The sequence below is a fragment of the Tamandua tetradactyla genome, chromosome 16 (genome assembly GCF_023851605.1).
Source record: "Tamandua tetradactyla isolate mTamTet1 chromosome 16, mTamTet1.pri, whole genome shotgun sequence".
In the NCBI taxonomy this organism is placed as follows: Eukaryota; Metazoa; Chordata; class Mammalia; order Pilosa; family Myrmecophagidae; genus Tamandua; species Tamandua tetradactyla.
In genome coordinates this window covers 36,601,762-36,890,119 of record NC_135342.1, presented here as the reverse complement: position 1 = coordinate 36,890,119, position 288,358 = coordinate 36,601,762, and the positions used below count along the sequence as shown (strand labels likewise).

General features: G+C 45.8%; 1 protein-coding gene across 1 annotated transcript; it reads left to right on the top strand.

The window, feature by feature from the left end:
* The first annotated feature begins 47,787 nt into the window (after positions 1-47,787).
* On the top strand, positions 47,788-250,496 carry LOC143658418 (zinc finger protein 536-like). The gene is made up of 4 exons (XM_077130487.1): positions 47,788-48,508; positions 100,000-100,084; positions 160,687-160,802; positions 248,107-250,496. The coding sequence occupies exon 4, from the start codon at positions 248,109-248,111 to the stop codon at positions 250,494-250,496; it is 2,388 nt and encodes a 795-aa protein (XP_076986602.1). The 5' UTR covers positions 47,788-48,508; positions 100,000-100,084; positions 160,687-160,802; positions 248,107-248,108.
* The last annotated feature ends 37,862 nt before the right edge of the window (positions 250,497-288,358 follow it).

Sequence of the window (288,358 nt, the reverse complement as noted above, 5' to 3'; positions counted from 1 at the left end):
CACACTGGTTTCTTTCTCAGGTAGGTCTTCCCAGGAGGTGGCAAAGACCCATCCTCTGCTGCCATAGCTGCTTCCTCCTGGGTCCAAGAACAGCCCTGGGGTCTCACCAGCCCGGCTCAGGCCATGGGTCCGTCGCAGAGGCTGTGGCTGTGCCCAGGGCAAGGGCCTGGGTGACGGGCCAGGTGTGGCCCGCGGGTCCCTGTCCTGGTAGAGGGTGGGGTGGGGATGGGGCTCAGGCAGGGCCAAGCCGCATGGAAAGGGGGAAGAGGAGCCGTGACCACAGCTGGGAATGGAGCTCAGCGGGGCCTGCCAACCATCCCGCCTCAGGCCCCTCCTCTGACCTAGGGGTGGGTGAGAGGGCTGGGTCTGCAAAGCCACCTCTGAGAGGCCGTTGCTTTCGTTGTTGTCTTATTGTACACCTGTATAGTTGCCTGAGTACCGCAGACCCCACCCCACCCCATGCCTGTGCCCCTCTCTCCGCGGGAGCAGGGCCCAAAGACCTTTCCTTCTCATTGCCACACTCTCCAGAAATTCCCCAGATCCTGTCCACTCAGGACTCCCCCAGATCCCCACCGAGTGACATGAAGAGGATCACCCCTAGTGATCCTGGAGGCTTGGGGATGCAAGGGGGTCTTCGTGGGAGGAGGGCTAGCTCTCTCTTCTGGGAAAACCCGTCCAGGCAGCTGCGCAGGGTCCCGCCTGGTCCCCCACTGCCTGCCCGAAAAGTGACAGACCTGGAGGGCATCGAAGCTGGAAGGACAGACCGTGTGAAGGCTCCCTGTGCCTCCCCTGCCCCTCATTGACGAGTGAGGAAGCAGAGGCCCAGAGAGGTTAAGGCATTTGACCCGGGCCTCTCAGCAGCCAGCACGGTGTTGTGGCAGGAGCCTGAGCTTGCCTCCTCGGCGATTCTGAAAGTCCACCAGGGCTGGCGGGGCTCCTTCTCCACACCCAGCTCTGGTGGGCCCTCCACTCCAGGGTGAGGTTGGTCCCCCTCAGTGTGACGCCTGTCCTGGTTGTCACTCCTCTTGTGATTGGCGTCCCCTCGGTGGGCGACGTGAAGGCACGAGGACACAGGCTGGTCCATCAGAGAGCAGCTGCCCAGAGGCCCCCACCCCCAGCCTCTGTCTCCTTCAGCCAAGTGGGGTTAGAGGACCCCCCAATCCCGGATGAATGGCCCTCAAGACCCCGGGGGTCAGGGGGTCAGAGGTCAGGAGGCCAAGCCTCCCTGAGACCCCTGCTGCAGGTGTGCAGGCGTCCTTCCCAGGTGAGCTAGGCAAGCTCGCCCCACCCTTCCAGGGCTCCTGCTCTTTTGGAAGAATCACCGTGAAGGGTGATCATCATCCTTTAATTATAGAAAGGATCCTACGCTTCATAAATTGTTTTCTTTCTGAGAGGAAAAGGAAAATCTTCTGAAAATGGGATTTTAGAGTCTGATTGGGGAGAACGGGGAGGGGAGGGCCTTCCTTTCTGATACTTGACTAGTCCAGTTAACCGGCTCCCGCTTTCCAGGTCACCGTGGTGATGGGAGGACAGAGTAGGGAGTCCCTGATAAATGGCTTTCTGAGCCTGTGCGTCATCTCCAGACTCTCGCCATGGACTGAGCCCATCGTCTCTCCCCCTCTCCCCCTCCTCTTCCTCCTCCTCCTCACCACTGAGGAGCTCCAGCTGTGGGCCAGGCATGGGGCTGGTGTTCAGATGGGCACTGCCTTAAGGAATGAGCACGATGGCAGGAACTCTTCACAGGTCTGGAAGCCGGAACTCCAAGAATCTGCAGCCCTCGCCCAGGGTTTCTCAGCAGGAAGTGGCAGAGCCGGGATCTGGGCCCTGGTCACCAGGCTCCGAAGCTCTTGCCCGACGTGCTGTGCCTTTCTGGGCAAGGACGCCCATCTTTTTATAAGCCGAGGACTCTGGCCTCACTCTCAGCACACGGGGACAGATACGAGGCTCCCCCCTTCCTGTCCCTCCGTGCGGGTTCTACTGGGGTTACAGTTTATCTTTGACCCAGAGCAAATCCAGGGCGCTGGCTGCCATGCCAGATGCCATTGGCTGGGTGTCTTTCTGTTTTTCAAGAGAGATGACTGACTCTGAGACTCTGCAGCCAGGGTCTGGGACATGTTGAGCTCTGGACTTCATGCCCATGGACTCTTCTGGAGTGGCGGAGCAGCATCTGTCAATTACACTGGCCAGGCTCGCATAAACCAGGGGAGGAACGCAGCACTCCTCCCCCTCCCTCCTCCTCTCCCTGTCCCCCCCTCCTTCTCTCCCTCCCCCTCCCCTCTCCTCTCCCCCCACCCTCCTTCTCTCCCTCCCCCTCCCCTCTCCTCTACCTCCCCCTCCCTCTTCTCTCCCTGCCCTTCACTCCTCCTTCCTCCCTCCCTCCCATATCATCCCTGTAACTACAAAATTAGAATCTTCTATTGTGTCTCGTATCCAACTGATATCCATCCATCCATCCATCCATCCATCCATCTACCCACCCACTCATCCGTCTGTCCATCCATTCGTCCTTCAATCTTTTCTTTTAATGGGTACGTATTCCAATGACTGCTTCATGAGAGCAAAGATCATTGGGTCCCTCGGGTCGTATTTGTTCGCCCTGCCCCAGCCCTTCTTTTGTGTGTGTGAGCCTAATATGTAATTTAAAATTTTCTAGTAGCCACATTAAAAATTTTAAAAGAAACATGTGAAATGAATTTTAACAATGTATTTGCTTAAGTCGATATGTAAATAATATCTAATGTTATTATTTCAACATATAATTAGTATTAAATTAGTAATGATGTATTTTACATCCTTTTTTTTAAAAATATCTTTACTGAGAAATCTTCACATATGTACAGTCCATCCATAGTATACAATCAATGGCTTACAATATCATCACATATTCATCACCATGATCTTTTTTTGCATATTTGCATCTCTCCAGAAAAATAAATCAGAAGAAAAACTCCTGCATCCCATATTGCTCATCCCTCCTTCTCCTTGACCACTAGTATGTCAATCTACCCAATTTCTTTTTTATCCCTCATCCCCCCTACTATTTATCTACCTATTTTTCCTTATCTTTTTACTCATCTTCCCATACCCTGGGTAAAAGGAACATCAGACACAAGGTTTTCACAATCATATGGTCACATTGTAAAAGCTGTATAGTTACACAGTCTTCTTCAAGAGTCAAGGCTATTGGAACACAGTTCAGCAGTTTCAGGTACTTCCCTCCAGTCACTCGAATATATCATAAACTAAAAAGGGGCATCTATATAATGCATAAGAACAACCTCCAGGATAACCTCTTGCCTCTGAAATCTCTCAGCCACTGAAACTATTTTGTTTGATTTCTCTTCTGCCTTTTGGTCAAGAAGCCTTCTTCAATCCCATCATGCCAGGTCCCCACTCATCCTGGAGTCCTATCCCACATTGCCAGGGAGATTTACACCCCTGAGAGTCATGTCCCATGTGGGAGGGGATGGCGGTGGGGGGAGGGCAGTGAGTCCTCCTGCTGAGTTGTCCCAGCCCTTCTTTTTTTTTTTTAGCATGGGCAGGCACTGGGAATCAAACCCGGGTCTCTGGCATGGCAGGCGAAAATCCTATCACTGAGCCCCCGTTGCACTGCCCCCAACCCTTCTTTACTGTTACTTTCCTGTGTCACTTTTTCAGCAGTGAGGACCAACCCAGTAGGTCAGAAATAGCACTTCTGCAAGGTTCCCTTCATGTGTGAGTAATGACAGAACACTTCTGCTCCCCTGTCCCTGTGGGTGAAAACCTCTGGGCTGTCATTCTCTGGACACATGTGACCTTGTCTTTGATCTTGAGCAAATTTACAGGCCCCTGGAAGAACTGGTTTGACTGAGACCAACCAAGAACAAAACATCGAGTCTCATCGTTGAGTCAAAATGCAGATTTCCCATTGAAATACAAATCTTTCCTTTGAAAAGGTCGGATGGAATGGTGCATAAAAAAAGAATTGCAGCTGGTTTCGAATAGGGCACTGGAAACAACAAAGTCCCATCCAAGAAGTCTCTTTGGCCCTGTGCCCACAGCTTCTTCTTCTGCTTGTGATTTGGTCACATTATCATTCTCCTCCAGCTCCTGTCACGGAGCCCGTATCCTAGGCGACAGACGGTTGGTCAGACAGATGGACAGACAGACGGACAGGTGGCCTCTCTGTCTAAGCAGACCTCCAGGGTTGGGTCCCAGGATCCCTGTGTGGAACCACCAGCTCCTCTCCTGTCCCAATCACAGGGTAGGTCCTCTGGTCCGGCCATCTCAGCTCCCTGGTAGCCAAGCTTTGGTCCGAAACGAGCGACCCCCAACCTTCACACCATGTTCTACGTCCAGACCCCATTCCTCTGTGGCCGACCACATTCCTCCGTGGCCGACACCTGATGGGAACCCCACACCCCATTCCTTCCAACCCCGAGTGCCATTCCTCTGTGGCCGACACCTGATGGGAACCCCACACCCCAGTTCCTTCCAACCCCGAGTGCCGGCCATCTGGGTATGTCCCAATGGCTCCCGGGGATGGCCCGGCCACAGCGAGGTGGGGAGAGACACAGCAGAACTGAGCCCGCTGTGTGGCTTATTTTCCGACCTACACCCACCCTGTTCCTAGAGGATTTAACGTGGATGACAAAAATACATGCAGCACAATCACACTAAAATAGAAGAGAGATGGAGGCGAAGGGGAACGAGGAGGAAACTCTGACAAAGTCCGGGGGTGTGGGGAGTCTAAGGAGAGGCTCGTGATTTGGAAGGTCAGGGGTGGGGACCGGGTAGGGGTGGGGGGCGGTGGCCCCATTAAGTAAAGTCTGTGTACAAATGCCCGGACTCTGTAAAACAAGGAGAGCTGACTCATGGGACAACACATTGTTCTGCCTTACAAAAGTATTCAGTACGGGATGTTTTAAAGGAAGCTTTCTCAAGTGCAATTGAAGGAAGATGTGGCTTATAACGACTCAATTTACAAGCTTTAAAGAATCGACTGCTACGTAAAGGGAGGCCAGTGGGTCCCCACTGCCTGGACCCTGCATGGCTGTCCTGGATCTTTGGTGCCACCTGGATGGCGGCTTTTCTCCTCCCTGAGCAATCAGCAGGTGACATTACAGAGCCCTTTCCAGGTGGCCTGGCACGCAGGAGATGCCCAGGGGGCCGGGCGGGCCTCACGAGGAGCTGGGATCCAGGACCTGCTTTTTGTTCATCTTTTGCCCATTCACCTCTCAGAGACCATCTTCCACTGTTCACCCTCATTGGTGAGGCTTCTTTATGTCTTGGAGATGTTTACCTACTATCCAACTTTGGTCAGGTCTTTATCTTGTAAGTATTTCCCCTATTTGGCCATTGTAATTTTGCTAATAGAGATTTAAAGATTTATTTTATTGAGTGACTCCTCCATGCCAGGCTCTGGGCTGGGTTCTGGATTAACACGGTGCACACAAAGCAAACACGGTCCTTCCACTCCTGTCTCAGGAGGGAAGGAAACAAGAATCCAATCATTGCACAGATCAGATGGTCACACCTGCCTTGGGTATCCTGCAGAAGAGGTCACATGAGGTGGGGGGGTCCTGTGGGGCGACCTGAGGAAGCAAGAGGGGCTCGCCCAGGTGACTGTGAGCCAAGGCCCTTGCAGGGGGTGGGGGCAGAGGCCAAGCAGAACATGGCTGAGGGGAGGGACCAAGGCTGCAGGGCCAGGCCACCCGGCCTTGGAAGGGACCCTGGGATTTCACATGGGATCTCTGAAGGGCATCCAGCAGGCAGAGGCATGACCTGGCTTAGGTTTGCAGAGCTCTCTGGCTGCCCTGTGGGGTCCAGGGCAGGGGAAGGGGGCCAAGGTGTTGGTGGGAGGGATGTGGCTGGGAAGCAGTTCCAGTGGCTGGGCTGAGTGGCAGCGGTGGAGTTTGAAGGAAGGGCCGAGGGGGTGGGCACAGACTCTGCAGAGAGACAGCCCCATCTACGAAAGGGATGAGAGGCTGGCTCCTGAAAGAAACAGCCGACCACGACCAGCAAGGGGCATGGGCTGCAGGGAACGTGCCCACTCCCTTGTGCTTTCCATGGGGAACCCCTGCCTCCTCTGGGGCTGGCCCGACCTTGCTGGGGTGCGAACTGGCACTCAGGAGGGCTCCGTACCACTTGCTGAGTCTGAACGGGTTCAATCTGTCTCCCACGAGCAGCCTGAGAGGGGACACTATGTCCATGCTACACACACAATCCTGCCTGCTCCCCCAAATTCTTTATGCCAGAAATTCTACTCAGATAAGGGAAAGAAAACAGAACAAGAATTTTCTACAAGCAAGGGCCCCCTGAGCATGTCTGCTGATAATTACAGAGCTGGCCCCATGCCGGAGCCGGGTCTGGCCACTGGATCCCCATCAAGGGAAGCAGGTGCCCTCCAACCCAAAGACACACCTATCCTATTTTTGATGGAAACGTTGCCTAATTGATCTCCTTTAATGCCCCGCGCCTTCTCTCTTCTCCTCTTTCTTTCAATCTCAGATGATTTCTAAAAATCCCAGAATATGTCATGGGGCCTCTAAAAGAGAGAGAGAATCAAGCCAAACTAATTCCAGCAAAGTAAGAGGAATTAGGTTTAATTTAAGGAGGTAACCAAAAGAACCGAGCTGGTCTTTCTTCCCTCCCAGGAACGAGGCTGACTAGGCATTGACTTGGGCAAAAGGCAGGGCACTGTGGCCACCTCGCCCGCAGCCCCTGCCGCCTGTTCCCTCCCAGGCCTTCTCCCGGCTGGGATGGTGGGTTTGGACATCACTGACCATGGTTAAGTTTTATCATTATTAAGGTTCAGTGCTAACTTTCTCCCCTTATTTCCTTCCCACTTAGTTTCAGGGACAATAAACTCTATTTTTTTTGTGTGCTTTTTTTGCTGCATGGGTCGGCACCTGGAATCCAACCCAGGTCTCCGGCATGGCAGGCGAGAACTCTGCCTGCTGAGCCTCCATGGCCTGCTCAGTTCCTTTGATTTAGTGATTATAGGAGCAGAGAATTAGTCAAATGCAGGCTGTGAGCACAATGTGGAATGGGGGCCCAGTTGGCTTTTGCCAAGGTGCCGTGGCTGCCCACAGGCTCGTCGTCCAAAGATCAGGCAAATGGGGCTTTGTGAAGTCTGAAACTGGATAGGTTTTAATTTAAGAGCAGAACTCCAGCCCTCACCTCTCTCTCTCTCAGCAGAAAAATAGTTATGTTTGTGGGTGACACATTCCTAAAGCAAATTGTGCTAAACCACTGTGCTGAAATGCATTATATTGACTCGTCTGGGGCTGTGCTTTTCCGAGTACAACATGGAGTTGGCTAGTAATAAAAATAAATAAGAATTATATATCATTTCATTCATTTTTTGTATTACGCTTGCAAAATGCATAAGGATATAATACAACGTGTTGCAATATAGTTTTCGAAAATACAATGATAAAAGTAATCCCTGATACGGAATGAGCTGTGGGGTGGATTAAAATGCAAAGCAGAGCGGGGCAATGGCGGCTTTGAAGGCGCTTCCTGGGTAGGTGATGTGTGGGGATGTCATGCCCCCTCCTCTTGCCCCTGGGCAGGCTGGACCTTGTCCTGGAGCTGCTGACCCTCGTGGTCAGCTTGAGGCTGGGCCTGCCCTGAAGTGGGCCCTGGGGGCCTGAGTTTTCCCAGGCATGTGGGGCCAGACATGAGCAGGAAAAGTTTGTGTTTGTTGGACAGCACATTCTGTTCTCTTGGCAGCCCTGAGCTTGGGTGGCTACAGTGAAATGTAGACAAACGGAAGGCCTGGGTCCGGGGGTCCTCAGGTTCAGTAAACACACTCTGCCTGCTGCTTTGCAGTCTCAGCTGCAGTGGGGACCACATCTCAGGGTCCCTGGGAGCTCCAAGGAGAGGGTCGGTTCGAGGAAGAAGCACCCCCTGCCCTCTCCTTAGGGGATCCTAGTCGACTCAGGTAAGGGGTGGGCAGGGAAGGAGCCCCCCAGACCAGCACTGGGATGTCTGGCTTTGGCAAGTTCTTGTCACAATTCCCAGCATCTGTCACCACCCCCAAATGCATGTGCACACATGTGGAAGCATGTGCACACACGTGGAAGCATGCGCACGCATGTGGAAGCATGTGCACACACGTGGAAGCATGTGAACACACGTAGAAGCATGCGCACACATGTGGAAGCATGTGCACACATGGAAGCATGTGCACACACAGAGACACACATGAGGATGCACATACAACATGGACATACACATACACATGGACACACATATGGATGCACCCATGTGGGTACACACATGTAAGCACATGTGTGTGGGTGTACATGACCACACATGGACAAACACACATGTGCATGCACACACAGAAGACTTGCATCCCATTCCCAGGGCTTCCCCGTGGTGGGGCACCCCTCCAACCCCATAGGAACAGGGATCCCCTGTTGTAGTGCAGTGCCCCCGCCTTGGTCCCCTCTCTCCTGGACCTGGCCGCAGCGCCTCATCAGCTCCAGCTGGCTCTGGCCCTTCCAAGCCGTTCTCGGCCCAGCAGGCAGAGTGGCCTTCTGGCCCCAGCCCCCTCTGTGGCTTCTGTTGTTCTGGGGACAAAGCCCTGTCTCCACCTCACCTCTTGCCAACCTCCCCAACCTCCCCACTTTCCTCCTCTTCTCTTCTTCTCTGTGGCTCTTCAGAGCCCTTTGCTTGGCATCTTCCCCACTCTGGGCACCCCCGAGAATTCAGTGTAGGTGTCACCTCCTTTGGGAAGCCCCCCCTGCTTTCCCTGACCTGATTCCCTTCCCTGGAATGCCCCCACCTCCACCCTAAGCCCCAGCTACACCTCTCCTTCTCAGCGCGGGTCCCAGGTGACTTTTCTGTTCACCGTGTAACCATCTGAGGTCATCTGTTCCTCCCTCCAAACTGTGTCCCCACCGGAGCAGGCTGAGGAATTGTTGGGTGGAGGAGACAGGGAATGCTTCCTCAGGCCCGGGGCTGCAGCTGTCCCCTCAGGACCTAGAGGAGTGGCACTCTTCAGTGTGGGGCAGCCCCTGGGAGGTGACCTTCCCAGACAGAGAACTGGGCTGAGGGCCCCAGGGTCCCGACTCCCGGCCAGACTGTGAGCCCACACCCCCACACACACCCTCCCCGCCTGCAGAAAGACTTCAAGGAGTGTCCCTCCTGATGGGGGACAGGAGACAGAGGGGAGTCTCTCCTGATGGGGAGCAGGAATAGAGGGGAAGTGACCTCTGGGGAGAGCAGGGCTTGTGCGGTGCCGGGGAAGGAAAGATGCCCTCTGCTAGAGGCTCAGTTTTCAGCTTGTTCACAGGCCCAGGGAGAGTTGAGATCCAGGCGGCGTGGGTGGGCAGGCTTGGAGGCCTTTTCTGTACCCCGTTCCCCAGGCCCCAGCAGAGACAGAGCCTGCCTGGGCTTCTTCACGTGCACAGCTGAGCACAGGGAGGAGCGCAAAGGAGGGAGGAGGGGAAGGGGAGGACTATCTCGGGGGAAGCAGAACATCTTGGGCTGGTGGAAAAGGCCAAACTGTCTCCAGCAAGGCCCTCTCCGTCCCTTCTACCCAACAGCTGACCATCCCCTGGCCACTTGGCTGCGGCCCAGGATGCGTGTGTACAGGTGTGAGCATGAGTGCACACACCTGTGTGTATTGAAAACGTGCCCAGACACCCGGAGTTGTGGAGAGGCCTCCCCTGGGCAGTGTCCCCAACCCTCTGAAAGAGATCTCTCTTCCAAGGAATGCCCTGGGGTCCCTGCAAGCTCCCTAGTGGTCTCCCACTAGGAGATGTGGCCGGATGTCCCAGGCTTCTCCAGCCTCAGAGGTGCTGAGAGACCCAGCTCGGGTCCAGCACAGCAGCCCTCTGCTGACTTCACAACAGCACATTCCAGGTGCCAGCACAGCTCTTGGCTGGGTCACCTGCGTGGCTGCTCCTGATAGGCAGGCTCTGTGGTGGCCTCGACAGGGCCAGGGATGTCTGGGGAAGTGCAGGGCCACTCAGATCCTTCTGAAGGCGCTCAGGGAGATAGCTGGGCTGGGCCCTAAGATGGAGAGAGAATTTCACATCCCAGACCATCCTTGGAGTTCCCTCTCATGCCCACCAGCCAACTACCCCGGCCTAGGGAGGAGGCAGCAGCTGCTCTAAACCCACTCTAGAACCTCACTGACTGAGTGCTTTGGGGGAGCAGGTAAGTGTTTGTCCTGTTTGTAGCCCTGCCACCTGTGAAGGGCCGTGGACCCTGAAGAATGCCTGAGCAGACCCTAAGAGGGCCCTTCCGCCACATGCCACCAAGTCTTGGCCCTCAGGTAGCTAGAGATGCCAGTGCAGCAGTGTCAGGGGGTCTGGTAGAGGCGGCAGTGCCCAAGTGAGGTGAGGCTGCCTGGCTGGGGGCTGGAGCAGGAAAGGGGAAACAAAATGACAGGTACCAAGTAGTGACACGGCAGGTGGGAGTGGCCTGGAGAGCTCCTGAGACTTGCTCTCACTTCATCTCCCTGAAGCACCCTGCGAGTGGGTGGGGTGATACTGCAGGAGGTGGAATCCTGCCTTCCTGGTGGGGGTGGGAGGGCATATGTAATGAGCCATGCGACCCTCACAAAACAGTGGGACCCGGAGAAACACAGCATGCAGGGTGAGGCCAGGGCTATCATTTTGTTTTTTAAGGAATTCGTGGTTCTTGTGCAGGGTAGTGAGGGAACTGTGGTGACGAGCTGTTTCCATACAAGGTAGAACATGCTAGATGCCCCAAGAAGGGAACACACAGGCAGCAGTGGGAATTGGAAGGAAGGAGAGCTGGTGAAATTTCTACTTCTGTGAGGCTCCCTAGCGGTCCTGCACACTTCCTGCTGTTTGCTCACTCGGTGATGTCTACACAACACTCACACCCTAAGGCGCTAACCAACGCCCCGTCCCAGGTGGGAGCTGTGCTTTTCAGTGTGCAGAGCAAAACCGCAGTCTGGGGGTTCTCCTTAGGAAGAGGCAAATGCTGGTCATTTGCTGACTTGGTGTCAGGAGGCCCTTCCCGGAAGAGCCCTTTCAGCCCTGCACAGCAGCTCATCCAGGAACCATGCATGCGGCTTGCAGAACCCTTTGGAGGCAGTTGGGACTCACGTGTCAGTGGGGACCATCAGGTGAATTTTCAAAGCACCATCCCTCCAGAAGGCATCCGCTGAGCTCCACGTGGCCCCAAGGACACTTTATTTATGTCCCAGCAGATGCTCTGAGAAACCACGCTGTCACAACTCAATCTTTTGGAATACCATGGTAATTTTTTTAAAAAGTATACATACACTTTTTTTGGCCACATCTTGATGTCCCTCCACCCACAGAAGCCGTCAAATAAAAATTAATTTTGTTTTAAAAAAAACCAACATGCTGCATATTTTTGACACTAAGTATCTATTCATTTGCATGGGACACGTCCTTCCATAATGAATCCTCGTAACGTTTAAATTAAACACAGTAAAAGAATGGTTAATGCTATAACATGCTGACAATTTCACCTGGCCAATATTTTTATTGCCTTGTACAATAAACCTAACAGAGCACAACTTGCTTTTGACTGGTGGAAAATCGGTTATGAACCGCCAGGGAGCGGCCAATTTTTCAAATGCAGCCATTCAGTCACACTATAGCTGCAAAGATTTTTTTTTCCCCATACACTATCGCTGTTATAATCTTTTGAGGATATTTTATCACGGCAATAACCTCCTCAAAATCAGTCTTTACTGCAGTTAATGACTGGACAGCTGGAGCTATAACTGGCCTTGGCTTGGCCCCCAGCTATTAGCTAACAAACCAGTTGTTATCTGCAGGTAACAACCGATTTCTTGTGGAATTTTCTTGGTAAAGTGCCTCACTGGATCAAAGTTGTTTTTCCCCCCTTTCTGCCGCAGCCTCACATCCTCAGTGAGCTAAGAGCGAGAGGTGAAAGCCAGTGGCTCCCTAACTTCCAAGCACGAGCCATGAGATCCTGGAGAGCAGCTAACTGCCCCCCACCCCCACCCCACCCCCACCCCGCGCACCACCAGAGGCTCCTGCCACATGGTTGGGTTTGTGGGAGGGCGGCAGGAAGAGAGGGTTCTGCTAAACTGATCAGACCGAGAACGAGGCTGGTTGCCTTGGCAGAAGCTGAGGCCAGACCAGGGAAAGGCGGGCTTAAAAACTGTCCCAGGGAGTTAGAAGATGAGAAAGTGGGGCAGATTTCAGGTACAAGGGAAATCTGAATTCGCAAGCACCTTGTGTTTGCTAAACCTTGGCACTTTAGATTTATCCATCCCCATTTCACATGTGCTTCACTTTCCATCACCCTCATAAAATGTGAACTTTTTAAACTGGTGATTTAAAGTTATGAAACGTTCGTCTATTTTACAGACAGCGTATTTTTTAAGGACAAGATTAGCAAATTTGGACCTTGACACCAAGGCTGAGAGATGTTAACGCAAAGGATCTCTCTCTTGTGATTAAATATCATGGGTGGACTTGAGTGAAATGCCCGGGAGAGCATTTCTACTGAATGCTAAGCCCAGGGAAGCCGACTTCCAAAGAAGCATCCTACCCTCAGTTCTTCCTCTTTCTGACCTGGACAGAGGAGGAGCGCAGCTCCCTCTCCATCTATAATTGTGCTTTGATATGCCCAGAATCCACCTCAGGAGAAGTGGGCAAGGGTGCTGTCGGGTCAGAGTAAGGAGGCAACACTTCGAGGTGATCACCTGTTCATGGCAGCAGTTTGAAATGCTGCAGATTTACCAGTGTTTACTTTATGAGATTAGGATTCCATTCCTGAAATCACAGTGCTGATTGCAGTAACTTTACATATGCGTCTTTAACAAGCAGGGCAAAACAAAAAATTAATTTTTTTAAAAGCGAAATAAGCCTTTCTAGCCTGGAGTGAAGACCAATTAAAATCACTTCAAATTTTTAAATGAGTTTTAATTGGAGAGAGAGGAGTTCTTTGAAGAATATGAATTTCGCTGAACATTTGAAATCATTGTGTATTGGGCTTGTTGGAAGCCTGCATTGCTTATAAATTGAATAATAAAAAAAGTGAGCACAGTATTCGTTTTTGAATTATCTGTTGTCCCCTCGGGGCAAGGTCCAATTTCTGTAAATGTGGAGGGTCACATTGGGTAATGTGGAGGGCAAGCCAGGCTTTCTACGAATTCTCAAATTCAAACATTGCTACTGGACTAAAGCAATTCTGTGATTTTAAATCATTTTGAATTTCATAAACCCAACTCTTTAACCTTTTGTAAATGACAAAAAGTGCAACACATTCTTAACATTTCTGATCATTCCACACTGTGCTGGACCCATAAAGCTCATCTTTTCCAAATTTAAGCACTTAAAAATGTGAAGTGCTCCAATAAATTTAAATTGGCATATGCTGCGCATATCAATGGGAAATGATTCAAGCATTAGACACTGGAAGTGGTGAATGAGGGCAAGCAAGCCAGAGCATCCATTGTCACAGGATTGATTTTTAATGACTTTTTATTGATTAGGTGCCTTTTAAACCTGATGGCCTAAGGTTGGTCTCGCATATCTATCAAACCCACACCCGTATCCGCAGCCAGCTCAGTTTTCATAGCAAAGGCAGGCCGCTTCTCCCCTTTTGCCAACTCAGTCACCAGAGTGGACGTGGCCTGCCAGGAGAGGTCCTGACTTGCACGGGGTCATCCAAGGACAAAGACAGAGCAGCCACGTGGCAGAAAGACAGTATATGGTCCAGGATTCTAGTGGTTGAAAGCTGCAGAATCCAGTTCAAGCCAAAAAGGGATTTATTGGTTCTCATAACTGAAAAGGCCTAATGTAGTTCAGGAATGGCTGGATCCAGGGGCTTTCTCTCTTTTCTTCCTCTTTTTTCTCTCTCAGCCTTGCTCTATCTCGTACTCCCATTTTCTCCCTCAGTCCTCTTTCCCCTTCTCTTTTGCTCCACCTCTCCACCATCTCTGCTTCCCAGTTATGATGCCTTCAGGCAAGGTTTTCTGTACTTTGTGGCCCTGGCAGTTCTAGGCTCATATTCTCCAGCTCCAAGTCCATCAGAGAGAAGTACTCTCTTAACAACATTCCAAAGGAGGCCATGAATTGAGTCTCAATGGGCCACATTGAGTCTAATGGCTGTTTCTAAACCAGCCCGTACAGTCCATGGGGATGCAATAATTTGATTGGCCTTACCTGGACCACAAGGACACTCTTGGAGCCAAGAGTGGAATAAAATTCCACACACTTGAATTGGAAGGGAGAGTCCCTCTTATGAGGTATAGAAGCTGTCCTTCAAATGTTTCTAGTTCTCTCTGCTCTGGGCAATGGTAGGTTGCCCTTACCTGCTCCCTTGAAACCAGGTATGCCATGTGATCTGCCTTGATCAGTGAAACATGAATGGAAGTTATGTGTATCATGGCCAGATGGAAACTTTAAGAGCTCCAAGCATGCATGCACCTGCATCTTGGGACCCAAAGGTGAAGCACCCCAAACCAGTTACACTGCGATGGGCATGGGAAATAGAAATAAATGTAGGTTATAAAAATAAAAACTATTTAGGGATTACTTATTGACATAGCAAAATGGCATGGAATTCAGTATCAGAAATGTGGCATTAACTTTGTGATGGGTGGCAAGCAGGGGGTGGGCGGGTAGGCTCATCAGAATCTAGAAAGATGACAAAATGTATTTAGTAAGCAGTGAAACTTTTGACCAGTCTATCACCTGGCAAGAAATAAACATGTGGATCATGGGGACAGTTTGGAGAACAAAATGTTCATGGTGTGTGTTGGTGCTACTGGTTGCATTTGGCAAGACATCACAAGAAATAGATGACCTTAAAAATAACTGTCTGGCAATAATGAAAGGGAAATTATGGTGTTAGAAAATGCAGCCCCATTCTCAACCATAACTAGCAAAAAATAAAATTGAGGACTACTTTCAGTGACAAGTGCATATTAGAACTCAGCCTCTCAGAAATAGTAAAATCAAGACTATACCCGTCACACCATTGTTAAAAGCTCTGAAGAGATTAAAATGTCTCAGCATAAGGACCTAGCTGAGGGTGTGAAGCCCACTGACTACTTCTAGTTGTATGAGAATTTTGAGGGAAAAGAAAATTAAGATAAGAGTCTTTCCCCAAAGCCTAATAGTTTCAAGGCACACATGGCTTCCTCCTAATATTAAGAAACGAGATGCACACTCCACAAGCCCACACCCTCTCTTGAATCCTTCAGAAAACTGAGGTCATAGGGCAAGCAACTAATTCAAAATCAGGAAAGGTATGGGAGCCTCCAGGAAGAGAAAGGGCATGAGCACTTGTTTCCCTAGAGTAGAAGCCACTAGGCACTGGTAGGGAGAATTCAGCCAGACAAACTGATGGAAGCCAAGTGTAGATTGGAGGCACAATGTCAGTGAAGTCCATAAGGGCTGCAGAAATGGGAGTGCGCATCCTTTTGTAAGATTCTTCTCCACAAATCTTACCAAGCACCAAGCACTTGAAGCCACAATCTTGACAAAGCTTCCTCCATTCAGTCTTAGGGGAGGGTAAAAATAAGCTGGACAAGAAGGGACAAAACTCCACTCAGCCTATTTGCTTCTATCTTTGTTATGGACCAGCAGCCTTAATTTGCAGGAGGAAGGGCATCAAAAATATTTGCCCTTATAGAAATGGTGAAAACTTATTGTGGGTGGGATAAGGAAAAAGGCAAAATCTCTCTAGACCTGGGGAAGAGGCAGGAATAGGGACTGGTCCCAGAATAGCAAGATGGATAAGGCATTTGTGAAAGTCACACGCATAAAATCTAGGGGCACAAAACTTGCTTAAGAGTTAGCCTTCATTGGGACATTAGAGAACATTCCCGCTTCCATCACTGCCATCACCACCACCAGAGTAAAAATAACGGTAGGATAGATCTAGAGATACTACAAGATGCAAACTCTCTTTACAGCACAGTCCAAATGGGAAGACCCAAAGCTGAGGCTGAAACAGACACTGAAGGGGGGAAAACACCAAAGGCAAATGGGCACCCATCCTAAACAGGTAACGAATTTGAAGCCTTATGGTGCACTGCAGGTAACCATAACAATAACAGACTTCAAGCCCAGCCCAACTCATAATAAATTTAATGAAAAAATCTGCACTGAAGTCTATGCTAAAGGAAAGATATGCCCATTTCAAGTGTACAAATGACATATCTCAAACGCTACTGACCTATACAGGTGTTTGGTTTTTAATAAAAAAAAAATGAAGCACATGCAAAGGCAAGAAAAAACAACAAATCAGAGAGACAATACAATCAACAAAACTGGTAACAGATATGACACAGCTGTTGCAACTGTCTGACAGTTAATTTAAAATTACTAGGATTAATATGTTAAAAGCTGTAATGAAAAAGATGAACAGCATGCGAGATCAGATGGGCACTTTCAGAAGAGAGATAGAACTATAAGAAGGAATCAAATGGAAATGCTAGAAATGAAAAACATAGTAGCAAAGGTGAAGAATGCCTATGACAGGCTCATCAGTAAACTTGTCAGAGTTGAGTGAACATGAAGATAGGTCAAAGTTATCTATCCTAACTGAAACACAAGCAGAAAAATGATTACAAAAATTCACAGACAAAAGAAACACAGATGAAAGCATACAAGATCTCTGAGGTAATATCAGACGGTATAACATATGCCTTGTTAGAATTCTAGAAAGAGAAGAGAAGAAGAATGGGGCAGGAAAAATATTTGAAGAAATAATGGTCAAAAATTTTCCAAAGTTAATGACAGACACCAAAAAACAGATCCAGGAAGCTCAGAGCATGCCAAGCAAGATAAATATGTTCACCGTAAAAACAAAAGCAAAAACAAAAACAACCCATGTAGATATATTGTTTCTAGATGCTGAAAACAAAACAACAAAGAGAAAATCCTCAAGTCAACTGGAAGTGTAGGAGGGGAGCACATTATATAACGAGGAACGAAAAAAGAATTATAGCATACTTTTTATCAGAAAATATGCAAGCCAGAAAATAATGGCATGCTGTCTTTAAGGGGCTGAAAAGAAAAAAGCAAACAGACATTTATCTAGAAATCTAAATAACGGAGGGAATTAATTGCCAGCAGACCTTCTTTAGGCAGGAGGAATATGATAACAGACAGAAATTAGGATGAAGGGTGCTGGAAATGGAATACATAAAGGTAAAATAAAATTATTTTTAAATCACTTTCAAAGATAACTGTCTAAAGCAAAAATAGTAGCAATTCTTGTGTATTTAAAAAGACATGAAGGTATATATTATACAATAAAAGACAAATAAAAATGTCATAAAAGTAAAAAATATAATAATAGCTTATAGGACAGAAGGGAAAAGGTAGGGATATATTATTGTAAGGTCATTACGTGAAACAATATAGTGTTATTGGGAGTTAGATTCTGATAAATTAAAGCCGTATATTGTAAAGTCAAGAGTAACCACTAAAAAATTAATAAAAGAGGTATAAATAATAAGTCAATAATGATGATAAAATGGGATTATAAAAATAGCTATATTAACTCAAATATTGGTAGACAAAAGAGGAAAAAAAGAAACAAAGAACAGATGAAATGATTAGAACACAGCTGGTGAGAGTAGATTTTAATCCATATGTTTCGACAGTCACACTAACTGTGTATGTTTAAATACACCAGTCAAAAGACAAAAACTTACAGATTGGACAAAAAAGCAGGACCTAACAATAAGACACAAGAAACCTGCTTTAAGTATAAGTACAAAGATAGGTGAAAAGTAGCAGGATGATAAAAAAGAAAAAAATCATTAAAAAGAAAAAGAAAGTAACAGGACGAAAAAAGATATATCAGGCAGATTCTAAGTGGAAACTGGAGTAGCTATATTAACAAAATATAAAGCAGAACATGGAATATTATCAAAGTAAAGAGGGACATTAAATAATGATAAAGGAAATATGAAATACCAGTATCTATGGGATGCAGCTTGGCAATGTTCAGAGGGAAATTTGTAGCTATGACTGCTTATATTAGAAAAGAGAAAAGATATCCAATCAATAAGCTAACTGCACATTTTGAGGAACTAGAAAAAGAAGAGAAAACTAAAACTAAAATTAGTAGAAGGAAGGAAATAACAAAGATTAAAGTGCAGATAAATAAAATAAAGAATAGAAAACGAGAATCAATGAAACTGAAAGTTGGTTGTTTGAAAAGAACAATATAATTGAAAAACTTTTAGCTAGACTTGAGAGGGAGAAAAAGGCAGAGGCAAATAACTAAAATCCATAATGAAATAGACACATTACTACTGATCTTGCAGACATATAAAGAATTATAAGAAAATTCTATGAATAATTATATGACAAAAATAAGATAATCTATAGGAAATGGACAAATTCCTAGAAACACACAACTTACCTAAACTGACTCAAGAAGGAAGAGAAGCATGTTCGTGGATTGGAAGACTAAATGTTGTTATGATGTCATTTCTACACAAAGTGTTATACAGATCAACACAATTCCCATCAAAATTTCAAAAGACTGCTTTGCAGAAATGGAAAAGTCAATAATCGAATTCACATGGAAGGGTAAATGGCCCCAAATAGCTAAAACAATCTTGAAAAAGAAAAACAAATTTGGAGGATTTACACTTTTTGATTTTAAAACTTATTACAAAGCTACAGTAATTAAACAGCATGGCATAAGGACAGAAACAAAGACCATTGGAATTTAATGAAGAGCTCAAAAATAAACCCTCACACATTTGGCCAACTGTTTCTTTAACAAGAGTGCCTAGTCCACTGAGTAAAAAAGGGAACAGTTTATTCAACAAATGGTACTGGGAGAACTGGATAGCCAAATTAAAAATGAAGGTGAAGTACTTCCTCAAATAATATACAGAAATTAACTCAAAATGGATCAAGGACTTAAATATAAAAATAAAACTATCAAACTCCTAGAAGAAAACATAAGGAAACATCTTTAGGACCTTGTATTACACAGTGGTTTCTTAGACTTTACATCAAAAGCACAAGCAATGAAAGAAAAGACAGATAAATGGGACTTACTGAAAGTTAAAATCTTTTGTGTAACAAAAGACATTAGCAATTAAGTAAAAATAAAACCTACAGAATTGGAGAGAATATTTGAAAACTATATATCTAATAAGGGTTTGGCAGCTAGAATGTACAAAGAACTCTAACAATTCAACCACAAAAAGACAACCTAATTAAAAAATGAGTAAAAGACTTGAATAGACATTTCTCCAAAGAAATAAAAAAATGCATGAAAGATACGCACCATCATTAGCTGTCAGGGAAATGCAAATTAAAACCACAATGAGATACCATCTCAAAATCACTAAAATGGCTACTATAAAAAAAAAAGGAACAAAAATGTTGGAGAGGATATGGAAAAATAGAAACACTCGTACATTGTTTGTGGGAATACGAAATGGTGCAACCACTGTGGAATACAGTTTGGTAATTCCTCAGAGGCTTACATATAGACTTACCATATGTCTAGACAATCTCACTTCTAGATTTATACCCCAAAGGATTGAAAACAGGGATTTGAACACATATTTGCACATCAGTGTTCATAGCAGCATTTATCTAAGGGTCCATCAACATATGAATGAATAAACAAAACGTGGCATATAAAACAGTGAAATATTATTCAGGATATAAAAAGGAATGAAGTTCTGATGCATGCTACAGCATGGATGAACCTTGACAACAACATGTTGAATGAAATAAGCCAGACACAAAAGGACAAATACTGTGTGATCTCACTTACATGATAAAAGTAGAATGTGTAAATTCATAAAGTCAGAAAGTTGAATACAGGCTACCAGGGGCCAAGTTAAGGAGGGGATTTGGGGAAGTAGTATTTCACTAGTGTGGAGTTTCTGTTTGGGTGATGGAAAAATTTGAGCAATGGGTTGCTCAAATGGTGGTGGAGGTAGAACTTATGAATGTAATTAAGACCCCTGAATTGTACATTTTAAAAGGGATTAAAAGGGGAATTTTAAATTGCATATGCTGCCATAAAAAATGGAACCATACAACACAGAGAGTGAACCCTATTATAAACTGTGAGCTAAAGTTATTAGCATACTTATAATAAATTGCTCATAATAATACTTACAATAATGTTATAATAAATTGTCATCAATTATAACAAAGATACTACTCTAATGTAAAAGATTAATAATAGGGAAAACTGTGTGTTTCAGAGGGATTATATGGGAACTCTGTACTTCTTGCACAAATTTTCTGTAAACCTACAATGCTCTAATTAAAAACAAATAAAAATAAATGAAAATGACTAAATAGAAGATTTCAACAAACCCATAACAAAAAAAAAATTGAACCAGTAATCATAAACCTCCCAGTAGAGAGAAGTTTAGGACTAGACAGCTACATTGGTGAATTTTACCAAATGTTCAAAGAAGAATTAACACCTATCTTTCTCAAACAAAATTGAAAAGCAATAAACTCTTCCTAACTCATTCTATCAGGCTAACATCACTCTGATACCAAAGCCAGATAAAGACATCACAATAAAAGAAAACTACAGACCAATTTCCCTAATGAAGATAAATGCAAAAATCATCAACAAAATACTAAAAAAACAAATCCAACGGCATATTTTTTTCCAAAAGCATATTAAAAGAGCTATACACCATAACCAAATGGGATTAGCCAAGGAATGCAAGGGTGGTTCAACACAAGAAAATCAATCAATGCAACACACCACATTAGCAAAATGAGGGGAAAAATCACATGATCTTCTCAGTTGAAAAAAAATATTTGACAAATCTAATATTCTTCTTTAATTAAAAAAAACACACAGAAAAATAAGAATAAAAGGTAACTTCCTCAACATGATAAAGGGCATATATAAAAACTCACAGCTAACACTATACTTAATAGTGAAAGACTGAAAGCCTTTCCCCTGAGGTCAGGAAGAAGACAGGGATTCCGGCTTTCCCCACTGCTGTCAACAATATACTGGAAATTCTATCTAGGACAATTAGTTAACAGAAAAATAAATAAAAGGCATCCAAATTTGAAAGGAGGAAGTAAAACTATCTCTATTTTTAGATGACATAATCCTTTATACTATGAAATCCTAAAAATCCACAAGAAAATTGCCAGAGCTAATAAACAATAAGCAAATTTGCAAACTTCAAGATTAATACACAAAATCAAGTGTGTTTCTATATGCTAAATGATAATAATACAGAGTGGAAAAATTTTTAAATTTCATTAACAATAGCATCTAAAATAATAATGCACCTAGGAATAAATATGAACAAGGAGATGAAAGACTTGTATACTGAAAACTACAAAACATTCTGAGTTAAGGTACCTAAATAAATGGCAAGACAGCCTGTGTCCATGAATAGAAAGCCTTAATATTGTTATAGTGCCAATACTGCCCAACATGATACACAGATTCAGTGATACCTTATAAAAATCCAAGGCACATATTCTGCAGAAATGGAAAAGCTGATCCTCAAATTCATATGGAATCACAAGGTTTTGGTTTGCTAATTGCTGCCAGAATGCAATATACCAGAAATGGGATGGCTTTTAAAAAAAGAATTTATTGAGCTACAAGTTTATAGTTCTAAGGCCATAAAAATATCCAAACTAAGGCATCCATAAAGAGACACCTTGACTCAAGAAAGGTTGATGTCTGTCACACGGGAAGACACATGGCTGGCATCTGCATCCTCTCCTGGCTCCTGGTTTCAAGCAGCTCTCTTAGCACCTGTGGATCCTTCTGGCTTCTGGCTGGCTTAGTATCTCAGAATACTAAGATACTTAGTATTATCTCCTAATACTTCTGGGCCCTGCATCTCCAAATGTCCTTGTCTAGGCATCTGCTCTCTCTATTGATGTTCCAAATTTTTGCATCTCTGTCAGCTCTGAAGCAACTCCTGGGGCTTCTGCATTTCCAAATGACTGTGTCTGTGGCAATGTCTGAGGTTTCTCCTAAATGTTTCCTTTTTTAAAGGACTCCATTAATCAAGACCCATCGGGAAAGGGCAGAGTCACATCTCCATCTAATCAAAGGGTCATGCCCACAATTAGGCATGTCACACCTCCATGAAAATAATCTAATCAGAAGTCCACACCCACAATTGTGGGGTCAGTCTTCATGGAAACAATCTAAACAAAAGTTCCACCCTAAACAATAGGTCTGACCCCACAAGACTGGATTAGGGCAATGACATGGCTTGTCTCAGACTTTCAGATTTTTAAATTTACTACAATGTCACACCAATTTAAAAAGTCTGGTATTGGCATAAAGATAGACAAACAGATCGATGTAATAGAATGGGGAGTTCAGAAATAAACTCATACATCTATGGAAAATTGATTTTCTTCAAGGGTGTCAAGTACATTAACTGGGGTAAGAACAGTGTCTTCAACAAATGGTGCTGGGAAAACTGGATATACACATGCAAAGGGATGAAGTTGCACTACTACGAAACATAAGATCTAAAATCATAAAACTGTTAGGGGAAACCTGTGGACTTCATCAAAATTTAAAATCTTTATATGTTGAGGACATTATCAAGTAAGTAAAAAGACATCCTACAGAATAGGAGAAAATATTGGAAACCATATATCTGACAAGGATTCAATATCTGGAATATATAAAGAACTCCTACAACTCAACAACAAAAAGACAAACAACCCAATTTAAAAATGGATGAAAGACTTGAATAAACATTTCTCTGAAAAAGAAATACGAATGGCCCATAAGCACATGAAGAGATGTTCAACATTATTGGTCATTAGGGAAATGCAAATCACAAAATGCCACTTTCCACCCACTAGGATGGCTATTATTTAAAAAGTAGAAAATAGCAACTGGTGGAAATAATACAGACAAACGGAACACTCATACATTCTTGGTGGGAATGTAAAATAGTGGTGCCACTGTAGAAATCAGTTTGGCAGGTCCTCAGAAATTTGAACATAGGATTACTATATGATTTGGCAATCCTACTTCTTTGTTTATACTCCCAAAGAACTGAAAGCGGGGACTCGGATAGGTGTTTGTACACCAGTGTTCATAGGGCAATATTCACAATATTCAAAAGGTGGGAGCAACCCAATTATCTTTTAATAGATGAATAGATAAATTGAGTGTGGTATTTATACAGAATGGAATATTATTTATCCATAAAAAGGAATTAAGTCCCAACACGTTATAATGTTGATGAAACTTGGTTTCATTATGTTGAGTGAAATAAGCCAGACACAACAAGACAAATATTGTATGATTTTACTACTATAAAATACCTAGGTTAAGCAAATTTATGCACTCCATCCAACAACAATAAAATACACATTTATTTTCAAGTGTTCAGGGAACGTTGAGCAAGACAGATCATATCTTAGTTTGTAACACAAAACTTAATGAATTTCAAATAAAATAAATCATACAAATTATGTTCTTGGATCATAATGAAATCAAACTAGACATCAATAATAGAAAGATATGTGGGAAATTCTCAAATACTTAGAAATTGAGCAACACATTTCTAAATAATCCATGGGTCAAAGATGAAATCTCACATGGAGCCGAAATAAATGTGAACTGAATTAAAATAAAAATACAGCATATCATATTTTTGTGGTGTACAGGTAGAGCAGTACTTAGAGGAAGTTTATTTATTAAATGCTTATATTAGAAAAGCAGAAATTTCTCATATCAGTAGAATAGGCTCCCACCTTATGAAACCAGGAAAAAAGAGAAAATTAAACTCAAAGCATGTAGAAAGAAGGAAATATAATTGGCGAAAATGAATGAAATTGAAAAAAGAAAAATAGAGAATACCAATGAATAAAAATCTATTTCTTTGTAAGGAGCAATAAAATTGACAAACATCTACCCAGACTGACCAAGAAAGATAGAGGACATAAATTGCCCTTATTATGATTGAAAGAGGGGACAACATTACAGACACCACAGACATGAAAAGATTAAAAAAAAGATTTCTGTGAACCACACTATGCCCATAAATTCAACAACTTAGGTTCAGTTGGCTAGTTCTTTGAAAGACACAACTGCCAATACTCAACTCAAGAAGATGCAGATAACCTAATTGCTTAAAGCTATCAAAGTAATTGAATTTGCAGTTATAAAATCTTTCAACAATGTGATTAAAATGGAAATATTACATTGTATATATGGTAACGGAAAAAAATTTTTTAAAAATCTGTGGAAATACATAACACAAAAAGTGGACCCTAAGTTAAACCATGGACTTTAGTTATAGCATAATCATAAAAATGTGCTATCACGGATTGTAAAAAACGTTCCACATCAAAACAAGGTGGTGGTAGGGTGGTGTATATGAATTCTGTATTTTATGCATAACTGTTCTGTAAACCCAAAATTTCTCTAATATGTAAATATCACAAGCAAAAGTGTTTCTTCAAACTGTAAGGACATCTGGATGCCATGAACCAACCACAAGATAAAGAAATCAGCAAACTGTCTAACTTGAAGTATACATAGAATAGCTCCAAAGATCCACCATTCATAAATCTTTACAAACAACTTATATAATCTTCTTTTTCTTTAAAAACTCTTGCTTCAGAGCCCCAACATTAGATGCAATTTGGGTTGCTACCTGAATTTGTTCTTCCCAATTTTTTTTGTTGCTTTATAAGAAACAAACAAAAATCCCTTTCAACAAATAAAATTCCAGGCACAGATTTTCTCACTCGTTAACTCTATCAATTATTTAAGAAACAACTGATACAAATTCAGAAAAGCCTCTTCCAGAAAATAGAAGCAATGGAAACACATCCAAATTCAGTTTATAAAGCCAGCGTGACACTAATACCAAAGTCAGACAAGAAATTACAAGCAAACTGTAGATTAATATCTCTTATAAACATAGATGCAAAAATCTTCAACAAAATACTAGCAAATTGAATACAGACATATTGAACAATAACAAAATCAATTGAATGTGGTTTATTTCAGAAATTTTATGCTGGTTTAACATTTGCAAATCAGCAAATAAAAATATATGATCATCTAGATAGACTCAGAAAACACTTTTGAGGAAATTAAAAATTAACCCATGGTAAAATCTGACAGCAAACTAAGAACAGAAGGGTATTTCTTAACCTCATAAAGAGCATCAACAAAAATTCTACAGTTGACATCATACTTAAATTGAAAAACAATGATTTTACTCTAACATCTGGCACAAGACAAGGTTGATATCTCTTCTCACTCCTATTCAACATTGTGATGGAAGTCCTAGCCAGAGCAATACAACAAGAAAAATAAATAAAAAACATCCAGGTTGGAAAGGAAAGGAAAAAAATCTTTCTCAATTTGCAGATGACTTTATTGTCTATTTATAAAACCCCAGAGAATCTATGAAAAGTTTTCTGAAAGTAATAAGTAATTTAGTAAGGTTGTAGAATATAATGTCAATATACAAACACCAATTACATTTCTATATACTAGCAGGTACAATTGGAATTTATAATTTACAAACAGCACATTTACCATCGTACCAAAAAATTAAATACTTAGGTATAAATCTAATAAAATATGTAGGGTGCTGAAAACTATAAAGCACTGATAAAGGAAATCAAAGAAGACCTAAATAAATGAAGAGATACCTATGATCATGGATAGAGAGACTTAATGTTGTTAAGATATCAATTTTCTCCAAATTGATCTAGAGATTGAGCACAATCCTATTCAAAATCCCAGTAGTCTTTTTTTTTTTTTTTGGTAGGTATGCTAATTCTAAAATTTTTACAAAAGACAAAGGAATTTGAAGAGGCAAACAATTTTGAAAAGAAGAACAAAACTGGGAGACACACTACCTAATAATCAAGATAATATAGTATTGAAGGAAGAATGGATACCTGGGTCAATAACAGAGAGTCCAGAAATAGATCCACATAAATGTATTCCAATGATTTTTGATAAAGTTGCAAAGGAAAGTCAATGGATAAAGAATGATCTTTTCAAGAAATTGTAATAAAAATTGGATACACTTATGCAAAAACAAACAAACAAACAAAAGAATTTTTATCCACACCTTACACTTCATACAAAAAATAATTCAAAATGGATCATAGACCTAAATGTAAAATGTGAAACTATAAAAATGTTATTGAAAAATATGTGAGAAAATCTTCATGCCTTTGAGATAGGCAATGAGTTTTTAGATATGACACTGAAAGCATAATCCATTCAAGAAAAAGAAAAATAAGACTTTGTTAGAAATGCGATTTAGAAATGCTTTCTCCCAGATTGTGTATTGTCTTTCATTCTTTTAGCAGTGTCTTTTTCAGAGCAAAAGTTTTAATGAAAAAAATTAAAAACTTTTCATTCTCTTACTAGTATCTTTTTCAGAACAAAATTTTAAAATTTTAATAAAAAGTTTGATAATTTTTTTATTAAAAACTTTTGCTCTGAAAAAGATACTTCTAAGAGAATGAAAAGACGGCACAGGCTTGGAAAAAAGCATTCATAAACTGTATTTCTGGCAAAGGATTTGTATTCAGCATTGTGCTTGTTTGAAGCTGTTGTGTACCCCAGCAAAGGCCTTGTTCTTTTAATCCAATCCTGTGGGGACAGACCTATCATGGGCAGGACCTTTTGAGTAGGTTGTCTCAACTGAGATGCGACTCACCCCCCTCAGGATGGGTCTTCATCCTTTACTGGAGTCCTTTTTGAGAATAAAGGACATAAAAGCCCAGAGAGCTCAGAGAGAACACATGAAGAGAGCTCACAGAGAGGGAAACACCCAGAGAAGTTTGGAGAGAGCTCAGAGAGAGAAAAATCCAGAGATGCTAAGGACCCATAGAAGTTCAGGGAGGAACAAGGTGCTAAAATCAATGAAACCCAGGAACGAAGGAGTAGCAGACCGGATAGCAGTGCCTTGCTATCTGACAAAGGAACCCCAGATGCTGGCAGTTTTTCTTCAGAGAAGGTATCTTTCTCTTGATGTCTTATTTGAACATTTTTTATGGCCTTAGAACTATAACTTTGTAAGCTAATAAGTCTCCATTGTTAAAATCCAGTCCATTTCTGGTATATTGCATTCAGCAGCTTTAGCAAACCGAAACAAGCATGTATAAAGAACTCTCAAAATTCCACTATAAGACAACAAGCAACATCATTTTGAAAATAGCAAAGATCTGAATAGATACTTCACTAAGGAAGATATACAGATATAAACAAGCATATGAGAAGACAACAGCATCAGATATTAAGGCAATACAAAATAAAATTATAATAATATATCACTAAAGTCTTATTAGAATGGACAAAATATAAAAGTTTGATAATTCCAAATGCTGACAAGGATGCAGAGAACCTGACACCCTAACACATTGTTTGTGGGAATGCCAAATGTTGCCACCACTGTGGGAAGTTTTCTACAATGTGGATGTTTCTTACGAAGTTCAATATACCCATAAATCCAACTCTTAGATCCATGAAAATGTGTGGTCATGTACAAACCTGCACACAAATTTATAAAGCAACTTTATTTACAATTGCCAAAAAATGGAGACACAAATGTTGGTGAATAAATAAACAAACTGATTCTTCCAATGCAATGAAATACTCCTCAGCAATAGAAAGGAACTAACTACTGATATACACAAAAGCAGGGATGAATCTTATATGCATTTTTGTTAAATGAAAGAAGCCAGAATCAAAAAGTTTCATACTGTATGATGCCATTTATATGACATTTTGGAAAAGGCAAAATAATAGGGAGAACAAATCGATAGTTTTTAGGAGTAGGGTGAGAAGAAGAGAATGACTTCCATGGGTCTGCATGAGGTAATTTTTGGGGTGATGGAATGTATCCTGGCTGTAGTGGAAAATTTGTCAAAACATGTACATCTGTGTATCAAAAAGAGTATACACTTTTAAAAAAAGTTTGCTGGAAGGTGGGGGTAGGTGGGTGGAAAATGGAATACAGACTATCACAAATGAACCCATTAGAGATGAATAACATAAGCAACTGAAGGGAGTGGGGAAGTAAAAACTAAACTAAGTTGTTTTGGAAAACTGCTTTTGACTTGCTATTGTATGGATAAAAACAAAAGGATTTGCACATAAATACCATACTCCAATTAATAAATTTGTTTCGTAAGGGGGTATTGGTTAGCAACTCTAAAACTACATTATACATATATACAATTGATCAAATAGGTAAATATATTTTAGATAATGAGTGCCAGATTTTTCCCTGAAGGAGAGAGAAGTTAAAAATAAGGAAAGACAAAAGACTAGACTGAAACTTGTGGTGTTGAATTAGAATCAGCTGCATTGGATCAATGCATATTTTATACACACACACACACAGATAGATAGATAGAGATGCAGGTATAGATATGTATGTATGCTTGGGAGAGAGCATATGTTTCCAAACACTGTTTACTGAGACAGACTATAAGCAATACCACCCCAGAAACAATGAGCACATCTAGTGTCCCAAATTGGTTTCTAAATACCATCTTTCAATTTAAACCAGATTCTTTAACAAGTGGTTGATTCTAAGCTGGGGGCAGGGACAATACAAAATGAGCCTGAAGCACCTGGGGTGGGAGAAAGAAAGAAACTACTTAGAAAAGAATGGGGGCAGATTGAAAGGCATAGGAGCTGATCTGGAAGAGGACCAGATGGCCAATGCTTGAACAATCTGAGCAAGAAAATAAATGATGCCAGTATTGAATTATAACCCAATAAAATAAATATCCATAGGTCCATATTTGTATAAATGAATAATTGAGTAAACAAATAAATGTAGGGAGAAGGTATTAACTCTTCCTTACAAAAGAATTGCAATTAATTATTGTAGAAGGAACGAGGGAAGTAGAAAGTCGCATTATAACAAATCAATGATAATTGTTGCAGGTAAGAGCCCACTAATGGATGCCAAAATTAGGGAGCACAACTTTGAATGATATAGAATATTTGCATAGTCTCAAGTGTATCCCCTAAGATAGTTATTTATTACAAAAGGGAAAGTAGTAACTTGCCAGCAGAGAAACCTGGCAGACACCACCTTAACAAAGTGATAAAGTTAACATCACCTGTAGAAACACACAGTGACTATGTGTAAACCCTGTTAGGGCATATTGAGAAGGGAACATCATGTCTGTGGCATGCTTGCCAAACAAGCATTACCTCAATCTCATCAGGAGAAATATAAATATAAAAGAACCCTAATTGAGGGGCAGTCTGCAAAATAATTGACCACTCTTCAGAGTGCCAAGGTCAAGGAAAGACAGAGGAACTTTCAGATTGGAGGACACTAAGGAGTCATAAGGACAGAAGGCAATTTATGGTCTTAGTTGTAATAATTGCACTATGGTTATACAAAATGTTAACAAAAGGGAAGCTGGGCAGAGGGTATATGAGAATACTGTACTACTTTTTCAACTCTTCCATAAGTATAAAATTATTTCAAAATAAAAAATTTAAAATAGAATTAAAAAAATCAAGGAAACAGGGAAAGAGAGATGTGAGGACAAAAGAATGAAGAAATCTAGTGGTTTGAGGATTTAATCTTCGAAAGAACTGTGGGCATGGTTACTAGCACATGGAGCTTACTAGAAGCAAGCGGAGAAGAAGCTGCTGTATTTTGAATGATTTATATTGCCCAAAGAATTATCAGCCTGGATAATAAGAGTCTGTAATTGTTTGAGACTTAAGACTACCCCTAGGCCCCCAACCTTCTATGGGTAAAAAAGAGGCCGGAGAAAAACTGTCTAATTCCCAAAGAGGGCATATTCCCGGTACACATTTCAGATAAGGCCAAGGAAGATAACATAACAAGAACTTTCCAGATGACAGTGAGGGACCAGAGAGTTACTACCATGGGAAAGAATCAGAACCCAGACAGGGAGCCATTCCATCCCTGAGCAAAAGTCCCTTAAGAGGTCTGTCCAACAGTGTTTTGGAATAGTTATGGACAGGTGTCTGCATGATCCTTCCTTCCATTTCTGTTCCACTGCCGCCTGCTGGCTACCTGTCAAATCACTTGTTTTTTAGTTATATGTCTCCAGAGAAACCATATCCACTGACGCTGAAAGTTTAGGATGTGTGAAAGAAGGAGTGTGAGTCAAACATTTAGTAACTCCCAGCAATCTTTGGTAGTCCATTGCATTGCACACGCATTATCTGGTTTTCCTTCTTTATGGTTTGAAAACAGCCATGGTCATATGATTTGTTTTGGCAGATGAAAGCTAGCAGAGCTGGCAGTATCACTTCCGAGTGGAAGTATTTAATGACTCACATGAGATTCTCCAGTGTTCCCTTTCCCTTCCTTGGGGACTGGGACATTCCAGGTGGTGGTTGTTTCCTTGGCCTGGATCTCATGGAGCAAAGCCATTAGTGGCCTGGGACTGACATTGGATTAGAGTAAGAAAGAAACACTTGCTAAGTCATTGAGATTTGGGGGTTGTTTGTTACCCCAACAAAGCCCCTCCTGATGGGCACCCTAGACAAAGAGAGAGTTGGGGCCAGGTAGGAAGACACAGTGTGCACTTCAGTGGGAAAGTCATACTTCCCTCAATGCCATACTGGTCATGTGATCTGCCTATGTTACAAGAATCAAAAGGTTTCATACTGTATGATGCCATTTATATGACATTTTGGAAAAGGCAAAACAATAAGGAGAGCAAATCAATAGTTTTCAGGAGTAGGGTGAGAGGAGGGGAATGACTTCCATGGGTCTGCATGAGGTAATTTCTGGGGCTGGATGCCAGTGATCCTTGATCCTTGGCTCCTCTGTAAAATAGCAATGCACACAGTTGCCTCTACTGGCCTCTCTGTTCTCTTCTGGGTTCCAACGAACTTCAGCTTCTTCTTCAGTCCTGTGGCTTTCTTTCTATATTTGTTTGAATATCATTCTACTTATAAAGGACTCCAGTAATAAGACTAAGACCCATACTAACTGAGTTGGACCACATTTTAACTGAAGCAACCTCTTCAAAAGGTCCTATTTACAAGGGTTCACACCCACAAGAATGCATCAAGTTTAAGAACATGTTCTTGGGGTACAAAGATCCAAACCACCGCACCCTGGAATTAAAATATAATAAAGTAGCTCTGAGCCTACTCTCTTGCACCCTTTTTCCTGTTCCCTGCATTTTTCCCAAGGAACCCTTAGGAGTCCTTGGAACAAAGTTTGGTAACCCCTAAAGTCTCTTCTCTATCAGAGAGTTTGTGGCATTTCAAGTCAAGAGCACGTTTTACCCATGGGATCCCAGGCCCCTGCCTGCTCAATAGATGCTCTCCTTGACTGAGTAGGGATTGAAGAAGACACAAAAAGAGAAAACTTTTCTCAAGAATAATTCAGGTTGTCCTGCCCTCTTTGTTCAAGTCCAGATCACCAGAGCACCCTCCACCCCAGTTGTACATACTTTGTAAGTTGGTAAAAACATTGGAGTCAAATGCTCTGGGTTGAAATTCTTCCATTTGCCATGTCCTTGGATGGAAAAGTTATTTATGTCTTGTCTGCTTCAATTGTCTCCTCTATAAACTGGAGTATCTATAATTGTAGGAACTTTGGGTTGTGTGATACAAATGGTTCAGTGCATGTAAAGACCTGAGCCTGGTGCCTGGCAAAGAGAACACATTTATGTTCACTAACATCATTGTCACCATCATCTGGCCAGGTGGGGTTATTTCTCAGTTGGTGGGAACAGCTCACCTCCACACGGTATCTCCAAACAACTTGTCCTTAATCGCTGCTCTGACCTGCCCCCACAGGACCAGCACAAAAGAAGAAATTGATACACACATGGTGAACTAAACAGATTTTGTTAATGTATTGATTTCCAAGGTTTTGTGTTCCAATCAAGATCAATGATTTCTCAATATAGTCTCATTCAACAACTTTGCAACTCTGTGGTAAGGAATGTGCATGAAGTTCCAACACACAGAATTCCAAAGTGAAAAATATAATAATAACAATAACAGCAATGAATACCCTTTTAACCTTCCTCTGGTCTATCTAATGATGAGCAATCAATCAGTCTGGTAAATTCCTTCCCTACTATTGAACGTTATTTCCATTGGAGTATAGACATAATCTAAGATAGTTGTGTTTCAGTGTGGTCCTGAAGGAGTTAAGTGAAATAAAAAATATTATCAACATTGTATCAGTCACAGATGAGAAACTACATACCAGGATCAGTGTAATTCATTCATTGGCTTATGGACATTGAGTCCTCCAGGGACTGTCACAAATCCACTTGATGTTCCTGAGTGTGAGATTTAGCATTTGGGTCTTTGATTTAGCTGAAAGATGTGTAAAAACTCATGCAGTCAGACAACTCCCTACAGGCAATTCATCTGTGTTGGCTTTTACGTAACAGTTATTCCAATCAAGTGTCAGCAGTAACTTAAGCTCCACAACTTGCCTCTAAATTCACATTTCTGAGACTGGTACAAGGAGGAATGGTGGCAGGGGCAAGAACCCCTCCGGGAGAAGGGAGCCATCTTGCTCTCTTTTTCCATCAGGATCAGCAGTCACTGCCTGGGAAGGCCATGTTTGGAGCAGGCAGAAAGGATGCACTTCTGTTTCCCAAGCCTCTAGTCTGGTATGAGGTCCTGAGTGTCCTGCTGCAGGAATCAGAGTGTGGATGTGGGTGAGAGAGCCATGGGACCTGGGAGAGGGAGGCACTGAGGGCTCTCAAAGTTGTAGCTGGGGGTTCTCAGAGAGCTTCAAGATCCATGGCTGCTCCTGGCTAGCTCAGCAGGGATGGCCACAAAGATCTGAAGATCTGTTTCTGGTCAATTAAACCATGTGGGAAAATAGCTCTCTAGTTAGTGACCTGATAGATACCGGTTCCCAGTTTTCCTCCTCCAGGATCTCCGCTGTGTCCCTCATCATACCTGCCTCTCTCTGGCTCTAAGTTCCTTTATGATTTCTCATCACTCATACCAAAAGTGAGTGAGAAAAAGAGGGAGAAAACTTCATTTTAGTGCCTCCAGTGAAAAGAGAATTCATGTGGAATGTTCTGTGTATTGTTTCAGGGAGCTAAATAAAGCAATGCTATGTCACATCTATACAAATGGACTTCACATGTCACTGTTGTTAATAGATGATGTTTATGATGGGCTTAGCAAGCCTCAGCACTGGATGAAGAATGATGCATTTAGTTCTCACAGAAACCTCGTGAGGAAGGCTAATTCACTATCCTTATTTTATAGAGGAGGAAACTGAGGCTTAGAGTGGTGTATATGTTGCCCAAGTTCATGTAGTTGGTGAAAGGACAGAACTAGGCTTTTAAGGATCCATCTAACCTTGGAAGCTGTGCTCATAAGCTCCATGCTAGCATACCTTTTTCATGGTGGTTAGCCATCCATCTTACCCACTGTTTGTTGAAGATGTTTACAGGCTGGTGAAGGTGCAGCACCATCCATGGCCTCAAGCATTTCACAGGGGTGGCCTAGTCTTCTTCTGGGAAAGAGATTCTCATGTGGCATAGGTGTGGTCAAGGTGCCAGAGGGAGACTCCGGGGGATGATGCCGAGCCCAGGAGGTGGCACAAGGACCCCACTGGGGCAGGCTCTGAGTGGAAATGCCCAGGCCTGGCTGCTTCACTGAACTTCACAATCAAGTCCTCTGCTGAGGTGAATGCTTGCCTTCTAGTCAGGGAAAAACTAGCTGTGAGAAGCAGAAGTCTACTGAGGCAGTGCAGGAAATTAGCCAAGCAGAAGACAGATGTGAAGAGATAACCAGAAGGCAATGCAGAAAGATAACAAGGGCTGGAAAACATGAAGAGTTGAGGGCCATGGAAGATAGAGAGAAGGGCCAACCCACATCTCATGGAGGTTCCAAAAGCACAAAACAGAGAGTGGGTGAAAGAGGCAGTTTTTGAAGAGATAACGGATAAGAATGTTCCAGAATCAATGAAGGACATGAATCCTTAGAATCAAGAAGCACCAAGAGTCCCAAGCAGGATAAACAAAATAAATCCACACCAGTGAACTTTCACAGTTAAAGGAACAGCAACAAAAGGCAGAGAAAAGAAAATAACAAGCTGAGGTCAAAAGGGTACTTATTGAAGAGACAGAAGGGATTTCCATACAATGGAGGTGTAAGAATTAAAACTGGGTTTTAGGGATACTGGCACCCCTCCAGGAAGCTGCTACGTCCTCACTAGGTCATGTTGTCAGGTTGCTGCTTCCTCTGTAGCTTGTGCTTTCTGCTTGGCACTCTTTCCTGGAGGACTCATGGTACTTGGGAACCCATGCCTCGAGGGGAAGTTTGGAAAGGAAACCAGCAGGGACCTGTCCACCTCTGACAATGCTGCCACCTCGTTCTCACTCACCCTCTTTGAGGTGGGGTTGGTGGGGATGAAAGGGGCAAGAAGCCTCCCCTTCCCTGTCATACACCTGCAAGGTATAAGATGGCCACATGAAGTACCCAGCATGGGGCACAAACTCAGCATAACTGAGATAGTGCATTTGTTGAGCCAGGCTCGAGCAGTCACTGCAGTACACATTCAGTCCTCACTATGAGCTCATCAGGGGCCATTATCACCCCTTTTTTACAGAGATTCAGTACCTTGTTAGAGAAGGTTATACAGCTGCCAGAATATGACTTCTGGCAATCTAGTTCCTGTGTGGTTGTTGATTTTTTTTTTTCCTAAAGAAAATGCGGAGCTGTCAAAGGATGGGGGACAGAGGAAGTACATAAAAATGGCATTTTGGAAAAAAAATAAACTGAGCATATTTTAATTTTACATGCACTGAATTCCATTCAGCAGTATTTATGGAGTGCCTACTGTATGTAAACCCTGCTTCAACCCACCCAGGTGTGCATTTGGCCTAGCTTGCCCACTGGTTAGTGAAAGGAGGGCCAGTTTGGGGCACATTGGGGGGACCCCTGAAGCCAGCCCTGGATCCCTAGAACACGTCTCTCCTCTGCTGTCTGTGAGGAGCTAGGGATGGCTCAGATGCAGTGAATTCCTCGGTCTCCAGTTTTTTAAGAGCTCTGGCTTGAAGCTGTTCCATTTGGGAGGGTTTCTCTCTAGCATTTGGTATGGAATTATTACCAAATGCTAGAGAAGAACCCTGCCAAATGCTGTATATCAGCTAAAACCCAAACTCTTAAACAATGAAATATTTATAATAAAAACAGACCCCAGAGAGGGGCTCAGACAGGGGCTCCCAGCTGGTGAGATATCCCAAGTTCATGCTGCCTGCTGGTCCAGTTACAGCTGTCAAGGCAGTAGGTGCCAGGGTTGTGGTTAGGTAAGTTCTATCTCAGGAAGAGAGGGGAAGCTGGAGGTTTTGTAGCTTTGCCCGCTGGTGACAATGCCCCTCTTCTATCTCCTGAAGACATGGTCCAGCCTTTTCTCCCTGGTGTTCTTCCTCCCTGCTGCCAGGGGAAGTGCTCAGCGTTCAGCAGGCACTCAATAAATGCAACTGCCTGCAAGCATGGGCACTTTCAGCAACCGCAAAACCTCGCCCATCTGGAACTGGCAGGGAACAAGATCAAGACAGCTGAGTTTTCCAGATAGAGCCATAAATTACATTCATGTAACATTTTCAGATGGAAATATTTCTAAGATGCGGTGCACATTTCCTTTCTTGCTTGCTTGGAGAATGTGGAACACCATTAACCTTTCCGTAATGGCTCCGGGTTGCCGTGGTGAACCTCCGTCGACGAGCGCCAAGTAATGCAGCCCTCGGGGCTCCTGAGGTGTGCAGGGCTGTTTGTTCCTTCAGTCTCCAGGGCTAGTTCTTAGAGATTTGGGGATTCTTCTCTCACAATCAGGCTCTCTGCTTGTGTGGTCATGTGGTCATCTCTGACCACTTCTCTCTTTTCCTAAGTGGCCACTTCTAATCTACTGTGGACCAGAAACCTGAACTCTAGGATTATTAAAATTATGTGTGAAGTATGCATTCACCCACTTTGATTGAGCATCTGAGGGGCCTGAGTGCAGAAACTTCTGGCGTTGTAGTCACCATTTAGGCCACTCAAAGCCTTTTTTTTTTTTTTTCCTGCATTTCTTCTTCATTCACAGCCATATCTTACGACATGGAGGTGTCAGCTCAGAAAGTAACCACTCTTTTCCGCTCCGGAAATTCCTGAGCATGCCAGCCACTATCTCTAAATTCCCACTGACACAAGGGTTTGCAAACCTTTTCCAAAGAACTGCACTTCTCACAAGCTTAGTCTTTTAACAATAGGCAAAGCATAATGTCTATTATTTTCCCCATTTGGAAGATCAGGAAACGGGTCTGGAAAGCGGTCATGGAGGATTAATTATACAGCTGGGACACACCAGTAGGGGGTGACTCAGATCCTGAATAAGTCAGGACCCCACAAGGAGAAAGACCCACACTCAAGAGGTACTTGAGTAGAGTCTAATGCGGAGATTACTGACAGAGGTCTGGGCGGTGTGGAGAGTACCCAAAAAGGATGGTGAAGCACCCCAGGACTAGCAGCTCAGGATAGGAGCTGCTTTACCCATCTCTCCCTTTTGCAGTGGACCCAGGGTTGAAGTGAGCCTAGAGGTTGTAGATGCATGGCAAGGGGAGGGAAGAGAGCTCTTGGAGCTTGGAGAGAGAGGAAGGCCTGGGAGAAGGCGGCTACAGGATGGATGTAGCTGGAGCAGCCCTCCACTACCACAGTCTGGCCTGCTAGGGAGCGGGGCAGGGCACACTCCAATTCTTCTTCTAACCCTCCATTCTCTTGCTGATGCTTCCCAATGCTGAACTGAATTCAAAGCCAGAGCACAACGGAGTCCGGGAGATGGCGTCTGTAGAGGTTGACCTCCCAGGGCTCACAGTGGGCTGCAGAAGAGGGCCAGTGTGGCATATGGGAGAACCCCACACACAGCCTGTTGCGAACAAGCTTGTGCCCTGGTAACCAGATTCTGAAGATGTTTCCCTGCAGCACATGCACCCCGCCAGGTGGGGCGGCATGGCTGCTAGTGCGCCTGCTGGTGTGACAAAGCCTCCAAGCCACTTGTCTCCACTGGTGAGTTGTGGGCTTGTCCTGTTGTACGCCTTCTAAACAGTTGGGCCTCTTTGCTGCTGCTTCTTTACCTTCACGGACCTTGCTGATCTGGAGAGGCCGGACAAGATTAAGGCAGTGTGTTGTAGTGGGAAGTGCACACATTTGGAAAAGAGCACCCAGAGAAAGTTGGCACTCACTTCTGACTTGCATATCTCCCCTAAGCCATAGTTTCCGCACAAGGTTGTCTGGGAAAGCTCATGAAGGGACTGTGTGGATGACAGAGGCTGGAGCGGAGGTTACTGATGCCCAAGGAAAGGCTAGAAACCATTCGACGGGGAGTAGGCCTGTTCTTTCCTTTTCCAAAGGGCCGAGCCGATGCTGAGGATGAGCTGTGCAGGTCTGCAGAGCTTATTGGGTGCTAGGCTGTTCGGAACTGATGGGTGGCAGGTGTCAGATCTGGTTAACCCACTTGAAAGAGTCAGCTGGTAGGGGTCCCTCACCGCATTGACCTACCTCTCTGTTTTGGTAATTTAAAAGGCGTAAAAATATGCTTAGTGCATGAAATTTAGAAAACATTGAAAAATATCCAGACCAAAAGTTAAATCATCTGCAATCCCACCACCCAGAATCACCATCAATCTGTGGATGGACGTCCTCCCAGGCCCTTGTGCTTTCCATAACACAGACATGTAACAAATTCATATGGATTATAGGCATAGAAAAGAGGCTGGAAGAAAATTCACTTATACATAAATAAAAGCAATCCTCTTCAGTTCGTCCACAGTGTGGATTATGGATTATAGGCTTCGTATGTGTGTGGACAGAATAGAGAGTGTGTTGTAAATAAAGGGTTTTTTGGAGGGACTGGCCATAGGAAATAGATCTAAATTTTGTTGATTTACATACTTATAGACCTATTTATAGTTCACCTTCTTACAAAACTTATTTTTGGCAACTCATATAAATGTATGTACTTCCTGACTAAAAACATTTATTTCCATTTAATCCTCTCATCAGCCCAGTGAAGTACATTATCATCTTCATTGTGCAGATGAGGCTCAGAGAAATTAAGTAATTGGCTCACGTAAATAAAGTTTTGCACCCTGTGTTGGTTTTTGGCTTTTTCTATATACTGTTAAATGAATCGAATAATTTTGATTAATGCAATTTCTCCAGTTATAAAACTTCTTCTTTCACTTAATACTGGCATTTTGCAGAAAATGGAAATAATATTTTAGGGCACAGTAGCAATATCAGGTCATTCATTCATTCTTGTATTCATTCATTCACTCCCTCATTCAAAAGCCAGGTACCCATCCCTGGGGGACTCCAGTCCTGTGCTCGCTGCTTAGGACAGAGAGAAGGAAAGACCTGGCTCTGCCCTTGGAGAGCTCCCTGATTTAAGGCTGCAAACCAAGCTTAGGCTGTGCACAGTAGTCTCTAGGATGGAGCAGAAGGTGCTGTGCACTCCGCCAGGGTCAGGCCTGGACCCCGAATCCACTGTCTTTCTGTCCCCACAGGGTATGACACAGAGCTGAGGAAGTGCTGCAGGAAGGATGTTGAGTCCCTTCTGGGTCCCTTGCAAGCTCTTTTTCCTCTTTCACGATGTCCACTTCTCCCCTGGATATTCCAGCAGGTGACATCTCTGAGGGTGGACATCATGGGGGGCCAGAAACTTAGCCCCTCTCTCCCTGGGTAAGGCTACTTCTCATGGGCCAGTGCTAACACACACAACATCAAGGACTTTGGTGATTACCTTCAACCTTAAACTTCTGAGTTGTGACTTGTTTCAAGTCTCGTGGTCAAAGATGGGACCCTTATGATACCTTATAGGTAACCCGAAACATGTTCTCCTCTGCGATGAGTTTTTGTAATGTCAGTTGGGACATGCTGCAGTTGCTAAAGAAACAGAAGAATTCTTTCTGCAACACAGTGGAAAAGGCCACGATAAGATCCATCCAGCAAGGGCCTAGCTGGGTGTTCAGCTCTGTGTGGCAACTCAGCTTCCTTCGGGGGTACAGCAAGCAATTTGTTCTTCCTTGTCCTTTTACTTTTGGTGTTTCACCCTGGGCCTGGCCCTTTGAAATGGCAGGAGTGCTCCTGTTACCGGAAAATCCTTACTTTTTCATAGCCCTCACCATAAAGGCTAGGCAAGTTTAATGAGAAATATCTCAGGGTGTTGACACACTGGCCCTTAGCTCAAAAAGCTGCATTTGGCTTTATGGGATGTCTGGGTGGATTTCACGCCAAATGATTCATAGTGTGGGCACTGTAGCCCTAGCAGCAGGCAATTGCTTGCAAAGGCAGTGTTATGTGGATGGGGCATTCAGGGGGATGATTCTCTTTTTTTGCTAAGTTCTGGCTACTCTAGAGATTTAACTGGTTAGCGCTGCTGGAAGATTAGGTTTTCCTTATATTAGCAACTGTGTTTCCACGAGTCAACACCAGGAAGGCCAACTTTGCCACTGCACGTGTAAAGAGATGAATAAGTAATTCATAAAATATCCATCCATGGCCTGCCAGGCATTCCACGGATATTACAGAAGAGAAGCAAAAGGCAAGACTGAGCCCAGATTAAATGTAGCCACAGAATAAAGTTCTCTTTTTAAAATCTGTGACTTGCAAATGCTCATTGCAAAAGAGAAAGGACACTACCTTAGGTGTCCAAGTGAGTTTCCAGATCAGACTGGTCAGCCCTGAGATGCTAAACTAAATAGCATAGGGTATTTTAAGTCCTATTCTCATTCTTGCAATGAAGCAATGCTTCCAAAACATTACACATCACTGGAGAATAAGTGGGTGCTTATTCTGTGCCAGGCGTGGTTCTTCAAAGAAACCCATGAGAAAGGTGTTCCTTTTTCAGATGAGGAAGTTGACGCACAGAGGGGTTAAGTGACTTGTCTAGGGTTACATATCTCAAAAGTAGGGGAGCCAGGATTTGAATCCAGGTGGTTTTGTCCCAGAGCCTACGCTCTTTGCTACTATGTGGTATTCCTCCCTGCTTCTCTTTTCAAGTAATAAAAAATTATGCACCAATGGCAAAAATAACTCGGAGAATAAGCGAGGGGAAAGGGGACCTGGAAGCAAAGCTCCTGGGTGGGCAGCAGACAGGTAAGTTGGACCAGGATCCCAATACCTACTGGACACTTCCCTCCCCTGGACACATGGGCCAACCAAGGAGCTAAACCAAGGAGCTGCAGTCTCTTCTTTTGAAGCTAAGTATGTCCTGTTTACTTTCTGCTGGGGACTGAGAAACGTCCCTAACGGTCCTGAGAGCTAAGAGGTGAACCTGGGGGCAACAGGAACCTGCTAACAACTGCCCAGCACCACCAGAATTAAAATGGCAACACACGCAACTGTCTGAGTGTGACATCCTCTCCTGAATCTGTAGGATAAATCCTAAAGCCCCAGTGCATAAATGGGCAAAAGTGAGGAGGAAACATGAATGGGGGAAGTGCAAGTTGGAGTAACTTTTTAGGAAAGAAAGTTAGCAGTGACTATCAGGATGCTCAAAGCCCCCCATACCCACTGTCCCAGTAATTTCATCTCCATCAGCTGAGCCCAAGAAGATGAGCAGTGATGCAAACAAAGGTTTAATCATAAAAAATGTTCTCTTCACTACTTTTAAGAGAACAAAAATTAGAAACAATTTAAATGTTCCAAAATAAGAGATTGTTTAAATAAATTATGTTGCATCTATTTGATGGAACATTATGTAGCCATAAAATCATGTTTTCAAAGGATATTTAATGACGTGGGGAAATACCTTGTGCTCCAAGGTTAGAGAATAAAAGCAGGACACAAATTGTTTATACAGAATGATTCAAAGTTTGTAGAAGAAAAATAGATAGGCACAGAAAAACGCTTGGGAGGAAAAACACAAAAGGCTGACGGCGAGATTAAGGGAGATATAATTGTCTTCTTTGTGCATTCTGTTTTCTAATTTTTCTTCAATATGCTTCAACAGTTACATTAAATCAAAGAAAATCAGCATTAATTTTTTTAAGTTGCAACACATTGTAAGTGGTGGTAACACATTTTAAGCAATGCTATTGATACATTCATTCATTCATTCAATTAGTCAATCAAGGTATAGTGCTTAAATCAGCATCTGGCATGTACCATAAATTACTTATGTATTAAGAATGATGCACTAATTCCTTGATTAGTTCCATGCACATTTTCTAACACCCTGGGTTGATCAATGGACCTGGCTCATGGGCTGCACTTTGGGACCTCGCAGACTTGGGTAGGGTGGGGTCTCCCACCAGCAACACCTTAGATGGCACCCTCAGAGCGGGAACTTCAGAACCAGAGGAGTGTGTGAGAAGCTGGGTTGGACATAAGCACCTCTCAAATGCTTATCCAAATGGTGGGATCTGTCCTCCAACACCAGTGTGGTGTTGCCTTCCCACTCTCTCAGGTGCTAGACCTCCAGTCTCTGCTCTGCCAGCCCGCCACCCCATGCACACAGAACATTCAAAAACCTTGGGTACCAGTGCAAACACAGCATCTGTGGTGGTGGGGGGTGCTGAGGGGGCACTCACTATATCCCCCGAGATGTCCCTCACATCTCCCTACTAGCTGATTAAATTTTAGTTCCCCTGCAGAGCCCAAAATCCTGGACACACTTTTGACCTTCAGTCCTCATGTTTTTTCTTTCTGGTTCCCCAAGATCCATGAGACTCAGCGCAGCTATTTATAGGAGGTCCTAAATAGTGATGTCACTTCCCGGGCCTGTGGGACCCTCTCCCCACCCTTCCGGCCCACCACCCAGACCAGCCTGAGCTCCCTGGTCTGTGCTCTGGGCAAGCCCATGGAAAAGTCACTCTGCATGTGGTTTTGTATCAGGCATTGGACTCTCAGATACTGGCCTGAGGCACGGTGTTTTTTGCCTTAACTTTCCTGTTATTTTCATTTATTTCCCAGTTGCTTCCTTAGAGAAAGGCTGCTTAGAAGGTGCTAGAGCTCAGCATTTACCCAGTAAACAAAGCCCTGGGGATTGTTCTCAATGATCCTGCCCAGCCAATATGAACCAAGTCTCATCTATAAGCCGAGCACTCGCTGATAGCATTTTCTGAAAAAATACATTTGCACAATATCTGGTCACTTTTGTTTCTAGTGGCAAACAAAATTGGCACTTCTTTCTAAGGTAAAGATCAGAGTTGAAAGTAGGAGCTTCGGAAATGCATAGATGCACTCACAGCATGGGAGGGGAGTATGAAAACCATACACATCTTAAGAAAACTACCTCCTGGATTGGCATCAGTAGCTGCCCTTCATAACTTGAAGTTTTGTTTCCATTTGTAATCTCAAAAACCCCCAAGTTTAAACTATTTAATTGACACCCTCTGTGTAGGCAAATGTAGCCCAAGTCACAGCTTGCCCGGAAGTCACCAGCTTTATGGCTTTTGCCCCAGAACTTAACTTAAAATTGATGACAGCCATTGCAGACAATGGCAAAGCCCAGAGTTGATGCTCCAATATCTACCTGGAACATTCCACCTCCACAGTATTGCAAAGAAGCAGAAATGCAGAGTTGTAATTGTATCTAATGGTGCTGAGCACATTCTCTCCGCCTTTGATTACCTTATAAAAGTTATCACGAAGACATCCAGGTTGGCCCTGTTTCCTACAAGAGTGATGTAGGAAAATTAGAATTATAAATAAATTACCATTAACTTGTTATTTCAGAACATGACTATTCACTTTACAAAAGACATTGTCTGTTGAAGTGCCTTAACTAACCATCTCTCACAGTACTGTAGGTCAGATTCAATACAAAAAAATCAACTTCCAAACATCTTTTCTGGAATAGAGTTATAATGCAAAGCAAGTCACACCTGGAGATCTAAGGCCACTCTGACTTTTGGGAGACTTCCCACAGTCGCCTCCTTCCTCTTGAGAATTGGCAGCAAGTTCTTTGGCTGCTTTGCTTTTGGGGTCCCTAACTCCATCGAGCCCTGGCCCTTGGCCCCTGAACCCTGGTGTCAGTGTTCCTTGTACTTGTTCCTGTTAAGTGGGACGCATCCAGTGGCAGGTGACAGAAAATCCAAAGCGACTCAGTTCATTAAGTCCCCAGCTTACAAAACTGAAAGATGCCTAGACCCAGCGGGCTGCTTCAGGTGCGAGCTCAGATACATAAAAGCCATAAATTTGCTCTAATTGGACCATCTAAGTCATATGACTACAGCAGACCCAATCACAGTGGCCATAGAGATCTGGTGCACTGATTGGCTGGGACCTGAGGCACGCCCCCCACTCCGATTTGCTCTGGGTATAAAGGGAAAGCAGGGGCTATTGCTGGAAAATGGGGCCTATTCCGGGGGTAACAAATGTTGCTATGCTGACTTCCAGCATGCTCCCTCTGTTGGGAAAGCCAGAAGTGTATTGTCATTTTTGGAACTTGTCAGACGAAACACTCCGCGTCTTTAAAGGGCGTGCTTCCACGTGTTTCCATGGCCAGGGATCAGTAGCTCTGGGCAGAATGGCCAAGGGGATAAGATTGTCCCCCAGTTTCTTCTTCTTCTCCTTTTGAAGCTATCTTCTGATTTTTTCCCTAAAATTTGTTTTGTTTTTGGCTTTTTAAAAAAAATTAATTTTTAACTTTTTTTTTTTTTACAGACACTCCAATTTCTCTTTATTCTTCCACCTTTAAGATGCCATCTCTGAACCCTGCTTTCAAAAAGATTCACTCTGAGGGGTCTGAGAAGGCTCCTCTTTAGTCACCCAGCAGGCAGTCAGGGCCTCAGCAGATAGAAACTGTTGTCAGAGGGGAGGAGCCCTCATCACTGAAGCCCAGGCTGCCTTCCCCTGAGGAAAGGAGAGCCACCCAGTGGGAGGAGATGGCTTTTGGGTCGACTGAAAGTGAAATGAAGATGGATCCCAAAGGCATCTATACCAACTAACACGTGGGCCCTCTGGAGATCTCCCAGCATCTCTCTTTTGCTTGAATAGCCTGAAGGTGGCTGTCATTTTCCCAGACCTACTGACTCTAGGTGATCAAAGGGTTTTTTTTTTCAGATCCCTGGAGGTTACCTTTTTTTTTTTTTTTTAAGGAATATTGCCATGGGATATTATTAGTGACACTACCAAATAGATGTTCCCTAATTTTCATATATAGGTTCATTTTATTCCCATGTGTGTGTGTGTGTGTGTGTGTGTGTGTTTACATGGGCAGGCACCAGGAACAAACCCAGGTCTCCAGCATGGCAGGCGAGAAACTCTGCCCCTGAGCCACCATTGCTTGCCCCCTGGAGGTTACCTTTTTGCAGACGGGGAAACATCCAGGCAGGGGCTGGTTTGGTACCTCTATTCACAAGTGTTTTATGGCCCACTTCTCCACTTCAGAGCTAATACGGCCATCCTGGGGTAACTTCCTCGGGGCTTGGCTCTTTGGGTCACAGGTAATGGCCATCTCAAGATTAGTTTTTAATCTGTTGATACTGTGGTGGAACAGAATTTTGAGAAGCCAAGGAGAGTGAGGGGAAAAGAAGAGCAATAATGGAAGCAAAAATAAAATGAGGGCTGCTCCAGTTAAAAATTTGGTAACATCTTATGAATTGCTGCCACTTTTGAGAAGCTAAGGAGAGATCAGAAAAAAACCTGTGGGTCTGAGAAGTATTACTTCTCATCACTGCAGCCATAAGTAGGTATTGATACCACCCCAAACATCGTGCAGCTCCCTACCACCATCCCCACCCCCCAGGCCTTGCTTCTGGGCTGGTCTAGGACTTACTAGGCCTCTGCACGGGGATCTTGACCCCCAGCTATCCCTCCACTCCCCTCCCTCCCCATTTCATCAGCTCAGGCTGCCAATGGCTTTCTTCAGCCTCAAGAAATCAAAAGGCTAAGGCGGCTTGGAAGAAGGTGGCAGGCATGGCCAGACAGAGTTCCCTGATCCCCCAGGGGCTATCTAGAGAGAGGGCTGTGAGAATTGGTGAGCAAGCAGGACTCCTACACGTGGGAGTGGGTGGGTCCAAGGCAGCCTCTGCGTGGAAACCAGCCCTAGGCTTCCAGCTTTGGCCGGAGAGGCAGTGAGAAATACTCCAGAGTTTCAAGAGGAGGGAGTGAGACCTGGAGGCTGGGAGTGGGGAGAGAGGTTGGGAGGGAGGGGTGAAGTTTGGCTCCACAGGACCAAAGTAGGGGAAACTAGTGGGGAAGCTGAGACATTCCTGGGCAAGCGGAAAGGGTCGGAATGCCACAAACTGTGGAAGTGGCCGCAAAATACACGGGGAAGAGAGGGGTTTCGTGGGTGGGAGGAATCTATGAGGGAACTTCTATGCTTTAGTGGGAAGCAGGTAGACGTCAAGTTTCGACCTCTAGAGGACGCCAGGCCTCGGCTCGTTGTCATTGGCTTCCACTCCCCTCCACCTCTCCGATTCCCACCCGGATTCCCACCCCAACAAACCCAGCTGGGGAGGTTTCTCCGCGCCTCCCGGCGGCAGCCTGCGTTAGTCCTCGGGGAACGCAGAGCGCCTGGACGCCGACAGGGGGCGCCGGCGACCCCCTTCCCACCAGCGGGATCTGCCTGCCCGGCTCAGGCCGTGGGGCGCGGCCTCCCTGTGGTGGGCAGTAGCTACTCAGCCCGCCCCAGCCCGCGGGGTCACACCGAACCCCAGCGGCCCCCGATAGGCCGTGCGCACCAGCCCAGACCCACATGCCGACGGGAGCGCGGCCCTTGCCGAGAACACGGCCTCGGATCGCCGCGATCGCCCCGGGCCTCTCGGCCTGGAAGGGGCGCCCCGGGCCTGACAGCCTCAGCGGGGGCCCAGCCCGTCGTATTTGCGCCGGGGATCCTAGGGCAAGGCCAGGATGCGCCGCCGGGCTCTGTGCATCCCCCGGCCCAGGCGGGGCCGGCGGCTCGAGGGTTAAAAGGCGACCGCCACCCCCATTCTCCCGGGGAGAAAGTGCCTTTTCTCCAAGTCCATATGGCCACTTCCTTTCGACCTGCTCGGCCCTGCTCGATTCTTTGTCCGAGCTGTCACTTATAAAGAATCACTTGACTTACAATAACAGGTTCAAAAGACGACAGAGTATAATCAGTTGATCCACGAAGAATTGAAATAAAGAACACCCCACTGCTTCAGCTATCATTCCCATAGAGATAGTGATATCATTGATGTGATTGCGATGCTAATTTCTGTACAAGGAAAAAAAAACTTGTATTTGGAATTTGTTCAAAGAGAATTTCAGACACATCGGATTGGAAAGTGTGGAGTGAATTCCTAAACTTTTGGAAATAGGCAGGGGATTAAAAAAATGCACTGGAGAGATTGAGCAGACTAATTCATAGAACTAGCTTCTTGGGGCAAATCAATTCTTTGCCGGAGTGAGAGAGAGAAAGAAAGAGAGAGAGAGAGAGATCACTGGGTTGGGATTTCGGAGCAGGGTCCTAAGATGCGGGCAGCGGTGGTCAGGCCGGGTACCCTGGATGGCGCGTCTGGGGAGCAGACCACTAGTAGGAAGGCGCCAAGGCCGGTGCCCCGGGCAGCTGCGTAGCGTTGGGGCTCAGCTCCCCGGTCCCGGTCGGCTCCGGGTCGCTCCTCCCTGAGCGAAGTTTTCTGCCGCGCGTCCCACTCTTGGACCATTTGTTTGTAATTGAGCCACTCCTTCCGCCTGAGGAGGATGATGATGGGGAGGCTGCTGTGGCTTGCTTTTTCTGTATCTTTGCTTTTTATGTATGGTGGTGCCCTGGTTTAAATCCCGCCAGGCAGTTATCTTGAGGAAACTCAGCTCGGGCAGGCTGGGACGACTCTTACCTGAATCAATGTTTTAAGTGTCCCTGTGGCTCAGCGTTTTGAATAATCAATCTGTCTCCATTGCTTCTTAATCATGCACAACGCAGGCCTCTCTTTCCCCCTCAGTCTCTCTCCCTCTCTCTCTCTCTCTCTGCCCCCCTCCCTCTCTATCTTCTTTATTTGTCAACTCTTTTGGATCCTGCCTTTCTGCTATTAACATGTCCCAATGTCACATGCGAGCCTTTTCTATAAAACAAGCTCCTCATTGGTGTATCTGGATACTTCTTTTATTATTACTATTACTGAATCTTTTTTCCCATAATGACACCAGGATCATTATATAATCCCATAACAAAGAGGCTTTTGAGGCACCAGCTTTTGTCAACTCTAGGACAGAGAATCCATAATTGCATTATTCAGCCGTTTTCCCCCCTTCTTCCCCCTCTTCCTTGCTTCACAGAAACCCAACCTCACGTCCCCTTCACATCCCCACCTGGTTACCTCCGCTTATATTATTTACTAAAACGTTTGCCTTGAGGATCATCCTTGCAAAGTTGCCGTTTCAAAAGTTATTTTGTTTGATAATTAAGTCCTGGAGCCCACCGCGTGGTGATTATTCCGGACCCATAAGGCACAGAACCTGCGTGACGTTTTTCTCGAAGTTTAATTACCGTATGCTAATTTCCTTGCCTACTACGTGATTAATTAAAATCATATTTTCATAATCATTTGGCACTAGTATTGTTTTAGAATCATCATGATCTCCTAAATAGTGTCTGTAAATAAAGTCGCCTCTAATGGCAGGCGCGGGAGGCGAGGCTGAGGACCTCTCCGTGTTTGTATCGCGGCGATTGGCAACATAACTGCCTTATTTACATTAAATACGCCACAAGGTTACAGCGCGGATCAACGTCATTTGATCGCTGATGACTCCCTTAAACGCCCGGGCTGTGACTGATTCTCCGCGTCCCGCTGTCCACCGAGATTCACCCGGGAGTTTTTTTTTTTTTTTTTTTTTTCTTCCCGAGAAAAGAAACAGACTTTAAATAGTTTCAGGAGCAGGTAAGAATTACGCTTTTTTCTCTCTCCCTTTCCCTCTCTCTCTTCTCTCCCTCTGTGGCAATCTCTTCCTCTCGGCTGGATAAAAAATTCTTTAGTCAAAGGCAGGAATGCAAAGTAGTGACAGGCGAAGGGGCTGATATATGTCTCGGTAACGAGTCTGACAATCAGAATGTAGCTCTTGGAGAATAGATAGATTTTAATAAGTGTGTTTACATGAGCTCAAGGTCAGAAGCAAGCTGCGCTGTGTTAAATGGTTTCTTAGTTGCTAGACAGAGAGAAAAAATGGACGATCACACACCATTCTTTGTAGATTATTATATCAAGGGTTCAGTCTCTGGCTCATCAAAGCTAAATGCCGCAAGACCTATCTAGTTGCTGTGAATTATGCCAGGGCGACAATGGAGAGCGTTTTTAATGGTACAATGCATTTCACCTACCAGATAGGGGGAGGCCGAGCCGGGGCTGGGGCTGGCTGCCGGGGCTGGGTGAGGAGTATCAATGAACGGGGCGATTCTGAAAAGAGGCAGATGAAAATCAAGACCGCCCTGCCCCGGCGGGGCTGGGAACAGTTCGCAGGGCTCTGCCGAGTGGGCGAGCGAGGCGCGCGAGCAGGGCGCCCGTCCCCCCTCAGCCCCGGAAAATGATCAAGTCAATCATGTGGACATGTTTCATTATTCATTGAACACAATCTTTTACAACGCTCCGTTTACGTGCCCGAGTTTGCTCCCGACAGCCGCGTTTCAATGTTTAAGGTAAGGAAAACAATGGTGGGGTGGGGGGGAGAGGATCGCGGGGCGCGGCGCGGTGTGTGTGTGGGGGGGGGCGCCCGGGGGCGCGGTGGGTGGGAGGGCGGCCCCGGCGTCCGGGAGGTGGCAAAGTGAGTTTGGACTCTTGGCGTGCCCCCCATCCCCTCCCCCTCCCCATCTCGGCGAGGCCTGCCGCTGGGTTCCTTCTCGCCCCATCGCGATGAAAAAATACGGCCTAATTAAATATCCGTGGCTGTGACGTTGGCGAGAGAAGCTGTCAGCGGGGGGAGGAAAAAAAAAAAGAGGAGAAAAACCGAGAAAGCCGCGGCGACCCGGCATCGAATGGCTCTAGAGAACTTCGGTGGCGAGCCGCCCGGCTCCTGGCCGCTGCAGCCCCTCCCGCGGTCCCGGGACCGTTACTTTGAAAAGGAGTCGCGGGGCTTCGCGCCCGGCGTGCAGGCGGGAGCCGGAATCCCGCACCCCGCCGGGTCCGCCCCCTGTCCGCCGCCGCCGCCCGCTCTTGGGTCGGGGAAACTTTCGGAGCCGGCAGGGGGGAGGGGTCGGGGGTGGGGGGAGTGAGAAGCGTCCGGGCGGGCGTGGGGGGTGCGGGGGAAGAGACTGGGGCCGCGCAAACTTCTGCCTAAGTGACTACTTTCCCCATTTTCTCCTTGGCGGGGGACGCGGGCTACCCGCGCCCCCTCTTTCTCCCTTCGGCGCTAGCTGCGGGTTGCCGGCCCCGTCTCTGGAGAGAGAGAGGGTAATTTGTAACCGTTTTTTCTTAATCAAAGTTAGCTGATGCTTGCAGTGTGTCAAACTTGCAGGCTCCCGGGGCCGCTGAGACCTGCCATTTTGTGTTTTCATCGGCCTCCTGTGCCCCGGGAACCGGGCGAGGCCGAGGCCCGGGACTCGCAAGGCCGAGGCACTGGGGCCCGAACCCGCGACCCCAGGCCAGCCCGGCGTCGGCCAGCGCAGGCGGCGCCCGCAGCACCTGTTCGGCCGGCCGGGCCCTGGGGCCATGCCGGGGGCCAAAGATTTAAAAAAAAAAAAAGAAAGGAAAAGTAACAGGTTATGGAAGGAGCTGAGGGGACCAGCCAGGGCTGAAGCACTGAGGCCAATCAGAGCGAGGAAGTGGGGGCGCAGGGCTCTGGAAGGCGGGGGGGTAGGGTGGGGGGTGGGGAGGGGTTCAGGGGCGGCTGGAAAGAGTGCATTTAGGGGGCCGCACCCTCAGGCCCAGATATATGACTGCGGCGAGAATGAGCTTCGCAGATAAACCTTTCTGTTTGATTCAAGACATTATTTTTCGAAGATGAAGAATTGAGAAAAACAGTCGTGGGCGGGACTCGGGATGTATTTTAGGCAAAAAAAAGGGGGGGGGGAGTTTTCTTTGATGATGAGTAGGAAAGTGTCCAGATCTCGACGCGCCCATCTGTTGCAATTTTGCAAATAATTTAAAATATAGCTATCTCTATATGGATGGACGTATGCAAAGTGAGGGAAGGTGGAAAAAAGAAAGGAAAGGGGATGTGGGGGCAGAGGGAGCGCTGTGCCCCGCGCCCTGAAACTCTTCCGAGGAAACTCTTGTAGGGGTTTCTTTGGGGACAGGTGGAAAGTTACGTGTCCCCCCTCCGTTTTCCACTTTTGCATTGTGAGTCGTTCCTCCTGTCCGCCTCTTGGCGAACGAACACACCATCCCCGAGTTCGGTGCAGGACGGGCTTAGCTTCCGGGGGAGGGGGATGCGGGGCAGCGGGCGAGGGGCTGGGGCCGAGGAGGGCGCGGGCTGGGGAGCAGCTCCGGGCGTCGGCCACAGCGGGGCCCGAGTTGTGGGCCGGATATTGTTATGTCTACCCGGTTCTTCGGAGAAGACGCGATCTGTCTGCCGCCTTCGTTTTCACTTTAGTAGCAAAGACAGCGGCTGCGCAGCGTCCCGGCCCACGGGGTCGGAGCGCCGGGTGCCGGGGGCGCCCGCGGCGGCGCGCGCCGGGAGGGCAGGGGCAGGGGCAAGCGGGCCCGGCGGGAGAGCGCGCGGCGCCGGCTGCAGTTTCCCCGCGCCTTCCCGGTTAGCCGCTGCTGTGCAGTTTAGCTCTAATCCGACAGGGGCCGCGTTTGCCGAGCGCAGCCGGCCGCCCGGCAGTAGGAGCTGGCGGCCGGGCAGCCGGGTCGGTGTAGACGCGGGGAGGGGACAGGCTGGGCGAGAGAGGAGGGGCACGGGAAGCTAGCTGGGCCTGAGCGTGCACCGCCCCCGCCTCTGGCGTCCCCGGGTCCCCACGGCCCGGCCTTGGCGCCCCCGCCCCCAGCCAGGGCGTAGGTGAACTTGGGGTGGGTGTGCGTACGTGTGTGTGTTGGGAGGGGGTCAGGGGAGAATAACCCGAGAACGCACTGTTTTCTTTCCCAGTTTGATATTAGCAGCAACTGGGTTGTGTGTGTGTGTGTGTGTGTGTGGTTTTTTTTTTTTTTTACTTTAAGACCGGCTTTGCTCACTGCTGGGGCGGAGGGGGGGCGATCTTTTCCCATCACTCACATCTTTGTTCATTGTTCACTGAGTGGAAGGCAGGCGACTTAAAGGGACGAAAGAGAGGGAACTGGGGGAGAGAGGAGAAGGGGGGGGGGAGCCAGAAGAGCGAAGGAAGAGAGGGGTGGGGGAGAGCGCCCCCCCCCCCCCGAACCGGGTCGGGCTTGATGGGGAAACCGTAAACCCGCGCGCGGAGGGTCGCGGGGAAAGTGGACATTACCGCTTTAATTAACTTCGAGATGCTCCGGCGGCGGGACCTGGCGTAGCCGTGACGCGCCCCCATAAATCTGCCTGGCCGGGGCTGCCCGGAGAACTCGTACAGTAGCGCCAGATCCGACGCTCGCCACTGGGTCCAGAGCCCATTTGCATAATTGGATCTTTTTTTTTTTTTTTGGTGCCTTCTTCTTCCTCCCTGAAACTTATTTGAAAACCCCAGCGAAAACCGCGACGACCTGCACGTTCGAAAGCGAGTGCCAAGTAAGTGCCCTGCGGTGGCCTCGGCGCGCCCCGAGCTGAGAGAGCAAAGCTAGGTACCGGGGCCGCGCGCTGCCGCCTGCCTCCGGGGAGGGTTGCTCATCGCCCGGCTGCCCGCAGCCGCAGTCTCCCGGGCTGCCCGGCCGGCTGCTTGCAGAACTTTTTATTCCTCTGTCCGCCGAGTTTGCGGGCCAGATGAGGTGTTTGGGTCACTCGCGTATACCTGTGGCGAGACGGGAGGCGATCCTGGGGGCGCCGTGGAGGCGGGCATCGCCGGTCCCGGGCGGGCAGTCGGTCCCCGTCGCCGCGGTGGAAGGCAGAGCTGCGAGCGAGCAAGCGCGGCTGGCTGCTCGTCGCGCCGCGCGGCGGATGCAGCTCGTCGCCAAATGCGTCCCCCATTATTCTAAGGTTTGTGTCTGGCTGTGTGTGTGAGTGTGCGTGTAACCGACTGTGCTTTAAAAAGAAAGAAAGAAAAGCAACCAAAACAAGAGCAAAAAGGGCTCCTCCGTCATCGTTCCCCTCATTCCCCTTTCCATCCTGTTTCCCTTGCTCAGAGGAGAGTGTAAAGCCCTCTTGCTAAAGAGCGATTGACGGAGAGATTGACAAGTCTGTTGGAAATGCCATAAATTCTCTACCCAAAATGTAGCTGCCTGCATAAAACACCAGCCCTTGCCAGAGGAAAAAGTGCTTTGAGAGTACCTCAATTTTTTTTAAAATTAAAAACACGTTATTATTATTTACAGTATTCAGAACCTGGGGGGAAAGTCGATTTGCTGGGGGGATGGGGATGGGGGGGGTGGGGGTAGGAAAGTGTAAGCCTAGTTTCTGTGCTGTGGGCCAGACTTGGGAACTTGCTGGGTAGGGGGTTGGGCCCAGCACCCTGCCTGGCCAGGGCACTCAGTGTCCTGCCTGGGGAGTCACAGGGGGGCGCGCCGGGCAGCCCTCTGGCCTCTGCTCAGGGAGAGCCCAGGGCCTGGGCCTGCAGGCTGCTTTAGTTATGATGTCATCCTGATAGCTGAGTGCAAATGTGTCCTGATTCCACCATTACCCGCCTGGCTGATTTGCTTGGTAATGATAGACTGACGTCCGGCTCCTTGACAAATGCAGGCCCCGCAGAGCCTAGAAATTAACTTCTCACCCCGCGCAGGAGGGAGTGAGCTGCCAGGCCTCAGCATGGACCCCTAGTCTAGACGCTGATGTAGGTGATAGGCCCCTGTCCTGAGGGATCCCTGTTTTTCCAAAGTTTGGAAAACTTTTGGAAAGCTTTCATTTGTATAATGCCCCTAATCTGCTAAAACTTGAATCCAGTTGTGAGCAGCACAGACTTTTGGATCTGACAGATGTCTGGGACCCCGGATCTCTCCATGGTCTTGGCATGGAGAAAAACCTGCTTTTAACAATGACCTCCTCTCTCTACCCCTTAACTGTGACTGTATGTTAATATCACAGCAAGTAACTGGATTTAATGTTGATTTTTAATAGTGCACAATGATTTAAGATTTCTTTTGATTTACTGTTCCGATGAAATTTGCATAAATGTGATGAAAATGAACTTAACATCTGGGCATATGAAAAAGGTTAGTGCCTCATATGTCATCTGCAGAGAAAGTCTCTAAAATGCTTTCACCCTCAACCGGGCTCTGAAACAGTTCCTGGAGACATAAATGGTAATTATGGAAAACCTGGAGAAAACACTTTCGATACATTTGCATTCTCTTGGACCAGTGCTCTGAAAACCCATCTCGTTCTGTGCCTGGAGTGCTTCACTTCTGAGCAGGCTGGAGATCCTCACAACTCAGCAACTTCTCTGCTGGCAGGGGCTGACTTCCCAGGGGACTTGGGGACGGTGGGGAGCAATGGTCATGCTGCTCTGGTTCAGGCTAGAGGCCAATCATCCCCATTTCATGGTGGGACCGGCTGAGGAGGCGGCCAGGAGGTGCAGTCCTGCTAACTGCGTCGGCTCATCTAGACCCCAAGGCAGTGCTGAGATGTGGAATTGTCGCCTGCTCAGTCCCAAAAAGCTGACCGATTAGGTTGTCTACCCTGCCTTAGGTGACCAAAGAAATTCCCATCAGCTCAGAATCTATAAAATCACAAGCCCATTCAAACGAACTCCATCTTACTTTTTGAGCAAGACAAGCTTATCTCTGGTGTAAGGAAATCAGAGTTAAACAGCCTTCTCCAAACGTGGTTGCCTTTTGCTCAAAAGTTGGCTATGAATGGCACAGGTGTTTTTAAAGTGCCTTGAATGGAGGAAAAAAGAGGCAGCGAGACGATGCTCATGAGAATATAGATGAACTTATTTTTTTTTTAAAAAGAAGAGTATCATAAAGGAAGAAAGCAAATAGATTTATTTTTCCAGTTTGAATGAGGACAATTATAGCTTTTTAACATCTTTGGATTTAGTGTTTTTAATAAGCCTTTTAAGTAAGCTGAAATATCAGCTTGCATTTTGTTCTCAACATTATTTAAAGTGAGGCTTGATGCGAGTTTAAAAACAGAAATGAGCTTTCTGCAGGTCAGCCTTTGTGTTTGTGGAGGACAGAAGTCTCCCCATGGCACCTCTGACGGGACCTGAAGCTGTCTGAGTGCTCCGGGGTGGCCCCTCTCATCTCCAGGTGAGGGTTTAGATTTGGCCTAGAAGACCGTGGCGTCCAGGTGGTAAGGCCCCATCTCTTAGGCCGTTAAGGCTGGATTTTGTAGCCTAGCATCCGGGCCCAAGTTCACCCACTTTGGGGAGACTCCTCTGGACGAGTAGGGGCTTGGGCAGCAGGGAAACCACACTGGCCCTGGTGACCTGTAGGGCTGAGGGGCTGGAGGGACAGCAGGACCAGGGGAAGATGGGGAGTGAAGGGGTCTGCCTGGCTGGCTGGCTGGCCCACCTGGGTGGTATGTTTTACGTAGTACCTGGTTGGGAGTTGTTGGGAAAGAGGCCTTTGGCCAAGGATGCAGGTTGGCTGTTCAGGTCTGGATTCTCTGGGCCATGGTGACGCTCCCCTTGCTGTCACTGAGTGTCCTTAGCGGGGTGAGTAGACAATGCGTGTGCTTAGACTGGGTTAAGCTGGGGAGTGGCCCCACTGGGGTCTCAGCAAGGGGTGCTGGCGAGGGTGTGCTGGGGAGCGTGTCGCCTGCTGGAAGACGCCCTCCTGCGGTGATTGCCTTTACCCACAATTCTACTACCCAGGGTGGATTCGGGTGTTTGTGAGGGTGTGTGGGTGGGAGAGGAGTCAGTAGTGACATCAGCCAAAGGAATCAGAAACTGGGGTAGGAATTGGGGGATATAACTTCAAGATGCAGACCTGGGGGGCACAGGACACCTTACCTGGGCCCTCCTTTTCCCCGAATGAAGACAGACATGGATGGAATCTGCCTCAGGAGGGCGGGCTCCTCAGCAGGCCACCTGGCTTGGGCCGTGGCAGGACCTGGGGTGGAGGTGGGACTCACCCTGGCCAGTTAATACCCCCCCCCCCCCAGGCTTCTGAGGACTGTCCCCAGGGGCTTCACTGTGCTGGGATAAGGGCTGGTTTTAGCTGGCTTCAGTGGGTTGCTTGACCCCCCATCCCCACCCCACTTTCACTTTTAAAAGTCATTATAGAGTGTTGGAGCACGTGGCTTTTCACAGCCTGTGAGCCAGCTGGAGACCAGAGACAAGACTGAGATTAGGTGGAACTGGTCAGGCTGACCCGAGCATCCTCTCTCTGGACCAAGGGTTCTCAATGCAGCTCTATGCACTATTCGAACCTGATAATGCTTATTGTAGGGGCTGTCCCATCCACTGTAGGATATTTTATTATATTTAGCAGCATCCCTGGCCTCTATGTACTAGATGAGCACCTCCCAATCATAGCAAAGATGGCTCTAACTGTCCCCTGGTTGGGGTAAGGGGGGTGGTCAGGCTCATTTTCCACATGGTCCAGGTGCCAGGCCTTGCCCTGGCCATCTCGATGGGGCTGGGGAGATCCGCTTCTGTCCCAGCCTCAGGCAGCACCCAGGTTAGTAGGGAGAGAGATGTGCCCCGATGCCGGGAGGTGGGGTCCCGTGGGGTCTGAGAGGAGGGGCAGCTTTCATAGTGCGAGGATTCGTGGGTGGGGGCGTAGGTGCAACAAATGTGCGGGCCCACCCTGAGCACAGCCCCTGTGGGCGGGAGCTGGGTCTCTGGGTGCTGTGACTGGGACGGACGTGGCAAAGCAAGGAGTGGAAAGCAGTAGTTCTTAGGCTGGGGTTGAAGGCCATGCACCCCGCTGGCTGGGTGATGGTAGTGACTTTTCTCTGAGCACTTGCTATATGGACAGCCTGACTCTAGGGTGGGCCTGGCTCTCATTTCATCCCTACAACCTCCTTGTGAGAGTAGGTACAATATTGATTCTGAACTTCAGAAAGGGCAACTGAGGCATGGAGAGGGGTGGGTGGTAGGTCTAGGATTAGAATCAATTCAGTCTGCCTATAGAGTTTGTATGCTCAGCTCTTCCACTGCCATAGGCCGTTTCTCCTGACCCCAGGCTCGGCTATCTCTCCTGGGGGCAGGTGTACAGCAAAACCCCTGGGCTTTTGTTGCTGACCTTTTCAGCATCCACAACATCCTGACATTAAGGACATGTTGTCAGGCAGTAGAACAAGGTCCTGGTAGGCAAAGCAAAGCAGGAAGGTAATGCACAGGGAAAGTGCTAAGAAATGCAAGAAGGAAAATCAGTTTGCCCCCATCCTCTACCTACCTAATCTTAGTCTGTGGCTTTACGATGAGAAAATTAAGTGCCGTTTTGACGCAGGAAAAACGATCACCGCAGGCTTGAGCTGACATTAACCTGGAAGTTTTCTATCAAGGCATTACAGCTTTGATTACCTGAACTGTGTTTAGCTGAGTCTTTGATTACCAAGGTGGGCTGGTCTCCTGGGAATGAGTTCCTGGCCCTCCCTTCTCCCTGCTGCTTCTTGAGCCCAGGTGCTGTTCTGCCTTCTTCCCGTGGCTTCATAGCTCAGCTCACCCTTTCCATCCATTTGGGATCATTGGACACTTGGCAGGTATTTAGCCTAATTTTGTGGTTGCTTTGTTACCAAATTTACACACACACACACACACACTCGCACACACAGAGTATGGAGTAGCTCTATTTGGTTTAAAAGCCAACCCCTAGATTCTCTAAAATCGAGATAAATCACAGAAATGCTCATTCTGCCTTAACGATAATGAGGTTCCCACTTGCACGCCTGAGGTTCCCACGTAATTCCCGTGGATTTGGATGGGATTTTGGTTCATGCAGGGGCTGGAGCGTAGGGCCCTCGAGGGTTTGCATTAATTCATTCCTCGTGCCTGCAGTTTCCATGAGTGCTAGTGGGAGGTTCCTTCCTAAACGCATTGAGTGCCTGAGGAGGGAGGGGTGCAAGTGTGTGGAGGGGATCACAGCTGGTACCTGGGCAGTGCCAATGCTGAGTCCTCACCCTTTGCCTGGCTCTGCCTCACGCCCCTTGGGTATATTATCTTATTTACTCCTATTGACAGCCCAGCCCAATGAAGGACACCTCAGTCTGCTTTCACCACTGGGGAAACTGAGGGCAGGACACTTATCCAGCCATGTGGCTGCTGCATGGTTGAGCCGGGTTTGAAGCTAGCCGTGTGAACCTGGAAATCTCATGCCTCTGACCTTTTTTGCATGCCTGCCTCAGAGGGGACAGTGAACAAAATCATCCTTCTGAATAATATGCACTTGCCTTTAAGCTAGCATTTAAAAAATGCTAAATTGGAACTTGGCTGTTTGAGAACATATGCATTGTTGTAAATGTGTTTTCAAGGGGAAAAAATATTTGGAAACTCGGTATCAGCTAGAGTCACTGTAGCCCGAGCAAACAAAAAAGACTGCATAGATATTATATATAAAATTTAATCTCTCTGAATAATTTGATATTTAATTTTATCTTTCCATATCTCTAGATATATTTGTCCCTACTGACTAGAGGAAGAAGTGGTGCAAACAGTTTTTGTCCTGTTTTGTTTTTAAAAAAATCTTTATTTAAAATCTATTGAAGGCAAGTCAGGAAGAGCCTTTCAAATTATTACAGAAAAGCCATAATTTATATAAAGCAGATTGAATAGGGGAGGGTGCTATTGAAACTACAGCTAAAGTGCTTTAATTATTTTGCTTTCTCGGCCATGACTCCCGGTTTGGGAATTTTCATCTGTTGATGCCAAGTGGCTATTTCAACCACCTTAAATCTGCGACGAGCAGAGAGCATCTCACCGATTAAACATGGCTGGATCTGCTAATTAAACTCAGCACCTGATTCTTGTAGCATCTGAGAAACTTTATTCACAAACGTTTCCACCTGAAAGAGGGTCAGGGCTGGTGGGTGGCAATCCCCTTCCAATAGCCAAAGAAAAGTTCAAAAAGTGTAGTGTGGGAGGACAGGGAGATGGGGGGTGGGGGGAGAGCTTGGGCCACATGCAGACATGAAAGGGTTTAATCTGATAGCAAGGGCCGCCTCTGTGCCGGCTCAGCTAAGCCACCGCTCTCGCAGCCACCACCTACGGTAGGGCAGTCGTCACTTGTAGCTCGGGGCGGCCTGAAGCCACAGCTCCGCCTGGCGCTTCTCTCATGGACCTTGAATGCACCATTCCTTCAGCAAGGAAGCCAGACACTCCATCTGCAATTCTTTTCTGAGATCATTGATTTGACAGCTTAATATTTATTTTCTGCATGTTTTTTGTTTTGTTTTGTTTCGTCCCCCCCCCCCCCCCATTTCCTCCTTTTCAGCTGTTTCGCCCTTTGCATACGCACTCATTCTGAAAGTATGTTGGAAAAGCTTTTGTTAAAGCTTGGTGGATGGGTAGGAGTGTTGGAGTTTTTTTTAGTTCCATCTCAGATTCCCATCTAGCATATTTCGGAGGCAGAAGAAATACAGTCAAGATGACATGAACATTTGCATCGTCTAAAATGTATTGATTGAGGCTCGAAGGTAGCAATTTTCCTCTTTAATAACTGCTGCCACCCCAAGGAAGACACAGTGGCTTCCTAAGTATGTGACAAGTGATGGGCTCAGCCAGGGTCTGGCGCTCTGATTGGCATTTCCCTGTGACGGTGCATCGGCGATGTAGTGGACGATGGATGGTGTGGCCTGACTTTCGGGGGACATACATGCTGGGCCTGTGGGCATGTTTTACTCTGGAGCAGTGGTTGTCTGGTGAGGTCAAGGGATATATTCCAGATCTCAGAGTATGTCCCATATTCAAAACTCTTGTGGAAGAACTTGACATTCTGCCCTTTTATCTTGCCAATACCAGCAACTTGATCCTCACATTTTCCCTCGCATCTCAGAAAGTTGACAGGAACTGGTTCTGCCTGCCGTGTTTTTTCAAGTATGGCTGGCTCTGCCTGGAGTAGGAGCCCGGCTGCTCCCGTGAAAGATACCAGGCCCACCTGCGGGGCTCTGGGACGCTGGGGGTCTGCAGCGAAGAAAACTTTTCTCTCCTTTTCCGTGATAATGTTGCTCAGATGAAAATCCTGTAATTTTTGTGTGTGATCTTCAAATACCACCTTCAATAAAATAATTTGTTCATTGATCTGAAGAATGAATGATTTCCAGCTGCTTCATTCCTCGGGACAGACTTTCGAGTTGGAATCTGGCTCTTTGACTCTCCCTGGTAGAGGCTGGCCTCCCGTGGAGGTGGCTGTGAAAGGGGAGGCAGCCTGGGGAGGCTGGGGAGGGAGCCCTTATTTCTCCAGGAACCTGAGGGGTTAGCAGCATCCAGTGTAAAATCCTAATATGATAATTTGTGCTTGGACCTGTGGCTATCCATGCTCACTGCTCTCTGCCTTGAAGGCAGGAGAGTCGAGGGCTGGCTGGTCTGGGGGCCAAGGCGACCCTCCTTTAATTAATCTCCATCATCAACCAACTGTTTACCCTTAGATTAACCCAATGAAACTCTGTACATTTTCCCACTTACTGTATCATTTCTCCTGAAGGAAGAGAATCTAAAGAAGGATTCTTAATGTGCTTTCAATATTTGCTAATTAATTTTTTTGCAAGGGTTACACAGTATATTTGTGTTGCTTGCGATATCAATATCCCTATGTTAGTTTTTTGCATGGTTTAATTTTTAGGGATGTTCCCTCCCTCATCCCGTGATGAAGATATTTATTTCATTGATCTGGAAACATCAAGTTTGTAAATGGGGAAGAACATGAAGCCATGTTTTTAAGCAGCATAACGCAGTGGTAAAGAGCTCAGGAACCTGAGCAGAACTGGGCTTGACACCCAGCTCCATCACATGCAAGCTGTTTGTGAGCAGAGCAGTTTTATTCTAAAACCTCAATTTCTCGTCAGGAAAACTGGAATAATTCTTCCACTCTGATAGGGTCAGGAGGGTTAAAAGAGAGAGTGAACGGTGAATGAGGCCACATTCAATGAATGGTAGCCACCATCACTCCCTGTTTTATTCGTGTTGTTAAATATCTTGGAATTGGAAACCTCACCCAAAGGTATGGGTATAAGTCATTTTCAGAGCCTGGTGCAAAGTGTTATCCCCCCTTTATTTCTCAGGCTGGTCTTTGGAGTTATTTACCTGGGGATCAATAAGTATCAGCTGATTGATTTTCTTTATTTTTCTGAAGATGCATTTTAAAGGGTCAGCTGAGTTCATGGAGGGGTGTGGAGCAGGGGTAGAGCCTTAAGCCTTCACTAAGCAAACATTCTCACTCCAATCCATCAAATATTAACACTATGTCTCCAGGCTATGCACTAACATACTATTTGGGAGCAGTGCAAACACATGCATACGTTGTGCGTATTTACATACACGCGGGTGCGTGCGCGCACACATACGTACTGGTTGTTGAAATCCTGATGGGATCGTGACGGACCTTGCTTTATAGCCCTTCCCTGGAGCCAAAGCCAAAGACCCCAAGGAGATACTGTTCATTTCTTCCTTCTTTGCTTCCTTCATCTGCTCTTTCTTTCTTTAAATATTTGAGTACTTTCTCTGTCCTAGATGAGGGAAGTAGAACCACATTGGGGCTGCTGTATCAAGACAAAAGCAGAAGAAATGATGTTCTCTAAGGTTCCAGATCAAAAAAAAATATCAGGGACTTGCCTGATTTGCATATGGGAAGCCAATCATGTGTCGATTTCAAGGGTCCCCAACTCTTAAGCATGGAGTACAAAATTTATGAGTCAATTAATTTTAACTGTGGCCACTGCATTCCAGTGAGTTACTGAAAAAAGATGTGGGCAGTTGGGCTAACTCCTTTACTCTTTCCTACAGAGGGGAAGGTGGAATTCTGGGCTGGCTTTTCCTCATTGGAGGTGGTCGCAAATCCAGAGCAAGAGTAAAACTCCAACCTCTCTTGGAAACAGGGAACACTCTAGTGATGTTATATTGAGATGCTAGATCCTTCTTCCCTGGGGGCAATTTGAAATGAAGGCCAGGCCCTGTAAGTGGACTTCCAGCATGTATCGAGGGCTTAATAGGCAGGTGGCCTTTTGCTTAAAAATGCAAGATATCATTTAATTTAGTCCTGAGAGTTGATGATGGAGAGAGGGAGGCTTATCCCAGTGGTGTGGTTTGCTTGAGGTCACACAGCTGCTGGCTAGGTGGCCTTGCTGGGCTCTCTGTGAGAGAACCTGTACGTGTGACCTCCGGCTGCAGGTGTCCTTTGGACTCTTGGCACAAGGCATGGGCCTTCTCTGGAGATGGGGTTTCCTAGACCAGGGACAGCAGCTGGAGAACTGAGGCCATACTCACTCCTTGGATCCTCAAGGGTGGACATGAGTGTTTTTTGTCCCAGGCCTGGGTGGAACGGTACAAGTTGACCTCCGTCCCCTGCCCCCAGCCCCAGAAGCATCTCATCCCACTCCCAGAATGCCCTTGACTTTCCCGTCCCTTTTCCCAAGCCTCACACTTCTCTCAAACTGCAGTTCACATCCTTCTTTCTCCGTGAAGTCCTGTTGGACACCTAACCACACAAAGAGCACAGGTCTTCACCTGTAGCGTGGCGACAGGTCTGCTTCTACCTGCCTGTGTTTTAGGAGAGAACCCTCTCCGGGCTTTTAGGCCAGTGCTCCCGGTGGACACTGGAGGGTTTATTCTTAACTGTCATCAGTAAGTTTTTAACCCTAAACCAGGTGCCAACATGGGACATGGGCTGTGCCCTCTGAGCCCCTGCCAGGACCTCCCACAGCTGTCCGGGGCCGCCTCCGACTGAACGCTGCTGTGCCAGGGAGGAGGCCAAGGAGATCCCTGCACACGCCCTGCTGGCTGCAGCGGCCGGACACACATGGAAAGCTCCCAACCGTCAGCAGCCAGATCTGGCAATGTCTTGCCTCCTCGGGGGCAGCATGGGGGAGCCCCTGGGCAGTGAGGCTAGACAGCCAGGGCTCTCAGAGAGCCGCCTCCTCGCCTCCTCGTTAGCAGGCGATGTGGGCGGGGAAGGCTCTGGGGGCTTCCTGCTGAAGGGTATTGGGTTACTTAGGCGTCAGAGCTTAATCAATATTTGTTGAATAAGACAATGGGGCCTGAGGAACGTGGCCCTTTGGCGGGTGGAATGGCGAGAGCAAAGGCATGGCGCTGGGAGTTAGCAGGGGATCTGGGAACAGGGCTATGCGTGGAAAGAATGACTTCTACTGGGGGGTCAGGGGCAAACCCCCCCTGGAGAGGCTTGGCAGTGGCCTGCTCATTCCACACCCAGCCAACTTCCAAGAGCCTGTTATGTGCCAGAAACTGCCAGAAATCTGGGGAACCCACAGTGAACAAACTGGTAAAAATAGGTGCTTACGTTCCAGGGTAGGGGTAAGGGCTGAGGCTGACAGTAATTAAAATACATTGATATGTCAGGTGTGAATAAATGGTATGGAAAAAATAAAGAGGCTAGAGCAGGAGGGGAGGGGTGGTTACAATGTCAAATAGGGTGAGTAGGGAGATTCCACAAGAATGACACATTTGAGCACGGACTTGGTGGTAAAGGTGTGGACAAAAGCATTTCAGGCTAAGGAAACAGCAAGTGCAAAGAACTTGGGGCAGGGCTGGGCCTGGTTTGTCTGAGGACGAACAGGAAACATTGTGCGGCTGGAATGAGAAAAGGGGAGCATGGTAGGATGTGCAACCACAGCTCACAGTGCATCTGGTTTCCCTTTGCACTTCTCTGTCAATATCACTCTTGGGAGAGTCACCCTGCACTGCAAGTCACTTGTTCAGCTCTATCTACACCGCAATATTAGCTGAGCACCTACTATGTGCCAGGCACTGTGTTAGGTATTGAAAATACAGCAGTGGGCCTGACACACATGGTCCCTGCTTGAGAGAGGGAGAGATAAATAATATTACAATTTCAACTGTGGCTATGAAGATGAAGAAGGAAGAGAGCAGAGGGCTGTTGGGGTGCTTCCTTTTGAAGGAGAAAGAGCCAAGAATGCAAAGGGTTGGGGGAGGTTTCCAGGGAAGGGGATATTTCCAGGCATGTGCAAAGGCCCTGAGCCTGGAAAGATCTTAGGGGTTTGAGGAGGAGAAAGAAGGCCAAGGTGGCTGGGATTGAGCACTGTTCCCCAAAGAACTGTGTGGTAAAGGAGAGACATCCTCTAGCTGAGGCTGCTTATTCTGCGGGAACCCAGCCTATTTCCCATGGGAGAGTGTCTGCTGGCCACCATGGCCTTCTTTGCCTGACCACCCAAGACCAAGAGCTTCCTGAGTTTACAGGGCAAGTGGTCCTTCCCTCCTTATTCCTATACAAATCATGCATTCATTAATTCTAACGATAGCTATTGAACATCTACTCTGGGCCAGGCACTGAAACATTAGCTTATAAGGTCAGCTGCAACAGTGGGAAGCTCTCTTGCATTCTAGTTTCTGTTGAGATTCACAAGAGATTCTCCATTGCGTATCTCCTCTCTATGCCCTGAAACAACACCCCCAATCCCATCTGTAGGGGGTGTCCCTGACTACACATTTCTGTTATACTTAGTTTAGTTATACTTGGTTAGACTTCCTACAGTCTGGGAGAGGGGAAGGTAAGTCTTGAGTCTTGCATTAGCGTCTTAGGGTTCCTCTTTCTTCCCTAGGCAGGGCTGCAGTAGTTACAAATAGTTCCTTCCATCCCATTATAACTGAGGTTCTTGTTTTCATTAGGCAGTGTGTTGAGTGCTGGGGTGATAAGGAAAAACCCACAGATCTGCGCTTCATTCGGGAGTTAGTTTCATCCCTCAATTCTTCTGGAGGGAAATGAGAGCCCGGATGGCAGGATTAGATTCTTGTTTGTGTCGCTTGTAGGTCCAAACAGGACTTTTTGATGTGGAATTTGAAAGTGTACATTTACATGTCATGTCTGGCTCTTCTAATTCATTACTTTAATTATTACGATGTCAACTTTTTGGTTTTATTTTATTTTTAAGTGGTAAAATGAAGTATATCCTGGCTCTTTGGATACAACTTTTTTTCTCATCATTTGGTTTTAAATGGTTAAGTAAATTTCGTTAAATAACTGTAAACATTCCAAATAGTCCTGCATACATATCGTATTTCACATCATGGTAACTTAGATGCAAAATATTAAAATGTAAATGACTCAATAGAAAAATTATGGAAACAAATGCATGACTTTTATTACGCTTTCAGAAAAGTTGCTTAAATATTTCCCCTTCCTTAGCAAACATCTATGATTAATTAAAAAGAAAGAAATGTTTTAAAAGCATTGTAAAAAAAATAATCCTTAAGAGTGAAGAAACAGACCTTGGTGAACATTTATCCCCCTAATTTTATCTGTTGAACTCTGAGTATATGTTGGCTATTGCCCACTCATCAATTTGATTATTATAAAGTAGCCTATATAAGCATGGATACAATTATTTTAATTTTACATTTTAGCTGAAATAGTATTTTTTACCTGAGTATTTAAGCATACATCTAAATTTATGTATGTTATACCATGAAATTTGAATCAACACTTCTTTCTTTTCTTCTTCAGAAATATTTCAGCCTATAGTAAAATTGATTGGGAAACATTTGGACATTTATTTTAGTCTCTGTCATGAATTTCCATGTGATTGTTCTACATTAATCTTGAAAAATGACACGAGATTCCTTTTTCCATAATAAATAGCAAATAATGTAATAATTGCTAATGATAACTCTAATGAAAAAATTATATTTTTCTCCAACTAAGAGAAGAGTGCCAAGACTAGGTAGGATAAAATAAAATCAATATTTTGACAGTGCTCTATTATGTCTGGCTCATTAATTTGGAGACAACTCCTCTGTTCAATCCTAAATCACAAAGTGTCAACAAATAGTAGTTTTAACGTCTACTCTCATTCCAATGCATTTAATGCCTTGCAAGTTATTTTTGGAGGAAAATGATTTTTGATTCTGCAGATGTATAGCAAGTGCATTGTGTAGGTTTTTGTCTTGGGGAACAATGAAAAAGTTTTGCCACTGCAATTTGTATTCAAGAGATGATTCGTTCCAAATTCCAGTTTGGCACAATTCTGTATGTTTTTTCATATATATGTATACGTATATACAAACACACATGTATATATGCATATATATCCATATATTAGAAATATTATATATACACACATACTTGAAAGGTCATGTTCATTCATTCATTAATTTCACCCAAAGTTTCACTTAGCTTCCTCTCCCTTCACAGTTCTTTCTTTTTTGAAGATTCTAGAGTTTCTGATTTCTGAGGACCGATTGTCAGTTGATTAAGGTCAATGCTCGCACTTATTCAGGCTCCTATTGACTGGAGCCACGTGGTCTAAGTGATTGATCTGCCTTAGACATAGGATTTCTAATTTTCCATTGTAACGGGCCTTTCCTCCCAGCCCATTCTTCATTACCCCAGTTCTTCATACAGTATTTAAGAACGATCCATACCCCCTCCCCCTGCTCTCAGGTACTGTGCCCTTACGCTAATGCTGAATTACATCTCTCACTGGGCAAAAACATGTTTGTATCACCGCTGCTTGTCCTCCTTTGTTTTCCAGAGATCACAAAAGCTTGGGATTTAGACTAGCAGATAATAACATACAGTGCATATTATTGATGCCGCTTTAATTGTCTTATTGACAACTCACTTGAACTCGGAGAAGCATGCTAATATTTATCATCCTGTGAACTCGTGCATTTTCTTGACTGAAGTCATAATTACAGAAGAATTTCAAACCCAGATGTCTGCCCACAACGATCTCACCTTTCCTGGGTTTGGCTCAAGGCTTCCAGGCTGCTGCTTCGCTGGAGAGCCTCAGCCCCAGCTCTCTCTTTTTTGCGTCTTGTCCCTTAAGCTTTCAGCATCTTCTGGGCACTTCCCCCTCTAGGGGTGATTTGGTTAATTAACACCTTGACCAACACCTGGCCAGGAGAAGAAGAAATGTGACCTACCTTAGCATTTACAAAGAGGCCAGCACCGGGCAGCCTTGGGGTTGCCCAGAGGTTCCTGTTTTCACACAGAGACAGGTGTTTCTTTCCTTTTGGGAAATGTCGATGGAGACCATTAGAGAGATTTAGAATAGGCTGGATCTGGAATCAAGGCCGATGTACTGGCTGGGAAACAGATTTCCACTTGAGGGTTTGATGAGTTCAAGCTAAGGAACGGAGTTTCCCCTACCCTTGTCCACTAGCCTCCAGCCATACTGGCCTTCTCTCAGTTCCTTGGGCCTGCCAGGTGCCCGATGGCCACATCTGATGGCCACGAAACCAACTGTTCCCTCTGCTTGCAACCTCTCACGCTCAGCCTCCACCTCGCCTCTCATGTTCATCCTGGGGCCTCACTTAGATGTCACCAGGGATTTCCTGGCTCTCCCTTCTCCCACTCAGCCCAAAGCACCTTCGATCTTATTGTCCTGGTTTATTTTCTCCACAGTACTTATCTTTATTGATTTGATTGATTGTTTGCATGCTTACCCTCTGCTTTCCTCCACTAGGACCAGGGTCCCCAAAACCAGGATCCTTGATTGTCTCACTGAAGACCCCCTATAGCATGTCAAATGACTACTTGCAAAATAGCAGCCAATTAATAAAATTTTTTGAAAGAACTCTACTTCCCTAAAGGGAAAATATGGATTTGGAAGTATGTCCTTGACTCTTCAAGGACAGCCTTGACTCTTCAAGGACAGTGTTCTGTCATAAAATGAACCCTGCCATGATGCCTCCTTTGCCCCACCATTAGAAATGGGAGCTTTGGTCGTCACTCTGATGGAAATGCAGAAGAATAGTCATCTCCCCATCAAAACTGAACTAGCATTTTTGTCAAGCTTTTTTCCTCTTGTGGTGCATCCTGGCTTGGTTTTGGCAGTTTTCCTGCCTGCACACCCTTACCTGAGGTGGGCTGTGCCGTGCCCACCGCAGGCTTCTCCCTTGCCATCAGTACGTCGGGCACGGAGAGCTGGTGCTGGGTTCTTTGTCACTGCTGAGAGCCAGCTGTGTGGGCCCTGATTGCTCAGATAGAGTTGTTAAGTCGCTCCACGCTCTCGCCTTTGGCGGCTCTCGATGGGGGTCCCTGGGCAGAGGCGTCGTGGAGCTTGGCGGAGATGCCGCCTGGGCTTCCTGATTGGTGAGCCACTCATTTGACTGATGAGTGAGGTGGAGCAGCCCCACTGGCTTCAACGAGACACTCGAATCACAGAGGATGATTGCAGCAAGGGGGAGGTAAGACTTTAAACCTATGGCACATCCTGTTGCCCAAGTGACTCCTATCTTGGGGTGCTTTATGATGCTTGTGCAACTTGAAGAATCTATTTTTTTCTGAAAGTGTTGGAAATGCTCATCCTCTTCCTTCTCCCCACACGCCAACAACAACCAAGATTCCTAACGGAAAAGAAAAGCTGGAAATGTATATCCTGCAAGTTTTGAGTTTCACCTGTCTGTCCCATAGAATTTTTCCACTTTTTATCATTGTTAGCTGTTTATGAGCTAAATAGAAATATATATATATTTTCTGTGTACATCTTTTATCCTCAATGAGATTGCAAGATCTTTGAGGGCAGAATTTTCCTTTTATTTTCTCTTAGTGTGTCCGTGCCTTGTCTGCCTCATTTCCCTCCCGCTCCTCAAAGGTGTCTAGTACCTATTGGGTGGGTGAGTAGGGGGGGTAAAAGAATGAAATATAACATCTTCAGGAAAGACTGAAAAGAATTAGGCTCATGGCTTTTCTGAAAAGATTTAGAATAATCTTCCACTGAGTTTTTCATGATTAATAAACACCTTGGACTGAAAACGATTGGCTTTCTCTTTGGTTTTCAAAGCCTATGGGTTTTTTTTCTTCTTCAATTTAATGAGTGAAAAAGGTCTACTAATTGTTGTTTTTAAATAAACTCCGTGGACTCTATCAGGGAGACTTGAAACCATTATTACTTTTTGGGAGTCATGCTCTCATCAAGAATGGGTTTTCCTTGGTGGTATCCTTGGTGATTAACTATTGTTATTTGTCTCTAATTAAGGAGGGGAGCTCTACTTCCCAGCAGAAGGCTGAGTGGAACTTGGTTCTTTCAGATTTCCACTGGGATTCTGGCCTTGGCTTCCTCGCGTTTGTCTCTGGCTTCCTGTTCAACTGTTGGGTTCCAGTGGGCAAGTCAGAGTCATACTTGGCATGGAACAAAAGTTGGGTCCTGCTTGGCTAGCCACTGGGCAGTTATCCCTATGTGTAAAATGAGAAAGGTGTTCTAGACCAAATACCTCTCAAACTTTGTTGGAAAAGGAATTGTTTGGGATGCTTGTTAAACAATCTGATTCCTGGGCTCCGTCCTGGGGAGTCCAGTTGGTAGGTGGTGCTGTTGTCCGTGGACCCTGTTCTGAGGCCTGTTGGTCCAGCTGGCCCTTCCCAGCTCTGCTTGGACATCGTATGATATGAACCTGGAGAAGTGATTAAACAGCAAACTGTATTCATCATCTGGTTGGTTTTCTCCAGGTTCAAATTTGATGACATTTTGCAAAATCAGAGGGATTATTCCAGGCTATGATTGCAGAGGTAATTCCAGCTGCTTATTCTCTGGAGAACCTGTTGCCTGGCAGGCCAGGTAACAGCCTGAAGAAACCACCCCCCACCCTCTGGCAACAGAAACCCCATAACTTCTCCTTTCGACTTCAACCCACTGAGAATCAATTTCTGGCATCCCCCCACTTCAAAAGTGGACAAAACTGACCTCATTGTATTTGTGTAAGCGCCACATGTGGCGTGGTGCCTGAATCGTTCTCTCTGGAATGCAAACCAAAGTAGTAGAAGATGAAAAGGGAATTACCATGATTTATCGAAAGCCTCATCAGTGATTTTAAGAATCCTGTAGCTTCAAAAAAATAAATAAATAAAATAAAAATAAAGAAACCCATAAAGCTTGAATGGCTAATAAGTCTTTAAATTTCTATATAGCAAATTTAGGGAGATATTCCCGAAAGATCTAACTTCAGCAAGCATATACGAGAGGAAAGAGACTTCTAACCTTTAATCTTATAAACTGCTCATTCCACATGAATTGGAAATACTCTTCATAAGTCCCTAATTGAGCAAGTGGGACAAGGTATATTAATACTGCCCCAGGTGTGTTTGACTTTTGACCTTTGCCAGCAGTGGTTATGAGAAGCCATTATTTCCGATGCCTATTAGATTTCATCCTCTAACAAGGGAGACTCTTGAGTCATCGGATGTCTAGTCCTTTTTTTCTTTTTAGCAGCCCCTCCCCCAGAAGTTTGGTGAAATTAAACAGGAAGGACAAATCATCACCGTGTACAGATTTTGTATCAAATGAAAGAACTCAGGGTTTTAACCTCTCCCAGATGTTTGCTTGTGCATAATTAATGTATCGTTCACCATTTGACTTTTCTGCTTTTCATACAGATTTAATCTTAAAAGATGCTTCTTTCTGGGTTCTGTACTCACAAAAGCACATTCAGCTTGTTTCATGAGTTTTTGCCTTTAGGTTTAGGGGATGCCCTCCTATGAGCTTTCCTGAAGACAGTGAACTTTGTGGATAAAATACCCTTCTCCCTTTGACTATTCAGCAAGCATTTTATTCAGTGCCTGGCATCGTGCTTGCAAGTGGTTGGGAACGAATGCTGTGATACAGCTACTCGCCTTAATGATGATAATGCAAATGAGGAGGGGAGGATAGTGATGCCAGACTACAATCCACTGTGGCGACATGTTTACAGCCACTTTTGCATGTATTTTCTCACTGAAATCTTCAGCCGTCCTGTGAGATGGGCTCGTCCATCTAATTTTCCAAACAAGGAACCTGGGCTCAGAGTGCTAAGTGACTTACTCAAAACCACACCCCCAGCAAGTGCCATCTCCGCTCCCTGCCCTGTAGAACCCCTCTTTCCCACCTGCAGTGATGGGTTGGCGGGTGGCTGTGATCATTCAGCTTTGGTCAAGGGAGTGCAGAGGTTGCTGCGTGCCCTGGAGACGGCACTGACTGGCTTGTGCCTTCGTGGGAGGTGAAGGTGGAGGGCCAGGTGACGGCCAGTGGGGTATCTGTCTACAGTGACATTTCCTGGGGAAGCACCCAGCCAAGCAAGGGCCACAAACTTCTATGGTTCCTGCTTGTGCTGATTGTGGGGAGCGTTTGGGGGACACCCTTTCAGTAATTCCTTCTCTGGGCAAAGACAGCCGACCGGATCTGCCCTCTTGCCAAGACGTAAGATGTGGCAACGTAAGAACCCGGTTTCCATTGATTTTTAACCGCAAATCAGGACCCAAGTGGAGAGGATAGGTATGACCTGGCCGTTTCTCAGGCAGTGGCAAGCAGCTTGGAGCCTTGTGCGACTGTGATGTTTGGGATATGCATTCTTTGAAGATTACTTCTAAAGCAAAGCGTCCGGGTCCTTAATTCACGATTCTGTCTATTCCTGTGATGTTTACATTCCACCATGGCAGGAGATCACTGTGAAAAAGAAAGATGAAGATGCGCTTTTAAAAAGGGTTTTCTTACACAGGCCTCCTCCAAAGCTCCCAACCCTTTTCCCTCTTGCTGTTGCCGAGGCCTCCGTTTCGTCTACAGGGAACATCTGCGTCAACGGGTGTTTTAAAAGTGCGCCGCACTGTCGGGACACGTTCAGGCTGTGTTCTCAGGGTGTGGAGCCTCCATGGCAAGTGGCAGTGTGGTTTCAGGGGTGTGGAGGTGAGCCTCTCTGGCATTGCGCTTTGGTGCATTTTGTTATGTGGCGCTTTCTCCTCCTTGCTGGAAGGCGATTCCAACAGGGTCTTGGGGAAAGTGGCTGGTGAATCTGATTGTTTTGGCCAATGAACAGAGCAGGATTTTGCTAGGGCTCAGTGCTAAGAAAGGAAAGATCCTTTTTACTCGGAGAAGCCACTGAGCCTTGAGTCTGAGAGCCACAGAAACGTATGGACACAGGCCGGTTAAGACCCCTTGATTCCTGGAATGACAAAACAGCTTGGTTCTGCTCTTTCCAGTTCAAAAGGTGATGAAATGCACAGTAATGTAAGGACAGAGTTAGTTCTGATTTCTCCAAGGATGACCGTTCTGCTGCCTTTTTTTGAGTGGGGCAGGGAGCAACTGTCAAATGCTTAGAAATACAGCTTCTTAGTTTTGTTATTGTCCCCGTCTTGCTTGGGACATTTTAAGGCCCACTTGGTCTGCCCATCAGGTTTAAGGCCTCTCTGAGCGTGAGACCCGTGACCTGCTCTATGAGGATCATTTAGGTCCTGCTTAACTTCTTCCCAGCCCAAAGCCACCACAACCTGAGATTCTTAGGATCCTTGAGCACCGCTGGAACACAGGAGCTTGATCATGGGGACCTTTCTGGGTAAACTTGGGTGTGGGGCATGGTATCATGTGAGACCCTGTGTCTCCCTTGCTGGAGGCCAGCTAGAAACCATTTCCAGGGCTGTTTGTAGCACTCATGAAGTTTTCTCCCCTTCATTAACATGGGCAATTACGAAATGATAGTTCACAGGGATACCTCAAATAGAGCTCTCAACTTCCATACAGCTAATGCGGATGTCAGCAGTCTTAGGTAAAGGGCTCTGCTTTTCCATTTGCTGATACGCTGACATTTTGTAGACCATGCTTAGAAAGGAAGAGTGCAGGCGTGACTACACAGTGTCTGACTTGAAGTCCACATGGCCCTTTTAAACAATCTCCTAAACATCTTGCTGATTTTTCAAGGGATGGTTTGTCTTGGAATAAAAGTAAATAATTTCTGCCACTTAAAAAAATACCATCTATTCCCTGCAGGGAGAGTTCTTTGGCATTGTGGTTGGTTCCAGTTGGCTTTGGCCATGGACCATGGCACCCACCTCTCCAGGGCCTTCAGGGAAGCCGAGGGAGGTCTTTGCCCTCTTTCTCTTTCAGGTCAGCAGCTCCTTTATGCCCAGGAACATTGACTTTGAAGCTTTTCTTGTGTTTGGCTGCTCACCTGGATGAAATACCCTAAAGAGCTGTGCCTCAGTTGTCCTTGAGTGGGCAGACATAGTCATAAGCAACTTGATGGGAACAATCAATGATGAAGGTGCCTAGAAAAATGGGAAACTTTGCCTGTGTTATGGAATGGCTGAGCTGTTGAGGTGCCCCAGGGTGGTTCTTCAACACTGACAGACACAGGTAGATTTTGGTCCCATCCCAGAGAAATCAGCATTTTATTGCACCTGCATAGGGAGTGGAGAATAGGAGGATTCCCAACTATGGGGATATTTAGGGCTTATTGAATTCTTTTTAAAAGTTGCTTTGATTTTCATAAGTTATAAAAGTAATGTAATCTTAGCTTCATTTATTTTTTGGTATTAAAGAAGGTAGAGTGTTTTAAAGTGATGATATGATGCTGCGGCTGCTGCTGATGGTAATGGGGATGACAAGCAATAGATAGTTGAAAAGATTTGGGGTCAGGTTTTGAAGAGTCCCTGGCAGAGTTCACTCCAGGGTGCCCTCTGGGCAAATCTCTACCCCTCCCCTCGGGAGATTTCATCTCTTCAGCCTCCTAACTGCAGGGAGACCCCTCCCAGGCAAATGTGGAGGGGGATCCTGGCTGGTGTTTCTAGAGGGCAGTGTGAATGATAAATACCGTTAATATTCAGAAGGAAGAATTGATTTTAAAAATGTGCCTTTGATTCACTAATCTCTGACATTGAGACATTTTTTGGAAGTCTTTTGCTATAATTAGAATTCTATAAGCCATTTTATGTCTCTATCAAAATTTTAAGAGACATAGAAAATTTAAGGTTTTTTGGGGCTCTCAATTCATCAAATCAACGCAAGCCATTTTGCAATTTGGGCTTCAGTCTGGCAGGGTCAGGGTCTCCCACCCTCCTTGGGGCCCGTCCTCTCAGCCCTCCACACGGCCCATCGCCACAAAGCTTGTATTTTTAAAATTGTTTGCGGATTGTGTTTCCGCTGTGTTTTTATTTGTTCTTTGCAGCTGAAATGTGGGGCTGGGTAATCAAGCAAGAGGTGAATGTGTCATTCAGAATCTGCAACTTCTTCCCCACAGAGCGGCTGCGCCTGTGCCTCTCCTGGCTGGGGGCAGGGGAGGGGAGGGGGGCAGGCTTGGTGATGAGGACGTGTGGGGTAGCGCAGACAGCCTCAGCTGGGCTCAGGTGAGTCACGGCTGCGCTTCTAGTCGGGTAATTGGTGACATGTGGTCCGGGAGCCATGTGCGAGAGCCCCTCCTTAGTCAAGGGAAGGGGGACCAGCATTGCAAGTAAAAACCTCATCAGATTAGTGAATCAGAAAAGGCGCTAATCCCAACCCGAGGAGATGCTTAATTTCTACTTTTTTCTTCCTTAAAGCAGATGCTGTTCCTGTCCTTAAAAAAAAAATCAGTTTGCAAAAGACTGATTTAACCACAATTGAAAAGGCGGGGGTGGGGGCTGGGGTGGGAGGGGAATGTCACCATCGCGCTAGGGCTATTAACATGAAGATGAGTTGCACTTTAGCCGGCCTGAAACTTGCTCCTAACAGAATGTTAAATACTGAGTGAAAAGAAAGATTATGTCTATCTAGTTACACCATTCCTTGATATATGCTCCATGTCAGAGTGCCATTGTCTCCTGGGTAAAGACGGAGAGTTCAAATACCCACTATCTCTCCCCTGGTGCTCCAAATGCTCGGCTTTGAAGTTTTTATAATCCATCTGTCATCTTCTAGCAAGGAGGGCACATGTTCTGTACCACTCAATTACAGAATTCTCCTCTGCCAGCTCCAATGAGACAGGAAAGAATGTTATGGGTGGTTGAGAGAAACTGTCAGATATACTAAATTCCTAGGATTCATATGGACGGTGTTATTTCAGGGGAGGAACACAGCTCGCCTTCTTGTTCAAGTGCATTAGGGATACATTTGGTGTTGGGATAGAGATCCTTTGATTTCCATCCATTCTCCCCCTCCCCCCTTCCGGAACGTTGTCTTAAATCTGATTGTCCTTATTTGGGGAGGAAAAAAAAAAAAGATCATTCAAACCTCCTCTGGAATGTAGACCTTCAAATGTGGATTTAAAATGTGACATTTGTTTCAGCTAACGGGGAACCGGTGGCCCAACTGTGCAGGGATTGGAAAGTATCAGAATGCTTTTGCTTTTGTGGTTTCACTTTAGTGAAATCGGATTTTACTTGGGTTTTAGAGAAGATGGTGACTAGATGCACAGAGATAATTTCCATCGTCATATGAGCTGAAAGCCTGAGTGTTAAATGTTCTGCCATCTGGTGAGATCTGGGAAAGTTAGCACTGGACTGAAAAGTCTTTCAAATGGGTTATTTTATTTAAAGACCATCTACCTTGGAGTGGTTGGTGTTGCTGGAAAGCGTGTTAACTTCTCACTCATTGAGTCACGGGTGGTTAAATTCGTTGTCTTATGTGAAATGAGTTTGATGATCTCGGCTTAGCCTCTAGTGGGTATTAATTCACAATATGAAATATCCCAGCATAATTTAGCACCGTGTGGCATAATTTGCATTTTTACTCAAGATAGGGGCAATGATTGTGTGTCTGGCTATATTCTTTTTTTTTTTTTTTTTTTTTTTACATTCAGAAGAAGACAATACTTCTTTGTGACTTTAAGGATGATTGTTTGTGGGGTGACTGTTATTATTAATTTGATGTGAGCATATGCTTTAAAAGCTTAGGGTGGATGAGAATAAAATACTGTAGTTTGGCATGGAAACCTCACAAGTAGTATTTGCAGGAGCATAATTCAGCTGAGATGGGCTAGGATTTCATGACACGTCCCGGAACAGATACAGCCTCCATGCACATGCAATTTTACACAGAAGCACACGTATGAATCTAGAGGACATGTGTTTGGGGGCATGCAGTCCATGTGGGGGGACTCTGCATGGCCCACAATTTGTAAAAGGAATCTTTTCCCTTTCCCGAACAGGAAGGTTTTTCAGAAATGCAAGATACTGTTACAGTAATTAATTTAGTGAAACTTCTTAAATCTGATCTTCTGTTCAAACTAATAATGGGAGGATGGGGTAGCTCGACGTCGTTAATTGAAATCTGGAGACAATAAAAAAAAATGTCTTTCTGCAACTTCAATACAGCCGTCTGGAACTGTCGGGTCAGGCTGTGAACCAATTTTCTTCTCATTACTTTTGATTTTGGAGTCAATACAAATTTCATCAGCGATTGTAGGGTGCAGGTCTTCGTCTGCACGGGTCCTGCCATGGGAGAAAATGTGCACTTGCTTTCAAGATTTACGGAGAAGCAGTGCTGGTGAGTCAGGAAAGGGAGCAAGGAAAATGCTGAAACTCACAGCCCCCCTTGCAACTGCTCCTGAGTGATGGTATCAGTCAAGAGACGGGCTGCAGCCCCAGCAGACCTCTGTCCCTGCCCGTCCGCCTGCCGGCCTGGGCAGCTTGTGGTGGCTTCACTTTCCTGCTGCTTCCCTTTTGAGGAGCTTTCGCAACCGGTCGCAGACCTGTGTTTTTAACCCCATGCTACTTGCGCTCTCCTTTTTTCTTTCTCTCCCCTGCATCTCCTAAAAGATGCGGAGAGAGCACTCCTGAAGCACACAAGACGTACAGCTTCCGAGAAAGTTTATGGTCTGACCAGGGAAAAAGAGGAGAGAGGCTCCACTTTGTGGGACTTTGTGAAATTTTGCAAGCATCCTGGGCAAAAAAGTCTTTTGTGTAGAAATGTACATCCAGGCTCTGTTAAATGACTTCTCATTCTTTCCTGCAGCCCATTTGCATCTTTGCAAGTCATAGTATCAGCCCATCTATCATTAGGTATTGGCTTAATTGGACATTTTTTACGAGCCCAGTTTGCTATTTATGTTAAAAGCAATTCGCAGAAATGCCCTTTCTTCGTGATTCGGTATTGGCAATAGCGACGTATGTTTAATCACATTTTCCATGAGTAATTATCTAATCCACATGATTACCAATATAAAACAGGAAAATAGAATAGGGGCTTAGCTCAGTCCTGCTCGGGCGGTGACACAGACGTACAGAGACTCGGATGAGGCCGAATGTTTGCGGTTTCTGTTTTTCCTCTGAGATATCGGGGAGATTTTTATTAGCAACAGGAGCTTTTCGAAGCTGGGCATGTGCAAGGGAGGCTATTTGGAACTCTGCTGTCATGCAGCTTCAGGTTTACTCTGTCTGCATGGGTTCTTAATGTTTGGGGCTGTCCTTTTTGAAGATTTCTGGGAGATGGAGGTCACATTTTTTATTCATGTTGAAAAATATTCACTTATCAGTATTGGTGCAACTGTAAACAAGTGATAAAGTGACAACATTTACAACAGTAAAACTGACAGCATTTACTTTAATTTTCTGTCATTTTGGTAATTATATCAATCAAGACCCAAAACTAAAATGATATTTTAGCAGGCAGTAAGAAATGAGGAATTCAGATCTTAAAAGACCATTACAATTAGCTTTGAAATGTTCGCCGTTTTACCATAATTGTTTCATATAGCTTATATGTCTTCATTTACAGCCGAATATTCTGTTGATCTTTTATAAACAAAGTAGCACCCATCTGCTCCTTGAGACACTCCTGGCGCCTATTCATTGCAAAAATAATACATGTCCTAATGACTTCCACATATTTTGAAATCTCCCTTTTGAAATTGGTCTTGGCAGATTATTTGCAGGTACTTGAGTTGCATCTGTTTGCAATTTTGCAAATGCGGAAGACTTTAATGTTGAGCACTGCAAGAGGGCTATTTTAATCCTCAGATAACATTGGCTGTCATCAAAAACCACATTTATCTTTTCGAAGGTGGGGCAAATGTTTAATGTTAAAAGACAGTAAAAGGTCAAGGCCAAGGCCGAGGTCTGAATATATTCCTTCCCTCCACCATGCCTTTTGCGGACTCTTCCTTGCATTTCTTTTCGTTTAAGTTTTAGCTTATTACCCGTTGCCAAGAGGATGTTTTGCTGATAAAATGGAAGTTCAGGAAGAGAATAAATCTGAAATAATTGTGAATTCCAGGCTCTCGGGCTCGTTTGCCACCATGTGGCTAGCAGCTGACCAGCTTTCGGTCGACTGTTTACACCGAAGAACTAAACAGCCGGGTGCTGGAGGATAATACCCTGGGTCTCGAATGCAGTTCCTGGCCCCCCTCCCAGGGAGGGCTGGTGAACAGCTAGCTCACACGGCCCCGGGGGCCCATTCACCATGGAGGAAGTACTCACTCCAAGAGTCAGGGTGCCGTCTCCTCTATGCTTTGCTCTCTCCAAATCCTGGAATCCGGACCCCCCGAGTCAGGTGACTGCCCTTTCCAGAAAGCCATCATTGACCTGGTTGAGACTGAGCTTGCAGGAGCAAGGGTGATCTTGTCTCCCGTGTTCTTGGACCTTACAGAGGCAGCAAGGACAGGCTACACCTGCTGCTGAGATGTGGCTCACCTCCCTTCCTTCTCTCCAGCTCTCACGTTTGTTTGCACTGTGTGGAGGGCAACCTGGGGTCGGGTGACATTTTGGCCATAACTGCGACATCAGAGAACAAGGAGCGAGTCCATCTCGTGGCTAAATGGACGTGGCCGGTCATGGAAACGTCATCCGTGGCTGCAAATGTGATCAATGCCAAGGGCACCCACCAGGCAACTTGCAAAACCAGCTGCCTTCCATGCCGCTTCCAATGACTCTGAGGGCTTCCAAGCTGAAACTGGCTCCATCCACCTGTTAAATGGAGAGAAGAGAAAGCTCAACCAACAGCCGGATACAGCCCAGGATCTTGAGGCTTATTTGAGGTGTGCTTGGTCCTCGTGGTGTTTCCAGAGGGCTTTCTGGGGACTTGAGTTTAATATGTAGTTGAAAACATTTTGGGGCTGGGAGGGAAAGTGAGTTAGATGTGCTGTCAATGAGTTACTGGTTAACACTCAGTATGCGTGAGCCTCTTGATCATCTAACCTAGTCAATGCCGTTGGATAAGACGAGTGGTTTACAAATATATAATTTAATACGACTTTTTTTTTTAGCACATCCATCACATGTAGTAATTTCAAAATTTACTTTTTCAATATTTATTCATTATTGCATTTGAATAAATATATCATCAAAAATTCTGGAATCAACCGATAGGTGAAGACAAGCAAATTACCAGAAATCTATGATATTTCTGAGGGTAAATAGGTGAGAATCTCATGGGTACTCAATTTTTTGTGTGTGTGTGTGATGGTGTGGTGGGGGTTGATTTTGCACAGAGGAGGCGATCAGCACCTTGGCCTTTTCTGCATCATTTATATTCTGAAGCTTCCATATATGGGTGATTACACTTTAACGACAAAAGACCACACTCTCTTCTGATGATCAAAAATTTCAAATTACCAAATTGATGCATTGGAGAGCTGGGCTGTAGTTCTTCCCTTGCAGAAAAAGGCAGCAGAGGATTCCTGAGGTGGCCTCGGGCAGGGATACTCACAGCGAGGTCCCAGGGCCAGCATTGAGCATCACCTGGGACCCTGTTGGGAATATACCTTCTCGGGCCCAGACCCAGGCACACTGAATCTGATATTCTGGGGCTGGCCCCAACAATCTGAGCTTTAACAAGTCCTGGAGATGATTCTGATGCAGGCTAAAGGCTGAGAACCACCACCTTAAGAGCGTCTAGAATGGAAATGGCTTTTCCAAGACTAAAGTGGGCGGCCCTGGGTACACTCTGGAACTTTCCCTTGTCTCCTAGAGCTGTCTTGCTTTTCACAGAGGCCACAACACAAGCCTTTAGATGCCAGAAAACACGCCATTGACTGAGTTGTTTGGTTAAAATACAGAAGGACAGGTGAAAGGTCATTAGGCACTTTTCTCTTTTGCTTCTCTTAAGAGTTCACTTATTGCATTTTTTTCAAGTTTCTCACTTGATCATTGGGATGTTAAAATGTGTAGTGGTGACTCTGATGTCTTAAATACATTGAAATATGAATTCCGGAATGTTCCGTCCACCTATACTGCAACAGGTCAGTGTAATGGGCAGCTTTTTCCTGCCTCGTGTGAGGTACTCAGTGTTTCCTTGTCCAGCTTGGAGAGCTGCCGGGCTGTGGCTCATGAATAAGAAACATCCACACTTTCTGCTTAGCCTTCGCTGGGGGCGGGATGGGGGTGGGGTAAGAAGATTCCTCTTTCTCATTGTAGAGCCTCAGCTGGCTTTTGTTTTTGTTTTTGGACGGGAGCCTCAGCTTGCAATCATCATCATGAGTTGCTGGAAGGAAGGACTAGTGGTCGAAGCACCAGACCAGCCTCCCTTTTCCTGCTGGCCTCTTACTTTTCTAAAGTAGAGCTTTCTGAGCAGTGAGATGAATTCTTAGCAGTGAGTTTAAGATGGAGTCAGGAAGGAACTCGTTGGCCACTGACTGTGTGGCTACTGAGAATCCTTCTCTAGGTTGGAAAGTGACAGGGGAGTGGCACTCCGCTATGAAATTATGCTCGAGGCGCCAGCCCCAGCCACCATGCTTGGAAAGCTTGAGTGGAAGGGAATATGCCAAGCCTCAGACTCCAGGAGGGGTAGGAGCGAATAAGGACATATGGGGCGGGTCCTGTGTTTCACACTCACTAGCCAGGTCCTGCTCCCAGAGACAGAGTATTTGGGAAAGTGAGGCCCTGTCACCCAGACAGGGTCAGGACTCCTGACCTCCTGTGCCTGGCTGTCTGAGCCATACAGAGTCTCTTCATAATGCTAGTTTGGATAATGCATGGATTTTAAGTTTTAACAGTTGGGTATTTTAAGACCTATTAGAAAAAATATAACTAGCACATCATAGCTGTGATTTCGCAGATGTTGTTGCTTGAGGTGAGGCTAAGTTAAAAAAAGTGAGTTGATTTTAAAGTTAATTTAAAGGAAAGTATTAAGTAAATAACAGTCCAGGTGGCACAACAATGTGGCAGAAATTGGGACGGTGGCTGGCGGATGTCGAGGCATGGGTTCACCGCTGTAAGCAAAGGCAGCGAGTGCTGGTGCACCCTCCTTGGCCAGGTCCTGGCTGGGCGTGGCTCGCGGAGGACTCGGGAGGCAGGTCCTGGGAAAGTGGTTACTGATCTGGGTCCCACCCACCCTCCCTGCAGCATGGTGCTTGCGGGTGCACTTCTGTGCCTCCTTGGCGATGCAATTACTGGCACTGTGGGGGGGCTGCAGGTTCAAAGCCGGAGATGAGAAATCGAGTTCATCCCTTTCAGAAACGTGTGTTGGGTTTAGGGGGCTGTGCTGGTGTTTCATAAAAGAAAGACTCCACCAACCCATAAAAGACAAATAAAGAACGCGGAGCCCAGCGCCCCTCGCCTTTGACAGAAGGACCCAGGGAAGAGGGGCTGAGCCTGGCTGGTCTTCTCAGCAGCCCTCCTCGCTTTCCTACCAGAATGGCCGCCCGGGACAGGCATTTTCTGAGGTTCAGGGGGTGGATGGAGAGGCTGTTGTTGAATATTCCCGAGTTCCCCTGAGGGATAGAAATATAGGTACCCTCCTGTTGACATGGGGTGACAGTAAAGGCCTTGTGCTGAGATGGGGCTTCCCCAGCACCTCACTGCAGGCTGTGCTCAGCTCTTCATGCTGGAGGGTCTGTGAGAACGAGTCCCAGGGTACCCCTAGACCTCTGGTCTTAGCATCTTTGCCAATGCCCCCTGCCCCTGGCATCTCCCTGCTGCTGTGCTGGGGAGGTGAGCTCTGTGGCAGGTGCAGACTTGGGGAGAAACAGAGAGAGGGCTGGGGCGTCTTATTCACACACGTGGGGTGTGGCGTTGCTCTCGGGGTTGCTGGGTGGATGGTGAAGAATGGAAAAGCAAAGGTATCAGTTCCCTGTGGTGGGGGGGATGTGATGTGGAAATGGGCCCCTGGCAGGGAGAGCGGCCCCAATCCGCCTTGCTCACGCACAGCTTCCTTCTCCATGCCCAGGTGGCTGGCTGGCGTTGGTTTATTTGGGACTTTCTAAGGAGGGCTCCAAGGAGGATGGATGTGATTTCTGTCCCCATGGAATTTATCTCCCAGGTGGGAGAGCTCAGACCTGGGAGTGAGCCATTGGAGGCAGGGGTGCCAGGGGCACTCTGCTAGGCTGTGGGTATTCAGAGAGGCGAGTTTAGAGGGGATGCTGTGTACACATTGGGGTGTCCAGTGCATCCACGGGCCTGGGCAATGACACCCCACCATCCCCTGTAAACAGGCCAAGCAGGGAGAAGGACATGGACCCTCAGATAGATGGGGATGAAGGTTTGGGGGGCCAGCATCTGGCATGTCCTTTGTGAAAACTCAGGATTTAGCACAGCGTGGGGTTCCCAGTAAAAGTTCAATGAATATCTGTTAAACTGGAATGAATCAAAGCAATGGCTTGGCCAGTTACATGGGTGCCAGAGCTGTTCTCGTCTGTGATTATTTCACAGAATATTTACTGGGTCCCTGTCTGGTCTGTGCCAGAGCCTGGCTGCCCCTGGAGAGCCCACACTTTGGAGCAATTGCCCGCAGAGGTGGCCGTGGTGCCCCTTGCATCTCCCAGAGACGCCCCTGCTCCTTTTATTAACTTGGTGTGGAAGGAGTTGTCCATGCTGGGGAAGGAGGGGAATTAAAAATAATGGGGTGTGTGCATATCTGTGAAAGTGAAGATATAAAGGTAAATGCTTTCCATGAATGAGGGTATTATCCTCAGCTCACTGGCTCCCGTCTTCCCTATGCTGAAGCCTTTTCTGAATCACTGCGCCACTCAGCCCATGTTAAAAATGTATTTGTGCTAGTCAAAATTTCAGCTCCTCATTCGGTTGCAAAAAGTCTCCTGTAGCACCACATTTTTGCACGTGTGTGTGTGTATGTGTGTGTGAATTTTCACATATTTGTGGAATACAATCCAGGCGCCGTGTTTCCTTTGCTATTTGTCTCTCACTAATCCGTACGGAAGCATCATTGTAGAAAGAAACTCCGAGACTGGGCTAGACGGAAATCTAAACACACACACACACACACACACACACACACACACACACACACACACTCCAGACGACACTGAAAGACTGGACTAGAAAAATAAGAGGCCCCTCAGTCCAGAGACACAGGAAAGAAACTTGAAGTTTTCACATCCAAGTTTGGCAGCTTGGTGGGCTTGAAGGCTAGCTATGAATAAGCATAATCAGATCTTTTTTTTTTTTGTCCATATTTAATTCAAACGAGACAGCTCTGCGCTGACTTCTAATACGGGGGAAAGGCCACCCACCATGGTGCGCTCCCAGCCAATGGAGCCGGCTGGCGAAAGCTTTCTTAAATGGTGCTAATCAGCCTGGAGAGTCCTGCCCTCTATCCCCATCAGTATTCTATAATTCAGATGTGCTGATAACCTGAAATTGAATGTGTCAGGATGCAGACATGTGAAGGGAAGAGGGAGCCCTGGGCCCCAGGAGCTGGGCTGCTGGGACATGGTGCCTGGGGGAGGAGGCTCATGCCCTCCCGCTGTGCCCATCCTTTCCGCTCCCCACCCCCGCAGGTGTGTGTGTGTGTGTGTGTGTGTGTGTGTGTGTGTGTGTGTGTGTGTATGTGTTTGATTGTTCAGGGCCAGGGACAAAATGGAAGGTTTCAAAGTCCTGAAAAATATTTATAGGGAAGGTTTGCATTTTGTAGATGTTAGATGAATCAACAGACGTTTTGGCTGCTAAGGGGTGAATGGTAATTTGCGATTAATTTTTTTTTGAACCACGGCTATTTTAAAACCGTTCTCCCACTCTCTCATATTTGAGACAGACAGACACCCACCCCAGTCTGGTGAGCACGTCTCGCAGGAAAGTTTAACAAAAGAGTTGCTATTGTCACTGTCCCAGCCGGCAGCAGTGCAGCTGAGGGTCAGTTGCTATTTCTATTTTAAACCTTGATTTTTGCAAAGTTTGTCTTTTGGCTGTTCTCATTCTAATCAGGCTTAGTTAGGGGATCCGCTCCAAGCTCCACACCAGGCTGTGAGGACAGAGAAAGATAAACTGGGGGGGATTAAACAGAAAGTTCTGCCCTGTCAATAGGCATGCATGTGTGTGTGTGTGTGTGTGTGTGTGTGTGTGTGTATGTGTGTGTTTGCATGGTGGGGTGGGGGGGGGAGAGAAATTCATTGGCCACTAGTCATTAAACAGCCGTTTCTTTAATTCTGAAGAAAGTGTAGTTTATGATAGTTGTATCTTCTTTGTGCTGCCATATTGGACTTTGCCTGGACTGTTGGCTTGTATGTCCAGGGTACGCCACCTTGTGCCCAAAACTGTGGGTCATAGGAAGCGGAGGCTCTGGTTCTCTTAGACTATGCAGGCCTTCACTCTGGCCCCTTCATTTCTCAGACGTTTGGGTGCAATCCTGCCTCCAGCCCTTGCCCTGCCGGGATCTTCTTCCTCATTAACTTTGCTTGTTGATGTCTTGATCCCCATCTTGGTTCTGAAACTTCCTGCAAGAATTTCTCCAGCATCTCCTCCTGCAGGTTAGATTTCCCTCTTTGCTGTTCTCCATTCTATCCTGGTTTATCGACACCTGGACCTTCTTCATCTCTCCACCCCCCGTCCCCGTGGAGGAGAGCTCTTTGAGGGCGAGATGGATGTTGGAGGCCCCTTTGCCACTCTCTCAGCCTTCCCTAGTCCAGAGCTGGGCAGGTGCTGGGTGGATACAGGCAGCGGTCAGCTGAATTTCTTGGGAATTTCTTGAGGACTTGTGAGCTCCCTTGACAGGACTTGCCATTTTCAGAGGAAGGGGCAAGGAGGGAAAAGACCGCTGGAAGGGGGCAGACATAGGGAAGCAATAACGGTTGCCTTTTTTCAACTCATATCTATCTGGTGGTCTTCTGCCACTCAGTCCACTGGTGCTGGGGACCTAGGTTTTCCCTGCCACTCACGTGGGCGCCCTTTGCTTCAAACCCATAAATCTTCATTGTAAGAGGCTGCTCTGTCCTAAGGCAGGACCCCTAAGAGGGGTCCCCCTTTGTGGCTCCTCATTGCAGTCAGTCTGATTGGCAACCACATGGCCCGTCATCCAGGACGACTGAGAATTCTTTCCTGTGGTTTGAACCCAGTGGTGGCTTCCCCAGGGGAACGGTTGGCATGTGTTTAATTATTCATTCATGTTCTCATCTGTATCTCCCTGCTCCTTGATTGTTTTGTCTTTCCTTAAAAACATTTATTTGAAATTCTGTGATCAAAGACTGAAAAACAAAATAGAGCAGGATATTAAAATGGAATTTTTTTTAAGGAGGTTAGAATGTCAAGATCATTTTTATTAGAAAAGTTTATAAGATGAAGCCACGAATTATTTACGTAAACTCCATATACCAAGCATCGTACTCCCAGTTGTGCCTCTGGTGAGCGATATTGGCTGATAGAACCTAGATTTTAAATACCTTCCACTTAAGACTGGAAAAATTCATTTTAATTAAAATCAACGGATTTTTCTTGATCGTATTTTAACGCACATATACACCCTCAAACACATCTGTGTTCAGAATTGATAAAGAAAGAACTCTGGTTAAATAATCCACTTTTGTCTGACAACGGAATCCGTTATAGAGGTGCAAATATGCAGAAAGCTATTTGGAAATGCATCCTAGTAGTTGTCAGGTTTTATTATGCAGGAAGGTGTCATGTTTGTTACGAAGCTGAGTGCAGATGGCAGAGTGGAAGAAATGGATCACTAATTTTAACAATGATTAATGAACAGAGATAGAAAATGAATTACATTGGACTATCGGAGGCAAGAAATATTTTTGTGAAAATTTTGACTCATCTGCTGTGCTGTTCTCTGCAAATTATTTTCAGAAATTCTATATGTTGTCAACAGTTGACTGCATTTTCCATTACTGTCTATTTCTGTTCTTAAGTACTTTTGTGTTATTAGAGATACATAATTTCAAAATACCAATACATTCCTGATTACTTAGAGAAAATATATGTAACCGTGTGACTGTTCCATAGACGCTAGCCATAAAAGTCCTGTTTTATAATAATCTTTCATGCTTCCTCATTTTATCACTACATTAGGAATGTTTGATAAAAAGAAAGGGGTGGGGGTGGGGACTCTTCGAGCACATGCAGAATAGAGGAAAAATAGAAACAAGGTGGAAATAAGAATGTGGTCTAGGGGCTTGTCCTGGTGGAAGCTGCCGCCAGCCTTGCCCCTCTTTGTGTCCTATGCCAGGCATGATGGGAGAGACGGGCACAGCCCCACCCGCTGTGGTTCACGGCCCACCCTGTCCTGGCCTCTGGGAGTGTAGCCCAAACCCCCCCTATGTCCCCGTCTTCCTCCAGATACGGGAGGTTATTACCAGTCTTTGCTGTTGTCCCAGAATTTTTTTCTACAATGGACTCCTACTTTAGCTCCTTCTCTCTGCTCCAATGGCCTTGGTATTGAGAGTGAGTTTTTGTATGTTTGGCAAGTCTTGTTTTCTACGCTGGTTTTAGTAGCAGTTGTGTGTGTGTGTATGTGTGTTGTGTGAGATCTGCAAACAAATATGGTTTATGGGTTATGATCTCTTCTCTTGATAGAATGCACACCTGTATGATTTCTCCTATGGAAAAAATGGATAGTGTTTTTTCCTCCCTCCCTCCCCACTTCCTTCCTTCTTCTTTCCTTCTCCTTTCTTCCCTCCTGCTTTCCCTTCCTCCTTCCTTATCTTCCTCCATCCATTTCCTTCCTTCCTCCATCTCTTCTTGCTTCTTTTTTTTTTTTTGGGTAAAGATATTAACCATTTAAATACGTTAGCTTGGAGGCGTCTCACTTTCCTGAAGTCCTCTGCAATTGAGAAATGATTTACTGGTGTTTGGATCCTTTATTGTAATTGGTAGGCACTTAATTTTGTTCATCAGGAGCCACTTTGGCAGCGACATGAGTAAATTTCATGGTTAGCACTTCAGGATGCTCGCCGTTCCAGGAGGACCCAGTCTCAACCTGGCCATGTGTCTGCCGTCGGAGGTGTTTGGCCACCTCTCAGCCTATTGCTACTCGACACGTAACTAAATCATTAATTTGTATTAAAACCTTACGGCACAGCCCCTGCAGGGTTCTAACAACTCGCTCCCCTTCTCCCGAGAGGGATTCCCACGAGTGAAGCAGGTTGAGAGGACAGGGTGCTCCTGGACCCTCCCAGGAGGTGCAGGAATTTCAGAGCTCTGGCTTTCAGGCGGCGGAGCTGCCTCCTGGGAACTGCCTGGTGTCGGAACAAATGGACGATCTATAACTACTTCCTTCTCCTACACATACGCTTTCCAAGTTTCCAACTTGACTGCTTTATTTATGCTCTTGACCTGTACAAACAAGCAGGCTGTTTAAAAAGCAAAAAGTACTTCCCATGATTAGAGTACTTAGCGTTGAAGTAAATTGCAGAATGAAGAGGACATTCCTGATCTCGACAGTAGAAAGTCTCGCAGAGGTTTGGCTTCCTGAGCATGGTCTGTTTCTATACATCCGAGTCCCCCCATCTCACTGGCCACAGGGTCTCCAAAAAAGGATTCAGGTGTCTTCCCTTTTTCTTGCATTTAGGTAGTGGAATCGTCTTAGTGAGCGTTTAAAATGTGTTTGCAAATCGTTCTAAGTCAAGTAGTTTGCATATAATTACGGTCCTGATGGGAACATACTTTGGAAAAACAATTCGCGATACAACACAAGTCCTGTTCAGGTTACGGAGCTTATGCTAAACACTGCGGCAGCACAGGCAGTCTTGAGTGAACAAGGTAGGAAGGGCTCCAGGGAGCCAATTTAGAATGTGACTTAAGGCCAGCGTGGCTTTTTGCGTCTTTCTTTTGGCAAACGAGTCAAATAGCGGTGGTCTCTGGAGTTCCTGCACGGGGTGTTAGGATCCCGGGAGTGGCTCCCCGTGTGTGAGGCCTGGAGGACACAGTGGTCCCTCGCCTGGCATCCAACCAGAAGTTACACAGGGATAATGGGATGGCGCGGGACCCAGAGGGGGCAGGCAAGGTTGACTCATGGTCATGGGTGGAGCAATCAGGAGAAATCACCAAGACATTGTAGATGATGCACTTAAGAGACTAGTGAATCCTAACGATTGACCGTCTCTGACTCAAGGTGGACACATTTGGGTCTGAGCACCTGGGAATGAGCTGGTACTCAGGCTGCGTACTTCCTTCAGATATCAAAGTCTTCTAGTTATTTCATTTGAGGACATGAACGTCTGTGAGAATCCGGTTTCTGGCTTGCATCGTGGTAAGCCCGTTCCCAGATGGTGTTTGGATGTATGAAGATACCGTGGCCGAGTGTTTGTTGACGTGGCCTTCATCCCTGCGCTCATGGGGACAGCTGGTAGCAGGTGACAAGAGCCGAAGTCAAAGGTGATGCAATCCTGTTTCTAGCTGGTTCCTGATTTTCAGAAAGGGTGCTGCTCACTTTTCTACACTCTTTATCAGTTTTATTTTTCATGTATAACTACCTTCATATTGATCTGAACTAACTCTTCAAATGAGACCTGAAGAGTAGAATGATTTGAAAAATTATTTTAAAATATCTATTTTAAGGAAAATTCACCCAAGCCGGAAGGTAGGCATGCTCACCTATGCACCCATTTGGCCACAGTTGTTGGTATTCTCAGGGACAGCGCATTTGATTTGGTGACACCCAGGCATGTCAACCAAAGACCCACCTGCCTGCAATTCTTCATGGGCACAAATCACCAGACATCCTTTGAGGCCTTTTCAGCCTCCCACCCCCAGGAGCCTATATTTAAGTTCAAATAAGTTGAGTAATTATAATAATGTGGCCCTAGAGCATGAGCAGGAGAATATTCAAATGTCTGTCATCCTTCTGTTGCCTCAGGTAAATAACGGATTGACCTTTTTGGGGCTCTGATACTTTCCTAATCAGAACCTGAAATCTGTATAACAACACTTCATTTACTTGATAGACAAAAGAACAATTGCACTTGAAGTAATGTGATTTCTAAATAGACACTGCCTGTCAAAAATAAATGCATTAGAAGTAAAATGTAGCTCAAGGAGACAATTAGCAAACAGAGGTGACACCGTAAACAGGTGCACCCATTATTCCCAAAGCTTGTGGCAATATATTCGTGTCTTTTAGAGTGATGGAAGATCATGTGACGGTTTGGTGAATTATCTATCGGCATCATCTGACTGATGAAGCCCGCTGCTGTTGCAGATCATTTAAAAATGCATCTCACAAATTACATGGTAGCTGGGAAAAATGCAGGTTTTTTTTTTTAATTTTAAAGAACAATGCTTTTCTAAAGCTATGTGCTAGCATGCATAATTTTTTCTTTTAAAGGATGGAGACCATTTCATTATGCTGGGTATACAGTTGGTTAAGGTTGTGCAAATTCATTACAATGTTTGTTAATGTATAAAACATTTTCCATTCTGGTTTTAGTGACATTGGATTTTTTTTCTATAATGTGCTGCTTCTGAAACATCTGCCATCCCTTGTTACCTGTGGGCAGAAGAGAGAGGGAATATCCTCTTTCTAAGAATGTGTGTAAAATCCCGATCAAAATGGAAAGGCTTGGAAGATGAGAGGGAAAGAATATTTTTCTTTTCCTTGAGCTGTTAGGTTTGAATTTTCTTGAATAGGAACTTTACCGTGAGAGAACCAAAGGGACCTACATTGGTCTGCTTGACAGGCTAGGCTTGGGAAGAGCTAGGCTTCTTTGGGACCTTTCCAGCCTGCCATGCTTGTCCAACCTTGCCAGTGGGTGCTGCCCTCAGTGTGCCACTCCTGGGAGCATTCTCTTTTGGCTTCATCTGTCATCTTTGCTTTTTTTCTGATATATTATAAGGGATGTTTGAGGGGCCAATGGCCCCAGCAATGACTATTTCTTCTAGTTACTCTAAAATCATGGGAAAGCAATGAGAAGCAACTTTGTGCCCTCCAGGTTAGTCTGCCCTTGACTTTCCTAGGCTTTCTTCAGAATAACCAGTAGCTGGAGTTCAATTTAATATGTAAGTGAAGGTAAAATCATTGATTCGGGCAGCAGCATTTTGATCTCACCTTATGCTTTGATAAGAAAATGAAGAAAACACCATCATTCTCCTGCCATGTTCCTGGTACACCCTTGGAAATGGTCTGTCTTTAGAAGTGGACTTTGAGAGGTGGGGGCAGGCCCTGGCTGACCTAGACTGTTGTCTAAAGCTAATTCATTTTGTGAGTTGCAATGAAAACAACAACAAAAACTCTCACAAGAGGGCGGGGCGTGGTGGCTCAGTGGCAGAGCTCTGCCTGCCATGCCAGAGTCCGGGGTTCGATTCCCAGTGCCTGCCCATGCGAAAAACAAAAGAAAAATTCTCACAAGAGCAAAGATGTGGCTGCATGAGGTCTCCAGCCCTTGGGATCTGGTGTGTGGGGTCAATCTCCCAAGCAGCCTCTGGGATTTCCTGGACATTGCCTCATCAGAGTAGTAACAGCCAGAAGGTTCCTGAAGGACCCTGAATCTGTAAGCCCTGGAGAGATTTCCTCATTCAGAGAAGTTGAAATACTGCAGCCCGAGAGGAGAGGTTCACCGGGCTTCCTCAAAGCTATTCTTTCCCCTTTCCCTGTTTGACATGTGTGGGAACACAGCCATTTCAGCCAGCAGCCTGTATTTGCTGATGGCCAGACACCATCATCTGTATTTGGACCTAGGGTTTTGGGAGCTGGGAAGTCAAAGATTCATATGAAGTGTGTTGTTGACTGTGTTTATGAACACACACTAGCATGCATGTGCACGCACAGAAAAGACTGGAAGGAAATGTCCCCATATGTAACGGCAGTCATAATTGCTGATAGATTATGGATTATTATTCTTTTCTCCTTTATAATATTGTATATGTTCCGAATTTTCTACAAATGAGCATATATTGCATGAAGTAATCAAACAATTTTTCAAAACGGAAATGTAAAGAACTACAACAAAAAAAGGACACCTGGGAAGTAATACTTGAGATGGTTCAATAGGAACTTGTACAACTCTCACTGTGACTTGAGAGAAGATCATGGAACCAACTTTCTAAGTGATGTTGATGATAATACATTTCCTCTAAAAATCTGCTTAGGAAAAATAGTGAAGTTTTACTGTGGGTAAACTCAGCCGTCAGAGTGGCCCAACCAAACTAATCTTCATAAATCTGCTAAGCTCTAAATCAGGGGCTATGCAATACAAATAAAATTCAAATCACGAGTACAAGCCAGGTATGCAATTTTAAGTTTTCTAATGGTCATATTTAAAAAGGTCAGAAAGAAACAAATGAAATTGATTTTAAGAATGGTTTTAATTGAATTCAATGCATTTAAAATATCATTTCAACACGTAAAAAATACAGAATTATTTAATGAGATATTTTGTGTCCTTCTAAATATGTTTTTTTTTTTCTTACATGTTTAATACGTCTCAGTTTGCCTGGCCCCATTTCAACTGGTTGGTAGCCACGTGTGGCTGGTTTTGCCACCATGTCGGACAGTGGAGCTCTATGTGATGACTCAATACTTAAGCAATATTTGATATAGCAGAATATTTGAACAGCAAAATTACCTGCAATAATGTGTGTGTGAAATGAAAAACAAGCCCTTTATGCTTTCCGGTTATATCACATTTCTTTCTTAAAATAAGCTGCTTCGTTGGATGCCTTGTGATTTGATCATGATGTCACATATCTTCTGTAAGGAGTTAGATATTTCAGCTCATGTGGTGATACAGTCTACTAGAAAGCATTTAAAATATTCTGGATTTTTTCTCCTCTTGCATTACTCAGTTCTGGGGGCAAAGGCTTTCTTGTAGAGTCTTGAGCCCACGTGGGATCTTTCTATACCCCCACTGTGTGGAGTGAGATCTGGGGTCCGGTGTGGCAAAGACATTGTGCAGACTGGGGCTTGGGGAGGGCCTGCCCAGCCCTGGCTCTCAGGGAGCCTAGTCTCTGGGGAGAGGGTGGGCTCCATGTTGGATGCCTTGAGGCTCTGGGACCACATCAGACGCTTGGTGCCCGGACCCCATGGGGAACATTTACCCCTGGTTCGTGCCTCTTGCCTTAAGAAGATCGGCCTGTGGGATTGTGGGAAGGATTCACCTTCTCCACCTGGTCCCAGCTCGACCTCCTCCCTCTTGGGATAGGGGCAGGAGTCGAGGTGCAGTATAGTGCCAGGGTCTGGGCATGCACCCGAGGACACAGATGTGGGGACCGTAGGACTTGTGTCATCGGTGGGCCTTAGCAGGCCTCAGTGATGGGGCTCCCCAGGGCTGTAGGGTCAGAGGTGCTGTGGGGTCAGTGTGGGTGAGCACTCCACAGCACTGTCTGTGGAGTCAGACAGCCGAGTCAGGACCTAGTTCTCCACTCACTAGCTCTACACCTTGGGCAGGTCACTTCCCTGCCTGTGCCTCACCTTCCCCTCAATACGTGGGCATAATCACAGGACCTACCCCAAAGGGTTGTCCGGAGCATGAAGCGAGAAAGCCTGTTCATGCTTAGGGCTCTGGTTGCCCTGAGGCAAGCACTCCATAGATGCTGGTTGTCACTGCTGTTGCTCTCAGGAATGGTTATGCGTCTGTGCGTGTCCCTGGGTGCACGTAAATAAATTCTGGTTGTTTCCTGGGCCCTATTACTGTAATGGCTCAAGTGTTCCTGTCTCCTGTACCCTCATCCTGGACTGAATCAGCAGTGAGAATATCTTCCCTCTCCCTCCGCTTTCCCTTGCTCTTCTTCCCTCTCCCAGGGCTGTTTTGACTATGAATTAATTGTAGGTTGGGGAACTTGTGAGCAATAATCAAGGCCAATAAACTTCAAAAGGATGAGGAGGATGGGGGGAGGGGGGTGGGCACTGGAGGGAGGGTTCAGTGGGGTTCCTGGGGCTCCTGGTGGCTGTGGAGTGGGGTGGTGGGGCTTTCCTTGTTCCTTCAAAGGGAGCACCAAGTGTTTCAGATTGTCACTTAAAAGCCCGGATGCCAAACTTTGGAAATCTGGGTGAGAGGGGATGGTTTCCAAACAGCTATTCTTATCTTTCACCAGCAAGCCTGAGCTCAGTGGAATGTAGAGTTAAACTCAGAAATTCTTGGCAAGGGTTAATAATCAATGTAGATCTCCTAACAAAGGAGATGCTGCCTTATTATACTGGGAAAGTTTTTTTTTTTTTCTTAACTGTCAGTGAAGCAGTACTAATTATTACTCCAGTGTAAATGAGGTCATTTCCTATTAAGAGAACAAAATGCTTAGCCTCGCCTTGCCAATTCATACCAACTATTTTTCACACATACTCAGCTTTTTAGTTTTTTTTTTAAATTTTGATAAAATCCATTCATTTGTATTAGAAAAGTGTAAACCATCGCAATAATAGTTGCCCATGATTACCCAAATGAGCTTTTGTAATGTGTGGGTTGTTTGAATACCATGTGTTAGCTATGGAACAATTAGGCAGCTGAATGGATCTTTAAAACAATCAGATACTTTTATCTCCCAGAAAAAATACATTCCTTGGATGGTACTGTTAAACCGTAAATTCAGGGGAACATTGAACTCACGTCACGAGGAGAACTTTCCGATATCTGTTGACCAAGGACAAAAAGACATCCAAATGTCTTGTCTTCATGTTTTCATTTTTTTTATGCAAGCAAAAAGATTTAAGGAATATTGTAGCAAACAAAGGGTAATTGTTTTAGCCCAGATGTTGCTTTTGCACAACAAGCAGGTTACAATGTTCCCACAGAGCTGATGAGCCCAATCAGGGAAATGATTAAAAATTGATTTTGTCCCTGTAATTACAGTATGTAAACTACTTAGCTTGGATTGCAAAGGAAGTGATTTTCTAATTACGTATATACTCTGGTGTCTAATGATTGGTTTTTTGAAGTAATGAAGAGAGAGCACTAACGACTCCTTGGTGTTCTGTTGTTTAAGAAAGACCATCTTTAGAGTAAGCAGCAACAGACAAAGAGTTTAAATTGAATTTTCAACACTGTTAATGTGCACATGGATTTGTTTATTAAAGAGACAGGGATGTAATGTGATTGGCTCTGAGCAGCTTGGCTATTTTTTCATGCAAAAGCATGCAAAAATACATGCACCGGGCGGGCAGGCTGCAGGGAAGAAGCCTCCCCTTTCCTCTGTCCCCCTGCACCTGGTCTGATAGTGCTGCGTCTCAAGTTCATGTGAGTGTCTGAAGTCTGTAAAGCCTGAAAGCATGTAGATCGAACAGGTATCAGATATCTTCCCCATCAAAGTTATTTTTGTTTTAAAATGGAAAAAGAGGTTTCCTTTGGAAGCATATCTGGGCAGTCCAATGCACTCCATGTTACAATATCTCAGTTGCATTGTATAACACTGGGCTCTGAGTCAGGGTGGAAGCTGCCACCCTCACCTCCATCCCTGGCTGTGAGTGTGTGTTTCACATGCACACACATGCAGATACATACACACACATACACACATGTGCGTATGTCCACATGTGCACATCTTTGCTCACACACAAGTGTTAGGAACTGTGCTTGGAGGCCTGACTGCAGTGGTTGCATGACCCTGTGGAGAGGGCTGATGGGGTTTAGGAAATCACTGGCTGAGTTCAGAGTGTTTTCCTCTGGTTTGAGACACTTTGTGACTCGATCGAATAGCAGTTCCTTGGGTACCTGCAGAGGCAGAAGTTCTAAGGGGGCAACCATTTCTCAGGGAGCCATGGAAGTTAGTGGGCCTCTGCAGATCTGGGCTCACTCTCCCTCTGGGCCCCTCCTCCCCTCCAGGGACTCTGTGTGGCTGAACTGAGACCTGAGCCCAGGCTGCTACTGGCTTGGGAATTGGGACCTGTGTGTCCCCAGCATCCCAGGCCAAGAGGCATGCAGGATGGCTGCGGGCTGCTTTTACTCCCGTGTTCCAACTCAACAAGTCTTGCTGGCTCCATATTGAAGCGTATCTTGAATCATACCGCTTCTCCCCATCACCATGACTCCCACAGCAGGCAATGTCAGCATCCTTTTTCACCTGGAGATTGGCAGTAACCTCCCGTCTCCTCTCTCCACCTCTGCTTGGGTCCCTTCTTATCTCCACAGCAGCCAGAGCCATCCTTTTACCATTTTTTACCATTCTGCTGCTCAAAGCCCAGCAACAGCACAGAATAAAATCCAAATTTTCTCACCATACCTGACAAAATCCCTCATGATGTGGGTCCTTAATAACCCACCTTCTTGCATTTTCCTGCTCTCTGACTCTGCCCTGACTGCATGACCTGCTTGCTGCTCCTTGAAAGCATCACGTCCCCTCTTGACCTCAGGGCCTTTGCACTCACTGTTTGCTCTGCTGGAAAGTTCTTCCACAGATTTTTACACCTTGCTTCATTTTTGTCTCTTGTCAGATGTCACCTTATCTAAAATAGCAGTTTTGGTCACTTGCCGCCATTTTCCTCAGCTTTACTTTGCTCCTTTGAGCTGACATTGCATTTCATTTCTATTTATTTTTTAATTTGATTTTGTTCACTAGAATATAAGCTCCGCAAAGAAGAAACATTGCTTATCGCTAAATTCCTGGAACCTAGAAAAGAGCCTGGCATTCAGGAGGCACTTGATAGGTAAAGTCAGGTGAAGGTCTGATTCCCTGAGGCTCTTTGTCAGGCAGTTTTACTCACCAGGCATCTTCTGCTATTGAAGAATGTGAAGGGACAATGGCTGTGTGATGTGGGGGAAGTGGTTTTCAGTTGATAGGAAGGAATAATCGCTTTGCAAGGTTCTCAGAGAACTCTTAGAGAAAGGCCATGAGCGTCTCGCTCACGAAACTCCCTCTCAGCACTTAGGAACAGAACTTCCACCTACTTGGAGAGGCTGTACTTGTCCGGCAGCATCTGTACCTTGGTGGAACTCGAGCAGAGCAAGCTTGGAGCTGGAGGCGACTCAAAGCCACTGGGAGAAGGTCGTGGGCCTCTCCTGTCTGTGTGCGCTTCTGCAAAGAGCAGGCTTGCTTCTTAGGGTGCTAGGGTTCTGAGGGCTGGGGGAAGAGATTGTTGGGCTTCGTACATCTTGGGCCTGCTTGCCACTCCCTTCTCCAGGCAGAGTCCAGCTGGCAGAGTCTCTCTCCAAATCCTTCTTTCCCAACTCCTTTCTACAAGGAAAGTGGTTGATGTGGTTCCTATCTGCCCTGAAGTTCTTAGACTCCCCAGCAGACAGCTCTGCTCCTGCTGTGGGGCTTCTGAGGGACCCTGCGGTAGAGTGGGCCTTTATCTCTGCAAGAACACTTTGCTTCCCCACCTGGAGCAGCACATGGACAGAGCAGGAGGGCATTCAGCTACCCTTCTTTCCATCCATCTCCCAAACCTTCTGCTCTTCCATCTACACCTTCACCCTTCCATTCTCTCCTTTTCCTCCCTTCCCTTCCCTCCCTTCTTCCTTTCTTCCTTGCATCCTCTACACACTCTCCACCCCTGGGATCACTACCACTCCCAGCTCCACCTTTCTACTAACTTCCCTTCCTCCATCTATCCTCTCTCTCTCTCTCCCCCTCTCTTCCTGTCTTCCTTCTTTTCCTCCCTCCCAGCCATCCATTTGACATTTGCTTCACTCCAGTTCAGCTGCAGAGGTTAGGGATCCAGAGATGTATCTGAGACGGTGCTTGTCCCATGTGCTGGGAGGTGATGTGTGGGAGACCTTTCATGTGGGAAACCCTCTGCATGGTGCCTGACTCCTGGTGGGGCCTCAGTCAATGGTCGCTCTTGTTACTATTGTGGCCTTCAAGTTGCCATGGTGTGGAAAGGGAGGTGAGTGTGCAGTGATCCCAGGAGGACCACCTGCTGGCATGGAGGAAGGCTCTCTGTGTTAAACTTGGGGCTCCTTCCAGCGGGCACTGGTGGTGGTGGTGTGCTCCACCTGCCGCTCCCCTCTGCATTTGCCAATCCCCTTCTCCTTCAGACGTCTAAGGCTCACGTCCACAGCTGGGACCTCACCTGCTCAGTGAAGATTTCTGGGAACTTGCCCGGGAAACCAGGGCTCCACTCAAAACTTACATTGTGGCTGCTCCCAGGAAAACTCTGGAGCGAGGAGCATGCCCTCTCCCCTCCTGGTGGGTCCTCTACGTTCTCTCACCTGCTCAGATCCACCCCTTCTCCTTCAGAAGACAGAGTCGCCAGTGCAGGGCCAGCCTGGGTCTGAGCCAGGTGAAGAGGGTGGATCTGTGTGTGTGTGGTGGGGGGTGCTGCTCTGACTGCAGGATTTACGGCACTGGGTGTCTGTGAGGGTGCACAGTGGGTCCATCACATGCCAGAGTGGACCAAGGCTGCTGGCAGCACCCCCTTTTGCTTTTTGGTCTTGTGTCTCCATAGCTTCCTGTCTGCCCTGCCTACATTCAAAACCCTATCTTCACAGCTTCCCATCCTTTTCCCTCCTCCACTTCCATCAGGGGCATCAGAAATTTCCCAGGCTGTATGGGGTCCCTCTCCTTGCCCTCTTCCCCCACACTTTCCCCTATCTCCTAGCCCAGCCAGTTTTCACTCAGTGCTGAAAATGAATATTGCTGCATATCTCCCTGGCACAATTCCAGTGCCGAAGACCCTCCCTTCTGACCCTAGCAGAGTCTTCTCTCACCCTCTTCTCAGAGTAGCAACCCCCCTGTGCTTCTTTCTGCTCTTAGAAACTGCTCTCCCCATGCCCCATTGCCAGAGCCTCTGAGCCTCTGTCCTACTTCACTTCCATACTTGCCTCCACCGAGGCCTGCTTTCTGCTCCTGCTGAGGGGCTCAGCTCACCCACACTCTCCCCTGCGGGTGCCCCGCCTCTGACATGCTCTCTTGGCGAGCTCCCAGGTCCGTGGCCCCGACTTCCCACACAATTGGCATTTCTGCATCCCGTGAAACCCTGCTGTGCCCCCCGTCTACCACAGGCCTGGCGTACAGGCCCCTTGGCCACTGGGTGCTGAGAAGAGAGTCTGTGAGCCGCTGTGTGGATGGGTTTCCTTAACTCATTCACCCTCAGGTGCTGGGGGCTGAGGATACCTGTTTCTGGGCCTGATCTGCCTTTTAAAGGGGAAGCTGGGGTACTAATAGATAGGGGTCGAATTTCAAGTACTGAAACACATTCGTAGAAGTAGTTTTTTTGGTGGGGTGGCTGTTCTCTTTGCCCCCACATGCCATGCTCTTGCTGCCTTTGCAAGCTGCCTCTCTCACCCTTCCCCTGTGATATGCAGATCGTTGTACCATACGGCGCTTGTGACCACCCTGCACCCACCCCAGGACTGTCAACATAAGGTTCTCATGGGAGACTTGGCTGAGGGGAGACCTCATGTCTGCAGCCTGTGTCTCCTATGCCACTGATTGTATTATCTTGAAGTACAAGTTACTTCCTTGCACCAAAAAAGCTGCTGCTTTCATTGAGGAAGACAGAATTACTGTGCTGGCATTTCCCTTGCTCCCCACCTTGAAATCTAGAGAGCATCCGTGGCCTGATACAGTCACCTTTCCCCGACCCGTAGTGACTGTAGTGACATCAGACTCCACGAGTCCGCTCCTAGTTTGACTGGTTCAGAAAAGGCACAGATGGAATGAACTCAATTTACTTCCCCAAGGTTCCAGCCTGACCTCTAAACGTTGGCTCCCTGCTTTTCTTATAGTAAGTATGTTGAGTTAACCTTGCCATGCCGGGCGGTCACCTTTTGATAATCCTTCTAGTCATTCGGGAGAGTAGCTAGCAGGACACTGCCTCCCGAGGTGGCCTCAGGGCCTGGCACTGGGGCCTTTAATGGTTTAGGGTATCCAACCTGAGGGCCTTACCCCCCATATTACAACTTTCAGGAGCCATGATATTCTTCTGATCAATGGCCAGAAACCAGAGGACAGCCAGGTGTGGAGCTTCCTGAGATAAAATCTCTCCGTGTTCTTCCTGTCATTGGAATTTACAAAGCTTCTAAGTGAACAGCCTCTGGAGAATAGTCTGAGAATTTTGCAAGTCATGAGCTTGGATATAAAATATGAAGCTGCTCCTCCTTTTCTTGTGACCCCTTCACCCCCAAACATAAGGAGTCTTGTGAGTAAAGCAAATAAGTCTGCTCAGGGTCAGAGCCATCCTGGGCCTGGGAACCTGTTCAGCTCAGCGCTGGAACAGAAACTTGAAAAGCAGAGTATATGGTGTTTGTTCTCCATTCTCTAGATTTTCATGTTGAATGATACAGGAAAACACAAAGTGTAAAGAATAATCTGTTGGAGGTGTGTGTGAGAGAGAGAGAGAGAGAGTGAAGGGAGGGGTAGAGAGAGAGAGAGAGAGAGAGAGAAACTTGTAATTTCTTTCCTTGTTGTGAGTGGACTGGTTGAGATGTAAACTTTTGCTATATGCCACAAGAATGGCATGTAAAGATTTGTTTACAAATAGTGGTGTCCCTGCTGCACTCTGAGAAAAACACTTTAGTACACAGTCAGCAAACACCATTTTCATTGCCAGAGATGAATCTTGGAGCTGGATGGAGCATTGTGGGTCTTCAGTTTGAGGTCCAGTCTTTGTGAGCCGGGGCTGCCAATGTGGGCCCTTCCTCCAACTGCCTCTTCTGGCCTCCCATTTGCAGACATCCTTGAACCCATACTGGAATTCCAGCTCTGTAATTTTAGAATTTACCACTTCAGGTTCTGTAAGAAGAGAATCTATCAAGAAGGGACTTTTGTTGGCCCTATAATATCCCTTTTGTAACATGACAAACAAATTAGATTCAGAATGTTGCAGGTCCTGCAGACTGAGCTGGACCCAGGAGTGTGCTGGTGTTAGTGGGTGTGCCCACAGGTTGGGGGTTTGCCTTGTTCTGCCAAGCCAATGGCTCTGAAGCCACTGCGGACCAGTGTCTCAGCTTTTTCTGTGGGCCCGTATCTCATCCGAGCATGCTGTGGTAGATGAGACCATCTAGTCAGGACTCATTTCAGTTATGAAACAGACTGAAAAAGCAAAAAAAAAAAAAAAAAAAAAAATGCAGCTGTCTCCAGAACATCGGAGAGTTCCATCTCCCTACCCCATATTCGTGGCAGACCCTTCCAATATAAAAAATTTAGAGCTGCCATAGCCCAAACAACTCCGATGAGAGGTACGGGAAGATCAAAGGTGATGGTGGAATTATACATAGAAGAAAAGACTTAGCAAAATGAATGCTGAATCTTTAAATTGGTATCTCTTTTAGTCTCCAGTATTTTAGAGCAGCTAGAGGTAAAAACCTAAAATTGTGGAATTGTAACCCATGTCAAAGTCTGAAATATGTTCTACAACTAATTGTGGTTCTGTGCTTGGAAATTTATAACTTTTTCATATGTATGTTATTGTTCACAAAAAAGAAGAAAAAAAGTCGATTGTGATGATAAATAAGTACTTAAATCCTCTAGCCTCCTATATTCTGGAGCAGCTAGAAGGAAAAACATGAAAGGATCGTACAGTAGTCCATGAGAAACTCTGGGATCTGTCCTGTAACCACTTTTTGAAGTGTTTTGAAAACTATTACTTTTTTATTTCTTTGCTTTGTATTTATGTTATAATATACAATAAAAAAAAGTTTTTTTAAAAAAAGCACATCAAACCCATGACAAACTCTGGGATCTGTCCTGTAACTGCTTGTTGAAGAGTGCTTTGAAAACTATTACTTTTTTCTTTCTTTGCTTCATTTATATGTTATATTATACAATAAAAAATTAAAATATATATATATATATAAGCAGCTGCTGCTTTACTGGTCTTGGTTGAGGAGAGAGGACTCTGATTTCAAACACACCATCCCTAAACCTCATTTGTTGGTTCTTGGTTTGACCCATTGAGCACATCCTGCCTTCTGACTGGTCTTGGCCGACTGAAATTTGGAAGGAATTTTGGCCTGTTGTAGGGGGTCTCCTACATCATGGAGGAAAAAACAAACCCATCAGTACCTTCTCAGTTCCTCACTTTCAGAATCTGAGAGAGAGAGGGGTTGGGGAAAGAAAGGAGAGACCTCTTATTTGCTCTCATTTTCTCTTCTGTCCCATCTTCAGAGCACCGTCCCTCTCTCTCTCTCTCTCTCTCTCTCTCTCTCTCTTTTTTGCAGGTGGTAATTTCCCAGTGAAAAGAAGATGAGCAAATTAGGTTGATTGCAAGTGAAGATTACGTATTTCCCATTTTTAAAAAATTGATCAAAGAATTGGGGCTGTAGGTCTATCAAATAATGGTAGACTCCCAACCAACCAAGTACATTTTTGCCTAGGATGAATGCTGCTCATGTGTCTTATTGAAGCCAATGTGTTTGACATTAAAATTTTCTAACAGGTCTTGTTTTTGCAGTTCCTGACCACCACAGCTGTAAGACTGTCCTTCGGCTGGGAGGGAAATCCATTGCTTTAAGACTTTCCTGGTAAGAAGCACGGTTTTGTAGTCTCTTGAAGTGGTGTGTGTCTGTGAGTGTGGGGGATCCAGGCTGTCTTCCTTGGATCTTGTAGACCCCTCTGCTGGGGCTGAGCTCCCCCAGGTGCTCCCTTTTATAGGTGGAAGCTTCTGTGTCCAAAGGTCTCTGGGATCCAGTGTGGGTCCCAGGACTTCCAGGTAGGATGGGCTTATGAGTCTCAGGGTGGGGTCACAGAGGCGGACAACCCTGTGAGGCTGTCTGCTTCCTCTCTTGCTAGACATCCTTAAGAGTCACTTTCCATCAGCCCCCAGAGCTGGCGCTCCGGTGGCCCTGCTGCCACAAACCAATTGACTCCCTTGCAGCTGCATCCTCGGTCCATTCTCCTTTACTCCCCATGGGGTCTGGCCCTGTCTTGGGGGAACCACCTCCCAGAACAGTTCCATATTTTGCATCCCAGACAGACCCGAGCTCACACACTTGGCAATCAAGTGTCTTCCCGGCATAGGAGCTGATGAAAACTTAACATAAAATAAAAAAGCAAGGACAGTGCATGCATTTGATGTCTTTGGCCGCCTCAGCTGAGGCTGCCCCTGATATCTCCATAAACTCCCCCTCGGATCTAATTAGCCAAACCTACCTTCTCCTGACCACGTGCCTCTGAGGTCACCCCATAAACTGGGGAAATTGATAGCAGAATTGTGCACTCAGAAATTAATTTTACATTGTACTGAATATATATATTTTTTATTGTGACTTTATCTTGTTGGAAAGTGCTTGCTTCTGATTTTGTGGATATCACTGACCGTGGATTACTTTTATTTTGGTTTTTACACAACAGTTATATTAGAAATTTGCTGTTTTATTCTTACCTTCTTAGTAAAAATCCTTTTATCACACAATGGGTAATTTATATCCATTACCAGGCCTTTCAATCCTTTTCAGTGGGGCTGTCAGTGCCGTTGGCACAGTAATGATTAATGTGATCTAATAATAGTGTGCCATTATATTACCTTAGTAAAACATGTACCAACATCCTATTCGGATCTACCAAATTCATAGCTTCCTATAATATTTTTGTTGAAAGACAGGATTACTATTTTTCAAAGCTGATTTTCCCCCTTTAACATATTTAATGAAATTCACAATTCTTTGCCTTAGCAGTCGCAGCCATGTGATTGGGCTTGGTGGGTGAACCTTGCCTCCCTTGGCTCTGTTGTGATTTGTCAGGCAAGAGATCTGACGGTCTTGGTGATCTAGTGGGGTGATTACTTTGTTTTTGTTGAGCCTAGGTTGTTGTGGCTTAAAGAAAAAGAAACAAAAAAAGCTGGGTTTCCAGACCCTTCTGATTTGTAATAAGAGAGGTGGGTTTTAGATCAAAAGGCAAAAGAGTGAGTGATTCAGCTCAAAGTTTCTTCCTTTCCTGCCCCTGTTTTATTTTCTGTTCTGTCACCTTCTTCAGTCTGTTGGCAAACACGAAGGGTAACGATGGCCGGTGAAAGCAGCTTCAAGTCACGCATCCAGGAAGGTGCCTTGCTGATCCATCCTTTCCTTCCTCCAGCTTTGGCTTACCCTCTCCAGGTCTACCACAGGGTTTCTCAGCCTCGACATTGCTGGCATTTGAGCCTGGACCACTCTATGCTGTTCGGGGCAGTCCCGTGCATTGTAGGGTGCCTGGTAACATCATCGGGCTCCATTGCTAGATCCTGGTAGCACACTTGCCTCTCATTCCTTGTCCTCCCATCTTGACAACCGAAAGTGTCTCCAGAAATTGTCAAATATCCCCTGAGAGACACAACCCTGGCTCAGAACCACTGAGCTAAGGTGTTGGGGAGATCAGGAGATGTGTTTGGGTTTATGGGAATCTCAATTGGAGTTCTGTAGTTTCATGGTGCTTTTTGGGACATCTGTTGACATTTAGAGAGGAGATGCGTGGATGCTAGCTGCATTCTGTGTCCTTTCCTTGCTGAGATATAGCTCTCTTACTTCTTTCTCCCTCTTCCCCTGTCACAGAATCTGGCCTTAGCGAGGACCAGAGTCTTAGTGTCTTCCACTTAAACCCCATTATAATCCCACTCATGACCGAAAATATTTTACCTTTTCAAAAGGGCTTGAAAATCTGTCAATGAAAGATGACATTATTGCAGCTTGGGCGAGATGTATTCAAACAGTTATACACTCAGATTGAAGTGGGAAGGTTTGTCCTTCTGTCCCAGTGCCTTGGTGACGTAGCTTTAGCCAATGTCTCAGCTCCCACAGCCCCAGAAACCTTCAGCAAGAAAACAAATGGGAAGAAACAGGCTTTGCCCTTGATGACACTCAGCGCTGAAGGCAGCTTGAATATTTGGGCTTCTAAGAGTTGGGGGGTAGGGGAGGAAGGAGAGGTTGTTGAGCACAGGAGAGAGAGAAAGAGAGTTAGAGTGATCCTTGTTTTTGATTCAGAACAAAAATTACTGCTGCAATATTGGCTCAAAGTATGCAATCAACTGAAATCAGGAAAAGTATTTTGAATACAAAATTTATATTGAAATACTTGAATCTTGATACGTGTGCACCCACACATGTGTATATATTTAAATCAAGGGTAGAGAAGATGAGAAATAAAGCTTTTGTCATAAAATATTGCCTGCAGTATTTGCCCTTAGATGATTCTGTCACACTGGAATACATTTTTGTACCATTAGCATTTCCATATGAGATACTCTTGTTTGTTTTTACAGCTGATCCTTGATGATAACAAGTGAGAAAATGGCTCTAATTTACCTTTGTGTTTGAAAGATTTCAAGTACATTGTGATATTTAGCATTGGAAGCCTTTTGGTGACCACTGTCTTCCTTACTAGTTTCTGGTTTGTCACCGCCCATGGGGTAGAGGCTTGTGTGCTTTGTTCAGTGTTATTTCCCCAGTTCCTAGAATGCTGCCTAATGCACAGTAGATGCTCAATAAATCTTTGATGGATGGCTGGAAGGTTGGATGGATGGATGGTTGGGCTCTATTTCAAGTCCTAAGAGAAATCTTAGAGTAGTGGGCCCATGGTCCAAATGAAACCCTACTTTTTTACCATCTCTTTACCCCTTGTCCTCCCAAACATATTTTTAATCTCAAGATGGCATGTTATAGCAAGATGTTATCATTATGTCTTCTTTCCAGTTCGCTTTTCAAAATAGAAAAAGGAAATATGTCCAGCATGTGCTAAGCAGTGCCTGAAAACTGAAACCACATGGATGTACTGCAAAAAAAATCTTTAAAAATCCTCAAGGGTATAGGTGTTGGGACTGAAGACATGGAGGCAAAGTAGGGAAAAGGGACTTCTCTCTAAATGGGACATGGGCAAGGATATTTTGGGGTCAAAAGACTTCCCAAGCAGACAACGTGGAAAGACTCTCCTTTCCCTTAGCAAGATTCTGTAATTTGCTGTGTATTTCCTGTTCGTTTGGGGTCGTGCTTGGTGTCTATGGGACAGTCACTACTCAGCCATATGGGTCAGCCATCTTGAGGAGATAGGCAGAGACTCTGGGGGTCCTAAGGCCAGCCATGGCGTGTGCAAAGGACCAGTGTATTGGGAAATTTATTTCCAGCCATAGGGATGGTCAAAATCCTTGACTTTTAAATTATTATACAATGAACATCATGGCAGTGCCATCAAAAAATAATGAAAAGAGATAAATGACTGTTAAACCTGGCAACCAATAGCAAGGTAACCTGCACAGGTTCTGGAAGCAAATTACCTGGATGGATTCTTGATTCCACCATTCTATAGTTACATGACTATGTGTCAAGTCACTTTACTTCAAGTATTGGTTTTCTCATCTCTAAAATGGGAACGACTGTAATGACAATACAGAAGATTACATGGGTAATGTGTGTGATGTGCTTAAAGCAGTTCCTGTCTCAAGGCAGGCACTGAATAAATGTGTGTTACTGTTATTTTCCTTTTCTCTGTTTGGTCCTAATTTGTTTCTTCTTCCCTCTTCATTCAAGATTAATGGACATATAGGCCATTTTCAGGTCTTCTCTCTTTAGGCTCATACCCAAGCTAAGAAACCTAAGATGTTGCCAGGCATGTGGTCTTCCAGGTACCCCCCAGGGAATTGTTTTCTTAGTTTAGAGAACCTCAGAGATGGTGGTGAGATCCCTAAGTCAGCTTCCTCATGTGAAGGAGCTTTGCTGACAGGCCACTGGGGGTCTGGGATTTATTTGGTGTTTGGGGAGCACATTCCTTGGATGGATGCCACGTGGTCATGCTGGGTGGGAAGAGGCAGCTGTTAAGAGGGAAGGGGAGGCTCTTGTGGTTCACTTCTACCCCTGTGCAAATAAGAGTGCTTTGCGTCATGGCCCAGCTTTATATTTTTAGCTTCCACTGAAATGTAATGTTTTGCTTTGGTTTATTATGTATGCAAGTATATTGCTGATAAATTACATGTATAATTGTACCATCATAACCATTGCTAGTCAGCAACAACATGTAATTAAACTCACCCTTGTAGTCATTGAACTTTTCCAGCCCTGACGAGATCACTGACCACTCTAAGGAGGGATGTGCCTCCATGTGTGAGCTTGCAAGTGTCTGCATGGCCTCGCTGCCCCACCTGGCCCTCCGGGCACCCCAGTGCGCCCAGTGCATGTCCACCCTTGCACGCTGGAGGGTTCCCTTTCAGCAAGGGTTGGATGGCCAGGGCTGGGGACCCAAGAGTGAGTAAATCTTGCAGGTGTCTTCATTTGCTTCGGAGCCTTCTTTTTCACTAATGACTCCAATATCCCTTCCACTTAGTTTCCTTATTCTTTGACTGTTTACTTTGCTTGTCCTTATGCCCTTCACTAGGGGTTGCCAAACTATGGCCCATGGACCAAATCCAGCACATGGCCTGTTTTCGTGCAGACTGTGAACGGCTTTTACATTTTTAAACAATTGAAAAAAGTCCAAAGTAAAATAACGTTTTGTGTCACTTGAAGATTATAAGAAATTTGTATGGGGTGCACAGGTGGTTCAGTGATAGAATGCTCATCTTCCATGCAGGAGACCCGGTTTCAATTCCCAGTCTGTGCACTCCATTCCCCAACCCCCCACCCCACGCAAAAAAAAATTTCAACAATAGTGCTGCAATAACGGAATACTCACATGGTGAAAGAATGGAATATAACTCCCACCACACAGCATACAAAAAAAAATTAGTGATATTCCAATTTTTTGTATCCATTGATAAATTTTCATTGAAATGTAGCCACTCTCATTTATTTATACATCATCCATGGCTACTTACACCACCTAATGGTAGAGTCCAGTAGTTGGGTCAGAGACCAGTAGTGTACAAAACCTAAAATGTTTCCCATCTGGCCCTTTGCAGAAAAGGTTTGCAGACTCTGCCCTTTGGTAAGGGCTTTATTCTCTCTATCTTATCTAAACCACTTTGCAGATTAAGAAACTGAGGTTTAGAGAAGATGAATAACTTGTACAAGTCACACATCAGGATCCACCTCCCTGTTCCTGGGACTCCCAACCTTGAACTTTTCCTCACCACTTTTAAGCACTTCAGGTAGGGTTTTTTGATTAGCCTGAGGTCAGGTACTAGTTGAAAAAAAAAACCCTGTATTATTCTAAAATATGAAGTTGTTATTAGGAGGGGAAATGAATTAAGGGAGAGGGTGAAGATGGGAAGATGGGTGAGCTTCCATTATTTCTTCTATTTCAGTGCTAAGGACTATGCCTGCAGGGTTAGAGGAAAAGCTAAGCCTGTCAATAATGTCTTCTTGTATTAAAAAAGTGAGTTACCCCATAACCCCGAGGAAAGGAAGCCAGCACAGATTGAGTCTTCCTCCTTCATTCTTTGACCACACAGTGTTTGGGCTGAAACCCAGGGTAGATTTCTTTGACCAGCCCCAAATCCCTTTCTCCTTTGCTTCTCGGTTCTGAAGGTCTGTTGGCACATTGTTGCTGGTGAGGGACTAAATCATTTTCTCTCTCTGCTTCCTCCTCTCTTCATCCTCCTCTCCCTCCTCCATCCTCCAGGTCTTTAACTGATGTGAGGGGTTGGCACCAGGAACCTTCTGATATTGCTTAATGCAGAGGACAAAACATGGGTCTTTATTTGTTCTTTCTTCAATGGAGAGAAAGGTCTGAGTTGATTTTTCATATTTGTTTGGATTATGGAAATCATCTTTCCATCCAAGTACTTAAGAGTGTTGGAGTCTCCAGGGAACAGTTGGTCTTGAGTCCATCTCAAGCAAACAGACTGTGGTTTGCCTTTCATGTGTGGAAATATAGGACATTTCTCCTCAGAAACTACTGTATTTCAACAATGGGCTTGAAGTGGTTGTGGTGAGATGCACAGCAATGTTTTTCATGAACTTCTGGCTGTAGGTTAAGTTCAGCAGAGCTGGACTCTTACTCTTACAGTTTTCTGGCTCAGTTCATTTTGCACAAAGGAAAGTATAGTAATCTCAGTTGTAGGGTGATAATATGATCAGCATATTAGCACATTGCAGGAAATATAGCAGTGACTTTGAATTTTGAGGATCATCCTTAAAAATTGGTGGTGTGGCCTCAAGCAAGGGTCCTGCACCTAGTAGATGCATGGAAAATATTTGAGGAATGAATTACCCTGACAATTGCTTTGTGCTTGAGAATAAGTGGGAGAAATGCATAATAACAAGTGTCCATGTGTTTTGGAAATGCGGCTATCTATGACTTTTTCTGCTTGAAGATTCAGATTGGGTCATGGCTTGGTCTTGGTCTCCACCTGCCCAGTAGGTAATGGCATCCTGGTCCTTAAATTCATTTGACCTTGCTCTGGCTGTCCCCTTCTCTCCATCTCTGCCAATGAGCCACTGAGCCTTTATCCAGGGTCCTTGTTCTCGGACTTGGTGAATGGGATGTCTTATGACATTGAGGAGCTTACTGCCCAGAAGGGAGGGAACTATGCCTGGAGAGGGTGGAGCGTGTGTGTTTGTGTATGTGTGTGTTTTGTGAGGAGGGAGTAGTGTGTTGAATTTTCCCTACCTCAAAGATATTTTGATGGTCTTCCAGAAATTCTGCAGGAAGATAATAAAGTCTTCCTTGCCTTAGCTTTCCTGTGTTCATACATGTGGATTGTTTCATGTCTTAAAATGGTTAATAGCACAAAACAATGCTCTTTTGAGTGACTTGACTTCAACAGTATAGCTTCTGTTCCTTAACAAAATATAACTTGAGATAACATTGATGCTAAAAATGTAAGTATGGCATATTCTGGAATCATTCACCAAATTTCTGTCTCTCCTCTCCAGGCCCTACTGTACACACATCTATGCTTAAACATGAATTCAGTGTTTCTAGAAATGTGACAGCCTAAATATTATCTGGCCCCAATAAAAAGACAGCAAATGGCAAATGCCTCAGCTGACAGCCATGACTCCCTCACTCATTCCTTGGAACGGGTTTGGGGGTATGTAGAAGGCCCAGTGGGGGTCCCAGCTGGCTCCCCCCACCTCAGACACCTTTCAGGTCCCATTTCGTGAGATGGGTCAGTCTCCGTCCCCGTCTCCTCCCCCGACCTCAAGGCTGAAGGCTGGGAGAAGGTTCCGAGGGAAGGTTAGGGCACCCATGCAGGGATGGAGCTTGGGTGGACCTTACTGAGGCCCCCTTCAAATCTCAGACCTGCTGCCTTTGAGCTGGGTGGCCTTGGGGAGGCTTCAGACCCATGCAGCCTCAGGTGCCCACCTGGAGGGTGAGTTGTTTGGACCTCATGGTTCTAAGGTTTTACCTGGGTCTTAAATAGAGTGCCTAGATCTGGGTCTCAGTTTCTTACATACAGAAACCCTGGGGATTTTGGTCACTTGCAGGTTCCCACTGAGGAGGTCTGTGGGACTAGAGATCCTGCTGCTGCTGCTGGTCCCAGGACACACTTTGGGAAAACCACTGGATGGTGGTTTTCAACCGGGGCTGCCAGTTAGTCACCTGGGAAACTTTTAAAACCCACTAAAACGTGGGCCCCACCCCAGAGCAATCAAACCAGAGTCCCCTGGGGGGTGGGTGCTCAGGTCTGTGAACCATCGGGGCACTGCCCTGGCTCTCAAACTCGAGGGGGCCTCAGAATCGCCGGTGATGGTTAAGACACTAGTTTGGGCCCCAACTCAGACTTTCTAATTCTGAAGACCTGAAAGCAGAGTCTGGGCAAGAATTTGAGTTTCTAAGAAGGCGACACTGCTCTGCTCCAGGCATTGCACCTTGAGCACCTCTGGTCTAATACAGTCAAGGCAGTTGGTGGTCAATAAACATGGAGCAGGGAGCAGGAGGCTCCAGGCTGCACCAACCCGTACATCTAGGGTCACCTCTGCAAGCGTCTGTTTCACACACTGAGCTCTCTTTTTTTTTTTTTTTTTTTTTTTTTTTTTTTTTTTTTAAGGAAAGACAGAGAGAAGGAAGGAAGGATAGAAGGAAGGAAGGAAGGAAGAAAGGGAAACATTTTTAAACATTTTCTTGTTTTTATTGTATTCTGTTTCTCCGTTTTTGTTACATGGGCTGGGGCCGGGAATCGAACCGAGGTCCTCCGGCATAGCAGGCAAGCACTTTGCCCGCTGAGCCACCGCGGCCCGCCCACACTGAGCTCTCTTGATGGGCTTTCATTTGAAAAAAGGTTTGTGGGCAGAAAACCCTCTTAAGTGAGGCAAGATTTTTAATCATGGAAGGTGCATGTTCATTTGGCAATGAGAAGAAAACCAGGAAAAAGCTCTTCATTCATCCTCGTTGCCAGATGCAGCTGTTTTGCCCTGAACCTGTTCTGCCTTACAGTAAGGTGGCTCCATCTTGCTCTCTGAATACAAAGGTCCCCCGGGGCCTGGTGTTGGGCAGCTCAGCTCTTGGTGAAATCAACTGTGGGTAGCTGCCTGTGGACACCAGTGCCGACCCGTCCTGGTTTTACACACGTGGTATCATGGAATCCTCTGAAGGACCTCGTGACATAAGTACTGTGGTTGCCCCATTTTAGAGACTGGTACTTGATGCTGCCTCCCCGCATAGAGAAAAGCAGCACCACTGAGACCAAAGGGACGAGAGGACTGGGGTTGATAGGACAATGGAGTGTGGCCCAAGGTTTTGACTAAGGTGGGGCTTTGGGAAGAGGGCGAAACAGCCTGGCCCCCTTAAGGCCAGTTGCCCCCCCTGCCTGGATAATGAGGCTGGTCTATCAACAGTGCTCAGAGCCCCTGCTGCCCACAGCAGCCAGCCCTCAGATGAGACCTCTGGGGCTGTCCTTTTGCTGTCAAAAGTCCCTGCTTGGCCAAGGTCTCCTGGTGAAACTGGCCAAGGTGTTCCTCTTGCATGAGAGAGCGGTCCCTGCTCAACCCTTGATTGGGCAAAGGTGTCTGGGAGGGGGCTCTGGGAAGCAGCCAGGAAGAGAGGAGGATCTCCCCAGGGGCCAGGACCCACTCTACGGCTGCTGCCTCTCACTGCAGAGGGCCGGTGCGGCCGCCTTCAGCTGCTGTCTGCTCCCAGCATCCTGGGGGATTGGAGATGTGTCCAACCTGGAGGCTCCTGCTGAGACGTCATGTTAGAGCTAGTGCTTCTGCCTGTTCCCTTGATGTGCTCATGTCAGAGGTGGGGGCTTCCCTGATGAAGGAGGCACAGACAGGTGTGGTCATCTGAGTGGCCTCCAGGGCCTGGGTAGGGGTGGGGTATGGGGGAGGCGTCCTTTGGCCCTCATTGGAGCCGCCTGCTGTCATCCTTGCTCTTGCACTGGGTTCCCCTGCGTGCCCCAGGCTGGTGTCTGGCTGTGGAGGGGAAGGCCTGGGAGCAAAGTTTACTGATGAGGTGTCTGAGATGCCCCGCAGCCAGTGTGAGCCCCGGGCTTAGGGAAACCCATTCACTGGCCAGACCTCACTGCTTCCTCTGCATCTCATACTGAGACCCTCCCTAAGAGATTTTCTAATGTCTCTTGAAGGCTGAAGCTCAGTCAAGCCCATGCATCTTCCTTCAGTTTGTCAGTGCTCCATCTTCAACTTGCAATGAGATGGATCTAACAAAAAACCGATTTGGAAACTACAGTGACATTATTACCAAAGTATTTCTAGATGCAATTTTATAATCTCTTAGTATGCCTGGCAATACTAAGAGTTTACATTCAGTTTAACGGAATTTCTTCTTAAGTGCCTTTCTTAATAGAACATGTCTGACCCTAAGCCACTTCTTTTTTGAACCCTTGAGGGTTTTATTACTGAACTTTAAAAAAAGATTGTTCGATTCAGATGGCTGACATGTTCTTGTAAGAGAGGAGATGAACCTTTCTCTCCCAACAGAGAATCTGATCTGAACTCCCAGGGGAAGTGGGGAGTGGTGGGGGTCCTGTCCTTTTTGTAAGGTGACGTGAGGATATAGCTGATGTGCTCTCTTTGAAGGACTGGAAATGCAGGTATTCTCTTAGAATTTGTAGAGAGGATGGTAAAGGAGTGTACATGTGCTGGGGTGAAATTCTCCCCCAGGCAGGGTGAGGTTAAGTGAACAGCCCATCTGTTCATATATATCATATATGTTCATCTTTGTCATATATATAATATAGCACAGGGAGCTCAGGTGCCGGGCAGTGGGATCTTGCTGGACTTGGAAAGAGTGTCTTTTAGGAGTGGAGTTTTCCCCAAAGACCACATGCCCTTCTTTAAGGAATCCCACTAGGTCCTCCCCAGCATTCTATTCCCTTTAGACTCAGGGGCTAATTTTGGACACCCATTAGTGAAGACATCACTGTATGTCTTCGAGTCAAGTCTAGGCCCTTTGTTGCATCTGGACCAGGAGAGGTATATCCAAAATATTCCCCTGTGGGTCACACCCCACGTGAGTTTTTTGGACACTGTGCCCCCTCTTTACCTTGTTACTGTGCCCTCTTTTTACCTTGCTACATGTGTAGAGAACCATGAAAGAGTGGGTTGGGCATGGCCAAGGTTGGGAGCTGGAGCTTCATACCTCATGCAGGGCTTCTCAGGGGAGGCTGGGCTCTGTCTGTCACCCCACGATGAGTTTTTTTAGTATGGATTCTGCTGGTGGCCATTTGAATGAGGGTTCCTTAAGCACCCAACGCAGGAATGGGAATCCTTGCGGGAGCCCAGGGCCATCGCAAACCTTTGTCAAATCATGGAAGAGGAGTTTTCTGACTCCTTCATTCTGTTTCATCCCTAGAAACTTTTCTTTTGGAATCTGGGAGTTTTGAGAACAGGGAACATAGGACATGTTCTAGTTTCTTGGGCTGTGCAAGCAAATACCATACGAGGGGTTGGTGTAAGCGGTGGGAATTTAATGGTTCACGGTTTTGCAGTTAGGGAAACATCCAAATCAAGGCGTCTTTAAGGCAGTGTTTTCTCCCCAAAGGCTGTGGGATTCTGGAGCTGGCTGCCAGCAGATCCTCAGTCCTGGGCTCTTCTGTCATGTAGCAATGCCCATGGCGGCCTCTCCTGGCGTCTCTGTTCTCTTCCGGGTGCTGTTAAATTTCGACTTCTGGCTGCTCCCTCTGTGGCTTTCTCTCTGTCTGAATTTCATTCTGTTCGTAAAAGACTCTAGTTAATAAGATTAAGACTCATCTTGATTGGGTTGGGCCACCCCTTAACTGAAGCAACCTCATCACAATGTCCTACTCACCATGGGTTCGCACCCACAGGCATGGGGTCAGTCTAAGAAGATGTTTTTTTCTGGGGTGCACAGGGCTCCAAACCACCACAGGACAGCAGCAGTTTAGGAACTGCTGGTAAAACTTGTTTCAAGTGCAGATTCCCAGGCCCCAGGCCCGGAGGTGTGTTGTTCCCAAAGCAGCCGGGCCTCTTCATGTCTCACAACCTCCTCTGCCAGTACAGGTGGTCCTGGGCTTATGTGAACACGGAACCTAAAGAGCCAAGTGGGTGGACGGTGCCCCAGCCGGACCGCAGAAGCCTGGTTCTGGTAGCCGCCTTCTTAATTCTCAGAGGACTGACATGAGGGAAAACATTTTGAGTTCCTGGACCTCGATTTTCTCAACAATATAGAGGGAAATTAGGTCTGTATGATTCCCAAGAGTCCCTCTAATTCTGAACTCCTAGTGCATCAAGAACATTCTGCTTTTTAGGCCTGGCAAGTTACATTTTGCACTGAAGGGGGCCTGGAAAAGAAAAAGAATTGTCAGCGAGACAGAGTGGGCTTTGCGGCATGAGGCCGGTGTGACCGAGGCAGCCTCCATGAAAGAAATGTTTGCATTTATAGAAATCACATATTTTAATCACCCTGGGTGCTCCCTGAATAAAAAATTATAATCTTCTGTAAATTATGAATACCTTGAAACTCACAAATTCTATGACTTTTGTGATTGGCAACACTAAATGGCAACAGCTCATTTAAATAGGCAACATCTGGACATTATTATTTTTAGGGATTTTTTTTTCATCTGTTGATTTAGAAATCTGGGGCCTTTATGAATCTTGCATGAATATTCTTTTATATTCACATCTACCATCAAGACACAAAGAGATAGCCAAAAAATATCGCCCAGTGATTCTTTGATGCAATGCATGTGTTTTTTAAACAACAAACCCATTGTGGCTGAAAGGAGATACGACGTCGGCTGCTTGTGAGTGTAGGTGGGAAAGCAGCTTGATCTTTCCAGGGCCGGAATCGCCTGACAAGGCAAAGCCCTGGTCGGGAGAAGGTTTTGATTTTATATGTAATGATGCAATGTTTTAAAAAAACAACATAATTTTGAACTGATGAGATCGGGATATGGTGTTCACTATTTCTCAGAATGATCCAATTTAGAACAATGTATTCTGAGCAGGTTTGGTAAAAATAGAAGATCTATCATCCCGGGGTGTAAGATAATGCATTAATTTTTATGAGTGAGTTATGAAGATGTACAACTCGGTTAAGAGTTAGGATAAACATAATATTCCTTAATTAATCCATTATGCCATGGTACACATGTGCCATTTTTATTACCTTAAAGATGAAAAATGTCAAAAAAGGAAATTGCTGCTTTTTTATATCAAAAAAGCCTTTTTTGAAAAATCATAAAATGTCTAATCCAATTCACCGTATAATACTAATGAGCTTAACAAGCCATCTCTATGCGCAGTTTAGGATAAAAGGTCATCAGTTTCTGGCAGTCAAATTCCAGTACTTTTTTTAGATGAGCCAAAACCTTTCAGTACCAAATATCGGAAATGGCATTCGTGATAGGAGGTGATATTAATAGCTATTTGTTATTACCAAGTTTGAGAAACCCTCCCCACCTTTTCTCAATTTTGCGGTCTCAGGTGCCAAGAGCATTTGGGGAGTTTGGGCATTTTTCACCCCGCATCTGCTTCACTTGCTCCCCAGCCCTCTTCTTGGCAGTACTGAACAGGGCCCATGCACATACAGAGGTTGGTGCTCGAAACCACCTTTAATTTCCTCAAATCTCCCTGAATCCCGTACCCCCTTATTTTCCGGCATCTCTCTGCTCTCCAAGCATGGGCTCCTTGCTCTCATCTGAATTGGTGCCCCCTGCACGCTATTTCTTTGTCTCGTCCTAGAGGTTTGGAGGCATTTCGCCGGCACCTTCGGCTGCAGTGTACACAGGCTGGCGGCGGCTGGCCTTGTTATGGAAAAGAATTGCCCGGTGGGTTGAGGAAATGGCCAACAGTGGACTAGAATCATGAAGCTGAAAGTAATATTGCCGACTGGAGGTCATTTTTCCCAACTGAGGGGCAATAGTTTGCCACTATAAACTGCACATTGCAGTCAGTATATGTTTTATTAAACCATTTAAGGAACTTGGGAGCCATTTCATTTAAACTTCTTGCTTGATGTAGCTCAGGGCAGAGCCCTGAGAAGCTCACAAAAGGGGCCTGGAGTAATTTGCAGGAGAAATGCCCCTGTGCCTGCAGGATGCATGGCAATCAGAGGAGCTGGCCAGGGCTGTTCTAAGGGGGGTGACTCCCCAGGACCCTAGAACTCCCCAGCTCTTGAGAGCTCAGGTGAGGAAGGGAACGCGCTGTGGGTTGTGTTTGTGTGTGAGTGTGAATCTCCAGGTTCTAGTCCCAGCTCTGCCGCTCATTAGCTCTGCCTCTTGGCCATGCCTCTCAGCCTCTCTGGGGCTGCTTTCTCTGCTGTGAGATGTGGGGGTCGGATTTGGTGTGTGAGGTGGGGTCCACTCCAGCGTCAGCATTTCGATTAAGTACTGGATTGTCAGGGGTCATCTCTGGAATTGTGGCTCTACCTGGCACATTGGGACGTCCTCCTTTGTCCCTGCCAGGACTGAGAAGTCATTCTGGCGGTGGACATTTGGATATGCTCAGGGGACAGGTGAGTGCATGGGTTCTGAGCAAAGAGCAGGGAAACTGGCAACAGCAGCTTTCATGCCAAACATAAAAAAAAGTCTCGTCTGCTGATGCTTTTGTGTCCAAGGAGGTGGGAAACTAAGGCGAGTGACCTGGACCCTGCTGGCTGTGGCTCGCTGCGCAACTCACTGGGCCTCAGTTATCCTGCCTGCAAAATGGGTGTGGAGGTGGCAGTGATGATGATGCCATCATCACCCCCTGCCTGCAAAGGTGCAATGAATGAGCCTTGCCAGGTGCAAAGTGCTATAGAAATGATGGTTTTGTCATTTTGGATAACTTCGTGTCAGGACTGAGATCCAGGGTCTCCCCCTGAAAAGTATACCTGTGGATTCTGTATTCATATCTTAAGCCTGTGAATGAAGGAACTATGAGATGTGATAGTCTTTATCTTTAAAAGTAATTAACTGGATGGAATCAGGTATTTTGGGCTTCTCAGCCCTAACCGGTGGTCTTTAGTAGGTGGCCTTATTCTACAAAGTTATATAACCAGATCTTTGGTCTAATTGGTAACTATATTTAGGAGGTAGAGAAATATGTGAGCTATTCGTTTTGATTAAATTTTTTATTATGCACTCTGCATTTGGATTGACAACTATTAATATTAAAGAGCTTGGCCAAATTGAAATTTGTATTGCTGGAGAGACTTAAATATAATGTATGATGCTGAAAAAAAAAAAAAAAAAGACCAGGGACTGTGGGAATCACCAGGCTGGGTGCAGACAGGTCCCTGCCAGGGGCTTATGTGTGCTGGGTAAATCCAGTCCCACCTGTTACTGAAGAGGGGGAGAGTGCCGTGGCTCCAAAAATCTCTGTCAAGATATCAGCAATTGAGGTCCTTTCCTAGAGAAGGTGCTAAATAAAGATGGAGGGCACGTTTTAGCATATTATACAAATAATCTTTTATAATAACTGTTTGTATACAATATTTTCTCCAGCACTAATAAGAAGGTTTGGGGGTAAGACAGAAAGAGTCATTTGAAAATAGGATGCATGTATCACCAGCGTAATGATGAAAAATAGGGATCTCGGATTTTTCAGAAGCCTGAAGCAGATTGTATTGGTTTTTCTGTGATTTCTCTGTCTATCCTGCACATGGGAGAACTCATGTCCACCTCCTGTGGGGTAGACTCTAGGACCAGGTGGGAGCCCCAGTGCTAGCTCTGCTGGGGGCAAGCCCTGGGACTCAGACCCATGATTTCTTTGGGTCCCAGGGGCTCTGTCCCTTCTATCAGTGACTGTGACCCTGCACAGCATGCTAGATCGTCACATGCAGGTTCCTAGAGCCCAGACAGGGCAAGTGACATCTTGACTACAAGGCTTCTAGGTGACAGCATTGGGACTAGAGCTTGGCTTCAGAACTGTTGGACACAGCTTGTGGGACACTCTTGAGGGGAAGGGCAGATGCTGTACCCCCACCCCCCACCTTACCAACATTTTAAAGCAAAGTTGTGGCCTTTTGATTGAGTGGCAAAGTTGTCTAGTGTTGTCTTCATTTTTTTTGGCAGATATTCATTAAACACCATACTATGGGAGTCAGGAGGTAAAAAGAGAAAAATGTCCCCACCACAGGGGAGTTTATAGTCCACTGGGGAAGAAAAAGTACATAGTTAGTGACTATTGCAAAGAATGGGAAATGCTGGCCTTTTCCTCTTTAGCTGGTCAGGTCTGGTGAGCTGCTCCTGGTGCATCCAGGGTGGGGAAGGGGTGGAGGTGGGAGGGGTGAGGGGAGCAGCAGCCTACAGTCTGGGGAGGGGGAGGACCAGCTGGGGAACAGATCAGTTTCATGGGAGGGTGCAAGGGGTACTGGGGAACGTGGCAAGGTGGACTGGGGATGGGTTGGCATTGCAGACTGAGGGCACAGCAGGAGGAAAGACCCCAAAGGTAGAGGTGCTTGGGTATGAGGACCAGCTAGCTGGGTGGCTTGTGGGCTGCACCCGCCCAAGGGCTGATCCTTAACATCTTTTTAATTTGAATGCTTCTGATTCAGGCACACACGGTGTACCTTGCCATAGCTCTCCTCACTCACAGTTCGTGCCACTGGCTTCTCTTATTAATTTGCATCACCTACCTGGCCCCTGTAGCACTTCGTGTTGCAACCTGCCTTCGTATGCACCTAAACAATAAGTTAGGCTGCCGGGGAGCAGGGACAGCTCCAGAGTTCGGGATGGGAAGGTGAATTTGGGGAAGGGGTCAAGCCAGCAGCAGGAGGGACTTGTTGGTAGGCTGCTGTAGGAGTCCCAGGGAGATGGATGAGGTGTGGAGCGGGCGGGCACCCATAGGGCGCTATCACTCAAGAGGCATGTCCTGAGCCTTAACACTGACCAAGATCCTTTACTCCAGAGTCAAGAGAAGCAAAGCCCTGCTTGGGGCCCTAGCCAGGTGGCTTTACTTGTTGGCCCCAGATGCTCCACCTGAGTGAGAGCAGGACTTCTCCTCACCATCACAGCTCCTTTACACACTGCCCCTCAGTTTCCCCATCTGTCAAAGTTAGCCAACATATGACAGCACCCTGCCAATCCTCCCCATGCCAAGCCCCTGCCAGGCATCACTAATCCATCCCAGCTCTTTGCTTGTCCTCTGAACTCATATCCTTCTCAGCACCCAGTAACCAAATGTCATCAAAGGGGATTGGCACTTGAGATGAGATCTATTTGCCATCCCCAGACTGGATGACCTCCATGTGTTCTCTTTTGGAGTCTGTAGCTCTGTAGGACTGAGGGTGAGGCTGCAGCCCACAAGCCACCCGGCTAGCTGGTCCTCACCACCCAAGCACCTCCATCTTCTGAGTCTTTTCTCCTCCTGTGCCTTCAGTCTGCAATGCAACCTGTCCCCACTTCTCCAAGCCAATTTCCTCAATGGCCTCTGCACCCTCCCATGAGACTGATCTGTCCCTAGGCCGGTCCTCACCTTTCCCAGACTGCTGCCCTCCCCCCTCCCTCACAACGTGTCCCATTCCTGTCTAAATGCACCAGGAGCAGCTCACCAGACCTGATTGGCTAAGGAGGAAAAGATCAAAATTTCCCACAGTCACTGACTGTGTACTTTTTCTTCCCCACTGGATTATAAACTCCCCTGAGCTGGGGTATTTTTCTAATTTTTTTTTACCTGTAATTTCTAATTAATATTCCCCAATCAGGAACTGGAATATCAATGCAGAAAAACCTTACTGAAGAATGCTGAAAAAAATCAACAGATTTTGTGGACACTTGCAAACACTTCGGCTCCAAACACTTTGGTTATGTGTCGTTTAAAAACACCCAAGCTCCCGCCCAAGTGATGGCTTTTCTGGCTGATCCTGGTTCTCCTGGAAAGGAGCCTGGGTTTTCCCCTCCTGTCCCCTGGCCATCAAGCCTGGTCACTGCCCAGGACCCTGCCCTGGCCTCCCCGTTCCCACCCCGGTGTTTCCCTCAGCGGGTAGTGCATCTGTGCCCATGACGGGTGCTGGGTGATGAGGAGATATGGGGCTGGGGTGCAGGGCAGAGCCCAGGAGGGCCCGAGGCTCTCCTCACTGCAGCCTCCCAAAGCATTTATTTTTTCAGTAAGTCTCTCTGATCTGTTGGGCTGATAGCTTCTCTGGGAAGCAGACAACCTCGGAGTTGCCTACTAAAGGAAAGTCTAGTTACCTATTTGTTTTTACGATTTTTTTTTTGTTAACCAGGCGTAGCAGACATTGTTGGTGCCCTTTGCCCCCATATCTCTGGCTCTTATGGGCGGTGTGGGGGGGGGGGGCTTCCTAAGCAAGCATCTGCTCTGCCTGGGGGTTTCTCTGACCACCGGAGCGTGTCTGACCTGCAGCGGGGCAGCCGGAAATGCAGGGAGCCAATGCTTCTCGTGCAGTCCCCAGACAGTGTTGGCGTGGGGAGCTTGTGGACGGAGTCTTAAGGGGGGCATGGCACTAGTGGAATCCCATCCAGGGTCTGAGATCACCCAGGGGCATTGCGCCCTTGTGAACGTGCTCCTTAGCCGCCTCTGTGCTGGCTTCCTGCCCTCCTCCTACCTCCCCACTTCGCCCCTGCGCTCTCTGGGGTCGCCTTCCACTCAGGCTGCCTGCAATGATATCTTCTTGTCTCAGGGCCTTTTCTGAGAGAACACAGCCTGGGACCCTGGGCTTGTCTTGCAGAACCCAATGCATACTTCTAAATCTAAAGCAGACATAAATTGCATGTGTGGTTTTTTCATGTAAGCTTTCCAGAATCATCTAACGGGAGGGGGCCAAAGACGCTACCCTGTTCTCCAGGTGGAGAAACTGAGGCTCAGAGAATTTGTCAGAGCTAGAGCCAGATTCTTAACTCAGCTCCAGGCCCCCCCACCCCACTGATTTAATGCCGCTGAGCCTGGCTCTGCGGGCTCTGTCACAGCTTCTGTCCTCAGGGGGGCAGGGGGAGTGAGCAATTACTCCGTACGGTCATCCAGAGGAGGAGGCTGGCCCCCACCCAGAGGCAGCTGGCTGATGGGTGCGACCACCTGGATAGATCCTTCAACAGGACTTTCCTTCTGTAAAGTCCAGCGGATGGGGTGGTGTGATGAGATGGCTGAGAGAAGGTGGAAGGACGGGGCTTCCAAGCCCAGCTCCTGCTGAGGGCTGGGGCTCACGCCTTCTTTCCCAGTTTGGGGGAAATGGCTCTAATTCTCATAACGAGGCTGGAGAGTTGTCCTAGGTACAAAGGCATGTTTGCCACTGCCTGGCAGTCAGCCGAGGCCCCACCATCAGAGGGGTGCAAATCCGTATGAGGACTCCTGGCTTGGCTTAACCTGTGGGTCAACGACGCTGCTCTGGGCAAACAGACATTTCTGTTCCTGCACCTTCTGTTCACCTGAAGCTTCGCAAATTTCCAATAAGAGTCCAAGAAAATTGCCCAGAGAAGAGTGGGAAACTCTGGGTCCCGGAAGACAGGAGGCTGGTGTCGTCACGTTTCGTGGTCTTAGGGTGTTGAGGTTGCACGTTTTCCTGTCTGGGCTTTGGTTTCCCAAAATGGGATTGAACTAGGCAAATGGGAATCTGTGTTGGGGGCTGAACTTCTGATTCCTTGTGCTTGTGTAAGCTGTGTGTATGTTTGTGTGTGTGTGTGTGTATGAGAGAGAGAGAGAGAACAAGTGAGCACACATGAGCGAACAGAGAAGACTTTCCTTCACCTTCTTTCCCACAGTTCTTTGCCTGGGTAGACCCTGTAGGCTGGATGGACTGTGGGGTTTCCTCTCTAGTTAGGGTAGCTGAGGAAACCCATGTGGAGCCTGAGCTGCAGGGCACAGCCAGCGGTGGTGACTCTGTAGAGAAGGCTTGCAGGACTCTGGAAAGAGGAAATTGGGGAAGAGTTGGTACTTTCCCTTGACCCCTGGAACCCATTCTTGACTGCCCCAGTTTCCCCATTTGTATAAAACAAGGAAGGAAATTTGCTTGTTTCCCTGCGTGGAGGAGAGGGGTGGGGAGTCGTCTGTTAATTTAGTAAGTAAAGTGCTTTGAAGATGGAGGCGTGATTTAAGCAGTGAGCATCTGAGCATTTAATGTTCTTAGGGAGAATTAGCTCAGGCTGCTCAACCAGCCCTAGTTTTAAGCCCCTAAGATACACCCTGCCACCTCGGCTCCCCCTGTCCCAAAGAAGCTTGGACTGCTGATTCTCTCTGCTTTTCCTCAGCACCAAACTGGAGGCAGAGAGCAGGGCTGGGTTGTCTTTGTTGGATGGGACACAGATGATTTGGCTTTCCCCATATTTTCTTCCAGTTGGAGTCTGCTCTATGCCTGGGCCTGATGATTGTAGGTCAGGAGCCCGTGTCCGGTCATCTGGTCACCTAGAGTACTCTTAGCATTCAGGCAGCACTGAGGCAGGGACCTGTGGGCCATCTGACCTGGCCCTTGATTGACACTGGCTGGGCATCAGGCAGGGTGACACCAGTGCCATCAGAGTGCCATTCCCCCTCTGTCCCCCTGCCCCCAGCATTGAGCCTTCTCCAGGCACAGAGTGGGTCCTCACAAAATATTGATGGATTCGATTTGGCAGAAGGTCACATCATTTTTTTTTCCCCTCAAAATTTTACTATCAGATTCATTTATTATACTGAGTATAACTGACAAATGTTCACATGATTCACCCGTTTATTCATCAGTCTGCTTGTTAATTGATGACCTTGCCTTATGGGCATTTTAATTCTATACTCTCCCCCCACCCCCACCCCCAAATCAGTGACCCTGTGCATTCCCTGGAAATGAAATGGTCAGACTTCAGCTTCAGGTTTCTCCCTCTCTTGTCTCTGATGGATACTTTGGAATTCTCAGGACACCACGGGGTCCCTGCCTTGTCATTCTGCGGCCCCATTTTCTGGCTCGATAGCTGAGTCCTCTCACCTCACAGTGAGGTTATTCTCTTTCTTCTGCCTATTTTAAATAAAGAGCAAAAAAGACCCATGGATTTCAAAGTAGGTAGGTATGCCCTTGAGATTATAAGATTTTATGTTTAAAATTTTGATAGAACAAATGAAAACCATCAATTGGATGTCAATTGGCTCAGTGTGGGCATCTACCGGGTTTGAAATGTTTGTGGGTTTTCTTTTGGCTTTTGCATAAAAGTGCATGAGATCCAAAGTTGTAACCTGTGATTCTGGTTTTGAAAACTGAAACAGTTGCTATGAGCTTGTTTTAGGAGGAAGATGGAGATGTTCTGGGAAATCTAGTTCCAGCAAAGTTACTTCTGTGCTGCATGCAGTGCTCCAAGTGCAGAGATCTGTAGTATAAAGTGTGTTATTTTATGGCAACTTTGGTGATGCAGCTGTGTTTGTGGCAAAAACTCACACTTCTGTATGGGACACTGCATGAAATATGAATGTGCTTTCACAATTTTTCATAAAGAATTCGTATTTTTCATAAAGAATTTGTGAGCAAAAGCCTTAAGTACAAGAACCACAGAACGCATAGATGAAAATATAGCCATAATCACACATCAAACCCTAGAAAATTCATTACATAGAGCACATCAGTAATTGAGAGAAGTTGAGAGAAACGACAGAAAAATAATATATATGCCCGAATTCTAAAGGCATGAATCCTTTTAGCTGGGATCAGAGCTTCGAGTTCTCTAGGAAGGGTATTTTATTACAGTGGATGCTCTCCTTTAGAAGGATGTAATTTATTATCGTTGAATTCACATGGCAACATGAATTTGGATTTGAGTTTCTGGGAGAAGTTTAGAATTAGTATCCTCAGAGGTATTTATAGCTTTGAAAAACACTTGCTGTTAAAACGACTTAGATACCTTTGCAATTTTGATTGATCTGTGAAATATTGCTTTTCTTTGAAAAACAAAACCAAAACCAAAAACCGGCCGCTGCTAAGAGAAGCATGACCGCCGTCTTGAAGGGGAAACCTCATTCAGAGGGCTCTGTTCCCAGGGCCAGAGGATGTGCAAACAAAGATTTAACCGTTCTGTAGGTGAGGGATGCTTTCTACTTCTCAAGATTTTCGTTGTTTCTGCCCTGGACACTTACTTCTGCTTGGAGTTTCAGACCAGACTGTAAAGAGAGATTTACGGGAGGTGTCGTTAGGAAGGCTGGCTGTCCTTTCCTCATTTTTACCACTCTCGCCCTGTTCTACCGAGAACCCCCTTCCTCCTTACCAATTTTTTGTTACCTTACAGCATTTAGGAAGTGTCACTACGCTGTCATCTCTACGGTTTTTCCTTTTCTATTAAAATAGGGTAAGAACTTGATTATGTGTTTCAGTATTTCTCAGCCTGACCCACAAAGTAAAACCAGCGACAGTGATTTAGTTATTTCCTCATGTTTATTGCCAATGCAATAAGGTTGTGCTGTCTGACATTTTCTTCTCACTCTGTTGAAGCTTTTAGCGAGTCGCTCATCTTACCCAGAAAGCGGCACAACTCGCCCTCTCATTGCACATGGGTTACACATTCCTTTAACACTGGCATGCTCCCCTAACCTTCCTGGGTGGCTTTCGATGACTTAAATGCAGTAATTGGCATGGAGGTCTGAAGCTTTATTTTATGATATTAAATCATTCTTTTCTGGAAACAGAACTCTGCAAAGTATACCGTTCATTATGTGCAGGCTGGTATGAATGCGGGCTCTGGCTGAAGGGTGGTGATGTCCTCGAGAATTTAGGCAGCATGTCTTAAGGAAGGTGCCAGCTCTCACCTACGTGGTGGGTGTAAGGACCGAGAAAGAAATCGAGTTTTGCACCTGCTGTCTTTCAGGGATCGTGGCATCTGGTTTTTCTTCATTAGCTTAGTGCCTAACGAGTAACACTTCCCTAAAAATACTCGAAATGTGGACTAAGCTGAACTTAACTGCTATGGCATTTATTTTGGGGGGACTTGGTGATCTCTCCATGTAATCTTGTGAACATTTTTTTTTTCATATGAACCATGCTTTTCTTGAAACAAAGAGGATTATCGGTCATAAGTTTTGAAGACCAAAATGGGGAGGGAAAAAGGTTTAGAGAGGGAGGATTTTTTTATAGGACTTACAAAGCTGGTACTCAGCTCTAGCTGGGGAGGAATTCTTGAGGCGGCACCATCTTGGTTCTATAGCTTGGTGGCAGCGCGGGGTGGCCAGAACAGGATTCCCAGGTCCTCATGTGTTACTGGTGACTGCAGCCGTAATCTGTTTCTAGAAGGAGTTGTGACCTGGTAATAAAGTCCATGAGAGTTCTCTGAGGCATCTGGGGTCAAAGGGTTGCTCTTCCACAGACAGCTGGAGGGCTGGCAGTCACTCTGTGGCCCATTGGGCTCTGACCTGGGCGGGTGGCTGCCTTTGACTCCTGGGAGCCAAGGAGCCCCTGAGCTCCTGCACGACTTCGTGCCATGTTGTCCCAGGAAAAGCACCACGATAACCTGGGAAAGGTGCTGGAGAATTAGTCTTTGGTGATGAGGCCAGCATGGAGAGAATGAGAGAACGGCACCTGAGAATTCATTATAATACAATTCAGTTATGTTCCAATTCATTCTCGTTGTAACTCACCTCCCTATCCCCAGCCCCCTGTCCAACTCACCGTACCAGGCAAGATCCCCAGATGTCACGGTTTAAAACATGCTTGGAGAAGAAGGAGCCGCTGATAAGTAAAAGAATTTCCCACCCTGACCTAGGGATAACGTTTTGAGGAAGACGAGGCATCCACTGGAACAAAAAAGAGAAATGTAAAGGAAATCAAAGCAGACGGACAGACACAGTAAAACCTTATGAAAATAGAAAGACTTGAGCGGTAGCCCTGCTAATGAAGGAACTTAAGGAGAGAAGTGGCTGCTTAAACTTTCTGTTTTCTGGATTGTCTCCAATAACATGTGTTAGCAGTAGAATGGGCAAAAGGGAAAAAATGAAAACTTTCAGGAAGAATGAAAGAGACACTTCTTATCCAACTGGTATCAAGTTGGGCCAGTGTCGAGTCGCTTCCATGTCTAAAAATGATTTTGTTAGTATGTAGGTCACATTACCGTACTGTCTGGTTATTGGACATTGCCTTAGATAACTGTTTGTGGAGTATTAAATGGTTTTGCTGCCTCAGCACACTTTGTAACTGGTATTTTTCACACAGTTGTGCTGCTGAAAAGGCGCAGTGCTGCAGCAAAAATCAATTTATCTTCCCCTCTGCTACTTGTGTATTGTGAGTTCGTGTAGTGTTTTACCATTTGATTAATTGATATTCTTTGTGTTGGATATCATTTGTAACTCTGCTGTCCAACTCTGGGTGCCTTCAAAACTTTCATAAGAACTCCACATTATTTATGCGAGACCTCCTCGTGACAAAGTACAATGGTGAGATACAGAAAGAAAAATCAGATCAAAACACGCTGGGCTTATAAGTTTATTAAGGGTGGAACGGCGTCTCCGTCACATCTCTGCTCACTTCTGCCTCTGCCTTGCAGGGTGGCTGACACGCTTCGCTCAAAAAGTTTGGACGTGAAAGTTTTTCCTTCCCTGGCCTTTTATGGGTGACCGTCTTGGGGAGAGGGGTGGGGGTGGTGTTGAGGTGTTTCTGGCTCCCTTTCAGAGGTGAAACGTGAGTGGGCAAAGAAGAAGGCATGATTGGAAGGCTGTGGCGAGGCCCGGGCTCCGTTCCTAGGCTTTGCTGTTCAAATCCTGGGAGACGGGGCGGCCAGACAGACCTCCAATTCGGTAGGTCTCTCGGAGGGCCTTGCTGGAAAGGCCCGATGCCTTTAAAATAACGTGTTTGTGTGCATTTCGCATGTGGGGCTCTCGGCAGGTATTATTAATATCTATTTTTGGAGCAAAGAATGCGGCCAATGAAGGTGGCGGCTCAGCGTTATAAAAACCGAACAATACTCCTGCTTTCCCGTTTCATTGTAAAGTTTCTTTTGACCCTGCGGTTTATTTTCAAACATTCAAGTTATTTGTTCTGGTGTATTCTTAAACAGGGGTTGTTTTTCTCCCTTTCAGAAAATGAGCACAGATGGTGATGGATTTTTCAAGTGCTGACATCCCTGCTTGAGAAAATGTTCCCACCTTCTTTGTGCCGAACAAGTCAGGCAAACTAACATGATGATGCGATCATCGGTTTCATGCAGACATGCAGAATTGATTGACAGGGGAAAATTTAACATAAACCACACATTCTTTCAGTGCCTTCAATTTCTTAATGATGTTTATTTGTTGGATATTAGCAGCGGCAGGAATTTCATTTAACGAAAAAAAGGGGGGAGAGAAGAGAAGCCAGAGTAAAGGGAGAGAACTTGTTCCAGGCAAGCAGGTTTAAGAGGAAATTTACTGCTCTGGTAGAGGCTCCATCAGAACAATTTGTAACCGCTCCTCGGAGCCAGCTCTGCAGCCGAGGCTGTCAGCGGCTAACTAGCCATTCTCAGACCATTGCTTCTGTTTGCGTGACTAAATACAGACAATTAAAGCCGAGCACTTTCATTCTCTATGAACTCATTGTTATCCAGGGTTCAAGTACGCAGATAATGGGCCGCCGGGAGACAGTCGGATCATGACGGGCAGTGGCAGAGGGCTCCTTGGCGAATCCCATGCCTCATCATCTGATGCGTGCTTTTCAAGTGATGGATGGTGCCAGGTCCACTTCCTGGCTCATGGGTTTCTGTGAACATGGGCCAAGGGGACCCGACACCCCCACGCCCTAGCCTGATGTGCTCAGACCGCCCACCCCCCTCCGCCCCGAGAAGTTCTCACCTATCGGGGCCTGGAGGTGATGGATGGCTGGCAGGGTCCCCCTCCAGGGACAGAGAGCGAGAGCCCACTGGCTGGTCCCACTGACCAGTGGCCACATCATGAGGGCCCTCCCTGGGCTGCTGGATGGTCTTGGCAGGGGCAGAGGGAGCCCGGGAGCCCATGTGTCCCCTGCCTCCTGAGGACCAGCTCTGCAGGAGATTAGGGCGCCTTACTCTACCCCATGAACAATTCAATAAAAGCAACGTGGGTCCTGGCAGGAGTGTGGTGAAGTCAAACGAAGTTCTGACCGCCCCCCCCCACCCCGCCCCCCGCCCCCCACACACACTCCAAGTGACAGTAATATTTCTTCCCCAAAGCATCATATTCTTTCAGATATTTTTTCTCTACATTTTGGGGTCCTCACTGTTCCGGGGACTTAAGCAGGTGCTTATCCTGCCTGTTGGATGATTCTCACTTTATTTTCTTCTCATTTTGTGCGTGTGTGTGTGTGACCATATCCACGTGCCTCTATTATTTTTGAATATTTTCTTTGAAACAACTTTAAATGAACTTCTCTGTTTCTCCCTGTTACCCTCTCTCCCTCCTGCCTTATTCAGTCCTGTCATCATGGTACCTGTGGAAGTCATGGTTTTGAGACACTATTTATGTTTTTCCTAAGCCACGTTAGGGTCAATGCCTGACTATTTAAAGAAAAAAAATTAAGCTTGTGCCTTGCATCTTGCTGGTGGGGCGGGCTCCATCTTTTGAACATCTGAGCCTGGGCTGCTTTTAGCGTTTTGCAGGTGGAGAAATGAGGCCCCTAGAGAGAACAGGCCCTGCCTGAGCCTGGGCAGTGCATCGTGACCCCGACTAGGGGAAGAGAGTCTGGTGTGCTGTGCCGGGGCCCTCGTGGGACTGAGGGAGTGCAGGGGGCGGAAGGGAAGGGAGAGACGGTGACCCCGGCTTTCCAGAGGAAGCTTGTCTTTGTCAACACACGGGTATCCTGCTTGTCCTGCCCACGTCCTTCCACCCTCCCCATTCCAAGCACACACGGGCCAGGTCAGAACATTCCATGCTCTGCAGCTAGGAGTTCCCAAGCCTTAACAGAGACCAACTTCTAGGGTCCTTGGGATTTCTTTTTTCTAATAAGTCAGGTCTGTGGAATTTCTGTGAAACTGCTGAGTTTTCTTTTTTTGCATGAAACTCGTTTAAAACAAATAAAGAAAAAAGAAAAGAAAACTGATAACATTTTTAAAATGCTGTCTGTCTGCAAGTGCCTTCCCCTTTTCACAGGACTGGGGGCACTGAGCTCATAGAGCCTGCCTGAAGGTTCCAATAGAATATCCCCAGCTATTCCTGCTTGGAGAATGAATTCCTTCATTCGGGGGCAGAGGAAGTGTCCTAGCAGAGCCTTGTCCCTCGATGTGATTTCTACACTAGTCTTGGGCTGTCTGGGAGACTGGGATGTGCACAGAGCTGAGTGCCAGGAGCCTGGGGTGCTGCCACTAGCATCCCTGTGACCATGGGAAGCCACCCTCCTTTGCTGGGACTCAGTTTCCTCCTTTGAGAAATGGGTCAGGAGTTCTCACCTTGCCCATTTTTGGGGCTGAGGGTCTCCAGCCCCCAGGGATAATGACAGCCACACTTTCAGACTATCCTTCTTCCTATCGAAGTTTGAGAGCAGATCTTTAAGATCCTACTCCAAGTAAGCCTCATAGCAGAGTGGGTCAGGCGTCATCAGTGGATCACAGAGGTGGCTTAGTAAGGTAGGCAAGCCTAGAAGGGGACCTTCCTTGGAGCAGTGACAGAGTTTTTCTAATTCCTGGGGACTGGATGGGGGTTGGACTGTCCTAGGGTGGAACTTACTTCTAGAATAGTTCTTTATCTAGGTGCCTTGTGCAACAGGCCTTCTGGTCAACCCTTCTCTGGTAGGGCCAGCCTTCCCTGGGCCTCCTGTTGGTGCCTAATAACTTCAAAAAGGTAAGGGGAACCCCAGGGAAATCAACCAGGAATGACTGACCTCTGCTCAGAGCTCCTGCCCCATCTCTTTCTTCATGTTTTCTGTCTTGGCCAGTGCAGGGCAGGAGTCCCAGTTTGTTTTCTCAGGAGTAGAAGAGAAAGCTGCTCATTTCTCATCCACTTTTCAGAGATGCTTCCCCTACTCTTATATCACCCCATGGTCTCTCCAGATCTTCTGGGGTCTGTGAGTCCTACAGATGCAACTAAAATGAAGGCCTCTGCCTGTCACCCTGGGGCTGCCCACCCAGCAGTGGTCCCATGGGATTCCCAGTCCAGAACGGTTTTGCCAGGGTCTTCAGCTGGAGTGGCTGCTGGCCTTGCGGGTTCCCTTTAAGAAAAACCAGTACGTGAAATTTGGGTGTCCCAATCCAAAGGCTTTCTCATGGGGTCAACTGAAGACCCACAGGCCTAACCATTCAAGTATATGAACTTGAGAACATCAAATAGTACTAGGCAATGACATCTGTGTAAGGAGTTCCTTGGCTGGGATGCCTGTGTGAGGAAGTCTGACAGAGGGCTGCTTTTCCCCATGGTGACCACTCTGATGCTCTTTTGGAATATCAGTCCCAGTGATTTGTTTCATGCATTCCCAATTTCTTTTTTTTGCTGGCTCTGCCTTGTTGGGACGCTAAGTGCATGCTTACTCTGTCTTCGCAGGGGTCCACACTGTCTTGTCAGACTACCAGTTAGTGGAGGTCATGCAGAGGATATTGGAGTGAAGGGCAGTGGGCCTGAGCTAAAGGTGCACCATGGTGTCCCCTCTGGGGTGGTGTCTAGGTCAGGACTATGTGGCTGGGGTACCACTGAGGAGCTAGGCCGAGTTGTTCCCATGGCCCCCCGAGTTGTGCCTCTTGGGGGCCTGGTCCCAGGTACCCTTAGCCTGATCAGCTGTAGCTCTGCTTCCAGGGGCTCCCTATTGGATGCTGTGGTCCTCAAGAGGCTAAGCTTCCAGAAGACTGCATGACTCTGCTGTCTTCTACCCTGCTGGTTGCTCTCTAGGAAAGAGCAGCACCACAGGTTCTGTCACTCACAGGCCCAGGGAGCAGAATTCAGCTGTTGGACTCATGGCTCCAGGGTTACATTTTGTTTTTGACTTAAGTTGCTTTGGTTTTGGGCTTGTGCAAAGGGCAGGTGATGGTGCTTCAGGCCCTGGCTCTGACACCAGCTCTCCGGGGCCTCAGAGGCCGTCTATCACTCCCAGGGACTGGGATGGGGTGTGAGACAGCTCTGGTGGCATGATTAGGAGGGATGGGGTGGGGGGAAAAGGGACCACAGAGATGAGGTAGCACTGCAGTAACCTGGGCGTGAGGGCATAACTCCTGACCACCCCTTACATAATAGAGCATGTGCCTTATTCTGCATTCCACTTGAGGGCACTTGGCTCCCCAGCACCAGATATTTTGAGCATTGTGGAAGGTTTAGAAAGGGTCGCTGGGGCCTAGTCTGAGTGCCTGTGCAGAGAGACTAAATCATTTGCCTTCTAGGCCTGTGTGGGCCTCAGAATCCTGTGCTGTGCCGTAGGGAGCCTCTTCTTGGTCCAGGTGTGATGCCGACATTCCTACCCTACTCTGGCATCTAAGAGGTGGTCCTGGCAGTAGGTCCTGAAGGCCTGAGGGCACAGGGACAGAGATGCAGCCCCATGAAAAAGCTAAGTACTGCAGCTCAGGCAAAGCGTCAACTGGGCAGGAGGTGAGTTCTGGGCAATATCCCACCTTGCTCACGTGTCGGGAGTGGGTTAGCCCCATCGTGTCTGAGTTCCAGAAACTCTGAGAGTCTGTAGTTCAATAACTTAACCTTTTCCATGTGGGTCAAAATACTGTTCTTAACAACAAACACGGCCACCCCTGCAAGGATGGCAACTACCTGTCTGAAGCCAGGCCCTCTCTGGAGCCCTCGCTCGCACCATTCCTAGAAGATAAACTGGTATTCTGACTTTCCATTCTGGGAAACCGAGGTGCTGGGATTTACAGCTCTGCCTGCAGCCATCCAGTCAGTTCCTGCCAGAGCTGGGGCTTGACCCCGGGGGTTCATGGCCTCAAGCCACTCCCCAGGTGTGGGGGACCCTGGAGTTCAGAGCACACGCGTGCAGGTGGTGATTGTCCTCAGGTCCAGCATTCTGTCTTGCACCTGTGGCTGTTTGGGGAGATTGCCTGGACTGAGAGGCTGGTGGCCTGAAGATGGGGTGGTTCTGCCCCCCACCTCGTCCCCACCAGGGTGGGCTCCAGGAGGCTTATGGCATGTGCTGCTGGCCATGAGGTCGGGGCAAATCCTTTGCCCACCTGCCTGCTGGAGGGGTGCTGGGCATTCCCCTTGGAGGATGAGGTGAGTGCCCATGACCTTCGCCCATGGCCTTCTGAGGGTTTACGAGTGTTGAGCCAACATTCAGAATTAAGGGCAGAAAGGTAGCATTTTAAAGCATTTCATCAATTCTTCTGTGACTCCCACACATCTTGTTTTCCCTCTTTACCACTTAGGAGGCAATTTCTCTTCTTGTTTCTAACAGCTACCTACAGGAAACACTTGAGTGTGGATCATATCTTGATGGTATTTACTAAAATAAATATTTATTTTCTGAAGCAATGCTATACAAAATGCCCAAACCGCGGGTTGAGCCACAGAATGCTCCAGGTAAGAAACTTCACATGGTGGAGCGGGGGGTTGGTGTCCACAGCCGAACCCAGGGGCTTGGTGGGACGGCCACTGTCACATGGGTGCTCCTTTCAGCCTGTTCTTTCCAAGGATATTGTGGCCGCGTTTTGCTGATAAAATCCACCTTTCCCAAACTCCCCCATCCCAGGGCGCTTTGAGCCTAATGGAGGCTGATCCAAACACTGTGAGGTTTGGTTAAAACTTTATAGCGTGCCCAGCACTGCGCTTATGATGCATGGATTGTTTGATTGTTACCTGGGTAACAATCAAACTGGACATCAGTTGCCTTGATTTTTGCCTGATGTGCTCTCTAAGAAAAAGGAAAGAACAAACCAGATGAAGGTCTTGAAAAGAGACACTGAAACGAAGCAGATCTCGGCTAGGGCATGCAGTTGCCTTTGCAACAGAATTAGTGTATTTTTAAATCTGGGCTTATTTCAAGCAATTTTAAGTATTGCAAAATTCCATGACAGCCAATGACTATGGAGAAAGCCTTGGATTTGGGGAAAATAGCATTTGGATGGGAGTGAGACTTTGTGTTCACCTTTGACTTTTTGCAGGCTGCAGCCTGGGACATTGGGACGGACAGAAATAATACTGGGTGCATGTGTGTGTGTGCGCGCACACAACTGTGTGTTGTACGTGGATGATGATCATCGTCTCTTAGGGTGATGATCTATGAAAAATTCTCTGTGAATGACCGTAACTGCTGGTGCCTTGCATCCTGTTTTCTGGCAGCAAGCAGGCCTGTCCTAGGAGGTGAGGTTTCTTCACCCAGGGCAAATCCGTTTCCAGATGCACTGGCTTTGGGGATAGCGTTGGAGGCAGTTTCCTCTCCTCTTTCATATTCGGTATTATTACAGTCTTTGTAACCCAAAAGGCATGAGTTTTAGCAAATAAGTGCTAACCGCCAAATTCCTTGGCTGGACAGCCAGGAATCTGCTTTAACACGTGAATAGATGACATATCAAAGAATATGTTGACTAATCCCTTCCCTGTCTGAGAGGGTTTTCCAGATCGTAGACAAATACACTGGAGGCATTTAAAATAGAAGTCCCGGGGTGCTGCAAGTGTGTTTTGTGAAGTTAGAGACTCTCCGTGCTTTAGGCAGGTGAGTATTTACGGGAGATGCTGTGAAGTCGAGGACGCAGGGGAATACTCTCCCGTTATAGGACGATTGTAGCAGGAACATGCTGGAATGATTTCTGCCTTTATTTATTATTTGCTACCAATGTGACTATCTTTTAATTTTTTTAAAACAAATAATTTAGTTGTAAACCCTCAGACTGATTTTTTTTTTCTTTGCAAAATAGTCCTAGTGAGCTAATTTATTTTTCAACTTTAAAACATCAGCATTTTATAGATCTGAATTTCACAATGTGGGGATGATTGCTACGTACAATTTGCAAAATTGTGATTAGCCAGCCCTTGCTTTGAGTTAGTTCTCCCTAATTCACAAAGGCTTCCAAGAATAGTCTGCACAAAATTCAGTTTGCAAATTGCAGGGCAGATTTTTAGAGGGCAGTTTAAAGAATGAAGTCCTAAGGGTTTTATCTATATTTATATCTCTTGTTAAACCAAACTCTTATGTAAATGTTACAATCTGTAAATAACTAGCAGGGCTGCCTCTTAAAGGCAGGATTGCATCTCCATTTTTGAGATTGAGCAAAATTATTAAATGGCAGAATTGACTAAGATGCAAGTATATTTGGAACCAGCTAATAACATTAATCAATATCATCAGCTGTATTTGTGTGTCTAAGGGTTTAAAAGTACGGAAACCTTTCAGTTCACAGTTGAATTTCTCACCAATTAAGAAAAAAAAAACGTGCTGCCTTTAGTGATTTTCTGGAAAAAAATGGACATAGCTTTATATACTCTTACTTTTTATAGCTATTAATGTTTCAGTGAATCTTGCATTTACTGTATAATCTGGATTATTTTTCATCCTTTTGTTGGACAGGAAAGAAATTACTGGTTCCCATCGGTGTAGTAATGGGAGTCCCCGTGTGACATCTGTTCCTTTCTAAACATTTTACCAACCTTGATGAAATGTAATTTAGTGTTAGAAGCTGACTTGAAGGAAACACTTGGAAGATAAAAAAATAACTTGATTAAACACCAGAAGGCATTCCCCAATAGCTATCAATATTGTGATGGCCACTGCAGTTTATTTTCTCTTAAGTCGAGATAACTTATAGAAATTTTAATCATGTTTAATCTTTGAATTAAACTGAATGAGTGGATTCTCATTTTTAAATAGAAGTATAGTGGACTCATTCTAGTCGATTTTAATCAAAGTCTTTGGGCCTATTCATAAGGAATGTTTTTGGTCTTTCTCCGAGAAATCATGTAATGCACTTCTCCTGAGCAAATTACACTTTCTGCATTCATTAACTCTTCTTTATCCACTGGCTCCCAGGCAAAAGCATACAGCCCTTTGAGGGTCAGGACCCACTGGAATGTGGAGCTGGGGGTGGGGTGGAACAGAGAGCCCGGTGGTGGGTGGCAGATTCTGCAGAGCCCACGAGGTCCCCTGGCTGAGCGTATGCTCCGGCTGGCCTCGCAGGTGCAATGGTGTAGAGCATGCCCAGAGATGGGAAAATTTGAAACCAAGGAGGAATAAAATCACCCCCCTCCCCAACTAGTTTACCCACATTGGCTCTCCAAATGAGTTTTTTTTTTCCTTTGTTAGCAAAGGAATAGGAATTATTCTTAGCTTTTTTTTTGTTTGTTTAATATAATGTATATACAAAGCAAAGAAAGAAAAAGGCAATAAGTTTGCAAAGCACTCTTCAACAGGTAGTTATAGGAAAGACCCCAGAGTTTGTCATGGGCTACCATAACATCTGATCAGATTTTTCCTTCTAGCTACTCCAGAATATTCTCCAAAGAATTTAATCCAGCGAATGACACACTGACCTCTCCTCCAGAATCGGTGCCATTGATGCAGTTTGATAAATAGTTATTGAAAGTCTACTCCATGCTGGGCACATTACTGGAGACTGCTGTATTATTCTGCCATTGAATCCATCAAGGATGCGTTGGGTGCCTGCTATGTATCATATGCTGGGAGTACAGCAATGCACAGAGAGGTGACCCTATCATGGGCCTGGACAAATGGGTCACACCATGCCCCCTGTCTGGGCCTGGCTCTAAGGTCTGCATGCATTTCCTAGGCAGATGTGATGGAAAGAAGTGGGGCTCCAGTGTGTAAGTCTGTGAGCTTTTTCCACCAGGAGCCTGGTTGGACGGCTTGGCTCTCTGGACCTCTCAGAGCATCCTTTCTCTTCTGAATCTGCCCGCCTCTGGGCTCACTCCTTCTTGAGTCCACCCTTTGAATGCTGAGAGAAATTGGGATTTGTGCTACAACCCACATTTATATTTTAAAATGATAACAGAAATCTTAAGCCGGTACCAGGGATTTAGAAAACCTAGGCAATGGGTGAAAAAGCCACTACCGTATCCCATAATTCCCACTCTTCTGACACAAACCATGTGCGAACCTTTTGGTAAGCTTCCTTTTTATCTCTTCCTTTTCCTACACATTCTTCTCTGCATATAATTGTAATAATTGTATCCATATTTTCCAATTCTTTCCTGCTGCATTATGTGATTTGCATTTTGCTAAGTTCCCATATAGTTTACAATCGTCGTTCTTAATAGCTGCTGTTTTCTATTGACTGGGTATGTCGTAATTTACTTCACAATTTCTTTATTATTGGCATTCAAGTTATTTCCAATAGTTCTTTAACATAAGAAATACTGTGATGAGCATTTTTGTACAAAAAGATTTTTCTTTATTCAGGTAGTTCCTAGAAGTGAAATCCCTAGGTGAGAAGGCTCCACCCTACTTTTACTCCCTTTCTCATAGATTTCAGCTTTCATGGGACTTTGTATTGCTGCCTCAGGGACTTCGCCGGTTCCTTCTGGGCAGGGGCTGCATGTATCCCATGCTCGGTTCTGGGAGTCCCTTTAAACTCTGACCTTAGACTGCTCCCACTCGAAGCCTAATCAGTTTTCATAAGGAGCACCCTTTTCCTGAAATTCCATTCTTGTTCTATCTAATCCGTGCCTACTTTGAGGGTAGAACAATCCATGTTTTGGGAGCTAGCACAAAGGTTCTGGAACGTTCTGTTGTGCAACATCTGGGAAAGCCTTGACCCTCTCACCGTCCCTTCATACACAACCCCTTACCCCATCTGAGCCCTTTACCCTCATTCAGAGATGGTGATTTCTCAATGTCTGCAGAGCTGCAAGTCAAGGCCTAGGGTTAAAATGCCAGCAGATGGCTTGAGGCTGGAAGACCTTGTGGAGACCACTCTGGCTTGGCTCTTGCCCACCTCCCAGGGATTCATGGGAGTCTGGATGGAAGAGTTGGGAGAGCTTCGCAGAGGTTCAGCGGCTTCAGAACTTCCTAGTTCCTCCAGGGAACTACACAGTGTTGGGAAAAGAACTGGATCTGAGATGACCAGAAGACCCGGTCAGAAGAGAAAGGTCAGGAGCCAGGGCCCTGTCCCTTCTTGAGCCTGTATCCAGGCTTCTATGATGTTCCTGATAAGCCAGATCATTAGCCAAACCCCACTGCCCACTCTACCAGAGCTGGGGTTGCTCTCAAGGAGTCCTGTGGTCTCTGCACCTAGGTTGAGCTTCCCCTCCAATGCTTGCTGACATTCAGACAGGTGTGGGTGAGGATCTCCTCTCCACTCAGTGCCAACATGTGACACCAAAGCCTCCTCTTTCCCATGCACCCTACCCTCGGCACCTCACCCATTTTTCCTCCCTTCTACTGTCTTCCACACAGGCTCCTGTCTCTTCTCAGGCACTTATCTTCAATCCAGTAACACCTCCCATCTCCAGTTTGCCCTCAGGGTCTTTTTTGAGTTGTGAATTCACCAACAATCAGTAATTTATTCGTTTAAAGAAATTATAGAATATTTCTAATTGCATGCAGGGCAAGGGGAAAAATAGCCCATGTCATTTTAGATTTGGTACGCTTCTAGATTTAGAAGAGCCGAACAATTCATTCCTATTTAAAAAGTAAACATACTATATCTTTCAGCACTTGATTCCAGTCCACATTTGCAGGTTTCTTGAGTTGAAAGGCTGTCCTTTCCACAGTTGGGGTGGCAAGGTCTTCTCGGCTGTGATTGGAGCCAGACTTGGTGGTTCCTAGAGCTCTCACCTTCTCTTGGAGGGTTTCTCCCCCACCCTGCTCTTCAATCCTGCAAACCACCCATCCCTTTGTTCTTCTGTCTACTCATTCACTTCTCTATCCATCCTTCTAATTTTCTGTTCACCTACTTCTCTTTCTTATATACCTATCTCACTTATTCACTGACCCTCCCTCTATCCAACTGTCCATTCACCTTCTGTCCACCTCTTTCCCTTTATTTATCCATCACTCACGCATCCACCTCTTCACCCACCTGCCCTCACTCATCTTTCCAATCCTCCAACCATCTACTGTGTTTTTAGCATTTATACAGGACAAATTTCTAAACTCCATAGTGCCCTGCCTGAGTTTTTTAGGGAGATGTTCAGACAAGTAAATCACTGACACTGATAAGAGGTGGCTGTTTTGACTGCAACCCTGTTCTCCCCAAGTCCGGGCTTCTTACTCATGTTCTATCTCCCATGTCTTTCGCCATAACATTCCTTCTCCTCTTTCAGATCTTTGAGAGACAGACCCCTTTTAGAGTTGTCCCAGTGGAAAGTCTTCTTAGGGTTGACTCCTTAGGGTTGACCCAGCTCCTTAGGATTGACCCAGCCAGCCCAAACCTTTTGCTGAGTGCTAGGAAAGGAGATCCTGGAAAGAAGGCACATCTGTCCAAAGTAATGCAACTGGTGGTCTAGTTCTAGATTCATCTACATCAGCGCCTGGACCTGGGGAACCTCCCTGAGGCATTTGCTCTGATGTCAGGGCTTGTGTCTTCCTACTCCAAGGTGTGACACTAGACATGGTGGTGAGGGCTTTTTGGTGGGGCTGCTGCCAAAGTGCCCAGATGCTCCTTCTCTGGCCTGGGCTGTGGCACCAGGCCGTCCCTGAAGGCTGTTGGGAACCTCCACCCTTCTCCTCCTGGGCACTACATTCCTTAGCTGTGAGGTGAGAGGCCAGCGTCTCTCCACCAGGCTTCCGTGGTGCATTCAGGGATCCCAGTCACATGCCCTCAGACTGCACACGACATACCTCGTCTCCTTTCTGCTAAATCACAAACAGAAATTGAACTCGCGGTCACACATGAAGTCATGAGTGTAAGTTTATTTTTTACATGTGGAGCGTTCTTTATTTACAGTCAAAATCCCCTGAAGATTAAACTTTAAAAAGATTTAATACTGCTGGGGTCAGATGGCAACCTCTTGCCATGCTCGAGGCAAGCAGGCAAAGCTCAGAAATAGCAACCTCTTTGAAGAGAGCTGGCGAGGAGGGTGGCCCTGTTACGAGGAACACATTCCTGCTGTCCAGCCAGGGCCCTGGGGGAGGAGGGCCAAGGCCTTCAGGCGGTCTACCCTTGGACACTTAGTGGGGAGGTGTGGGCTCCAGGCTTGGCAGCAGAGCAGTGCAGGGACATGAGGATGGAAGGGAGCTGATTTGGGGTCGAGAGTTGAGGCCAGAGCTCCTTGCACAGTGACACTCCCTGTAGTTGAGGCCAGAGCTCCTTGCACAGTGACACTCCCTGTTGCTTGTAGTGAAACAAGTCTGCCTAGACAGCCTGGCACATCCCTTTACCTTCTTAAAGTTGGTCACCGACAACTTTCTGGGAAGAGGGCCATGGGATGGTGTGTGCTGTCCGTGCATGAGACAGTGACGTGGATGAGTCTCGCCAACTTTGTGATGCTTGAGACTCTGACACATAAGAGAGAAGGAGCCGGCTGCTACATAACCCTCTAAGGTCATACTATTTTTTTTTTTTTAATGAGAGATATTTTTAAAAGCCTTTTTTTTTAAATGCAGATTTTGTTTCCTGTTCATTGATGGCCTTTTGTTAAAGGATGTATTATTGTTGAAATTAATGTAAGAAGAGCGTGCGTCCTCCCTGGCATAGAGTTCGAGCTCAGATGTGTGGAATTTATGCCAAACTGAGGATGAGGGAGGCCCGATAGCCAGCCCTGACCCCAGCCGTCAGCCTTGCTGGCCAGCATGGCCCCGTCTCAGCCCATCTTCCTCTGAGTATCCAGAGGCTTCTCGATGAGCAGTTATTTTATGAGCAAAGTGGGGCGTGTTCCAGGCCTGTGTTTGATTTTCACTTATAATTATCTCCACATAAGTCTTCAATTTTAGATTTTGAATTGGAGACACATGAATCCGGCTATGCATGTTAAAAGATCAGTGACAAAAATCACATGACATTTGCATGCTGTAATTATTCCCTGAGCCCCCTTAGTAGGCTTTGTTTGGAAGTTTTAGAAAACCTGCGTGAAACGGCCACACGCCCCGAGTTTGCGTGGCAGCTTTCGTGACTTCGGCTCGGCTCTTGATTTCTCTGTGTTCGGGTCTAAACGGCCCTCCAGTAAGCAAGCGAGTTTCTAATTCTCCTCTGAGCATACTCTTGCATCTCCGAGATTCTAGTGTCTATCTCTACCACCTCTGTGGCACGAGCTGTGGAGTTTTTATCCCTTGAGCAAATTTGTTTGTACTCTAGCGAGTGGAATTAGGGCTCATGATGACGTTTAAGGATGGAGGAGGGGTTTATATAACCCAGCGACCTTACTTAGCCTGTAGGGCACAGCTTCTGTCATGAACATGGCCTCTGATGGTTTGGAGTGGGAGTGAGCAGGCCAGGCCACACTTCCTGTGCCACCACTATCAGTGTGGAGAAGTCACCAATTTTCTGAGCCTGTTTGCTCCTCTCTGAGATGAGGATGGCGATGGAAACTGTGTGGTGGGCTTGGGGTGGGTGAATTGAAATCATGCACGTCGAGGGCCTGGCCCCAAGTAGAAGTCCTGGATTGAGAGTCTTTCTGATGAGCATCCCTCAAATATTGGTTTATCCAGGAGCAATCAGGTGACTTCTGCGAGCTCACCTCTGCAGGACCCACTCAGCCCCGTGACCTCTGTGTCTGGAGGACTTGGCAGAGGTCTTTTCCAAGACCTCTTTGGAAAAGAAACCAAATCATTGGAAGAGCTAAGGTGTTGGGGTGGTGGAGATGGGGGTGCAGCTTTCACTTCTGCCTCAGACTTGCTCTCCATCACTGCTCAACCTCTGCAACCCCCATGAGGCCCCAGAGATGTACACATGTGTTTTCAGAACAGGGTGTTGGGTCTTAGTGCAAACCCTGGCCTAGGTTCCGTGCCACCTTTGCTTTGTACTCAGAGCTCAATGGGAATCTTGTGCAATGCCTCCAAGGGAGGATGTGGCTCTCCCTAATCTCTTACCTAATGACGGGTGATGTGTTATTCTAGCTGTCCACATAGCCTTAACTACTTGCCCAAGTTCCATTAGAATCATTTTATAATGCAAATAGCTATTTGTACCACATTGTGTGCTTCAGAAATAAAAGTCTAATCTGGTGGTTCTTCCCTATAGGAGGGAGAGATTTCCTAGACCCAATATGTTGAAAAGGATAAACATACCCTTCCTTCAAAAAATCATTGCGTGACCATAGTTTTGGAGAGTGGTTGTTTTCTGGTTTTCCCATCACTGTTACAATCAACATTGCTAAGTGTTTGGGGAATACTTCAGGATCTGATTTGGAGGCGTTTTAACTGCCCCCCTCCCCCAATTTTTGGCCATTATCAGAGTGAGAAAGGAGGATTAGGATTTTAGAGAGGGATGCACTTGTGCAAAGGGAATTTTTTTGGATCTCATTAAAATGGATCTTATTTGAGAGTTTGCTTTTGAAAGGTTGGTATATCCAGAAGGCCAGCTCACAGAAGCAGCTTCGTGGGAGCGGCCCCTCAGCCATGAGAACGGCCAGGCCAGGGCCCCTCTCAGGCCTCTCAATAGACAAACACCTGTCCTACGCCACATCTGAGAACACGGACCACAGAACTGCAAGTGAGCAGAACAGAGCCTTATTGAGAACCGTGCGAAAGGATTGGAGCAATCAGCTTACGGGGAATATTTGTGCTTCGTAGGAATGCGGTTCTGCTTGCTGAAAACATATCCTTTGCGCAGAGAACACGCATAATCCTAGGCCAACTTTGCCCTTTGAGTAAAAATATGCTTAGCAGGAATTTTGGAGGTGGGGGATCGGGGTGGGGGGAGGTGGGGAGGGGTCTGTTTCAAGCCTATTCAAGAGAACACGTGCTTATAGACAGAAACTCAGTGAGTGACGCTGATGGAGTTCTCTGGTTTGTACAGTGTATGGGACCAACTAATATAAGGAAACCCCTTTAGATGCAGTGATTAAATTACATTTAAGAGAGCATCTAATTCATGTCACCTCGTTGGTGCTGTCTTTTGGACAAATCTTGGAAAGCCCAGGGATGCAGTCACCGTTTTATTGGGCCCTTCTTCCTGGCAGCATTTAGCTACACTGTTTGGTGCTCCTCTAAGTTCTTAGAGTGTTATCAATATTTCCATGAAAGCACACTTTTTTTTTTTTTTTATGGAGATTCATTACTCTGGCAGGATATTTTTCTCTGGGGCATAACTTTACTGGTCTACTCTTGGGGCAGATACTTTCTCTACCAAATTTGTGAAGACAAATCAAAATTGATTTGGGTATAATTGGACTGTGTTCCTTGGCTTCTGGAAAATATCGATTGAGCAGAACAGAGTAAGTTATTGCAAAATAATGTTTTTCTTGATATTTTATAATCTCATGACTTAAATGAAGTGCTCTATTTGAGAGCACTTCTTATCATGGCTGGTATGCAGTAGGCATTGAATAAATACTACTTTGGTTCTGTGACTACAACTGCCACCGCTACCGCCACCGTTCCCACCAGGAATTTTTCTGAGTTGGGTAACTATTGAGTAATGAATTGCATACTTTATTTAGGAGGTGGTAGGTGCCTGCGCGTTGAATATTAACCGTATTAGTTTGATTGTGGATATGTTTGTGGTCAATGGTATTACAGTAAAATAAACTCAGCAGTGTAAGCAGCCTGGAAGACAGTTTCTGGGGCGGAAAAGCCATCTTTGAGTGGCCACTGCCTTGCACGCTGGATTTTGTGGACCCAGACGGGCTGGGGGTGGAGGCGTTAGCATTTCATCTGCTTAACTCCGGGAGAATGAATCTTACAGTTTTCTGGGCTGAGGGAGACTCCGAGGGGCTTAGAGGACCTTTGGCTTTGGAGCTGGGCATCGGGAGGCCTGGTTGGTGGCCAAAGGGATTTTGAAAAGTAATCCGTTTCCAGGAGGTGAACTTAGCACACTCCCACTCTGGCATCGGGGCTCCCTGAGACCGGGTCTGTGGAACAATAACCCTGACTTCCCTGGTTCTCAGGATGTCCCCATGGGAGGCATGGGCTCTTTGTGCTCAAGGAGGAGGAGGAGGAGGAAGGCCTAGAGGCAAGGGGCAGGTGACTTCCAATTCACAGTAGGGGAGAGCGTGGCCTGAGGAGCCAGGGAAAAATTAGGACTCACGGTTCTCAAAACGTTAACTGCACTGCTCTGCCATGTAGTTGCATTTTAGGAATTCAGGGCTTGAGGTTCAGACCTTACTGCATTTCCAGCAATCAACTGGGAAAATCAAGCGCAGGGTCATTGACACCAGTAAATTAAAGGGTGTTGTTTATCTTTTTTTTTTTTTTTTTTTTTTAACAAACAAAAAACCATATTTCAGGTGCAGCTTCATTCAGTGTTCCAACCTAGCTACATTACACTTAGGTATTATTGTGCTGTCCATTTTTGAGTTTTTGTATCTAGTCCTGTTGCACAGTCTGTATCCCTTCAGCTCCAATTACCCATTATCTTACCCTGTTTCTAACTCCTGCTGGTCTCTGTTACCAATGATATATTCCAAGCTGATTCTCGAATGTCGGTTCACATCAGTGGGACCTTACAGTATTTGTCCTTTAGTTTTGGGCTAGACTCACTCAGCATAATGTTCTCTAGGTCCATCCATGTTATTACATGCTTCATAAGTTTAGTCTGTCTTAAAGCTGCATAATATTCCATCGTAGGTATACTCCACAGTTTGTTTAGCCACTCGTCTGTTGATGAACATTTTGGCTGTTTCCATCTCTTTGCAATTGTAGATAATGCTGCTATAAACACTGGTGTGCAAATGTCCGTCTGTGTCTTTGCCCTTAAGTCCCTTGAGTAGATACCTAGCAGTGGTATTGCTGGGTCGTAATCCATTCTGCCATTCTATGTCTTTTGATTGGGAAATTCAGTCCATTAACTTTTAGTATTATTACTGTTTGGATAATATTTTCCTCTACCATTTTGGCTTTTGTATTATATATATCATATCTGATTTTCCTTCTTTCTACACTTTACTCCATACCTCTCTCTTCTGTCTTTTCGTATCTGACTCTAGTGCTCCCTTTAGTATTTCTTGCAGAGCTGGTCTCTTGGTCACAAATTCTCTCAGTGACTTTTTGTCTATAAATGTTTTAATTTCTCCTTCATTTTTGAAGGACAATTTTGCTGGATATAGGAGTCTTGGTTGGCAGTTTTTCTCTTTTAGTAATTTAAATATATCATCCCACTGTCTTCTAGCTTCCATGGTTTCTGCTGAGAAATCTACACATAGTCTTATTGGGTTTCCCTTGTATGTGACAGATTGTTTTTCTCTTGCTGCTTTCAAGATCCTCTCTTTCTCTTTGACCTCTGACATTCTAACTAGTAAGTGTCTTGGAGAACGCCTGTTTGGGTCTATTCTCTTTGGGGTGCGCTGCACTTCTTGGATCTGCAAATTTAGGTCTTTCATAAGAGTTGGGAAATTTTCAGTGATAATTTCTTCCATTAGTTTTTCTCCTCCTTTTCCCTTCTCTTCTCCTTCTGGGACACCCACAACACGTATATTTGTGCGCTTCATATTGTCATTCAGTTCCCTGATCCCCTGCTCAAGTTTTTCCATTCTTTTCCCTATAGTTTCTGTTTCTTTTTGGAATTCAGATGTTCCATCCTCCAGTTCACTAATTGTAGCTTCTGTCTCTTTAGATCTACCATTGTAGGTATCCATTGTTTTTTCCATTTTTTCTTCTTTGTCCTTCACTCCCATAAGTTCTGTGATTTGTTTTTTCAGATTTTCTATTTCTTCTTTTTGTTCAGCCCATGTCTTCTTCATGTCCTCCCTCAATTTATTGATTTGGTTTTTGAAGAGTTTTTCCATTTCTGTTCGTATATTCAGCATTAGTTGTCTCAGCTCCTGTATCTCATTTGAACTATTGGTTTGTTCCTTTGACTGGGCCATATCTTCAATTTTCCGAGCGTCATCCATTATTTTCTGCTGTTGTCTGGGCATTTGATCAGATTTCCCTGGGTGTGGGACCCAGCTGGTTGAAAGCTTTTTCTGTGAAATCTCTGGGCTCTGTTTTTCTTTTCCTGCCCAGTAGGTGGCGCTCGTGGCGCTCGTCTGTCTGCACGGCAGTCAGCCGGGAAACCACGCTTGGAGGTGGGGGTTGCTGGCCGCCGCGGCTTGGGAGAGTGCCGGTCCTAATTGCCCAGCTGGCCCGAATCGCCAAGCGTGACGGGAGGGCCCCCGCTATCCAACGTTCCCAGTCAGACGGGGAGCCACGTGCGTGGAGGGGACCCCAGTTGCCAGCCGCCCCGGCCGGGAAAACGCGCGCCCCTCGGGTATCTCACCGCAGCAGATTCTCCCTGCCCGTTCAGCTGTTCCAGAATGGGGTACGCTGTCTTTTTGGTCTCTGTCGTGACTCCGGGAGCTGTTTCGTATTGTTTCTGTTTCTGTTGTTTATCTTTAAGACAGATGACCATTTCTTATTCCATGATTCCTGAATACCACTAATCTTAGATCTCCTCTGTCCCTGCTACAATAATGCTCATTTCCAGTTGGATTTCTTTTTACAATGACTCGAGGGTAGCTGTTGAAGGAAGTCATTCATGATCCTACATTCTGATATCAGTGTCTCCTGAGGTGTGCTTTCACATTAAGTTTCCAGGGGTCTGTTGGCCAGCGTTGTTGACCAGGAGTGTCAGGATCATTCATGTAGCATCTGGGCTCCACTTCTTTGACCTAAATTCCAATAACTTTTTTTCCGCTTTACCTTTGACCATTCAACTCTGTAGCCATGCCCAGACCTGCCTGTGACCAGGATATGAACAGCCTCTGAAATCTGGTCTTGTCCCATCTTGTTTTCTGACCAGCACTGCTTTCTCTTCCAACTTTCTTTCTGTGATTCCTCCAATGTCACTTCATAAGGGTCTTTGATCACCTTTTTTCACCGTCCTCCATGCCTTGTCTTCCCACTCCTTTTCACCCAGCTAAGAGTTAATTCACGCTCCATCATTTTAATCACCTCCCTGGCCTCTTTTATCTCCATCATATGTATCTGACAAAACTCCAGCCCTGGGTGAGCTAAAAAGAAATTCACATTTTCCATATCAGTTCCTGGCCCCTGAACTTTACTATAGAATCGCAGTTGGGTTGACAAATATCACTGTGAAATTTACCACCACAAACATCAAACCAGCATCCAGCATGCCACGTATCTACCAACTTCTTCTAGGGTTTGTTCCCCCAAATAGCTGTGCCGTCTCTCTCTTTGCTCTCTTTTGACGCTGATGACTTTGTCTTCATTGAGAATGTAGCAGCCATATGAGGTCTGCTTCTCTTCCTGCCATCACAAATCTTCTGGCCCTTGTCTTCTTTTGTCTGTCCTGCTCTTCTCAGAAGCTGTCACCACCGGGGGTGACCCCACTAAGACCCAGACCCCTCTCTCCTTCTCAGAAACCTGGCTCCCTGGGGAATGTGTATACACATACCCACATGGATGCACACGTGCAGCCTTAGCTGATGTCCTCACTTCATGCACTTGCTCTTCCTGCTTGTTTACCAGGAATGTTCTTCCTCTACACTTTCTGTCCTAGCTCCTTCTCATCTTCCAGGCCTTGGCTATAGAAAACCAGCCTTTCTCAATTGCGTCCTATCCCTCATTCTGCTTATTTAACTCCTAACACTCTCATAATCTGTAGTTATTCTAATTATTTATTTACTTACTGTCTCTCCCCTCCCCACAAATTAAAGCCCCGTGAGGTTGAAAAGGCCAAGTATGTCTTGCTCCTTGTTGTATACTACCATCCAGTGTGATACATGATATGTGGGAGACCCTCAATAAATATTTGTTGAAAAAGAGCATGCTTCCACGGCCTTTTGGGGCCACGGGGAGGCCTCCGCTCCCCGGCTAGAGCCCTGATATCATCTCTGGAGGACTGTGAGTCCCAGACAAAGGGAAATCTGGGGATTCCAATGAGCTCCCATTCGATTCTGTGCTTTCTATATCCCAAAGGAAGCACCACTGTGCTTCTGCTGTTGAGAAGAGCTGGGTGGAGACCTTTTACCACTCTGGGCATCCAGGTGGGAATTTGACCCCCGAGACCCACATGGCTATGGGGTCCCTGGTTAAGAGGATCCCCTTTCACCTCTTCATGCCTGGTGCATCCCTACCTAGGGCTTCCTAGACCCTTTCTGGTTGGAAACCTGTTCACTACTGCAGGCCTGATTCTCTGGGAACTGTGTCATTGTCTGACTCATAATTCTCCACCTAACCTGACCTTGCCTACAACTTGAGCCCTACTTGTGAAAGGGGATATGATCTAGGAACACCTACCTGCCAGCCAGCCCTCACTGAGACTAACCCCAGATAAACCACCCCAGAAATTAGTGGACTGTGTCTATGTTGACACATCTATTCTCACCCTAATGATATGTTTATTTAACTGATGACTGCTGTCCTCATTAGGGACTCATTGTTGAGCCTGAAATAGTGATTATTTTTGCTGATATTCCTTTTCTGCAAAGATGGTTTTTTAAAAAATCACTCTTTTGGTGTGCTATGAATCCTTAATGAGGATAGTTAAATTTAAAAGAAACCCCCAAACCGCCCTTCAGGTTGAAAATAGAAGTGTCTGTATAAGCAGGCTGCTAATTTGCTGATTATTGATGGACGTGATTGGTGATAGGCTCAGAGCTTTCAATAAATGAACACGCCATCCAATTGAACATAGCAGCAACCAGAAAAAGAAGCAGGTTAGCCAATGGGAAGTGAGTGCTTGGGGTTCCAGTACATTCTCTTCCTTTTGTGTAGAAAGTGTCATTATTCTGGCCATTTGATTATCTCCAACAGTATCTGAATTGAACCCAGAGCAGTGGGATTCTTGAAGATGGAAGAAGAAAGATGTCTGAAAAAGCTTATTCACTGAATACTCAGAAAGTCAGTTAATGATCCTTCCCACGCCCTGAACCCTGTCTTTCTCCTCTGGAGTGCTAATCAAATGCCCGTGTGGCCCTAACTATCACTTCCTGCTTCTTAGATGAGGAAAGTTCGACTCCCAAGAATAACTGTGGCTTGGCCAAGACCAGGGTTAGGATAAGGTGTAATGACATCAGGTTAGGATATCCTGATGGGTTTCACCACCCATTGTGGAGAGAGGTTCCATGTCCTCTCCGAAGCCTCTGAACTGTGGAAACTGGCCTGTCTTCCTCTTATGCGGACATGTGTGATAGTTCCCCTGGCTACGACAATGCCATGGGAACCATCACACCATGAACTACTCATGGCCATGTTGTTATTCATGGCAAAAATTGCAATGGTGTCAGCCCAATGACCAGCCTTAGGAGATCTTCATAGAGACCAAGTGGGTGGGACGGGGCGATGAGGAGGGTGACATGAAGGAAATGTGATGGAAGCAGATGGAAACCAAGCATGGAGGATTTGACTCAAGGATGGGAAAGGAGTAGCCTCAGGACCTGGTTATTGGTTCCAATTCTTCTATATATGAGCTATTGACCTTGGGCAAGTCACCTCATCTCTCAGAGCCTTCAGTCCCTCACTCAGATAATAGATGTGGGACACTAATTAACCTGATAATGCATGTAAGGGGCTCAGCTTCATCTTAAGCCCCTTCTCTGCTGTTCCTCTAAATGACACTGTCCAATTCTGTCTCATGGGTACAGCATTTCCACTTCCCTCCTCACCCCCACCTCTCTGGTCCAGGAGATTCTGGAGGCCCTGCCCCACCCCCTCTTTATAGCAGAACCTGGCCTTGCACCCAACACACAATTCAACAAGTGCTGGCTTAGTGTCTTGTCACCTGAGCGCGTGGTAGGGAACCGCCCCTGCTCCACATCTGCCCTACTTCCCAGCCTCTGATACACCTCTGCCCTGGTCTTTGGGGTTCTGCTTTATAGGACTGTCCCTTTGTCCCTCAGGCAACATGTGTGAGGGGTTGCAAGTGCTACTTTGTGTGCAGTTCCCCAATCTGACCTTGTATGTGAACACAATCCGCCTAGCTGGGATCGCTCCCAAATCGTGGCCTTTAAAACATTTCTGCTTGTTCGCTAGCCATCTGGGCTTAGGGTAAGGGCTTATGGATGGATCCCCTGCTGGTGCTGGTGCTGCTGCCCACAGCCCCACAGTGAGCTGCCCAGCAACCACTAAGAACCTCTGGGTGGAGCAGAAGTATTTTGGCCAATGACCATCTGCTGGTGACACTGGCCCAGCTCTGACCGTCTTTACTGAATCCTTTCTATATGCAGATTCAAGAGGAGTTCAGGACAGACAAGGGGCAGGCAGCCCTGTCCAGAACTGTGGATCCACAGCACATACTGAGCAGAGGCGTGTTGCTCTGTGCTCATTTCAGGTCCATATGTGTATGTAAGGAGGGCCTTGACCTCAAAGGGCTTCAAGTCCAGCTGGAAAGATCTACTGCTTATTTATTGGTGCATTTATCATCTGTTCATTTTAGATGCCCTCCAGGAGGGCAGGGACCATGTCTACGCTGCTGTTTCTCCAACTGGCACATATGTGTTCAGTAAGCTTTTACTGAATGAATGGATGGATGAATGGACGAATGAATGAATGAGGAACCTACACGTGGAATCACGTGGAATGCTAGTCATACTTGAGAGAGCAAGGGAAGAGATGGCACAGGGAGGTACATGATGCTTTGCCAGAGGATCGTATAAATAGTTGCTATAGAAATTCAGAGGCTAGTGAAGGTCACGACAGGCTCAGGTTGTCCAGGTCTTCTCAGAAGACACGGTACTCTGGCTGGTCTTTGGCTCATGGCTGACATTTGTATAACAGTGATTTGCATAAGAGAGAAAGAAGAATGGCCTGCCTAGAAGGCAAGGGAGGACCAGCAGAGGAGGTTGGAATGAAGAAGGCGAGGCTGGGGGAGTGAAGGTGGAGCATAGGACTGGAACATGGGATGCGTTATCAGGGATGCGGTGGAGACCATCTTGGCAAGGTCAGCAGGGGCCAAAACTCATGGGCCCAGGATAGAGAGTTCAGATGTGACCCCTGATGTTATTTTAAGGTAGTGGCTTTTTCATATTTAATTATGAATGAAATTGCATTTGGGGATGGCAGCTGATGATGGCATGTGGTTATGCTGTGTGGGCTGCTTTCAAAATAGCTCACCCCAAACTTCATTAGTGATTAGTTCGAGGAAAGTGCAGCCTGACCTGACAGCATTTCTCAAATTTTCTCTATTTGAACTGTGAGAATTCAGGGAAGGGTAGCTGTTGGCTTTGTAGGTTTCCAGTGTCCTAGGCTGTGCCCTCTTGTTTTCAGAGGCTTGTCCTTGGAGACCTCAGAATTTCTTGATGGTGGCCAGTTTGTTACTCCTTTGGATTTTCCTTTCCCTTTGAGTTAGTCCCCGCGCCTGCTCTTTGAACTTGGGCCCACCTTGAAGGGAGAACTGGATAGAGTCTCCAGTCACGCTGCCTGGCTGATGGCACTGGGTTGCAGAGCCGAAGGGCTGACATCCCCAATCTCTGACTTCTCCTAAATATGGTCAGTGTTTGCAGTAGCTCCCACCATGTCAGCAGTTGCATCAACTGTAGATTTCAGCTTGGCCATCCCCTCAGCCAAGCTGTCCCTGGCCCGCCTCCCTCCACCGGACTTAGGATAAACCCTCATTATAATCAAGATTAGCCTCAGCGAGAAGTCCACAGGGTTTGGCAATAACAGCAAACCCAGAGCAGCATCTCCAGTGCTTTAATGGGCAGGACACAACCCTGTGGGTCCCACGTCCCCGCCTGAGGTCCCCGCCTGAGGTCCCATTCCTGACAATGGCTGGAAAGACAGCCCACAGCCTGGGGCTGGTCACAGATGAGGCCTCCCCCTGTGGTGTGTGCTCAGTGCAGGCCCACCTTGTTTCCGTCAGAGACTGCAGAGACAAGACTGGCCGTTGCAGCTGATAGGTTTGCTTTTGGCTCAGCTGCTACTTACTGTGTGACCTGCAGTAAATTGTATAACCTCTCTGAGCCTTGATTTATTCCCATCTGCATAATGGGGATAAAATGTATAAAGGGAATGAAATACAATAGTGCATGAAATTTAATGAATTTGGCCCTATGCCGGGCTCCCAGCAGGAGCTCAGGAAGTGTTAACTGCTCTCCTGCACTGATGGTGACGATTACTATGATGATGATGGTGATGATGATGATGATGATGATATGATGATATGATCTGATGTGATGATGATGATAATGGTAGACATTGTGGCATGGTTGTTCAGAGGATGGAGTAGGATCATTCAGGATTGCACCCTCTTTATCGTTTCTTGATCATACAGCTTTGGATGATTTCATTGACCTTCCTGTGCCTCAATTTCCTCCTGGGTGCTTGAAAATGGTACTAATAACACTTCACAGGATTGTTGGGAAGATTTAGACTTGGAGATGTATATTAACGCATTATGAGTATCCATTCTCATCGTTAAAATCATGTTTGGTATCACTATACTGTTATTTAGTAGCTGTGTACTCTTGGGCACATTTGAGCCCCAGTTTCCCCACCGATGAAGGAGGACAACCCTGTCCACCGTGGAGTGGTCTGCTGGCCTGTGGCATGTGTGTGCACAGCCCTGTGGGCCCGCGGTGCCCGTGCCACCCCCTCCCCATTCCCCTCCCCAGCTGCGAAGCTCTGTAGCTAAGTAACCCTGGCTGATGTGTGGCTCTGGCGGGGTGCTCGCAGGGAGCCGCCTTGCCGCCTCCTCTCGGGCGACAGCTGTTTCCATGCAGATGCCTCCCCCGTCTTCTGGGGCGGTGAAAAAAAGGGGAGAGTGTCCCAGATTTAAATTTGGAATGTGCGTGGAGTCGTGCCAGCCTGCCGATGGGCCTGTGGCCAGGTACCCTTGGGGGTAACTGCTGCTCCTGGCCCAGGAAACTTGGTGGCGCCTAGGGCTGGGTGCACACTTGATGCCCTGAGAGCTGGGGGAGTACCCGAACAGCCTGTGGGGCTGGGACCTGCCACTGCCCGCCCCCCATCTAAAGAGTCTTTCCCTGGTGGTGTGACCTGTCTTTGGACAAGGGGCAGGCGGAAGACACCGTTGGGAATTGTGTGCACAATAGGAGTTAGGGAGAAAGGGACCTCAGGCCTGGGTGCCTTTGGCACCTTCCCCACCAGTGCCCCTGGTCTCAGGGTGTCCACAGAAATGGGCTTGTCCCTGAGCAGAGATCTGCTCACCCATGCCCGGCCTTCCCGGAGCCAGGGGGCCTCTTTGCACACAATGGGCTTCCAGCTCCAAGCCCCCCTCTTACCTCCTCCATGCCTGGAGCCCTTTGTAAAGAGGCCCCCTTCAGCCCTGGGTGAGGGCCACCCTCACAGTTGGTGCACTGCAAAGTCTCACACGGTAGGGTGGCAGGAAGGGCAGGGATGGTGGCGGCCACCTGGAGCCAGGCCGCCACAGCTGAGGCTGGGGGCCGCTGTGGACTTGGAAGCTGTGGGTGGACGTCCCTGGTGGCAGTGGCCTGAAAGTGCTCCTTCTTCTTCCCAGCTGTGTGTGATTCCACCTTGGGGGTATCCCCCAGGCGTGAGCAGATGGGACCTCACGTGGCAGGTCCAGTGCATATCATATTCTTCACCCAAGGGATGGCAGGCAGACCCCCAGCTAAGCTTGCCTTGGCCCCTGGCAGGCTGACCCCCACTTCTCATCCCAGTTCCAGGGGGCAGTGGGAACCGGGAACCTGGCCTGCCTCACCCTTCAAGGCCTGGCTCCTTGGGTCTCCCTCACCCTGAGCCTCTCCTGGAGTGGGGTAGGTGTCAGGGCAGCCCCGGATCCCAGCAGCTGCATTTCTTGGGTAACAGCAGCTAGGATGCCCAGGACATCCAGCTGCGATGGTCTCACTGGCAGTTATCCCTCTGAAGTGGCTTCAGGACACAAGATGGGGGGTGTCAGAAGGACCACCGGTCACATCCCACCAGATGGGAAACTGAGCTGGGTCCAGCCCTAGGCCTCGTCCGCTCCCCGTCCAGTGCTTATTCCTCTGGGCAGTGAGGTCCCGTGTGCACCCTCTCAGCTCCCTTCCTTTCCTGCCTTCCTGTCGAATGCCTACGAGACAACCCTTCCGAGCGGAGGACGGTTTTCTTCTTGCATCTTTGAGGAGTCTTTTCACCTGCCCAGGTACACAAAACAAACCTGAATGCTTTCTCTTAGTATGCAGTGCACTGTCTATTTTCAACTTGTACGTTCAGGGCCCAAAAAGAAAATTCTGGGAGGAAGTAAGAGCACGTTGATGTTGCAAGCATCCGATCACCAAAGAAACCAAGCTAATCACCGAGATGGCGTCCTTCATCAAAGACGCGCCTTGACAGAGAGGGGGGCCTCTTGCATCAGGCCCCGTGTGTGGTTTCTGTCCCTTCTCTTCTGCTGCTGTGCACTTAATTCTGTTCCAGCCATGTCAGGAGGAGTTGAGAAAAAAAAAAAAATCCCACCATTAAAGCCGTGCTCTTTGTTTTTTCAATCTGTGACCCCAGCAATCTCTTTAGCAAGCCATGGTTCAGTGAACTGGCACACAGCAGCCGTTCGGCAGTGGAAAAATCATAAAACAGATGGAAGCTTTACATTTTTGTTTAGTTTTTAAGAGCAGTTTTTATAACATCGCTTAAAACCGTTCTGATGCATCACACTGTTTACACTCAAAGCTTTGTAGCTAAGATGTTTACAGTATGGAGAATGTTTTAAGATATTTTATAGTTATGATATTTAGATAATTGGCAAGAAAAAAAATCGTTTGTTGAGATTGCAGGGATGTTGGTAACCGTGAAGTAACTTATGAGTCTCAATAAATATGTCCAGTTCGGTGGAAAGTACAAACTCAGTTAAAACAAAACAACACAAGAGGGAATATCTTTTGGGTGAAATCATTTCCTTTTCTTAATCGAAAGATGACAGGCAGTCCTTAGAACTCCCATCTGTGCGGCATGGCTTCCTGGCTCTGCTCGCCGATTCTCCTCTGCTGATTGATCGCTGAGCGCATCGGGCCGTCGCAATTCCGCATGAGTTCATGCAAACACCAAAGTTAATGCAGCTCAGTTTTTAGGAGACCACCTTAAAGTAAACCCAGGACAGCCACCCCCGTGACTATTTTGTGCAGTGGGACTTGCAGAGAGTTTAATGTCAAAGAATTTATGCAGAGCTAGGTTTTGGAACTCCTTTTCTTTCTTTCTTTTTTTTCCCCCCCAAACTGTCCCAAAATGGCATTAATCAAAAACAAAAACTCCTTTTAACTTTTCTAAGTGCTCTGAAGGAAAGTATGAAATAATCTGTGTGTGGGCCACAAATGTGGAGAATGCAAACATTTCACAATAAACATGTTTAAATGAAAGTCCCTGGCAAGATAGCCTGAAAGATAGTACATGCTGGGTTAATTAATGCATACTCATAAAAATAAACCTCACTTTTAAGATTTGACCAATAAAAATCATTAGCATATTTGGATCAGATGACTTTATGTATACATTGAACTTCTCTATGGCAAATTGTCCTTGGAAAGCCTGGAAACAGATTTTGGTTTAAAGTCAGAACTCCCTTTCTATCTGTTCTTTTGTATTTCCAATGCTGTGATATGATGATTTATTCTGGTTTTATCTGTTATACCTGCAATTGATCTACTGGTGATGGGATTAAATTTATCATCTTAGATGTATAAATCATACTTAGATAGCCAGAAAAATGTTAGTTGCATAAAAATTCCTATTGTTTGCTTAAAACACGCAGCATTTGATTTTCGCTGTAATCAAACTGCGATAGAGCATTACTTTTACTCTACGATGTTTATTTTTTTGTTATCTCACATAGAATCATCTTGGCTATTCACAAATGCTGTTTTTTAAAAATTACTTTCCTGAAATCACATTTTCAAACAAATGTTGACTTTGGGTTGTGGATTATGTAGTGGTCTGAGGTTCTGTTAGATTAGAAAGCTTAGATTAATTTTCTAAGCCTAATTACAGTATAAGAGGTTTTGGTTTTATGTTGTGCTTTTTGTATAGGAAAAGACAAACTGCTGCAAAGACCTCTTCAGGAGGTACTGAAATTAAAAGTCCTGAAATTAGAATTCATGAACTCAGGAGAAGTGAAGTTACAACTACCCAGACAGTGAAATTCTGAACCCAAGATAATGCCACATTTCAAATCCATATTAAAGTAACAACAGCCCAGCTAAAATTATTGAGGAAAAAAATTCCAGTGTGAGTTTAATTTTGTCCAAGTTTATGGGCAGCTTATTTTGAACTGATGTGCAATAAAGTTGCCAGGCAGAACAATTGAAAGAAATGATTAAAAAAAATTTTTTTTTCTTAGTTTTCTTACACGGTTTTAATAGAAAGTGTAGAGCAGTAAACACCTGACTAAATCATTTGGGTTTTTGTCGCTGTCATGCTCGGCCACGTGTGGTTTTCAGTCGTGTTTTCTGTGGTGCTGTTACTAGCCCAGTTGCACAAATGCCCAGGCCTGACCCACGCGAGTCAGGGGTCCTGGGGCTTTGGCTGCTGACCACAGACATATTCCGTGTGAACCGAAGTGGCTTGGGGCAGACCCTTCTATGGCGGCACCCCGAACTTGTCTGGGAGCAAGACAAGTAACCACTCCTAAGAAAGAGGCTTTCACATGAATGTTTCTGGAAAAAGGGCTTGTGGGTTTAAGGGATCCAGCCGATTATAAACAGTGTCGGCTTCAAACCCTCATTTTGTGCCAGAGACTCAACACTGCCTATTTTAGGGACGCTGTGTTTATGACTGCAAAACAAACCTCTGCATGTGTGTGTATTTGTCCTGAGCCACACCTAGTGATTCCCTTAATAATCTCCAGCACGGGCTCTAGTTACCAATGCTAACAAACTTCTCAACCACCCCCACCTCCACTGCCCCCTAGTTGAGGGGGCTTGACACCGTCTAGGGCCCAGATTTGGGGGTGTGTGTGCCTGCAGGAAGGATGTACCTAGAAAGACCTGCTGCCCATCTGGACGTGAAGGGGAGGAGGTGCTGGCCACCACAGGGCTTCTAACTGGGAGTTCCCATGCACCTCTGCGCCATGCAATTGGATTGAAAGCTGAACATGTGTGCATGATTTCACCTCTGAGAAGGCCCATCCTTTCCATCAGATTTCTAAGGGAGTGCCTTTCTCATTTATAGCCGAAGAACATATAAACTTCTATAAAGGATCTTTTGATCTAAAGACTAGGAGACGGTAACTTAGTCTTAAGGAAACTGGGAGTTGCTTCAGGATAAATTTACAGACTTCTGGGTTGGATGCAGAAGCTTAGAGGGCAGGGGGAACTGGCAAGATGGTCCCCTTCCCCAGCCTCTCACTGAGGGTATTCAACAAGTGCCACAGTTCTAGGTAAAATATTAAGATGACCACAAAGGAAAAGTGGGGCAAAGCATGGGGCGAGACCCAAGAAAGCAGCCAAAGGCTGGGGCTCCTTTCCAGTGGTCTCCAAAAGACCCCACCCCTGGCACCTAGGGTCAGTGCTGGCATACACCCCTGTGCCAGCTCTCTGATCTCCACAACCTCAGGGCCTGTCTTCAATTACGGGACAAGGGTCACTGTCATGAGCCACCTTTGGGTTCCTGCTGGGAGCTCGACCTGGGCTCTTCCCAGTTCCCTCATTTGTGCCAACACCAGACCTTATATCTCAGGAATAATTAGCCCTTGTGTCTCACCAGGGTTGGGGCTACTTTTAATTTTCCTCTGCCCCCACCTCCTGTTGGTGGGGCTGGCCTGCCACACCTTGGAAGCTGCTGGGCGGTGAGTGGGCTGGAGCAGGGTAGGAGGCCCATAGTGGCCTGGAGGTTGAAGCTCCCAGGAGCTGAAAGTGCTTTGGACACCCTTGAGTTCAACCCTTCCTCGTACAGTCTGGACAGTTGAGGCTTGGGAAGGGACCGGACTCCTGAATTTGGACAGTGAGTTTGGGGCAGGTCCCCTGATTCTGAGCTTAGGGATGTTGTCATCACATACACTCCTTGTTTGAATAAATGTATGGTGAGCAAACGTTCTCTGCAAAGACAATATAGACGGTCAGTTTTATGAGATTTCCCCCTCCTGCTGACTCATCTTTCAATATGATGATTAATGGTAGTAACCAAAGCAGCACAACAACTGCCTATGTGCCAGGCACATTATCTCATTTAATTTTCATATATTGTCTCATTTTATTCTTTCAATGACTTCCTAAGGTGGTCCCTACCATCCTCCATATTTTTATAAGGGAGGAAATTGAGGCTTGGAGAACTTGTGAGGTGCCCAAGGCACAGAGTCTGCTAAGAAGTGGGTTCAAAGTCGGGGAACTCACCTCGAAGGTGCAGAGTTTGGCACTGTCTACCGGATGGGTTTCCCCACAGAAATGCCCCACAGGAGAACTGTGGGATGACTCTTCCAGCTTCCACATGGCTGAAGGATTCTCTTTAATAGATATTTTTTTACATACATAGGTTGGGAATAAATGTTGTGTTTTATTTATGGCAGAGGGATATAAAGTTTCCCTGGGAAATGCATTCATTTAAGGAAATATGTGAGTCCATCTCAAGAAAAATCTCAGTGACTGGTACAGGTATAAGCAGATCTGGCAATAAGGAGGAGGTGGTGTGCAAATGACTGAACTTTGGGTGGCACTGCTCCCCGATAGCGCTGAGGTGGAAGGATAGTGGAAGCTGTCATCAGACTGCATGTTGTGTGTTGTAGGTGTGCCAGATGAGCTCTTCTCGTCGTTCTGGGAGATGACTCTCATAGTAACTTATGACTGAAAGCCTTGTGTGCTTATTTGTCCCGATAGGTGTTGAAAAGCAGAGCTATAGGAGGCAGAAGTCATTTAGTCTCTGATGGGAACCACAGTAGGCAGAGCTAAGTTGTCTCTGGTTCTCCTCAATAACCCTACCTTGCCTCTCTGTTAACCCACAAGGGGATTGGCTTCTGGCTTGGAATCAGTGGTAGGGCTGGAAGCAGAAGACATGAGCAGGTGGTTTCTACTGTCAATGTAGAGAGACTAGAGGGCATTGGCCAAGCCTCTTGGGACTGATGAGTTGTGCTGCCCAGGGTTGCCTGGGTGTTGATGGCTCTGTAGGAACTGGCATACAGTCCTGCCAACACTGGGCATCCAGGATACCTCCCCCCATGCAATTAGGACTCTGGTGCCCCAGAGTAACATGTTCATAGGTCACTAGGAAAGTGCCAGTCCAACGATTCTCACACTGACTTCTGTGGGACCCCAAGGGAGTTCCAAGGAGAGATCTCGGTGGCCAAGAGAAAGGGAGGACTCAGCGTTCTCTGCAGAGTTGGTGAGAGTAACTGTGCTTTTATCAGCTCATACTTTGGATTATCTTGGTGGAAAGGATTCTGCTACAAGAAAATGCTCAAAACCTGTGATTCTAGACTCAGCTCTTGGTTCTCCAGATGGGAAACTGAGTTCCTCAGAAGAGTAAAGAATCACAGAGATAGACTCTGAAGTGTTATTTAAAATAGCAATGTCCTTATTTAAGCAAAGTGATGGCCTTTGGTAGAAGACAAAATATACACATGGAAGGAGACGCTCGGGTTCCTGTGATCCCATCCCTTGTTTTAGGTGGTCCGGAACCAGAGCATTTGGTAGCGATGGATATCCACCTGGGCTCAAGCTCTCCACGAGAGGGATCCAAGCCAGAGAACTGCTCGGCCACAATGACAGTGACAATGAGGGCTGAGAGTTGAGCATTCACTGGGTGCCACAGCCTGAGCTAAGTACTTTTAGATAAGCTATCTAGGTAACTCATCCCCAGGCCCTTCAGAAGTAGGTCCTGTTATTATCTCCATTCTGAAAGTAAAGAAGCTGAGGCTCAGGGTAACATTGCGGCTTCTCAGTAGCGGTGCTGGAACTACCTGGAGTCTGAGCCAGTTGCCCTAATCTCCCAGGATGAGCCCTTGATATCTGTGATGTCCAGCTGGGTCAACCTGAAGCAACTGGGATGGGGGTCTCATAGGCAGAAAATGGTGACCCAGTTCCGGATACAGCAATATTTCTGTCTCTATCCTCCTGACTGCATACAGCAGCATCTTACTGGCTTTCCTACACTGTGCTCTAAGTCTCCGTAGCCTTTGAGAAATAGGCAGGAAGCCGAGGATGGGCAAACAAAGACCTTGACAATAAATAAGGGCGAGAACCTCACTTATCAAATCTTCTCTTGCATTTTCCATCCACCCACCAGGTGAACATGCTTCAGGAATTCACAAATGCTTGTTGATTAAAATATTCCAGTGATATTCTTTCTTTTGTTCACTCATGAAGGCCTTAAAAATTTTGTTTATGCATGTGTGCATTCACATGTTCATTCTCTCTCAGTTCTTTCCTACAACCTGGTACTGCCTTGGCCCCCTGGACCTCATCAAAAAGTCTTCCTGTGACCCTGAGCCATTCATGGGTCACCTCTGGAACTTGAGTCCTGGCTTCCCCTGTGGGAAGCAATAGACTGTTGAGTCCAGGAACCAGGGCTCTAGCGTGACAAAGTTAGAAGGAGAAGCTGTCTGTCCAGCTATTCTCATGAGGGACATAGGAGCCACGGGACAGAAGCTGTAGTGAAGGTATATAGTGTTCCCTTCTCTTCCCCCACCGAAGATTCTCTACCCATTTTCTTTTTTGAACTTTGCCTTATCCCTGTGAAGTCAAAGGGTGAATGCTATCATGCATAGTCACTAGCTGTGGTCTCATATTTGAAAGCACGGAAAACACAATCCAAAGATGAAGCCAAATATTTAGCAATGGTAATAAGATGGATCGCCAGGCTAAGAATGAGTGTTTTACATTTGGATGTGAAATAATTGGGGAAGGACCTCCTACCTCCACCAGATGAATGAACATTAGAAATATTTTTAGTGCTAAGCGCTGGGTGGGTGACACAGGTATGAGTTGATTGTTAAGAGGGCTTACCTGTGGACTTTTGGTTTATCGAGATTGCATTTGCTCTTGCACTCAGTTTTCCTTACTGTCTGAGACCTCAAATGCATAAATGCACCCATTTTGTTTCCTGGACTGTGTTTCTAGGACCTGGCTGCAAAGATTCTTTTGATCCATAGAGCATCGTTTAATGAATTCCATACATGCAGTTCCATCTGTGGGTTCCAGATAATGTTCCCAGACTTTAGAATTTTAGGAAAACTTCCCCTCCCTGCAGTGGAGGCAGTCTGGGTGGCCAGTTTGGAAACCATCCTTCCTGCCTTCCCTTAGACTGTAGTTAACTTCCAAGGTACCCTCCTTCCCTCAGGTCCTCATGAAACCTCACCTTTAGAAGTCAAACTCAGGTGACCTGCTTCACCTGGTGGCTCCACTGTATCAGAACCTCACCCAGGAGGAATTGGAATCGTGAACTCATGGCCAATCGAAAGAGTTCTTACTGTACACTGGTTCCCTAGGAAACCAGAGCGTACACTCGAGAAAGACTACTGGAAAAGGAAGAAATACAGATGGGCATAGCTCCCAACCTCACCCTCAATATCCACCAGCCTTTTGCCTATTCTCTGCTTGATTTAAAATACGCAGTCATAAACACTCAGGCCAGCCAGCAGCATGGTCGGATACAGTATTAATTTCTTTCTGGTTTATTTGTGAAGGAGTCAACCATATAAATCACTGTTTGAGCCCCTAAGACAGAAAGTGAAATCACATCTTCAGCTGGAGGAGTAAAACGGTTTTTGTGACCGTTAAAATCTAAGAAGAATATGTGATCAGTTTGAGGTTCCTAATGTGGGGATGGTTTTGATAACCTTGGCTATAGATTATGTGGAATACTCAGAAAGTTATTTCCACCCCACCCCCACTTCTCTCTGTTTTAGTGAAAAGCATTCTGTACCTCTCAGTGATAGATCATTAGAAAGTCTGGTATCTGCCGGACAGTCCCCTTGTAATGCCATTTTTCATGACTTGTTTAATTAACAACCATTTTTGACCTAGACTTGATATAGAAGTGTTGCTATTCTCTCCTGCTAAATTATGTCTAATGAACATATTTGCATGTTATCAGATATAGCAATATATCATTTCAAATTTTGGCGTTTAAGCCTGCATCACTCAAAACAGCTTTTGTGGATTAGTAAGCAGGTGAAATCAAAAATCTCATTTCATATCTGACATTAATAACTTTCAGGGGGAATGAGCATTGGCATTTATGTCTGGACCAGAATCGAGCCCAATGTCCTAGAAACACAAGGGCAGCAGACAAACCTACTCACCAGATAGGAAAATAAATCATGCATAATGCAGAATTTCTACCTTACATGTTAATTAATGTGCGCAATCAATTACTGATGTTACAATATGAGAAAGAAACTGGTGGGGAATGGGGTAATAAAAAATACCTATAGATTTATCTGCTTCTTTTTTCTATTTAAACAAATAGTCTTCAAGCCTGTGAATGCTGTGTTGAGACATGCTCTGAATAATAAGCATCATAAAATCTAATCAGATTTATAAGAGGAATTGATTGTTGTGGCAGGAGGAGAGGGTGGAAAATAAGCTGAAATTTAAGTGTTAATTTTTATGCTAATCCACAGTGGCTTCATATGAAGCAATTTTGTTCTGTGCCACAAATATAAAATTGTCCCTTGCAGAGAAATGTCAGCTTGCTAGACCTGAAAGCAGTAATTTATTAGGTATGTTTCTATTAGTATGTGTCACAGTTGTTAGCAGGCTATACCCACAATGGTGCTTCATACTATCCTCCAAGTCTCAGAATGTTTCGGCTCAGTGGCTGGAACGTGGGGCATTAATACATTATCATATGCGGGGTGGTCTGTGCCCTGTGGACAAAAGGCTATTTAATACAATTTAATGTCATTCTGAGAAGAAGTGGAAAAATAAAGACGGGGAGTAAAATGGCATCTGTGTGTTTCACAGTGCACTCATGCAAAAAACCCTCAGTTTAAGAGGTATGACATTTCTGCCAAGAAAAAGAATAAAACTGGGGCATTTTTTTTTTATAACCTGTTCCCCACTGCAGTATTTTCTAAATGCTATTAAGTGATCGATTTACACGGCCACATGATGATGTCATCCATAAGAAGGGGAATGCAGATGACAGCAAAATACTAGTGACAGTGACCTTGTTTCAGAATCCTTGGAAGCCTGTCAGCTTTGCTTCCAGGATATGGTTTCAAAGAATGTACTTTTTGGACAATATCTAGTTACTGGGTAGTGAATTAATAGAGTTAAGGGTTCTGATGCAATTCACATATAGGTCAATTACATGCGCCAACATCTGCTCTGTCACTATCATTTGCATATAGCATTCATATGTTAATGATGCCTCTTTTTACTCAAGTAATATATTTAAAAAACAAGATTTGCATATCAGTTTGGATCAGTATATTACAAGCAATTTATCATTTTCTCCTTCTTGTTATGATTTTAAGAACAATATCTTGAGTGATGGCTGCTATATTTGAGCAGGGCTCTGATTTATACAAGAAGCCCCTTAGTGGGAAAGCTTCCATTCTAAAGCTGCTTAAAGCCTTATAAATCAATAATGACACAGATGGACTGGTGATAATCTATTTAGAATGCCTGATAGCAAATATTGTTGTACAGATGATTAGAGTGGTAACTGTTTTAGCAGAAAGCCTTTCCTCTCTTTGTAAATGGTAAGTTTGAACAAAAAAGTGCTCACACACGGACTTCGTGGAGGAAATCTTCTTGCTGGGTCTGGATTGCAAAGGGGAAAACATGGGGAGAAGAACAAAGAGACTTCCCGCTCCTGCCAATATAATCATATCAATCCCTGTTTCTTTAACAAAACAGGACCTCTTAATGGAATTGTGTCTTCAGGTGTAAATAGCATTAAAAGCTGCTTCTCCTCTCCTCTCTGCCCCGATACAGCGCAAGGAGTGAGAAAATAAAGTGGAGGTTGTCAGAAGTGGCAGCTGCTTGGAATCCTGATAAATATAAGCTTTTATTGATCTGATGAAAATGAAAGATCCCAGTGCTAGCCAGTATTTAGCTTCTTGTCTACAACACGTCACTGGTGGCCTTGCATTGGGATAGATTTTCATTCTCATACACCGGATTTGATTTCATCTTTAACCTTTGCAGTTGAATTTCCTTGACCTCTGCACAGCGCTGTGATTTGGCGAATTTGCTACATTTCACTTTACATCATTTCTTTCTATCTTTTCCTTTTGTGATAGGGAGCTGGGACGCCCCTCTGGCAATCTGTCAGTGCCTGAACCAGCTGCATCCTTTCTGGGGCATTTTCTCACCAGACTGACAGTCCTTAAGACAAGTATGCAGTTAAGCTGCTAAGGTAAGTCTGACCGCATCAGAACTCTTCGCTCCGGACTCACGGCCATTCCTTCTGCTTTCTTGCGTTGCCCTGACACAAACCCAAATCAAACAGCTCCTCTCTCCTCTTGGCCAGGGCTTCCTCTCAGCCTCTCTCCCCATCCAGGTGGGACTGCCATACCTGCCCAATAAGTTCTCCGGGGAGTGGAGGCTGGCAGGGCTACTGCCCAGGCTGGGGAGACGTCCATTTGTATCTTGGTTGTGTTTGGGGATGGCTGGAGGAGGGGGCGGGGGCTGGGGGGGACGAAGGAATGTTATTTTTCCCCTCCATGGCTTAATTCCTTTCTGAAGTTTTCTTCTGGTATAAATATGAGGCTTCAGTTCAAAATCCTGAGGTGCCGCAAACGTATTCTAGTTCCAAGAAAGTACTGCTGTTATTTTGAGTAGTTTTGATGCGACCAAATCAAAGTGAAGATTTGAAATAGCTTTTCTGAAAGCCCAAGCTGAAGTCATAAATTATTCTGCACCATGATTCTTTCTGATAGTAAAACCATACCTCTTTGCCTGACATTGCTGAAATGTGGAAAAGTGAAAGTTAAAAATAAAATGAAACATTTACATCTTGGCTGTTGAGAGCCTCAGATAGACATCAAGGCCAGTCGATAAAGGTCCCTATCAATTAGGCTTCCACAGTTATCCTCAGATATTGGTTTATTAGCAATTGTACAGGTGCGGGGTTTGGCATCAGAATGTGAAGGGTTGGGGAAAATGCAAGGAAATACCACAAAAACGAAAAGCAGGGTCTGGGACCCTGAGGTCTGCTTGGCACCAGGGGACAAGCGGCTGGCGGCACTACAAGCCTCCCGGTATCTGGTAGGAGAAAACATCTGCGGCGAAAGAGTTGGAAGTTTTCCTCTTTTTTTTTTTTTTTTTATACCCCTTCATTTGAGTTAGAGAGTGTTGATTTCACACTGCGGTGAGTGTTTCCCATCAGCTTCTTGGTGGGTGTATTCCCTGTTAAGTAAAAGGAGCAGCGAACACCAGCCGTTGTCACTTCTGTGTCGCTTCCACCCAAGGTGGGTCTCCCTTGATGCCGGTGGCATTCACAGGCCACCGAGTCTCTTCCAGCCACGGAAACGACCCCATGGGCCTCGGGCTGCCAGGCTGAGCGATTTGGCGAGTTCCCTCCTCAACATATCGCATGCAGGAACGACTTTTGGTTCCAGAGCTGTTTGGTTGGGAAAACAAGGCTGCAGTTGCCAGTAAGGTTTAGAATTTGCCTGCCAGATAAGGGAATGTCTGTGAAGACTATTTTCCCTCTTGGGAGGCAAAACACAGATGGGGGAGTTAGGAGTCTTACAATATTTAGCTGCTACAAGGGTGGTGGGGATTCTGCTGCGTGGATGCTCACAGCTTCTGAAGGCCTGGTTTTAGCATCACCGCGAAGGGACTTGGGAAAAGTGCTGGGCAAGGCTGGCTTTCTCCAGGGGTGGAGCAACAGACTGTTTGGATCTCTCCGTGCTCTGGGCTTCTGGAGGGGGAGCAGGAGGTGCTGCACGGTGCCGGCTGCTCTCCTTTATCCTTACAGGATGGGAAGGGAAGGCAAGGATGGACTAGCATGCCTGACCTGGAGGTGAGACCACGAGGGAGGAAAATCAGGTGCTACTCCTTCTTTCCGTGTGGCGTAGATATGTGGGCTGCTTAGACTCATGGAAAATAAAGCCAATTACCTGTTGCTCCTTGGGATTGCCCATGAGAAAGTGGGGAGCTTTTCCTGGGTGGAAAAATGTATATCTTGGAATAAAGTTGAGGTCACGTGAGTTGGAACTAGGATTACAACTTTTACATCCAATAGCAAAATCTGTCCTCTAGAGATTGAGGAATGGGACAGGTCTCAGAAAAAGGCAGTAAGCATTTGGGCACTTCCCTCCCAATCCCCCTGAACTTCCATCCCCAATACACGGATTTCTCAAGCCCTGGACTTGGACTCTTCCTCCAAGTGGTCCTTAACTGTGCTGAGCTGCCTGAGAATGGGTGGCATATGGGCTAATCCAATCCCCCAGCTGTTCCTGATTTCTGCAGGCCCAGTCAAGGGATGTGGGGAGGGGAGTTGGGACCCATGTACTCCTGCCGGTCTCCATCTATGCCCTCCCAGTTCTGGATATCTGACTTCTCTCAGTCTTATGTAAAATGCTGTGCAAATGCAACTCCGGAGCAAACCTTGGCTCCCCCTTCCAACCAGGCTTCCATCCCTAAGCACTGGTGACATAGAAATCCTGCAGTCACCCACTGGTAACTGAAGCTCTGACATCAGAAAGTAATTGAATATCCCACATCAGCACAGATTGCCAGAACACCTCCAGCAAGGATTGGAGGGCGAGCGAGAGTCTTGGCTGCTGAGATCCCATAGCTTCTGTTCTAGTTTGCTAGCTGCCGGAATGCAATATACCAGAATCAGAATGGCTTTTAAAAGGGGGAATTTAATAAGTTGCTAGTTTACAGTTCTAAGGCCGAGAAAATGTCCCAGTTAAAGCAAGTCTATAGAAATGTCCAATCTAAGGCATCCAGGGAAAGATACCTTGGTTCAAGAAGGCCAGTGAAGTTCAGGGTTTCTCTCTCAGCTGGAAGGCACATGGCGAACACAGTCAGGGCTTCTCTCTCAGCTGGAAGGGCACATGGCAAATACAACATCATCTGCTAGCTTTCTCTCCTGGCTTCTGGTTTCATGAAGCTCCCCGGAAGGCGTTCTCCTTCTTCATCTCCAAAGTGCTGGCTGGTGGACTCTTTGCTTCGTGGTGCTGCAGCATTCTCTGCTCTCTCCAAATCTCCCTCATTCTTTAAAATGTTTCCTCTTTTATAGGACTCCAGAAACTTATTAAGACCCACCCAAATGGGTGGAGACATGTCGTCACCTAATCCAGTTTAACAACCGCTCTTGATTAAATCACATCTCCAGGGAGATGATCTGATCACAGTTTCAAACATACAGTATTGAATAGGGATTAAAACATGGCTTTTCTAGGGGACATACATCCTTTCAAATCAGCACAGCTTCATTCTTCAGAAAGGCCCCAGCTCTGGTGCAGTGAAGCCCTGTGGCTTCCAGAAGGACAGGGCACTCAGAGCCCAAGCAACAATGGACACTTTTTCTTTACACTTTTTGGGCACCTGCTATGATGCGTGGGGACCCCAGACACTGTGAACTCAGGTTACTGACCCCTCTGGGGCCCTGGCTGGCCCGGGGGTGCTCCCATTCTCTGGGCTCTAAGGACCTTCACTACATATTGCAGTCGAAGCACTGTGGGAGCAAACAGGAGTAATTTTTATTCCATGATGACAGCAAGCCTAGCATCCATGTGGGGGAACTTTGTGTCATACTCCATCCCCATCAAGAGAGCTCCAGGAGCTCTGATAACTCCTTCATAACCCCCAACGGGGGTAGAATAGTAAGATCCTGTTATGCTCACATTGTCCATAAGAAAATCCAAATCAGAGATAAGGCCTAACTTTGGAGGAAAGTCAGAGTGGAGGTGGCTCTGGGCTAAGCATTCCCGGGACTTGGCTCAAGTAACCCTCCCAACACTCCCCCCAGCAGGGAGCTACTGTCATTAGTTTCATTGTCAAGATGTGGGAGCTGAGGTCAGAGAAGTTAAGTAACTTGCCTCAGGACACACAGCTGGTAGACGGTGAAGTTGAAACGTGGGTTTTCCTGATTGTGGAGCCTGCCTTCTCGACCTTGGTGCAACCTAGTTACAGTATGGGAGAAGAGGAGCAAGATACTTGCTCTGCCTTCATGGAGCTTATTTTATGGCGGAAGGTAGCAGCAATAAATAAGGATACAGATAAATAAGATGATGGCAGATAATGATAGATGCCAAGAGGAAGTGAAAGCGGGAAGGTAGGATTGTGAGTGTGGGGATGGGGTGGGGGTGGATTGCCTGGATTTGAGAGTGGGTGGGTGGTCAGGGAGGGATCCCCTGGAAAAGGGGCATTGGAAGGGAGAGATCTGAATGATGTGGAGGAGCCTGCTGGGTTGGGGCCTGGGGGAAGAGCATTCCTGGCAGAGTGAATGGCAAGTGCAAAGGTCCTGGGGTAGAGAAGAGTTTGACCTCTCTGAGGGACTGAATGTGAGCCAGAGTGGCTGGAGCCCAGTGAGCTCTGGAGAGAGGGTGGGAGTGATTCTTTCTACAGAGATAGGACTTTGCAAGCCCCAGAGAGGCCAACTTTCTTTTGTGTTTAGCTTACTTTGAGCCAGAGGGAAAGTCTTCGCCCACGCATCCCACCTTTCCAGGGATGGAGATGCTCCTAGGTATCAGGATCCTACCAGAGCCTTTAAGCAGGTTCTGGTGGGATGTTTGCTGTGGCCTTTATTTCTGCCAGAGGGATGTTCTGGTCACTCGTACCAAGCTGGGAGTCAGGGTTTGCAGGGTCTGTGGGGGCAGAAGAGGCAGCACTATGGCTCATGAAGTGCCTGGTGGCTGTTTCTCAAGACCCTGGCAGTGCCTGAGACCCCACTGAGGGTGTTTGGGCAGAACTGCAGGTAGTGCTGGAGGGGCTTCGGGGGCTCCCTAACTCAGACAGCCCCTTTGATCTGGGAGCCACTCTGGTCCAGAGGGAGGAGGGACAAACTTAAGAGTAAAGATGCTTGGAGTTAATTCGGGTTATAATTTAGCCCTCCTTTCCCTCAGACACACTTAAGCATCCTGCAGTATAAGTGTTATTGCCAAGCAGAGATACCTTGCTAGGGTTTTTGATCATATACAGGCCCACAGAATCCTAGGCCTAGCAGGAATCTTTGGTGATCAGAGCCACCTCTATTTTACAGAAGAGAAGACTGAGGCTCAGAGAGCACAAGGGATCTGCCCAAGGTCACACACTAAGTCCCTGGCAGAGGCAGAACCAGAATACATGTGTGATCATGCTCAGCCCAGTTCTCACCTGAGCACAGTACCCTGCCGCCCCGCCCACTCCCCCCAGGGGCTCCGAGTTAGGGACAGGGACTTTCGGCTGGGTCGGAGGGTGGGGAGAGCTTGTGTTCTATTCCTCTATGCAGCAAACAGCTGTGTGTGGGGTGAGTATCATTGCTGATGTATCATCAAGCGATAAATTCCTTACCTCTGAAATTTGCAATCATTTTACTTGGTTTGCACCCATGGTTTAAGCAAGCCCAATATACGACAAATCCACATTTCTTTTCAAATTTTCTAGAATGCAGGGATTGCAAAGTCCAAGACCTGCCTATCTGATTTATGTCAACATCCAGAAACAACCAGGATATAAGCTTCTGGTATTTGTACAGGTGTTTTAGAAGTTCCAGGTATTCTGAGAGACCCATTTTAAGGATATAAAACTCCAAATATTCTGGACCAAATGATCAGTGCCAAAACCAGCTCAGCTGGGGCAGGACCTGGACTCTGCGAGGGTATGTTATGGGGAGGGCACTGAGGTAGGCTTGGCCCAGCTTGACTACTGACTTGCTGGGGTCCTGGGCAGGCCTCATCCCTGCTCTGGGGGTTGGATTTGTGCAGAAATCTTAAACCCAAATCCAGATTCCAGGGACTGTGCACACGTAGTTGGGTGTGGACAGGGTGTGGGCAGGGCAGACTGGGGAGCACTGATCCCTTTGAAGGGGTTACTGACACTCAGCTCCATGCATTGCAGCCCCTTGGGGGGCGGGGGGGGGCAGACTTTGCCCAAGTTTTCAGAGTTTATTAAGGAAAAGTGAAAGAAGGAAGTAAAAAAAAAATCCTTTTTTAAATTTGTTTGTTTAAATTTGAATGTTGGCGACTGATTTAAGTCTTCCACGAAACTGTCTGCAAGGAAGAGTGTATGCAGAGGCTGGCCATGGGTGGTCCCTGCACTCAGCACTGGGCCCTGGAGTAAAGGCCTGGTGGGTTCTGCATGAGGCCTGACCAGACATGGCCCCCAGCTGCCCTCAGGACAAGCCAGGTCTGGAAGCAGGTGAAGTGGAGAGAGGTCCAGAGCAAACCCTGGCTGCACTTTCAGCCTCCTGGTTCTCTCACTGCTGAACATGGACTGGACGTGCTGTGGGAGGCCAGGGGCGGTGGCTGCTCCTGACTGCAGGGGGAAGGGCCGCTGCTCAGAAGAGGGCTGCAGAAAGAGAGCTTCCGGGGCTTGGGGAAGAAGGTTAGGACACCCCTTGGCAAGTCTCGGGATCCCAACTTCCTCCTACCTCCCCAGCACCTGGTTGGAGGGGGCCCACCTGTGTCTAACATGGGACTACCCAGAAAAGCCACCACCCCACATCCCAGCATCATAGGTGCTGCTTGGGTACAAGCTTTGGACAATTCTGAGTCTATTTTGATCCTTATGGCTGATCTACTTAACCCGCTCACCTGTGTTTGGGAGGGTTTGATACCCTCCACCAAGCTGCTGGGAAGCTCTCCATGGGCTGTGGCTGGCCACGGGTGCCTGCATTGACCCTGGAATGAGCCAGGAAAGAGAAGATGCTCTGAAGCCTGTGAAGCCACCTGGTGTGGGAGAGAAAGTTCCGAGGCTGCTCAGGCCTCGTGCAGCCCCTCCCCTCCTGGCTGCATGACTTGGCTCCTTCCTACAAAAGGGCCAGTGTCCTCAGCTCCCCTGGGATGAGGGGCCTGAGGGTTGGAGATGCAAGCCGGTGACCCAGTATCTCCCCGCTGGTTAACGGGGACAGGAGCAGGACGTGGGGGCAGAGCCACACACATCCACCAAGCATCCCTCTTGCCTGCAGGCGGGCTCCTCTCAGGGGTGCGGTGGAACCTGCTTTGGCATGGCCCAGGGGCTGGGAAAAGAGGCTGGCTGGTCTCTGGGTCCAACTTCTTGTCGGCCCCAGCTTGGACCCCTTCATCTCTGTACACTCCTGTCATCTCGTCCACATGCAACATGGAGTTTCTGTGTGTGTAATATTATTTGTTTTTATTTCTGTAATCCCTTTATTGTTTGCACAACTGCTGTCAGACTGTTGCCTGAAAGTATCACAGGATAATTGCAGAACGCCTGCATAAGTAATTTCTTATGAAATCGGGCCTTGTCTGCATATAAAATTGTTTTCCATTGCTGCATACATGGACTTCATTACATCAAGTCTATTTACCAGGCATGCACCTTTCCCACAGGCCACCGAGACGGTAGCACCTGACGCTCAGAAATAATGAAGCACACTTACTATTCTTTTTCGGGTGATAAGGACGTTTCTGCAAGGGGCCGGCAGGACCACTGTGGTCAGCGAAGACCCTGGGCCCCGGGGGGAAGCCTCTGCCGAAATGGAGAACATGGGTCCGGCTTCCCGGCTACGGCTGTGGATGGCCATTGGCTAATCCCGGCCTGCAGCGGGCATCTCTGCCGGCCACGTTTCTGGGATATTAATGGTGTGTGGTAGTGAAAGAAATGTGTTTTATTCTCGAGCCTAACCCTGCTGTTATCAAAGTAACTTCCAGCTTATTAGCGACAAAGGACTTTTCTCCTCTCTGCTGCCCTGTTCGCCAGGGCTTCCTGAATTAAACTGCTGTTTCCTGTCCTTTATATGCATGACCACATCTGGGTAGCCTGCTCACAGGCCCGCTGCTTAATAACAATCACCTTCCCTTTCAGTCTCTGTTGATTGTTTCTAATTCACTCTGACAGATAGTGCCTGACAACTTGCCGGCTTTTCCCTCCCTCCGTGACCTGAAGTTACTCACAGCACTTATATAGTCTGTCATTTTTAATATTTGATTTCATTTTAAGTTATGTGTTTTACTGAGAAGATGAAACCAAAAAAAGGGGACTTGTAATGGAACATAAATTTAACCCTTCTTGCCATCCGGCACCAGCCTCGAGAAGTCTTCTTATGTGCCCGGTGGCTATTTCTCCTGCCACATAATCCTGCCACTGCTATTGCTTCTCGTTTTTCTTTTCTTTTCTTTTCTTTCTTTCTTTCTTTCATTTCTGGAAACAAAAGCTTAATGTCATATTCTTTCCCCTTAATGGGGCTTGATTGGTTCATGGAGCTAATCGTGGTGCTTTCTGCTTTGCAACCTGGTTCTAATGGAAAGATCTTTGGGGGGTTACAGCGAAGTGGAGGAGTCAGGGGGAGAGGCCTGACGAAGTCTACATGACCAGTGTCAATTAAGGTGTTGAAATGTGGAAGTTGTTTTCTTTTTGGAGATGCTTCTCTTTGTGAGAGCTGCTGGGTGCAGAAATGTCAGCTTGCCCTGGGTTTCAGAGGACCCCCTCTCCCATTCCCCAGAATGCTCACCCTCCCTCCCCAAGGAGCAGGGGCCAGGCAGGCAGTGGGGTGGACATAAATTTCCTTCTGCCATATCCCCTCTGGATCTGCCCAGGGAGCAGCCTCGGGGGGCAGGCGTCCTCGCGGGCGTTCCACATCACTTCGGGGGCCCACTCCGCCATGACTTTGCCCTTTGTTTGGCGCTAGACAAAGACTCCAGTGTCCCCGTTGGCCCTTCAGAGGTTGAGAGCTGTGAGGCCGTGCATTAGGTCAGCTTTGCAAATCGACACCACAAATAAGAGAAAGAGGCGCGTTAACCTATGGCCCTCTGCTTCTGCTGCCACCCTTCCGAGGCCGTCTGCCCGGCTGCAGAGGTGCAGCAAGAGGGATCTTGGTTGGATCTCAGTTTCACAAAGACTGCTTCACAGTCAACCCATGGCCTGATGTCTCTGTGACTGAAGCCCATTCCGAAGCCAGGGACCCTGCTTTCATAGGCTTGCTCTCCTGGGGCCTCGGGCCAAGTGTTCCTTTGACTTTTGCAGCTGCAGCTAGGCCTGGAGCAGAGATGTGCCTGTCCTAGGAGCAGAGGCAGATGGTTTTCCTGGTGGTCAGGTAGAGCTCCAAAACCCCATGGAGGAGCAGAGGGATATGTGGACCTACTTCCATGCTTTCTCTTAGAAAGGCAGTTTGCTGGGGCCAAGGCAGCCCAGGCTAGCACCTGCAGAGAGCACCGGGCTCAGATGCAAAGAAGCAAAAGAAACCCAAGTTAGGTTGTATCCATGGCCCACAGTGCAGATGTTCTAGCTGCTTCCCTGCTGTCCTGTTACTCTTGGGTCCAGGCCTGAAGAATGAGGTCCTCTCTGGGCCAGCCAGATCTGTCTTGGCCAATCTACTGTGTGGTGACTCCTTCCAAGGAAAGCCCTTGTAGAACCTTCATCCTACCTCTCTTTCTGGGCCCTGTGTGTGGATTGAACTTCTATATAAGTGAAGACCTTTCATCTCTTTTTGCTTCCAAGCATCCCTTCATTGTTTCCTTTTCCTTCTGAAAAGGAAGAAAAAAAGCAAGAATAGCTATCATTTTGATGGCTTTGCAGTGCTGCTGCTTGGATATTTTGAAATTATTATCTTTGTTTTGAGGCATGCTAATTTACTTTTTGCACAAAAAGTAAAGTGGGCACAAGCCATTTCCTTCTTAACGTTATGTAGGAAATAAAGATCTGTGTGTATAATGGTGAGTTATCTGTTAGTTAAGGACCAAATGGCTTTCTCCCTTTCCCTGACTTTATGGTCTTTATGAGCTGGGTGATGGGCCAGGTGGGAAAGAAAAGAGTGAGAAGCAATACACCCCCTTTTTTTTTCTTTCATATTCCTCAATATCTGTGAGCATCCGGGGAGCTCAGGACTTCCCTGATTTGTGTGTATGCACGCGTGCTGTTTGTGAGTATATGTGTTTGCATGTGCATGTGGCAACATTTTGGGAGGTTGCCTGGCAGTGATGCCCGTTCTCACAGGCCAGGGTGATCCTCTCGTCTGTCCCAGCTCAGTGAAGGTGAAGGAGAATGTGTAGAGGAGGCTGATGGCCAACACCCCTCTCTGCTTTTGGAAAGGCAGTCAGAATGGGATTTTAAAGAAGACTCTGTGTTTGAGGTTTAATGTCTAGCAAAGCCAAATTAGGCTTTAATTCCACCCCCCCCCCCGCCCCCCACAAAGGGCTGTTGTGCTATAACTGGTTCAGAGAGTGACTGGGAGTTGAAATCAACTAAAGACTTGCATTTGAACTTTGCACAGCAAGTCTCCATCTATGATCCAGTGAGTTGAGTCAAGCCCCTGGGATTGTAGGCGGACAGCTGACAGTTTTTCCCATCCCACCCCCACCTGCTCGGAGACCCCATAATCCAGGTTTCTGTGGCATCAGCTTTGGGAACATTCATGTTCGGCTAGGGTTCAGGCCTGGAAGACCCTCAAGTGTGCAACTGTTTTGATTTCTCAAGCTTTTGTAAGAGGTAGGCTATCACCAGTGGGACAAATTAGCCTGGCCGTAAGGCCTACCTCTGAGAATTCATGGATGCTGGGACTAAAAGGATGTTGCCTGTGGGATGTCATGCTTCAGTAGAGTTGGAGTCAACAGATATGTCTCCCCTGCTCATCTGTTTGGTACTAAGCTAGGCAATGAGGAGTACAGATAGAGGGGGCAGGCCATGTACTGAGAAAGTCTTATCACTGAGATTCAATTGAGAGCCATGGCTTCAAAGGCGGAAGGGCAAGAGGAATACTATGTGGACTAGTAATAAATGGAGTTGATAACTGTTGTGCGCTTTCTCTGTGCTCAGCACCGTACACTCATTTAAAGAAAAGAAAAGCCAAAGTAGTTTTGTGGATCAGAAAAAGTTTCATGAAGGAGGTGGCATAGGGTTTGGACCTTGGGAAACCGGGAAGATTTTCATTAATAAAGATGGGGCGAGGGAAAGGGAAGGTTGCTTGCAAAAGGCAAGGGCTTGTCAGATGCAGTTGCAGCTGGAATGGAGAGTGGCCATTCCAGACAGAAGCAGTGAAGGTTGAAATGGTGGGAAACTGGGGATAAACGTGGTATTGGGGATTAACTGGTAGCTCTATTTTGTTGCAACCTAGAGTAGAGGTAAGCCAACAAGAGCACACAAGAGTGGAAGTGTGAGCTTGGAGCCTGATGGTGAGAGAAGTTCTGGACCAGACTAATCACCAGTTATTTGTTAGCAGTTGGGATATATCTAAGAAATGGGTCAGCAGAAGACCAGTTGCCCTGTCAGATGCTGAACTGGTGCCATTGACTTTGCCCTTCTCTTGGTTGTGAGTTTATAGTGATCTCAGAAAGCAAGAAAGTGGGCTGCTTGTGCAGGCCTGGTAAAGCATTGGTGTGCTGAGTCTGTGCCCAGGCTATCTATCCATGGTACACCATCCTCTCAGGCTGGGGGTATGAACTGTACATGAGCAAGTTCACCTTTAAAATAATAATTAAAGAGTGGTTGCTCTTTAAGGAAAAGAAAAGACTTTATATTCATCAGGGCCATGCACATTTTTCTTTTCAAACATATACAAAAGATGCACTTTGGGTTAAATAAGGGGGGTATGCCAATGTCAAGCCCAGGCAAGAACAATGGAACAATTAGCAGATTCATCAGTTCTTCTGCTTATACTTCAATTCCAAGAGTAAAATGTTAGTTTGTTCAACTCTCTGCTTTATGCCTTGATCACAGTGTGAGAGTGTTGACTAAGCCTAGCTTCCTGGTCAGAGGGTCAAGACCCATGACTTTTAAACATGCTTATATGAAATCCAAACATTCATAGTCAGTGGTGATCTGAAATCAAGGCACAACTTATGAAACGAACACGTAATTATCTTGTTTATTCAGGGTATAAATAGAGTTGATGCATTAAAAAATTTTTCTTCCTGATAAGGACTTTAGCCAGCATTTGGTCTTTAGATGGCCTCTGTCTCATTCTCCCTCTGCACCCCCTCAGTCTTCCTCCTTATCAGCTTTCAGTTCCCCTTTGTCTCTCTTTCCTTCTATTTCTCATTCTCTATCTGTCCTTCTTTCTCTCTCCCTCTCTTCTTCCCTTGCTCTCCTTCCCTCTCTTTCTCCTTCCCTTCTTCAGGAGAGGAGGAGGCTGCTGTAAGTCATGTAGTTGCTCCTGGAAGAGGCAGGGCCAGCCTTTGGAGTTCTTTCTTGGTGACCTTCCTGCTTCCCCACTCCCCGCTTCCCACATAGCTTTGGTAGAGGGAGAGACCCCTGCTCAGGGAGGGTGCAGCATGCTTCAACACATCCTGGCCACCCACCCCAAGTTCAGCGCTGGGGCATTATGCCCACATCTGCCTCTGCCAGCCCAGTTGAGGCCTCTAGCAGATGGGACCATCCCCATGTCCTGCCTGTGGTCCAGTAATGACTTCTCAGCTCTGAACCAGACACTTTAACCATCCAGAAACCTCTTTTCAGATTATTTCCCTACTGGTACCACCTGCTCGTGTGCTTAATATTTCTTTAAGTAGATACACTTCTTTCAACTCAATATTATATGTAACTTTATCCTGAATAATAATATCCAGAAATCTCTTGTTTGATGTGCCAGCTATATTTTTTCAGACTAAACATTTAAGATAATTTTATGACAATTAATTTAAAAAATGAGTTTTTCATGTTATCACTTAAGACCATCTTCTGTGCTTGAGTGGTCTGGGTACACTGGTCTGGGAATCAGTGGTTGGGGAACCACTAAATGGCTTTGTTTGGATGGTTTGCATCTGGTCAGGTTCTTCAGGTCTATTTGGAGTCACCCCAGGAGGCCACCACCTCTCCCTATCCCTGAAAATGCCTCCCAGTTCACAGCAATTCTCCTCTGAGGTCATGGCCCCTGCCCTTAGTGTCCCCAATTACCACTTAATCATGTGCTGCTCTAGCCAACTTGGACAATGTCTTAATGTTTGTTGAGTCATGCTTTCTGATGCTGTCACTTCCCTACTAGATTGCAAAGTTCTTGAGAGGAGGTGCTGTGCTTCTGTGTTGGCCCAAGTGCCTGATCGATTGAGCTAGCTGCCTGCCTGAATGTCCATTCATCTGTCCATCCATCCATCTATCCACCTGTCCATTGATCCATTCATCCATATCTATCTATCTATCTATCTATCTATCTATCTATCTATCTATCTATCTATCTATCTATCTATCTATCTATCCATCTATCTGTCATTCCTTCAGCTATTTATCATCTATCTTTCTCTTCTGTCTTCTGTCCCCTTTCCCATCCCCCCCTCTCTGTCTCTTTCCCTTCTTCCTATACTGTCTAAGGCCCTGAAAATATAGCAGGGAACAAAACAGACAATGCTCTGCCCTCACGTAGCTGACATACTAGCTTGGGGAGGTAGACAATACACAAATTAGCAAATAGAAGCAACCAGGAAACTGTGGGGATAAATGATGTACAAAGAATGAAGGGGATATGAAACAAACGGACTGAAGGGCTACTTGAAGCTGAATGACAACAGAGAGCCCCTCTGGGGAAGTGACATTTCTCAGAGCTCTGAAGAGCAAGTCCCAACCCCATGAAGATGCGGGAGCCTCTTGGACAGAGGAAATGGGCCAGGGCAGGGAGGACAGAAAGAGAATTCAAACAAAAGGATGAAAATTTATGTGGTTCCAACCTAGACAAGGGTACATTTTCATGATTTTCTTACTTCCTAAGGGCTATGGCCTATTTTCATGTTGGAAAGTCTAGCCCCTCACCTCTGAAAGCAACCGTGCCAAATTTCTTCTGGCAGGGAAGCAGTTTCCACATTCTTCCACGGCAGGGCTGCAGGGTCAAAGAGGAGCACACTATGAGGAAGCTACTGGTGACATGCTAATATTTCATTTTAATCTTGAGTGCCAGGTTACTTTCCAAATGAAGTGTCTCAGGCAAGGCTCTAACTTACATGAAATAAAAGTTTAATGCTAATTAAATATCAGCTGACGACTAGAGCCATATTTATTGATGGTTGGAAGGACACCACTGCGGTGGGTTGCCTGGGAATGTGTCTCTGCAAGAATCACCCCTTTTGATCATGGGAGCTCATAGCAATTCAGGCTTTCATGTCCCACTCATGGCAAAGCCAGGGCATGTAGGGCAGGAACCTGGAGAGGCCCCTTCAGCCTCCTCCAGCAGGTGGATAGACGAGGACCCTTGATGTGCACTTCATTCAGGAGGGCTGGGGTAGAGTTCAAACTGCTGCATCCCTTACAAGCCCCAGGAAGTGCCAATGATGCTGGCCAGGTACCCTGGGAGTGGCAAGGGTCTAGAATTGACCAAGGTGAGCAGGTATCGCCAATCTCACAGAGAGTGACAGCCCTGTGTGGAGCTTCCCATTTTCTTGGTTCCCACGCACACGGGACCTCAGCCCCCTCTCCTGCCACATCCATTCCCCTCTCTCCTTCCTCCTTGTTTTCCTTTCTTTCTCCCAGGCATTCCTGAATCCAGGCTCTGCTCCCTCCTATCTCACTTCGCTGCTTGCGCTCCGAGGCTAAGAATGAAAGATTGCTTCTGGTCCTTAGCCTCTGTTGGCAGAGTCTGACCTGCTGACACCGTTTGCCTTGTCTCTGGTTATCATGCCTACTCTTCGCCTAAACTTGGAGCAATTCCAGGACAGGGCATCTGTCCCACCTGTCTGCTCCTGTCCCTCCAGGATTCTCAGATTGTTCTCAGTGATGGGAAAAGGGTGCTCCTGACTCTCTGAAAGGAAGGGCTTACCCAGGGCAGAACTGGCTTCTGCAGCCATGCGTTGGTTCAGCTTGGTGGGTTGGGGCTTGAAACATGAAGTCATGTCCTTCCTGTCCACCTTCCAGCTACTCCTTTTGGAGTAACTTCTCTTGACTATGTCTCCCCTTTCCTCTGATCACCTGCCTCTCACAGGTAGAGCCTAGGGTCTCTAGGGACAAGAACAGTTCCATCAATGGATGAGGGCTCATCTGGAGGACTCATGCCCCAGCCCAGGGGACAACCAGGACTCCATGACAGCTGGTCGTGGCCCATGGGCTTGCAGGTCCAGGGTGGCCAGAGCTCCTGAATTTTCAAGGGAAGTGGGGAATCTGGATTTTCATTTTCTAAATTCTCATGTGCAATGTGGCCAATTTGCCCAAATGCATAAACTCTTGATGTATTTTCTTAAATCGCCATGTGGGCCAAATGGAACCAGAATGCTGGTAGGATACCTTTTGGTAGCCTCCGGTGTATACCACCTCTTGGGATGATTCCATGGATCCTGTAAGGGGGAAACCAGCAAGGTCCCAAGAAGGGGAGAAGGAGAGTCAAGCTGAATGGGCTGTGAGGACTCAGAAGCCATTCTGCAAGAAAATACCCCCCTGATATGGCTCTCGGGCCTCAGGAAAAACACATTCTTCTGTACCAGCTTGTCTGCATTCTACCTATAATTAGCATTTGTAATTTCTAAATGAACTGCCTAATCAAGTAAATTTAGCAGACTTATTGTGAAGTGTTACCAAATCCTCTCCCTCCAACTGTCCACGCAGACATCCACGTTTACCTTGCTTGCCTCTGCTGTTTGCAAGTGAAGCTGCTTCTGCGTGCTGTCTGGCAGCCACGCAGACGTCCCATTTATGTGATCTATAATGAGTTTATTAGTGTTTCACTGCCGTGTGGCTATTACATTTTATCAGTTTCAGCTTCAAGAGCACGAGGTTAAATTTTCAATAGAGTTTTCGTAAAGTTTAAGTGGGATTAAGATGGTTAAAAATGTGTCCAAATGCTGGAACCATGTATTTAGCTTGAAGACATTATTTCTTCCCACTAAAGGATTTGGGTCTCTGATTTAAAATTTCAACACTTTTCTGATTTTCAGAAGGGCAGCCCTGGACTGGTACTTTAGTTTTTGCAAACGATAAATGAATGCGTTAAATGTAGAGAATCAAACTGAAGCGGCACCACATTTCACCTGGCCCGCCTGCAGTTGTGCAGCCCTGACTGTGGCGACCACCGTCCACGGGTGTGATTTTGACTGACTTTTTTAACTTGAAAAATACACATTAAAATACGGGGCGGAAAAGTTCTCCTGAAAATCACAGAGCGACGAGTTATGGCATTATTTTCTCCCCATACCTGAAAGAGAAGCAGGGTCTCCCATGAAAACCTGTGCACATGTAATTGGATATCATTTATCTGGAAAACAATTCTGGATTTTTTTTTCAGTGGCTGCAATCGGAACAAAGTGATTCCACTTTTAGATTAAGGGGGGAGAAACAACCCAAAACAGTAATAAGCTGAGCTGCTAATATGGAAAGTTTATTATTCTTGGTGCATAAGCTAGCTGCAGGCTTAAGTAGGGAGCAGTTGGGTAATTGAGCTTGCTCCTGGATCCAATTTTTTAAAAAATGCATGTTGTATCCATGGTGGGGGCGTGACTACAGCTGAAGAAGTGCTGTTTGGTAGAGGTGGCACACCTGTGGCATTCCCTTGGTTTGGCACAGTTTGGGATGCAGAATGCTTTAAGTCCTCTTTTATACCACCCTACAGGAGACAGATGCTTCAAGCACTTCCCTATTTATCTGCGATTACCGGTTAAACTCGTTAAAAACAACAAATGCTGGTTCCCTGGATTAGCTGTTGGGAAGATTTCTGAGTTCTTGAGCAGTGGTGGCCATGTGGCTTTGATTAGTGGAGTGCTATACTTTTTAGGGGGAGACTTTTTCGAATTTAATTTATGACTCTGGTTGAATGGCGTCAATGCTGGGGTATTACGTATCTCCTCAAGTACTGTACCTGGGGTCAATAAAGGTTCATTTAGGGAAATTTGAGATATAACTCCAGGGTGTTTTTGTTCTTTGGGGAAGAAATGCACCATAAACATTTTGGGCTGGAGTCAACAGCTTTCCCCAACAGTGATTGCAAATTACTGTACTATGTATAGATTGCTGGTGGAACACTCTTTGAGGAAACCTGTATTTTATAGAATGTCACTTTTATGCACAATCCAGGCAAAAGGGAAAAAAAATAATTTAGGCAACAGACAGTATTCTCTTGAATGAGGCTTACGGAAGAAATATTTACAAAAGAACATGCTCTAAATACGGCTTTTTAAATTTAATCATTATTACATCAGTCATCAATATCAATACTTACTAGCAACCTGATAATGTAGCCAGCAGGTGAAACAGCTATTAAAAAGTGTAAAAAAATGATTAATCAGGTGGTTGTGTGTGTGTCTTAATGCTTTCCAATTATTTAATGATAAGTACATATTTTTGAAAGTGTTTGTTTTTAATAATCGACTGTAATATTAGTGTGCAAAAATGTAATTGCTTCTTAATTTCGTATCTTAGCTTCTTTGTGCCGGGTACAAAGGTAGTATATTTCTGTAGTTATTGTTTGCAGCACTCTGTGTAAAAAATCACGTTCATTTCAAGAAGCTGTTATGGTATTGATTCTGGTAAAGACTTCCATTAACTGACCAATCTAAATCTCATAAGTGATGTCAGGATAGTTATGCATTTGCTTGGTTCAAGTATTCAGCCATTATGTTAGAATGCAGGCAGTGTCTGAATATGGCTGTTAAATTATTTCTAAATACCGAACCAGCACAGCTTAACAGTTCTGCAGTTTGAGACTGACACAAAAATGACAATCTGCCACCTCTTTGTTTTTTAAATATTAACGTTGTATTGGGATAGTATTTTTGGAGTAAAAACCTGTGGCACGAGAGGATAAGTGACATAAACAAAGGCAGCTGGGCTTCATGAAATAATGGAACAATAAGGCCCTTGCAGCCGCGCTCATCACTCCAGTATGTTAATTAGCATTCTGTTGTGGCCGCAACACTGAAAACATGTAATCTGTATTGGTGTACAGTACAGCTGTGAACACACATTCTTTTTTGTGAGTCCCTGGAGTTAGCCTTGCCATTGGCATATGCGTTTGGGCCAAAAGTCAAGCCATCACCACTAAAATAGCACACTATCGCTGCAAAATGTCATTTGTCTTTTCGTACTTTTTCCTCCCCTCTATGCCACATGCTATCCAGTGATGTCATCTAGCATAACTGCATCTGCCTCCCTGCTCTGTTTTTGCTGGGGGGTTGGGGGTGGGGGATGGATCTGGAAGGTCTGGGATGCCAATGAGCAGAAGGATTTAAAAGGCAAGTGGCCCAAAAAGGGTCAATTAAAAAAAAAAATCAATTCTTTCACTTTGCATTATTTGTCAAAATATATATGTATTTTTTAATGCATAAGTGCAAGGGAATTAGAATCTACTTCCTGTTTTCCTGGGGGTGGGGAGAGCTAATTCATAGCATCGAGGCTTGGAGAAAATGAGACCTGAGGAAAAAGAATGTTGGTAAACTTTACCCTGATTCACCATTGATGTTCAGAACATGGTTTCCAGGGCTTCGTGCCTGTGATACCTATTTGGGGTAGGACTTGTTTGTTCTTCCCATTTCAGAGCTGAAGAAACTGAGGCTGAAGCATGGTCCACAGCTGGGCTCCTAACTGTGGGACCTTTTGGACTTCTGTCTGCACACAGACTTCTGTGGGAAGAGAGGAGAAACAACTGGGCATTTCGAGGGGAGTGGGGTTAGCACCCAGGAGCAGATGCAGCTGATGGGCCAGTGACTCCGGCTGCCAGAGGCAGGGTGCAGAGGGTCCCCTCTTGTGTGACCCCGATGCCCATGTGCAGCTGCCTAGGAGCTAACCCTGGGACTACCACTCTCCTGGTACTGCCTGGGGGCACGGCCCAGGGTTTTTTTTTTCTGAGAACGGCTTTGGAGACAGGGGAACACATGTCTGGAGAAGCCGGTTCCGGAAAGGAGCAGTCTTGTTGTCATAGGAGCCCGATTAAGTGGCCAAAACCCAGCTTGGATTTTTACCTGATGGAGTTTGGCTGGAAAAGCAAGACTAGCTCCATTTTGATTTCTGTGTTCTCAAAGTTATCCAGCTTTCTGTGTGTACGTGTTTGTGTGTGCACCCTCCCAGCACAGAACACTCTCTCATGCAGACACACACACAATACACATGCACTCACATACACACACTCAAATACACACACATACACCAGTCATACTCACATGTGCACTCTTCCTCACACACTGCATATCCCTTGGCAACATAATTTTTGCATCAAAATATACATTTTCTAGCACTTTATTATAAATTCTGATAAGCTAACATCCAACTGCCAAAACTTTTCCTACGTTTTAATTTAGTTCTCCCCCTCCCTCCCAACCTGATCTGGCTATACCAAATAAGAGTTAAACAAAGCCAAACAAACAAAGAAACCCTGTGCTTAAGTAACTTTGAGACTCTTTCAGCCAAACTCCTTGTTTCCTCGGTTGTCCACGCCTGAAAGATAAGAATGGATACTTAGCTCCGAATTTTTCTTTCACTTTCCCTCACAACTGATTGAAAAATTACCCCCACCAAACAAAGAAAACACAGCACCTAGGTCACCATGCTAACCTGTTTTGGTTCTGCTTTTCGACTGCGGAAGAATCAAACTCTTTAGCAATTTGGAGACATGAGCGAATGTCCACTGGGGAGCAGGCTAGGTTAAAGGTGAATAGCACTTGCTTTTCTTGTCGTTTTGAAAACAAAACAAAACAACAACAAAACCTCCAAGAGAACAGGACTCTTTCCCCAGATACATGCTGTATCCTGAATCCTGAATTCCCTGGCCCTACCCCCTGGCCTTCTGGGGGGCTCCGCTTGCACCACCTTTCTTCACACTTGCCTCCTGCGAGGTAAAGCAGCGCTATTATGGGGGAGAGTTTAGGTCTGTTTCCCGTTTCCTAGAACCTGCTCCCCCCCAGCCCCCCTCGTGGTTAATGGCTCTTTAAATATTGAAATGCCCGGAAAAACAAAACAAAACAAAATAAAACGCAGCCTGTCAAAGAGATAAGAACAACAACAACAAAAATGTTGGTATCTTTTAGAATTTGTCTTCCTAGTGGTAAAAGTATATAATTAATAGGAGAATTTTCCTCCAGATGTGGCTATACTATAATAGAGCCTTATAAATGCTACAGAAAGAAAAATTGCTTGGAACGAAGGCGTCCTCAAAGAGAGCACACCTGGGCCTGACAAAGATTGCTTTTAGGGACTGCTGTGCTATCACATCGCAGAGAAAGACCATGTCTCTGGGAGCAGCTGGAGAGAAAGCCCCAGCAAATCTGCATGCAAATAGCAGCACATTGTTAACTTAATCAGATGCCGAGGAAAAGATGTGCCAGAACCAAGAGGACGGTTCTTCTCACAGGGAGGGAGTGTGGCCGAGGGGCAGTGGGCTGTGCTCTGGCGAGGGTGGGCAGGGGACAAGGTGTGGCCCAGCCACCCGCCCGCCTGCAGGAAAATTTACCACCCAATGCCCAGTTTGCTCTTTGAGAAGAGAGGCACGGTGGAATTTATTTCAGAGGGATGGAAGCTTTATTTTTTTTTATGGTGATATAGGTATAGGCATTATTTCGCCTGACTCCATAACTCCAATTAAATAATATTTCTGCTTAAATGTCCGGGTGTATGAAGATAAGAAATATTGGCCTGGAGTATATAAAGAAAGAGTTTTTTTTTTTTTCATTAAAAAAAAGAGAGAAAGTAGCTGTCTGTAGATTGAAGTGCTGGGTATAAATTGTGCCTTAAGAAGAAGTGGAAGGCACCTGTTATTTATATTTTATATTAATATTAATAGAAATGTATATTTTAAATCTCCTCCATCTTTTAGTCTAGCACTATAAAAAATAAAAAGTAATACTATTTAATCACCCACAGCTTAATAGTGCCTTAGTTGTTTACTGCCATTGCACTAATTGCTCTGTACTAATGTGTTTTTCTGTGATATCCAGTAGTGCTAAGAGAACAGAGATCCATAACCAATTAAATATAGTGTTTTTTATGTTAAAAATATTTCTGGTGAGGCTAGAAAAGGAACAGAAGCCGCCCTTAAGAAAGACGCGTTGGCACCGCCGCGGAGCCTGGCAGAAGGTACCCGCATCCCCTTTTTTGCGCAAAGACAAAGGGGGTAAATTTTTTGGCAAGAAAACAAACCCAAGGAAAACACAACAGAGTATCTCCTTTTTAAAAAAAAAAAATTTCCCTCGTGCAACTACTTGGGTTGTTTGCGTCCTCTCTCTTCCAGGGAGGGAGAGTTTGGTTTGAAAAGGGAAAGGGGGACCGGCCAGGGCGCCGCGAGTCCCGCGAGCCCCTGGGCCGGAGGCGGCAGGAAGCCGAGGCTGGCGGCGCGCGGGTTGGAGCGCCCGCCGCTCCGGCGGCCCCTGGCGGAGGGGAATTGACAAGCGTCGTTGGGGGTTCCAAGAGGCGCAAAGCATTCGAGCCAGGGCCGCGCGGGCCGGCTGGTGGAGGGAGGAAGGTGGGGGCCACGGACTATGATTGCATCAATAATCATCGCCAACAGCGGCGGGAGTAACAAAGGGATGCCTAACGGAGACGCCGCCCGGGCCTGGGGTGCTTGATGGCGGAATCAATATTCATTTACCCCAGGCCAGCCACGGAGCCGCCCGCCGCCTGCGTTCGTTGGCCGGGCGCCGGGTGGTGCGCGGCGGCTCTGCAGAGCGCGGCCCCCTCCTCCCGCCGTCGCTCTCTCCCCACTCCTCCGCCGCCAGCCCGGGCCCCCCCGCGCCCCGCCCCACCTGACGGAGGGGAGTTAATGAGATCAATTAGAGACGCCCGCACCGCTCCGGAGACAGCTGCGGGCGCAGAGTAATCGCTGGCTGGCTGTGCGCGCGGGCGGTACCCGGAGCTCGCCCGGGTCCCCGGGCCGGACCCCAACCCCCGCCCCTTGTACAGACACTGGGCGTCCGGGGCGCCCCAGCTGCACACGGCCTGAGCCCTCCTTGCATTCCCTGCTGGGATGCTCAGCCCTTAGCAGGGCAAGGCGGACGCGCTGCCAGCCCGAACCCGGCCGGGCGGAGGAGGGTCCTTGGACCTACGCGTGTGCATGGATGTGCGTATATATGGCCGTGAGTGTGGACGCACGGGTGTGTGGGTGAGCTTGAATGTAGGTGTGTGTGTGTATGAGCGTGTGGACATGAGTGGTTGTACACGTGAATGTGTGCATGTGAGTGTGCATGAGTGTGTGTGAACGTGATGTTTGCATCATGTGTTAGTGTGTCTTTATTTGAGGGCCTGTGGTCTGTGTGGGTGCATGCACGTGCATGCATGTATGTGCATGAACACGTGTGTGTTTATATGGATACAAGTACATGTGAGTGTGACTATGAGTGTGCATGCGTGTGAGGCTTGTAGGTATAATCTGCATGTGTGTACTGAGTTATATGTGTACATGAGTGTAAGTAAGTATGTGTGTGTCACCATGTGACTATGTATGTCTCGCCTTCCACTGTCCGTGGTGCAGGGTTTCCTTGCAGGCCCACTGTCTCTGACAACATGCTGGGGACCATGTCTCCTGGTATCCCCATAGCATCTCCCTCCCCACCCCCACATGCCCTTCATTTAATGATGCTGTAGTGGCTTTTCACCTGTGTGTGTCTTGGATGACCTCTTCCCCTCTCGCATTACTATGCATCAGATAATGAGGCTGGGAACAGCCTGGAGGTCCTTCTAGTCTCCAGGGAAGTTCAGCCCAGTTGAACTTAGTACCTACTATTGAGTGTCTACTGGATGCTCAGTGGTGGATGTTTAAGTTGTTTCCAGCCCTCAGAGAAGGACTAGCCCAGACAAATAATCGCTTTAGAAAACAGAATGGGTGAGGGCCAAGAGTAGGGAAGGGGGCTTTTGCATGTGTTCCTCTTCCTCTCTGGCTAGCTTCCCACCCGTCAACTCTACCCATCCACGTCCCCTTGCAGGCACACCCACAGTGCTCTGTTTCCTTTTCCTCCAAGCCCTTGCCAGTGGAAATGACAATATTTGCTTGCTCACTCACAATCTCCCTCCCCGATTAAAGTATAGGTTCTATAAGGACAGGTCCTTGCTGTCGTGTTCATGACTATTTCCCAGCACCTGGCAAAGGGCTCGGGGTGGGTGCTGGGGGAGCAGAGCTACAGGTGTTCGGGGGGCACAGTGGGATGCAACAATGAGCTCAAGGTGGCAGTGGGGCTTGTAGTCCATTGCAGGGGAGGCCAGTGCCTTTGGAACAGCCGTGCCAGGGCCAGGGCTGTGACCATCCTGAGATGGGGGCTTTGCAAGGGGATGGAAGTTCCCTGGAGACTGTCACCAAGAGACCCTGATCTGACACTGAGTTGAGATGTAAAGAAGGGAGTGTTCCAGGTGCAGGTGGGGCAACAACAGCCTGGGAGTGGGGGGAGCCACTGGAAACATACTTTCCAGCTGGAATGGAGGCTCCAGAGAGCAGGGAAAGGTGCAGTTTCCTGGGGTAAAGCCGGCCTCTCTCTCCCACACCATCACTGTCCTGGGCTCTACTTATCAAGCTATTTGTGCAGGTTCTTTTGTGCTCAGTGGACTTTCCTTGGAAGGCCAGGTAAATAGATCCCTGGAGTCTAATTTCAACCTGTCTCTAACCTTGATGTGCCCTTGAACAAGTGATCTGACCTTCCTGGGGCTTGGTTTCCTCACTGTTGAGCTGGTCCGAGAGTGCCTGCCCTGTCCACCGTTCCACCTGTTTGCTGCCATGGAATTTGAACTTGGTGTAGCCTTCTTATAAAGTGCCAGCAATGCTTCCCAACTTCGTCATTGTCCTCGCCTCGACACCCTTGCCATGTCCTGGGCTTCCTGATACTGAACCCCCATGATTTAGCTCTGTCTGATGGATGTGCAGATGCTGTGAAATCCCCTTCAAACCGGGCTTCCTTTCCCCTGAGGTCTTTCCCTGCTGCCTCCTCTTTCCACCTCCTACGTGGCCCCTGCCCTCAGTGAGGTCCCTTCTGCCCTCAGTGAGCTGTGAATTGAGCGTGGGTTAGGAGAGGGGGCCGCCGTGAGGCTCCCACCCTGACGAAATTTCCTGTGGGAAGGGCATGATGAAAGCTCTGTTGTCTTAAAAGCTTCTCCACTTGGGGCCTCCCAGAGGCAGCGTTCCTGTCCTGCAGCTGGGCATTTCCCCTCCCTGACGTCCTGAGGGTCTGCTGGGCACGAAACTGTGTGTGGAATACTGCGGGGCACGGACGGGGTCGTTGGCTCGTCTCTCCCAAATGCCCTTGGCAGGTCTCTGGACCTCCTTGAGTCCTGGGGATGGGGTGAGGATGGGGCGCAGTCCCTCCAGCCCCCCTCCAAATCCCTGGGTTGCAGAGATCAGTTGGAAATTCTGCCTGTGCAGTTACTTTGAAAACCACCTATAAATATGGCTTGAGGTATTAAGATTATTGCTGTTATTTTTATTTCTCATATGCGGGCTATTTGGAACTGTGTGTCCTCCTAATGAATGCTTACCCAACAATATCATGGAAAACAGGACTAGGTGAGCCCTTTTCCCCTTGGTCTGTGAGGGTCTGGCCAGCTTTGGCTACCCTACTGGACCTGGCCTGTGCTGAGAGCCCCAGGCGGGGACCCGAAGGGCATGCCGGCCTGAGCTGGGTGCCCGTGGCCTTCTTACAGTGGTGGGAGCCTCGACTCTCTGCAGGGACATGGGGCCCCCAAGTCTGGCCACATGGATTCCCAGCTGATGTCTTCTCTGCGGAGCCCTCTCCAGCCTGAGCAGGCCATGGGAGGCTAAATGCTTTCTGTAGAGCCAATTGTCGTTGGAATGGGGCCGGGCTCCTGAGACCTGGATGGGTGAAAGGCTGAGGGGTTTATGGGTAGGGTGGTGGGGCGGTGGGGCTGGAGGGGAGCTGAGGAGAAGGGCTGCTGGGTGGGCGCAGTGGGTGGGAGGACCTCCAGGTGCCTGTGAAGGGATGAGATGGCTGGGCTGGGTGCGCTGGTCCCTGTGGCCTCCCTGGGCATGGCACGTGGGATGGGCAGTGCAGGGCAGTGTGCCCGCCCTGTCTGCTGTACGCCGTTGTGGAATTTGAACTCGATGGAGGCTTCTTGAAAAATCCTCTTGTAGGCACACACTGGTGGAGGTGCCCCAGGTACTCAGAGTGGCTGTCTCAGGGCCAAGCCGGGGCCAGCGGCTACCTGCCCTTCCTGCCCTACCTGTTTCTGCTTCCACAGTGGCCCTGTGAGGGAGGCACTGTGAATGTGGCCCTGGAGGTGGAAGGCTCAGACCCAGAAGGGGAGCTGGCCAGGGGTGGAGCCGGCCCATGGTCCCGGGGGATCCCATTGCTCTTTGGATCTTTGAGCAGGGGGTGATGCTGAAGACCTCAAAAGAAGAAATGGGCGTGAAATGTAGCCTCAGGTACGAAGTCTTCCTTGGAAGGGGTCTTTTTCTAAAATCAGAATTTTTTTTTTTGCCAGCAGTCAGCCTTTTGTCCAGTCTTTATGGGGCCCAATTAGACAATTGCTCCCCTAATTAGCCTGCCTTCAGCATTACTTGTTGCCTGCACAGATATCTGTCTGTGGGGCTAAACCCTGGCAGGAATCCCTTGAAAATGGGTGCCTGGGCATAGGTGTAGGAAAGGAACCTGCCCTGAAAGTGTGGTGTGGACTGTCTTGGTCTCTCTGCCGGCTCCTCTGGCTCTCAGGAATGCCGGGGCGAGGCCCAGGGATGTGGCAGGGCCACATGAGTCTGAGTTATGAGTGGCCAAAAGGAGGTGAGATGTTGAAGAGTGATAAATATTAATTTTTCAGTGCCCTATATTTTAAAAGTGACTCAACTGATGTGGTTCAAACTGCAAGAGAACTCAGCTGTGGCTGCAGACGTGAGAGCTTTCAGACCACAAGGAATCTTTTGGGGCATCAGGTGTTTAGCCTGAAAGCACTGGAAGGAAGAGCCACAGTCCCTGCCTCCTTTGGAGGGTGACTTCATGGGGGACGGGGGGTACAGGTCATTTTTTGGAAAGCCCACAGTGGGCTGCTTCTCAACAGAGACCTGGTCTCTGTCTACCCAGGCCCCAAACCTGTGTTTTTAAACAATGAGCCCTCAAAGACAGCTCATTTCTTTTGATTTAGATCAGTGTTTCTATGTGTCAGAGTTTGTATGAGACAGCAAGGTCCTTGCTTAAATTCTGGGCAGGGAGAGAGGTAGTTGTGGGGCCCAGATAACATATACAAATCCACGAGCAAGGTAATTCAGATTGTGGCAGGTAACCTGTGGGTTAAGAGAGTGCTAAGTGCCTTATTCAGAGGGGCATTCTTGGGAGGCCTCCCGGAGGAGGTGATGTTTATTTAATACTTGCATAATAACATAGAGCCTGGCTTCCAGATGGAAGGGACCCTGCATGCGGACAGGTCCCAAAATGGGGGCAGCATTGGCATGCTGGAAGAGCAGAGGTCGCAGTGGAGGGTAGCTCAGGTCACAGGGCATTGCAAGCTGAAGCAGGGTTTCTTTCAGGGGCTTTGGGAAGTTTTGAAGGACCTGCGCCACGGAATGACAAGACCCGATTTATACGTTTCTCTGTGCTGCGGGGGTGATGTGGGAGTGGGTGAGAAAGGAAAGTGTCAGAGGACCAGGAGAGGAAAAGTATTCCAGATCTGCTTTGAAGAGCTCAGGGACAGATATAGGACGTTTTATTTCATCTCCTGGCCCTTTGCCCCATCCAAATGTCTTCAATGTATCCAAGCATTGCTAAATAAATTCCCATGAAGTTTACTACAGGGGAAATCAGCAAATATTTCTTATTTAAATTCTTTTGTTGGAAAAGGGCAAGCTGAGAGAGAAGAATGGTTTTCATTCCCTGGTTTAAATCTCATCAAAATGGCCATGTGAGACGTTTAGAGTAAAACGGACTTTCTTTTGTTCCCATTTTGGCTGATGTGTTTACTAACTTGCCACTGTTTGCTACCCGCGGGCCCCTGTGCCTGCAAAGACAGCTCTGTGCACATGCCCCAACTCCCGTGTTAGGGCTACTGACAGTTATTAAAAGAAAGTTGTCCAATTTGAACTGGGCATCAACATGCCAGTTTAGTGTTCTGGACACCATGGAATTCCTTTTCCAAAGCTTTTCCTTCATGACTTGGCAAGGTTTCTGCAACTGCAGTGGCAGGGAGCTGGCCGTTCTTTTCCTCCTAGACATTTGGGTGTAAAATTCTCAAAACAATAATAGATCGATACATTTAAATTAGAACTTTCAAAAATTCAATAATGGTATTTACAAATTAATAAAGCACTGTAAAGAAAATATCTGCACTTCTTTATTTAGGTATACAGTTAATTTTTTCATTGATTAAGCATTCTTCTGGTGGATGGGATGTGGGCAGGGAATTTTTTTTTTTTAAAGAAGGAAGTTCCGTGTGAAAGCTAGAAATATCAGTGGGTTTCTGGTTCCTCACAAAGTTCTTAATGCATCCCACGGACGGAGGTCGGTCCTGGAGGAAGGAAGCAGAGCTTGATCTGCAGAAACCGCAGCAGAGCTGGGAACCCACTGGATCACAGGCAATCTGTTTGGTTTTGATAGGGACCAGAATAGTAAAAGTCCCCATGGTGGCTCTGACTTCAGAAGCAAAGGGCCACCATGTTAAGGAAATTTGGTAGAGGAAATCTTCATTTATCAAATATAAATCACAGTGAACTCTTCTTTGTTCCAAAGAATTCCCCATGGAAATTCTTAAAATTAGCCAGCTTACTCTTGTATATCTGAAATGGAGTGCATTTTTTTCTGGAAGCAATGAAAGCAACTCAACTTTTCGGGACTACAACCACTACATGATGTGAGGTAGACTTATAATTTTCTTATGCCTGGGCTGCCCAGTTTGGGCAGTGAACACCATGGAGAAATGCAGTTGTGGCCTCATTTGGGGGATGCTGCAGTGGCAGGCTGCACCCCAGCACAGGGCTCAGTACTCATTTGCTCATTCCTTTTCTCCTTCAGAGATGGACCACATGCCATGCTGATGCTCGGGCATAGCGGTGAACAGGAGGCTCAGTCTTGGGACACCATCGTAGTGAACTGGCCCAGGCTGGAGGCTCAGAGCTTTTTATATCCAATGATTTCGTGGGCCTGGCCCTGCCCTGGGCGCCCACCGTGGCAGCCTTCAGGCATGGATGTGGGTCCTGACCCAAGGAAGCCCCTGTGTAATGTGAGGGTCCATGGAGATTGGGGGTGGGGGAGGAAGAATGCTTCGGATAGGGGCAGGAGGACTGAGATGGTTTTTAGAAAAGGTTTGTGCTCCCCAGATGGAGAAGAAGGAAGGGGCTTGCGAGGTGCAGGAACAGCCCGTGATGGGAAGAGCGTTGGCTGAGTTCGGCTGGAGCCCAGAACGCAAGGGAGGTGACGATGTCCTTGGGGTTGGAGTGGGTGGTGGTGATTAAAGGGGGGCAGGGTCTACATTCCTGGGGCATCACCTGTTGGGGTGCCCTGGTAGGCCTTTCCCTGTGAGCTGGTATTCTTCCTTCTGTAATTCTTGGGTACGCTCTGCTGTTTGCCACTATCAGTCCTTCCCACTCCAAGACCAACTGTTTCCCTGTTCCTAAAGTTGTAGTGGCTCCTTGTTGCCTGCAAAATCAAGTTCTTACTTCCAAACTGGGCATTCAAGGCCTTCTCTGTACCTGTCCCCACTAGGCATCCTCAGCCTTGTTGCAAACCCCTGTCCAATGAGCTGTCTTCTTCCCGGTGTGAGCATGTACACTGTCTCCACCTCCACACCTTCACTTACGTGGCCCTGTCTCCCTGGTATTCTCCTCACTTCTCCCCAATTTTTCAAACTTGAGTTTTCACACTCAGAGGCAATCGCACCTCTGTCCTGGACCTCCTCTGTCTTCTGAGCTCAGCAAGTAAGTACTGCCTTTGGAGATACCTTTATGATGTTTGAACCTGGGCACGGGTGGAACCATGGGTGCTGCAGCACATTATGTTCTCAGTAGGGTCTCCTTGCTGATGCCTGACTAAATGGCACCCACCAGGTGTTTCTACATAGTACACAGTGGGAAGACAGAGGCGGGCCAAGATAGAAGGTGGGATTGCATCTGGGTGTGAAAACTCGAGTTTGAAAAGTTGGGGGAGAAATGGTTTTTCAGAGATGATGAATGTGGCTGAGCAAGTTAGTATCTGTAAGTGTCCAGAGCAGTACCTGGCTTACAGGCAAGGTGATAGGCATTCGGTGTTTGCTATTAGTCTCTTTGGAACAGTTTTTGGTGGAAGAAACTTGGAAATTAGTCCTGCATCTCACTAATAACTTGTAGTGAAATAGCAGCAGAGCTTGTCTGCAGACTCAGTGGCATATACGACAGGGGGATGCTTTCGAGGCTTACCCAAAATCAAACCCTTTTAACCATTTTTAAGATACCATGTTGGCATCAGTGTATTAAGGTGCTGGAGGACCAATATGCAAACAGTAGTCAGTCTGTGTGATAGAAGTGTCAGTGGAGATGTGCAGGAAAAGGAGGGCGGCCAAAGGGCAGCCTCATTTTTATATTGCCTACCCATCAACCGAGGACAAGCATGTCCCCCCTCGTGGGCTCCCCCGCTCTGTTTGAACTTGGGCTGCCTGGACCAGTGGAGGTCAGGGCTCCTGAAGCCCCTGGCAGGTGTAGGCTGAGTCCAGCAACTCCATCTAGCGAGGTGGAAACAGAAGTGTGCTTGAGAGATGCTCAGCCTGCCCTCCCCAAGGCCGAAGGCCACGGGGGACCCACCACCTTTTCCCCAAACTATTTACTCCCACTTATTCTTTGAGCAGAGCCACCCCAACGTGGAGGCTGCAAGGCTGTTTTACACCCACACTGATACAAGCCATGGCTCTTGATGTTGTAGATACAAACGTGCAACAGAAAGGGAGAAAAAGACCTTTGCTGCTGCTGTTGCTTCATCCCTGTCCCAGAGCAGCAGCAGCACCAGCGGCTGGTGGGGTGTGCTGTCTTTGCTCCTGAGGGGCGTGAGGTTGCAGACCTGTCCATCTCACGCTGCCCATCCGACTGCCCGGGGGAGCAGAGCAGAACCCTAACCCCCCGCCCCACCCCGGCCCCAGCCTGGAAAAGGGGCTAGCGCCTGGCTCAGGTGGCTTCTGGGAACATGACCCTGCCCCGGGTGGGGTAATGTGGGCCATAGAGGGAACCGCATGAGGAAGCCAAGTACTCACTGGGCATGGGGGCAAGGGGTGGGCAGTAAGCTGGCCTCTCCTGGGTCCCCTTTCCTCGTCTCATGTCTTCCCCTGTGGCTCTCAGACTTTCAGGCCCATGAGGCCGTGAGAGTTGCTGGTTTGGCCGGGGAGAAACAGGAGGCAAGGAAGTGAGGACAGGAATGCTTCCATCCGATTTCACTGGGGAGTGACTCAAGAGTGTGCTCCCGAGCGAACGGTGGTTGCTTCTCTTGTTAAACCTGAGTTCTAATAGAGCAGAGCACCTGACCCAGAGACCTCGGTCACAGAACACGGGGGGTGGGACTTCCTGTAGGAGACAGGTGTGAGAAGTGCCTTCCACCTTTGCCTCCATCAGAGTCATTTCGATCTCTCGAAAATGACGGATACCCCAGTGGATTGAGACAGATGTCTCCAGGGACACCCACCGGGAGCCTGGATGGGGGTTTCTGGCCCTTGGGCCGTCGTGGTCAGCCTTGCGATGCTTGCTGCCGGGGCCTGCACAGCCTGTGCTGCAGCGTCTGGGGTCTGGTCAGCGGCCTCCAGCCCAGGTCCTCCCCCTGCACCCCCATGCCATGAGAGTGGAATCCAGCTGCTGCCCCCTGCCCGCTCCACCCGTATCACCTCCTCACCCCACCACGTGGTAGGGCGGCTTCAGCTGCTTCATTCCAGAGAGCCCTCCAGGGTGACCTGGCTTAGCAGGTCTGGACAGTGAAGATTTCCTTCTAGGGCAAGGCATTGGTATCGAGAAATCAGTTCTTTAGGAACACATGCTGGTTGTGTGTTTCAGGATTTGGGGGAGTGGAAACTAGCTATTGACTTTTTTCCCGGTTAGTCCATAGTAGCCAATGGGAAGACAGAAAGTGGGACACTCATTTAGGACACTCAAGGTTTCCCCACATCACACATTGAAAAGTCCTGTGACCGGCCTTCAAGAATTCATCCAGACACCTGGAGACTGGACATTCTAGGTGGAGGGAGTGACCTGCGGGGGGGGGGGGGTCCAGTTCCTGGGTGTCCACTTCCCTTTGGATGGGTGGGCATGGCCCCTCAGGGGGTCCAGAAGCTCGGGGGAGCGGTCCTGGGGAAAGGAGGGATTTCCACACCGGACTCTCTTGATGGAGTCTCCTCCTCCATTGAGCCCAGGACACATGAATGAGTCTGAGCCCCCACCCCAGGCGTGGGAACCCCGGCTGGCTCTTCTACTCAGAGGGGTTTTTCAGATAGTCCCCACGTGGCTGCTGTGGCTCCCGGGCATGGACTCTTTTGTGGGGGGTGGTTTCTGGGAGGGTGGATACCTGCTCGGAGGATGCGGGAATCCTGAGGCGGGGCTCACCCCTCTTCTCGTCTGGGTACGAGATCATTGTAAAGAAAGTCCCTCCGCGCCAAGAGGCGCATTTCCACCTGGTGATTTATTCTGTCCTGCCCACATTCCCCAACTCAGGTATCTCGCACCTGTCCAGCACAGACCAGAACGGTGACATTTCCCAGGCCGCTTTCTGCTTTTTCTTCACCGGGGAGTTTCCAGCCTGAGCTAAGCCAGGCCCAGGACAGGGACCATGGAAGGCACTGGCTCTGCTGACTCGTCCTCTGGGTGAAGCAGGGGTAGCACCCCAGCTCCTAAATCCTGGTGGGTCCCCTCCTACCACCTCCCATCTCTGACCTGCCCCACTGTCGTTCCACTGAACCAGCAGAGAGTGGAGTGTGTCCCTCTGGTCCTCTGTCTTTCAGCAGGACCGCTTGGCTGCTGAGTGCGCTGTGGTGACATTTTCCAAGTTGAGTTGTAAAGGTCTCTTTTGAAAAAGATGTTTCCCACAGAATTAGAGAGAAAGCAAGGCTTGCCAGGCCCCGTGGCAGGCGGCTCCATTACGTTTTTCCCTAAGATTTCTCAAGTGGCTGCTGGGATCCCGGCTCCTTCCTTGCCGGAGATGGCTCAGCAGACTTGCTCAGGCACCCGGGGACCTCCATAGGAGGGCCTCACCCTGGCCCTGCCTGGCAGGGGGACGTTTACTCGTAACTAACCCTTCGCTGTCAGCTGAATCCACTTTGCCAGGGGTTAGCCCAGCGAGGGCTAAGATCTTGTCGAGCAGAATGAAGAGAGACTCCTGCTGATTTGCTTTTTTCTTTACTTTTATCGTTAGCTCAGCTGTCCTTAGTACAAGCATATAAAATAAAAATGCTAGGGACTTCTCTCCTTTTAAATCAGCTCTCAAACGTGAAAAGGTCTGGAAGAGAAGAAAGAAGTGAATTGGAGTAAAAGTGACTGTGTTAAATGAAATTCTTGAAAGGTCAGGCCGAGCTGGGCGTCTGCTGGCAGCGGAGGGGTCTCTGTGTTGGAGAGCGGAACTTTGGGGTTTAACTCTCAGCGGGGGAAGGTGAGGAGCTCCTGGGGTCTTGGTGCACTGAGCCACAGGCGCTCCTGCCCCTGCCCTGGAGCCCTTTGGGTGTTCCCGCTGCACCAGCCGCACCCACGGAAAGTATCCCGTTGTCTTATCTGAGGTCTGAGGAGCTCTTACGCTTCCAAACCCACTGGGCCCCCAGTGTCTTTTATGGTCCTTTGAAGGCCCGAACTTAAAGCAGGAGACCCCAGTAGGCAGGAAAGCAGGGAGCAAACTGTGCTGGGCGCTTTGTCCTCCTGGGGAGATTCTAATCAGGGTGCAGGAGACAGAACAGCTCTCTTCCCTCCCCCCCGCCCTCCCCAATGCCATGCCTATGCTCAGCTCCCCTTAGCACCCTTGGGGGCTCTCCAGCCCAGCCCAGGCCTCCTGCGAGCATCCATCCCTTTGTCAGAATGAATGGAAATTGCCCTCGGGTGCTTTTCCCTCCCTCCACCTGTAGGCTTGATGAGTTTTTTTCAACAGAACACTTTCTAAGCCTGGGGCCTGTGTGTCCTGGAACCGGAACCCTTCAGGTTTCTTTCTTCATGGGGGAGCAAGCTCTGCATCCAGGAGCACATGCCTGAGCCTGGGCCCCCTCACTCCCACTGACCTGCGCCCAAAGCAGAGTCCCCAGCTATTGCCCCGAACATCCATGGGTGGGTGGTTATGAGCTAGCCTGGAATCTCTCCTTTGTCTTCCCCACCAGGTCTTTGCCATTTTGTCCCCAGTGAATTTCAAAACCCGTGGCCACCGGGCTGTCTCACCCTTCCCTGATGCCGGGCACAGAGGAGGGTTCCTCTCCCCGGACGTGCCTTCCAGGAGGCACTTGACCTGGAGACACTTGAGTCCAGGCTGCACCTTGCTTGCGATGCTTATTTATAAAGAATGAGAGAGCCCAGGACAGGCCAGTCAGTGATTTGCACAAAAGTGAGGGAAAGAGTAGGAGGAGAAGGAACACAAAGGAGAAAGAAACACATTTTCTAGTTCACTTAGAAACAGAATCTCCTGCCAGACTTTCCCTTGTTCTGACTTTGCCTCCTCCACCGCGTATTAGAATGTAATCGTCTCTCAAATTGCTGGCGTGGTAACCTTAAACCTGGTAATTGTGCCCCAGGACAAATCACTATTAATTTAGCTGGTGCGGCATAGCTTATAAACCCTATGTTCTCCCTCTAGCCTTTACTTTAGTTAAGGATTTCCCAAAAAGAGCGCATGTCAGGAAATCAGGAGAGACAGGCACATGTGTGCCAATCCAGTCGGCAGTTCTCGGCCATCCAGAGGCTTGGAGGGGAGTCCACTCAGCCTTGGCCTTTGCAGGGGACGGAGGCCACACCTCCCCAAAGGACCAGGTGGGCCTCGGCCACCATACCCTTGGGCATTGCAGCCTTCCCTTGGGAAGCCCCAGTGCCCTGAGGAGTGTCATCCAGAATTTGCAGGGAAACCCCAAGGAAACCACAAAGCCACAGGGGTGGGGGAGGGTGGGGGCAGAAAGATTCTGCGGTTGAATCCAAAATACAAAGGGAGGGTAGAAGCAGCTGCCACAGGAATTTCATTAAGTAGACCACAAAATTTTGCCTGAAGAACTTCACACACATTTGGAGGCTGTGCCAAGCCTCTTCTTTGGGGTAGCCGAGAAGGATTGAGAGGGCTGAGATGTAAAATTCAAGTCCGAAACCACTGCTTGCCAGTGATACCCCATGATTATCTGGTTACACTGTGCAGCCGACTCCCAAACTCCGGCGCTTCCCAAGACAGCCTGGCACGTGGCATCCTCCCAGCCAACCCTTTGGCTTTCTGTGTGATTTCTCATTTTTCCAGGGTGTCTCTGTTCTCACAAGCACATCAGACAACTGCTCTTAAGTGAGCTGAAATTAAATTCCCAAACAAAGAGTTATAAGTGCTGCTTTATTTCCAGAGATGAAAATTGCACTTGAGTAACTTCTTTATTTGACTACATTACATTACAGTAGAAGGAAGGAGAGGACTGTGGAACAAAATAGTAATTAACTATTTTTTCTCTGTCCTGAAAATTAGTGCATAGTTAGATCAAAATATGACAAGGTGCATGCTCATTTAATTTTTAAACTGCTTGGTAACTTCAAATAAAACCACTGCAGTGGAGATGTAAGATTGCACAACTGCTAAATACCCCATGGCTTTTAGAAACCACTTTTGTGTACTCCATGGCACAATATGATGCCGTTAATTCATTTATTGAGTCAGCAACTATATATAACATGTACTATGTGAAGCTATCTCTGGGACCAATCCACATGTATGAAGGAGTCATATCACTCTAGGCGCTGAATGGCAGGAGTGATTCTGAGGTTCTCAACAGTTCACCTTTCATTCATTCATTCATTCATTCATCCGTTGACTATCCATTCATTCAATAGCCATGTACCCAACTTCCTCTTTAAGTCAAGATTCACAGTTTGTTAGGGAGGAAGCCAGGAGAACCAAGCATCTTGATAAATATGGAACTAGGTACAAGTGAAGCACAAGCAAAAGCACCAAAGAAGAGGGTCCAATTCATTTACTCACTCATGCTCATTCACTCAGTCATTTATTCTGAAGATTTGATTGAAGGTCTCCTTAGTCCACTGAGGATGCGACCATCAGCAAACACAGATGTGATCCCTGCTGTCATAGAGCTGACGATCTGGAAGGAGGGAAAGGTAGTCATCAGAAAACCACATAAATAGATGTGAAATCACAGCCCTGGCAAGTGACTTAAGGAGAGATGCCTGAAGCTCTCAGAGCTTCTAATCAGGACTCAGATCTGGTCAATCTTCAGCATCTCGGGGAGAGCATTCCAGGCAGAGGGAACAGTAAGTGAACAGGCCCCTCTGGCGGAATAAGAGCACTGAAAGGTGGGCACTGGAGCTGCAGGCAGAGAGTGAGGGCAAGTTGGGCGGTTGGCTTGGAGAGATAGTTGTTGCGAGACCAAGCGGCCCTGATGGGCATGTTAAGGGTTTCGTCTTTATCTGAAAGGGAGCTGACAGCCATTATGCAAGGTGAGGTCTTGTCTGGGAGGTCCTGTGGGCAGCGTGGAAGCCCCGTCGTCCATGGTGAAGGAGATGGAGAGCAAACAGATGTGAAGCCGTGTGGGAGAGCAGCCTTTGGTTCAGAGGTGAGGTCTTTCAGGTGAGCTGGGGGCACAGAGGAGGTGCCAGGATAGGGAAGGGCAAAGGCATATGAGAAAATGACAGTCAGCAAACAGGGCTCAGTAACCTTGAATGAAGTCAGCACAGGAGGGATTTTAACACACACAGGAGGGCACCTTTGGCCACCCACATGGTTGACGGTCCCAGACCTTTCTTTCAAGGACTTTAATTTCCTCCCTTCCAAATTAAAGGATTAACCATATATTCTGAAGCCAGTCCCACAGGTGTGCTTGCCTATTGCCCTTCTCTATTATGAACCCATACAAATTGGGTAATTGTGTGTGCAAATGGGTAGTTAGGTGTCTAACCACCGATAGGTGTATGTGTGGGCATGTAATTACTAGATTTGCATTTGTAAATGCTTATTTCCTTAAACAACCCTATCCCCACCCCTTCTTCTCTGCTTATCCTGCCACCCCTCACCTACCCCTGACACACACATGCCCAGGGGAATGACTGTGCAGAGGTGTACCTCTTATATCTGCTCAACTGCAGCAGAGGAAGTTTCCTTTCCTTCTTAAATGCCCTACCCCATACCTCTATGCTCTACCACACCCTCCCCACCACAGAAAGAAAAACAGCAAAGTCTCCCCTCCCGCCACACCGGGTGGTAACTGCTTGCTCTGCCTGTACTATAAATAGTACGATCTGGAAATCACACAGGACAAGTTGCCTCTCTACTCCAGGTCGGTCTTACCTTGCCCAAGCCCCATCACTGCTTATAGGCTGGACTTGAATGAGGTGGTGCTGGAGAGGCACCGTGACACCGAGGAAGGAGTAGGGACTTTGGAGTCCCCTGCAGCGGGGCTCACACCTCAGCTCAGCTACTCACCAGCTCTGTTCCTCCCCAAAATAAAGGTAACGCGTGCAAAAGGCTTAGGTCTGGCATGGGGTCGGCGACAGTATGATCATAACTTGCCTTAAGTGTGTGTGTTTCTTGGCAGTGTACCAAAGGGGTTTTGCACCCTAGGCCTGTTGTATACAGAAGGGACAAGCTTTAGGTGAACCATAATTGCCGCCCATTTTCATGTCCTCTATGGTACCATATTAATAAAAATTATTTTAAAAAATGGACTAATGGGACAGGAACTTTATGACCCATATTCAGATAATCTAAAACACCTGACAAACTGTCACCTTGGGATATTATAAAGGGAATATCAAGTAACTAAGACATAAACATGGCAGATACTTTCTTTTTTTCTTTTTTTTAGTTTGCAGCATCTACAGAAAAACACCTGAGACCCACATTTGTTTGGGACAGGCAGGCTGTGGCTTAATGTGAAAATCCAGTCCTGCTGATGGATGCAGAGTGTTGAGCTTGAATGTTCTACAGTGACTGGTCAAGAAAAGTCCATCCTGTGGAAAGATGGCTCAGGGCCACCCAGCCTCTTGGTTTATCTGCCAGAGGAGAGCTGCTTCCATTAGCTGAGGCCGCCTGGGACACCTTTGCTGGGAAGATCCCATATGTTCCCCCTGAATTAGATAGGTGATCGGATTTTAGCACTGTGTTCTTTTCTGACCTCAAGCTTTGCTTCTGCTGTGACAAAATCGCCAACAGCTGTGCACCTCTGCATTTTGCTGCGCCTCGGTTGCAGTAAAGTATCTATCTCTCTCTCCATCCCTTTTGCTATGTAGGGGAGGTGAGATTTTAAAAATTATTTTAATGCAAATTAAAGTTCCATTTTTGTTTCCATTATGTTTATAAAAACTACTCCTCCTCAAACAAAAAATGCTGAATGCAAAAAACATCAGTCTTTTATTCAAGTAGAGAGATGCTGGGGACTCCTCCCCCCACCTAACAGGAAGATTTTGTCTGTAGGGAGACTTCAGACGAGAAACTTTCTTCCCAGGAAGGGATCACGTGATCTGTGTTCTGGAGTCCACAAAATTACCAGTCTGAAAGGAAATGTCCCTCTTGCCTTATAGTTTCTGGATCAGTTCAAAGTTCTAAAAATGTGTGGTTTTCTTCTGTTTTGGGCAATTCCTGTCGGGTTGGTTTCCTCCGTCATCTTTCATTTAGGAGCTTGGGGCAGACCTGGCAACATTTGCACAGCAGCAGTTTCAGGGAAGTGAGTGTGGAAGTGGATCCAGGGGTGAAGAGGGGTCCTTAGTAGGACATGCCCTGCTTCCTTTCTGCTCTGCAAGGGTTATCTTTTAAAAGGCTTCCTGACCCTCCCAGCACATAGGAGCCTCGGCCTTCCTGGAAGTCTGCGTTCCTTTACCCCTTGCGCTTCCTGCCAGAATCCAGAGCTCTGACTGGTCTTTCTACCTCCCAGACCCCCGAGGTTGAAAACCTGAGGATTTGCTATTTGCTAGAACTGTTAATTTTTAGGGCTTGCCTAATAGCGATCCGGGCTGAAAACTGGCTTGAGACTCAGGTGATAACAGTGTGGTTACCTCCTAAATCTTGTGAGTCATTAACACAGGGCATTCACAGTGTCTAAATCCCCACTTTGCATTTTAAATGGGAGAGTGTTATTGGAAAGAAAAAGTCTCTCTGGTTCGGGGACTCCCCATATAACCTTCTCTCTTGCCCCTTTGTTTTTCTATCAAAATGAAACAGCTCTGAGGAGCCCCCGGTATTGGAACTGTTCTGTAACTTGACTATGGGAGTGGCCTATAAAAACAGAAGTTGCATAGAACGAAGTATACACATGCATAAATGAGTGCATGCGAAACTGGTGAACTCGAAATAAAGCTGGTGGATTGTCTCCATGTCAGTTTCTTAGCTCTACCACTCTACAGGGTGTTACGAAATGGGGAGTTTTGAGTGAGGGTCTCCAAAACCCCTCTAAATGATTTCTTACAACTGTGTGGGAATCTATAAGGATCTCAAAATGAAAAGTTAAAAAGAAAAAATACCCCAGCTTTCAATTCTGCATTTTATGCCATCATTTCCACCCCACGCTTTAGATTTTGGAATTCTGTGTGTTCTTCATTACACTGCCTCATTTATTTAAATGTTAGTTCAGTTATCACTACTAGAAGTCAAGCTTGAGAATTAGGCCTCCTAGAGATTACAAGGTATTAGGGTTTGCAAGAAGGGGGTCCGAGAGGGCCTTGCCCTGGGAAGGGGGTGACCTGTGTTCACGAATAAGTGGGTGTGAGAGAAAGAAAAAGCCCCCGATGAAATGAGTTAGTCCTTGAACATTAACATGGGCCAGATCTAGGTTCCAAAGTAAAGAGAAGAGCACAGGATTTAAAAAATGCATTCTTTAGGCTTCTTTTTGACTTTGAAATAATTGAAGACATTCAGGAAGTTGCAAAGCCAGTCCAGAGAGGAGCCACGCTCTCTGCACGTGGTTTCCTTCATTGCTGACCTTTTAGATAACTGTAGCATAATCTCCAGACCAGGAAGTTGATGTTTTGCGATGTGTGTGTATAGTTCTGCCTCATTTTATCACATCTGTAGATTCTGTAGGAACCATCTCACTCAAGATACTGAGCTATCCCATCATCACAAACATCTTCTCCCTGCTGCTTCCTGTGGTCATACTCACTCCCTCTACCCCACCATCCCTAATCCTCGACCACCACTGATCCATTTTCCATCTTTGTGATTTTGAGAATGCTATATAAATGGAATCAAATAGTATCTGACCTTTGGGATCCATCCAAACCATTGCCTGTGTTGATTATGAATGTACCACCTCTTACTTAACCGCTTACCTACTGTAGGACATTTTGGCTATTTCCAGCTTTGGGCTGTTATAAATAAAGCTGCTACGTGGATACAAGGTTTTGTGTGGAGATATGTTTTCATTTCTCTAAGATAAACACTCAGAAGTGCGATTGCTGAGTAGTGTGTGAAGTATATGTTTAGTTGTTTAAGAAACTACCAAATTATTTTCCAGAGTGGCTATGCTATTTTACATGCATGCCAGCAGTTTGTCATTGACCCAGTTTCCTTGCATCCTCACCAGTATTTTTCTTGTAGTTTTAGCTGTTATAAAAGGTGTGTGGTGGTATATTGTCATGGTTTTAATTTGCGTTTTTCTGATGCCCGGTGAGCTGGAATGTCTTTTCATGTGCTTATTTACCATCTGTATAGCCTCTTCAGTGAGATGTCTGTTCATGTCTTTTGCCCATTTTCTAATTAGATTATTTGTTTTCCTACTCTTGAGTTTTGAGAATTCTTATATGTTCCGGTTATGGGTCCTTTGTCAGGTATGTGGTTTGCAACTATTCTGTCCTGAGCTGTAGTTTGTCTTAGAAGAGTTTTCTTCAGAGCAAAGCTTTTATTTTTGATGAAGTCCAATTCATCACTCTTTCCTTTGATGGATCATGAGTTTGGTCTTGTGTCTAAGAGCTTTTCCCCAAGGCCTAGGACCTGATAGTTTTCCATTTAAATCTTGGGTTCATTTTGAGTTGATCTTTGTATAAGGTGGGGGGTTTAGGTCAAGGTTCTTTTTTTTTGTGTACAGGTATTCAATTGCTCCAACACCATTTGTTGAAAAAGTTATCTGTCCTTCCTCCACTGAATTGTTTTTGCACCTGTCAAAACTCAGTTGGCTGTACTTGGGTGGGGCTATTTCTGGGTTCTCTATTCTGTTCCATTGATCTATATCTAATACTCGATCTTTTTTTGTACTTAATTTTTCTTATTAAAATAGTAGGTTTACAAAAAAGTCATGCAAAAAATACAGTTTTATGTACCTCCCCTCCTGCTATTAACACTTTGCTTTAATGTGGTGCTCCTGTTACAACGGATGAAAAAATATTATAATCATACTATTAACCAGAGCCCATAGTTTACCTTAGTGTTCATTGCTTATGTTTCACAGTCCTCTGCTTTGGTTTTTAATTTTTATTCTAGCTACATAGGTACAACCCCAGCTTTCCCATTGCAACCCCAACCACATAAAATATGTAATTCAGCGGGGTTAATTACATTCACAATGTTGTGCTACCATCATCATCATCCAGTACCAAAACTCTTCTATCACTGCAAACAGAAATTCTGTACCTGTTAAATATAAGTGCCCCTCCCCCTTCCCCCCTCCCCCTCCCCCACCCCAGCCCCATAGAGTTTCTGATTCTATGAGTTTGCTTAGGCTAATTGTTTCAAATCAGTGCGCTCATATAATATTCGTCCTGCTTATTGCGCTTAATATGATGCTTCCAAGCTTCATCCGTGTTGTCACATGCATCCGAACTGCATTCCTTTTCCTCATGCTTGATCTTTGAGAGTGAGAGAGGAGGATTCCCGTGGGCTCCCCACTCTCTGGGTCTCCTGTCCCAGCAGAGGAGGAATTTGTGAACCCCAGACTCGGCTCCGGCAGCACCCCAGGCTTTGCTCTGCACACCTCCCCTGTGATGAGGAACTTCCCGAACTGCAGTTTCTGCTGTGCTTCCCAGACGCTGCCGTCTTGGTCTGCCTTTGCTTCCTCTCCTTGCTCACGCGTGTTCTCAGATTAAAGTAGGGTTTTCTAAAACAGATCTTTCTATCATGGGGCAGAAACCGTAAGTAAACGTAATTATCATAACAATTTAAATAGCAATAAAATATGTTTCTCTGTTTCTATTCAAAGACAGAGAAAGGTAACTAGAGAAGATGAAAGGAAAATCTAGATTTGTGGGTGGTAGGTTTTTTTTTTTTTTTTTCTTTTCTTCTTCAATAATAGGTACAGAGTTTTAGCAAAGGACTTCAAGGCAAAAGGGAAAAAATAGCATATACTGTTATAGGGTTATTTTTGTCTTTCATTTTTATGACAACTTATTTGTACTTAAGCGAATCTTTCCAAAGAGTTAGAAGCATCATTAAATAAAGACTGTGAAATGTGCAATATGGCTTATTTATTTAAATGTTAATTGGTCCAACGAACACTTCTAATTAGCTCTATATTTGCTTAGCAAAAAGTTTTACAAATTCCAATTGTGAAAAGCAGCTATTTTGAGCTGGTAAGCATGTTGCAGCCTCAGCTATGATTTTTCTATAGTTCTCAGCCCTTGAAGGCACAATTTAATTTTTCATGTATGCATACTAGCAACGGTAAACACTTGCGAGTGTAAAGAACCTTCTTTAATTAGCTGCACAACAATTAAAGGATTCACAAACTAAATTGAACCCTGTCTCGGTGCTTACTAGCTGAATTCTACCACCTGTCACAACAGCACTTTGTTCAATCTGTTATGCAAAATCATTATAGCAATATAGCAGAGGGGGAAAAAAAGAGAAAACAGCAATTATTTCTTACTTTTCTCTTGAATGGGTTATTTTGGGTTATACTGATGTCAGGTTCATTGAAGCTAACCTTTTGAAATCTGTAACAGCATACTTCTAAGGCAGTCTCAGAATGGCTTGAAGACTATTTAGTTTTACCCTTTTAGGAAGTGGCAGTGCTCATCCTGAAACTATGCTGGGGACTCAGATCATTTGAAACAACCTGTTCTAACTCTTGCAGCCTCTGTATCTCCCTTCTCATGAGGAGCCCCTTGAAGCTTGACACGAGACCCTGACATGTTCCTGGAGTCATAAAACGTGCAAACCACCCTAGACCTGAGTTTAAAGGTGCAGTTCTCCAACTGCCTTCGCAAAAGGCATTCCAAGTCGTACTATTTCACCAGCATAATCACTTAACTGTAAAAGCCTTTTATTGTTGTAACTTTTGGTTTATTATTTTAAAATCTAAAGTACTTTCTTCCAGTCTGGGATGGAGGGGACTCTTCACTTCTTTGCCATTTGTGGAGACAAAGGCTTAATTCTGGGGCCCAAACTGAAGCCTGACTCGACAGCCTCCCCGTAGTTGAGGCATAAATGTTTACATTTGGTGTTGGCATACTGTGGCCTCTGGAAGGAATTCTGGCAACTCAGTGGACTTCCCCATGCAAGAGGGATGAGGCAGGAGGCTGGGCAGGCCACACACCTCTGCTCACAAGCTGCATTTTGAGCTTCTCATTGGCAGTTGTTTAAAAGTGGCATCAATAATGCATTGTTAGCCCCAGCTTCAGAAGCAGAAGTAAGCTAGGCATTTCAGCTGCTCGAATGACCCTAGACGAATACCGGGGCTCGTTCAGAGGGCCTGCATTTTCCGGTTGTACAGTAATTTTTAGAAGTTGCCTCTTTACATCATTTCATGAAAATGTGCAAAGGAGACAAGGCAGCCTTTTGAAAATATAAACTCTTTCTTCTGAAAAATGCTGAAAGAAGGAAAGTGAGAGCCAAAGGTCAAAGGCTGAGCAAGAATGTGTTTCTCTATTTTTCCTATTTCTCAACAGAGAGGAAACAGTGCTACAACAGTTGCGTACATAGAGCTATCTTTAGTCAGGCCCAGAGGTAAGCCTTGCGGGGTACCGGGGCTTCTCTCTTCTTCCTGCTGAAAATTAAACTCTTAGGCTGGTCCAGGCTTCGTGTGTGTAAACTCAAGTAAGTTGTTTTCTCTTAATCGGAGAAGTTCATGAAATGCATGCCTAATGCAAAGTTGCAGGCCATGAATGAAGACCGTCTTGCTTCTTCTGCAGGCTTCAGGTGCCGCTGACCTCACTGGCTGCCCCTGAGCTGCTGCTTGTTTATCTCCAGTTACCCAGGTCTTGGTGCAGCTGCTCTTTGATGGGGCCTCTTAATGGGCTCACTCAATGGGGCCACTCAAGTGGCTTAGTGGTTAGCACATGGAACGTGGAGACACTGTCTGTGTTCTGTCCCAGCAATACCATTTACCAGCGGCATGACTTTACGCAAGTTATTTCACTTCCCCCTGCCTCAGTTTCCTCATGTATAAAATGGGTGTGACAAAACCAAACTGATCTTAAAGGGTTGTCATGAGGATTGAGAGACCTAATAGACAAGACGCTTGGAGCATTTCAGTGCTGGGTTAGCTATCCTTGCTGCTTTCATTGCTATCATCAGCAGCACTGTTCTTTGCATTTAGACTCTTCCTAGAGCATGAAAGGGACAGAAAAGAACCTCGGGAAGCCACTTCCCAGTGTTGACTTCAGGCTGGATGGGTGTAAATGAGCCACCAGGCTAGTGCCTTACTTTTGTGATGCTTAGAGGAAGCTCCTTGGCTGGGTTTAACCATGCAAGACTGTGCTTCTCTCCTGGCTTCTTGCCAGCCTACCTTGTGTTGTCTTGTTCATGGGATGTGGTGTTTCAGCCTCAAAGTTAGATGTTCAGAATTAGTACCATATAGAGTCCACCAATATATATATATTTCTCACCCCTGCTTTCTGCCTACTGGAGTTTGGAACGACTTCCTGACAAATATGTGGATCCCTTGATGAAAAGACACATCTTCAATCACATACTAGGAAAATCTATCAGATGCTGTCACGTAGTCATTCAACAGACATTTACTGAGGGTTACTGTGGGTGAGGCACTGAGTCATAACTGGCCCCTGGCATCTGAGGAGTAGGGTCTCTGCAGTTGATGCACTCATTTAAATCAGGGCTACCACATAGTGGTGGTCTTTCTCAATGAATTACTACCACATAAAAATGCCTGACTGTGCTAATCGTTGAAAAAACTGTGTGCCCCATACACAATCTAGAAAGAGATGAAAGCACAGAAGAGATTTGTGGACAAGATGGAGCTCCTGTAGGTCTCTCCTGTGGATGGTGCACCAGCTGCAATCATGTAGGATCCTGCCAGGTACATTTATGAGAAAGGATTTTGCTTTTGCAGAAGTTGTTTCCTCTCTAATGCCTGCCACTTTTCTCACTCAGTAACCTAGAATGCAGCAGGTGGCTGAATAAAGGGCTACCGGAACCAGGGATCCAGTCCCACTCCTTGGTGACCTACATGTTCTGTGTGGCCGACAGATGACTTATACAGTTACTGCATGCCGAGAAATCTAGAGGGCATTTCTATTCTTTCCATGTCTAGACACATTCAACTGATTCTTCTTACCACTACATACAAGCTTATTTAGAAAAATTAGAAAATAGGGGTGAGCAGCAAGAAAGAAATGGAAATCTCTTAGTGATCACCAATGTTGGTGTGGTCCCTTTCAGATCCTTTCATGTATAGATGTTTCCTATTTTTAGTTGTGGTACATAAAATGGGATTATGCTTCACATTTTGTTTTATAATCAGCCGCTTAATTTAATATAGTCTTCTGCACCCTTTTTAATCATTGCAAAAATAGTCACATGACTGTGTCATCATGCATTGAATTAACTGAGTCCTGTTAAATAATTTCTTGTTTTTTTCCCTCTTTTGATATGGGGACTTGACTCTTTCTCTGTGGTTCCTAAGGTAACTGGGCTCTCCTTTTGGGAAGGAAAATAGCAGTTAGGGAATCCATCATATTATTTCCTCTCATGGGTGGACACTATAAATGTCTGCCTTGGCAGATTCATCACCAACCCGGAAGGGGCTCAGGTGCATGCCTTTGGACTGGGAGTGGGGATATGAGAAAGGTGGGCTGTGTCTCTTTTCCTGAGTGGGTGCATGTACCTGGGCATGCACACAGGTGTGCACAAACATTTGGAGAAATTGCAGTCTGTTCTTCACTCTAGGTTTCCAGTGATGGAATCCAAACCATATAGACTGTGGGGAAGAGGAGGCAAATCCAGACTGTCTGTCCTGGTACAATTGGCCTCTCAAGGTCTTTGCTGCCCCAGCCTTTGCATGGGTGTCAAACATTCTTCTGCCCCATTTTTGATGAGTGCAGAGTATCCAGTTATAGCATGTGCCCCAGCTGGGTCAATCCTACTCATTTTCTGCTAGACCCTGTTCCCATCCCATCACCACCTTCCTTCTTTTAATTTCTTCCAAATACTTCATCTATTCTCCTTTTCCAGGCCATGACATTTCCTCCAATAATTAGGAAATCATTATTCCCATCTAATGCCATCTAAACCTCTGATGAGAGCTGTGAACTGCTCTCTCCTCTGCCAATTTCAGCGGCTGGGGGACAGAGCAGTGAGGGTAGAAGAAAGAAGAGGAGGAAGGGCTCAAAGGTGGCTGAACATCTGATTGTGATGTGTTCTTGTCCCTCCCTTTTTCTCTCCCTCCCTTCCTCCTTCCCTTCTTTCCTTCCTTCCATTAATCTATCTGTCTGTTCATCCAGCATCTATTCCTTTTTCCTTCATCAATCCATCCATCCTATCCGTCCTTATTTCTGTCTGTCTGTCTATCCATCCCTGGCATCTAGAATGGTTCTGGCATGGATGGAGTAATTAATCAATATTTGCTCATGGAATAGATGAACGAATAAATGATTGAATGAATAACACAAAAGTCAGTGGTTTTGAATCTGGAGGGTTTATTTCCTGCCAACAGCCCACATCAAGCCTACCTATGAAAGTTACACCACCCCTGCTGGCATAACTTTTGTACATTGTTCTGATGAAAGGGCATCTCAAGACTTCCCAATCTTATGAGCTCTCTTTTCTAATTTAGTCATCCTGGGGAGGCATCCTGCCTAATTTTCTCCTTCCGAATCCCTGGTCCTCCCCTCCCTCCCCATTGCAGCAGGCAAGGAAGAAGGGCAATCTACTTGCACTTTTATAAATGACAGTTTGATGAACATCATTTTAGCTAAATCTTTGTACACATTCTTAATTATTTCCTTTGGTTTAATTACTAGAAGTAGAAGTGCTGGGTTAAAGAGAATGCACTTTTGAAGATTTTCATACCTGTCGCCCAACTTCCCTTCAGGAATGTTACAAACAAACTATCTCTTCCCTCTCCCCCCTATTTTCCCTTACATGACAGTATCCTTTTCCGTATGTTCTCTCAAACTGAGTAATGTCAATTAGATATGCAAAATATCTCATTTAACTTTGCATTTCTTAAACTTAAGTATATCTATATCTTTAGTGAATGTCTGTAGTTTTTTCCTGAATTACCTACGTATGTCTTCTGCCTGGTTATCCTTTGGATATTTGAATTTTTGTTTAATTGTAGGATTTCTTTATACACTCAAGTTATTAACCCTTTGTCTTTTATATATCTTGTAATTGCTTCCTCCAAGTTTTCCACTTGCCTTTTAATTTTGTACCTGATGTTTTTTAATGAGGTAAGGGGATTTAAGTGATCAAATATTTTAATCTATTTCTTTACTGTCATTGGCGTCATGCTTTAGACATAATTTCCTACCCCATCATTATATTAATATACTCCTAAATTCACCTCCTTATGTATTTTGGTTTTATTTTTAAATATAGAGCTTTACTCCACCAAGCATTTTGATATGTTTTATTAGGTCAAAATTTTATATACATTTACTATACACATATTTATGGTTTATGAATGAGATTTTAAAATATTTTCTAACATGATTACAAATGTATGTGATATATAAGAAAATTCTGTATCTAGTTTTCTGCTTTTAAAATATAAATATAAATTAACACCACATCAGAGAAATATAGAATGAAAAGTGAATATAGAATTAAATAAGGCTATTTAAATCTCCTAATTTGACTCTTGTTCTACTCCTTTCCTCAGAAGTAAATAATGATTATCAGTGGCTTGCTATATCTCCATCCAGATGTTTTTTTGCATTGTGTAAATACATAGATACATACAAATATAAAGGAACTGTTTTTTACATATGTGGAAAAATCCTGTATTTGCTGGTTTCCACTAGCATTTGTGCACTTAAAAATATAAAGATTTATCTTTTTCTTAAACTTTGACATTCCCCAACTGATCAATGACTGAATCATTTCCATTCTTTCTCCAATTAGAACAATGCTGCAATAAACTTGATGGTATCTACAAGTGGCATTGCTAGATTGCAGGGTAAGAATGTTTAAAAATTTTATGGATATTGCTAAATTGCTTCCTAAAAAGGGTGCACCAATTTACATTTCCACAAATAGTGTATGGGAGTGATCAGTCTCTCACACCCTTGCCAACCATGTGTATAATAAAGCTCTTTAGTTTTTGGCAAGCTGATGCACCACAAATGTTTTATTTTTATATGAATTTCCCTAAGCATTTTCATAAAGATATGCTTTCCATTTATATGACTTCTTTTTTTAAATGTCCTTTTTATATTTTTGAACACTTATTGGGTTATTTTTCTTTGCCTTAATTATATGAAGGAGCTCTTTATATATTTATATCCATATTATTAATATGGTATGAACATTGCAAAACTTCTTTTAGATTTTGTGTGGGTGGCAGAGAAATTTTAAAAATTACACTTTTGATTAATGACATTTGAGTCTTCTTTATCAAAGATTATGACAAATTTCTCCTATATCTTTACTGACCACTTTTTTTTATTAAAAAAAAAACTTTTTTGCATTTCATGTGGAATATTTTTCTAAGTGAATAGCCCATTGTGCCAGTGTATTTATTGCTCGGTCTATTCTTTCACTGTGTATCTGAATCATCACTTTCATCAAAACCACATGTCTCTTTTGGGGTCTTCTCTATCTGATTCATTGATTTAATTTTCTACTCCTATAAACTACCACACCATTTTGATTACTATAGTTTCACTATATTTTGATTTGATAGCACATGTGTCCCCTTATTCTCCTTTCTTAAAATGTACCTGAGGACAATGGTGGCTCAGTGGCAAAGTTCTCATCTGCCATACCGGAGACCCGGTTTCACTTCCTGGCGCCTGCCCATGTGAAAACAAACAAACGAACAAGCAAAAAACCGTACTTGGTAATTACACATTTTTCTTTCAGATGAATTTTAGAATTCACTTGATAGATTTGTTAATTGATCCTATTGGCAATTTGACTTGTCTATATAGATTAACATAATGAGAATTCACATTTTGTCAATATCAAGTCTTTTTATCCATGATCATGGTATAGCTCTCCATTTATTCACACCATATTTTGTACCCTTCCATAAAGGTTTGTATTTTACTTCATATGGATCTTGCCCATATCTTGTTATATTTATTCTTGGGTATTTAAAGTTTCCTCTGATAATTTGTAATTGTTTTTTTTTAATTCTTTAATTTTTTTAAAAACATAACAACATACAAACATAAACATTTTTACCACATGATCATTCCATTCTTGGTATATAAACAATAACTCACAATATCATCATATAGTTGTATATTCATCACCATGATCATGTCTCAGAACATTTGTATCAACCCAGAAAAGGAAACAAAAAGAAAACAGAAAAAAAATTCATGCATGCCATACCCCCTACCCTTCCCCACCAACGATCACCAACATTTAAATCTGCTAAATTTATTTAAACATTTGTTCTCCCTATTATTTATTTATTTTTTTATTCATATGTTTTACTCATCTGTCGATAAGGTAGATAAAAGGAGCATCAGACACAAGGCTTTCACAATCACACAGTACATTATGAAAGCTATATCATGACACAGTCATCTTCAAGAAACGTGGCTACTGGAACACAGCTCTACATTTTCAGGTAGTTTCCTCCAGCCCCTCCATTACACCTTAACTGAAAAAGTGGTATCTATATAATGCATAAGAATAACCTCCAAGATAACCTCTCAACTCTGTTTGGAATCTCTCAGCCATTGACACTTTATTTTGTCTCATTTCACTCTTCCCCCTTTTGGTTGAGAAGGTTTTCCCAATCTCTTGATGCTGAGTCCCAGCTCATTCTAGGATTTCTGCCCCATATTGCCAGGAAGGTCCACACCCCTGGGAGTCATGTCCCTGTAAAGAGGGGGAGGATAGTGAGTTTGTTTGTTGTGTCGGCTGAGAGAGAGAGAGAGGTCACATCTGAACAACAAAAGAGGTTCTCTGGGGGTGACTCTTAGGCCTAATTTTAAGTAGGCTTAGCCTATCCTTTAGCCCACAGGGGTTAAATTTCATATGAACAAACCCCAAGATTGAGGGCTCAGCCTATTACTTTGATTGTCCCCGCTGCTTGTGAGAATATCAGGAATTCTCCACTTGGGGAAGTTGAATTTTCCTCCTTTCTCACCATTACCCCAAAGGGACTTTGCAAATACTTTTTTTTTATACTGTTCAAATCGCTCTGGAATTTATATCAGGGCACCACTCTGGACAAACCTACAAAATCTCATGCCCTACTCAAAGTTCCATGTACTTATGATGTTCAATTAAGCTGTCCACATAAGTTATATTAGGAAATACACTAGTCAAAACATAAAATTTTGTACCAAGTAAACATTTTTTGCTTTAGTCTCACACATAAAGTTTTAAAATTTGAATTACCATCTATTTTCAACACCCTGCAATAGTGACATTCCTTTGTTCTTCCTCATGCAAAAACATTTTTTAATTTGTACATTTAGTCACTATCATTATACACTCTAGGCATTCCTAGATTATACCATCTCAGTCTTTGTCATCTATCTTTCCTTCTGATTTCATTTGTGCTCTCAGGGATCCACCCTCTGTCATTCTCACATTCAGCTTCATTCAGTGTTCTAACATTATTGTATTACAGTTAGATAGTATTGTGCTATCCATTTCTGAATTTTTACAATCAGTCCTGTTGTACAATCTGTATCCCTTCAGCTCCAATTACCCCAAATCTATCCTATTCCTATCTCCTTATGGTCTCTGTTCCCAACTGAAATTCTCCAAGTTCACTCACTAATGTCAATTCATATCAGTGAGACCACACAGTATTTGACCATTTGTTTCTGACTAATCTCACTCAACATAATGTCCTCAAGGTCCATCCATGTTGTTACATGCTTCATAACTTTATTCTGTCTTACAGCTGCATAATATTCCATTGTATGTATATACCACAGCTTGTTTAGCCACTTGTCTGTTGATGGACATTTTGGCTATTTCCATCTCTTCGCAATTGTAAATAATGCTGGTATAAATATTGGTGTGCAAATGTCCGTTTGTGTCTTTGCCCTCATGTCCTCAGTAGATACCTGGCAATGGTATTGTCGAGCCATATGGCAATTCTATACTTAGCTTCCTGGGGAACTGCCAAGCTGCCTTCCACAGCGGTTCTACCATTTGACATTCCCACCAACAGTGGATAAGTGTGCCTCTTTCTCCACATCCTCTCCAGCACTTGTCGTTTTCTGTTTTATTGATAATGGCCATTCTGGTGGGTGTGAGATGATATCTCATTGTGGTTTTGATTTGCATTTCCCTAATAGCCAGGGAAGTTGAGCATCTTTTCATGTGCCTTTTGGCCATTTGTATTTCCTCTTCTGAGAAGTGTCTGTTCATGTCTTTTGCCCATTTTGTAATTGAGTTGTCTGTCTTTTTGTTGTTGAGTTGAACAATCTCCTTATATATTCTGGATACTAGATGTTTACCTGATATGTCGTTTCCAAATATTGTCTCCCATTGTGTAGGCTGTCTTTTTACTTTCTTGACAAAGTTCTTTGATGCACTAAAGTGTTTAATTTTGAGGAGTTCCCATTTCTTTTTTTCTTTCTTCAACGCTTGTGCTTTGGGTGTAAGGTCTAGGAAACCGCCTCCTATTATAAGATTTATAAGGTATTTCCTTACATTTTCTTCTAAAAGCTTTATGGTCTTAGATCTAATGTTTTGGTCTTTGATCCTTTTTGAGTTAATTTTTGTATAGAGTGTGAGATATGGATCCTCTGTTATTCTTTTGCATGTGGATATCCAGTTCTCTAGGCACCATTTATTGAAGAGACTGTTTTGTCCCAGCTGAGTTGGCTTGACTGTCTTATCAAAGATCAATTGTCCATAGATGAGAGGGTCTATATTTGAACACTCTATTCTATTCCATTGGTCAGTATATCTATCTTCATGCCAGGAACATGCTGTTTTGACCACTGTGGCTTCGTAATATGCCTTAAAGTCAGGTATATAATTGGTTTTTGTATATAAAAAAATCTTTATTTTCTTCATATTGATAGAGTCTTTGACATCTAACTATATATTTGTGACTACTAACAGTTTTATACTTTATTCTTTGGAGTTTTTTACAGTCTTTCAATGACAAATAGTGTCAGTTTTGTCTGTTAGTTGTCAATAATTGCATTATATTTTCTTCACTTCCTTCTTCTATTCAAAATCACATTATTTGCATTCGAGAAGATTTCCAAGGCAGTGTTTCTTATTTCTAGCTTCCACTATTTTGTCCATTAAATAGGATGTGTGATGTAGGCCATTTATCTTTTTTATAAATCAGGAAGAAAAGTTGAGTTTCATAGGTGTTTTGGGGGCACTGTTGATATTATAATATGGATATTTTATTTAAGATATTAATATACTGATCTACATTTATGGATTTCCTATTTTTGAATGATTCTTGAATTGTTAGGGATAAATTCAAGTTGTTCTTTGATGAATTATTAAGTTAATATACCGTGAGATACATTTCACAAATATTTTATTTAAGATATGTTTGCTTTTTCCTATCCTGCCCCTCCACCTTCTTCTCCTCTCTCTCTCTCTCTCTCTCACTTTGTTTTTCTGTGCTCTACCTTGTAGTACAATTATGTTAGTTTCAGAAAATGATATGGAAGTTTTCTACTATTTTTTCAGCCTTGGAACAGTTTATAAGCATAGAAATAATCAGTTCTTTGAAGGTTTGTTAAACAATGAGCATAAAGTTGATAAACTCATTTGGCTTTGTTTCCTTTCTTTCTTTTTCTTTTCTTTTTTGGGGGGAAGGGTAACTTTTATTTTGGAAGACTGATTTTATTTTATTTTTAAATGTTTTATTAGAGAAGTTCTAGTTTACAGAAAAATCATGCATAAAACACATAATTCCCATATACCACCTTATTATTAACACCTTACATTGGTGTGGTAAATTTATTTCAATTCTTGAAAGAATATTTAAAAAATTGTATTATTAACTATAGCCCATTGTTTCCATTGAGAGATGCTGTTTGTGTTGAACAGTTCTTTTCTTTTTTTAAATGTTTGTTTTAATAACTGATATATAGCCAACATTTTCTCCTTTTAACCACATTCAAATATATAATTCAGTGGTGTTAACTACATTCACAATGTTGTGCTTACATCAACACAATCCATTACCAAAACTTTTCCATCAACCCAAAGAGAAACTCCGACAATATAAGCGTAACATTCCTATTCGCTGCCTCCACCAAGGCTCCTAGTACCTTAAACTCTAGTTTCTGGTTCTTATTTGCTTATTCTATTTATTTCGTATCAGTGAGATCATACAGTATTTGTCCTTTTGTGTATGGCTTATTTCACTCAACATAATGTCTTCCTGATTCATCTGTGTTATCATCTGTATCAGTACCTTATTCCTTTGTATGGTTGAATAATATTCCATTGTATGTCGCTTTAGTTTGCAAGCTGCCGGAATGCGATATACTATAAATGGAATGGCTTTTAAAAAGGGGAATTTATGAAGTTGCAAGTTTACAATTCTAAGGCCATGAAAATGTCCAAATTAAGGCATCAACAAGAGGTTATCTTCACTCAAGAAAGTGATGAAGTTCAGGGTTTCACCCTCAACTGGAAAGGCACATAGTGAACAAGCAACATCTGCCAGCTTTCTCTCCAGACTTCTTCTTTTCATGAAATGACCTTTCTTCATCTCTAAAGGTCTCTGGCTGTATGGGCTCTAAAGCTTTTTCCAAAATGGTTCCCTCTTAAAGGGCTCCAGTAAGTAACCACACCTTGAATGGGTGGAGACACACCTCCATGGAAAATTCCTAATCAAAAGTTACCACCCACAATTGGGTGGGTTACATCTCCATGGGAACAATCAAAATGCTCCCACCCAGCAGTACTGAGTGAGGATTAAAGGATGTGGCTTTTCTGGGGTACATGAGATTCAAACTGGCACATATGTATATATCACATGTTATATACCCAAAAGAATTGGAAGCAGGGACTCAAACAGATATCTGTACACCGACATTCATAGTGACATTATTCACAATTGGGAAAAGATGGAGGCGACCCAAGTATCCATCAACTGCAGATGAATAGATAAATAAAATGTTCATTATCTTTTAAACTTTTTCTATGGTTATTGTTTTATTCAGGCATTTTCATTCTCATTGTGCCATATTTGGCAAACTTTTTCTAGATAATCATTCTTTGTTTTTGTTTTTTTTTTTTTTGTCATGGGCAGGCTTTCGGGAATCGAACCTAGGTCTCCGGCATGGCCGGTGAGAATTCTGCCACTGAGCCGCCCTACATTCATTTTAATGTGGATTTTCAAATAGAATAAAGTTGATCTGGTATTCTATTCTAATTTTTAAGTCTACTTTGTATATATATTTATCCTTTTTCTTAATCCTACTGTTGTTTGTGTTCTCTCTCTTTAATCTTATCCATATTTGCCAGCATTTATTTTCTTCGTCTTTGAACACACTCACGTTTCGGTTGTGTTTAGTCAGTGTATGATTTTTGTGTTTTGTTTTTGGAAGTGGGGTGGGGAGTATTCTATTTAATTCGTTTCTGCTGTTATTTTTATTAATCTCTTCCTTCCGCTTCCTTTGGGTTTATTTTTATTGGTTTTTATTTCCAGCTTCTTGAATTGAAGCCTTAATTCATTTGTTCTTGATCTTTTTCACTTTCTAATAATTACATTTAAGTTTATAAAGTTTCTTTTACGTACTGCTTTGGTCACATCTTGTAAATTCTTTGTTTGTTTTACTCCCACTGTTTTTATTTTAAAATTGAACATGTGGTTAATATGATTTCTGTATTTTGGAATCTCACTGAGATATTTTTATGTGTAGCCTAATAATGTGTTACATTTTCTGTTGGGTACAGATTTCTATCAGTATAACTGACTTATTTTTGCCATCCATTTTTCCTGTGAGTATTTGAGAAAGATGTAGTGACATTTCCCATGGTGAATTTGTGGTTTTGCCTTACATTATCCCAGTTTTTGCACTATATAGTTTAAAGTGTGTGTTAAACGAATAAACATCCTGACTGTGCTGGCTCTTTCCAGCCCTTTGATAGATTGGTTGTATCCTTTATCTATATAAAAATCTCCTTTACCTATTTAATGTTTCTGCCTTGGATTATATTTTACCTGAAACTAATATTATAATAGCTACTTTCATTTTCTTAGTATATGTTTTTGTGTATACTTTTTCCATTCCTTTATCTTCAAGCCTTATTTAAGCTGTTTTTACTTGGGTCTCACAAGAAGAATGTAAAACTGGAGGGTGATGGTGGGCATATATTAACCCTCAACCAATATCTGATATTCTCTCTCTTTTACACATAATTTCAATGCATTAATATTTATTAAGTTTACTGACATGTTTGGATTTATTCCCAATATCTTATGTTTTTATGTAGTCTGTTTATCACAGTATATCAAGTTTTTATTTATAACTTTTTCTCTTTTGTTGTATGGGTCAAATTTTCTTCATTCCATTTTCTTTTTTTTTCTGATTTGGAAATTATGCATCTTTTTTCATATAGTAACTAAACTTAATTTTTTAACACATATTATTTAAATGTGTGTTTGTCCATATATACCTTTAGCATCCATATCTTACCTTGAACAAAACAAGAATATTAGCATGTTTTCATTTTTTTACCCCAGGGTCATTTGTCTTTCCCGCCTCCCTTTTTTTAAAAATTTTTTATTAATTAAAAAAAAATTACAAGAAACACAAACATTCCCAACACATACACTCAGCAATTCACAATATCATCTCCCGCCTCCCTTTTAATGTTGAAATTATTTGTGATTTTTAATTCCAGATGATTTTTGGACATTATGAATTTCCACTAATTTAGAGTTGGATATAAATTTTAACTGACTTTTTAGTTCACCCTTATTAAAATTATTTTTGTTTCCTCTGCTATATAATATCTTTAATTCTTTTGGACAGCGTCTATGTAATTCCTGATCTGAAATATGTTTTTTGTGCTTGAATGCCATAGATAAAATTCTAGATTCTCTGTCCTTTGGAAATATTACTTTATTGTTTTGAAACATCCAGTATTGTCAGTGAGAAGTCTGGTGACAATTTAATTCTTCTCCCTTTGCGCATAAGCTGTTTCACTTTTTCTTCTTCTTCTTCTTTTAATTACAATTTTATCTTTTCCACGTCCTTTGGAAGCTTCATCAGGATACAACAGTGTATAAATCTTTTTTTCCCCCAGTAATTTTCCTGGCATCCAGGGATTCTTTCAAACTTAGCTCTTTTTTCCTCCTATCATCACTACTACTGCTGCCATCATCATCATCATCATCATCATCACCCATCAGTTCTTTTTTTCAGTGTTCTAAATTAGAGAAGTTGTAAACTTATAGAAAAAGCATGTTGAAAATACAGCATCCCTCCATATAGCCCCCCCCATTATTAACACTTTGCGTTAGTGTGGTACCTTTGTTACAGTTGATGAAAGAATATGATAATTGTACTATTAACTATAGTCCATAGTTTATATGAGGGTGTATTTTTCCTCATGTACCACCCTATTAATAATACCTTGCATTAGTGTAGTACCTTTGCTATAATTCACAAAAGAACCTATTTATAATTGCACTGTTAACTACAGTCCATCACCTATCATTTCTTAGCCTGTTATTGGCTTATCCTCTTTCACGAACTGCTACTACATGTATATTAGGCCCTCTGGAATGAACTTCCATGGTTGAAGGCTATTATTTCTCCACATCCTCATGAGCCTTTATTTTCAGTTTTTAAACTAATAGTCATCCTAGTGGGTATGCAGTGGTATCTCATTGTAGTTTTAATTTGAATTTCTCTAATGGTTAATCATTTCAAGCATCTTTTTGTATACTTATTGACTATCTGAATTTCTTATTTGGAGAAAGTCTATTTAAACCCTTGCCCCATTTTTAAAATTGGTTTGTTTGTCCTTTTGCTGTTGAGTTGTCAGAGTTTATAATGGGAGAAAATAAATTCTGGATATTAAACCCTTATCTGAAATATGGTTCACAAATATTTTCTTCCATTCTATAGGTTGTTTTTCCACTTTCTTGATTTCTTTTAATTAAAAATTTTAAAATTTTGATGAAGTCCATTTTATCTATGCTTTCTTTTTTTGCATGGGTAGGCACTGGGAATCGAACCCAGGTCTCTGGCATTGCGGGCAAGAAACACTGCCTGCTGAGCCACGGTGATCTGCCTGCTATGTTTTCTTTTGTTGTGTACTGTTTTAATGACTCTATTCTTTCCATCTCCATATGTTAGTTATTTCCTTATGGTTACCTTTGTAACTACAATTATAACAACATAGTTTGACTAATTTTAACCTAATTTCAGTAATGTACACACTCTTTATTCCTATAAATCTCCTCCTATCCTCCTTTATATTGTTGTTGTCTCAGATTACATCATTGTACACCTTATGCTCACTAATATAGATTTAAAATGTTATTTCACACATTTGCCTGTTAAATCATACGAGGGGGGGCAGTTACAAACCAAAAGAATAATAATAAAGGACTTCATTTTTACCTGTTCAGTTCCTTTACTAATGTTCTTTATATTTTCTTATGGCTTCAAGTTACTATATAGTAACTTAACTATATAGTAACTTGAAGCCATAACTTTATGGAAATAAAGATATCTAATGCCCTTTTATTTTAGCCTAAAGGACCCCCTTTAGCGTTTTTGTAGGGCGTTTCTTCTAACAATGAACTCTTTCAGCTTTTGTTTATCTGTAAATAACTCAATTTCAACTTTATTTTTGAAAGCTATAGAATTCTTGGTTGACAATTTTTTTTCTTTAATAACTTTAAATATATCAATCCATTGTTTTCCAGCCTCCATGAATTCTGATGAGATATCTGCTTTATATCTTATTGGGAATCCGTTATATGTGACAAGTCATTTCTCTCTAGCTGCTTTCAAGATCCTATTTTTGTCTTTGAATTTTCATAATCTACTATAATGCTTCCTGGTGTAGATATCTTAGAGTCTATCATGTTGGATTTCATTGAGCTTCCTGGATGTGCATATTCATGTCTTTCATCAGATTTGGGAAGTTTGGGGCCTTTATTACTTCAAATGCTTTTTCTGCCTCTTTCTCTCTTTCTTGTCCTTCAGGGACTGCAGTGATGCATTTGTTGGCATGTTTGATGGGGTCCCACTGGTCCTACAGGATCTGTTCATTGTTATTCATTTTCTTCTTTCTGCTTCTCACACTGGATAATTTAAATTGTCTTGTCTTCCAGTTTGCTAGTCTTTTCTTCTGCCTGTTCAAATCTTTTGTTGAATTTGTCCAAGGTGTGTTGAATTCATCTAATGAGTTTTTCATTTTAAATACTGTACTTTGCAGTTCCAAATTTGTTAAGGTCCTTTTTATGATTTCCATATCTTTATTTGTTCAAAGTTTACTTAAATTCCTATAATTATTTGCATAGGCTCCTTTAGCTCATTGAACATATTTGAGACAGGTGATTTAAATTCTTTGACTTAAAGATCTAATGAATGAGCATCCTCAGGGATGACTTCTGTCATATTCTTTTTTTTTCCCTGTGAATTGGCTATACTTTTCTGAATTTTTTTTTTGTAATATGTGTGTGCTTTGAGGATATTCTGAATATTAGCTTGTTTTAAATCTAGTTCTCCCACTTTTGGGGATTGTTAGTTTTGTTGTTGTCATTGAGGGCTAAGCCATCAATTTGAGACTTTTCCAAACTATTTTTGTGTCCAAATGAGGAATGGAAAGAGAAAAGTAATAATAATAATAATAATAATAATAATAATAGGCATTGCCTCTTTTGGACTGTTTTTGCCCAGCTGAAACAATGGCTGCCTTCAGAATTGGCCATCCAGCATTAGGAAGTAGTCAAGTAACAACTGCCTGCCACACAGTTGGGGCATGGGGGAAGGTAGCTGTTGCATGGAGGATGAAATTCACCAATATTTACTGCAATTTACCAGACTTTTCCTCCAGCTCCTTATGGGATGCTGCACGGTATCCCATCAGCCTCCAGAGTTTCAAAATAATTGATTCAGACAGTTGCTACTGATTCATTAGTTGTTTTGGTGAAGGGACCAATTTCTGGAGCTTCCTATGTCTTTATCCTCTTGCACTCTTCCCTATTGCTTTTTTGTAAATGTAGTCAGTAAAATTTGAATGTCCAATTCTTTTCTCTCTCTTTTTTTTTCTCTGTCATTGTTATTTCCAAGCAGTCTTTTCTCTTTTAATGGGTATAGTATTCTTTTTAGGCTTTCTAAAAATATTAATTAAAATTTTAATTAAATAAATCTTGTCCTTTGAATTACTTTGTTTATTCTGGATCAGTTGTCCCATTTGTTCATTTTGGATCTTCTTTTTTGTGTGTTTTCAGCTTCCCTCATATTTCTACTAAACTTTTTGTCTCTCATGTTATGGAAAGAGGACTAGTGGCTTAGTGAGAGCAGCTGACAGATACTCCTCTGTGGTTCAGAATATCTGTACCCTATCAGCCTTCACCATGGGATGGGAAGAAGGTTTGCTGGCTTTTTGGAAACAAGACAGTTCAAGAATTGTCAGACTTCACTTTAGCATGTGTAGTCTGGGGTAGGCAAGCAGACTGGGACTTTGGCAGTGAGTGCTTCAATGCCTGGCCTCCTTGACACCTTGGCAGGGCTGCCCTCTTCTTCTGTGAAAAGTTACCTGAAATTTCTTTACACTTTTTCTCTACTTCTTTTTTTTTTTTTCCCAGCTGGAAAATATTTAATTTTTGAACCTGGGATCTTTTTGACATGGAAACGAAGTTTCATTTATTTAAGACATTGTACATGTGAATCGGATGCAAGTAATTCAGGTAGAGAAGGACCCTGTAAGATCAGTTAAAAGCTAGCACCATGTATGTAAATTTGATATAAACAATGATTTTTTTACTTTAGAATTTCTGAATGGAATACCTATTTTCTAAAAGTCCTGTTCTAGTACTGTCTCTGCTTCTTTTCAGGCAGCCATATACACTCCAGGAGTTTTTTGTCCTATGGAGATGACACTTTTTTCTTCCACTGGATTCATCTTGTTCTGAATTTCTCTGGATTAGTGCATTTCTTCCAGTTTGTCTCCCCTGAATGTGTTTGGGGCTATTGTTTTGTTCTACTTCTAGCCATTTGACCTCACATATTTTCCATTTTCCAGGAATATCTCAAATTTCTGGTATGCTGATGGCATCCTTTCTTACTTACTAAAAATGCCATTAGTGAATTATCTTGTATGAAAAATATATTTTCTGTCACTTTCCAGGGTTTTGGGTGGCAGAAAAGGAGGGTAGATGGTCCCAGCTCACCACCTGACAAATCTACTGTTGAGTTCTTTAATAGTAATTTTGTAATTAGCTATCTTACTCAGCTCTAATGTGAAGTCTATTTGGATACAGTTATGTCTTTGGGTTTTAATATTCAGTGGAGTTTTCTAGAATGCCAGACATATCATTGGAAAGTAATGATTGCTTTTTTTATTCCCAATATTTGTAGCTCTTATTTGATTTTCTTTGCTGGTTTCATTGGCTAGAACAGTAAGATTTGATTTATTAAAGTTCTGTAACAATATTTAAGAACTGTGGTGATAGGGGCACAATTACATCTTTAGTTTACTTTAATTTTGTTGAAAATACCAACAGTGATTTATCATTAGGCATATTTTGGGATTGTTTTGAGATAGGTATCTTGATCAGCTTATTTTCATATTACCAGGCATTTCTTTTTAAAGTCAGAAATAAGTATCCAATTTCGTTAAAGCCCTTTTGGACATCTATTAAAGTGATCATGTGGATTTTGTTCTCTGGCCTATTATAATAGAATTCTGAGTGTTTTGCTAACTCTGCATTCCTGCAATAAACTCTAAGAAGGATGTTTCTGACACCTCTGAAGAGTTCCTGGATTACTTCTCTATAGGGAAGGAGCCATGGCTGCCCTACACTATGTAGTCTCCTCTTCCTTGGAGAAGGCAGCCTTTCCAAGGTGATTCACACTGTGGTCTGGGTGAAGCATGGGTGAAAGGAAGTTAACTTAATGCCTTTTATTCTGTTGGCCCAATAGTAGACACTTAGTAAATACTTTTTGAACTTAATGGAATTATTTAGTCTTCCAGGTTTGCTGTCAAAATCCAAATATTCTGGGAGAGAAATTGTGTCCACTTCTTTATGAGGTAGCTTCTTTGTTGATTCATTACTTCAGTCACATGTTTTAGCATCTTCTGAGTGCTATGTGTTGTGTGCAGGGATTTGCTAGCATGGAGCATAGGTGGGTTCCTTGGAAGGGTGGGGTAGAGAGTGAGGGGTTGGGAAGATTTTCCATGAGAATAGAGCAACTTGTATGTTAACTTGTTTCCTTTATAAACACTATTGCTAAAGCATCACCTCTGGAGATGACATTTTAACCACATTTATGCAGTTAAAATACATGTTATCATTATAATGGTTATTATTTTTAAAATCTCTTTGATTTAATCCCAAACCAAACTACATGTATGGCCCGTTACCAAAATTAAAAAAAAAAAAAAAAGTGGAAAGTTAATCCTTGAAAAGTGGAGGCAAGTTTTTGATTCCTTTTAGTTTTCTCTTCAAAAATAACTTTTATAATTTTCTGATTAAAGGAATGATGCACGCCCTTGAAATAATTTGGAAAATACATACTGGTATCTCGAAGAAATTTAGTCCCACCACCCAGAAATGATATTTTATTAGCATTTTGTTATATTTTATTTCTATCTATCTAATCTGTCATCTTATTTTATTTAAATGACTCTATGTTTCACCTACTATTGTATCCTGAGCGTTTTCCCCTGTTCTGACATGTTTTTTGAAAGTGTGGTTTTTAATGGTGGTGCAGCATTCCATAGGCGCTTCAATTCATTTGGGTCATCTCTGTTTTTCTTGTTACCATAAATGGAGTCTCGGTTCCATTTTGTCTCTATCTCTGAAGCCATCCAGGTTATTTCTAGACAGGAAAACTGAACCCTAGGTTATACATATTTTTGAGACTTAGTTGTTTTCAGAAACATTATACCAGTGTATAGTCCTTCCAACTCTATATAAGAATGTCTTTTACCTTTAACAGCAGTAGTTATTGCCATTGAAAAATAGATACACCAGGGAACACATACACACACATACATATATGCATACAGAAAAATAGCTGGCCAATATTTTAGGAGATAAATGTTCTGATGTTTGAATCCTTTACATATACTGTAAAGGAGACTTGGGCATGAACAGAAGGAGAGCTGAGTGTGTAAAGGAACCAACTGTGTGCAGAGCGTGTGGGAGGAGGGTGAGTGCCCTGGAGAGTGTGAGGCTTGGACGGGGTCCGAGAAAAGGCAGCTTGCTCTGTCTCCTGATGTGCTCACATCCGGGGAAGGTTGTGGTGCGAGCCCCTTTCACAGCCCACCCACCCAGGCAGGACTTCCAACTTGCACTCCTTCCCCCGGTGTCCTTGCCAGGCATGGAGAAGCCATCAGCATCCCAGGGAGCTCAGTGAAGAGGAAAGCAGCACCCAGCAGCGAGGGGCAGCGTTCTCACCCTGGTGCTTCTCCTGGGGGCCACTGTAGAAGTCAGTCTGCAATGGTGGCAGGCCCGGAGACCAGTGCTTGGGGGAGCTGGGGGGAGGCTGGGAGAGCAGGGAAAGACTGGAGGAGCTGGGGAAAGGCTGGGAGTGCAGGGAAAGGCTGGGGTAGCTGGGGGAAGGCTGGGGTAGCTGGGGGGAAGGCTGGGGGAGCTGGCGCATGGATGCTGGGCATCCGTGCGACCCCCCCACAACACACTGCACTCCCAGGAACGTTGCTGGGAACTGCTGTACGTGGCTAGGAACAGAATCTCGCTTCATGCTTTTAACAAGTTAATGTTTGTGCTCATGGGCTCTGTGCATATTTAAGAATTAATTAAATCCTTTAAGGAAGTCATTTATGTTTGAGACCAAAGAGGACACTCAGGAGCCAAGACACCCCCAAAGAAGAAGGCCCGATTGCAATTCTCATGCCTCGGCAGACCCCAAAAGGCTGGCGTCCTTACAGGCTGATTCTCAGCGTACTCCAGATATCGTTAACCCATTCTTTCCAGAAAGCTCCTGGGGAGGCATATTACACTCAAGTTATTTTCAACTTCATCTAAGGTGTCTCTATCCAATGCCGTTTCATCAAAGTCTACAATGTGGGATTCAGAATCTCTTAGCATCATCAAAGTCTTCGAAAAATGTATTACTAGGAAGAGGCGCTGCTAGTAGTGTGTTAATGACAGCACGCCTGGCTGAGGTGCAGGTAATCTCCAGCGTCAGAGGCCTGACTCCAGCAATTTCAGGAAAAACAAAATCTTTTCAAAAAGCATCCTAAATTCTCTGTTTTTATTTTTACCCTTTGAGGAAAAAGAGTGCTTCACTGAGAAGCTAAATCCCATCTATTAGGTTGTCCTTACAAAGCTTTTGCTGATATTTGAAATGCTCCTCTCTTGAAAGAAGAATGCAAGGTGAGTTTTCAGGAGCCAGTCCCAGACCCACTTTGCTATTTTCAGTCTTTGTCTTTCAGAGAAAAAGGCCTGAAGGACCCATTCAGGCCAGCTTCCCAGTGCAACTAGCATTCACCACCTTTAACACAAATTTGCAGGTCACGTGTGTTTGCTTTCTGGTTGGTTTGAAACATTTCTTAGTTTGCATGGAAGCTGAAGTTGGTGTTTTGCAACAGAAAGGACACTTGTTTCCTGTGGATTTAAGGGGAGGGGATCTCTCAATGCCAGCCCCCCTGGAAGTCTGGCAGTGAGGTGACATGTCTTCAAGGGAAGTGCAGTGGGGCTGGCAGCTTGGCCAGGGCTTGGAGGAGGTGAGGACATGTCCCCCAGGTGGGAGATGAACCAGGCCCTCTGAGAACAACAGGGTCCCGTGGGCTTTGGCGGGAATAAAGTTCAGGGGATACGGGCAGGGGCAGAGAAGGGAGTAATCTGTATATTTTCAAATTAATTTTTTTCTTTGATGAAAAGGAAAAGGCCAAACAATCACCATTTATTCGTAACTTCTTAAAGGAAACCTTTCTCCACTTTGGCTTGAAGATCCACGTCTGTTACATGAGGGGCTGACAAAAAGGAATGAAGTGCTGACACATGTGACAACATGGGCGAACCCTGAAGACATCATGTCGAGCGAAATAAGCCAGACACAAAAGGACAAATACTGTATGCTCTCATTGGTCTGAAATAATTAGGACATGAAAATTTGGAGAGTCAGTAATTAGAATACAGGTTACCAGGGCAGGGGTGGGGGAGGGGAATGGGGAGTTAAGGCTTAATTGCTACAAAGCCTCTGTTTGGGGTGATGGAAAACTTTTGGTAAAGGATGGTAGTGATGGTAGCCCAACGTTGTGCATGTAATTAACGCCACTGAAAGCAGTTGAAATGGGAAATTTTAATTTGTCTATCTGTCACCAGAATAAAAAACAAAAAAAAAACCCCTAACAACATAGAATTATATAATACAAAGAGTGAATCCTAATATAAAGTATGGACTATACTTAAAGATTAAAAAAATATTGACTCATCACTTGTAACAAAAGTGCAAAATGTTAATGACAGGGAAAACTGCATGTGTTTGTGGGGGCAGGGTGGATATATGGGAGCTCCGTACGATTTTTTTCTATAAACCTACAACTGTTCTAATAAAAAAACCAAAAGGAGGACCTGGATGAATGCCATATTCACAGGCCAGGGGAGAAGCCTCCCACTGATGGCATCCTAACAACTTCAAGAGATGCGGGGACCCCACCCCAAATGACCTAATTCATGGGGTGGGGGCCAATCCCTTGCAGTACACCTCCCACCAATCTCAAGAAGAAAGGGTCCACCGGCTCCCTGTGTATCCTGAACACCTCTCTGCCTTTGGAATAGAGAGAATAGGCCCCAGGCCAGAGCTGGCTACAGACAACAGTATTCAGCCAGAATTTAATAACATTGTTCTCATTTTATTTATTTTTATAATTACCTTTAATTTACAGCAAATGATACAAATTTCCATTTAGGGTAATGATATACTTTTCTTTTAAATGCATTAAAGTAAAAATAGTGAATTAATTAAAAAATATTAGCAGGGGTACAAAAACATGCAAAACTGAGAAGCTGGTTTACTGCAGTTGTGGTCTGTGGCAAAAAGCAATGGGGAAGGTGGTATGTGAAAGCCTGCAACTGGGGCATGGGTCTCTAAGGCTCTCTAGGCTGTTTGATTTTACTTATTTTTTGAAACAGGTGAGGGAACACTGAGCAACTGGAGAATTCAGGGTTTTAGGAAGCAGAGCTCTGGGGGAAAACCCCCTGAAGACTGGTCACATTGACTCCAGAGACTTAAAATCGATTCAGGGCTCAGGAAACAGCGCCAGAAAGATTCCCAGGCAGACCAGCTCTTGTCCTTATGCAACATTAGTTTCCCTGGGAAAGTCTAAGGATTCCTGGTGAACCTAAGGGCCCTTCTGCCTGAGGAAAAGGTCATCAGCAGCCAGGTAGAATTATGATGGATCCTGATTTATTTTTCTTACCCTTCTCTGATTTTTCCTGTCATCCCCCTGAAAAAGCATCCAGCTCTTAAGTTTGGGTGTCAGGACTTCACCCTGTTTCCTTCCAGAAGACATTTGTTCAGGCCCATCTCTTCAGTCATAATAGAAGATGCTCATTCCCTCATTCCATCCATCTGCCCATGCTTCTGTCCATCCATCCATCTATCCACTCCATCCATCTATCCTTCCATCCACCTTTCCGTCCACCCAACTACACATTCATGCACTACCCATTTACATATATATATACATCCATCTGCGTACCCATCCAACCATCTACCCACTTCTTTATCTATATCACTCAATAAATATTTATTAAGAGTGTACTGTTTATTTCACAATTAAAATGGAGGACATAAAAAGTCTGCTGGGTATCCCGGGCACTTTGGCGGGCATCAGGGATATAGCAACAAAATAGGCAGACATGGTCCCCCTACTATCAGAGAGCTTATGGCTAGAGGTGGAGGCATAAACAAGTGGCTGTTCTGTGCCAGGTTAAAAGAAAGAATGAGTGAACAGGTGGATCTGTAAGGCCATTTTCTCTGTCACTGCTGGGCACTGGGATGTGTGGAGCATGGGGCTGCTGGGGGAGAACAAGCAGTGTTATAAAACCAGAGGTTGCACATGCCAGTCCCTGGCCAGCTGGGTTTCTGGAGTGAGATGACAGGTGCAGCACAGCCCGCTCGCTCTGTCCCCAGCCGCTGAAGGCCTGCCCGGCCTGTGCGAAGGGCACGCAAGGGCAGGATTTCCTCCCGGGGGCTCTGAGAAGAGCCAGGTTGGCAGTGACGGCAGCTGTGGTGGGGGCACAGGGCATGGGTGTGGTCCCTGCAAAGGGCAGCAGGGAGGTGGGGGCTGGCAGGCAGGCAGACAAGCAGTGCCATGACCAGGGTTCCAAGAGGAAGTCAGGCATGGTCTGTCTCAGGCCCCCTGCCAGGGCTAAGTGTGATCTCTGGAAAAAGAGACAGTGTGTGCGTTTGTGTGACTGTGTGTGTGTGTGTGTGTGTGTGTGTATGTGTGTGAGTTTCCCAGGATCTGGAAAGTGCATTCTCTGCCTACTGTCCTGAGTGCATTGCCACAGCCCTAGCTGCACCCTTGCTGGCTGTGAGTACATGTGTCTTGGCTGATGCTGGGATGGAAGCACTTTGGGTCATAGGGGTCACAAGGCAGCACACTTTCCTTCTCCCTTTAATACGCTCACCCACCCTTGCCCCAGGTGCCCAGATTCCAGATGCCTTTGTCCTCCTTGAAACACATGCACACACAGCGGACAGGAGCCTGGACACGGCGCAGAAGAAGGGGGCTGCTGGCCTAGCCTCCCTGAGCCTTTCCATACAATGAAGAGGAGAACAGGGAGAATGGTGGACGAGAAGTACAGTGCTAAATGCAAGTGTTAAGTCTTATCGACATCCAGCACACGTGGGGTTTCACTTTCATTTGCCAGCCATGGCCTCATTTGCTAAGCTGGGGCAGGGCACAGTCTGCCAAGGTTGCGGGGCTCTGAATGCGGGTAACAGGGGTATCTGCGAGGGGCTGGAGAAGTCAGGGGAGTCTTTCCTGGGGAGGTAACATTAGATCTATGGGAGAAATTACCCAAAGTGGGGTTGGCAAGGGGAGGATTCACACAGAAGGGGTGTGCAAAGGTTCTCTGTTGAGAGGGCGCCTATTAAATCATGATGACCTTCCTGAACACACGGAATATCATGACTGGATTTACACTTGTCCTTCAAGCAAACAGGAAAAGTCCTATGGAAAAGACCAGGAGGTGGATTTCAGACCCCTTGGTGAGTGGTGAGAAGGCAGCTGGACAGGGTGAAAAGTGCACTGTGAACCCCCATTTTGGGATGTTCATTGTACACCTGGGGCTCACAGTCGAAGGCTCTGTTTCATCCTTTCCTTCACATTAGAACCTTCTGGAAGAGGCCTAACGAGCACATGGCTCAGGTCTTAGGGCTGTGCATGGACACGGCTTCCTGGCATGGCTAGATTACATTTGAATGAGCTCAGTGGAAGAATGTGAAGATGGGGGTGAGTGAGCATGATCCCAGGTCAGGGAGGCAGAGAGAAGCACAGGCATTGTTTGCAAAGACGGTGGTCTTTTATCAGCTAGGGCTCCTTTGTTTTCAAATGACAGAAGATCCAGCCCAGGCCAACTTAAACCACCAGGAGACTGAATTGACTCAGATAATTTATGTAAAATGATTCAGCTTCTGACGCCACTTGATTCAGGAGCTCAAAGTATGTCACTGAAGACCTGACTTTTCCTCTCCTCTGCCTCCTCGGAACTGGAGGTGATGCGACAAACCCCGCAACTTCCGGCTCTCTTTGGTAGACCTTGATGGAGAGTGTCTGAACCATTCCCAGAGGAAACTCTAATCCTTGCTCTCTCATTGGCCTGAATTCGGTCACGTGCTGAGTCTTGAGCCAATCACTGAGGTGCGGGGGAGGAATATGCTGCTTGGTTCTAATCCCGCAGCAGGGCTTAGGGCTCCGCTACTTCCTGTCTAAACGCACCCAGGCCCACCCGAGTGCACCCAAGCTTAAGGGCTGAGGAGGAAGAGAAGATACCCCTTAGGAAGTGCAGGGGCTGTGGTAAGCGGTGGAGGGAAATGGATACCCACAGTTGGCGGAAGAGTCTGAACCTGGGGCCTTGGTTCACGGCGCTCTGATTGGGAACGAAGGAACCCTCCCAGGGTGTGCGCAGGGTTCCTGGGTGGCAAGGAGTCCCGAGGAGCCTTTACGGGTCAGCTTCAAGACTAGGCGTCGCTCCCCGCAGAGCTGTGATGGTTGGGGCTGCTAACTTTCCCAGGCGGACGTGGCTGTGGGATTCCACCCGGCTCACTCTGCCTACCCCCCAACCCCCGTGCCTAACCCCCCCCCACTTCCACCCCCATCGCCCTCAGCCCCCACCCCCAGCCCCCAGGTGGTCTACTTTCGCAGGATCTTTGCTACCCCTGCGTGAGCTACAAACAGGCAATGCTTCACTTCCCAGGCCTGTGTTAAGAAAAGCTGGAGTTACAAAACACTGTGGCTATTAAAATCCTGCTACTGACTTTAACGACAATAAAATATCTGCTGTTTATGAGTAATTAGCCACTTTTGGAAAAGAGTGCTGTTCCCTTTAAATTTATGGGGTGCCTTAATTTATGCATTTCATGGGGGGCTGTCATGTTGCATCACATCAACCTGATGTAATTTGATGCAAATCAAACATATGAACAAGTGAGGAGAAATATTCTCTTTTCCTCCTGAAGTGCATGTCTGAGATGGGGCGCGGGAGAGGGTTGTCTTTGGTCTCTTATCCAGCTTTGCTCTTCTTGCTTGCTTTCTCAGGAAAGACGTGGGGGGGTTTTATCCTCAGCTACTTTAGTTTGGGTACACTGGCTTTAGCCTCTGACCACTCACAGGTGCTTCCTGGGAGGATTTTGTATTTTGAAGACCCATGCCATGTCCAGGGTGCTTTGAAACACTGGGCAGGCTAACAGGGAGACAGGCTTCCTGAATTTAAGGACCTCAGAGTTAGTCAGTATGCACAGGACATGATATAATCAAGGGTTTAATATTATGTAGTCTTGATTGGAGAAAGAGTTATGATAAAGGAAGATGGTGGTGAGCTTCCAGTCTGGCCAGTGAAAGGTATGCTAGGAAGTCTTTTTGTAGCAGCTGAGCCCCCATTGAGAGGCGAGGCAGGAGTATTCCAGAACTCATTAGTCGGTTGGACTGTCCATCTATTTGTGCATTATTTCTTCTTTTGCCTGTCCATCTAGCCATCTACACAGCCACCTATACATCCATCCATCCATCCATCCATTCACTATCTACTTGCACATACTAAATTTATTGAATGCTTAGGAGGTAACCCAAGAAATAATATATAGACATGTATCCACTCACTTGCTGGGTCACCTTAGAGGGGTTACCCCTAACTTCTGGCCTTGCTTCCTTATTTACAAAATGGACATATTCAACTAAGTGACTAGGAGCTAGATGATCTCTGAGTTTTCCCCAGGTCTGGCACCTCCTGAACCAGTGTTCATGCATCCCTTCCTTTGGGAGCACCTCTATGTGAGTAGCGTAGGTATGCCTAGTTTAGAGCATGCATGCATAGTTCTCACTCACCGGATGAAGCCGTGTTCCCCATCCAGCCATAAAAGATGTGGAAGAGAGTGGTGAGAAGTGAGATTGGATTGGGGGGTGCCAATTTGTGGAAGCCTTTGGCATCAAATCCAAACAGTTATGCCACAGGAAAGACAGTGACCTCTGATCTTTGGCCATTGAATTTAAATGGGGATACCTCATGAGTATAAGGACAAGTAAGCAAAAAGAGGCAGGAGTGAGGCTTGGAGATGCTATTCACCAGTAATTACGAGTGTGTTATTTGTCTCTAAATGAAGAAAGACATTTTCTCCCCTGGTGCTCCACAGTAGGCAGCTTCAGCAGACTAACTTCTGAGGTAGGCGTGTGGAATACTTTCTACCTGGTAAAATAGGAAGCACAAGACTTTGCCTTCTAACTTCATGGCCTTCCCTACTCCTTTTGGTCTCATACATATATTGGAAAGCTCTTTCTAGAATGTTCATCACCCTAGCCTGGCTTCCTTGAAGCCCATCGCCAGTGTTGCCCAAGAACGCTGCCAAAGATTCCTTGGTTTCTGACTTTCAGAAGTGAAGTTGTGGCTGAAAACAGACCACTTTACCTTCTCCCCTGTTCTACTTTAGTGTGCCATGATTCTGTGAAGGAAATGTTAGGGTCCCCACAAGGTTCGGGTGCAAACTTTGGTATAATTATTTTAAAATGGATCCTTTTTGTTTGTTTGTTTTAATTTGGGTCTTCCTGCTTTCTAGTTAGGAGTGATATTTTTGTGGCCAATATCCAAATTCCATTTCTTCTCTCAATTGCCTGTCCGTATGCCTTTTGTTGTATTCCTGATGGTGATGTTCAGTTTTTCCTTATTCACTGCAAGAGCTTTTACAACTATAAAAGGTAAGATTATTACCCTTTTGACTACCACATATGCTTTGCGAGTGTTTGACTTCAGTGAGGCTTTCAGTGGGTGATTTTGCATCAGAACTGAGTATGATTATGGATGTGATAAGTCCTAGCAATATTGACCTGCTGATAATAATTGTAGAAGGAGGAAAGAACAGCAGGAAAAAAGGGAGAAGAAGAATGAGGAAAAGATGGAGAAGAAAAAAGGTAAAGGAGAAGGAGAAGGAGGAGAAGAAAAAGCCTGTGGTAACCTTTCTAGAGTGTTCTGCTGTGTGCCAAGTGCTGCTACAAGTACTTTCCATCAGTTACTGCATTCAACCCTTCTAACGAACCTATGAATGTCCCTGCATCATAGATGCCTAACTGATGGGGCACTTCTTAAAGATCATGGGCTTTCAGTTTTCTGGAATAAGGTGCAGTTCACCTTCTGGCAGCAGCAGTCATTTTTTTCTGGCCACACCGAGTCCCATAAAAGAGAGCCCTGCAGAAGCCCAGAGTTACCACAGTTGACCATGGTTGTTGCTTCTGAAGGCTATTCGTAGCTTGTATAAGTTGTACCTCCGCACCAAACAACTGAAGTTTGAAAATGCCCCGGGGCTTCCTGAAGGCTTCTTAGTGACAGTCACTGGCCCTTGAGGTGAGGCAGGGGTGGCAGTGGTGTGGGGACTGTGTCACGTCCCACCTGTCCATGCTGGCTGGACCACAGTTGGAGGGCTGTGGATAGCCCACTAATGACCCTTTCTCCCATTTAGGAGAAGGACTTTAATTGCCTCGTTTTTAATGTTTCCCCTGGTGTTCAGCATCAAGGAAGTAAAGCTCTAGCCTTTTGCTCTGATTGGTGAAGTTAAAGACCAGTGCTTGGCTGGGGGCCTTTCTTATCAGGTGGTCCACAGAGACATACAAATCTGGAGGCAGGGGAGAGCTGAGGTGTCAAGGAAAGTGGCCAGGCTGCAAGCCTCCTTGGCTTACAGATAGGGGGTGGAGGAGGACTGTGAATGGGGGAGTGGCCAGTATGTGGCCACAAGACTACAGAGATGCAGATGTGTCTCAAGGGAGCAGAGAAGCCCCCGGGGAGGAGCTATGCCCACCTGGCCAAGACAGGGAGACCAGTTGTCTGGGATGCCAGACATCCTGGCTGCCCGGCAGGGTGCCTGCCATGGGAAGAAGCAGCCAGCCCAGCAATAATGGGAGGGGAGTCATTTGCTCAACAGTGTTTTCTGAGTGCTAGCTACGTGTGAGGCACTGTTCTTGATCCTCAGGGACATTGTTTGCATAGGATGCGTTGTCTGGAGAGAGGGTCTTGTCCTCTGCCTTCCGCATTCTATTAGACTTTCATTGGTTTTCTCATTTCTGATGATGTGTAAGGATCTTGGGGTGATGGGCTCTGTGCTCAGGGTGGAGGAGTTATCCAGCAGAGCTAGCTCAGGGCTGGCAGTGGCAGCATTATCCTGCCAATAGACCCTCTTCCAGTGTCTCCTGTATACTGACCACTGAGGGGACAGATGAGCAAGATGTGGTCTTGGCCCTCAAAATTCCCCTAGGCCACTGACCCTTGGCAATCGAAAATGCTTTTTGAATGAATGAATGAATGAGTGTTTGCATGAAGGAAGTTAGAGGTAGTCAAAAGAAGGAGAATAAATCTTATAAAAGGGACTTGAAATCCCAATCAGGTCACTCAGCATTTGTAGGTACATGTTATCTGCAAAGCATTGGGTTTGGGTCAGATTTGGGCCCCAGGAAGTCCTGGACAGGGCCTGAGGTTGGTGAGACAGGGACCCAGATGTCCACCAGGAAATGGGGTGGGGTTAGCCCTTTATGAGAATGTGAAGGTAGAAGTTGGGGGTTGGAATGGCTGTAGGGATGGTGTGGTATTTGAGATCAGCTTCTATGGACCAAACTTCTTGCTTAACTTGTGCCTCAAGGAGCAGAGAGTAGGGTCTGCTCTGGTGGTCCAGGATTGACTTTGTGGCCTGCGTCTCCAAAGATAGATGCCGGGCTAGAGGCATGTAACATTTGTTACTTGCTCTGTTCATTCATTTATTCATTCAATCATTGTATTCATTTGCTTGTTCCTTTATTCCTGCATTCAGCAACTATTTGTTGCATGCTTCTCTGTACCCTACTCTGTGCCAGGGACTAGGGGCACCCCAGTGAAGCAGATGATCATGGTCCTGCCCTCATGAATTCTCCAAACAGATAGATAGACAAGCTCAAACCTGTATACCGAAAGCCAGTGTGAAGGGGCAAGGCCAGGACACTGTGGCGGTAGATACGAGGGCTCCTGCCTGGACCTGGGCACTTGGGATGTGGTGGCATTTCATCTGTTACCTGGACCATATACAGGCTCTGGCTTGATGACAGGGCACAGGGAGCAAGTGGGGAATGATGCACACCAAAGGACACAAACCAACTTCCCCTGTGCCTCCCGTGCCCCACTCTTTGACAGTAGTATTCTTTCCTGTTATCCTAATGTGTTTAAACTAGATGAGCTGAGGTTCCTCCTTCCTTTAAGCCCTCATGAACTGGAAAATTCGTCTTCCCCTTCCCTTTTCTTGTCTGGTTTTGGTGGGAAATTTGTCTGTGTCCCTGGAGTTCATTTGCTTATGGTAGTGGCATCCAGGGCAGGGACAGAAGCTCCTGTGTCTGTAAGCTTGGCTAGCATGTAGTCCCACCCCTCACCAGCAGATGTGCCTTCTGGCTGGGTCAGGGACTCACGGGCCAGTCTTACCTCCTTTTCCAGCAATCTGGGCCCACCAAAGGCCAGGGCAGGCCAGCCTGAGCCATAGCAGATGATGCCGAATTGGGAGCCTCTAGGGCTAGAAATGACCTGCAGCCCTGCCCCTACCAGACTCCTTCTGTTGGTTTCAGCTCAGTAGTTGCAGGCAGTGGAGTATCTGATGGTGTGCCTGGATTTTTGCTCACTACCCATTTGTGTACTTAAAGGGATGATGTGTATCTGAGCTTATGTCTTCGACAGGTGCCCCTGTGAACAGAATTCCCTGGGCCGACTTCCATGAATATTTCAGAACCAAGCTCCTTTGATCACTCTTGCATATGTGCATTTTGCATTATATTTAGTTTTACACAGAATCCAATCTGAGGCCCCTGTGAAATGAAAATAAACTGCTCAACATGATATCATAACGCAGAGGGCTCAGATTCAGACGTCTCTAATCAAGAGTGCAAGGTGGTCAGAGTGACTCGGCTTTTGCCCCCCTGGTTCCTGCTGCCCTCTGGAGGAAGAGACCTCGAGGCTGTTCTATGGGTGCTGGGCCCTGCTTTTTGCTCCTGCGGCAGGGGCTGTGTGCGGAGGCTGACACTCTCCTCCATTGCCATGCTAGAGAAGGGAGCCAAGGCGGGTTAATAGGGGATTAAATATCTAATTTCCTGCCATGACGAAATCTGTTTAAAAAGGAGTCAGAAAGCCAATGAGAGAGAAATAATACGCTTCATGACAACCGCTGGTATCTTTTTCAGTTTTGCGGGATTTTAAAGGTGGGTCATTCATTAAAAGCATATATATGGTTTTTTGGCTGGACTCACTCAGCATAATATTCTCTAGGTCCATCCATGTTATTACATGCTTCAGAAGTTTATCTTGTCTTAAAGCTGCATAATATTCCATCGTATGTATATACCACAGTTTGTTTAGCCATCCCACTGATGTGAATGGACATTCGAGAATAAACTTGAAATATGTCATTGGTAACAGAGTCCAGCAGGAGTTAGAAACAGGGTAAGATAATGGGTAATTGAAGCTGAAGGGATACAGACTGTGCAACAGGACTAGATACAAAAACTCAAAAATGGACAGCACAATAATACCTAATTGTAAAGTAATCATGTTAAAACACTGAATGAAGCTGCATCTGAGCTATAGGTTTTTTTTTTTTTTTACTATTATTACTACTTTTATTTCTTTTCTCTATATTAACATTTTATATCTTTTTCTGTTGTGTTGCTAGTTCCTCTAAACCGATGCAAATGTACTAAGAAACGATGATCATGCATCTATGTGATGATGTTAAGAATTACTGAGTGCATATGTAGAATGGTATGATTTCTAAATGTTGTGTTAATTTCTTTTTTTTTTGCTTTCCGTTAATAAAAAAAAAGAAAAAAAAAGCACATATATATATATATGTATATATTTATATTATTGTATATATATATATAGTTTTTGTTGCTTTCCTGATGGGGTGGACACAGATCAGCTAAATCAATTATGGAGAATTAAGAAACCATTTCTTTCCGAAACTATTCTGTCTGGGAGGAATGGAAGCACTGTTTTATGGCCTCAATTCTGGGGGGACAGGGCAGTTGCTGTCAAAATGTCACCTGTCCTTAAATGTTGCTGCTTCCATCTCCTGTACTGTGATCAGTCATATGCTTAGAAGATCAACTTTGGTAGGGCTGTGTCTTCTGGGAGTTATAGATGTAGTGGTGTATGGATAAGATCCCCACTGTCCCCAAACCCTCAGTGTAGGAGCAGAAGACCTTGTGAGCTCTGGTAGCCTTGTGTCCATGACAAGTGTCCTAACAGGTCCAGAGAAACTCCGCAGGCGTTCTGAGGATGGTGCTGCCCCTCCAAACCTGGGGCAAATCCAGGGAGGCTTCCTTGTTTAGGCAGAATCAGGAATGGAGTATTGAGGATTAGTTTGGGCTGACATTTATGGAGAGGTAGGGGAGGGCTGCCTGGAGATTTCGTCTTTCTTCCATCTGTATGCTGCTGCAAAGGGGTGACTTCTTCCAAACCCTAAGTACCCCCTTCTCTATCACTGCCAAGAGAGTTTCAGCCCCTAGATTTTGAATTTGTAGTCGAATTTATTTTCATCCATTATTTCTTTCCATCTTCTCTGGTCCACAAGAGATAGAAACCTTATCTGGCTGCTCACAGTCAGAGAGTGAGTACAATTTTAAAGCTGTTCTCCTGTAAATTTTGCCAGAGACATGACCCTCCCCGCCCCCAAATGAGGGACTGCCTATATGGGAGACCTTGTGGGCTGAATGGTTGGTCTCATATTCTTAGGATCTCAGCTTCTTGGCATCTTTCTTTTTTTTTTTTATTAATTAAAAAAATTAACACAACATTTAGAAATCATTCCATTCTACATATGCAATCAGTAATTCTTAATAACATCACATAGATGTATGATTATCATTTCTTAGTACATTTGCATCGATTTAGGAAAAGAACTAGCAAAACAACAGAAAAAGATATAGAATGATAATATAGAGAAAAAAATAAAAATAATAAAAATAAAAAATAGAAAAATATATAAAAAAGAAAAAAAGGAAAAAGAAAAAAAACACAAACAAACAAAAAAAACTATAGCTCAGATGCAGCTTCATTCAGTGTTTTAACATAATTACATTACAATTAGGTAGTATTGTGCTGTCCATTTTTGAGTTTTTGTATCTAGTCCTGTTGCACAGTCTGTATCCCTTCAGCTCCAGTTACCCATTATCTTACCCTGTTTCTAACTCCTGATGGTCTCTGTTACTAATGACATATTCCAAGTTTATTCTCGAATGTCGGTTCACATCAGTGGAACCATACAGTATTTGTCTTTTAGTTTTTGGCTAGACTCACTCAGCATAATGTTCTCTAGGTCCATCCATGTTATTACATGCTTCATAAGTTTATCTTGTCTTAAAGCTGCATAATATTCCATCGTATGTATATACCACAGTTTGTTTAGCCACTCGTCTGTTGATGGACATTTTGGCTGTTTCCATCTCTTTGGAATTGTAAATAATGCTGCTATAAACATTGGTGTGCAAATGTCCGTTTGTGTCTTTGCCCTTAAGTCCTTTGAGTAGATACCTAGCAATGGTATTGCTGGGTCGTATGGCAATTCTATATTCAGCTTTTTGAGGAACCGCCAAACTGCCTTCCACAGTGGTTGCACCATTTGACATTCCCACCAACAGTGGATAAGTGTGCCTCTTTCTCCGCATCCTCTCCAGCACTTGTCATTTTCTGTTTTGTTGATAATGGCCATTCTGGTGGGTGTGAGATGATATCTCATTGTGGTTTTGATTTGCATTTCTCTAATGGCCAGGGACATTGAGCATCTCTTCATGTGCCTTTTGGCCATTTGTATTTCCTCTTCTGAGAGGTGTCTGTTCAAGTCTTTTTCCCATTTTGTAATTGGGTTGGCTGTCTTTTTGTTGTTGAGTTGAACAATCTCTTTATAAATTCTGGATACTAGACCTTTATCTGATATGTCGTTTCCAAATATTGTCTCCCATTGTGTAGGCTTTCTTTCTACTTTCTTGATGAAGTTCTTTGATGCACAAAAGTGTTTAATTTTGAGAAGCTCCCATTTCTTTCTTTCTTTCTTCAGTGCTCTTGCTTTAGGTTTAAGGTCCATAAAACCGCCTCCAATTGTAAGTTTCATAAGGTATCTCCCTACATTTTCCTCTAACTGTTTTATGGTCTTAGACCTAATGTTTAGATCTTTGATCCATTTTGAGTTAACTTTTGTATAGGGTGTGAGATACGGGTCCTCTTTCATTCTTTTGCATATGGATATCCAGTTCTCTAGGCACCATTTATTGAAGAGACTGTTCTGTCCCAGGTGAGTTGGCTTGACTGCCTTATCAAAGATCAAATGTCCATAGATGAGAGGGTCTATATCTGAGCACCCTATTCGATTCCATTGGTCAATATATCTATCTTTATGCCAATACCATGCTGTTTTGACCACTGTGGCTTCATAATATGCCTTAAAGTCCGGCAGCGTGAGACCTCCAGCTTCGTTTTTTTTCTTCAAGATACTTTTAGCAATTCGGGGCACCCTGCCCTTCCAGATAAATTTGCTTATTGGTTTTTCTATTTCTGAAAAATAAGTTGTTGGGATTTTGATTGGTATTGCATTGAATCTGTAAATCAATTTAGGTAGAATTGACTTCTTAACTATATTTAGTCTTCCAATCCATGAACATGGTATGCCCTTCCATCTATTTAGGTCTTCTGTGATTTCTTTTAACAGTTTTTTGTAGTTTTCTTTGTATAGGTTTTTTTGTCTCTTTAGTTAAATTTATTCCTAGGTATTTTATTCTTTTAGTTGCAATTGTAAATGGAATTCGTTTCTTGATTTCCCCCTCAGCTTGTTCATTGTTAGTGTATAGAAATGCTACAGATTTTTGAATGTTGATCTTGTAACCTGCTACTTTGCTGTACTCATTTATTAGCTCTAGTAGTTTTGTTGTGGATTTTTCCGGGTTTTCGATGTATAGTATCATATCGTCTGCAAACAGTGATAGTTTTACTTCTTCCTTTCCAATTTTGATGCCTTGTATTTCTTTTTCTTGTCTAATTGCTCTGGCTAGAACCTCCAACACAATGTTGAATAATAGTGGTGATAATGGACATCCTTGTCTTGTTCCTGATCTTAGGGGGAAAGTTTTCAGTTTTTCTCCATTGAGGATGATATTAGCTATGAGTTTTTCATATATTCCCTCTATCATTTTAAGGAAGTTCCCTTGTATTCCTATCTTTTGAAGTGTTTTCAACAGGAAAGGGTGTTGAATCTTGTCAAATGCCTTCTCTGTATCAATTGAGATGATCATGTGATTTTTCTGCTTTGATTTGTTGATATGGTGTATTACATTAATTGATTTTCTTATGTTGAACCATCCTTGCATACCTGGGATGAATCCTACTTGGTCATGATGTATAATTCTTTTAATGTGTTGTTGGATTCGATTTGCTAGAATTTTGTTGAGAATTTTTGTATCTATATTCATTAGAGAGATTGGTCTGTAGTTTTCTTTTTTTGTAATATCTTTGCCTGGTTTTGGTATGAGGGTGATGTTGGCTTCATAGAATGAATTAGGTAGCTTTCCCTCCACTTCGATTTTTTTGAAGAGTTTAAGGAGAGTTGGTACTAATTCTTTCTGGAATGTTTGATAGAATTCACATATGAAGCCGTCTGGTCCTGGACTTTTCTTTTTGGGAAGCTTTTGAATAACTGATTCAATTTCTTTACTTGTGATTGGTTTGTTGAGGTCATCTATTTCTTCTTGAGTCAAAGTTGGTTGTTCATGCCTTTCCAGGAACCCGTCCATTTCATCTAAATTGTTGTATTTATTAGCGTAAAGTTGTTCGTAGTATCCTGTTATTACCTCCTTTATTTCTGTGAGGTCAGTGGTTATGTCTCCTCTTCCATTTCTGATCTTATTTATTTGCGTCCTCTCTCTTCTTTTTGTCAATCTTGCTGAGGGCCCATCAATCTTATTGATTTTCTCATAGAACCAACTTCTGGTCTTATTGATTTTCTCTATTGTTTTCATGTTTTCAATTTCATTTATTTCTGCTCTAATCTTTGTTATTTCTTTCCTTTTGCTTGATTTGGGGTTAGTTTGCTGTTCTTTCTCCAGTTCTTCCAAGTGGACAGTTAATTCCTGAATTTTTGCCTTTTCTTCTTTTCTGATACAGGCATTTAGGGCAATAAATTTCCCTCTTAGCACTGCCTTTGCTGCGTCCCATAGGTTTTGATATGTTGTGTTTTCGTTTTCATTTGCCTCGAGATATTTACTAATTTCTCTTGCAATTTCTTCCTTGACCCACTCGTTGTTTAAGAGTGTGTTGTTGAGCCTCCACGTATTTGTGAATTTTCTGGCACTCCACCTATTATTGATTTCCAACTTCATTCCTTTATGATCCGAGAAAGTGTTGTGTATGATTTCAATCTTTTTGAATTTGTTAAGACTTGCTTTGTGACCCAGCATATGGTCTATCTTTGAGAATGATCCATGAGCACTTGAGAAAAAGGTGTATCCTGCTGTTGTGGGATGTAATGTCCTATAAATGTCTGTTAAGTCTAGCTCATTTATTGTAATATTCAAATTCTCTATGTCTTTATTGATCCTCTGTCTAGATGTTCTGTCCGTTGATGAGAGTGGTGAATTGAAGTCTCCAACTATTATGGTATATGTGTCTATTTCCCTTTTCAGTGTTTGCAGTGTGTTCCTCACGTATTTTGGGGCATTCTGGTTCGGTGCATAAATATTTATGATTGTTATGTCTATTTGTTTAATTGTTCCTTTTATTAGTAGATAGTGTCCTTCTTTGTCTCTTTTAACTGTTTTACATTTGAAGTCTAATTTGTTGGATATTAGTATAGCTACTCCTGTCTTGGCATCTTTCTTGTAGGAACTTGATCGAAGTCCTAATGGGGCTCCCACAGGCAGTGTGAGGCAAACACATTGTGCTACTATTCTGTTAAGAACTTCCCAAGACTCTTTTGCCACACATGTAAACTCTATAATCCCTGGCTTGACGTCCAAGTCTGTGTCCTAGCTCTCTGCTTCATCTCATCCCCTTCTTATTCCCAAGACCTTCTGTGCTTTGTCTCCACTTTGCACATGCTCTTCCCTGGGTACCACACTGCCTTCCTCCTCTTCCCTGCCTGATGACCTCCTCAGGATGAACCAAGACCTGATGTCTTCCCCATTATTGCTCCCCAGGTCTGACCCCCTCCTTCCCATTGCACCCCTCCATTGTAGATTTCTTCTATCTCAGCACTTGACCTCATTCTGTTTCTCTGTGGACCCAGGTGTCTCTTGATGCCCAAGTCGACTTTCAGAAGCAAGAACCTGGTCTTGATCTCCTCTGTCTCCTTCCACATGTAGGCATTAAAAGTATGTCATGAAATGACACAAGCTCACTTGGCAGATGCACCAGCGAGGGTGGCAACAAGGGAGTTTTAATTGATTGTTTCTGTGCACTTTGGAAGTGCCCTTCATCTTTTGGTATTAACTTCACTACTACATTAAGTTATTTCCTTGATCTAGAAAGCTATGCTAAATGCTGTAGCTAGTACTGGGAAAGGGTTCCAGCACATGGAGAGCCTTTGACAGTTTAAAAGTTATGTGTCTCTCCCACAATCCCATTTCCTCTTCGCAAAACCTTGGGAAGTAGAATAGTTAATATCAGTCCACTTTGAAATAAAGGAACTGAGGTTCCAGTTAGAGACTGAGTTGGCCAAGGTCCCATTGAGGCCAGTGGATTTACATTAGTGGGACTTTTGGGGTTGCTCTTTTCCCATTTCTCCAGTCTGGTTAGGGAAATAACCACTTGACACAGGACAAGAGAATGTGAAGAGTTTATCAGCCCTTATAGATATTAAGAAAAGAGTCTATAAATATAAATTTTGGTGCAACCCTCTGGTCCCCAACCAGTGAATAACAGATTTGCCATGTGTCTGGATCCATAGTGCTTCCATCACACCCACCCACCCATGCCAGTCCCCTGATATGATCTCTTTCTGAAATGTGCTGCATGTTTCCACATCCTGGCAAATGTGTTCATGATGTCTCCACTCTTTGGCCTCTTTGATGCTTGCCCATGCCTCTGGTTTTCTTTTTTCCATCCTCTTCTGATTTTCAGCATTCAACCTAGTAAGACTGAACATGGGGCTTTCAAAAGCCAGCCTGCCCACTAGTATTGACTTCTGGAGTCAGGCTTCTCGGCTGTGTGAGCTTGTGTGACTTAAACTTTCTGAGCCTCAGTTTCCTCACTTTTAATTTGGGAATAATAAGAATACTTTCCATCTCAAATGTTCCAAGAAATGATCATGAGGATGAATATGCAACTATGTGATGAAAAAACAGAATGTTCATATTGTATGTTGATTGGTGTTATTAATAAAAATTAAAAAAAAGAATAAGTTTCTATCTAAGGTTGTGTTAGGCTAAAATGAGATAATGATTGTTAAGTACCTTGCATGATCTTGACATATGGTGAACATCCAAGATACTGTCTGTTGGTGAGGAAGGTGAGGAAGGTAATGATGGTGGTGATGAAGATGTTGATAATGACTAAAATGATGATGTTGGTGGTAGTGATGATGGTTATTGTTTCATTTATTGAGAGTTTACTCTGCTTAATACATCCATGTCTTAACAAACACCCCATGTGAGGTTCTAATTCCATCCCAGCACCTATTTGTCTGGCTTTTTATGTGTGGGCAGAGAATGACCAGGAACCCATACCAGAAGTCTTCTCTACTCTGAGATGATGGCCAAGAGAACCCTTTGTAGATGTTTTTCTTTGCTTTTGGTGTTCTTTGGTTCTGGGCTACAGTTTAAACCTGTACTCCAAAAGTCGATATGGTTGGAAAGACTTCTTTGCTTATGAGGATTTTGAAAAATCTGCCAAAGTTTCCAAGGATAGGGCAGTTTTTAATCCCTTGCTTTCTTCTTTCACTTCCTCCAGCTCTCATCCCATCAATATTGAAGCTATCTGGGCTACATGGAACATGTTCTTAGCCAGCCTGGTGCCATCCTTTTCACCAGTAGAGTCAATGAGGGCCTTGACTTTGGCCAATCTTCCATCCATTAAGGGAACTTTTGGAGTTTGACTATACTCTTCAACTTCCCTCCAGTCACCATGCTCTGCAGCCTGCTTTGAATATCATGTTGTCATTAATAAGTTCAACAAGGATTTAACTATTTCTGGCCCTGTCTCATAGCATTATCTATACATCAGTCAAAATAGAATGGGTCAACCATGCTGCCCTCCTGTTTATCTGTTAATCATCTGGCAGACAAACCACTCAGTATCCTGCCCACCTCGGTAATGTTTGTGACGTAGTTTGTTTGGCTGCCCAAATGTCACCAGCGTTGATTGTAAGAGATGAAAAAATGTACTTGCTCAGCATAGCGAGCTCCAGGCCAAAATGTAAGCATGAAATCTCTGGTTTATTTTTGTAATAATGTTTACAGCTGTTTAATGACCCTGAAAAGGTTCAGTAGTCTGGTGTTCTGTATTTCAGAACAGGAGTGTATTATGCTTATAACAACCTTAGTTAAACAGTTTGAGCTACAACAATTGGAAAAATAGAATTTAATGAAAAGCCTTTGTATTCTAGGTACAGTTGTCTTAACTATTGCTTAACCTAAAGGTAAGAAAGCAAGGTAGGGCATGGGGAAGGGCCTTGGATCTTTGGGCTTACAGAAAAACAATTGTGTGGTGTGAGATTATTTTGTGTAAAATGCACATTGATGTTTGGAACTTCCCTTTCTGTGAACCCGAGTACCTCCCTTTAGCCCAACATGGGAGCTGTGGGAGTGCTACAGGGTTTCCGAGGCAGCGCTTTTACCCACGTTGATAAAAAGGGGAATATTTAGTTGTGCTTGGCTAGACAACAATACTTGATTTTAAAACATCCAGTTGAAGTGGTTATTTTGAAAGTCATTTTATTTCTCAACTCTTCTTTTTCATGGTATAAGGCTAAGACTTTTTCATGCAACTTACTGGCAAGATCTATATTTTTTGGACTATTCGTAAGATTACTTTTTTTTTCTGTGCAAGCAAAATGAAACCGTGTTTTGTGTAAAATTTATTTAGACTCGTAGCAGCTGGCATTTCTGGTGTCCTGATAGTTTTAAATTTCATTTCGAGTGAAAGATACAATTAGGTTCTCTATCGGAAGAGTTAAGTGAAAACTTTTGTCATTGATATCACAGGAAATAGTCTTGAAAGCAGAAATGCAAAATCAAAATAACCGTTAGCACCATCCAAGGCTTTTGAATGGCTCACCGTACCTGCAATGATGGGAATGATGAGACAGAAAGTATTCTGATAATCTGTGCAGCCAATGGTGGGGTTCATTTTCTGAGAATACTCTTGTCGTGAAATGTGAAATTGCTCCACTCAAGAAGAAAGCCTCTGGTATTCAGAAACTTTCACCTGGGGTTCCTGCCTGCATTCAGAGGTGTTTCCACACCATGGAGAGGGATGACACTGTAGCCACGACTCAGGCCAAAGCCTTGTTCTTCATCAGTGTTGACTGTGCCACTGAATGGCAGCCTGGGCTCCTTGTGACCCCGTTGTTTCTGTGTTGGAGTGATGATGCAGGAGACATGACGCTTCACAGTGGCCTTTTGCTGTCCAGTCCAGAGAAGGACATCAGGCTGACTTTCCACAGTTTGGCAAATGAAGCATTTGGTGGTTCATTTCATCAATCAATCTTTATTGATCTTCCTTTCATGGTTTGAGCTGGGACCATAAGCAGCAGGCCGGGGCAAGCTGTTTTCCTTTTAGTAGTTGGTTTACTTGCTTTCTGCTGTGTTAAGGGGTTTTTTTGCTACCTAAGTGAGAGGGTTAGATGAGTAGCATAGGTTACTCCAAAGGTCCTGGCCACATAATGGCTGTAAACCTTGGGCCATGTCCCACCTTCTGCTGGCTCCCAACTGTTGAATGTGTTGCAGGCACCTAGGATGAAGTTGGCAGCTGAGTGAAGTATGGGTTGGGTACATCAACTAAAAGTTCTCCCCACAGATATCAGCATGAGGGTGACCCCTGCAGTTCGATGGGCATGTCGGTTCTCTTCATTGGGTTATGGATGGGGGTGCCTAGGGTAGGTGGCGCCTCCAGGGTCATTGATGACATTCGTTATGGGGCCTCTGAAAGAGTAGTGTGGTTCCAGAGGGAACTCTCCTTGTTCCTGTTCCCTGGGTGGAAGGAGTACCAACACCTTCCATCAGCATGGCGGAGCTCCCAGCTTCAGTTGGACCCAATCCTTTCATAGTAGCATGAATGACCCCTTAGTTCCCCAGGGGTATGCATTTGCATATATTTCAAGAGTGTTACCAGTTTGGGAGTCCCTGCCCCTCCCTCAGTGTAGATGCATATGCACATACTCACGTGCGTGCACACGTGCACAAATACACACATGCTCACACATGGACAAACATACGCATGCAGGCCACAGGCACACATAGGCATACATGCACATGCACAAACACATAAACACACCTGCACACGTAGGTACATACTGTAGCTGCAAGTCCTTTTTCCTTTCTGGGTACAGTCTTTCAGGGCCTTTTCATTGCTTCCCTGTTATTTATGGCCTTGCCTGCACTGCCCCTTTGGGCTCCCAGGTCCTCGAGGGTAGAAATACAGAAAGTCCCTGGCAAGTACTGACTGATTAACAGGGTAAATGAATTCTTGATGTTGAAGTATCAGGGCTGGAGAAATTGGGGCTGACCCAGGTTTTGTGAGTCCCAGACTGGGCCTGAGGCCAGTTCATCCTGCCTTGGCTGCTTTGGCCCAGGGACAGCGCACCAATTACCCCATGTACTTTCGAAGAATTCACTCTTCCCTTTCTTGCTTTGAATCAAGTGGCAGGCGTTAGTGATGACTGACCCATTGTTGTGGCCTTGGTTGCATCTGTTGTGGTGTTGTGGGACATCAGGTCTCACCGAGGACTCTGAGATGCTCATCTGGCATGTCTTTCCTCACTTCGGTGCCCTAAGGTGCAGAGGGCTGTAACCCTCAGAGTGTCTCCTTGTAGACTGGCCGGCTCCGCCAAAACCACGGGGTTGCCTGCGGACCTTGTGATGGGCAGTTAAGTCCTGAAGGGGATGGGTTTTGTCTCCATCAGCAGTGGGTCAAACCTGGGATGATCTCTGTGGGCTCATGGGGAGAAGAAACTGGTGATAGGGATGACTGTCCCTTGGTGACTTACAGGCTTTTGGATCCAGGGTGCGAACCTGAGCCCCTTCTGACCCTGATTAACTATGATTATGGACACTCGTGGTCTTATACAAAAGCTGAGTTTGCATCACATGAGGTTGGGTAAAGGTGGTTTTCTACAGGGCTCAGATTCCCATATGGGCTGGGCCTATAGGGCAATAATCTGTTCATCATTTCATCCATTCAGTCAGTAAATATGTCACATCCAATGAATGAGTCAGCTCTGCTCTTGGCCTTGGGCTTCACCTGGGATGAAGGCAGACACAATTACTACCTTTACCGAAAAGGAGCATGTCTGCGAAAGAGTCAGCAGCAAAATGTTGGTGTAGTAGTAAGTGCTATGAAGAAGAAAGTAAGGGGATGGAACAGAGAGGGTCTAGGAGTATCAGCTTCAGACAGGGTGGGCAGTGAGTGCCCTTTTAAGATGGTGATATGTGAGCTAAGACCTGAATTATGAGAAGGAGCCGCCTCAGTAAAGAACTGAGGCAGCACACTGTAGCACATTCTGTCTTCCCTCAGCTGAGGCCTTAACAATGGCATATGAAGACCAGTTGTTTAAAAGGGTTTAAGAAGCTTTGTTGACTTTGAGAAAACAAAAGCATAATAAATGAATTCCATACCTAAACCAAACTTGAAAACACCCCATGTTCATCATTTGACAGGTTGACCTCTTACTTACTCAGCATGAACTGGGGAGAGGAGGGAAGTTGAGATGGATGGTTCTCAACTTGATGCCTCCTCATTCAATCTGATTTGTTGTCTTGCCACATTGCACATTCACCTCCTGGTGAATTTGCATCAGCTCATCAGCAGCAACCTGAAAATAGCCCATCTTTTGGATTCGTGTTTTTGGATTTGACCAAGTGGGCAGCCTTTGGAAGTGGGCCAACCATGTTGGTTCTGGACTTTTCAAACTTTCACAGAGCTATTGGGTGAAATTCTGAACATTCCCATGTGACTTCAGGGTCATGATCCATGTTTGCTCAGGACAGCTCATGGGGCTTGCAAGGTAGAGAAAGGATTCTGGACAGGCCCTGGGAGCTGCTAGTCCCTGGAGGTTTCCAGGATTCCTGCTCCAGCAAGTTCTGCACACCAGGGTAGCTGCTTTTTGCTGAGCAGTAGGCTCCATGAATGCTGGGACAAGCTGGTCTTTTCCACCCTTGTATCTTCAGGGCCAAGGATTGACCTGGCACACAAAGAGAACTCAACAGCTTTGTTGTGTGAATGCAAGACTCTCTATGAGAAACTACTCCTTACTGACCAGTCTCCAAAATGGACTTCTTTTTTATTTAGTTGTCGACTGCCACCAGAAATAAAAAGGAAAGTGGCAAACTGGAAGCCTTCTTTTATTGCACGTGAGCATGCACCTCTATGCATGCATGTATGTTTGTAAACGTGTGCACGGTATTCCCTGTCATTGTTCATAGACACAGCTATCTCTGCTCCACAGTGGCAATCCCTCTCCTGCTTGGACACAAACCTCTGTCTCTTTTCATCCCCTCCTCTGCAAGATGGAATCACAGCCCCTCTCTTCTTGCCAAGGAACTCAGATATCCTGTTGGAGACCATCCACATCATGCATCATTTGCCTTGTGGAAGGCCCTACAAGCTGCAGACCCAGCACAACCCCCCACTGCTCCCTAAGGCCTGAGTGTCTTCTTCCACAGATGAGCTCTGTCCCCATGAGCTCCCAGAGGGAACCGTTTGGCCCAGGAATCACTTGTGGTTGGGGTTGAATGCTGTTCCTGGACCACCTGGCCAGCCAGTACATCTCAACAAGGGGATAAAAAAAGGATAGACGTGTGAGAGTGGTTCCAATGGCAAGAAACAAATTTGAATGTCTTTAGGTGGAAGACGGATTTGGAAATAGAAAGACACAAGCCCTGGCTTCATTGTCTTTCAAAGTTGGGCTCCCTACATGCTCTGATGTGGTAGAAGGGGTGCTGTCCTCCCCCACCCCCCATACCTGAGAGTGGTCTGGGTTTAGCTGTTCTGCACAGGCTGGAGAGGGGGGCAGAGAGAACTATTAAAGACAATTATGCAGACCAGCTTTGAGTGTTAGTGCTTAACAAACAGCTTTGAGTTCTAATTTCCTGCAAAACACATACTGCAGGTACAATTTGTACTCATTACTGTATATTGGGAAAGTTATTAAAAACACTCAGACTTCGTGAGACTTCCTATGGCATCGTCCCTGGATTTTAATTGGTTTTTATCTAGTTCTATAAAAGATCTCTTTAAACCCAATCAGAGGCCCTGCTTCGGATATCTTGCCAGTTGACAGACTGGGAGAGCCTATTGTATGGTGTAAGTTTTTCCTTCCACCAAAATTCGATCAGTCTCAACGATCAATTAAGATTCCATCATGAGATAATTTATAGTTCTTTTGACAGGCACCGTTACCAAATGACAAAATAACAGTGTTTCGTAGCATAAGGGTTAAATCTTAATCTCAGAGGTTTGCAAAGCCGCTACTTGCAGTCTCCTTAAAATTTAATATACCTCGTTAATGCTTCCTTGCAAACACTGAAGGATTTTTATGATTATAATCATGTGTTACAGCACCTAGTACTGTTTCTAAGCAGCATACTAATCAGCTTAATGAGATATTACTGCACTTTTTGTTGACTAAAGCAAAATCCCTTTTATTGTTCTAAAGCCTGTCCTTTACTTTATTTTTTCCCAAAACATTATCTTGTTTTATTATGTACCAGTAAATATCATGCCATTGGGGTTTTTTTGTTGTTGTTGTTTTTTTTTCTGGCCAAATCATAAAATGATCTCTTTCATCTCAGACTGGTGAATGTATTGAGTGTGGTAAATGAAAAAAGTTCCAAGTGAGAGTCTCCTTGGCCTTGCAGATAAAGCCATTCTGCTCTAAGACAATCTTTGAACTGAACCAACAGGTACAGTTGCTTCAGGAGGGTCGGGGGGAGAAAAAGTTAAACACGTAGACCCTCAATTTGTTATTAGGAGTTGAAAGTGGTAAAACATTAATAATTTAAATGTGAATGAATAATTGCCGTCTGTAAATAGAAAATACCAGGAAGACGATCTATCGCCAAAACAAATTGGAAGAACAGTGCCCTATTGCATAATTGGCATTTAATAATTCATTTTTTTATTATTGTTTTTGGCTCTAATTCTTTAGCATGATTATGTTCAGGTAAGATACGAAATGCAAATGCCCCACCAGCCGCTGCTGCTGATTCCTTGTGCCTCGGGTACCTGCCCTGGTGTGAACTCTCTCTCTTTGTTTTCAGGGATGGAAGAAGCCAGTCTGTGCCTTGGCGTGTCCTCGGCGGCCCCGGAAGCTGAGCCCCACCTGAGTGGCCCCGTTCTCAATGGCCAGTATGCCATGAGTCAGAAGTTGCACCAGATCACCTCCCAGCTCAGCCATGCCTTCCCCGAGCTGCACCAGCGGCCCAACCCCGAGGAGAAGGCACCCGCACCCCTGGATGAGAAGGCCCACGTGCCCATGAGTGGCCAGCCCATGGGCGGGCAGATGGCACTGCTGGCCAACCAACTTGGCCGCGACGTTGACACCAGTCTCAACGGGCGGGTGGACCTGCAGCAGTTCCTCAACGGGCAGAACCTGGGCATCATGTCCCAGATGAGTGACATCGAGGACGATGCCCGCAAAAACCGCAAGTACCCATGCCCACTCTGCGGGAAGCGCTTCCGCTTCAACAGCATCCTCTCTCTGCACATGCGCACCCACACGGGTGAGAAGCCCTTCAAGTGCCCCTACTGCGACCACCGGGCGGCTCAGAAGGGTAACCTCAAGATCCACCTGCGCACCCACAAGTTGGGCAATCTGGGGAAGGGGCGTGGGCGGGTGCGCGAGGAGAACCGCCTGCTGCACGAGCTAGAGGAGAGGGCCATCCTGCGGGACAAGCAGATGAAGAACAGCCTGCTGCAGCCCCGGCCTGACCTGAAGCCCCCTCTGCACGCCCAGCAGGCCCCGCTGGCAACCTGCAGCCTGGCCCTGCCCGCCAACCCCAGCCTGCCGGACATCGCCAACCCGGTGCCCTCGCCCAAGCCGGCCAGCGTGCAGGAGGACGTGGTGACCCCGGCGGCCGGCTTCCGCTGCACCTTCTGCAAGGGCAAGTTCAAGAAGCGCGAGGAGCTGGACCGCCACATCCGCATCCTGCACAAGCCCTACAAGTGCACGCTGTGTGACTTCGCTGCATCGCAAGAGGAGGAGCTCATCAGCCACGTGGAGAAGGCCCACATCACCGCCGAGTCGGCCCAGGGCCAGGGCCCCAGTGGCGGCGGGGAGCAGGCAGCCAACGAGTTCCGCTGCGAGGTGTGCGGCCAGGTGTTCAGCCAGGCGTGGTTCCTGAAGGGTCACATGCGGAAGCACAAGGACTCCTTCGAGCACTGCTGCCAGATCTGTGGCCGGCGCTTCAAGGAGCCCTGGTTCCTTAAGAACCACATGAAGGTCCACCTTAACAAGCTGTCGGTGAAGAACAAGTCCCCCGGCGACCCCGAGGTGCCCGCGCCCATGGGCAACCTGTCCCAGGAGGCCCACGCCAACCTGTACTCCAGGTACCTCTCCTGCCTGCAGGGTGGCTTTGTGGCCCCCGACAAAGCCAATCTGAGCGAGCCCAGCCAGCTCTATGGCAAAGGGGAGCTGCCCCTGAAGGAGAAGGAGGTCCTTGGAAAGCTGCTGTCCCCCATCTCTAGCATGGCCCACGGCGTCCCCGAAGGTGACAAGCACTCCCTCCTGGGATGCCTCAACCTCGTGCCGCCGCTAAAATCCAGCTGCATCGAGCGGTTGCAAGCTGCTGCCAAAGCTGCCGAGATGGACCCCGTGAACAGCTACCAGGCTTGGCAGCTCATGGCCAGGGGCATGGCCATGGAACACGGCTTCTTGTCTAAAGAGCATCAGCTACAGCGCAACCATGAAGACACTTTGGCAAACGCCGGAGTGATGTTTGATAAGGAGAAGCGAGAGTACGTGTTAGTGGGAGCAGATGGCTCCAAACAGAAAATTCCTGCTGATTTGGTTCACAGCACTAAAGTGGGCAATCAGAGAGACCTGCCAAGTAAGCTCGACCCTTTAGAAGGCAGCCGGGATTTTTTGTCTCACGGGCTGAACCAGGCGCTGGAGTACAACCTGCAGGGGCCCGGGAGTGTGAAGGAGAAGCCCACCGAGTGCCCCGACTGCGGCCGGGTGTTCCGCACCTACCACCAGGTGGTCGTGCACTCCCGCGTGCACAAGCGGGACCGCAAGGGCGACGAGGAGGGGCTGCATGCGTGCCTGGACGAGCGGCGCGGCTCCGGCAGCGACCAGGAGTCCCAGTCGGTGAGCCGCTCCACCACGCCCGGGTCCTCCAACGTGACCGAGGAGAGCGGGCTCGGAGGCGGCCTCTCCCAGACCGGGAGTGCCCAGGAGGACAGCCCGCACCCCTCCTCGCCGTCCTCCTCAGGTAGGTTGGCCAGCATGATGGCAGCCCCTTCCCCACCTCCAGGGGAGGAGTGGCTGTCAGCGGGCCCTCGACTGGGGCCGGTGGCTCTGCCACGTCAGTTCCAAGTCATCGTGGGCTGTTGGAGGAGGAGGGTGGGCTGGACGCTGAGTGGGGCCATTCTTTCCTCGGGGCACCTTTTCCTCGGGGCTCCTTTTCCTCAAGGGCGGGATGCCATTTAGAAACACTTTGGCCTTGCCTTGAGCAATGGCTACCAAGAAAGTAAGTGAACCCTCCTTCCATGAGGTGGGGACAGCTCGGCGACACTTTTTTCCATTGGGGTTTGCCTGCCTATCCCATTTCCTGTCCTGTCCCTGTCCCCCACCTCTGTTCTGTCGTCTCAGGAGCCCTAGAGTTGGCGTTTGGCTCCATCCTTGGAGGTAGATATGTAAGTTGAGATCCTTGCCATTTTTCCCCATAAGTCTATTCCCATACTTGTTTCATTTGGGTACCCCAGATCCCTTTCAAGACCAGATCTGTCTCCTGTTCCCTGCCGGAATTACTATGTGGCTTACCTGGCAGGTCCTTCTTACCTGAAAACCACACCACTTTGTATGGCTGTTTAGAAAAGCACAGAGGTTTGATACACAGATGCATGGCCGTGTGTCTTAAACTGTACTGTTTGCATGGGTAATACAGCTTTGGGGTCTAAAATAGCAAAGCAGAAAATCTGTCATCAAAATGTCTGTGAAATGTTGAAGCTTCCTGGCCCAGTTTGAAAAAACACTAGTCTACGACAGTTAAATTAAAATCGCTGCCTAACAGCAGGTAACATGTTGCCTTCATCCATATTTCCAAAGCCTCTTCCTAATGGATAGTAAATTGAAAGTTATATCTCTGGCCCTTTATAAAGAAAGCACCTCGCTAATACTGTAATCATTCCACAGCCTAACAACAGAGGAAATCATGCCATGACAAATACCCTGTTACTAATGGCAACATTGATTTCTGCAATCAGCCATTAAGACTAGAAAATGAAAGACAGTTTGAGGCACCTCAAGGCACTGCCTTGCCCACTTGCTAAAGATGTGGCAGCAGGCTGTTGAGGGTTGGGTGTTTTTTTAAAAATTTAAGTTTTTCGTTCTCTCTCTCTCTCTTTTTTTTTCGTCCTTCTCAGTTTTGCTAACTATTTTAGTGTTGGTGACAGTTCATTGCTAGAGTTACTAAGTATATGCCAGTTTAATTTTGTTGTTATTGTCACGCTTCAGTACACCATTATGCTAGGACAAAATTAGTGGAAAAATAAAGTGTGAGTCTGCTGGCTTATTACACACCAGTAAAGAATTGTTAAGACACGAAAATCTGAACTGCGCATTCCAGAGATTCCAATAGCACTTAAAGCTGCTGCTTAAATACCCATGAAACACACTGTCTACTCCTGGAGTCTTAGACTTGTGTGCAGTTTCCTAGTGGTGAGATGCTTCGGAAGAGTCTAACCAGGAACGTGGGTACCACGTGAGGGTTAAGTTATGCAACGCAAAACATATATAGGAAGATCCAAGGGATGGGTTTTCAGGCTCTGCCCCTGCTTAGTGGGGACTCTCCAGAGATGTATCTCTGCGCCCCTTGCGGAGACGGCAAACTGCCAGGCGTCCCGCTGCCAGGAGGGACAGTTTCTGGGCTCTTATGAAAGGGTCTTCTTTTCTGGAGTGTGCAGTCTCACTGTTTTTGGATTGGGGACCTTTCAAGAGCAGAAAGCAGAGAGCAGACTGGCTCTCCTAAGTTTCTGGAGTGACGTGGCGCTAACACCGACAGATTTCCACCCCTCTCCCAGACCTGCTGCAATGAAAAGGTCTCAGCAGAATATTCCAGCACCAAATGTTCGACTTCATTAATGACGTGTTTACCGTGTTTTTCTCACCTTCTGGCCAAGCGATAGCCCCACGCTATTCCTATCTTTGTTGCTTCCCTAACTCTAAATTCTCTGTCGAAAAATCCATTTTTCTCAGCAGAACCAGCCATGCTTATGCCTCAAAAGAGAATTACACTTGAGTTGCACCTCTCTTCTCACTTTTTGTTGTCCTCCTTGAAGTAATTTACAACTGTGAGTACCGGGTCCTTCAATCCCCGTTGACTTCTTTGTTTTCTTCATATTCAAATTAGACCCTTTCGTAATTTTATGGCCAAGTCGGAAAATTGATGGCATACCAATAGGCAGCCCAAATTAGCTGCACATTTGGGCCATCCAGGTTTTCTTGGGCTTCAGAACCTTAACGAAATCTAGTTAGTCTCCCTTCTTATTTCTAGCAAGCATGACTTCTTTAAAGTGTGCTCAAAATAAGCCTTTAAATAAAATCTTGGACACAAAGGGCATTTTGTTATTACCTGTTAGAAACCTGCAAGGTGAAAGGGAGCAAAGAAAAATTTAAGCCCTTAAGTAAAGAAAGAAGTACTTATTAAGGCTTCTCTTAAGAAATAACTGCAAAATACGGTTTTACAAATTTCTCAGACTGTATAACAATGTCGCAAAACTTAATTTGCATTGCTTGATTCTTTTTTTGTTGAAAACTGGGTCAGTAGGGCCTGAGAAACTATTTTTTTCAGATCTTAACCAATGAATTCTTCTTTATGAATCGCTGCTCTTAACATGATAGTAGTTTTGAATTCATCATAAAAAACCCTTTTTACAGAGAGCCTCTTAGAACAGATCTCCAGAACGAGGCTTACAATGAGTGGCAGAGGCGTCCTTTGTTATCTGATGTGATTCTTTGCAAAGGAGGATTGGGAGCGGAGTGGCTGTTTAAAAATGTCTTGCTCAGACTGAGACGAAGAAGGGGTCAAGTTTGCAATCAAACAGTTATTGCCGAGATGGGCGACTGTCACTGGCTAGGCTAATGTGGGATGCAGCTGTTTGTTATGTGAGCAAAAGAATGTTTGAATCAGTGAACATGTGAAAATGATTCCAGTGAACCAGAAAATGTGTTTGTTCTTTGGCTCTCCAAACTGCTGAGAACCAAGCTTAAGATCAACTGCGAAAACGAGGACCTTTGACAAATTGAGAGGTCATATTTTCTAACAGAAAATGGACAAAGCTAGTCACACAGATCATTTCCCCATCTTTTCCTTTTGTTTGATCTATGCTGTTGTTGTTGTTGATTTGTCTTACCCATAATTTCACCCCATGGTAGATGTCCTTTCTGCCTCCGTGTAAAATGCAAAGGAAAACTATGTGGAGAGCAGCAGCTTCTACGTTTTACTCTTTTATGACAGTTAGAAAGCAGGGCGGGCGTTTTGATGCGTCCCTGCTTCTGGTTTGCGTGCAAATGCTTCGATGGAATTAATCCCTGCATCTTGCCCTAAAAACTCCTTGAAGACTAGGCTCGGGTCCTGTCTGTCCTCCGAGTCAGAAAACAACCGAAGTTTGATTTCTTTGGATTTTGCTTTGGAAATCACGCTCAGAATAATTAAAACTTAATGTACTACCAAACAATGCTGTTCATTATATCCAACAGGGCAGTTACCTTCCGCATTCCCCGTAATTTTGGAATGGGGATAATTGAAGTCTTGATGGTGGGAAAGTTGTAATTGAATGCATTGACCCTCTGTTCCTTAAATAAAGTTACATGATCAATGGAAGGCCAGGGAGAGACGCGAAGATGAAAATATTGTTCACCCCTATTACTTCTGGTGTAATATTTTGAGATGGCCAAGGATTATTTGATCAGCTGGGCTGGAAGCCTTGTGGGGTCTTCCTTTGTTGCTCGAGCCGCATTCCTGAAACGCTGGGTCTCTGTCCGGGGTCGGGCCCATTGACCACAGTGTCCAAGGCCTTTATCCGGGTTCCCTCGCGTTTCCATCGGGTGTGTAGTGATATGATAGATTTGCTTTCTCTGCCACCTCTTTTTCTCATGAGGCTCTCCCTCCCTGCCCCCATTCACGAGAACCACTGCCTGCCCCACACGAACAAATCCGGGCACCCCAAAGGAGAAAGTGGGGGGTGGTGGTGGGGTGGGGGGGTGGGGAGGAGAAGAATTTTAAGTCTGAGGATTAAGATCTTCAAATTTTTTTTTTTTGCCTGTGCATTCCAATTGTTCTTAAAATATTTGGCAATGTCAATTAGTAACTGAGCAGAGTTAGCTGATGAACACAATTTTCCAGTAGACTGAGCACCCTATTGTTGCCGCGCGAACAGCAGATTTCTGAGGTCATTATCATTCGCTGGTTGCTTGGCCCAGCTGCTTCCTGCTGCAAAAGCCAAACTTTATACTGGAGCTTGGGGATGGCGAGCAGCAACAGGGGGCTGGGAGGGGGAAGAGGGAAGCTGGCTGCAGAGCGAAGACAGTCATTATCGGCAGAGGAAACAGAAAGTAAAAGTTTCCAGGCAATTCCAGGAAAACTGCCTTATCAGGCTTCTTCCTCCTGGTCTTTTCCAACCACCTTGCAGCTCTCCATGGGGAATTAAAAGGACCAGGGACCGCCCCACCCAGCAATGTGGCAACTAATCTCTTTGCTTGAACAGACCTTTGGAAAACAATCATCCCATTTATAACTTTACTTAAAAATTCTTAACCCAATCTAAAGCATGTGAATGATTTCTTCACAGATTCCTTCATTTTTATTAAATACTGCCCACCCACCCCGCCCCACTCCTCCCCCCAAAAACCCAAAGAAACAGAGAAGATAATTCATTTAAATTTTTGCATCACCTATATGAAGCTGCTAACTTGGAGGATGACAAGGAGGGAACATTAATTTAATTTTCCAGAGTGACCTTACGGACAGATGCTAGCCTAAAATTCCTTGTAAAATCAAATTTGACGTGGAAGACTCCCCCCTGTCCGTCCTGGTTTCCTCTTTTTACCCGCCCCTCCCCACTCCTCCTGCTCCCTCCTTCCCCCACCAACTAATTTGGGAGCTGGTTCAGTGAGATGAAAAGCTGCACTTTTTAAAAGCTCAGCTGTTAAAGCCGAGCGCCATATGCAGCCCCGCAGTCCCCGCCGTGGTAGTGTGTGCAGGCGGCCCGCCGTGTTTGTGGAGATTTACAGAGGCTCCGCTTGTGTGTGTCAAAGCTGTGCCCAGGCAGGCCTTGGCGAAGGCCCTTCCCGCGAGCCGAGGTGGCTGCCCGCCTAGACTAACATGCTGGCAGGGACTGGGGAATGACAGATGGGGCAAAGGTCAGAGGTCTGCTGACCTCCGGCTGGTCTCTGCAGGCCCCAAGGTGTGGTTTGGCCTTTGGGGGGCGTCTTGCTGAAGCTGGGATTAAAGCAGCTCTCGGCTGCCGACCACTTTGGAGAAATGAGTTAATGCCCGCGGTGCATCCACGTCATCCTTCTCCTCTATGGGGAGCTGGCCGCCTACCAGTGGCTTCTTTTTACCCTCTTCTTTGATTATCTTATATTTAGAGCTGATTACGTGGAGACAGTCGGCAACGCTCTGAGGTTTTGCAGTCTCCCTTTTCCCTTTGCATGCAGCTACAAAACTCACTGCCATGGCACTGCCCAGTGGCACTGTCACTTAGCTTTTTTGGAAAGAGGGAAATTGTACTGGCTCTAAAAGGTCTTCAGATTGGGAGAAGTGTGGCATCAAATTCCAGTAGCAAAACCCCTTCTACGTTCCAGTGGATTTCCATGGGAAATGTAGTATCCATGAGGGATCTGATACCTGCCTCAAGGTCCCTCTCCAATAGCCTCTCTGTGCCCATTTTGGGGGTGGGGGCCAGAGCCCAGTGTTCTTATCTCTCCAGGAGTGCTGAGAGGGACAGCGTGCTCCTGCCCACTGAGCTCTTAGAAGTCTGAAGTGCTGCACAAGTGCCTTGTGTCTCTGTGCATGTTAACGCGCAAGCAAGGAACGGAAACATTCATTTAAATTTGATGGTAATAAGAAAAAACACAGATTAGCTAAGGACAGTTACAATGAAGCAAAGAATTAAGCTGTCAGTTTTCAAAATAGAGCAGGAAGCCTTGGCCATGTGATTCTTATTCAGTTGAAGGAGAGAGTTGGCCCCAGGACCTGCCACCACCTTGGGAGTGTCCGGACTGGAATTAGCAGGTGACTGTGCAAACCTCCACAATGTGTCCTGGCTTGATGGCTTGGCCAAAGCAGGTAGTGTAAGCTCCTGGGGGCTATCTGCTGTCCACTCACTCCCTAGGCCTTCAGGTAACTGAGAAAGTCCACTGAAGACCTTAACAGTGCCAGGTCCCACTTCTGCAGAGCTTGGGGCAGCTTCTGTTGAGGGGGCAGCTTGGCTCCTCTCTGCCCACCCAGGTCTGTTCTACCCCAGAATGCTTATCTCTTTGAATCCCTCCTTTGGAGTGAAGCTTTTTGCCCTGCTCATAAGAAGGACATTCCTGAGAAGAAGGCATGCAAGGCCTCCTGTCCTCACACCCAGATGGACTTCCTATAAGCTTCCCCTCTGAATAAAGGTTCTGACAGGTGGCCCTCGATGTTGTAAAGGAGTGGAGAGAGGGCTTTGACAGCCCCCCTGTTCTCCTGGCTCTCAGGAGTCCACCAGACTTGGAGATAGCTGGGATGCTGAGGGGTCTGCAGAGGAAGAGCTGAGGACATACCCTGGGAAAGAGCAGTGCTGGAGTGTTTTTCTCTGCTTGTAAGGTCAGAGGACTGAGCAGTTAACGCCTTTAGCCCTGGAGCCATTTTGGAGTGTTGATGGTAGGGGTGGAGACACACCTGCAGAGATGAGGCAGTGGAGCTGTGCAGACTTCTTAAATTCCTAAACCTTTGCCGCCCGGGATCCCTGGGCCTGCCTCTGCCCCTTGGGACTCCTCACTCCCCTTTACCTCCCTCCCCTCTGCTGATATCCAGCAAAGTCATGCTTCCATGTTTTTGGCTGGGTTGGAAAATTTAAGAGAAGGGGGCTCGGCAAGGCTGACAAATGCAGAGAGGAAGGGGCTCTCGGGTGCGGGTACTGGGCAGTAGGGTGGGCAGGCGGGCAGGTGGCAGGGAGGTCTCTGGTCCCTCTGGGGAGGAAGCATCGGAGCGGCTGAGAGGAGCGGCTGGTCCCCCTCGTCTTTTCCTGGCAGGACGGGGTGATGGCAACATTTACTTAAGCTGTGGAGTTTGGCACTGCTGCTGCCAGGCGCCATCTGGAAAGCCCTTCTCAGAAAGCGGTGGACCCTCCCCAAAGGAGCTCACGGGAGCAAGATGTGGGCAGAGCTTTGGACCTGTTTTTCTTGAGCGGAACCTGAGCAGGCCAAATAGTTCTTCCTGGGTTTGTGGGAGCGCTTCATGTCCTCAGGCCCCCTCCAGTTAATTCTCTGGCCAGATCTGGTTTAGCATTGCTTTGTCAGGAGTGGACTCACTTTCCTGGGGCTGTTTCCGTCCGTTTGTTTGGTGCCGCATTTCCCTTACTGTTTTTCACCTAAGTGCTTGTATGTTTTGGGCGTGAAGGTGTGCAGCCCGCCAAGACCATTCTGGTTAGTTACTAATATAACCTGTAAATAACAGGGCTTATTAGCAGTAATGTAAGAAATGAATATTGTGCCTCAAAAAATGTGCTAGCGAGATGGGAGCTCGAACTTGGAGGCTACGGCTTTTGACAAATAGGGGCAGAGCTAAGCACAGAGATTTGCCTTCATCCTCTCCCTGATCTTCAAAAAAGTCTGCAGATTCTCAAAACAATTCCTGTCTAAATATTGTCTCCAGCTCCCTTATGGGTGAGCCCTGGCAAAATGGGAGTCCTGCTAAATGGAAGGGCTGCAGTCCAGGCAAACTCCTTTGCTTCCTGTGTTGCGTGAGTGTGCTTCTCCACAGAGGGAAAGTTGCCCAAGGCTTGGCTTCTTGTGGGATCCATCCCTTTGTTGCTCTGAGCCTTGGGGTCTTTGTGTGACATGTGGCATGTGTCTGAGAGAAGTGGGAGGCATAGCACAAGCTGGCTCCTTGGCTGGGCTGCCCACCACACTGCGTGGGGGGGCCTGCCCTCCCCTTTTGGGGTGCCCAGCTAGGATGCAGACTCCCACGGGGGCACAAGAGTGGATCATGGGGGAGGTGGGATGTTTAGCACTTCCCCACTGCTTCCAAAGGGTGGCATTGTTCTCCAGCTTTTCCTGCTAGGTACTGTACACACCTTTGGGGAACCACTCTGTGAGTTGGGTCTAGGACATTCTGCAGAGCAATCGGTTATTTCCATTCACTCTTTATCTGTCGCAGCAGCGCTTTTTTGGCCTGGGATTTCAGCCGACTCTGGGTTATACCTTTGGTTTGACCTGACTTCCAACACCACTTGATGAATGATGAAACGGGTTCCCACCATCGTGCCCTCCTCTCTTCATTAAAGTAATGTCCAGAAACTCTTACCTCGGTGGCTGCCATTCGTGGTTTTTTGGACACCTTCAATGTCTTCAATTATCTTGAGAGGCATTTTGGAAAATGTCCAACTTGCTTATGTTTAGTTCAACATGGAATGTGTTCAGTAGTTGTTTCCTTGAAGACCAAGACAGCTAAATACATGCTCCTCTTTATTGCTAAATATATTTTGTTTAATTTGCTCCTGAAATAGGCATGTGTTTGTTTTTAAAGTAATTTGCCCTGAACGATTGAAGTGTGTCCCCAGCAGAGCTGTGGTGTGACATGTCCTTGTAGGTGGAGCCTTGCCCGTGTGTGTGTCCCACCCCAGCTGGGCCTGACCTCCTGTGAAATGCCTTTTACTAACAACCTTCACGCTTCTCCTCTCCGTCTCCTCTAAGAGGAAAATTTACTGACCTCTTTCTTGCATCATCATTGTTTAGTGGCATTTTTATTATTCATTTTCTCACCAGGAAACAATTATTGTTCATATTAGACATATATAAAGTGCAGATAAATAAAAATAAGAAAAAATAATTTTAAAATGTCTGCCACCCATCAGAGATAACAACACTTTCAGCGTTTTGTGTGCATATCTTTCCAATCCTTTCTATGAACCTAAGGGCAGAGTTAACAAAAAAAATGATACTGCACATACTTCTATGTTATATAGTTTTTACTTACATATGAGTCAAAATTTTTTGACATTGAATGTTCTAAGTAAGGGTCTGCAGACCTTTTCTCTGAAGAGCCACATAGTATTTAATATTTTGCAGGCCACATAGTCTTTGTTGCAGCGACAGAATCCTGCCATAAGTGAATGCACATGACAGTGTTCCAATAAAACTTTATTTGCAAAAATAAATGGCAGGTCAGATTTGGCCCGTGGGCTTTTGTTTGCAGACCCCACTTCTATAGTAATAGACTTTTTTTTTTTTTAAGTGTCACAGAAGTAATAGTTTCTTTGAGGGACGATTAGAAATGTGGAGAAGCAAAGAGAAAACTCTATATCTATGAAATGATTTGGGCAGTCCCCTACTCCTGACTGTAAGGCCAGTTTCCATTTTGTTCACTCGAGAAGCGGCATTGGGGTGACCATTCCTGCTTCTAAACCCTTCAGCGCAACTTCACAGTTTTTCCCTGGGGGGAATCTCTGGGCAGTGGCAGGACAGGCAGCCCTGAGGCCCTGTGCATTGGTCCTGAGACAAGGCTTCCTAGGCTGGAGCTTCTACCATCAGAACACTGCTTCCCAGCTTCCATAGAGATACGTCTGCCTGCAGCTAAGTAGTTCCCTCTCGCCGAGCTAGTCTGGGATTCATTTGTCCATTCATAAAGCCACTCGCTTGCGTGTTCATTCATTAATTCATTTGTTTATTCATTCAAGGATGAAATGCTTATTAAATAGCTTCTGAGCACCCAGCAAAGCTCTGCGTTGCGCCCTGGGGATGCAAAGATGAGTAGATGCAGCAGCTCAGCCCTCAAGATGCTCACAGCCTGGGGGCACATGGACAGTAATTAACAGACTGCGGGAGATGCGAGGGAGGGTTTGCCCCAGGCACTGCAGGTGCACCAACTTACCTGGGTGCCCACGTTTGTTCCCGAGACCTGGAAGAGTTAAGAAATCTCCTGCATCACTCACATTGGCAGGTCGCACATTCCCTCGGTAGAAGGTGGCCATTCCCAGTGGTTTCTGGGAAGAACAGATGCCCCACACCAGTCAGTGTGGTTCCTTGCTCTCTTTCCTCTCTGGCTGTGAACCAGAGTCTAAATCCTATTGTTGCCACTGAGGAGGCCTGGTTGGAGGGTCAGGCTGGTGCTTTGGAGGTAAGCCTTCCAGGCCCCAAAGAAAGGGCATGGGCAGGGCATAGGGTGTGAGGGAGAAGGTATTGGCAACTCTGCCATGGCACGTGTTGGAGAGAAGGGTGGGGGGCACACCCCCTACGTGCTCCTTGCCTGGGCTGCATGCCATCTATATAGGCACAAACAGGGGAGGTGGGGACTGCTCTCTGCACCAGGGGGGTGAGGGAAGGCTCCCTGACTCAGCCTTGCAAGTCTTTACTCGCTGTTGGGACTCAGATGAGGAGGGCACAAACCAGGTGGTCAGTGCAAACTCCCACATGTAGGACCTGTGAGGAGAGCCTGCCAAGAGCTTGTGCCGTCCCATAACATGAAGGAGGGCTCAAGCCTTGGCCACTTTACCCAAACTCTGCCTGGTTTAGGAATAGCCACCCTACCCGCAGAGGGATTATATAGGGGGCTTCACACATGTGTTCTGCCAAAATGCCCATTACTGGAATTATCATTAGAGGATCATGGGCACTGTGGATAGCCTCATTTTCCTTTTTGGTGAGCAGGAGGTGAGCTGGACCCATCTTCCAAGAGAATGAATGGAAACAGTTTCTGCCAGTAACCATCAAACCTCCGTGGTACCTTATTTTCTGCTGAAGTAAAATATCCTGAACTTGGCTGTTAGGAGAAACAGGTACATCTTCTTACAGGAAAGAAATGGCACACACAACCTGAGCCCAGAGCTTGGTCCCCCATGTGATTTGGGGTTTTAGCTACCCTGCTGGGTTATTTGGGCAGCTCCCTCCCCTTCTTGGAGCCTCAGCTTTTTCATTCATACAGGCAGAGTTTGGATGGGAAGTCTGGACAACTGTGAGACCCCTTTCAGCCCTAGAGTGTTTCTGTCTCCCCTTCTTCCTTCCCCTCCTCTCTTCTCCCTTCCCGAATGTTTCTGTGGCCTCAGGAGGATTTTAAGGATCTCACCTTCTGAGATCCTTCCTGAGAAGAGAACAAGGATTCATAGGGTCTGAGGATATAGTAGCTTTCTTACTCATTTTTGTATCTGCACCTCAAGCAGGTGACAGAGGGCAGAGAGGTCATGTCATGTCTGGTGAGGAGTAAGACTAGGAGACCCTCTTTTCTCTTCTTCCACTGGGTGATTTCCCACCTCTTACCCCTGTCCAAGGCCTACACACTGTGGAAACACATCTGCAGTCCTGCAGCTGACCAGACACCACATGCCAAAGCTCTCCACCAACTGCTGCTGAAGGGCTGCATTTGACCCAGCGGGGCTGCCAGAAGGGAGGAGAGTGTAGCAGTCATAGCTGTGGGCTCTGGCATTGACCCTTTGGAGCTGGGGAGCCCAGTCAAAGGAATCCTTAACCTCGCTGCACATCGCTTCCTCAGTGTCAAAATGGGCATGATGGGAGCACTTGTCTAGATATAAAGTGCTTTACGCAGTTCCTCGCACAAGTATCTTTCCAATAAATGTGATCTATTATGGTTATTTCTGCACTCTGAGATGCAGAAATAACTGGGTGAAAATGGGAGACCTAGCTAATTGATAGATTGTTGGGAGTCATGTAACACCAAAGAGCTGGTTTCACTGATTTATTCTCACTGAGTCTTATGGTCATGTGTCTGGGTCCACGATGAAATGGTAGGATCAGTTTTGCTCATCACAGCCTCTTCAGCTGGAGGATGATTTGGGGGTCCTAATAAAGCAGTAACTAACATTGTCCTAGGAGGATAGTCTCTTTCCTTCACGTGGAGTCACTCAGGATGGGTCAGTCTCTCCACTTTCCCCACGTGCTTTGTTTTCACCATCAGGTTCCCAATTCAAACTGACTTTAACTAGGATCATAATCACAAAGAAAAGGTCAGTGTTTCATGTACCTGAAAGCTCTGGAGTGTGGTCTTACTTCAAGTGGGGCAGATTTAACAGCTTGTTTTAGTTTGTTGGGGCTGCTATGACTTATACCACAGATGACTTGACTTAAGGAAATGAATTTATTGCCTCAGAATTTTGGAGGCTTTTAAGACCGACATCAAGGTCTCAAGAGGCCATACTTTCTCCCTCAAGTCTGTATCATTCTGGCGCTGTCTTGCCACATTCCTTGGGATTCCTTGGCTTGTATCTCTGCCTCCGTCACAAGGCCGACTCTCTCTCCTTGGTCTTCTATGGCTTCTGACTGACTGCATCTTAATTTCTGCTCCTTATGAGGACTGAAGTCATATGGATTAAGGCCCATCCTGATTCAATGTGGTCTCATCTCATAGGATCTTCAAGGATCTTATTCACCACTGAGTTCATATCTTAACTAACAGTGACATCTACCAAGGGTCTTATTTACAAATGGGTTCATACCCAACAAGAATGCAGATTAAGACTTGAACGTGTCCTTTGTGGGGTACATGATTCAATCCCTAGCAGTTGCTTTCTGGACCCCAAAAAACATGTCCTTCCCACATGCAAAATACATTTATTCCATCCCAACAGCCCATAAGCCTTAAATAATTTCAGTTACAACTCTAAGTCCAAAGTCTCCTCCAAATCAGTTAATGGGTATGGTCCATCCTGGGACAAAATCCTCTCCAGCTGTGGACCTCTGAAACCTAGAAAATAAGTTCCAAAATACAACGGCAGGGCAGGCATAGGACAGACATTCCCATTACAGAAGGAAGAATTTGAAAGGATAAAAAGGGTCACAGGTCTCAAGTCTGAAACTCAGCAGGTAAGCAACATTAGATCTCAAAGTTTGAGGACCATCTATGGCTTGATGTTCTGTCTTCTGGACCCACTGGTGTGGCTGCCCCACTCTTTCCAGTTCTTGCTCAACAACCATCTCCTCTCTAATACCAGGGTATAGGTTCTCCCTTCTTTGTGCATCAAGGTAGCAGCCCTGCTTTCGCTGAACACTGGAGTGAGACACCACTCTCTCCAAGCACTGAGGTGGGTGGGCCTTCCTTTTCAAGTACTAGGGTCAAAGTCCCATCATATCTAAAAGCCTGCGTTTAAGCCCTTCTCTCTTGGCCCAAGGAGATCTCTTCATTTCAGACCTCTGCTTCCATCGTACTGCCCTTGAAGTCACTTTTCATTTGTCCTATCTCTGTCCCTTTCAGTCTAAGCTGGCAGTTTTTCTGCTCATATAAAGTTCTCAAAATTAATCAGTTTCTATACAATTCAAGGGGGGTCCAAACCATCCCACACATTCTTATTGCATAATTGGATTTCCAATCCTGACTTTCTCTGAGATGACTAACTGAATCCATGAGTACTTCATCTCCTTAGCAAAGGGGTATTCCATCACACCCTTGCATGGAGCCCTTTCTCTGTGGACTGCCATCCTGGGAGCTCAGGGAGGGCCCTCATAGAGCCAGAACTGGCCCTAGTCTTAGCATGTTTGGGAACTCCTCAGCTAAATATTCAAGTTCATCCCTTATAGTTTCTGCTTGTCCTGTGACATCAGAAAACAATTTTGCCATGTTTTCTGCCATTTTATAACAACCGCCTTTCCCTTCATTTCCAACATCACTTATTTCTACCATCCACATTTCTACCAAATTATGTATTCTCAAAGATGACAGAAACTTTTCCCACAGCATTATTCACAGCAGTTTAGACTTTTTCTATCAAAGTCCCCCCATATCCTTCCAGGCTCAACCCATTACCCGATTTGAAAGCCTCTGCTACATTTTCAGGTATTTGTAATAAAAGCACCCCACTTTCCAGCACCCCAAACTGTCATAAGTTGCCAGAGCTTCTGTGACAAATTTCATTCCCTGGGTGGTTGAGACAACAGGAATTTATCTTCTTATGGTTTGGAAGCTAAAAAATCCAAAGTAAGTTCTCAACAGGCCATGCTTTCTCCACAGTTGTGTAGTGTTGTGGTGCTGGCTTACTAGAAGGGGTTCATTGGCTTGCACCTCCACCTGTATCACACAGCTCAGGGGTTCCCTTTCCTCGTAGCAATTGAAAGGTTACAACAGCTCAGACATCACATCCCCACACCACCAAATGTAAAAACACTTTTCTGGAGCTCCAACGACTATCTCCTTGCATTTTATTACCTCTTACTGTGTTATTATGCCCTTCTCTGAACCAGTAACTGTTGCCCAGAGAATGGGATACACAGGTGGCTCACGTTAACCAAGTAGGGCTCATCCTTGGGCAGGGCAGGGAAGAGTGATGTCATCCAGCTTAGAGGCTGAGAACTGAGGAGATGAGCTTTCCTAGAGATTAAGATGGAGGAGGCGTAGATCCTGAGCAACAAAATAGGGTCCTAGGTGCCATGGCCCCCAGGATCTGCCAGTAGAAAAAGCATTTGCCCTACTGTTCAGGACATCTAAAGATATGTCCCAACATCTCTGTACAAGCATGGTCAAAGGTTTACAACAGGTGAGAAGGTTCTACCCCTTCTCTTTCCTCCAGGATTTACAGAGACAAAATCGTGCCGAATGGAGGAGTTACTCCCTTGGTTACTCTTTCCATATGTCCTTTTCTTCCCCTTCTCTCCTTTTTGCTACTTTGGACCTCATAATAGCCTTGTAATAACAGTGAAAACCACCACAGTCAGCCAGTATGTATTCCCAGGGCTGTGTCCTGGCTGCATTAGCAGAAAGTTGAGATCCAAGAGGTGGAGGGGCTGTGATTATCTGGTTTTGAGAAGATGGCTTGATCTTGGGAATGGTTCACTCATAAAAGAGAACTGGAAAAGCACAGGACAATAGTCATTAACTACATGGCCTGTGGCACTGTGTGGCAGGGCTTTACCAAGGCAAAGGGGAGCAGCCCAGTTGTTTCTTCCACCAAGCCCACCTCTGTCACTTGCTCCCCAAATAGAAATGCTATGAATAACCAGAAGTGTGCCCTTGTCTTAGCTCCTGTCAAGGTCACAGTGGAGAATGGGACTGCTGTTTTGTGCTGTGCGGTGACCATCAGAAGGACCAGGCATAGGGATGCCTGAGGTTTGGACTGTGCAGAGGCATTTTTACACCCACTCTGGGTTCTGGGTTCCTCATTTGGGCAGAAGGAAACACCCTTCTAGAGCCTATGGTCTGGTGGAGAAAGGGTGTCGTCAGAACTAGAGGTTGTGTTGAATCGCAAAGCAAGGAAATGGCAGAGCTGGGATTTGAAGCCATGTGTGTCTGACCTCTTGCCTTGGGTCCTGCTGGGAAGGGGGTTAATGCAGCAGAAGGCAGACCCCTCTTCACCAGGCCCATCTCCAGCTCAGCTCCAGCAGAGCCGAGTTCCTGTGAAAACAAGCTGGCAGGGAGATGCAAGGGTTACTCCTTCCCTTTCTTAATATGCTAGTGGGGGATTCTTCACAGCTCTTAGAGAAAAGAAGTGAGGCGAGGGGGTGGGGTAGCCCTATACTGGCTCAGTTCTGCTGTGACAGATGGGGACCCATCCCAAGCACCACACTTAGACCTGAAGTGATCCCCAAAGGCTATAGTTGCAGGTACCTCTCACTCCTAATCAGTGTCTAAGTTTACATTCACAGTAGGTCGCAAGTCTTTACTGTGGGTCGGTGGGCTCTTGCCTGTGTCCAAGTGCCCCCAGGCTCTCCCAGGGCCACAGTCCTCTGACAGCAGTGTTCACAGGGCTATCCTTTATGGCTTGGTGTCGGGAGGAGGCCTGGGAATGTGGGTGATGGGGTAGAGAAGGGGACATGCAGGCAGAGGCCAGCTCTCCTCCTAGAAGTTGGCGCTCCCCACCCTGCTTCTTTCCCAGACAAGAAGAGAGGGAAGTCTCCCACTGGTGGATGAAGAGAAAAAGAAAGAGGGGCTCTCTAATCCTCCTTCCTGATCAGCACTGTCCTCTGAGGTGTAAATTATGAGGGCAGAATTATCATCTGGGAAGCCTTCCAGAGAAGGGGCTGCTGAGGTCTTTGTTGGCGCTCCTAGAGGCCCCCAAAGGCAGCCACTTAGCACCAACCACACGAAGCAGAAGTCTCTGGGCTGCCACTCTGCCCTGGCCCCACCAAAGGTGCTCTGGGGACAGGATATAGGGTTCAAAGCCCATTGTGGGTCAGAGAGAGGGAAGGATGAGTCGATCCACATTGCCCGTGACTTCTTGGAGTAGACCATTCATTGCGTTTATGTGTGTACATGTGTGTTGGTGAGGGTCTGTGTATATTAAGGTTTGTGTGTGTCTGAATATTTGTTGTGATATGGATGCATTGATGTGAGTGGTTGTGCTGTCTTGGAGCGATGTTGCTGTGTGCATGTCTGTAGGTTGGTGTAATTTTTTTAGGTGTATGTTGTGGAGAGTGCATGCATTGCTATGTGTTTGTTTGTACATGCTCAAGTATGAGTTGGAGTGCATATCCTGGGTTATGGATGTGTTGATATGCATGTGTATGTGTGTGTGCTTGTGTGTGTGTATCTTTGGGTATGGTGTATGCGGGCGAGGGTGGGTTGACGTATGTGTCAGCATGTGTTTTGGGTTTGGGTATGCTTATATGTTAGTGTGTCTGTGTTTGAGGGAGCACATATTTATGTGTTGACATGTATTAATACAGAATTGCGTGTTGAAATGTAGGCAAAAGTGTGAGGTTGTGTGTGTCATGTGGTTGTTTGTGTTGAGGAGTGCATTGGTATATATATGTGTGTACATTGAAATGTGTTCGTTTAGATGTGTGTGTGTGTTGAGATGCAGATATTGGTATGTGTTAGTATGGGTGTTGGGTGTATGGTGCATTTGTGTGTGTATGTGTTGGATAGTATGATGGTCTCATGTCATCATATTCTGTGATCTTTCATCCTTCCTTGCAGGAAGTGTAGTTGGTTTCTGACTCTGGCCCTTCCCCTTGTCCCAGACTCTTTGGACATTGCTTCTGGGGGTAGTCCTTCCCTATTGCTTTCTCAGCCTCAGGCAGAATTCCTGGCTCCTAGGGTTTAAGTTGGCAAATGCAGAAGGACTATGCTTTCCAATATCTCACAGCCATGCCCTAGGCAGCCTCAAGCTCCTCTTGGAAGTAGCTGGGGCTGGAGGGTCTCTGGTCCCCATCCAGAAATTTCAGTTCTGGAGCCCTGCCTGTCATATGCAACCTTGGGGCTGGGAGTTTCATGGGGCAGGGGCTGCCTCGTCTTCAGCTGCATTCCCACCATGGTCCCTGTATTTGTGCAGCATGCATACAGGAAACTCTTGTTGTCTTAAACAGAAGTAATAGAATTGAATGAAATTCTCTCTCCCAGTGTAAAGGACACTTGCTCAGGAGCCAACCAGGACTCAGGGTCAAGGTGACAGCTTTGTTCTTTCCCACCATCCTCCCTAAAATCCTAGGTTGGAGCCTAGCCAGCTCTCCGTCTGCTTGGAGGGGAAGACTACATACATGTAGGAGCATGGGAGGCTGAGATGAGACCCCAGGCATGAGAGTGCAGCTCGGGGTGTGAGCTCTCACTGTCCCACGTTCACTTTGCTGTTGACATCTATGCAACAGTGGAGACCTGGCTCCCTGTCCAACTCTTGCTCCTTGTAGAGACTCGGTGGTGGCCCTCGCAGTAGTTTTCTCTCTTTGCTCTATCTTCTTAGAGTATGTGGACTCAGGAGTGGCCTCCCCAATAATCTGCCTGTTAGAAGCCAGCAGATGGGGTGAAGTTGCCAGTTGTGGGCACCACATCCTGGTCTGCAGAACATTGAAAGGCTGAAGTCGTGTTGTCATCAGTCTCTGAAGTGGTCCTCTGGTCAAGTTCTGTGGCCACCTCAGCTAATGCTGGGGTGCAGGCCTGGGGGGGTTGGGGATGAGCCTCACTGAGCTCACTTCGAAGCATCATCTTTGGGATGGTGCACCAGACCAGCAGGAGGCAGTGGTGAGTTGATCTAGTCAAAGTCTGGGGTCCGGAAGGGCCCAGGGACCTCATGAGGTCCACAGTCAAATGGCTATTCATGTCCCTGTGTGGACATGGCATACAAACTTCCTTTTCCTGAAATTCAGCCCATCTTCCACCAGCCAGTTCAAAAACCAGAGACCGGTTTTCTAAAAGAAGAACATCAGAGGAAGAACGTGGTGGGCTCTGGGCAGCCATGAATTCAATGAAAGCTTTCCTGGAAACCACATGGAGTGAGACCACATGTCAGTTCCCCACATTCCCTGCTGGGCATTTGTGAAGCAGGTGCTTTGCCATCGATTGTCTTCTTTGGATAGTAGTTCAGGAAATGCTACCATCTCTGACAGTGGTGCAAGGTTCCGAGGACTTTGTAGGGGAGGCCGAAGCCCCAAGTGATGGGAGAAGGGTGATGTCCACAAAGGAGAGACCAGATTCCTCCATAGTGACCTCATCATGCTTGTCTGAACTGCTTAAAGGGGAAGGCAAGGCTCTGTGGAGGCTCAGAAGCCAACATGGACAGCTACTGCTGTTCACTGACTTTGGTTGGAACATGTTGAAAAGTCTGAGGAATACAGCACTATTGAGGATGGGGAACGCCTGACAAAGACAGGCTGTCTGTGGTGGCTGAGCGTGCTGTGACATTGATCCAGGCATTGGAGCGGTCACCCGAGTGCACAGACTACACCATCTCCTTTCCATGCTGGAAACCCTCCGGTAGCTTCCTGCTGTGTCTAGAATGAAATCCTATGAGGCCCTGAAGTGGGCCTTGGCACTGAGGTCCTTTTAGTCTTCTCCCTGTCTTCCAGGGAGCCAGACCCCTCGGGACTTCTGTGCTTTCTCAGGCATGCTCTTGCCACTGACTGTTGTGGGGCTGCTTCCAGCTCGACATTTGGTGTCTCTTCTTCTATCTCTTCTGGGGCCCCCGACTATGAAGCGTCTTTCCTGAACATGGTTCCGTGTCGTCACCTTTGACGCCTTTGAGCCCTGAGTGATGAGAGAAGGGAGGGGTCCACAAGGAGAAGACCAGATCCCTCCAAGGTGGGCCTCCCTCTGGAGGGACCTTATTCATTCTTCACTGGTTTTCTCCCTCATTCGTTGGCTTTCTCATCTACTTCTCTGTTTCCCCTGGTGGTAGCTCCTTGAGAGGGGGACCTTGGCTCATGGCTCGGTCACTGGTGCCTACAGCAGCACCTGGCACAAGGGAGGGCTTGGGAAACACTTTGAAGGGACGATGGGTTCCTGGCTTCCCCTTCACTTACCAATAGGAAGAGTTGCAGCTTTGAATTTCTGAAAGCAGTTTGTTGCACCCTCTGCTCTTGGCTCTCCAGGAGCCAGCCGGGCCTCAAGCACGTTGCCGTGCTGGGGTCTGGGATGGGGTCAAGACCCTGAGCCTTTTGGAGGGAGAGTTCCTGTGTCATGGAGGACAATGGGCTTCTGGCTTGAGACTCCCTATGTGGGTCACAGTCTGGGCCTCTGGAGACCCCAAAGGGGCCCAAGGGGGCCACAGATTTTTCTACAGAGGCAGAAGCATGGTGGCCCTTTCCTTGTTTCTTTTCCTGCTCCTCCGAATGGCTGGCATATACGCTGGCCCAAAGCCCCGAGGCCCCACGCACGGCAGGTAAGAGTAGGGGAGAGTATGGTCACCACTCCTAGAGTTTTACACTGGGAAGGGAGTGGACACACAGGGCAGCAGCACCATGTGATAAGTTTAACTCTCCACAAGACAGGCTGCATGGCTGCTGTAGAAGCTGAAGTTTCAGAGAAGTCACTGGTATCCAGTATACTTGATTGGAAGTCTGAAGCTCTCCTCAAAGCTGTCCTTCTAATTCCTATCTAACTCCCAACACAGCCTGGGATCATGCTGCGAGCTGGGCAGAAATGGGTACTTGGTGATTTATTGAGGGGCTGAAAAGATGCAATAAGTTTGCTCAGAGGAGCAGACAGGGGAGCCACACGGTGCAGGCTGGAATGATGGGGCCCTGGAGCCGGTGCTGGACTTTGGCTGAATTTGGGGGCTACTTGGTCTAAGGGCAGAGATGGTCAGCTCACAAGTGGAAGCTCAGTAGCTGTTGCTTGTGTGTCCGCCACGTGCCAACCCCTCACCAGGCCCAGTGAGGGTGGGAGGGGGGTGGGAGGGGACGAGGGCACCTGTCTCCCTCCCTCCTCCACTCAGGAAATTCATAACCTGGGGATGAGGCATCCACACCCAGGAATTAGCACAAGCCAAAGGCCCAACCTGGCTAGGGGTGGGCTCAAGTAGAGTGGGTGAGCCAGGGCCGAGCAGGAGCCATGCGGGCTGTGGGCTTCTTGATGGCGGTAGTGGGTGGGACGTTTGGTAAAGTGGGAGTGGAAGGACATGGTCTCGGGGGACAGCTGGTGGATTGAGGAGAGACAGGGAAGCCAGTAGGTGGGCCACAGAGTCAACAGAGCTTCGGAGGTATCGGGGCCACCCAGTGGCCTAGGCTGAGCCAGGCACCCAATGCTGAGATGACAGGAGAGAAGGCTGGAGGGAACCGTGGTTGGGGCGAAGGTTAGAAGGAAACTCCAGACAGGATTTGATTGATTCCAGGTCTTGGCTGGTGGACTCTCTCCCTGTAGTAGGTGTTGCCGCCTTCTGGTCCCCAGCAAAGAGGTCGTGTTGACTAAACCAGTTGTCCAGACATAAACATATAAAAGAGAGCCCCAAGCATGCCCTGAGTTTTATCAGACATCTGTTTGCCCAATGGTTCACAGGTAGAATTTTTCGCTCACAGGGGAACATTGCAGGCCAGTTCACCTAGTACCCACTCACCATTTCTGGCTGCAGAGGCAAGGCCCTGACGCAATTTTAATGAATGAAACGAATCCTCTGACAAATGCACGCGTTCCGAACGTGTACATCCTGCCTCTGCAGTAACACCCAGCTGGCTGACAGCTGCCATTGCCAGCTTCCTGGCCGTCCTCACCTGGGGAGAAGGAGAAGGTGCCTTGGAACAGATCAGGATACCCAAGAGGGCCGGAGGCTGCCCTGGAATCTCCTTGCAGGCTATAAATGGGGTAAAGCAAGTTCTGCTTTCCTCAGCCCATCCCCAACCCACCCCCGCCTCTTCGCCACATGCTAACAGACTGCTAGAAACACATTTTGCTGGCGGTGAAGCAGCCAGAGAATCCACCAGCAGCCAGTGGTCTCCAGGGGGAGAAATTTAACCATGCAAAAAAAGTATTATGCAAGTTAAAGTCATTTTTAAAAATGTTGTGCCATTTCAAGCTGCCGCCCACAGCTTCTCCCAGGTGAGTAGTGACTGGGGAGTCTGGAGGAGGAGAAGGCAGGTGAACGCCGGCGGGGAGGGGAGACTTTATGTCTGCCACCTTTCCTCCAGCTTCTTCTTTTGGCCCATTGGAACCACGAGTCCCTCAGCTGCATCCTTTTTGGGGTGCTGGCGTGGGGTGGGTGGTGAAAAAACTCTCAATTTTAGAATAGGTTTCGATTTACAGAAAAGTTGCAAGGATGATACAGAGAGTCCCAGCACATCCCCCACCCCGCCCCCAGCTTCCGCTGTTGTTACTACGCTACATTTGTCACAGCTCATGAGCCCATGCTGATAAACTATTATTACCTAAAGTCCATACTTGACCCTGACTTCTGTGGCTTTTGTCCAATATCCCTTTTGTGTTCCAGGATCCCATGCAGAATACCCCATTAATTTTTTTTTTTTAAACTTTGTTTTATTGTTATACAAGTTACTGAGGTGTCTGGAAGGACCACTCCAAATTAGCAGTGGTGGTTACGCTTCCAGTAGGACAGGGATGGGGCAATTCATGCTGGCTGAGTCCTTTGAGTGTTTTTTTCCCCCCCTAAATTTATTTCTCTCAGGATATCACATGGCTTTTAGTCATCCTGTCTCATTAGGCTTGTCTTGGCTGTGACACTTTCTGATTTTCCTTGTTGCCGATGACCTTGGTGGACTTGAGGAACTGCTCAGGTGACTTTGTAGGGTGGCCTTCAGTTTGGGCTTGTCTGATGGTTTCCTCATGGTTAAACTGAGTTTGGCCCTTCGGAGCAAGACCACAGAGGTGTAATTCTCATCACGTCACATCACATCAGGGGACATGCTGGCAACGTGACTTACCACGGAGGATCTTGATCCTGGCAACCCAGCTGAGGTTGTGTTCCTCAGGTCTCTGCGCTGGAACCCCGCATGCCTTTTTTTTTTTATTAATTAAAAAAAATTAACTAACACAACATTTAGAAATCATTCCATTCTACATATGCAATCAGTAATTCTTAATATCCTCACATAGGTGTATGGTCATCATTTCTTAGTACATATGCATCGATTTAGAGAAAGAAATAGCAAGACAACAGAAAAAGAAATAAAATGATAACATAGAGAGAAAATAAAAATAAAAATAAAAAGTACAAAAATATATAAGAAAAAAAAAACAAAAACTGTAGCTCAGATGTAGCTTCATTCAGTGTCCCCGCATGCCTTTTAAGGAAAGGCATAGTCAGGGCTGGCTACAGCTACATCATTTGCAGGTCTTAGTGCAAAATGAACATATGGAACCCATTGTTCAAAATGATGGGGATTTTAGTGGAGGTATCAGGACGATAGGCAAAACTCTGGGCATTTCTAGGTGCATTTGCACAAGTTGAATGCTCATGAAGCCACCCCGTGTGTGGGAGCGTTGTCAGTGCCCCAGATGCCCAGAGCATCCAGTGCACAAGAAGTGGAGCCCTACACGCTGTCAGTTGGACGGTGGCACGTGATGAGAGGGGCACAGGTGGGTGACCCGCATGAGGACAGAGGGTGCAGAGAACATCCCATATGTCTGACACTCCTTGCTGAGATGCCTGCCAGGGGACCTGAAAAAGCCAAATAGAGACTCACCTAGCCCTGCCTGTGGATGGAGACAGAATGGACAGGGGTGGGTGCCAGGTAGCAGTCAGCATCCAACAGCAGCCACTCTGTCATTTGTCAAAAATTGCTGGTGTTGGTTCTTTTTTGGATTTTCTCCTTTTTCCCAGTGCCCCAGCAGCACTGTTTCCTGGTAAGGCCTTAGAATGGTTTGTTCACAAAATGCAAAATGAGCCTCTTCACGCTGGAGAAACTGAGGATGTGTGTCAGAGGGACACTGGAGCGACAACCCTCTCCTCCCCGCTGCCTCTTGTTTGAAGAGGAGGGCATCTCCCTTCCCGTCTCAGGTGCGTACCTGTGGAAGCACAGGCCCCTTCGGTGGCATCAGTGTAGGGATAAGAGCGTGCAGCTGCCAGCCAGCTTCTTCTTGCTGCTACTCACCCAGCTGTTTAGAGAAGGAAAGAGTATTTCTAATCAGCCATATGGCATGGAGTTTTATTTGCCGTGGTAAGTTAAAATGTACATTATTGGTCAGCATCTTGCATGCAAATTTTGACATTGCATTCCAGGAGTACCTGCATAAGAGAGAGGCAGCGAGTAGGATGTGTGTAATTACATTGCTTCGTAAGCTTGTAACACTGCCATCCCTAACTACTCCCCATATCTCCCCGAGACGGCTGCCCGGGGATATTGCTGCTCGACTCCTGTAGCTGGAGAAAGATTATGTAAACATGGTGTGCGATCTCGAAAGTGAGTAATGAAGTTGAGTACTTGCTGCAAAAATTAATAAATGGCTGGTTTACACGTGATGGAAGAGTCTCCCTGGTGAAAACGGACTCACCTAGGGTAGTGATAGATAAACGCACCTCCAGGCGCAGGCGACTTAAGGAAATCCATTCTTTTTTTTCTCTCGAGACCATCAGATGGACACTTCTCAGTCCGTGCCCTTAACTTTCCACTTGATGAACATGAAATCATATCCATATTACCCTCCTCCTCTCTGTCTCTCAGACTTGTAAACCTTGCCTTGAAGGAGAGTGTGCCGAGCAGGTTGGACTATTTCTAGTTCCTTGGCTGCCATATGTCTCTCGTGCCTTCTGGTCTTTGCATACGCTGTCCACTCACTCATTTCTAGTGAGCACCCACCCTGTGTCCCGAAGCTGCTGCCCACCTGGGAAGCCTACTTTGCATCTTGGTTTAAATGCCATCTTCTATGTGGTGGCTTCTTTCCTGTCCCTGGCTGTGCTGCTTCATGCCCTGGGCAGTTAGCCCACTGCTCTTCCCCGATGGTACTTGCCTTTCTGTCATTAACTGTCTATCTCTTCCTGAGAGGAGTATTCATGGAACCAGAAAAACCTGAGTCCAAATCTCAATATCACCAAGTACCAGCCTGTGTAGCCTTGAGCAAGATACTTTCTGACCCTCAAATGTCCCATCTGCAAAATGAGGATAGCACAAGCATCTAAGTTGTCAGGTTGTTATGATTAGATATTAGATGGTGTGTATAGCACATAGTAGATGCTCATTTAAATGTTTTTCACAACATAGACTAAGGAAGGGACTTGTACAAGGTCTGGCAACATGTAGACTGTAGAGGAGGGGAGGACAGGTGGGAAAGAAGGCATAGCAGGAGCACAGGTGAGGGTCTCAGTGAACCAATGATCTGCAGGTCTCAGGAGCAACTGAAGGCTCATGAGCTGGGCTTGGGGAGTGTAGAGTGACCCAGGAGGTTGCAGCATGTGTGCTGAGAGCCGTGTGTTGGTTCCATTGTGCTTTGCATGTCACAGTTCTTCCTGTGTTGCTTCTCCCTCTGACGCTCACTTGTCATCCCCACCCCCACTCCTCCAGTAGATGTTTCTGCATCTCCTGGGTCCCAGGCAGTGAGCTTGGCCTGGACCTGGGTGAACTTCTCCCTGCCCCTTTTCCCACTCCACTGGGGTTCAGAGTGCAGATATGTTGCCAAGAGGGGAGGCTACATGAAGCCTCTGAAGTGGTGCATTAAAGCAATTTGGATTTTCTCTTACTGTTAACATTGATTACTATTAATTAAGGTTGATATTTACAATCACAGGGAGTACAGGAACAGATCATTTTTTACTAATCACTATTCTGGATTCGTCATTAGTCATCATTATCAAAATATTCAGACAGTGGACAGTGGCTGGGATTAAAAACCAAAGAAATGATTAAATTATAGTACATGATATACAGTAGATTTCCATGTCACTTCTCTCTTTCTTAGTTCTCCCTGTTGTCCCCCAGACTGGACTCAGCCTCCCGCCTTTTCCTCTTTCATTGCCTCCCTCTCTTCCTCTCTCTTTGGCCCCTCAACTTCTCATTTGCTTTTGCTGTCTCCCCTCTCTCATGTCTCCTTCCTCCCTTTCTTCCTTCTCTTCCTTTTCCCTCCCTCTCTCTACCTCCCTTTCTTTTCCCTTCTGCCCCCTCCCCTCCTCTCCCTCCTCTGTCTTCCCTCCTTTACATTCTTCTCCTGCCCTCCCTCTCTTCCTTCCTTCCTTCTCCTCACCATAAATGTCACCCTTCTGTAATTTTGCAACTTCCTTTTCTTTCAACAATATGGCCTAAAGATGTTCCCATGTCATGACTCAGATCTGGCTCACTCTTTTCCACGTCAGTGCAGCATAGCCATAGAATGACTATGCCACAGTATTTTTTTTGTTTTAGCCATTCCCCAATTGATAGACATTAAATCGTTTCCATTCCCCCACTTTTTCCTGTTGGCTTTCGTAAGCCAGTGCCACTGTGGGCACCCGCGTGTGTGTTCTCCTGCAGCAGGCTGAGGTGCTCATTGCTCCCAGACTCTAACCCATCCATAGCACGGACCCCCATACATGGCCCAGTGCTATTTGTGCTAATGAGGCCTCCTGGAAAGCTGCTTCTTCCCCATCTTTCCATGTTCAAATCCTGCCCATGTCTAAAGGCGCTGGTGAAGAGCCACTCTTCTGGAAGCTGAAATCCATCGGCTATCTCTTCTGAGCTTCTGTCCAACTCCATCTGGATTTTCCTTAGGACTCTTTTCAGTGTATACAGTTCGTTTGGTAGCTCAGCCCCGTGAGAGCAGGAATCGTACCTTATTACATGTCTCTCTTTCCGGTCTTAGCCCACATCTGACACAGCGTAGTTGCCCAACAAGGGCTTGTCTTCTGAGAGATAAAAACACTTGTTGTTCCGTGGCTTTCCCACGCGCTAGCCTGGCTCTTGGCGTACTTGAATCTTCCTCTCGGGGGCACAGGGGTGGCAGGGCTTCTCCTCTCTCTCCTTCCCCCGGGGGACCAGTCTTCAGCTGACCCGTGGTTCCTAGAGGGCCCCTGACCCTGCTCCCTGCGAGCTGCGGAAAACCTTTTGCTCCGGGGTGATGTTTGATTCTGTGGACTCTGGTGATTAGCGTTCTGGCATCTGGACTGAGAAAAAGTGGAATTTAGAGGATCCTGACCCTCCATCGAGGAGACGTTTTTGAAGTAGGTAAACAATTGTAGGTAATTTAATTTGCCTGTTAATAGTGCACATGGATTTACTAAGCAGGAAAATGTCGCCGAGTTGTGGACACATACTGCATACAATTCAATGAGAATTGGCCTCTGATGGGTAGCAATAAATGTCAAACTGTTCAACATCGATTGTTCATGAAGGAATATTGCTGAACAAAGCCTAAAATACTTCCTGAGGTATTCTGTTGGTCTGGCTCTAAATCTGAAAGGAAATAAGAACAGCGACACTCTCTCTAGGCCTCCCTGTCCCTTGCGGTTGGACCCAGGGGCCCTAGTAGGAATAGGGAGTGGACTGCTTGGACCCCGGGTCTCAAACAGGTCACTCTTAATGGCTCTTCACCCCCAGAGAGGAAGGAAGAGTGCTCAGAGCCTCTAGCGGCTTCCCACAGCACTGCAGCCATCCGCCCTGACCTCCAGGGCCCCATGCCATCCATCCTGCTTGCCACTGGGGCTTCAGGTCTGGCTACTCCGATCTCATCCAGCTCTGCTGGTCTATTTGCTCCTCAGCGTCTCCCAACGTGTTCTTACGTCAGGCCCTTTGCACTTCCTCATCTCCTTACTTTTTTCCTACTCACCCCCACAAGGTGAAGCTCACCTCCACCCGACTCCCTTCTCTGTCAGCAGGCCCTGACCATCACCTCAACCATACATAAAATTATTCGGAATTGTATTATTTCTCCGTTACTGACATGGCATTTCCCTCCCCACTAGAAGGTGAGCTTCGCGAGGGCAGGTATGATGTCTGTTTTCTTCACAGAGCCCAGAGCAGTTCGCGGCACAGGAATAGCTTCAGATACATCTGATGGAACAGTGCGCTGAATGAAACCCTGCAAAGGGACAGAACATGCGTTCGTTTTATAAAACAGCAACCTCCCGAGGCGTGAAAAAAAAATGCACGTTGGCTTCCTTTCAAGTGAGTCTCTCTTTAGTAGAAGGCTTCTCCTTTACAACTTGAGGAGAGCGAGGTTTTCCAGCAGCGGCTGGTTCCTTCTCCTTCTTTCGACAACCTGGTAATTGGTTTGGAGTGCAGGGTCAGGGGACTCCGGCTGCCGGTGGCCGGGCCTCCCCCCTGCAAAGTGAGACCTTCTCCACTGTGCTTCTCTGAGGACGGCAGTGGCTGCACATAATAGCTGCAAACTCTCAAGTTTAGCTGATGAATAAAAGGACTTAAGTGAAGTGGAAATTCAGGATGGATATCACCGTCTAGAATAGGAGATCAGATTTTTTCCCTTTGCTTCATGACAGGGGATGGTCTGTTGTCGTCGTTGTCAGATGCCCAGGTCAGGGAATACAGTTTTCTTAGTCTCCAGAAATAGAAATCTGTCTGCCTCCTCTAACACTGAGGTTAAATGGTCCTTCTTTATTTAAAATAATAAAAACAAGCACTGTGCAACTTCTGGTGGGGGGGGGGCAGGGTGGGATTTGCTGGGATTCGCCCCATCCCCTTGGCTCCACTTCCCTGCAGACCCTAGCACTGTCCTCACAGAAGTCAGCTAGGCCGTACTGTCCCGAAGAATCCTTTCTGTGGGGAATTTTTGGGCGTTTTTTTTTTTTCCAGGAGAAAGTTTTATGTTTGACCTTGAGGATCAGATATTAAGAAATGCATGCTATGAAGTCATTTGGGCTGACTTAATCTAAACTTCCTGTGTTCTCTCAGGCAGAGATTTCAAGGTTGGGAGGCTTCTAGGGCCTAACTCTGCCCTCCTCCTGCTTGATACGTTCTGTTGGGCCCCTTCCTGCCTCCCCTTCCCCCTTCCTGACCTGGAGGAGGGGCTGCCCCGCTCACCTCGGATGGCCTCGTCTGGGTCTGGGACCTCCAACTCGGGGATGGGCCTTTCAGTGTGGCTTGGGTATCTGGCCGGCACCTGCATGTGGCATCTGACGGGACCCCATGCCGCCTCAGAACCCTCATCTGTACACTGGGGAGCGACGGTTCCACCTCTTATGACCACCGTGGGAATTGAATGAGCATTAGCCTCCTTTCTAGAAAGCAGATAGGACAAGGGAGCCCATAGCAGGAAATGCTAACTCTTTTTTTTTTTTTTTTTTTTTATATTTGCTCCTTCATGTACTGACACAAGGTCTTGGGATTCCCTGGGACCCCAGAAGCCAGGTCTGTTTCTCCCAGGATCAAGGGTTGACTGTCCTGTTGACACGAGCCTACTCTGTGACCACTGAAGCCATCTGGATGAAGCCCATGCCAGTTGGTGTGGCTTCATGCTGACATGGCCCCCACGGGTGCACTGAGAGGCCTCTCACCCCTTTTCACAGCCCACACTTCTCAGGCTGTATCTTCCCAACCATATCTGCCGAGTCTGCTAGTTCCTACAGAGCTGCTGGCACCGGCGCCTCAAGCCCTTTCCCTGGTGCTGGATGAAGCCTGGTAATCTTCTCATTCCTGCATGGGAGATTTTGAACCGTATGTTAGATAAGGTAATGCTGGCTGCTGTTATAGATGTCCCCCAAAATCTCATGGTCGTGATATAACAGTTTTTGCCTCTCAAGGAGAATCTGATCAACATGGGAGGCGAGGAACTTTCACTGAGGGCCCAGGCTAATGGACTTTCCATCATTTTCAACGTCATTCAACCCCAAACATTTTAATCTAGCTGTCAGGAAAAGAGGGGCCCGTGTAAGAGATGTTCTTGTTTAGACATTGAAGTGTCATGCTTCACTTTGTCCGAATTCCATTGGCCAGAATCAGTCATGTAGTCCCAGCTAGAAGCAAGTGAGCCTGGGAATGGTCCCTGGCTGGGAAGCCTCTTCCAGCAGCCAACTGTAGTGGGGAAGGGGATGCAGGTTGTTGGTTAGCAGCCATCGCTACCACACACCCGATGCAGAGGAGACCAACAAATGTTCGTTTCATTGCACCACTCAGTTTAGCCCTCTGACTTGGTGGGTACGGGTGCTTTGAGAGATTCCTTCATTCATGGTACCTCCTGCACACCCCAGTTCCCCATTTCTGGTTGCCTGCCTCTGTCATTGTCATGCTTCTGGAGCTTTCTGTGAGTCACTAATAAGACAATCACAGCCCAGGGCGGCAGCCTGACCCCTCCATGGGGGCTTCACTACTTGATTCTGTGCCCTGCGAGTAGGGTCGGTTAACTAGCCGCTGACCCACTTCTTTGTCTGGTCTCAATCTCCATTTCCTCCCTTATCCCCATGGAAATTGAAATGCCCTGCAGGGATACAGAGACGCCGTGTCAAATGCAGCCCACTGCCCGCTGGCCTGCCGCTGCACCCAGGAGAGACATCGCTAGTTCTGGGGGGGCCTCCCCCTCTGCCCCCAGTGCCGATTGCCTGTGATCTCTGTTCCTTCCCTCTTCTAGGTTTCCCTTCCTTGTTTTAAAAAGTCATACCCATGCTAAAGTCAGACTTGGGATCCACTGTCTGTGACCTGAAGGATTTAGCTTCCTTTTTCCACAGTTGCTCAAATTTCACCACGGAAGGTTTCTGTCTTCTCCTCACAAGTTCTCTGATACCATCCTGTGGGATTCACGTGGGTCCGGAGAAGAGTTCTGGCTTAGCAGCCGTGTCTCTCTGACCATCTTTGTATCTGCTGTAGGCTCCTGTAGTGAAAGGCTCCCTCTTCCCTCCTCAGGGTTTTCTCCTGAAGATAGTCACATCTTCTCTACGGGTTCCCTGACTCAGTGTCACTGGGCCCTTGCGGGAGACCTTCAGTTCCTTCTTCCCTCTGTGACTAGCTCTGAATGGAACTTTTTCAAAGGGCTTTTTGACTGTCCTTAATAACGTTTTGCTTCCCTTAGCCTTTGTTAAAGATGAGGTCATTTCAAGTCCAGGTCACTTGTATCTAAGATTCCCTATTAACAAGTTCTTTCCCCTTCCCGTATGTTAATAAGATCACCAATCAGTTTATTCACTTGGCATATATACTTGTGTTTCAGTGTACATATAATGCGTGCATTCACGTGCATGTGTGCCTATGCGTGCATGTATTCACGCACGTTGCCCACTCATGAACACGTGTATTTGTGTATGTGTGCATGCATTTTACATGCATGTGTACATTTATACATAGGTGCATGTGTGTATAAGTGTGTGTTCATGCACACACATAAATGTAAATACAGGTGCATGCATTTGTGTACATGTGTATGTATATGTTGTACATTTACTGTGCTCTTTTCAAATGTCCTGTCTTTGGCAAGCACATATTTTTCTGTGAGCCCTATACTCTTTTCTCCTACTGGGATCTTTCTGGTTGTCCAGACAGCATTGTGTGTGTGTGACAGTGTCTTCATCATTTGGTTACTTAGACTCTCATGCCCTGGAACCTACCTTTCTTTAGGCCAAGTGTTTTGAACCCCAGCGTCCTATAATTCAGGGTACTCATCAGATTTCAAACATTTATTGAGTTTTTAATAAATGCCAGGCAGTGTGCTAACTTGTTAAGTGGATTTAACCCTCTTAACAGTTTTACGAGGGAGGGACCAATTTTGTTCTCTCTGGACAAGGAATCTGGTCCAGTGTCTCAAGTTAAGACTGTCCTCCCTTACATTCCGATGGGCATCTCAAATTCAGTAGGTGCCAAAACCCCTGTCTCCAAATAGATCTCTCCTCTGATGTTCCTTGGCTTGGCAGGCAACCCTCCATCCCACCCAGTCAGCTGACCAGAAGCCAAGGTGACACTGTCTCTCAAACCCCAGCCACGTAAGGACCTCTTAAATTAGTCCCATCACCCAGGTCCTTACGGTCTTCCCTCTAAGTACAGTGTCTCTCCTTTTTGCTCACCATCCTGCCCATACCACTTATCCCCCAAGCTCCAGAAAGAGCTGTCTGACGTGCAAACCTGGTCATGTCACCTGTTTATGATGGTTTCCTAGTCTTTCATGATCTGGCCCTTGTCTGTCTCTGCAGCTGCTTCTCTTTTTGTCCCCTCACCCCCCACCCCATTCTGGTTCCTGGCTGGACTGACTCCTCCAGATCTCCTAATATACCACCTGCGTTCCTTCCTTGGGGGTCTTCGCATGTTCTGCTCCCTGTACTTGGACTGCGTCTTCCCTATTCCTTGGCCTGGTTAATTCCTGCCTCCTTTAGAAGACTCCTTTGAAAGTCAGTCTGGTTACCTAGTCCATCACCCACAAATGTACCACCCTAAGCACCATTATTCTTTCACTCCTCTCTCTGATCTGATCACCTGGGAAACTCCATTCGTTTCATTGAATGAATGAATGTTCCAGAAACCAGAATTTGCTATGTAGGCTGTTTCCTGTCTTTTTAGTTCTTTAACGTGTCAAGTAACTATTTGCCCCACCCTTTTAGTCTCCTTGGACTCACAGTGCCCACTTCTGTACTTTTCCCTCTTGCATGGTTTCCTCCAGGCATCTAGCCATGATTTCGTATGACAGCATTATTGAGTATAATTCCCATACCATATAATTCACCCATGTAAAGTGTATAAATCCATGTTTTCTTTTTTTTATATTCACACAGTTGTGCGACCATTACCACAATCAATTTTAGAACATATTCGTCACTCCCCAAAGAAATTCTGTACCCATTGTTTCACCCCTCCCAAAGCCCCTATTCCCCTAGCCTTAGGTAGTTACTAATCTACTTTATGTCTCTATAGGTTTGCCTATTATGGACATCCTTTAGCCATTCCTGTGGCTCCCTTCCATAGAATGCATGAGCTTGTTAGATTTTCTTTTTTTCCCTTCCCTTCTCTTCCCTCTTGTTCCTCCCCCTCCCCTTCCTCCCTTCTTCTCCCCTCCCTTTCCCCTTTCCTCCCCGCCCCTTCCCCTTCCATCCATCCCTTTCTCTCTCTTTTGCCTTCTTTTGGTCTCTTTAGTGAAGACTGTGAAACGCTTTGTAATGGCTCTTAATTTTCCTGGGACTCAGGAAAGGGAGTAGATATCTCTTCTTTGTTATAAGGATTAATTACTTTGTTTGGAAAGCGTTGTAAGGGTTGTACAGTAGAAAATCAGACTATTGTTGGTTTTGTTTAGTTGTTCCAAATTAGTGTCATTTTCTCTCTTTTTTTTTTCTTCTTAATTTGGAAAAACTCAGATTTCAGAGGATGTTGTTGTAAGCCTGCTTTTAGCATACTGCCCGACTGGAGAACCTGTAGTGAGAGGAGATGAGCTCAAAGAGACAGAGACTGAGGCGGACCCCGGCCCGAGCCCCATGTGGGCACGCTCTCATTACGTGGCGCCCTGCGTCATGTTTATTCATCAGGAAGGCCAGGGAGGCACTCAGGCTGCATGTGACCTGTGTATTTTCTGTAATCGCTTGTCTGGTTTTGGTCCACTTGGTCCTTGTGCTCCACAAACATTTCCTTGGTTCAGATAAAGGACAAGTACCGATAATTTGCCTAAGAGGAAATAAAACTACTAAATATAAGGAACGCTGATCATCTGTTCTTGTATTCAGAAATGACAAACTTAACTCAAGAATCAGTTACCATTTTTGGTCTATTGAATTATAGTACATATTAAAAACTAAATCTACTGGCTGCCAAGGATACAGGGAAGCCAGTATTTCCGATCATGCTGGTGGTGGCATTCTAAATGGTTGAAATCCCTGTAGAAGACAATTTGTCAATACCTATCAAGAGTAATAACATGTAAAACTCATTGACCCAGTGATTCTGCTTCTGAGAATCTATTTTAAGGAATTTAACCAAAGTATGATGAAAGCTGTATGTGTGAAAATGTTCATTATAGCATCATTTAAAATGTCAAAAATTAAAATGGAATTGAGCTAAATGCTTGACATTGGGGGGTGTTCCATGGAACCAGAGCCCCCTGATGGACAGTTATGCGGTCAGCTAAAATGATGGTTTTCAGGACCATGAACAAGAACAAAAAAAAAAAAAGGAAACAACTGAACATGAACCATGAATGTGGCAAGGTGAAAAGACATGCACAGTAGAGCAACTGGAAAGGACAAATACTTAAATAAGCACTGGGGGGATTTTAAGTCAAGATTGTGGTGGCTTCTGGGTTTTGCTCTTTCTTCTATGTATTTTCTAATACACAATATACATTCTGTACATTATACCGAATGCATTCCCCCTTAATAATAATAAAAAAGAATTAAGAAGTCCAGTCCCTTGGCACATCTTAGGAAGGTCAAACTTACTGCTTTGTTCCTAAAATAACCTTGTGTGAGGACCAAAGAGATAATGGTGAGCTAGAACAGAGATCATATTCCCTTGCATTCTGTAGAAAAGGACAATTTTCCCCATTCCCTGAAACAAATCTTGACTAACTTTGATAGTTCAGCAATTAGAACTTTGGCATACAATCTTTCTTCTTCAACTCCTATAATTAGTGGTCTCCAATTATATGAATCAATTTCAATTTCTATAAATCAGATGATTTAGAGAGAAGGCTGTTCAATTTCCTTTTCAACTGTACGGTTTCAGCAGCAATAAAACTCTCAGCTTAAAATATCAGGATGCAACTTGCTCCAGAAATATTACCCAGTTCATTTAGGGCTTCTGCGCCAGCCCCGGCATCTCACAGGTAGCCGTTTGTAGCTGACGTCACTTGTCTGTCTGCCACTGGGTCTCCTGTTCTCCTTCGTGGGGTTTAGCATCTCCTTACAAATTCTTTTCTAGTCTGGCTGAATACCTGAAACCTACTCGGTCTCCTAACAAACAGACCCCGCTTGGGCACCGATTTACCTACATAATGCTATTTTGTCTGCACGTTTAGTGCTAACTTTTCCTTTTAACCCTCCTGGGCTTGTCAGTGGGTTTTGTCACCTTAAACTTAGACCTGCACTGGATTCCCATAAGCCTGGCCTAGAAAATGCTCATTACGTCTTGCTCCTTTGTGGGGGCTCTTCAATTAATTCTTGTTCCAGCACTAGAATTTGGAGACATGTTTGTTTTTCCCTCCTTCCTTAGTCCTTTAAATGTATGAGATGTGATCTCTTTCATTCCACAAGGAGCAAGTCTTATTGTTAACTTTAAAAAGTCAAGAAAGGAAAATCATTTAGCTTTTTTTATTTTTTTAAGTCAGAATCTCAACCGACACTTTCTAGTGTCAAATCATATAGACACCTAAATGTGGTATTTACTGTATTCCTGGCTGAAAGGAAAGAGAAGGTGGGGGCATAGGGAAGGTGGAGGGTTCTGCTCGTGGAATTGAAACAGGAGAGAGTTCTGGGCTGCGAGTGTGCAGCCTCCTACCCCTTTCTTCTGGACAGCATTCGTGTTTGCTGCTAATGTGGTTTTTAGCAAGATGTTTCCTTTTCATCAGAAATTGGCTTATAGCTTTTATAGTACTCTTAAATTCAGCTTATGTTGAATTATTATTGTTCTTCATTTCGTACATTACATTCAGTTCCCGCAGCATCAGAGTCTCATTAAATGCTGGGGGCTGCTAGCGGAGGTTTCTCAACAAATAGATCATGGAAAATCAGGGCACTGTACTCTGGCCTACCCAGGGTATTTTGACCAAATCAGACCCCTCGCGGAACTGTTGGAGCAGATAACCCCCAATCCACAGTCGAACCTGGGGCTGTTAGGAAATGCATCAGCAGAACTGCCTTCCAACATTACAGGGGACGAGGGCCGTATCCCACAGAATACTCGTTTTATTTTATGAAAATAAAACACAGAAACATGAAATAAGTTACATCCATAGGATGTATTGTCCTGTGGCCATTAGTAATCATGTATTTGAAGAAAGATAACTTCAAAACATATTTTTGAGAGAAAAAATGGTGTATAAAGCTATATTTGTAGTTAGGTGGTAGAATTGGTAGTGATTTTCTTTTATTTGTGCTTTTATCTAGTTTCTAAACTTTCTGCAATAGAAGTGGAATAACTTTTACACTTAAAATGGGAAATATTTTTAGAAGCCTAAGGAAACAGAGCAAAATCAGAATTGCCAATGTGATCCTTATTCATATATTGCCTTGTTCCCTTATAGTTTTGCAAACTCTCGGTGGGTAATAACTCTGTTTTCCTTGTGTGGGTCATAGCAGGCAAGCATATATGTACCTAGCATATATTTAACTGTGTTGGAAGGGTTCTAAGGATCTTACTCAGTTCAAGTGTGTGTAAACCAGCAGGGGAAAAAAACCAGCGTAAAACATTGATTATAGGAGGATAAATGCCATTACTAATTGCTTTTTTTTTTGACCAAACTGACCACTCATTTAGTCCACTGAATAGTTTTGTTGCTGAATAACACAGTCTTTTTAAGTTCACCCTTTCTTGAGACACCCTAGAATGTGACAATGGGACAAGAGCCTCTCGGGCAAGTTTTCCTTAATCAGGATGAAAGAATCATAAATAAATTCAGAATTCTTATTTTCGAGTTCACAGACCCTTTTCCTCTTTAGGAAGCAGTTCTGAGTCGTTGCTTCGATCTCCATTTCACAGATGAGATCTGTAAAACCCCTTGTTGAACCCTTGGTCGAGACAGAACCTGGAGTAGAATTCAGCATTTCTTTTGAGAGGCATCTTTGAAGTTTGCCATCAGCTCCCCCTTCCCATGGGGATGATGTTAAACACTTAGATAAAGAAACTTCTGCTCTGGCCAGCAGCAGGCATTTTCTTCCTTCTCCCACATGTTCTTCCTGTAAGCAGGAATAAGGCAGCATTGTTATCCAAAGGGCACTCTCTCCTAAGTATGTCCTAAGGCTCCCCAAGTTTATGGTGTCTTTCGCAATGGTACAATACTGGGAAATGTCAAGTATTTGGGATTGCCCACTAAAGAGTTTTTATTTTGGTATAAGAAAAAGAAGGGCTTTTAAATTTTAAAGTGAAAAATTTGGATTTGGAAGGAAAAATGTAAAAGTTGGCAATAAAGAGGACTTTGTTTGTTAAGCTCCCCAATCCAGTAACTAATGGGCCAGCTGCCTATTGGGCAGAGCTGTCATTGGGGGTGTTCACAGGGAACAGAAGTCGACAGGCGTGTATGAAAACACGGCGGAAAGGGCGAACAGGAAGGTCCACCACCGGAGCAGTTAATAATGGCTCAAGGGGGTACCAAGGCTTCTCACTGAACCTCTGGTGGCCTGGCTAAAGGTGGGGGATGCTTATCTCTTGGAGAATGAAATGGGCAGTCGTAGAGTATCCTGACTCAAGGCACAGAGGGTTTTGGATACCTGCAATTTTCCTCCCCCATAAAGTCTTTTAAAGTGGCATCAAAGAGAAGCAACTAAAGAACAGCACTCAGGAGGTGTTGTTTCTTTAATGGCAAAAGGTGGGCAAAATAAAGCAGGAAGCCTTCCATTTCCTGTTTAGTAAATTTTTCAAGGTTAAGAGTCTTCTTCTAAGTTTGCCTTTCTGGAGTGTGTTCGCTTCACAAATGGCACTACAGTGTTTGTGTGTGTGTGTGTGTGCCCGCAAGCACGTGGGTGCTCCAGGGTCCCCGCCACGTTATCAGGTCGATGCACGAACCTGGTAATACAATGCCAATCCATAGCTAAAAATAGCTTCCTTTTGTTGTGATCTCCCAGAACAAAGGGGAGGAACTTAACAGTTGAGACCTACTTCATCTGTGTCTCCTGCCCTCCCCTTCCCCAGCATTCCAAAGGCCAACAGTTTGTCTTCCTTGTCAAATGGATTTTCATTTGAAAATGGGGGAGAAAGGAAACTGAATAATATTGGGGAGACAGACTCGTGCGCTAAGAAAATATCTTTTGAAATAGTCGGTGCTAGAAATCATTATGGTTTCACATATCCCTCAAACCCAGCTTGGACAGTGAAAGATGGCGCTACTTAATGTCAGAGCATGCAGGGACTCTGCTCTCTGGGGTTGCTGAGGGAGCCCCCCACAATTTTCTTTCAAGTGTCTTCGAAGATACACAAGACATTATTCTTTACAACATCCTGTTAACCATAGTTCAACTTTATATTCCTTGATCAGCCTTGCGTTTTCCCCCCTGACTTTTGCTACAGTTTATTGTCCTGGATTAAGTACCAGAACGCACCATTTTATTTCGCTTTGTCTGAGGCTACCTTCTTTTGCCTTGTTCACCAACTGGATATATGTACATGGGGGTGGGGAGGAGGGAGGGGGCCCAGAATATTGGTTGTATTTTGGGTGAGGATGGGGGCGGGAAGGTTGGATCATGGAAGCACGCAGACTATTAATTAGACAGAAAGTGCTCTCTGTGCCTTATCTGCATAAAGAAAGATAAAGCCCATGTAAATAATATGTGTGTTTCCTATAATGAATGTCCCCTTTCTCTCCATTTCTGCCTAGTATTAGAAATTGCGTTTTTATTATATGAGACATTGGACGCATGCCAACAAGTTTTTCTTTTAACTTGATATTTTGGGCTCTGATCTTTGTTAGAACCACAATGGCATGTATCTCGTACAGGCAGAGGTCATTTCTATAGCTCCTTCTCCTTCCCATCATTTCTGGAGAATGTTTGTTTTCAAAACAAAGAATTGGGTTAAAGCATAGGTATCATATATCAGAACATATTTCAAGCCGAAATTAAGAACACTCAAACCTTCCTTTTAAAGGTCAGATATTATTTGTTATTATTATAAAATGATCTATGATTTATGAATTTAAGTTCTCATAAACCTTCTTTGTAACAGAATATGCAGTCAGAGGCTTAACATTACATTGTTTTCTTTTGACAACGTATCCACGAGACCACTGCAGCTGCTCCTTTACTCACAATAGCAGATTAATTAACACAATCATATGCTGTTGGCTCTTACTCAATGAGTGGGTCTGCAGTGGGACAGATAGGTAAATCCTTTAAATGCGGTGGAGATAAAGCATATACTATGGTAGTTGCATAACTAGCCAGTTTTGCTTCTGACTAGCCAGCCCTAAAAGGAATGGTTCATGGGCTCAGACACCGTGAGCCTGAATTTCAAAAGCCAGCCACACCTAT

Coding starts and splice junctions, on each gene's coding strand:
- LOC143658418 (XM_077130487.1), top strand. CDS start 248,109: ATGGAAGAAGCCAGTCTGTGCCTTGGCGTGTCCTCGGCGGCCCCGGAA.